Source organism: Gorilla gorilla, chromosome 14 (genome assembly GCF_029281585.2).
Source record: "Gorilla gorilla gorilla isolate KB3781 chromosome 14, NHGRI_mGorGor1-v2.1_pri, whole genome shotgun sequence".
NCBI lineage: Eukaryota > Metazoa > Chordata > Mammalia > Primates > Hominidae > Gorilla > Gorilla gorilla.
The window spans coordinates 33,873,466-34,122,468 of record NC_073238.2 but is presented as its reverse complement, the minus strand read 5'-3'; the positions used below and the strand labels follow the sequence as shown (position 1 = coordinate 34,122,468).

Here is a 249,003-nt window from a genome sequence, read left to right as displayed (position 1 = left end):
GTGTCATGAGCCAGTAAGAGTTGCTAATAGCCACTTTATATATATACTATGTACAATTTGCTACATAGAATGTAAAAGTGAGGCCAGGCTCAGTGGCTCACAGCTGTAATCCCAGCACTTTGGGAGGCCAAGGCAGGCAGATCACTTGAGGTCAGGAGTTTGAGACCAGCCTGGTCAACATGGTGAAAAGCCATTTCTACTAAAAATACAAGAAAAAGTCCGGGCGTGGTGGCTCACGCCTGTAATCCCAGTGCTTTGGGAGGCTGAGGCGGGTGGATCACCTGAGGTTAGGAGTTCAAGACCAGCCTGGCCAACGTGGTGAAACCCTGTCTCTACTAAAAATACAAAAAATTAGCTGGGCGTGGTGGTGCAAGCCTGTAGTCCTAGTTACTCTGGAGGCTGAGGCACGAGAATCGCTTAAGCCCTGGAGGCAGAGGTTGCAGTGAGCCAAGATCATGCCATTGCACTCCAGCCTGGGCTAAAAGAGCGAAACGCCGTCTCAAAAATAATAATAATAATAATAATAAAATAAAATAAGCCGGGTATGGTGGCATGTGTCTGTAAATCCCAGCTACTCAGGAGGCTGAGGTGGGAGAATTGCTTGAACCTGGGAGGCAAAGGTTGCAGTGAGCCAAGATTGTGCTGCTGCACTTCGGCTTGGGTGACAGAGCAAGACTGTCTCAAAAGAAAAAGAAAAAGTAAAAATGAATATAATTGAATGGAAGATCTCAGTCAAGTTCAGTGGAAAGAATAATACTATATCTTTTTAGGTCTCATCACTCTTTTTGTCTCCAAAGCTCTGAAGTTCCCCATTACTTGGAGTTTAAAATTCCTCAACTCGTTGACACAACATAAGATCTTAACATAGGCAGCTGCAATCATCAGTGGCAGATGAATAGGGAAAGGCATAGACAACGACAATATGAAGGCACAAAATTTTAGAGCTGGAATAGTGCTGTATAACAGGGGTCCCCAAACCCCTGGCTGTGGCCTGTTAGGAACTGAGCTACACAGCAGGAGGTGAGCAACTGGTGAAGGAGCATTACTGCTGAGCTCCGCCTCCTGTCAGATCAGGGTTAGCATTCGATTTTCATAGGACTGGGAACCCTATTGTGAATGGAGGTTGCAGGCTCCCTGTGAGAATCTAATGCCTGATGATCTGAGGTGGAGCAGTTTCATCCTGAAACCGCCCCTACCCCCTTCATCCATGGAAAAATTGTCTTCCATGAAACTGTCTTCCCTGGTGTCAAAAAGGTTGGGGACCACTGCTCTATAAGGTTGACTTACAGTGTGTGACCATGTTAAGGCTGAAATTAAGAATTTGAGGCTGGGCTGGGTGTGGTGGCTCATGCCTGTAATCCCAGCACTTTGGGAGGCCAAGGCAGGTGGATCTCTTGAGCCCAGGAGTTTGAGATCAGCCTAAGCAACATGGTGAAATCCCGTCTCTACAAAATATACAAAAATTAGCCAGGTGTGGTGGCACACATCTGTGATCCTAAGTACTTGGGAGGATCACTTGAGTCCTGGAGGTTGAGGCTACAGTGAGTCATGATCGAGCCACTGCACTCCAGCCTGGGCTGGACAGAGTGTCAAAAAAAAAAAAAAAAAAAAAGCTGGTCCAAGGTGAGCCAGTAAAGTCAGTTATCTCAATTGTTCACAGTCAGTTACAAATTGAACTCTCCCTCCTCTCACTACTTCACTTTAAAAAGAAAAAAAAAAGTGCTGGGCTCAGTGACTCACGCCTGTAATCCCAGGACTTTGGGAGGCCAGGGCGGGTGGATTGCTTGAGGTCAGGAGTTCAAGACCAGCCTGACCAACATGGTGAAACCCCCTCTCTACTAAAAATACAAAAATTAGCCAGGCAAGGTGGTGGGCAGCCTATAATCCCAGCTACTCGGGAGGCTGAGGCAGGAGAATTGCTTGAACCTGGGAGGTGGAGGTTGCAGTGAGCCGAGATCACACCTTGCACTCCAGCCTGGGTGACAGACAGAATGAGACTCTGTCTCAAAAAAAAAAAAAAAAAAGAATTTAACTAGACTTGAAAGCAAATTTTGAGCCAATTAATAGAATCTTTGTTTTTAAGAGGGTGTGAAATTAGTTCGGGAATATAGTGGTGTTAATTTTAAATGTGGACAGTAGATTATTTTGAACTAATATCCTGGAAATCACATTTAGAGTGAAGAGCATATTAATCCAGTTTGCTTCTAAGGATAAATAAAGCCAGAGAAACCCCTGGAAAATAAGACTAATACCTCACTCCTGTTGGTATTAAAAAGCCTTTCATAATATGTGCCTACAAATTAATAAAATTGTAAACCTTTGGCGGCCAGATGCCTGGCTGAGCCCTGGGCACAGAGATCCACGGGGCCGAGTGCGTGCTCCGGCACCCGGGCGCCTGCCATGGGCTTTGTGGGGACGTGGGCCTGCATAGCACCCTGCGGGGCATCTCACATGAGCGTGCTGCTGCATAACCGCTCACACTGCGTCCTGAAGCTGGGGATGCGCTGCGGCCTGCAGGGGGCGCCTCCACCGCGTGCAGGATGGCCTGCTGCGACCAGCTCCAGGATCGCAGTCACCTGCTGGCTCACAGCAATCCTCGTCCTGGCGCTGTGTGAGGAGGTCACGGTCTACAGGATGGTAAGCGACAGCTGCTGCAGGGAGAGGAGCCACCCCTCGGTGCCTTACTATGACTTCCAGAAGAGCTGGCGTCATGAATGTCACATCTACCCCAAATCACCCACCGTTTCATCACCAAGGAGGCATCTTCTCCCACTGGACCAAGAGGAAGCCTGTCCTGGAGGGACGAGTAGCCTCCTTCACCACACTCCACCAAAAACATTTAATCTATGGATCCTGCCTCTGCCACATGCCAGGTGGACCTAAGATTCCTTTCTGCCCCACTCTGAGGACACTTGGAGCCGTCTCAGTCCTCAAGACTTGAAGGGGAGCGGAGGGGGTGCCCTGTCTCCACCTCCACTCTCTGAGTAATCCACAGCATTTTGGCATTCACCCCACCTCCAGGTCTGTCAAGTGGCCTTTGCCCCTGGGGCTGATGGCCCTCCGTACTCACCAGCATTATGACCGTGTGCCATTCCTGGTGCTTCCTCCCCTGGCTCCCTACTGTTGAAGGCCAAAAGAGTGAGGGTCATGATCAACTCAGTATACTCCTGGAGGCTACATAAGTAAACAGCAAACTTCATGAAAGCTGGATGTTGGCAAACTGACAAACTGTGTCTGCCACCCAGAAGGAATGCTGAGGGCGTGACACCCCAGACACAAGTGTTTCTTGTAATTAGGCACATCTGAAGCTTGTTAGCAATAATGTTAATCTGTGATCAATTAAGCAGCTTGACCAGTCGTTACCTTCTGCTCCCTGCTCTTTCTACCCAATAAATAGGAAGGGCTGTAGAGGCTCAGGCAGCTGCCTTTGCTCACTAGAAGCAGGGACCTGTCTTCTTCCCCTGGCCCTTTCTTTAAAACAGTTTCTTTTAATTTTTCATTTCTACATTCGTCCTCCGTTCAGTCTCCTAATGACGGTCTCAAGTAGTAACAGTAGTAACTGTCATAATGACGCTCTCAAGTAGTAACTGTGGCAGTCTGTCACACCCTACCGCCCTTTGGTGCCACACTTCTCAGGTCGGTCACCGTGGTTGTGGCAGCAGAGAGTCTAGGGTTTGTTGGGTGAAGGCGCCATTGAGCTGTGACTGCCAGTGCCATATTAGGAACTTATGGATATTTCTGGAGTGGGGGCGGGGGGGAGACAAAAATGAAACAAAACAAAACAAAGAGACTTGAGAAGGTATTATAAACAATTTAGGTCAAAGAATTTAAGATAGCCAGACATGGTGGCACATGCCTGTAATCCCAGCTACTCAGGAGGCTGAGGCAGGAGAATCGCTTGCATCCGGGAGACAGAGGTTGCAGTGAGCCGAGATTGGGCCACTGCACTCCAGCCTGGGCAACAGAGCGAGACTCAGTCTCAAAAAAAAAAAAAAAAAAAGGCTGGGCGCGGTGGTTCACGCCTTAATCCCAGCACATTGGGAGGCCAAGGCGAGTGGATCACCTGAGGTTGGGAGTTCAAGACCAGCCTGACCTACATGGAGAAACCCCATCTCTACTGAAAATACAAAATTAGCCAGGCGTGGTGGCGCATGCCTGTAGTTCCAGCTACTTGGGATGCTGAGGCAGGAGAATCGCTTGAACCCAGGAGGCAGAGGTTGTGGTGAGCCGATATCGCACCATTGCACTCCAGCCTGGGCAACAACAGCGAAATTCCGTCTCAAAAGAAGAAAAAGAAAAAGGATTTGAGAAATCTGATGGACAGATCCCTCAAAAAGACAATTTAAAAAGCACAGCAAGGCCGGGCGCGGTGGTTCACGCCTATAATCCCAGCACTTTGGGAGGCCAAGGCGGGCAGATCACAAGGTCAGGAGTTTGAGACCAGCCTGACCAATACGGTGAAACCTTGTCTCTACTAAAAATACAAAAATTAGCTTGGCATGGTGGTGCATGCCTGTAATCCCAGCTACTCAGGAGGCTGAGGCAAGAGAATCGCTTGAACCCAGGAAGCGGAGGTTGCAGTGAGTCGAGGTCTCAAAAAAAATAAAATAAAATAAAATAAGAAATATGTTAATGGTTAGATGTAAGTAGTGGTTATAAGGATGTTGACTCTAATTTTTTTTTAATTTTTATTATTTTCTTAGAGATAGGGTCTTGCTCTGTCACCCAGGCTGGAGTGCAGTAGCATGATTATGGCTCACTGTAGCCTCAACTTCCTGAGCTCTAGCAATCCTCCCACCTCAGCCTCCTGAGTAGCTAGGACTACAGATGAGCGCCACCACACCTGGCTAATTTTTTTTTTTTATTTTGGTAGAGATGGGGTCTTGCTATATTGCCCAGTTTGGCTTTGAACTCCAGGGCTCCAGTGATCCTCCTGCCTCAGCCTCCCAAAGTGCTGGGATTACAAGCATGAGCCACTGTGCCTGGCCACCAACATGACTTTTTTTTTGAGACAGAGTCTTGCTCTGTCACCCAGACTGGAGTGCCGTGGCACAATCTCAGCTCACTGCATCCTCCACCTCATAGGTTCAAGCAATTCTCCTGTCTCAGCCTCCCTAATAGCTGGGATTATAGGTGCACACCACCATGCCTGCCTAATTTTTGTATTTTATTTATTTACTTAAATTATTTATTTTTTGAGACAATCATGCTGTGTTGCGCAGGCTGGAATGCAGTGGCGTGATCTTGGCTCACTGTAACCTCCACCTCCCAGGTTCAAGTGATTCTCCTGCCTCAGCCTCTTGGTAGCTGGGATTACAGGTGCCCACCACCATGCCCATCTAATTTTTGTGGTTTTAGTAGAGCCAGAGTTTTGCCATGTTGGCCAGGCTGCTCTCAATCTCCTGACCTCAGGCGATCCACCCACCTTGGCCTCCCAAAGTGCTGGGATTATAGGCATGAGCCACCGGGCCCGACCCCAACATGACTTTTAACAGCTCAAGGTCACATCCGTAGGATGACCCCTAGACACTTGCCTGAGAAAACTCAAGATCACCTAAAGAATTTACTGTTTGTTCCAGCAAACACCTCAGGCGAGGACCCCCATCTTCCAGCCTCTGTGGGAAAGAGGGTAGGAGCCTAATTTTAATAAGCACCAGTTGGCAAACCCAACTGGGTTTCACACGGACCAACTTCCCCAGTTTCCACTTTTTGGAGTTTTTTACTTCCCTGACTCTAATGAGCCCCTGCTCACCCCCTCCTTACTCCCTCATTCTCCCTTTAAAACAACCAGTTAATTCCCATCGAAGTTTTCATTTGTTTATTTTTATTTTATTTATTTTATTTTTTTTGAGATGGAGTCTTGCACTGTCACCCGGGCTCTCAGGCTAGAGTGCAGTGGTGCAATCTCGGCTCACTGCAACCTCTGCCTCCTGGGTTCAAACAATTCTCCTGCCTCAGCCTCCAAAGTAGCTGGGATTACAGCCACGCGCCACCACGCCCAGCTAATTTTTTTTATTTTTAGTAGAGACGGGGTTTCACCATGTTGGCCAGGCTAGTCTCGAACTCCTGACCTTGTGATTCGCTCGCCTCAGCCTCCCAAAGTGCTGGGATTGCAGGGGTGAGCCACCGTGCCTGGCTATTTATTTTTGGGACTGAGTCTCCACTGTTGCCCAGGCTAGAGTTCAGTGGCATGATCTTGGCTCCCTGCAACCTCTGCCTCCCGGGTTCAAGTGATTCTCTTGCCTCAGCCTCCTGTGTAACTGGGACTGCAGGCATGCGCCACCATGTCCGGCTAATTTTTGCTTTTTTTTTTTTTTTTTTCTTTTTTGAGACAGACTGTCACTCTTGTTGTCCAGGCTGGAGTGCAATGGCATGATCTCAGTTCACCGCAACCTCCACCTCCCGGGTTCAAGCGATTCTCCTGCCTCAGCTTCCCGAGTAGCTGGGATTACAGGCATGCATCACCACACCCGGCTAATTTTGTATTTTTAGTAGAGACAGGGTTTCTCCATGCTGGTCAGGCTGGTCTCGAACTCCCAACCTCAGGTGATCCACCCAGCCCAGCCTCCCAAAGTGCTGAGATTCCTGGTGTGAGCCACTGTGCCAGGCCCTAATTTTTGCATTTTTAGTGGAGACGGGGGTTTTGCCATGTTGGCCAGGCTGGTCTCGAACTCCTGACCTCAGGTGATCTGCCCGCCTCAACCTCCCAGAGTGCTGGGATTACAGGCGTGAGCCACCGCAGCCGGACTGTTTATCTGTTCTGAGACAGAGTCTTGCTCTGTCACCCAGGCTGGAGTGCAGTGGTGTGATTATAACCCACTGCAGCCTGAACTCCTGGGCTCAAGGGTTCCTTCCCATCTCTCAGTTCCCTGTGTATCTGAGACTACTACTACATGCCCAGCAATTTTTTTTTTGTAGCAATAGGACTTCCTTATGTTGCTCAGGCTGGCGTTGAATTCCTGGTCTCAAGTGATCTTCCCGCATCAGCCTCCAAAAGTATTGGGATTACAGGCGTGAGCCACTGCACCAGGCCCACATTGAAGTTGAGTTCAATTTTCACTGGACTCTTTTGCATATTGCAATAGTATGTTACTGATTAAAATCTGCCCTTAACTCTTTAGTATCTGGCTTTATCTCTGACATAGCTTTTTTGAATGTTTGAAATTTTCGTAAGATTGGGATAAAAATTAAAACACACACACACACAATAGACACATGTACCAGCTATGTCAGAGTAACTGGTATTGGGCTTTCCTCCTCCCTATAAACAAGTAGAAAACTGGGGCTGGCTGCGGTGACTCACACCTGTAATCCCAGCACTTTGGGAGGCCGAGGTGGGTGGATTACCTGAGGTCAGAAGTTTGAGACCAGCCTGACCAACATGGTGAAACCCCATCTCTAGTAAAAATACAAAAATAATAGCCGGGCGTGGTGACTCATGCCTGTAATCCCAGCACTTCAGGAAGCCGAGGCGGGCGGATCACAAGGTCAGGAGTTCGAGATCAGCCTGGCCAATTTGGTGAAACCCCGTCTTTACTAAAAAATATAAAAATTATCCGGGCATGGTGACAGGCGCCTATAGTCCCAGCTACTCGGGAGGCTAAGGCAGCAGAATCGCTTGAACCCGAGAGACGGAGGTTGCAGTGAGCCAAGATCATGCCATTGCACTCTAGCCTGGGCGACAGAGCGAGACTCCATCTCAAAAAAATAAATAAATAAAATAAATACAAAAATTAGCCGGGCGTGGTGGCTCATGCCTGTAATCCCAGCACTTTGGGAGGCCGAGGTGGGTGGATCACGAGGTTAGGAGATCGAGACCATCCTGGCTAACACGGTGAAACCCCATCTCTACTAAAAATACAAAAAATTAGCCGGGTGCGGTGGTGGGCGCCTGTAGTCCCAGCTACTCGGGAGGCTGAGGCAGGAGAATGGTGTGAACCTGGGAGGAGGAGCTTGCAATAAGCCGAGATTGCACAACTGCAGTCCGGCCTGGGCGAAAGAGCGAGACTCTGTCTCAAAAAAAAAAAAAAAAAAAATAGCCAAATGTGGTGGTGTGCACCTGTAGTCCCAGCTACTCGGGAGACTGAGACAGGAGAATCACTTGAACCCGGGAGGCAGAGGTGGCGGTGAGCCAAGATTGCGCCACTATACTCTAGCCTGAGTGACAGAGCGATACTCTGTCTCAAAAAAACAAACAAACAAAAAATAAAAAATAGAAAACTGGATAAATATCTGAAATGGCTGTTTTTAGACAGGAGGCAACAAGCAGCACAGGACCTGGATCCTGGGGACAAGAGAAACAGGCCTTTTGGCTGGAGAGCCTTTCCAGGCCGTGGCATACGAAGATGGTGTCTATGAGACCACAGCAAACTTGCTGACTTGAGGGGGCAGAAAAAGGATTCAGGGGAACTGAGGGAGCTAGAATATCTGGGGCAGAATACAAGGGAGTAGGGAGCTACACAATGAAAGAGCTGCAGAAATCCAGATAGGGACCCCCTTGAGTCTTTGGCTTATTAATTTTTTTTTTTTTGAGATAGAGTTTCACTCTGTTGCCAAGGCTGGAGTGCAGTGGCAGGATCTCCGCTCACTGTAACCTCTGCTTCCTGGGTTCAAGCGATTCTCTTGCCTCAGCCTCCTGAGTAGCTGGGCTTACAGGCGTGTACCACCACGCCTGGCTAATTTTTGTGTTGTTATTTGTTTGTTTGTTTGTTTTGAGACTGAGTCTCTCTCTCTGTCACCCAAACTGGAGTGCATTGGCATGATCTTGGCTCACTGCAACCTCCGCCTCCTGGGTTCAAGTGATTCTCCTGCCTCAGCCTCCCAAGTAGTTGGGACTATAGGCGCACGCCACCGTGCCCAGCTAATTTTTGTATTTTTAAGTAGAGAGGGGGTTTTATCATGTTTGCCAGGCTGGTCTGGAACTCCTGACCTCAAGTGATCCGCCCACCTCGGCCTTTCAAAGTGCTGGGATTACAGGCATAAGCCACTGTGCCCTGCCTTAATTTTTGTGTTTTTATTAGAGACTGGGTTTCCCCATGTTGGCCAGGCAGGTCTTGAACTCCTGGCCTCAAGCAATCCACTTGCCTTGGCCTCCCAAAGTGCTGGGATTAGGGGCGTGAGCCACCACGCCTGGCCTGGCTTATTAAATTAAATAAGCAAGAGGCCACTGGCCTGCGGCTGTCTCCATACTTCAAATTCCTACATATTGAACTGTGACCTAACTTAGTCCATAAAGGAATTTAAACCTAATTTAGGAGTATATATTTTGTAACAGATAATCAGGTTTCAGCCAATCATAAGCAGCCAAGCTTCAGTCAATCACAGGCAGCCAACTGATGAGACCATGTCCGTATAAGGCAAACCCTTAGGTTGCTTCTGTAGTTTACTTCTATTTTCTGTCTATACTCACTACCCATGTTGCAGAGGGGAGCTCTCTGAACCTCTTCTGCTTTGGAGTGCTGTCCAATTTATGAATTGTTCTTTGCTCAAATAAAGTCTGTTAAGTTTAATTTGCCTGAAGTTTTTCTTTTAAGAGGCTGAATACTAAGCTATAAAACTGTAGGGTGAAATTCAGTAATACCAGGAAAAAAAACGAACAAAAAAACAAAAAACCCTGCAAGCTATTCTAGTTGTAAACTGAAAAGTTCCCAGAGCTCACATTAGCCAGCAGTGGAGAGACTCTATAAGATAACCAAAGCATCCAGTAGAGATCCCAGAAGTGTCATACCCCAATAACAGGGTAGAGCCCTAGAGCAGTGCTTCTGAGAGTGTGACTCACATGACCCCGTGGGTTCACAGAACATTTCCAGGAGGTCTTCAAAATCAAAAGTAATTTTATAATCGTACTGTCAAAGTCACAATAAAGATGAAGGAATGAATCTCTTAAATTTAACATCTTATTTGGGAAGCAAGAATTGCAGTTTGGGGCACATACAGGCTGGGTGGTTTTCAGTATGTCCAAAAAACACAGAGAGGTTTGGGGGTTTTATAAACAAGATAAATGTTATGTGTTGATTTTAAAGAAATTTCATTACGCTGGGCACGGTGGCTCACCCCTGTAATCCCAGCAATTTGGGAGGCTGAGGCGGGCAGATCACGAGGCCAGGAGATCGAGACCATCCTGGCTAACATGGTGAAACCCCATTTCCACTAAAAATACAAAAAATTAGCCAGGTGTGATGGTGGGCGCCTGTAGTCCCAGCTACTTGGGATGCTGAGGCAGGAGAATGGCATGAACCTGGGAGGCGGAGCTTGCATTGAGCCGAGATCATGCCACTGCACTCCAGCGTGGGTGACAGAGCGAGACTCCGTCTCAAAAAAAAAAAAAAAATCATTGATATTAATAAAGTTTCAGGGAGCTGACAAGATCCAATTAGTGAGCAAATGTGGTGGGAAAATTAGCCTTAGAGAGGCAGCAGGTTGTTTTAGCAGCTATGAGATAAGACTGGCCTCAAGTTACAACAGGCAGTTTATTCAGCAGCTGGACGTACAGAAAACTACGTTTTTGGAGCAATGTTATGTGCCCCTGAGTGCTTTTTCCCTCTGGTCTCTTCACTCTGTTTTGTTGACTATGACAAGAATGTCTCAATTTGTATGATCAACTTCCACAAAATCAAGATGGAATTTGCCTTTTCACTGGTTGACATCTGCTCTGACAGGTACAAAAGAAATTAAGGAGGCTCAGCATGGTGGCTCAGCCTGAATGCCAGCCTTTTGGGAGGCTGAGGGCGGGCGGATCACCTGAGGTCAGGAGTTTGAGCCTAGCCTGGCCAATATGGTGAAACCCCATCTCTACTAAAAATGCAAAAATTAGCTGGGCTTGGTGGCGCGTGCCTGTAATCCCAGCTACTCGGGAAGCTGACGCAGGAGAATTGCTTGAACCTGGAAGCAGAGGCTGCAGTGAGCTGAGAACGTGCCATTGTACTCTAGCCTGATCAACAGAGAAAGACCTTGTCTCAAAAAAAAAAAAAAAAGAAAGAAATTGAAACTGCCAGTTCCTTGGTATTAATCAAGAATCAAAGAAGTGAATGCAAGTCTCCATTGTATTCTTCACCAACACATGATCACAGTTTTTAGTTTGAATTAAGAGAGTCCTGTGATGAAATAATAAAACTTGGGCCGGGCGTGGTGGCTCACACCTGTAATCCTAGCACTTTGGGAGGCTGAGGTGGGTGGATCATGAAGTCAGGAGATTGAGACCATCCTGGCCAACATGGTGAAACCCCATGTCTACTAAAAATACAAAAATCAGCCAGGTGTGGTGGTGCCTGCCTGTAGTCCTATCTACTCAGGAGGCTGAGGCAGGAGAATCACCACTTGAACCTGGGAGGCGAAGGTTGCGTCGAGCCAAGATTGCGCCACTGCACTCCAGCCTGGGCGACAGAGCGAGACTCCGTCTCAAAAAAAAAAAAAAAAAGGCTGGGTGTGGTGGCTCATGCCTGTAATCCCAGCACTTTGGCAGGCCAAGACGGGTGGATCACCTGAGGTCAGGAGCTCGAGACCAGCCTGACCAACATGGAGAAACCCCGTCTCTACTAAAAATACAAAATTAACCAGGCATGGTGGCGCATGCCTGTAGTCCCAGCTACTCAGGGAGGCTGAAGCAGGAGAATCGCTTGAACCCAGGAGGCAGAGGCTGCGGTGAGCTGAGATCATGCCACTGGACTCCAGCCTGGGCAACAAGAGTGAAACTCCGCCTCAAAAAAATAATAGTAATAATAAAACTTGGTAATTTCCAATGTTACAACTTTGTAACATTGAGTATGCACACACACACACATATACGTGTGTGTGTGTATATATATATGTATATGTATAGTGTAATGAAATGGGAAGTAGATATGAAGCATTTTTGCTGCATACCAAAGTAGATAGTTGTCAGTCGGGCGCAGTGGCTCACGCCTGTAATCTCAGCACTTTGGGAGGCTGAGGCAGGCAGATCACTTGAGATCAGGAGTTCAAGACTAGCCTAGCCAACATGGTGAAACCCCGTCTCTACTGAACAAAATAAGTTGTATGCACTGTAGTCCCAGCTACTCCAGAGGCTGAGGCAGGAGAATCACTTGAACCTGGGAGGGAGAGGTTGCAGTGAGCCGAGATCGCACCACTGCACTCCAGCCTGGGGGACAGAGCAAGACTCAGTCTCAAAAAAAAGTTAGATAGTTGTCTTGAGGAAATTACTTACGTAATTATTTGAATTGCAAGCTGAACTAACTGCTTTCTTCATGAAACACCATTTTTACTTGAAAGAGTGGCTGACAGACAAACTATGGTTAAATAGAATTGGGTGTTTGGTAGATACATTCTTTAACCAGGAGAACCTTGTCACTTCAAGAAAAACTATTGACAGTATTTGTTGCCAATTATAAAAATTTTACTTTCAAGCAAAAATTGGAATTTTGGAAAACTTGTGTTTGCTACTTTGAGCTTGACAGTTTTCCAATATTTCAAGAATTTTCTGGGCTGGGCACGGTGGCTTACGCCTATAATCCTAGCACTTTAAGAGGCCAATGTGGGAGGATGGCTTGAGACCAAGAGTTCAAGTCCAGCCTAGGCAACAAAGTGAGACCCCATCTCTACAAAAAATAACAAAATAAGCTGAGCACAGTGCTGTGCGCCTGTAGTTTCAGCTATAGGCAACACTGAGACAAGAGGCTGAGGTGGAAGGATCACTTGAGCCATGGTATTGGAGGCTGCAGTGAGCTATGATAGTGCCACTGCACTCCATCCTGGGGGACAGAGCAAGACCCTATGTCTAAATTTAAAAAAAATTATGCTGTACTAAAAAATAAAAAAAAATTCTGATGAGATCAATGGTGATATTAACATGTGAATTATTTGTTGTTATTATATAATGTGGTTTTATATATGTATATATTTTTTGAGACGGAGTCTTGCTCTGTTGCCCAGGCTGGAGTGCAGTGGTGCGATCTCGGCTCACTGCAACCTCCTCCTCCCAAGTTTAAGTGATTCTTCTGCCTCAGCCTCCTGGGTAGCTTGGACTACAGGCACATGACACTGCACCTGGCTAATTTTAGTAGAGACAGGGTTTTGCCATGTTAGCCAGGCTGGTCTTGAACTCCTGACCTTAGGTGATCCACCTGCCTCGGCCTTCCAGAGTGCTGGGATTACAGGAGTGAGCCACTGCACCCAGCCTATAATGTGGTTTTATTTGTTCTTATTGGGCAGACGGTCCTGAACTTATGATGGTTCAACTTAAGATTTTTCCACTTTATAATGGTGTGAAAGCAATGCTCATTCAGTAGAAACCCTAATTTAAATAGCCATACAGCCATTCTGTTTCCACTTTCATTACAGTATTCTATAAATCACATGAGACATTCAACACTTTATTGTAAAATAAGCTTTGTGTTAGATGATTTTGCCCAAGTGTAGGCTAAGGTAAGTGTTTTGAACATGTTTAATGTAGGCTAATCAAGCTATGTGTTTTCTAGGTTAGGTGTATTAAATGCATTTTTGACCTACAGTATTTTCATATATATTTTATATTTCAGGCATGAGCCACCACACCTCACCAAATTTACAATAGTTTCCGTTTATAATGGGTTTATGGGAGTGTAGCTTCATCCTAATGCAATCAAGGAGCGTTTGTATAATGCAGTGTCAACATTTTGGAAGATCCACATCACTCAGTGAACCAATATAAACTGTTTTTTTTTTTTTTTTTTGAGACAGAGTTTCACTCTTGTTGCTCAGGGTGGAGTGCAATGGCGTGATCTCGGCTCAGGGAAACCTGTGCCTCCTGGGTTCAAGTGATTATCCTGCCTCAGCCTCTGGAGTAGCTGGGATTACATGCATGCGCCACCACGCCTGGCTCATTTTGTATTTTTAGTAGAGACAGAGTTTCTCCATGTTGATCAGGCTGGTCTCAAATTCCTGACCTCAGGTGATATGCCCGCCTTAGCCTTCAAAGTGCTGGGATTACAGGTGTGAGCCACCTTGCCCAGCCCATCTGGCTTATTTTTAATTTTTTTAGTGGTGTGGTGGGGTTTGTTGTTTGTTTTGTTTGTTGTTGTTGGTTTTTTTTTTTTTTAGATGGCGTCTTGCTCTGTCGCCCAGGCTGGAGTGCAGTGGTGTGATCTCGGCTCACTGCAACCTCTGCCCCCTGGGTCCAAGCGATTCTCCTGCCTCAGCCTCCCGAGTAGCTGAGATTACAGGCATGCACCACCACGCCTGGCTAATTTTTGTATTTTTAGTAGAGACAGGGTTTCTCCATGTTGGTCAGGCTGGTCTCGAACTCTCAACCTCAGGTGATCTGCCCACCTTGGCCTCCCAAAGTGCTGGGATTACAGGCGTGAGCCACTGTGCCTGGCCAATATTTTCAAATATTACAAAATCATGCAAGAGTAAAAGATCCATGCAAGGTCAGATCAGTTTGGGAGGGCAAGCCTGGGCAATATGGCAAAAATCCGTCTCTACAAAACATTCAAACATTAAACAGGTGTGGTGGTGCACACCTATAGTCCCAGCTACTGGGGCTGAAGTGAGAGGAACACTTGAGCCTGGGAGGTAAAGGCCGCAGTGAGCCGAGATCGTGCCACTGTACTCCAGCCTGAGGAACCCTGTCTCAAAAAAAAGAAGTATATATGTATGTATCCACATATGTATAAGGCTAGATTTTCTTCATATAGTTCACCCATAACATTTTGCTGCAGTTTGAACACAAGCAGGTATGACAATCCAGTAGTTTTCTAGTAGGCCAGACATTTAAAAGAATTTGCAAAATGTAAAACAGTTAAATATGGTTTACTAAATTTTGTTTTGGAAAATGTGATTGTTTTTTACAAAAAAGATGCAAGGTGACACCCATTTATCATTGAATCCCTTCCTTCCTTCATTTCTTTTCTTATCTTTCCCTCCCTCCCTCCTTTCCTCCCTCCTTCCTTTCTTTCTTTCTTTTCCTTTCCCTTTTCTTTTCTTTTTTCTTTTCTCTCTTCTCTCTCTCTCTCTCCTCTCTCTCCTTTCTCTTCTCTCTTTTCTTTCTCAGAGTCTGGCTCCATCGCCCAGGCTGGAGTGCAGTGGCACATTCTCGGCTCACTGCAACCTCCACCTCCTGGGTTCAAGAGATTCTCACAGGCCAGGCATGGTGGCTCACTCGTGTAATCCTAGCACTTTGGGAGGCCGATGCGGGCAGATCACCTGGGTCAGGAGTTCAAGACCAGCCTGGCCAACATGGTGAAACCCCATCTCTACTGAAAATACAAACATTAGCCAGGCATGGTGATGCACGCCTATAAACCTAGCTACTCGGGAGGCCGAGTCAGGAGAATCCCTTGAACCTGGGAGGCAGAGGTTGCAGTGAGCCATGATCATGCCACTGCATTCCAGCCTGGGTGACAGAATGAGACTCTGTCTCAAAACACACACACACACACAAAATTAGCCAGGTGTAGTGGCACATACCTGTAATCTCAGGTACTCAGGAGGCTGAAGCAGGAGAATTGCTCGAACTCAAGAGGTGGAGGTTGCAGTGAGCTGAGATTGCACCACTGTACTCCGACCTCGGTGACAGAGTGAGACCCTGTATCAAAAAAAAAAAAAAAAAAAGCAGAAGAAGATCTGTAAGTCGCATCTCAACCTGACCAAAATTTGGCTGGGGGCAGTGGCTCACACTTGAAATCCCAGTACTTTGTGGGGCCAAGGTGGAGGATAGCTTGAGCCCAGGAGTTCGAGACCAGCCTGGGCAACATAGCAAGACCTCCCCACGACTCTTTTATTTTTATTTTTTTATTTTTTATTTACTTTTGTTGTTGTTGAGATGGAGTCTCGCTCTGTCACCCAGGCTGGAGTGCAGTGGTGCGACCTCAGCTTTGTGCATCTTCTGCCTCCCGGGTTCAAGCACTTCTCCTGCCTCAGCCTCCCAAGAACCTGGGATTTCGGGCGTGTGCCTGGCTAATTTTTGTATTTTTAGTAGAGATGGGGTTTCACCATATTGGCCAGGCTGGTCTCGAACTCCTGACCTCAGGTGATCTGCCCACCTGGGCCTCCCAAAGTGCTGGGATTACAGGTGTGAGCCACCATGCCCGGCTTTATTTTTATCTTTAAAAAAGATAAACCTAACTGAATTTTAACAATGACTTAATCATGGCACAGGAGTAAGAAATGATGTGTGCTGTGTACTTCCTCAACACATCATGAAGGAAAAGATTGATAGATTTGATTACATAATAATTAAAAAATTTTGGCCAGGCACGGTGGCTCAAGCCTGTAATCCCAGCACTTTGGGAGGCCGAGGCGAGTGGATCACGAGGTCAGGAGATCGAGACCATCCTGGCTAACACGGTGAAACCCCATCTCTACTAAAAATATTTTAAAAAATTATCCAGGTGTGGTGGTGGGCACCTGTAGTCCCAGCTACTCGGGCGGCTGAGGCAGGAGAATGGCATGAACCAGGAGGCGGAGGTTGCAGTGAGCCAAGATCGCGCCATTGCATTCCAGCCTGGGCGACAGAGCAAGACTCCGTCTCAAAAAAAAAAAATTTTTTTTAGGCTACTCTGGGCACGCTGCCTATAGGGGAGCCTGCTCCACAAGCAGCAGTCCTTCTCTAGGTGCTCTACACTGCCAATTCATTAAAAGTTGCTGTTTAAAAAAACAAAACTGGGACCAGACACAGTGGCTCACGCCTGTAATCCCAGCACTTTGGGAGGCCGAGGCAGGTGGATCACAAGGTCATAAGGTCGAGACCATCCTGGCCAACATGATGAAACCCCATCTCTACTAAAAATACAAAAATTATGGGGGCGCGTGGTGGCGTATGCCTGTAATCCCAGCTATTTGGGAGGCTGACGCAGGAGAATCGCTTGAACCTGGGAGGCAGAGGTTGTGGTGAGCCGAGATCACGCCATTGCACTCCAGCCTGGGTGACAGAGCGAGACTCTGTCTCAAAAAAACAAAACAAAACAAAAAACTTGCCAGGCGCAATGGCTTATGCCTGTAGTCCCAGCTGCTTGGGAGGCTGAGGCAGGAGAATTGCTAGAACCCAGGAGGCGGAGGTTGCAGTGAGCCGAGATTGCGCCACTGCACTCCAGCCTGGGCAACAAGAGTGAGACTCCATCTCAAAACAAACAAATGGTGGGGAGGTATTATGCATGGACTGGCTTTAAAAACCCTGCTTTTGCCGGATACAGTGGCTCAGGCCTGTAATCCCAGTACTTTGGGAGGCCGAGGTGGGCGAATCACGAGGACAAGAGATCGAGACCATCGTGGCCAACATGGGGTAACCCCGTCTCTACTAAAAATACAAAAAATTAGCCGGGCGTGGTGGCACACGGCTGTGGTCCCAGCTACTCGGGAGGCTGAGGCAGGAGAATCTCTTGAACCCGGGAGGTGGAGGTAGCAATGAGCTGAGATCATGCCACTGTACTCCGACCTGGCAACAGAGCGAGACTCCGTCTCAAAACCAAGAACAAAAACAAACTCTGGTTTTACTTTGTGGGAGGTATAGTGAAAGGAGTACAGTCCTTGGAGTCAGAAGACCTGAATTCCACTCTGCTTTCCAATTACCTCTATTTGACCATGGCCGTAATAGGCTTCATTTTCCTCATTTGTAAAGTGATGACAAATTTGTCACTTATCAGATGGTCAAAGGATGAAAATGGTTAACATACTGAAATGAGCACTCTTAAGCTATTGCTAGTAGGAATTAAATTGTACATGCTCTGTGGAAGGCAATTTGTCAATCATTATCAAAATTATTAAGTAGCAGTTACCCCTTGATAGTGAAATTACAGGTGGTTTTGGTTTTATCCTAGTTTGTTTCTTCTAACAAGTAGAATAAGCATTTTTCAAATATTTATATGTACATGTATATATATATATACACACACATACATATATATATATATATATATTTTTTTTTTTTTTAAACATCGTCTAGTTCTTTCACCCAGGCTTGAGTGCAGTGGTGCAATCTCAGCTCACTGCAACCTCCGCCTCTCAGGGTCAAGCAATCTCTGACCTCAGCCTCCTGAGTAGCTAGGACTACAGGTGTCCATCATGCTTGGCTAATTTTTGTATTTTTTTTTTGGCAGAGATGGGGTTTTGCTATGTTGCTCAGGCTGGTCTCGAACTCCTGGGCTTAAGCAATCTGCCTGCCTCAGCCTCTCAGTGCCAGGATTGTAGGTGTGAGCTGCCACACCCAGCCAATAGATATTTTGAAATATTTGAGGGCAAGACGTGGTGGCTCACGCTTGTAATCCCAGCACTTTGGGAGGCCAAGGCAGGCAGATCACCTGAGGTCAGGAGTTCAAGACCGGCCTGGCCAACATGGTGAAACCCCATCTCTACTAAAAATACAAAAAAATAAAAAAGCCAGGCGCAGTGGCTCACGCCTGTAATCCTAGCACTTTGGGAGGCCGCACATCTGTAATGCTAGCACTTTGGGAGGCCGCACATCTGTAATCCTAGCACTTTGGGAGGCCGAGGTAGGTGGATCACCTGAGGTAAGGAGTTCGAGACCAACCTGGCCAACATGGCGAAACCCCGTCTCTACTAAAAATACAAAAATTAGCCGGGCGTGGTGGCAGGCGCCTATAATCCCAGCTACTCAGGAGCCTGAAGCAGGAGAATTGCTTGAACCCAGGGGGCAGAGGTTGCCGTGAACCAAGATCATGCCACTTCGCTCCAGCCTGGGCAAAAGAGTGAAACTCTGTCTCAAAAAACAAAAACAAAAAAATCAGCTGGATGTGGTGGCAGGTAGCTGTAATCCCAGCTAGTTGGGAGGCTGAGGCAAGAGAATTGCTTGAACCCAGGAGGTGGAGGTTGCAGTGAGCTGAGATTGCACCATTGGACTCCAGCCTGGGCACCAAGAGTGAAACTCTGTCTCAAAACAAAAAAAAAAAGAAAAAGAAAAAAAGAAATATTTGAGATTTAGTCAAAACATTCCATTGGTGCTAACAAAATAGGCCTCATGTTGAATTATTTCAGTTTGGTGCTATATGACAATAGTGTTTGGTGTATTTCACATGTCTCTACAAATAATCTGCAAATATACAAATGATTTACAAATAGATTTTCGACATCATTTCTTGTTTTTTTTGAGATGGAGTCTTGCTTTGTTGCCCAGGCTGGAGTGCAGTGGCATGATCTGGGCTCACTGCAACCCCCACCTCCAGGTTCAAGCAATTCTCTTGCCTCAGCCTCCCGAGTAGCTGGGATTACAGGTGTGAGCATCCACACCTGGCTAATTTTTGTATTTTTAGGAGAGACGGGGTTTCACCATGTTGGCCAGGCTGGTCTTGAACTCCTGACCTCAAGTGATCCGTCTGCCTTGGCCTCCCAAAGTGCTGGGATAATAGGCGTGAGCCACCATGCCCAGCCCATAATGTCTTCAATAAAGAAAATTTTTTATTTGTTTTTTGAGATAGACTCTCAGTCTGTCACCTAGGCTGCAGTGTAGTGGCTCAATCCTGGCTCACTGCAACCTCTTCCTCCCGGGTTAAGTGATTCTCTTGACCTCAAGTGATTCACCTGCCTTGACCTCCCAAAGTGTTGGTATTATAGACGAGAGCCACCGTGCCCAGTCTATTAAAGATTAATTAGTAATAATATTGTCTTAATCCATTTTGTGCTGCTATAACATAATAACTGAGACTGGATAATTTATAAAGAGCAGAAATCTAGTTCTCAGATTTCTTAAGACTGAGAAGTCCAAGATCAAGGCCCTGACATTTAGTGTCCAGTGAAGGCTGCATGCTGTGGGGAGGAGGAACACTCTGTCTTCACATGCACAAGGCAGAAGGACAAGAGAGGACCAACTTCACTGTCAAGCCCCTTTATAAGGGAACCTAATCGCATTAATGAGGAAGGAAACCTCCTGCCCCTTTTTAAAGGCCCACCTCTTAATACTATCACATTGGCAATACCTAAATTTTGGAGGATCCTCATTCAAACCATAGCAAATATGTAAAATGCTGTTTTGTCTTTGAAATTAGTCTTAGTTGTGTGATTTTCAATAGAAATCAGGCAAACAAATTTAAAAGGTATTTTTACTAAAATTACATGGAGCTAGGTACAGTGGTTCATGCCTGTAATCCAAAACTACTTAGGAGGCTAAACTGGGAGGATGGCTTGAGCGCAGGAGGTCAAAACTACAGTGAACCATTATCACACCACTGCACTCCAGCCTGGGTGACAGAGTGAGATGCTGTCTCAAAAACAAAAACAAAAATAAAGTACATGCTACAACACGGATGCACCTTGAAAATATGGTAACTGTATTAAGACACACAAAAGGACAATTATATAATTCCACTTATATGAGGTATCTCAAATAGTCAAATGCCTAGACAGAAAGTAAAATAGTGGTTACCAGGGGCTGGAGGGAGGCGGTATTGTGAAGTTTTTGTTTAGTGGGTAGAGTTTCAGTTTGGGTTGAATTAAAAAGTTCTGGAGATGGATGGTGGTAATAGTTGCACAACAGTGTGAATGTACTTGTTGCCACTGAATTGTACACTTAAAAATAGTTAAGATGGGCTGGGCGTGGTGGCTCACGTCTGTAATCCCAGTACTTTGGGAGGCTGAGGCGGTCAGATCACGAGGTCAAGAAATCGAGACCGTCCTGGCCAACATGGTGAAACCCCGTCTCTACTAAAAATACAGAAATTAGCTGGGCGTGGTGGTGCTTGCCTGTAGTCTCAGCTACTCGGGAGGCTGAGGCAGGAGAATCGCTTGAACCCGGGAGGCAGAGGTTGCAGTGAGCAGAGATCGCACCATTGCACTCCTGGTGCAGCCTCGTGACAGAGCAAGATTCCGTCTCAAAAAAAAAAAAAAAAAAGTTGGTAAATTTTGTGTAATGTACATTTTAGCAAAGTAAGCAAAAATAATCCTATGTAATTTTATTAATTAATTTTAATTTTTTTGGAGAGGGAGTCTCCCTCTGTCACCCAGGCTGGAGTGCACCGACACGCCTCCCGTGTTGCAATTCTCCTGCCTCAGCCTCCAGAGTAGCTGGGATTACAGGCATGTGCCACCACGCCGAGCTAATTTTTGTATTTTTAGTAGAGACGAGGTTTCACCATGTTGGCCAGACTGGTCTCAAACTTCTGACCTCAAGTGATCTGCCCACCTTGGACTCCCAAAGTGCTGGGATTACAGGTATGAGCCACTGCGCCCAACCACATTTTATTTATTGTGTAAGAGACAGGGTCTCACTCTGTTGCACCAGCTGGAGTGCAGTGGTGCCATCATAGCTCACTGCAGCCTTGACCTCCCAGGCTCAAGCAATTCTCCCACTTCAGCCTCTTGAGTACCTGGGATTACAGGTGTGAACTGTTACTTCCACTTCAAGGTTTCAGTTTTGAGGAAGTCCAGATTGTCTATTTTTCCTTTTGTTGCCCTTGTTTTTGGTGTCATAGCCGAATCATTGCCAAATCCAAGTCATGAAGATTTTGCCCTAGTTTTCTTCAGAGTTTTATGGTTTTAGCTCTTACACTTAGGCATTTGACACCTTTTGAGTTAATTGTGTATATGGTGTATGATAAGGGCCCAACTTCATTCTTTTGAACATGTATTTCCAGTTTTGCCAGCACCATTTGCTGAAAAAACTGGTCTTTCCCTAATGAACGGTCTTGACATCCTTGTTAAAAATCATTGACGGGGCCAGGCACAGTGGCTCATGCCTGTAATCCCAGCACTTTGGGAGGCTGAGGTGGGCGGATCACCTAAGGTCAGAAGTTCAAGACCAGCCTGGCCAATGTGGTAAAACCCCGTCTCTATTAAAAATGCAAAAATTGGTTGGGCGTGGTGGCACATGCCTGTAATCCCAGCTACTCGGGATGCTGAGGTAAGAGAATTGCTTGAACCCAGGAGACGGAGGTTGCAGTGATTCAAGATCAAGCCACTGCACTCCCACCTGGGTGGCAGAGCCAGATTCCGTCCCAAAAAAAAAAAAAATTGGTTGACCGTATATATATGAGGGTTTATTTCTGGGATCTCGATTCTATTCCATTGTCTGTACATCTGCTTTTATGCTCATATCACACTATTTTGATTTCTGTAGGTTTGTAGTATATTTTGAAATCAGGAGTTGTGAGACCTCCAACTTTGTTATTTTTCAAGATTGTTTTGACTTTTTAGGGTTTCCTGAAATTCCATATACTTTTTTTGTGTGTGTGGGTAACGGGAGTTTCACTCTTGTTGCCCAGGCTGGAATGCAATCGAGCGATCTCAGCTCACCACAACCTCCACCTCCTGGGTTCAAGCGATTTTCCTGCCTCAGCCTCCTGAGTAGCTGGGATTACAGGCATGCGCCACCATGCCCGGCTAATTTTTTTCTAGTTTTTGTAGAGATGGGGGGCCAGGTCTCACTTTTTTTCCCCCAGCACTTTGGGAGGCCAAGGTGCAGATTGCCTGAGTCCAGGAGTTCAAGACCCACCTGGGCAACATGGCGAAACTTGTCTCTACCAAAACACAAAAATTCACCGAGTGTGGTGGTGCACATCTGAAGTCCCAGCTACTTGGGAAGCTGAGACAGGAGGATTGCTTGAGTCTGGGAGTGGGAGGTTGCAGTGAGCTGAGATCATGTCAGTGCACTCCAGCATGGGTGACAGAGTGAGACCCCATCTCAAAAAATTAAAAAAAAACCAAAACAATTTTTTTGATCTTTCAGCAATGTTTTGTAGTTAACAGTGTACAAGTCTTTTTTTTTTTTTTTTTTTTGCCTTTTTTGTCAAGTGTATTTTTTTTTTTTTTTTTTTTTTTTTTTTTGAGATGGAGTTTTGCTCTGTTGCCCAGGCTGGAGTGCAGTGATGTGATCTCGGCCCACTGCAACCTCCACCTCCCTAGTTCAAGCAATTCTTCTGCCTCAGCCTCCCAAGTGTAGCTGGGATTACAGGCATGTGCCACCACGCCCAGCTAATTTTTTGTATTTTTAATAGAGACGGGGTTTCACCATGTTGGCCAGGCTGGTCTCGAACTTGAACTCCTGACCTCAGGTGATCTGCCTGCCTGGGCCTCCCAAAGTGCTGGGATTACGGATGTGATCCACCGCGCCTAGCCTTAGGGTTGTCTTTTGAAAACAAATGTTTTTCTCTTCTCTTTTGTTTTTTATTTTTTGATACAGAGTCTTGCTCTGTTCCTCAGGCTGGAGTGCAATGGCCCAATCTCAACCCACTGCAACCACCGCCTCCTCTGTTCAAGGGATTCTCCTGCCTCAGCTTCCCAAGTAGCTTGGATTACAGGTGCGTATCAGCATGCCTGGCTAATTTTGTACATTTTTATAGAGATGGGGGCAGGTCTTGCTGTGTTGCCCAGGTTGGTCCCAAACTCCTGGCCTCAAGTGATCCTCCTGACTTGGCCTTCCAAAGTTCTAGGATTACAGGCATGAGCCACGTCACCTGACCATTTTTTAATTTTATTATTTTTCTTTTTTAGAGATGGGGATCTCACTATGTTGACCAAGCTGGCGTTGAACTCCTGGCCTCAAGTGATCCTCCCATCTCAGTCTCCCAAAGTGCTGGGATTACAGGCATGAGCCACTGTGCCCGGCCTTTGTTTTTGTCAAGTTTTTGAGTTGTAAGAGTTCTTTATATACTTGATATTAAGCAAGACCCTGTCTCTTAAAAAAAAAAAAAAAAAAGATACAGCCAAGCACAGTGGCTCATGCCTGTAATCCCAGCATTTTGGGAGGCCGAGGCGGGTGAATCACCAGAGGACAGAAGTTTGAGACCAGCCTGGACAACCTGGTGAAACCCCGTCTCTACTAAAAATACAAAATTAGCCGGGTGTGGTGGCGCATGCCTGTGATCCCAGCAACTTGGGAGGCTGAGGCAGGGAGAATTGCTTGAATTTGGGAGGCAGAGGTTGCAGTGAGCCAAGATCATGTCACTGTACTCCAGCGTTGGACAACAAGATGGAAACTCCATCTCAAAAAAAAAGAGCTATTAGTCCCTTACCAGATATATGATTTGCAAATATTTTCTTACATTCTGTAGGTTGTCTTGTCTTGATACTGTACCTCATTCTTTTTATGCTCTTTTATTTTTTGTTCTTACTGTTGCATCTTTTATTTGTGTAAGCACTATAAGTAATATTATTTTGCATGCTATATAATCATTCAAGTGCCTGAAATCCAACTCACCCTCTTTTTTCCTATTAACTCTTCCTCATGACGGATTATTTCTTTATATATTTTGTAACTTTTGTTTCACTGGTCTTAAATTATGAAAATTGAGAAAGATTCCTTGCTTGGTGAAACTTTGGTCAGGCTCCTAAACCTCCTCTTAGGCCCATCTGTGTGCTTCCTCGTAAAATCCAGTTTTAGCAAAGAACCTTGCTAAGTCAATTTAGCAAGAATTTCCCGCACTTAAGATCCTCATCCTTCACCCTCCCCCAGGGGTCTGGTCACCGTGGCCTGTCTTCTGCAAGAATTCCGGTAGGTTGGTCTAGACAGAATCTCCCTCATCCCGATGTTTCCTCTTAGTGATTTTTCGTTCACTAACTCGTGCCCTGCTCTTTGGTTCTAAATTCCCACTTGCCTGTGCTGTATTCAGAATTTAGCCCAATCTTTCCAACTGCAGTAGTTGGACCCCACTGCAGTAGTTCCTGTACTGATCTCCATAGTCCTGAGGGTCCTGAGTAAAGTCTTCCTGATGTGCTTTTTTAAATTTATTTTTATTTTTATTTTTTTTGACAGAGTCTTGCTCTGTCGCCCAGGCTGGAGTGCAGTGGCGCAATCCGGCTCACTGCAACCTCCGCCTCCCAGGTTCACGCGATTCTTCTGCCTCAGCCTCCCGAGTAGCTGGGACTACAGGTGCCCGCCACCATGCCTGGCTAATTTTTTGTATTTTTAGTAGAGACAGGGTTTTGCCATGTTGGCCAGGCTGGTCTTGAACTCCTGACCTCAAGTGATCCGCCCACCTGGACCTCCCAAAGTGCTGGGATTACAGGCGTGAGCCACCGCGCCAGGCCATCTGATGTACTTTAACAAAACATTTTTCTTTCCTGCCAGTGGGGTAGTCTCTCTGCATTCTTTTTTTTTTTGAGACGGAGTTTCACTCTTGTTGCCCAGGCTGGTGTGCAATGGCATGATCTCGGCTCACCTCAACCTCCATCTCCTGGGTTCAAGCGATTCTCCTGCTTCAGCCTCCTGAGTAGCTGGGATTGCAGGCATGCACCACCACGCCCAGCTAATTTTGTATTTTTAGTAGAGATGGAGTTTCTCCATGTTGGTCAGGCTGGTCTCGAACTCCTGACCTTGTGATCTGCTCACCTCGGCCTCCCAAAGTGCTGGGATTACAGGAGTGAACCGCCGCGCCCAGCCTCTGCATTCATTTTTTAATCACCAGTCATAATTTTTTCTTTCACAGAATACATATCTTAAACTTGGAAGGAATCTGCTGCATTTCCCTATAGAGTATTTTGTTTTGTTTTGCTAGAGACAAAAGCAGTTACTGGGGCTCATAACACAGTACCCCTAAGTATGGCACATTGGCATTCTGGTTGTTTTTTAGCTGAAGGAGGCAGGAGTGCCTCAGAAGCCAGATGGTCTCTCTCTGACCTTCTCCCGCCCTCTCTATCCTCCCACTTGCCTACCTCCCCACTGCCCAACCCCACTACTTCTCCCCTAAAGCAAGCCATGAAATTGAGAAAGATTACTCTCTGACTTACTTCTTCTGAAAGTAGGTCATAGACCCTTATGTGACATGGGTCCTGCCTGACGGAATGCTACACAAAGACACAAAGAATCTGGACAAACGGGTTATGCTGAGTTCCCCCAAGCAAACACACATTTTTCCCTGGGTCTTTCTCTGTCATTCAAGCCAGAGTGCTGTCACGCAATCCTAGATGACTGCAGCCTGGACCTCCTGGGCTCAAGCTATCCTCCTACCTCAGCCTCCTTAGCAGCTAGGACTACAGGTACATGCCATTGTGCCTGCTAATTTAAAAAAAAAAAAAAAAAAATTTGGCCAGGTGCGGTGGCTCACACCTGTAATCCCAGCACTTTGGGAGGCTGAGGCAGGCAGATCACCCAAGGTCGGGAGTTTGAGACCAACCTGACCAACATGGAGAAACCCTGTCTCTACTAAAAATACAAAAATTAGCCAAGCATGGTGGCTCATGCCTGTAGTCCTAGCTACTCAGGAAGCTGAGGCAGAGACTTACTTAAACCCAGGAGGCAGAAGTTGCAGTGAGTTGAGATCGTGCCACTGCACTCTAGCCTGGACGACAGAGCAAGACTCTGAAAAAAAAAAAAAAAAAAAAAAACTCAGGGGAACACATTTATTATAAATAGGTATTTTATTTATAAAGAACATTTTGAAGGATACAGATGAACAGCCAGATAAAGTACATAGGGCAAAGTACTGGGGAATGGGTGGGAAGCTGCCATGCTGTCTCTGAGCATGCCATTCTCCTAGCACCTCTGTGTTCAGCAACTTGGATGTTCATCAAATCTCATAGTTCAGGAGGTTTTTGTTTTTTGTTTTTTGTTGTTTGAGATGGAGTCTCGCTCTGTCGCCCAGGCTGGAGTGCAGTGAGTGGCGTGATCTTGGTTCACTGAGACCTCCACCTCCCAGGTTCAAGTGATTCTCCTGCCTCAGCCTCCCAAGTAGCTGGGATTACAGGCATCTGCCAACATGCCCAACTAATTTTGTATTTTTTTAGTAGAGACAGGGTTTCACCATGTCAGGCTGGTCTGGAACTCCTGACCTCAGGTGATCCACCCACCTTGGCCTCCCAAAGTGCTGGGATTACAAGCACAAGCCACCGCGCCCAGCCCTTTGAGGAGTGTTTATAGGGCTTAATCTCTAGCTTTCCCCACCACTCTTTTCTGGATGTTCCTGGTGTTGACCTAAAGGAAGAAGCTGAGGCAAAATTAATATAAGTAGAGAGTTTATTTGGGCCAAGCTTAAAGCTTGCAGCCTAGGAGCACAGATTCAAGTTGCCCTGAATATACACTCTGATGAGAAGCAGTTGCAAGTAGATTTTTAAACGCAAAAAAGGGGGACAGGGAGCGGGCTTATACAAAGTTGTTTGTAAAGGCTAGGTGCAGTGATTTACGCCTGTAATCCCAGCACTTTGGGAGGCCAAGGTGGGTGGATCTCTTGAGGTTAGGAGTTCTAGACCAGCCTGGCCAACATGGTGAAACCCTGTCTCTAGTAAAAATACAGGAAAGTTAGCCAGGTGTGGTGGCACATGTCTGTAGTTCTAGCTACTCGGGAGGCTGAGGCAGGAGAATCGTTTGAGCCAGGGAGGTGGAGGTTGCAGTAAGCCGAGATTGCACCACTGCACTCCAGCCTGGGGGACAGAGTAAGACTCTGTCTCAAAAAAAAAAAAAAAAAAAAAAAGAAAATTTTTTTTGTAGAGATAGGGTCTCCCTGTGTTGCCCAGGCTGGTCTTGAACTCTGGGACTCAAGTGATCTGCCCACCTCAGCTTCCCAAAGTGCTGGGATTACAGGGGTGAGCCACCTTGCTCAGATAGCAAGCAGTTTAAACAATGAATACATAGCTGAAAGGAAGGAGTAGGTTATGACTGCTGTCTCATTTTAATGTCTCCTTGGGGGCTAATAATTTATTTTTACTTTTAAATTTTTTTTTAATTTTTATTTTTTGGAGATAATGTGTTGCTCTGTTGCCCAGGCTGAAGTGCAGTGATGCTATCATAGCTCACTGCGTGCTTAAACCCCTGCGTTCAAGTGAGCTCCCACCTCAGCCTCCCAAGTGGTCGAGTGGCTGACACTACAGGCATTTGCAACCATTCCTGGCTAATTTTGTAATTTTTTTTATTTTTGTAAAGACAAGGTCTTGGCCGGGTGCGGTGGCTCAAGCCTGTAATCCCAGCACTTTGGGAGGCCGAGGCGGGCAGATCATGAGGTCAGGAGATCGAGACCAGCCTGGCTAACACAGTGAAACCCTGTCTCTGCTAAAATTACGAAAAATTAGCTGGGCGTGGTGGCGGGCGCCTGTAGTCCCAGCTACTCGGGAGGCTAAGATAGGAGAATTGCTTGAAGCTGGGAGGCGGAGGTTGCAGTGAGCTGAGATCACGCCATTGCACTCCAGCCTGGGCGACACAGCAAGACTCTGTCTCAAAAGAAAAAAAAAAAAAAAGATAAGGTCTTGCTGTGTTGCCCAGGCTTGTCTTGAACGCCTGGGCTCTAGGGATCCTCTCTCTTTGGCCTCCCAAAGTGCTGGGATTACAGGCAGGAGCCACTGGGTTCACAGGGTTCATAATTTAAAGGATTTGCATTCCTCAGATAAAAGTTATCTTTTCTCACTGGCTGGGGCTGAGAGTTCCAACCCCCTAATCCTCTAATCACTTGATCTTTCTGGAGCCCAGCCCCAGCCAGTGCTGCCTAAGGTACACCCCTCCCTGTGTCAAGTCACTGCATTAGCATAAACTCAGGTGTTATCAAAGGGGCTCATTATTAATAACAAAAGACTCTCCCATGCCTCAGGAAGTTCCAAAGGTTTTAAAGGCTTTGTGATGCCAGGGTACCATGACCCAAGCCTGTAATCCCAGCACTTGGTGAGGTTGAGCTAGGAGGACCCTTTGAGAAGAGGAGTTTGAGGATGCAGTGGACTATGATCCTCCCAGTGCACTCCAGCCTGAGACTCAAAATAAATAGATAAATAAAATAAAATTAAATTAAATTAAAATAAAGCTCCATGACAGGAAGTGGGGACAAAGCCCAAGTATATTTCATGTTATACCAGGGTTTATTTCTCTTATTCTTTTGGGAATTTAGCTCTGCATGTAAAGGATTTATTTTTCTAGCTTTTCCAGCATTTTTTGGTAGTTTTAGCAAGCAGGTTTCTCATTATGTCTTGACAAGATCTTCCCGAAAGCAAAAGTGTGACTTAAATTTAAAATACCTCTCTGAGCTGGGTGCAGTGGCTTGTGCCTGCAATTCCAGCACTTTTGGGAGGCCAAGGTGGGAGGATTGCTTGAGCCTAGGAGTTTGAGACCAGCCTGGGCAACATGTAAAGACAACATCACAAGGCCGGGCGCAGTGGCTCAAGCCTGTAATTCCAGCACTTTGGGAGGCCAAGGTGGTTGGATCACGATGTCAGGAGTTTGAGACCAGCCTGGCCAACATGGTGAAACCACATCTCTACGAAAAATATAAAAAAATTAGCCAGGCATATTGGTGCGGGCCTGTAATCCCAGCTACTTTGGAAGCTGAGGCAGGAAAATCACTTGAACCCGGGAGGTGGATGTTGCAGTGAGCCGGTATCAAGCCACTGCACTCCAGCTTGGGCAAAAGAGCAAGACACCATCTCAAAAAACAAAACAAAACAAAACCACTAAAAAAATTAAAAATAAGCCAGATGGACTGGGCAAAGTGGCTCACGCCTGTAATCTCAGCACTTTGGAGGCCGAGGTAGGCAGATCACCTGAGGTCGGGAATTCGAGACCAGCCTGATAGACATGGAGAAGCCACATCTCTACTAAAAATACAAAATTAGCCAGGCATGGTGGCACATGCCTGTAATCCCAGCTACTCCAGAGGCTGAGGCAGGATAATCGCTTGAACCTGGGAGGCAGAGGTTGCAGTGAGCCGAGATTGCGCCATTGCACTCCAACTTGGGCAACAAGAGTGAAACCCCGTCTCGAAAAAAAAAAAAAAAAAGCCAGATGTGGTGGCACATGCTTGTAGTCCCAGGAACTTGGGAGGCTGAGGCAGGAGGATCATTTGAGCCTGGAGGAGTTGAGGCACAGTGAGCTGTGACGGTACCACTGCACTCCAGCCTGGAATGACACAGGGAGATATTGTCTAAAAAGATAATAATAATATGATAAAATACATCACTGCTCTCTAGAGAATAGATGTTAGTACTTCTCTGGGGAAAATTAATAAAAATAATCAAAACAAAAAAGAAAGAAAGGACGTTAGCAGAGCAGGAGGGGAAGCAAGAAGATAATTAGGAGAGTACTTCAGTAGTTATCAGATAATGGCTAGTAGTTATTAGATGATGATGAGTTGGCTTAGAATGTGTTAAGGATATATTTTGAAAGTAGAGCCAACAGGATTTGCTGATTGGATATTGTTGCTGTAGTAAGAAAAGGAGTAGGCCGGGCGCGGTGGCTAAAGCCTGTAATCCCAGCACTTTGGGAGGCCGAGGCAGGCGGATCACAAGGTCAGGAGATCGAGACCATCCTGGCTAACACGGTGAAACCCCGTCTCTACTAAAAATATAAAAAAAAATTAGCTGGGCATGGTGGCGGGCGCCTGTAGTCCCAGCTGCTCGGGAGGCTGAGGCAGGAGAATGGCATGAACCTGGGAGGCGGAGCTTACAGTGAGCTGAGATCACGCCACTGCACTCCAGCCTGGGCGACAGAGCAAGACTCTGTCTCAAAAAAAAAAAAAAAAAAAAAAAAAAGAAAAGGAGTAAAGTAAGACCTCTAGTTTGATGGTTTGAAGATGTGGATGAATAGCAGTGCCATTCATGAAATGGTAAGGACTGGGTCCAGAAAGGTCTGTGAAGAGATCACCCACAGTCTTGGTCTGGACACTTTACATTTGAGATGCTCGGCATCCAGGTATACATGTAAAGTAACTAGGGGGCAACTTTGACTACTGATTTTATTTTATTTATTTATTATTATTTTTTGAGACGGAGTTTTGCTCTTGTTGCCCAGGCTGGAGTGCAATGGCACGATCTTGGCTCACCGCAATTTCTGCCTCTCAGGTCCAGGCAATTCTCCTGCCTTGGCCTCCTGAGTAGCTGGGATTACAGGTGCCCGAAACCATGCCTGGCTTATTTTGTACTTTATTAGTAGAGATGGGGTTTTTCCATGTTGGTCAGGCTGGTCTCAAACTCCCGACCTCAGATGATCCACCCATCTCAGCCTCCCAAAGTGCTGGGATTACAGGCATGAGCCACTGCACGTGGCCTATTTTATTTCCTATAGCCTCATAACAGAGGTGAGACTAGTGATTTTAGAGCCACATTTCCTGGCTTCTGTTTTTATTATTTTAATTTATTATTATTATTATTAATTTTTTTTTTTGGGGGGTTGTTTGTTTTGTTTTTATTATTATTATTTTTTGAGTCTCACTCTGTTGCTCAGGCTGGAGTGCAGTGGCACGATCTTGGCTGACTGCAACCTCCACCTCCTGGCTTCAGGCGATTCTCCTGCTTCAGCCTCCCCAGTAGCTGGGATTACAGGTGCCTGCCACCATGCCCAGCTGTTTTTTGTATTTTAGTAGAGACGGGGTTTCACCACGTTGGCCAGCTGGTCTTGAACTCCTGGCCTCAAGTAATCCACCTGTCTTGGCTTCCCAAAATGCTGGGACTACAGGCATGAGCCACCATGCCTGGCTGCTTCCCATACATTTTGTTTAACAATTCACCAATTCACATCCTAGCTCAACTGTTTTTTTTTGTTGTTGTTTTCTTTTTTTTGTTTTGATGAGACAGGGTCTCACTCTGTCGCCCAGACTGGAGTGCATTGGTGCGATCTCAGCTTACTGCAACCTTGGCCTCCCTGGCTCAAGTAATTCTCCTGCCTCAGCCTCCCGAGTAGCTGGGATTACAGCACACACCATTACTGCCTGGCTAATTTTTTGTATTTTTAGTAGAGACGGGGTTTCACCATGTTGGTCAGGCTGGTCTTGAACTCCTGACTTCAAATGATCCCAGCCTCAGCCTCCCAGAGTGTTGAGATTATAGGAGTGAGCCAAGGCTCCTGGCCTTGAGCCACCTCACCCAGCCTTCAACTTCGTATTAATTGTGTGATCTTTGGCAAGTTACTTAGCATCTCTTTGTCCTAGGTTTTTTCTTTTTTCTTTTTCTTTCTTTTTTTTTTTGAGACAGAGTCTTGCTCTGTCGCCCAGGCTGGAGTGCAGTGGTGCTGGCTCAGCTCACTGCAAGCTCTGCCTCCCGGGTTCATTCATGTCATTCTCCTGCCTCAGCCTCCCGGGTAGCTGAGACTATGGGCGCCTGCCACCACGCCCGGCTAATTTTTTTGTATTTTTAGTAGAGACAGGGTTTCACCATGTTAGCCAGGATGGTCTCGATCTCCTGACCTCGTGGTCCGCCTGCCTCGGTCTCCCAAAGTGCTGGGATTACAAGCATGAGCCACCGCACCCGGCCTGTCCTAGGTTTTTTCATCTGTAAAAGGTGATAGTAGGACAGGTATGGTGGCTCACACCTGTAATCTCAGCACTTTGGGAGGCCGAGGCAGGCAGATCACCTGAGGTCAGGAGTTTGAGACCAGCCTGGCCAGCATGGTGAAACCCTGTCTCTACTAAAAATACAAAAATTAGCCAGCTGTGGTGTCATGTGCCTGTAATCCCAGCTATTCGGGAGGCTGAGGCAAGAGAATCACTTGAACCTGGGAGACAGAGGTTGCAGTGAACTGAGATCGTGCCACTGGACTCCAGCCTGGGCAACAGAGTGAGACTCCGTCTCAGAAAAAATCATAATAATAATGCCTGGCACATTTTGGGTTGTCACTGGGAATGGGTGCTACTGGCATCCAGTGGGTAGAAGCCAGGGATGCTGCTCAACATTCCCTTACAATAAATAATCATTTGGTCAAAATGTCTATAGTGTCAAGATTTAGAAAACCAATTCTAATGCATCTGAGGCACACTAGTGTGCAGGTCTGACCTGGGAAATCAGTGTAGCTGAAGAGGAGAGGAGAGCTGAGGCCTGTGGTTCTCTTGGCTCTCTCAGGAGTCAAGATTCTTGAGAGAGGCAGAGGGACTGAGAAGTAGCCAGTGAGGCAGGAATAACACAGAAGAGTGTGACAGGAGTAATGACAGAACAGTTTCAAGAAGGGGGCAGGGAAGTGATCAGTGATAACACTGACTAATATTTATTTATTTATTTATTTTGAGACGGAGTCTCACTCTGTCACCCAGGCTGGAATACAGTGGCATGATCTTGGCTCACTGCATCCTCCACCTCCCTGGTTCGAGGGATTCTTGTGCCTCAGCCTCCTGACTAGCTGGGATTACAGATGCCTACCACCACTCCCGGCTAATTTTTGTATTTTTAGTAGAGACGAAGTGTCACTATGTTGACCAGGCTGCTCTGGAACTCCTGACCTCAAGTGATCCACCCGCCTCCCACTCCCAAAGTGCTGGGATTACAGGCGTGAACCACCGTGCCCAGCTACACTGACTAATATTTATGATGGCAGAATATTTTCTTTTTCTTTTTTTTTTTTTTTTGAGACAGAGTCTCGCTCTGTCGCCCAGGCTGGAGTGCAGTGGTGTGATCTCGGCTTACTGCAAGCTCTGCCTCCTGGGTTCACACCATTCTCCTGCCTTAGCCTCCCGAGTAGCTGGGACTACAGGCGCCTGTCACCATGCCCGGCTAATTTTTTATGTTTTTAGTGGAGACAGGGTTTCACCGTGTTAGCCAGGATGGTCTCGATCTGATCTTGTGGTCCGCCCGCTTCGGCCTCCCAAAGTGCTGGGATTACAGGCGTGAGCCACCGCACCCGGCCAAGTACTTTAATTAAGCATTTATTTATTTATTTGTTTATTTATTTATTTATTTGAGACAGAGTCCTACTGCAAAGCCCAGGCTAGAGTGCAGTGGTGCGATATTGGCTTACTGCAACCTCCACCTCCAGTGTTCAACCGATTCTCCTGCCTCACCCTCCTGAGCAGCTGGGATTACAGGCTCCCACCACCACACCTGGCTAATTTTTGTATCTTTAGTAGAGATGGGGTTTTGCCATATTGGCCAGGCTGGTCTTGAACTCCTGACCTCAAGAGATCTGCCTGCCTTGGCCTCCCAAAGTGCTGAAATTACAGGCATGACCCACTGAGCCCAGCCTTAGTTAAGCATTTAATATGCACAATACCTCTGTGAAGTAGGTATTATGCCCATTTTATAGTTGAATAAGCCAAGGCAAAGATCTATAAATGTCAAATGCTGCTAAAAGGTTGACTGGAGGAAGATCTGAGATTTGAATATGGGGTTTGGCAAAGTGGAGGATGTTGCTGACTATGACAAAGAAGGGTTCAGAAGAATGAAATGGTGGGGGCAGAAGACTCATTACTATGGCTCGAGAAGAAAATAAATGATGAACAATTGGAGACATATAATGCAGAAACTCTTTTTTTTTTTTTTTAAACGGAGTCTCGCTCTGTTGCCCAGGCTGGAGTGCAGTGGCATGATCTCAGCTCACTGCAACCTCCGCCTCCCGGGTTCAGGAGATTCCCATGCCTCAGCCTCTCGAGTAGCTGGGATTACAGGCACCCGACACCACGCCAGGCTAATTTTTGGTAACTTTAGTATAGACGGGGTTTCACCATGTTGGCCAGGCTGGTCTCAAACTTCTAATGTCAGGTGACCTACCTGCCTCGGCCTCCCAAAGTGCTGGGATTACAGGCGTGAGCCACTGAGTCCAGCCAAAACTTTTTTTTTTTGAGATGGAATCCCGCTCTATCGCCCAGGCTGGAGTGCAGTGGCGCGATCTCGGCTCACTGCAAGCTCCACTTCCTGGGTTCACACCATTGTCCTGCCTCAGTCTCCCCAGTAGCTGGGATTACAGGTGCCCGCCACCACGCCCAGCTAATTTTTATATTTTTAGTAGAGACGGGCTTTCACCTTGTTAGCTGGGATGGTCTCAATATCCTGACCTCGTGATCTGCCAGCCTCGGCTTCCCAAAGTGCTGGGATTACAGGCATGAGCCACCACACCTGGCCTTTTTTGTATTTTTGGTAGAGACAGGGTTTCACTATGTTGTCCAGGCTGGTCTCCAACTCCTGACCTTAGGTTATCCACCTGCCTCGGCCTCCCAAAGTGCTGGGATTACAGGCATGAGCCAGCGTGCCCAGCCTATTTGTGGTAATGCATTTAAAGAGAGTTCAGAATAGTATTACAGGGAGAGCAGGGAGAGACATGTGGTCTAGGGAGGGACTAGTGAGCATGAGAGGGAGAGTTTGAGTTGGGATGACCTTGTTGGAGTTGGGATTTTTGTCAAAGAAAGGAAGGGAAATGGACTTGAAGTTGAAAGGGATCAAGAAGCTTCTATTCTATGTCCTATGACACATGAGATGTAGGATAAGAACACACCCACTTCTGGAGAGGGCTGCAGGGGAAGCAGTCCTCAGAGGAAGACCACGTTCCAGTTAAAGCAGGAAAGTGATCAGAGAAAAAGTTAAGGACAGATGATTTTGCTGATGACAGAGAGTGAATTTCCAAGGACTCAGTACAATAGAAGGTTTTGGAGCACCTGGGAGGGATGGGGGAAACGGTCAGATTGAGGACTGTACAGAGTTGGATGTGTATTAGAATCTGGGGGATTCAAATTTGGGTGGTGACGGATGGGCACGGTTGCTCACGCCTGTAATCTCAGCACTTTCGGAGGCCAAGGCGGGCGGATCACCTGAGGTTAGGAGTTCCAGACCAGCTTGCCCAACATGTCGAAATCCCGTCTCTACTAAAGATATAAAAAATTAGCTGGGCGTGGTGGCAGGCGCCTGTAATCCCAGCTACTTGGGAGGCTGAGGCAGGAGAATCACTTGAACCCGGGAGGCAGAGGTTGCAGTGAGCCGAGATTGTGCCACTGCACTCCAGCCTGGGCAAGAAGAATGAAACTCCGTCTCAAAAAAAAAAAAAAAAAAAGGATTTGGGTGGTGACTGAGGACTATGGTAAATAGAGATTAGTGTTGATTGTGTTTTATTTTTATTCTTTTGGGTAGTTAAAAAAATGTTTGTTCAAAGTATAACTGAAGTACAGTAACATTCACCCTTTTTTTTGTCTCTTGTTGCCCAAGCTGGAGTGAAATGGCACCATTCAGCTCACTGCAACCTCCGCCTTCCGGGTTCAAGCGATTCTCCTGCCTCTGCCTCCTGAATAGCTGGGACTACAGGCTTGCACCAACATGCCTGGCTAATTTTTTGTAATTTTAGGAGAAACGGGCTTTCACCATGTTAGCCAGGCTGGTCTCGAACTCCTGACCTCAGTTGGTCCGCCTGCCTTGGCCTCCAAAGTGGTGGGATTACAGGTGTGAGTCACTGAGCCCGGCCAACATTCACCCTTTTAGTGCACAGTTAGACTTAGTTTTGACAAAAGCATACAATTGTGTAGTCATCACCACAATCAAGATTTAGTTCCATCATTCCAAAAGCTTCCGAGTGTCACCATGTGGTTAACTGCCCTCCACATCCCAGTCCCTGGTAACCACCAATCTGTGTTCTGCAGCAATAGTTTTGCCTTTTCCAGAATGTTATATACACAGTTTGTAACCTTTTGAGTCAGGGCATTGCTTGTATCAGTTCATGGTGTTGCTTGTATCAGTAGTTTATTCCTTTTTATTGCTGAGTAGTATCCTGTTTTGTGGACGTACCACTGTTTATCCATTCACCAGTGGAAGGACATTTGAATTGTTTCTTTTGTTTTTGTTTTGAGGACAAATAAAGCCCCTGTAAACATTTGCATACAGATTTTTGTGGGAACACAAGTTTTCATTTCACTTGGGTAAATACTTAGAAATGGGATTGCTATTGTAAAGTAAGCAAATGTCAAGCTTTATGAGATACTGCTGAACTGTTTTGCATAGTGACTGAGTTCATTTCTTTTCAACATTCATTGAGGAGTCACCATGTGCCAGGAGCATAGAGTTGAGTAGTTGTTAGAGAATGTGGCCTCCAAATCTGAAATACTGGCTATCTGGCCCTTTACAGAAAAAGTTTGTTGACCCTTGTCATAAGACTATGGCCCATAAGAGCTCATGGCCTGATTATACTAATTTTATAAGCAATTTCACGGAGTCCTCTGAGGCCAATAATCAACAGCATAGTTATTTTATAGAATTGTATTGTTTAACTAGGAAATATAAAAACCTTGCTCTTGAAACAGAAATAAAGATTTTTAAAAATTACTGGGAGGTATCTTGTTATTGAATGCTACATCCAAAATATGCAAGTTTTTATTTTTCCACAATCATTGAAAATTGAGCTTGATATGGCCGGGCGCGGCGGCTCACGCCTGTAATCCCAACACTTTGGGAGTCCGAGGCGGTTGGATCACAAGGTCAGGAGTTTGAGACCAGCCTTACCAACATGGTGAACCCCTGTCTCTACTAAAAATACAAAAAAATTAGCCAGGCGTGGTGGTGCGCGCCTGTAATCTCAGCTACTCAGGAGGCTGAGGCAGGAGAATTGCTTGAACCTAGAAGGCGGAGGTTGCAGTGAGCCGAGATCGCGCCATTGCACTCCAGTCTGGGCGACAGAGGGAGACTCCGTCTCAAAAAACAACAAAACAAAACAAAACAAAACAAAACAAAATTGAGCTTGATATCTAAAAGGGTAAGGATGTTTACTCAAGTCATTGTATTTTCACACACTGCTGCACACATCACATAATTTGTCCCAAGAGTACAGCCAACAACAGTTTGATATTTTAGCAGGATGGGAAGGGACGTCTTCACCCTCCTAGGAGATTTGTCGATTGCACGCGCAACGCTATGCGCATGCGCGGTCAGTCAACGGTCCGTTGGTGCCGCGAGTGCGCAGGCGCGTCGTTCCGGCGCCGGCTTTGGCGGAGGGGTGGGACTTGCACCGGCGTCTCTTCTTCCAACTGCAGTTTGTGGCAGCGCCATTTTGAATGTGCTGCTGCAGCGGGCGTGAGTTGGGGGAGGACGGGTTGCCGACTCGCCTACCTAGCGGTCTCTTGATTGTCGATATTTTGTTGGCATAGGTTTATGTAGAGACGTATACATATATATAGACACACTGTCTATAAATCTAGGCCTGTATCCGGTGTCCGAGGCGAACTCAGTAAGATGATGTTAAGAGGAAACCTGAAGCAAGTGCGCATTGAGAAAAACCCGGCCCGCCTTCGCGCCCTGGAGTCCGCGGTGGGCGAGAGCGAGCCGGCGGCCGCGGCAGCCATGGCGCTCGCTCTTGCCGGGGAGCCGGCACCGCCCGCGCCCGCGCCTCCGGAGGACCACCCGGACGAGGAGATGGGGTTCACTATCGACATCAAGAGTTTCCTCAAGCCGGGCGAGAAGACTTACACGCAGCGCTGCCGCCTCTTCGTGGGAAATCTGCCCACCGACATCACGGAGGAGGACTTCAAGAGGCTCTTCGAACGCTATGGCGAGCCCAGCGAAGTCTTCATCAACCGGGACCGTGGCTTCGGCTTCATCCGCTTGGTGAGTGTCAGGCCGCCCGCGCGAGGGAACAAAAGGACTGTCGGGGTGGCCGCGGGGTCGTGGGGCTGAGGCCAGCCTCGTCCTAGGACGCTGTCTCAACCTGTGGCAACCGTGGCGCCGCTTGGCCTCATCGATTCCTCTGTGCGGGGTTGGCCGCTTCCCCAGCTCGGCGCCTTTGGTTTCGAGTTCGCGGTCCCGGGATTTCCTGCGCTCACAGTGGCCGCCGTTTTCTGCCGTGCGCCGATCGTGCTTTGCGGTGGCTGCAGGCCTGCTGCCCTGCGCTGGATCGGGCATGGTGCACCCTGCCCAGGTAGCGAGCGCTCCCGGGTTCCCCGTTGCCCCGGGTACCGAAAGGGTCCGGGGACAGGGGCGGGCAGCGTTTTGGGGTGAGAATTCTTCAAGGCAAAAATCGTGCCATAAAAAACGAATTGGATGTAAATTTGGAAAGGAAGCTTAAGTCGGACCAGACGTATCACTGGTCGTGAGGGTCTATCCAGGAGACTTGCTTCTTAAACAGTTATTAACATCCCATCCTTGGCTTCAACCACACCTATATGCGTTTAAGCGTAGACCACTTTATTTCTTTTTAAATTAAATTTATTTATTTTAATAGAAATGGGGTCTCGCTATGTTGCCCAGGCTGGTCTCGAACTCCTGAGCACGAGCGATCCTCCTGCCTTGGCCTGCCACTTTATTTCTCACCTCAGTGCAGCCTGCTATTTACCTCAAACTGCTTAGGTGCCCAAACTCTGTACTCAAGTAACACCGTTTAATCTGCAGTAATGAGATGGTGTTTAATTGTATGTATCTAATATAGTGTTTTTCTACCAAACATCCTGGAGAGTTTCACGTTTTTATAGGGGGGAGAATAGATGATACACAGTACTACTTCATAAATTACTGATACATATCACAGTATCAGAGTAATATAGCTTACTCTCTTTTAATCTAAACTTTGAAAAGTTTTCCAATAATTTATGCAAAAATTATGATTCCTTCATATTTTAAAAAAATTTGAACAAGCCTGGCCAACATGGCGAAACTCCATCTCTACTAAAAATACAAAAATTAGCTCTGCGTGGTGGTGCGCGCCTATAGCCCAGTTACTTGGGAGGCTGAGGCAGAGGCTGCAGTGAGCTGAGATCACGTCACTGCACTCCAGCCTGGGCGACAGAGCGAGATCCCGTCTCAAAACAAAACAAAAATTGCTAAGGTTTATGCCTTTTTTTTTTTTTTTTTTTGAGACTGGGTCTCGCTCTGTCACCCAGGCTAGAGTGCAGTGGCGCGATCTCAGCTCCTGGGCTCAAGAAGTTCTCCCACCTCAGCCTCCCGAGTAGCTGGGACTACAGTCACGCACCCCCAAGCCTGCCTAATTTTTGTATTTTTTGTAGAGGCGGTGTTTCGCCATGTTGCCCAGGTTGCTTTCGAATGCCTGGGCTCAAGCGATCCTCCCGCCTTGGCCTCCCAAAGTGCTGGGATTACAGGGTGAGCCACTGTGTCTGGCCTGGAACTTTGATTTTCAAAATTGGGTTCTCTGTCTGGACGATACAAAATCTTAATATGTAGAGAAAATTGTAATTACATGGTACGGTATTTTTATTAGTTTTTTTCTTTTTTAAAAAATTAATCTTCTAAAACCTTTAAGATAGTGTAATTTTTTTTTTTTTGAGACGGAATCTTGCTCTGTCACCACGTTGGAGTGCAGTGGCGGGATCTTGGCTCACTGCAACCTCCACCTCCTGGGTTCAAGCGATTCTCCTGCCTCAGCCTCCGGAGTAGCTGGGACTACTGGCGCATGCAACCACGCCCAGCTAATTTTTGTATTTTTAGTAGAGACAGGGTTTCACCATGTTGGCCAGGATGGTCTTGACCTATTGACCTCGTGATCCGCCCTCCTTGGCCTCCCAAAGTTCTTGGATTTCAGGGGTGAGCCACGGCGCCCAGCCAAGGGACTGTTTTTTTGAGAGGGAGTCTCACTCTGTCGCCCAGGCTGGAGTGCAGTAGCGCGATCTCGACTCACTGCAACCTCTGCCTCCCTGGTTCAAGCGATTCTCCTGCCTCAGCCTCCTGAGTAGCTGGGACTACAGGTGTGTGCCACCACGCCTGGCTAATTTTTGTATTTTTAGTAGAGACGGGGTTTCATCATGCTGGTCAGGCTGGTCTCGAACTCCTGACCTCGTGATCCGCCCGCCTTGGCCTCCCAAAGTGCTGGGATTACAGGCGTGAGCCACTGTGCCTGGTGAGACTGTATTTTTTAGGGCAAACACTTCAACATGTAAGTGGCTTCAAGAGAAGGGTAAATATTCGCAAACTATTAATAATAATGAAATATGGAAATTTCCTTAAAATTCAGGTTAAATAATCATTACATTTTGAACATTATAAATGCATTTATTTATTTTTTGGACATCAGAGACAGCTCGCCATTTGGTGAAAATTTTTATGTAAAAGTTATCTTTTTTTTTTTTTTTTTTTTTGAGCTGAGGTCTTGCTGTGTCGCCCAGGCTGGAGTGCAGCGGTGTGATCTCGGCTCACTGCAACCCCCGCCTCCTGGACTAAAGCGATTCTCCTACCTCAGCCTCTGGAGTAGCTGGAATTACAGGCGCCTGCCTTCATGCCCGGCTAATTTTTGTATTTTTAGTAGAGATGGGGTTTCACCGTGTTGGCCAGGCTGGTCTTGAACTCCTGACCTCAGGTGATCCACCCGCCTCAGCCTCACAAAGTGCTGGGGTTACAGGTGTACAGGTGTGAGCCACTGTGCCCGGCCTCTTTTTTTTTTTTTTTTTTTTTTTTAGATGGAGCCTCACTGTCACCCAGGCTGGAGTACAGTGGCACACTGGGCTCACTGCAGCCTTGCCTCCCAGGTTCAAGCGATTCTCACTCCTCAGCCTCCTGAATAGCTGGAATTATAGGCATGACACCACCCCGGGCTGATTTTTGTATTTTTAGTAGAGATAGGGTTTCACCATGTTGGCCAGGCTGGTCTTGAACTCCTGACCTCAGGTGATCCACCTGTCTCGGCCTCCCAAAGTGCTGGGATTACAGGCGTGAGCCACCATGCCCGGCATATTATTTTTTAGGGTTTTAAAAATTTACATATAGTAGGCCGGGCGCGGTGGCTCACGCCTGTAATCCCAGCACTTTGGGAGGCCGAGGCAGGCGGATCACGAGGTCAGGAGATCAGGACCATCCTGGCTAACACAGTGAAACCCCGTCTCTACTAAAAATACAAAAAATTAGCCGATTGTGGTTGCAGGCACCTGTAGTCCCAGCTACCTGGGAGGCTGAGGCAGGAGAATGGCGTGAACCCAGGAGGCGGAGCTTGCAGTGAGATTGCGCAGCTGCACTCCAGCCTGGGTGACAGAGTGAGACTCCATCTCAAAAAAAAAAAAAATTTGCATATAGTAAAGGGTACACATTTTAAGTGTACTGGTTGGTGATTTTTGTTTTTTCTCTTGAGACAGAGTGCCCAGACTAGAGTGCAGTGGCATGATCATGGCTCACTCTAGCCTCCACTTCCTGGGCTGAAGTGATCCTCACACCTCAGCCCCTCAGGTTGCTGGGACCACAGGCACACACCACCACACCCAGCTAATTTTGTTTATTTTTTGTAGAGACAAGGTCTCTCTCATTATGTTGCCCAGGCAGGTCTCAAACTCCTGGGCTTACATGATCCTTCCTCCTCAGCTTCCCAAAGTGTTAGGATGACGTGTGAGCCACCATGCCTGGCCACTGGTTTGTGAATTTTGACAAATGTATATGTCTGTTTAACTCAAACCCCTATCAAAATATACATATTATCACCCCATGAAATGTCTTCATATTTCTTCCTATTCTCATTTTATTTTTTATTTTTTTGAGATGGAGTCTTGCTCTGTCACCCATCCTGGAGTGCAGTGGTGTGATCGCGGCTCACTGCAAGTTCCGCCTCCCGTGTTCACACCATTCTCCTGCCTCAGCCTCCCCAGCAGCTGGGACTACAGGCGCACGCTGCCACGTCCGGCTAATTTTTTTGTATTTTTAGTAGAGACGGGGTTTCACTGTGTTAGCCAGGATGGTCTCAATCTCCTGACCTCGTGATTCTCCTGCCTCGGCCTCCCAAAGTGCTGGGATTACAGGCGTGAGCCACTGTGCCCGGCCCTATTCTCACTTTCAAGACTGTTTCTAAAGTCTACCTCTTAAGAGCTGTTGGATTATATGATGTATTAGGTAAGAAAGTACCCATCTCTTTTTAGGTGTTTATTAAGTGCTTGCTGCTACTACTGTCACTAGTGAGTTAAAAGCAATAAACAAAACGACTGTTTAGAATGCAGTTATCCCTCAGTATCTGTGGGGGATTGATTCTAGGACCTCCTCCAGTACTAAAATTCGTAGATGCTCAAATCCTTATACTGTGTAAAAATGGCATTGTTTCTCCATGTTACCCATGCAATCCTCCTGTATACTTTAAATCATCTCTAGATTACTTGTAATACCTAGTACAATGTAAATGCTGTATGAATAGCTGTTATGCTGTTATTATTTGGTTTTTTTTTTTTTTTTTTGTCTATTTATTTTTTTGAGATGGAGTCTCGCTCTGTCACCCAGGCGTGAGTGTAGTGGCACTGTCTCAGCTCACTGCAACCTCTGCCTCACGGGTTCAAGCAATTCTCCTGCCTCAGCCTCCTGAGTAGCTGGGACTACAGGCCCGTGCCACATGCCTGGCTAATTTTCGTTTTTGTTTTTTTTTTGTATTTTTAGTAGAGACAGGGTTTCACCATGCTGGCTAGGCTGGTCTCGAACTCCTGACCTCGTGATCTGCCCGCCTCGGCCTCCTAAAGTGCTGGGATTACAGGCATGAGCCACTGCGCCCAGCCTATTTATTTTCTTTTATTTAAATTTTATTTTTTTATTTTAAAGGAATAAAGAAGAGGTCTTGCTATGTTGCCTAGGCTGGTCTTAAACTCCTGGCCTCAAGGATTCTTCCTGTTTTGGCTTCCCAAAGTGCTGGGATTACAGGTGTGAGCCCCCTTACCCTGCCTGTCAATTTTAAATTGTTTCTTTCCCAAATGTTTGCTTTTCTTTCTTTCTTTTTCTTTTTCTTTCTTTTCTTTTTTTTTTTTTTTGGACACAGAGTCTCTCCCTGACACCCAGGCTGGAGTGCAGTGGTGTGATCTTGGCTCACTGCAACCTCTGCCTTCTGGGTTCAAGAGATTCTCCCACCTCAATCCCCCAAGTAGCTGGGACTACAGGCGCTTACCACCATGCCCCGGCTAATTTTTGTATTTTTTGGTAGAGACTGAGTTTTGCCATGTTGGCCAGGAGGCCGGTCTTGAACTCCTGACCTCAAGTGATCTACCTGCGTCAGCCTCCCAAAGTGCTGGGATTACAGGTGTGAGCCATTGGGCCTGGCCCCAAATATTTTTGATCCACTTTTGGTTGAATCCATGGATACAGAGGGATGACTATATCTCTAAAAAGGGTAACTTCATTTGTTTTTGTAAAAATAATTCTATAGGTAGATTTTTGCAATAAAGGGCAATAATTTCAAGCTGTCATGAACATTTTAGGGATTGAATAAAGAGCTCTTGTGACCTTAAGACAATTTTCATAAGACAGTATGTTTGTATTCTTCTTACTATACATATAAAGCCTCTTCAGTTGTCCTTGGAGAGTTCCCATAACACAATGAAAAAGACATACTTCTGTTAAATTTACCAGTTCCTTATTTATTGTTTTAGGTGCTGCCCATATTCTACACCAACTTTGAATTCTCCCAGTAGAAGGAAGTTCTCTTACCTTGTAGTTTCAGCAATGAGCATATTTTTTAGTTTATAGTAAGTGTATATGTACACTTTATATAATGGCGAGAACTATTATAGCTCGTGAATGTTGCCTTTGTTTCTCTTCATATAATAGTAAGAAATGTGTAACCCATGCCAGTATTTCAGGAGAAGTCATTAAGAAGACATTGGCTAGGGCAAGGTGGCTCATACCTGTAATCTTACACTTTGGGAGGCTAAGGCGAGAGGACTGCTTGAGGCCAGGAGTTCGAGAGACCAGCATGGGCAATATAGTGAGACCCCCCCCCCCCATCTCTACAGAAAATTAAAAAATTAGCCAGGCTTGGTGGCATGCACCCGGAAACCCAGCTATTTGGGAGGCAGGAAGATCCCTTGAGCCCCAAAGGTTGAGGCTGCAGTAAGCTATGATTGTGCCACTGTACTCCAGCCTGGGCACCAGAGTAAGACCCTGTCTCAGACACCTCCCTCCCCTGAAAAAAAAAAACCCAAGAACTAACAGTTTTTACATATAAAATTGAAGAGAAATGAAAATAAAAAGAAAAGGTGATTTGTCTGGCTGTAGAGAGGTGGGATGTTTTGTTAAGATATAAAAAACAGGCCGGGTGCGGTGGCTCACGCCTGTAATCCCAGCACTTTGGGAAGCTGAGGTGGGCAAATCTGGAGGTCAGGAGTTCCAGACCAGCCTGGCCAACATGGTGAAACCCCGTCTCTACTAAAAATACAAAAAATTAGCTGGGCGTGGTAGCGGGCACCTGTAATCCCAGCTACTTGGGAAGCCGAGGCAGGAGAATCTCTTGAACCCAGGAGGCAGAGGTTACAGTGAGCCGAGATTACGCCATTGTACTCTAGCCCGGGTGACAGTGCCAGATTCTGTCTCAAAAAAAAAAAAAAAAAGATAAAAAACATAAAGGGTATGGAGAATTACTCCTTTGATGATAGTTTCTAGTCAAGTTATTATTGTTTTTTTATTTTTATTTTTTCCGAGACAGAGTCTTGCTCTGTTCACCAGGCTGGAGTGCAGTAGCGCCATCTCGGCTCACTGCAACCTCTGCCTCCTAGGTTCAAGAGATCTCTTGCCTCAGCCTCCCAGGTAGTTGGGATTAAGGCACCCGCCACCACGCCCAGCTAATTTTTGTATTTTTAGTAAAGGTGGGATTTCACCATGTTGGCCAGGCTGGTCTCAAACTCCTGACCTCAGGTGATCCGCCCGCCTCAGCCTCTCAAAGTGCTGGGATTACAGGGGTGAACCACTGTGCCCAGCCTCTAGTCAAGTTGTTAATATGTGTTTTTAATATATGTAGGAGATTTTAAAACTATATTGCTTTGAATATTTAATAGTTGGTAACTGGCCTTACGAAGAACTAATCTTTAAATGATTACTTTTAACAAAACAATGGAGTTGGGACCTTTTAATTAAAATGTTTAAAATGATCATTGAATAGTTAAAAACCATGTGATACCAAAGTTAAAAGATACAAAATCAAATCGACCCTGTCAGCCATTTGCTAAAGCTACCTAGTTCTCCCTAGAAGCCAAACACTGTTTTGAATTTTTTCTGTTACTGTCATCTTTTAAAAATGTTTTTTCTTCCTAAAAAGGAATCCAGAACCCTGGCTGAAATTGCAAAAGCAGAGCTGGACGGCACCATTCTCAAGAGCAGACCTCTACGGATTCGCTTCGCTACACATGGAGCAGCCTTGACTGTCAAGAACCTTTCTCCAGTTGTTTCCAATGAGCTGCTAGAGCAAGCATTTTCTCAGTTTGGTCCAGTAGAGAAAGCTGTTGTGGTTGTGGATGATCGCGGTAGAGCTACAGGAAAAGGTTTTGTAGAGTTTGCAGCAAAACCTCCTGCACGAAAGGCTCTGGAAAGATGTGGTGATGGGGCATTCTTGCTAACAACGTAAGTTTTAAATATCTTGTCCTTCTTCTATCCAGTTACATATGGGCTTCTCTCTGTTTTGGAATTCTGTCTTTCATTGCAGTTCATACTAGCATATGGTAAGTAGGTGTTGAGTAAATATTCATTGAATATAAATAAGAAATTTTCGTGTACTGGTAGGAGTCAAGAGTCATGTACTTTCTTCAAACTTCAGAGTTGAAATCTCCGCAGTGTTTTGTATTATGATTTCATTTAACTTAATGAACATATATATACAAAGTAAAATCTATAAACTTAAGGTAATCCTTTCAGAAATTGTAATCAGCTTTATTGACACCTAATTTACATCAATAAAAAGCACCTCAGGGGTGCAGTGGCTCAAGCCCCAGACTTTCAGTGCGCGGATCACCTCAGGTCAGGAGTTCATGACCAGCCTGGCCAACATGGCACGAAACCCCGTCTCTACTAAAAATACAAAAATTAGCCGGGCGTGGTGGTGCATGCCTGTAGTCCCAGCTACTGGGGAGGCTGAGGCTCGAGAATCACTTGACTCCGGGAGTCGGAGGTTGCAGTGAGCGGAGATCATGCCACTGCACTCCAGCCTGGGCGACAGACTCTGTCTCAAAAAAAGAAACAAAACCTCATCTCTTCTAAAAATACAAAAATTAATTGGGCGTGGTGACACATCCCTGTAATCCCACCTACTCAGGAGGCTGAGGCATGATAATTGCTTGAACCCTGCAGGCAGAGGTTGCAGTGATCCCAGATCATGCCACTCTACTCCAGCCTAGGTGACCGAGTGACCTTGTCTCAAAAAAAATAGTACCTTGGGCCAGGCGCGGTGGCTTATGCCTGTAATCCCAGCACTCTGGGAGGCCCAGGCGGGTGGATTGCCTGAGCTCAGGAGTTCGAGACCAGCCTGGGCAAATGGCGAAACCCTGTCTCTACTAAAAATATGAAGAATTAGCAGGGCTTGGTGCTGCGTGCCTGTAATCCCAGCTACTTGGGAGGGTGAGTCACCAGAATCGGTTGAACCCGGGGGGCGGAGGTTGCAGTGAGTCCAGATTGTGCCACTGTACTCCAGACTGGGCGACAGAGCGAGACTCTGCCTAAAAAACAAAACCAAAAACAACAACATAAAAACATCTTGGGGGCAGCGTGGTGGAGTGCACAGTAGTCTCAGCTATTTGCGCTGTAGTCCCAGCTACTCAGGAGGCTGAGATGGGAGGATCACTTGAGCTCAGGAGGTCAAGGTTGCAGTGAGACCCTGTCTCTATTTAAAAAGAAAATTAAAAATAATAATAAAATAATAAAAGACATTCTGTTGTAGAGCTCAATGAGGTGGTTTTTTGTTTGTTTGTTTTTTTTTGGAGACGAGTCTCACTCTGTCGCCCAGGCTGCAGTGCAGTGGCGATCTTGACTCACTGTAACCTCTGCCTCCCAGGTTCAAGCAATTCTCCTTCCTCAGCCACTTGAGCAGCTGGGATTACAGGTGTGCACCACCATGCCTGGCTAATCTTTTGTATTTTTTTCATTTGAGATGGAGTCTTGCTGGATTCAAGTGATTCTCCTGCCTCAGCCTCCCGAGTAGTTGGGATTACAAGCGTGAGCCACTGTGTCCGGCTAATTTTTATATTTTTAGTAGAGATGGGGTTTCACCATGTTGGGCAGGCTGGTCTGGAACTGCCGACCTCAGGTGATCCACCCACCTTGGCCTCCCAAAGTGCTGGGATTACATGCATGAGCCACCATGCCTGGCCCATATTTTTGTAGAGACGGGGTTTCACCATGTTGGCCAGGCTGGTCTCGAACTCCTGACCTCAAGTAATCCACCTGCCTGAGCCTCCCAAAGTGCTGGGATTACAGGTGTGAGCCACTTCGCCCGGCTGAGCTCAATGAGTTTTAACAAACATATGTACTCATGTAACACACTGCCATAATAAAAATACAGAACACTTCCGTTACCCCACAGAAGTTCCCTTGTGCCCTTTTATAGTTATTCTGCACTCTACCTGCCTTAGATAGCTATTTCTTATTTATAAATAAGTTTTGTGTTTTCTAATATTAAGTGAAATCATATAGTATGTATTCTTCTGTGTCTGGCTTCTCTTGCTCAGCATATGTTCATGAGATTTCATTCATATCTTTGTGTGTATAGTATTTTGTTCGTTTTTATGGCTGAATCATATTCCATGGTATGGACATAACTATGTTTTGTCCGTGACATATGGATGGATATTTGAGTTGCTTACAACTACTGGCCATTGTGAATAAAGCTACTATAAGTATTTGTTTACAAGGCTTCTTGTGAATATTAGGCTTTCATGTGGCTTAGGTAAATATTTAGGGGTAAATTGCTGTATGTTTAATTGTATAAGAAACTGCCAAGCTCTTTTCCGTAGTGGTTGTATCATTTTACATTCCTACCAGCAATGAGTGAGTGACTTCTAGTTACTCCACATTTTACCCACACTTGGTGTTTTTATTTTTTATTTTTATTTTATTTTATTATTATTTTTTGAGACGGAGTTTTCGCTCTTGTTGCCCAGGCTAGAGTGCAATGGCGCGATCTCAGCTCACTGCAACGTCTGCCTCCCGGGTTCAAGCGATTCTCCTGGCTCAGCCTCCCAGATAGCTGGGATTACAGGCATGCGCCACCATGCCCAGCTAATTTTGTGTTTTTAGTAAGACGGGGTTTTTTTTTGAGACGGAGTCTCGCTCTGTCCCCCAGGGCGGAGTGCAGTGGCGCGATCTCAGCTCACTTCAAGCTCCGCCTCCCGGGTTCACCATTCTCCTGCCTCAGCCTCCCGAGTAGCTGGGACTACCGGCACATGCCGCCACGCCCGGCTAATTTTTTGTATTTTTAGTAGAGACGGGGTTTCACTGTGTTAGCCAGGGTGGTCTTGATCTCCTGACCTCGTGATCCACCCGCCTCGGCCTCCCAAAGTGCTGGGATTACAGGCGTGAGCCACTGCGCCCGGCCGTTAGACGGGGTTTCTACGTGTTGGTGAGGGTGGTCTCTAACTCCAGACCTCAGTTTGGCCTCCCAAAGTGCTGAGGTTACAGGCGTGAGCCACCGCGCCTAGCCTATTTTTAATTTTTTGTTAATTTGCTTTTTGAGGCAGAGTCTTAATGTGTCACCCAGGCTGGAGTGCAGTGGTTCCATGTCGGCTGCTACAACCTCTGCCTCCCGAGTTCAAGTGATTATTGTGCCTCAGCCTCCTGAGTAGCTGGGACTACAGGCATGCACCACTATGCCTGGCTAATTTTTTTTTTTTTTTGCAGTAGAGATGGGGTTTCGCCATGTTGGCTAGGCTGGTCAGGAACTCCTGGCCTCAAGTGATCCACCTGCTTCGGTTTCCCTAAGTGCTGGGATTACAGGTGTGAGCCACTGTGCCCAGTTGCCACTTGGTGTTTTTAGACTTAGATATTCTAGTTTAGCGCAATCTCATTGTGATTTAAATTTTATTTTCCTGATGACTAATGATGAGCATCTTTTCATGTGCTTTTTGGCCAATTATATATCTTTCCTGAAATATCTAAAATTTTTTGTCCATTTTTTTAGATGTCCCCCTTATTCATTTTTTTTTCCTTTTCTTTTATTTGAGACAGAGTCTTGCTCTGTTGCCCAGGCTGGAGTGCAGTGGCGTGATCTCGGCTCACTGCAAGCTCCACCTCCCGGGTTCACACCATTCTCCTGCCTCAGCCTCCTGAGTAGCTGAGACTACAGGCGCCAGCCACCATGTCCGGCTAAGTTTTTTTGTATTTTTAGTAGAGACAGGGTTTCACATGTTATCCAGGATGGTCTCGATATCCTGACCTTGTGATCCGCCCGCCTCAGCCTCCCAAAGTGCTGGGATTACAGGCGTGAGCCACTGCGCCCGGCCCCTGCTTGTTATTTTTAATTGGGCAGATTGTCTTCTTACTGAATTATGAAATCTAGATATGTCTGTATTATAAATCTTCCTGCCAGTCTGTGGCTTGTTTTTAAATTTTCTTTTCTTTTTATTTATTTATTTTTTTGGTGGGGTACATGGTCTTGCTCTGTCACTCAGGCCAAAGTGCAGTGGAGTGATCTCGGCTCACTGCAGCCTTGACCTCCTGGGCTCAAATGATTCTCCTTCCTCAGCCTGCTGAGTAGCTACGACTACAGGCATGCGCCACCACGCCTGGCTAATTTTTTGATTTTTTTTTAAAAGTAGATATGAGGTCTTGCTATGTCACCCAGGCTGGTCCCTAACTCCTGAGCTTAAACTATCCTCCTGTCTTGGCCTCCCAAAGTGCTGGAATTACAGGCGTGAGCCATTGCATCTGTAAAGTTTTTTAACTTTAACAGTGACCCTCAAAGAGCAGATGTTTTTATATTTTATGAAGTCCAAATTTCATCAAATTTTGTTCTTGTATGGTTTGTTCTTTTTGTGTCCTTGTATGATCTTTGCTTAAGATTGCAGAGCTTTTCTCATGTTTTCTTGAGAAATTTTATAGCTTTTACATTTATACATTTTGAGTGTGACATAAAAATCCTTGTTACCGTGCAGGTCTCCAGTTGTTCCAGCACCATTAATTGAAAAAATTTATGATTTCCCCTTTGTTACCCTGTTACCCTTGCATCTTTATTAAGCCAGGAAAAAAAAAATCTATACTTTTTTGTTTCATTGACCAGTTTGTCAGTTCCAAAATTGTACTTGCTTAATTACCATATTTACCCTAAGCTTTGAAATCAGGTAGTATAATCATCCAATTTTATTTTTTCAAAATTTTTTTTGGCTATTTAGGTTCTTTGTATTTGCTTATTGTATGGTGCTGTCAGCTATTGGTTGGGATCATTCAGATGTTTTAGGGTTTAGGGAATTTAGGGTTTAGGGAATTGATCCCTAAAATTTAAAAAATTTTGTTTCCTCGCTCTATGGAGCTTAGTTGCTGATTTGTAAGCATTTTAAAACTTCTTTTCGACTATTTAGCATTGATACTAAAACTGAAATTCATGCTATATCTGCTGTTTTACAACACAATCTTGTCAGAGATTGTGCTCTTATTCTCTTTCCTTAGAGAATGCTCTTTCTTCAGATTGTCATAGATCTTGCTTTTCCATTTTATTTTTATTTTTTAATTTTTAATTTTTTATTTTTTTTCGTATTTTTAATAGAGCTGGGGTTTCACCATGTTGGCTAGGCTGGTCTTGAACTCTTGGCCTTAGGTGATCTGCCTGCCTCAGCCTCCTAGAGTGCTGGGATTACAGACATGAGCCACTACTCCAGGCCTACTTTTTGTATTTTTTGTGGAGGTGGATTTTGTCATTTTGTCCAGGCTGGTCTTCAGCTCCTGAGCTCAAGCAATCCGCCTGTCTCAGCTGGCCTCAGCCTCCCAGAGTGCTGGGATTACAAGTGTGTGAGCCATTGTTCATGTCCTTTTTTTTTTTCTTTTTTTTTCCTCGAGGCAATGTCTCAGTGTGCCTCCCAGGCTGGAGCACAGTGGCATTATCACAGCTCATTGCAGCCTCAACCTGCTAGGCTCAAGTCATCCTCCCACCTCAGGCTCCCAAGTTGCTGGGACTATAGGCATGCACCACCACACCCAGTTAACTAACGATTTCTTATTGATAGCTTTTTTTTTGGAGATAAGGTCTTACTCTCACCCAGGCTGAATGCGATCATAGGTCGCTATGCCCTCAACCTCCTCAGGCTCACATGATCCTCCCACCTCAGCCTTCCGAGTAGCTGGGACCACAGGCATGTGCCACCACACTTGGCTAATTTTTTTACTTTTTGTGTTTTCGCCATGTGGCCCAGGCTGGCCTTGAACTCTTGGGCTCAAGTGATCTGCTCGTTTTGGCCTCCCAAAGTGCTAGGATTACAGACACAAGCCACCGCTCTTGGCTGGTAGGATTGATTGATTGATTGATAGATTGATTTGAGACAGGGTCTCACTCTGTCACTCAGGCTGCAGTTCTGTGGCATGTTCTTGGCTCACTGCAACCTCTGCCTCTCGGGTTCAAGCGATTCATGTGCCTCAGCTGCCTGAATAGCTGGGATTACAGATGTTCACCACCACACCTGGCTAATTTTTGTATTTTTAGTAGAGACGGGGTTTCACTATGTTGACCAGGCTGGTCTCGAACTCCTGACCATAAGTCATCCGCCTGCCTCAGCCTCCCAAAGTCCTGGGATTACAGGCGTGAGCCACTGCGCCCAGCTGCAGGCTTGCTTTTTAAAACTCTTTTCTGCACACTTTCCTGTGCAGAAGGGTACAAAAATAATTTTGTACTTTTCCTATTTTATATTTATATTGGAAAGGGATTACTTTTTCCAACATTTTATTTGCTTTATCATATCTTTCCATTAAATGAGATTACTTTTAGACAAAAAAAATTCTTTAAGAAAAACATTATAATATTTCCATTGCCTGTTGAAAATAATGAGTTATCTAGGAAAACCTGCTGATAAGTATAAATTGCTACTTAACTTTTTAGGAAAGCAACATTAACCCTTGATATACTATCAGTGCTAATTGGATCCAGTTTTAGTTTTTTGCTTTCTTTTTTTTGTAAAGATTGATATTTCCTTTTTTGTTATTTGTAGTTATTTGTAAAGATTGATACTTCCTTATTTCTTAGAGGTCTTCAAAAGAACAAAAAGAAAAATTAAAAAAATTAAAACAAGCTGAGTGTAGTAGTAGGCACCTGTAGTCCCAGCTACTCTGAAGGCTGAGGTTTGCTTGAGCCCGGGAGTTCGAGACTAGCCTGAGCAACGTCATGAGACCCCTGTCTCTCAAAAAAAAGAAAAAAAAATTAGATCCCTTTTCTTAAAATTACCACATGGATCTGTTGTGTCATTTTGTAAATCTAAGATATCATTATCAGATCCTAGTGATTTTATTTTTTCTCTATCATAAAATATTTTATTAATATTGTCATCCTGGTAATTATTATTATTATTATTTTTGAGATGGGCTCTCATTCTGTCACCCAGGGTGGAGTGCATGGCATGATCTTGGCTCACTGCAACCTCTGCCTTCTGGGTTCAAGTGATTCCTGTGCCTCAACCTCCTGAGTAGCTGCGATTGCAGGTGCGCACCACCACACCCAGCTAACTTTTGAATTTTTACTAGAGACAAGGTTTCACCATGTTTGTCGTGGCTGCATCCTGATAATTATTTTATCATTACTATTCAACTATTCTCAACCATGCTTATAAATATGCAACTGAGCTAAAATGAAAAACCATCACAAAATGGTACATGTCTATAAGGGTGATTCAGTGCAGAAATAAATTGTCATCATCATTACACATTCTTCGTTTTAAAAATTATGTGTAGCTTGGGCAACATGGCAAAACCCTATCTCTACAAAAAATAAAAATAAAAAAATTAGCTAAGCATGGTGGTGCACACTTGTAGTCCCAGGTACGTGGGAGGCTGAGGTGGGAGGATCACTTGAGCCTGGTAGGTCGAGGCTGCAATGAGCAGTGATCATGCCACCGCATGGCAGCCTGGGCAACAGAACGAGACCCTGTCTCAAAAAAAAGAAATTACATGTGCAAAATATTGCATTATCTTTTAAGCCACCTTTTTTTTTTTTTTTTTTAAGGTAAGTTCTGCTCTCACCCAGGTTGGAGTGCAGTGGCACGATCATAGCTCATTGTAACCTGGAATTCCTGGCCTCAAATGCTCCTCCCACTTCAGTCTGCCAGAGTACTGGGATTACAGGCACAAGCCACCTTGCCCAGCCCTTAAGTCACCATGTTTTTTTTAGTACTGTATATTCTACCTTGTTTCCACAGTTCTAAGGAAAGATCAGCCACAATGAGGAAAGATCAGTCACAAATACGTAGTTGATGTTATATATAATTACAGAAAACATGAAAACCCCAGATGTATACCAGTTGGTATGGTTAAAAAAATTATTGTGCATGCATGCAGTGCGTAAAATGGTGCCATTTTACATTGAGTACATTGGATGTCTGAAAAAAAGCATGTATAGGTAATTCACTTTATGTAAACTTATGCATATATCCAACAGAAAGGCAAGTCTTAAGTGGTTTTCACAAAAATGTGATCAGAGCTCCTCTCCATATGTTAGGATTTCAGGGGCCTTGTTTCTTCTGCAAAACTTGCTATTTTAAGTTTTTTCACAATGAAACATTTTTCAAGTTTTTTTGTAAATAAATTAATACTTTAAATTTTAGTATTTTCAAGCCTGAAAGAACACTGAAATACCTTTTCTCTCTCTTACCCCCTGAAAAAAACCTTCAGTTTCTTTTTTTCCGAGACAGGGTTTCAGTCTGCTGCCCAGGCTGGAGTGCAGTGTTGTGATCTCTGCTCACTGCAACTTCCACCTCCCGGATTCAAGCAATTCTCGTTCCTCAGTCTCCTGAGTAGTTGGGACCACAGCCACTGCCTGGCCACCATGCCCGGCCAATTTTTTGTATTAGTAGAGATGGGGTTTTAGCATGTTGGCCAGGCTGGTTTCAAACTCCTAACTTCAGGTGATACACTTGCCTTGGCCTCCCAAGGCATTGAGATTACCAACGTGAGCCACCACACCTGGCCGACTTCACTTTCATTTAATGAACTCTCTTTACCAAGAACTGTGCTAAGTGCCCTACCTTTCTTCTTTCGTTATCATAACAACCCTATGATGCACTGATATCCCATTTTACCGATGAGAAAACTTCAGAGAAAACTTCAGCTAGCGCAGGAACCTCCTAGCCAAAGGCTATGCAGCTCATAACCTGCTCTAAACCCCAGGGCCTCAGTCCCGAATCCTCTCTCTCTCAGTCCTTCAAGTTTATAACCAAACTAATGATTGACTTGGTGGTAAAATGGGGAGAAAAACAAAAACCCAAGCAGTAACTTCAGATTTAACATTATGGTTGAACATTTTGATTTGTTTCTTTTTGATCTGTTTTGTACTTATTATATACTTATATTTGCAAAAAGAGTAACCTGGACAGACGTAGTCGCTCATGCCTATAATCCCAGCACTTTGGGAGGCTGAAGCCAGAGGATATCTTGAGCCCAGGAGGTTGAGGCTACAGTGAGCTGTGATTGCCCCACTGCACTCCAGCCTGGACAACAGAGTGAGACACTGTCTCAAGAAAAAAGAATAAATTTAGTTATTATACCTATGGTAAACAGAATTTGAGTTTTTTTTTTTTTTGGAAACAGTTTTGCTCTTGTTGCCTAGGCTAGAGTGCAATGGTGCAGTCTCAGCTCACTGCAGTCTCCGCTTCCTGGGTTCAAGTGATTATCCTGCCTCAGCCTCCCAAGTAGCTGGGACTACAGGCATGTACCACCATACCCAGCTAATTTTTTGTATTTAGTAGAGACGGGATTTCACCATGTTGGTCAGGCTGGTCTCAAACTCCTGAGTGATCCACCTGCCTTGGCCTCCCAAAGTGCTGGGATTACAACTGTGAGCCACCGTGCCCGGCCTTAGGTTGAGTTTTACAAATTTTGGTTATACCTAAAGATGAAAGTGAAATAAACAAGATGAGTCAGAAAATGGACAAAGGGAGCTTCTATAGGGAGTGGTGTATGTACAATGAAACCATAGATAGAAACACATTTTAGCATGTGTTCCAATAAATAAAAATAAGACACAGTCCCTTAAGTAATTTCCTTGTACACAATACATACCCATGTTCCTTGGTCTTTTTATGTTGTGTAATTAGATGAATGTGGTTGTGATTGATCTTTTTTTTTGAGACGGAGTCTCGTTGTGTCACCCTGGCTGGAGTGCAATGGCACGATCTCGGCTCACTGCAACCTCTGCCTCCCAGGTTCCAGCGATTCTACTGCCTCAGCCTCCCGAGTAGCTGGGACTACAGGCGTGTGCCACCACGCCTGGCTAATTTTTGTATTTTTTTTAGTAGAGATGGCATTTCACTATATTGGCCAGACTGGTCTCAAACTCCTGACCTCGTGATCCACCCACCTCGGCCTCCCAAAGTGCTGGGGTTACAGGCGTGAGCCACCACGCCCAGCCTGATTGATCTTTGCTCACTGGTTTATGTCTCTTCAGAAGTGGAATTGTAGGAGCAAGATGATATATAGAGTGGTAGAGGGAGACTTTATAAACTTGTTTGTATCGATTAAGTTCCCTCTTAGAAATCTGTACTTCTCCTCTCCCGTACTGTGTAAGAGTTGTCTAGTGGCCCAAACTTACATGTGAAAAGTTTACAATTTGTTAAAATCTCTAACATATTTGAGAGTACAGAGATGTCAGAGTTTTCTCTTAATTCTGATTACGGTTTCCCTTGGCTTCATATACTTTTGTCATTTCTGATGAATGACATATCATCTGCTTAGTTCATTTTTCCCTCTTAATTCTGTTTCTGAAGTTTCTTTGAAGGGGGATGGTCTTGTGTTACTGGAGGGGTTTGCTTGTTTCTTTGTTGGCCTCTGCTCAGGTGCACCTTTTATCTGATTCTGTTACTGTTCTATGTTTGTGGCCCTGCCATAGCTTCCAGCGGATGAATGGTCCATAAAATGCATCATCTTCATTTTGGCCCTGGGCCTTTTTGGGTACTTTTAGAAGTACCACATCTTAAGTCTCTTTACCTTTGGGTTCCTATTCAGTTTATCTGAGGTTTCTATAATCTCATTCCACCACTCCATGATATTCCATACCTGCTTTAACTGTTTCCTTAAAATGTCTTCACTAACTCAGTAATAATTTTGAAAAGTTATTTTGTATCTTTTCTTACATTTAGGATCTAAAGTCTGTGTTAATCTCTGGTATTATGTGTAAGAGAAGCTTTTGGAGTCCAAAAACCCTTCATCTCTCTAGCTTAGTTTTTTCTCTCTGAAGCATCACTGTTTTGAAGGTAGTATAAATAGATTTTAACGCTCCTTGCATGGTGAAGAGCCGATCTCAAAGGAAATTTTAATATCAGTGTGCCATTCATTCTGCTTATTCCTCTTCCCCTCCATGAACTCTCCTTTTCTCCTATTTTACTGAAGAAAACAGTAAAGAAGGAGGGCCTCTAGTCATATCTTTCATCACCCACTCTTCTTGTCATTTCCTTCTCCCAGCTTTTCTCCTTGAATGTGTGGTGTCTTCTGCCTTCCGTTTTTCCCTTTTTGTCTGGCTAACATCTTTTATTTTTATTTTTATTTAGAGATGACGTCTTGCCTTATTACCGAGGTTAGAGTGCAGTGGCTCTATCATAGCTCACTGCAGCCTCAAATTCCTGGGCTCAAGTGATCTTCCCACCTCAGCCTCCTGAGTAGTGTATGCTACCTGGCTAATTTTAAAATTTTTTTTTTTTTTTTTTAATTTGAGACGGAGTTTCACTCTGTCGCCTGGGCTGGAGTGCAGTGGCGTGATCTTGGCTCACTGCAACCTCCGTCTCCTGGATTCAAGCGATTCTCCTGCCTCAGCCTCCTGAGTAGCTGGGATTACAGGCGTGCACCACCATGCCCGGCTAATTTTTTGTATTTTTAGTAGAGACGAGGTTTCACCATGTTGATCAGGCTGGTCTCAAGCTCCTGATCTTGTGATCCACCCGCCTCAGCCTCCCAAAGTGCTGGGATTACAGGTGTGAGCCATTGTTCCTGCTGGCCAACATTTTTAAGAACTTTCTGAACAATACTGATAGATACAGGGAAACTGGGTGGTGGGCACAGATGGGTGGGTTGAGGTGGTGGGACATGTTGATGATAAAGATATATATTTAGAAAATGTCTCACTTGAGAAAAATGTCTCAGAAGTATCATTTGTACTCATAAAAATCAATCAATAGCTGAAGCAGTGGCTGTGATGATGACCACACATATAAAACATGGGTTGGGTACAAATTCGTTTTCATTATACTTTCTAAATGTTAACTATAGCCGTTATGCTGGTTCATAATTGTTGCTTTATTTACTCATCTTTTTGTGGCTTTTGACATTCACCTCTCTCTGACTCAGTAAATGTTTATTGACTGATTTTTTTTTTTTTTTTTTTGTGATGGAGTCTTGCTGTGTTGCCCAGGCTGGAGTGCAGTGATGCGATCTTGACTCACTTCAACCTCTGCCTCCCGGCTTCAAGCAGTTCTCCTGCCTCAGCATCCTGAGTAGCTGGGATTACAGGCACACACCACAATGCCTGGCTAATTTTTTGTATTTTCAGTAGAGATGGAATTTCACCATGTTGGCCTGGATGGTCTTGAACTCCTGACCTCAAGTGATGTGCCCGTCTTGGCCTCCCAAAGTACTGGGATTACAGGCGTGAGCCACTGCTTCGGCTGTTGACTGATTTTTATGAGTACAAATGATACTTCTGAGACATTTTTCTCAAGTGAGACATTTTCTAAGTATATATCTTTATTATTATAAAACATTTCTTTTAAGACGGTATTAATTCTTGGCACTGTGTTAATTTTTATGAATGCTTTTATACCTATCCAGGACCCCTCGTCCAGTCATTGTGGAACCCATGGAGCAGTTTGATGATGAAGATGGCTTGCCAGAGAAGCTGATGCAGAAAACTCAACAATATCATAAGTAAGATTTTATTAATAGATAATTTGTGTCTGTACTATTAAGGATGTTCATTACATTTGTTTTCAAATATTGGATTATGAGGTGTTCTGTTTATTTATATAATCTGGGTAATAGAGTGGTCTAGTCTACATGGAATGCTAGTTTTCTTTTCTTTCTTTCTTTTTTTTTTGTTTTTTTTGAGATAGTATCTTGCTCTGTCGCCCAGGCTGGAGTGCAGTGGTGTGATCTTGGCTCCCTGTAATCTCTACCTCCCACGTTCAAGTGATTCTCGTGCCTCAGACTCCTGAGTAGCTGGGATTACAGGCACGCACCACCATGCCCAGCTAATAGTTTTCTTTTTTTATATGGGTAAAACATACTAATTTTTTTTAGAAATGTCTACTTTTATAACTGGGGCAGGGAGGGTACTAGGAGGACACTGTCAATAATATTCATGCCAGAAAAACGATGAAATCTAGATAACATGAAAATACTTTTTTTATTTTTTGAGATGGAGTCTTACTCCTGTCGCACAGGCTGGAGTGCAGTGGCGTGAACTCGGCTCACTGCAACCTCCACCTCCCGGGTTCAAGCAATTCTCCTTCCTCAGCCTCCCGAGTAGCTGGGATTACAGGTGTGCGCCACCACGCCCGACTAATTTTTTTGTGTTTTCAGTAGAGATGGGGTTTCGCCATGTTGGCCAGGCTGGTCTCGAACTCCTGATCTCAGGTGATCTACCCGCCTAGGCCTCCCAAAGTGCTAGGATTACAGGCATGAGCCACCACGCCCAGCTGGAAATACTTCTTAAGTTTTATTTTGTGCTTCAAGTCTATTGTAGGTTAAAAGGAGATTTTTGGTGTGCCAGGGTAGAGCAGGGTATTCCTAGTTAAATAACCTGGCACAGTGGAAAAACTCTTAGAGGTTGCAAAAAATAGCTCATTTTCAAAATGTATGTTTATTCTTTTCCCTTTTCACTTAGAATAATACAAGTATATTTACATAAATTGCCTATATGAGTGCATTTTTTTTTTTTTTTTGAGACGGAGTCTCACTCTGTCACCCAGGCTGGAGTGCAGTGGCACGATCTCGGCTCACTGCAAGCTCTGTCTCCCGGGTTCACGCCATTCTCCTGCCTCAGCCTCCCGAGTAGCTGGGACCACAGGCGCCTGCCACCATGCCTGGCTAGTTTTTTGTATTTTAGTAGAGACAGGGTTTCACCATGTTAGCCAGGATGGTCTCGATCTCCTGACCTCGTGATCCACCCACCTCGGTCTCCCAAAGTGCTGGGATTACAGGCGTGAGCCACCGCACCCGGCCGAGTGCATTTTTTTTATGTTTATAAAGCTTTATTAAACATTTCAAACAGCTGTGCAACGAACACATCAAATAAAAGTCCTAGAATAGCAGTCCAGATGTTTCACAAGTATGGCCTCACAGTCCCGTTCCCTAGATGGACTGCCTCCAGTTCTGTTCTCTGCCTGTCCCACCTCCCTTTCCTCTCCAATTACTTTTGCAGAGCTCATTATGTTTTTAAAAAGCAGTCACTTATTTATTTTTTTGCAGGGGAGGAATGAAGGGTTTTATTGAAAATGAAAGTACACTCTGCAGTGTGGGCCTGAGCATAGGGGCTCAAAGGCCCTGTTACAGAGTTTTTGTGAGTTTAAATACCCTCTACTTGGGGTATGCCTTATGTAAATGAAGAGGATGAAGTAAAGTTACAAGTCATTTACTCTGTGTATGTCCTATGGAGAGGATATTTCCTGTTATAGCTGAATTGTGAATTGGCCTTCTGTTCCCTGCTTCCAGACTGTATTTTCCTGCCTCATCTCTCCACTTAGAGACGTGATCCTCATAAATCTTTATGGGAGGCAGAGGGACCAATGGTCTTTTTTTCTGTAACTGCTTCATGCTGACTTGGGGCATAGTCTCTACCTATTGAGGATCACAGAACTCTTGCCCTGCTCTATCTAATGGAGGCAGGGTAGTTTCTTGATGGCTAGGGGTGGTGTCTTCGCCTGGAACTGGCTGGAGCCTTTGTTGCACGGTCATCTGAAGCTTGATGGTCTGTCAAGGGTTCCAGTGGGTGCACAGTTCCAAAAGTGTGGAGGGACCCTTCTGAGTTGTGAGACCATGAACCCAAAGTTCAAGGTCCCAAAGTTTTGTTGTAGTGTGGATGGCAAGGACAGTCTTTCTTTCTTTTTTTTTTTTTTTGAGACGGAGTCTCACTCCATTGCCCAGGCTGGAGTGCAGTGGCGCGATCTCAGCTCACTGCAACCCCCGCCTCCCAGGTTCAAGCAATTCGCCTGCCTCAGCATCCCAAGTAGCTGGGACTATAGGCACGTGCCACCATGCCCGCCTAATTGTTTTGTATTTTTAATAGAGACGGGGTTTCACCGTGTTAGCCAGGATGGTCTCGATTTCCTGACCTTGTGATCCGCCTGCCTTGGCCTCCCAGAGTGCTGGGATTACAGGCGTGAGCCACCATGCCTGGCGACTGTCTTTGACGTTTCCAGAAGATTCAAACCATAAAATGCTTTCTTAGGGCCGGGCACGGTGGCTTACACGTGTAATCCTAGCACTTTGGGAGGCCGAGGCGGGCAGATCACGAGGTCAGGAGTTTGAGACCAGCCTAACATGGTGAAACCCCCATCTCTACTAAAATTACAAAAATCAGCCGGGTGTGGTGGCACGCATCTGTAATTCTAGCTACTCAGGAGGCTGAGGCGGGAGAATTGCTTGAACCCAGGAGGCGGAGGTTGTGGTGAGCCAAGATCGCGCCACCACACTCCAGCCTGGACGACAGTGAGACTCCGTCTCAAAAAAAAAAAAAGGTTTTCTTTACCCTTTTGCCAGCATGCCAGTCTTCTGGGTTCTCGCTCCCTGAGTGGCCGTAGTGAACCTGCTTGTCTCTTCCTCCTGGCTGGCTCACCAAAATATGTTAACGGTGGAGAGTATCCAAGTTCTTGGCGTCTTGAACAAAGAATTGGACAAAATGCTCAAAGCAAGGAAGGAGCGAAGGGTTTTATTGAAAATGAAAGTACCACTCCACAGTCTGGGAGTGGGCCTGAGCATAGGGGCTCAAAGGCCTACTTATTTATTTTTTGAGACAGTCTCACTTTGTCATCCAGGCTGGAGTGCAGTGGTGCAGTCTCAGCTCACTGCAGCCTCCACCTCCCGAGTTCAAGTGATTCTTGTCCCTCACCCTCCTGAGTAGCTGGAATTACCGGCGTGCACCACCACACCCAGCTAATTTTTGTATTTTTAGTAGAGATGGGGTTTTACCATATTGGCCAGGCTGGACTCGAACTCCTGACCTCGGGTGATCCACCCACCTTGGCCTCCCAAGGTGCTGGGATTACAGATGTGAGCCACTGCGCCCGGCCCACTTGTTTATTAGATAAATAAAACTTGGAATGCCTTTGTGTTAGCCACTGTTCTAGGTGCTAGCAGTGTAGTCAAGCAGGTAGTTGGATTTATAACTAGGATTTAGAGCAACTGTCCTGGCTGGATTTATGAACATGATATTTTAAAGTCAAAGGACCAAACCTTGAACCTTGGAGTTCTTTAGTGTATAGAGATTGGGAAGATCAGAAGGAATCAATAACGACTGAGAAGGGAGCATTCATTCATTGGAATAGGGGGAAGAACCATCAGACTGTGTCCTGGAAGCAAGGGAGGAGAGTATTTCAGGGAGGAAGCATTAGCATTAGCATTGATTGTAATTCATATCTATTGTTTTTTTTTTTTTTTTTTGAGATGTAGTTTCTCTCTTATTGCCTAGGCTGGAGTGCAGTGGCGTGATCTTGGCTTACCACAACCTCTGCCTCCCAGGTTCAAGGGATTCTCCTGCCTCAGCCTCCCAAGTAGCTGAGACTACAGGCGCATGCAACCATGCTCAGCTAATTGTTGTATTTTTAGTAGAGATGGAGTTTCACTATGTTGGCTAGGTTGGTCTCGAACTCCCGACCTTGTGATCTGCCTGCGTCGGCCTCCCAAAGTGCTGGGATTACAGGCGTGAGCCACCATGCCCAGCCTAATTAATATCTATTCTTATTTCCTTTGCAATACTATTTCTCTTTCTTTTCTTTTCTTTTCTTTCTTTTCTTTTCTTTTTTTTTTGAGACAGGGTCTGGCCCTGTTGCCCAGACTGCAGTGCAATGGCATGGTCATGGCTCACTGCAGCCTCTACCTCCTGGTCTCAAGTGATCCTTCCACCTCAGCACCCCCCAAGTAGCTGGGACTACAGATGTTGGCCACCATGCCCGTCTCATTTTTTAATTATTTTGTAAAGACAGAGTTTTGTCATGTTGCTCAGAGTGGTCTCGAACTCCTGGGCTCAAGCGATCTGTCTGCATTGGCCTCTCAGAGTGTTGGGTTTACAGGTGTGAGGCACTGCACCTGGCCACAATGCCATTTTTTTAAAGGGTTCCTGTGATTTCCTCTTCACTTAACTTTTTCCTTGTTATAGGTCACCATTACAAATTTGAAATAAAGCATACGTTTGGATTTGGGAGTTAGAGAACTAGAAGTACAAGGTTGTTAACAAGAATAGACTTTATAGGCAATATTTGTTTATATAGTTAATGATCTCAGCAAAACTTAAGAGCTAGTTATGGCTGGGCGTGGTGGCTCACGCCTGTAATCCCAGCACTTTGGGAGGCCAAGGTGGGTGGATCACCTGAGGTCAGGAGTTCGAGACCAGCCTGGCCAACATGGTGAAACCCTTTCTCTACTAAAAATACAAAAATTAGCCAGACGCAGTGGCATGCGCCTGTAATCCCAGCTATTCGGGAGGCTGAGGCAGGAGAGTCGCTTGAATCCGGGAGGTGGAGTGGAGATTGTGCCACTGCACTCCAGCCTGGGTGACAGAGCGAGACTGTCTCAAAAAAAAAAAAAAAAAAGGAGTTAGTTATATTCCCACTTTTATTACTAAAGATTTAGATTTATTCACAGAAGAAAATGCTCACAAGGCTGGGCGCAGTGCCTCACACCTGTAATCCCTGCACTTTGGGAGGCCAAAGCGGGTGGATCACCTGAGATCAGGAGTTGGAGACCAGCCTGGCCAACATGGTGAAACCGTGTCTCTACTAAAACTACAAAAAATTAGCTGGGTATGGTGCAGGAGCCTGTAATCCCAGCTATTTGGGAGGCTGAGGCAGGAGAATCGCTTGAACCCAGGAGGCGGAGGTTTCAGTGAGCCAAGATTGCGCTATTGCATTCCAGCCTGGGCTACAAGAATGAAACTGTTTCAGAAAAAAAAAAAAAAAAGAAAGAAAAAGAAAATGCTCACAAAGCATAAAAGCCAAAATTCAGATTCACTTGCACCTTCAAAAAATCATGTTATTTCAGTATTTTTTTTTCCTTTGAGAGAAAATAAATAATTTAAAAATATAGTCAGTCTTTGACTTCGGAACTGCTGACCAGTAAACAATTCTTTTAGAAAAATTAGTGGTTGGTAGATTCTCCCAATCTTTCCCACTTACCAGTCAGTGCTTTAAAAAGAAAAAAATCCAAGTAGGGTTTTCAGATATAGAGTCCCTAGGATCATGGCTGTCTTTGATTTTTCTTCACATGCTTCTGAATATCTTTCCCTCTCTTGTTATTACGTCTTTCCCTCTGTGACAGCCTTCTTCTCTCCTAGATTTGTCATACCCACCCCTATTCACCTCCCTACCCCAAAATAAAAGTTAAAATTTACATTTATAGCAAGGTATCTATGCTTTTATTCGTGGAGTGGGAATTGTTTTCCCGTGAGTACTTTTAAATACAGGCTGTTATAGGCGAGACTAATTGAAGATATTTATGCAAAAATTTCTTGAAAGTTGGCTGGGTGTGGTGGCTCCCACCTGTAATCCCAGCACTTTGGGAGGCAGAAGCATTGCTTCCAGGAGTTTGAGACCAGCCTGGGCAACAAACGTAGTGGTACCTCATCTCTACAAAAAATACAAAAATTAGCTGGTCATGGTGGCATGCCTCTGTAGTTCTAGGTGCTCTGCAGCCTCAGGTGAGAGGACTGCTTGAGCCTGGGAGGTTGATTTGGCAAGTGAGCCCCCCCTTTTTTTTGTTTGAGATGGAGTCTTGCTCTTGTTGCCCAGGCTGGAGTGCAGTGGCACAATCTCGGCTCACTGCAACCTCCGTCTCCCGAGTTCAAGTGATTCTCCTGCCTTAGCCTCCTGAGTAGCTGGGATCACAGGCACCCGCCACCACGGCTGGCTGATTTTTGTAATTTTAGTAGAGAGGGGGGGTTTCGCCATGTTGGCCAGGCTGGTCTTGGAACTCCTGGTGTTGTGATCGCCTGTCTCAGCCTCCCAAAGGGCTGGGATTACAAGTGTGACCTACCGTGCCCAGTCTCGGCAGTGAGTCTTAATTGTGCCACTACACTCCTGTGAAACTGAGCAAGACCCTATCTCAGAAAAACCCAAAGCAACACCTCCAACAACAAAAATTCTTAAAAGTGAAAAGAAAGGCTGGGCACGGTGGCTCACGCCTGTAATCCCAGAACTTTGGGAGACCGAGATGGGTGGATCACAGGGTCAGAAGTTCAAGACCAGCCCGGCCAACATAGTGAAACCCCATCTCTACTAAAAAATACAAAAAATAAGCCAAGCATGGTGGCGGACGCCTGTAATCCCAGCTACTCGGCAGGCTGAGGCGGGAGAATGGTGTGAACCCGGGAGGCGAAGGTTGCAGTGAGCTGAGATTATACCATTGCACTCCAGCCCGGGCAATACTGTGAGACTGTGTCTCAAAAAAAAAAAAAGTGAAAAAAAATTGACTGGGGACCAGGTGTGGTGTCTTGTACCTGTAATTTTGCACTTTTGGAGGCTGAGGAATGAGTATTACTTGAGGCCAGGAGTTTGAGATCAGTCGTATTTTTTATATGTCTCTAAAATAAATATTTACATATATATGTATATATGAAAAAAATGAAGACTTTCAGATACATTCATAGCCCTTTATTTGGTAATTTGTTAATTTATTCAAGAAATGTATATACTGCACTCTAGGTACTTGAGGTGGTATAGCATTTAACAGCCACATTTGATGTCGTCAGTTGAGTTTATAGTCTATCAAGAGAAAGAGGTATTAAATAATTAACTACAATGGTAGTAAGTTAGGCCTTGATTTTTGGGGCCTACCCAATTAATTGGCACATAACACTCAGTAAAATCTAGCTGGTTTTACTAGAAAAACATCTGATCCAGACAGTTAATTCATATTCATGTGTTCCAGACTTTCCTTTGTAAAATATTTCTTTTTTTTGAGACAGAGTCTCGCTCCGTCACCCAGGCAGGAGTGCAGTGGCAGGATCTCAGCTCACTATAAGCTCTGCCTCCTGGGTTCATGCCATTCTCCTGCCTCAGCCTCTCGAGTAGCTGGGACTACAGGTGCCTGCCACCACGCCCGGCTAATTTTTTTGTATTTTTAGTAGAGACGGGATTTCACAATGTTAGCCAGGATGGTCTCGATATCCTGACCTCGTGATCTGCCCGCCTCGGCCTCCCGAAGTGCTGGGATTACAGGCATGAGCCACTGCGCCCGGCCTGTAAAATATTTCATTGACTGAAAACCAGAAAATGAAACCTCCAAAAGCAGAAATTTTGCAGGTAATAATTAGGAGAATGCAGGTTGTAGCATCAGATTGTGTAAGTTTGAATTATTGTTCCATTATTAGTTGAACATTCTTGGGCAGTTCTTAAACTCAGGCCTGTATTGTCACGAGGTAATTCGTGTAGACACGGTGTCTCACACGCTGTCTTGGACATTGTAAGTGCTTGTTGTTCTCATTTGTTGTTGTTTTACCTTTTAAGCATACATTTCTGTATGTTTTAATGTTAATTTAGGGAAAGAGAACAACCACCACGTTTTGCTCAACCTGGGACATTTGAATTTGAGTATGCATCTCGATGGAAGGCTCTTGATGAAATGGAAAAGCAGCAGCGTGAGCAGGTTGATAGAAACATCAGAGAAGCCAAAGAGAAACTGGAGGCAGAAATGGAAGCAGCTAGGCATGAACACCAATTAATGCTAATGAGGCAAGGTAAATATGGATTTTCATGTACATGTGGTATGATTTTTTTTTTTTCCCTTAAGTGTGTGTACCATTCATGTACTACTGTGTAAAGTGCCATTTAGGAGTTTAGAGGTAAAGTTGGAACTCAACATATTAGGTGTGAAAATCTCCCTTTTCCCAGATAACTTCCCTTAAAAAAAAAACACAGCTTACTAAAAGTTAGTTTTACTTGACGGGTGCAGTGGCTCACGCCTGTAATCCCAGCACTTTGGGGGGCCGAGGCAGATGGATCACCTGAGGTCGGGAGTTCGAGACCTGCCTGACCAACATGGAGAAACCCCATCTCTACTAAAAATACAAAATTAGCCAGGCGTGGTGGTGCGCACCTGTAATCCCAGCTAGCTGGGAGGCTGAGGCAGGAGAATTGCTTGAACCCGGGAGGCAGAGGTTGCGGTGAGCTGAGATCGCATCATTGTGCTCCAGCCTGGGCAACAAGAGCAAAAGTCTGTCTCAAAAAACAAATTAAAAAGTTAGTTTTACTTATGCAAGTAGTAGTGATGGAGGTAATTTGCGGGTATTAAATTGTGCCAGTATCAAATACATAATTCTCTTGGCAAACAGAAACATAGCAGGCAAATTTTGGTAGGTAGACATGGCACATACAGGATTTTTTGTTTGATGAGAAGAATTTGGACGAATGCTGGCTATTTAAGATTATTATTACATGTTTGAAAGAGTACAGATGGATAATCTGGTAGAGATGAAAAAGATTCATTTGTACAAATTGATATGGGGATTTAGGAAAAGTTAGTAATTGGTAAGTGTGTGTGTATATGTACATATATATATGTATACATATATATACACATATATATACATATATATACACACACATATATACATATATATATACACATATATATACACACATATATATACACATATATATATACACATATATATACACATATATATATACACATATATATACACATATATATATACACATATATATATACATATATATACACATATGTATACATATATATACACATATATATATACATATATATATACACATATATATATACATATATATATACACATATATATATACATATATATATACACATATATATATACATATATATATACACATATATATATACATATATATATATACATATATATATATTTTTTTATTTTTTATTTTTTTGAGATGGAGTCTTGCTCTGTTGCCCAGGCTGGAGTGCAGTGGCGCCATATTGTCTCACTGCAGCCTCCACCACCTGGGTTCAAGCAATTCTCCTGCCTCAGCCTCCCGAGTAGCTGGGATTACAGGCACACACCACGATATCCGGCTAATTTTTTTGTATTTACCTTCTCTTGGCTGTCCCCAGAGATCAAGGTACCACAGCTGCCTGCCTGAGTTTCTGCAGTAGCATTCCTGCTGAACGTTTCTGCCATCTAATCTTGGCTTTCTTTAAACTATTCTGTGTACTAGATTCAGTATTTTTCTTAGCAGGTGAAAATTTGATCATTCTTCTCTAAATCCTTTTGGGTAAATTCTCATTTACTTTAGAATGAAGTGTAGGTTTTTTTGGTATGTGTGTTCTAGTATTTCATACATCACTATTCAGTAAATGTTTGAGCAATTATGATCAAGTCCTTGAGCAACTGTGCTGATGCCACATATGTTAAAACAAAATCGAGCCCAGCAAACCATAGAAACTAGTTAGGTGTTTTGGTTTAATTTGGACCCTAAGCTTGGTAGTTCTATAAGTTCACTCTTCTAACAAAATTGAATTCATTTATATCTTAGAGTAGATTTAAAGGTAAACTGTCATTAGCCAGATGTGGTGGCGGGCGCCTGTAATCCCAGCTACTTGGGAGGCAGGGAATTAGTTGAACCCAGGAGGTGGAGGTTGCGGTAAGCCAAGATCACGCCACTGCACTCCAGCCTGGGCGACAGACAGAGCGAGACTCCATTTCAAAAAAAAAAAAAGATAAACTGTCTTTTATTTTGTGGAAAATGTACAAGTTGTTATTTGAGATAAAGGTACTGAATCATTCATTAGCTGTTAGATCTGGAAGAGAGATTTTTTTTTTTTTTTTTTTTCTTTTTGGAGACAGAATCTCACTCTGTCGCCCAGCCTGGAGTGCAGTGGCATGATCTCGGCACACTGCAACTTCCGCCTCCCATGTTGAGGCAATTCTCATGCCTCACCCTCCCTAGTACACCCTCCTTGGGACTACAGGTGCATGCTACCACGCCCGGCTAATTTTTTTGCTTTTTTAAAGTTTGAGATGGAGTCTCACTGTTGTCGCCCAGGCTGGAGTGCATTGGTGTGATCTTAGCTCACTGCAACCTCCACCTCTGGGGTTTAAGTAATCCTCCTGCCTCAGCCTCCTGAGTGGCTGGGATTACAAGTGTATGCCTCTACACTCGGCTAATTTTTTGTATTTTTAGTAGAGATGGGGTTTTACCATGTTGGCCAGGCTGCTCTTGAACTCCTGACCTCGGGTGATCCGCCCGCCTCGGCCTTCCAAAGTGCTGGGATTGCAGGCATGAGCCACCGTGCCTGGCCAGTTTCTTTGTATTTTTAGTAGAGATGGGATTTCTCCATGTTGGCCAAGCTGGTCTTGAACTCCTAGCCTCGAGTGATCTACTTGGCCTCCCATAGTGCTGGGATTACAGATATGAGCCACCGTGCCCAGCCAAGAGATCTTAAAGTTTGTCCAGTCCAGTGGTTTTGAAATTTTATTACCCATTAGAATCATCTTGGAAATTTTTGAAATTTTGTTTCCTGGGCTCTGTGGTTGCCCTAGCCCTTCTGTTCAATATGAATTGTTTTCTCTTAGCCTGCTAGGCACTTCTCTGCCATTTTGTTTCCCACCTACCTACAGTTGTGCCCTAGTTAGGTAATAATGTTGATTAGATGTGGAAGCATCTGTACTAAAGATTTGTGTTGATGCTACAAACATTGGTATAATATTCACTAATTTAGCACATCTTTAATGTCAGTTATGGGAGACACGTCTGAGGTACTGAGGATATATTGATGGCAAAGAACATTTCCTTAGACTTCAGTTTTTTCTTGAGCTCTTAGAAAACTTTGCCTGAAGGTATTTTGATGTTTGAAGTAGAGTAATTTTGCAAAGTTATTTCCCATGAGTTTTTTTGTTGTTTATCGTGTGTGTTCATTTAAAGCCTCTGTTAACAATATCTTAGTTTATAATATTAGAAAATCACATTGCCTATTGAATCCTACTCCCTGCTTCTGGGTTCACTTGTGCCGAAGTACTTGTACTTATTTGATCCAAAGTCTGCAATTGGTAAATTTCAGTTGTAGTTTGTTTAAAAATTTAAAAAGTTACAACTTTCTCCCATTTGTTCTACAATTTTGTATTTCTTTTTTTTTTTTTTTTTCTTTTTTTGAGACAGACTCTTGCTCTTCGCCCAAGCTGGAGTGCAGTGGTGCAACCTCAGCTCACTGTAACCTACCTCTTGCCTTCTGAGTTCAAGCGATTCTCCTGCCTCAGCATCCCAAGTAGCTAGGATTACAGGTGTACACCACCACGCCCAGCTAATTTTGTATTTTTAGTAGAGATGGGGTTTCATCATGTTGGTCAAGCTGGTTTCGAACTCCTGACCTCAAGTGATCTACCTGCCTTGACCTCCCACAGTGCTGGGATTACAGGCATAAGCCACTGTACCTGGCCTACAATTTTGTATTTCATCCAGCATTTCTAAGGATGTATTCAGGTTGAGGAGAGACTGTAATTAATCTTAGTTGTGTGGTTCCGCAGAAACATGTATCATGACATATCATGGAAGGAGAAATCTCAAACAATACAGAAAAATTGTCCCCCTATTTACTACCTTCTGCTTTTTTGTAGGAATCACTCTTTGTATTTTAAGTCTCTTTTGTATTCTTTAATGAAAAAAAATTTGCATATGTCATTAGATGTTTTTGTGTATTTGTAAGCAAAAAACCCAAAAATTGTAACAACAAAACAAACTGGCTGGGTGTAGTGGCTCATGCCTGTAATTCTAGCACTTTGGGAAGCTGAGGTGGGAGGATTGCTTGAGTCCAGCAGTTCAAGACTAACCTCAGTAACACAGTGAGACCCCGTCTCTACCAAAAGTACAGAAATTAGCTGGGCATGGTGGCATGTGTCTGTAGTTGCAGCTACTTGGGAAGGCTTAGGAGGGAGGATCACTTGAGCCTGGGAGCTTGAGGCTGTAGTGAGCTGTAATTATGCCACTGTACTCCAGCCTGGATGACAGAACGAGACTCTGTCTCCAAAAAACAAGCTGTTTACCTTTTCTGTACCTTTTTTACTTTCTACATGAATATATATGTAAATATCCGCCTTATATTTTTAATGGCTGTATGATATTCTTTTATATGGGTATAATTAGTTTAGTTCATCCTCTTGCGATAACAATTTCTCTTTTCAGTTTGTTTTTAAAAGCAGTGCTGCAAAGAATATATATGCATGTATCAGAAAATTTTTGTAAATGTTGATTTTTTTTTTTTTTTTGTGACGGAGTTTCACTCTTGTTGCCCAGGCTGGAGTGAAATGGCGCCATCTCGGCGTACTGCAACCTCCACCTCCTGGGTTCAAGCGATTCTCCTGCCTCAGCCTCTTGAGTAGCTGGGATTACAGGCATGCGCCACCACGCCTGGCTAATTTTGTATTTTAGTAGAGATGGGGTTTCTCCATGTTGGTCAGGCTGGTCTCGAACTCCTGACCTCAAGTGATCCATCTGCCTCAGCCTCCCAAGGTGTTGAGGTTACAGGCGTGAGCCACCACACCCAGCCGTAAATGTTGATTCTTATTGAACACGTGGGTACCTTACAATAATAATTGTTTGATTTATACTTTACTGATAATTATTTAGTCCTTTCTAGATTCAACTCCCATTACATTAAAAAAAATTTTTTTTTTGAGATGGAGTCTCACTCTGTTGCCCAGGCTGGTGTTCAGTGGCACAATCTCAGCTCACTACAACCTCCGGTTCCCGGGTTCAAGTGATTCTCTCCCCTCAGGCATGAGCCACCATACCCGGCTAATTTTTGTATTTTTAGTAGAGACAGGGCTTCGCCATGTTGGCCAGGCTGGCCTCAAACTCCTGGCCTCAGGTGATCTGCCCGCCTCAGCCTCCCAAAGTGTCAGGATTACAGGCGTGAGCCACTACGCCTGGCTCCATTACATTTTTTTTTTTTTAACATTTATTTATTTGTTTAGAGACAGAGTCTCGCTCTGTTGCCCAGGCTGGAGTGCAATGGCGCAATCTCGGCTTGCTGCAACCTCTGCCTCCGTGTTTCAAGTGATTCTCCTGCCTCAGCCTCTTGAGTAGCCTGGATTACAGGTGCATGCCACCACAGTCGGCTAATTTTTGTATTAGTAGTAGAGATGGGGTTTCACCATGTTGGTCAGGCTGATCTTGAACTCCTGACCTCGTGATCCGCCCGCCTCAGCCTCCCAAAGTGCTAGGATTATAGGTGTGAGCTGCTCGGGTAGCTGAGGCAGGAGAATCACTTGAACCAGGGAGTCGGAGGTTGCAGTGAGCCGAGATTGCACCACCACACTCCAGCCTGGCGACAGAGCGAGACTCCGTCTCAAAAAAAAAAAAAAAAAAATCAAACAAACAAAACAAATATGTTGCTCTGAGCCCTTCTTAAAGAAATCAACAGAGGATAAACATCACACAAGTGAAGAACAGAACAGTCATGCCTGAACCTACTTGAGATATTAGGATTTAAATACATGTGAGGTTTATGATTAAAGAACATTAATGCCGACAGGAGATCGAGACCATCCTGGCTAACATGGTGAAACCCCATCTCTATTGGAAATACAAAAAATTAGCCAGGCCTGGTGGCATGCGCCTGTAGTCCCAGCTACTTGGGAGGCTGAGGCAGGAGAATTGCTTGAACCCAGGAGGTGGAGGTTGCAGTGAGCCGAGATCACGCCAGTGCACTCCAGCCAGGGCGACAGAGCGAGACTCCCATCTCAAAAAAAAAAAAAAAAAAAATTAATTCAGTGTCATAAATCCGGACAGATCAGGGGTAAAATAAAAACTGAAAGAAAAATAAAGAGACTAGTATTTTTAGAAAATAAAATTGTTAGATCAGAAGTTATACATTCAGTTTTCATGACTTGTGCAATTTTAAATTGAGAAAACACTGTCTTATAGTCTAGCAAATCAAAATTTTAGTTTGTTTATATTCCTTTTTTCGTACCTGTATTTATGATACATTGAAATTATAGCATATAATTTCATGTAATTTTATCATTAAATTTGTTAGGACAGCATTTTAATTAATTAATTAATTAATTTGAGACAGTCTTGCTGTGTCACCCAGGCTGGACTGCGTTGGCACAATCTCTGCTCACTGCAACCTGTGCCTCCCAGGTTCAAGTGATTCTTCTGCCTCATCCTCCTTGAGTAGCTGGGACTACAGGCGTGTGCCATCATGCCCGGCTTATTTTTGTAGTTTTAATAGAGACAGTATTTTGCCATGTTGGCCAGGCCGGTCTCAAACTCCTGACCTCAAGTGATCCACCCACCTCGGCCTCCCAAAGTGCTGGGATTACTTTTGGAGGCCGAGGCAGCCTCCCACTTTGGTAAGCCACTGTGCCCAGCCAGGAAAGCATTTCAAAGTGTTATTTGGTTTAGTAAGTAATAAGTAATACTGTAGATGATGCCTTCATGACTGTAGATGGCTTTGTTTTATTTTATTAAGAAAAATTCCTGAGTGTAATTTCCTGGATCGAAAGATAAAGACATCTCTAGTTGGGCCGGGCGCGGTGGCTCACGCCTGTAATCCCAGCACTTTTGGAAGGCCAAGGCGGGTGGATCACAAGGTTACGAGTTCAAGACCAGCCTGGCCAAGATGGTGAAACCTCATCTCTACTAAAAATACAAAAATTAGCTGGGCGCGGTTGTGGGTGCCTGTAATCCCAGCTACTTGGGAGGCTGAGGCAGGAGAATTGCTTGAACCTGGTAGGCAGAGGTTGCAGTGAGCTGAGACCTCGCTATTGCATTCCAGCCTGGGCAACAAAGCGAGACTCTGTCTCAAAAAAGAAAAAAAAAGATACCTCTAGTTATGTACTATTTACAGTTTTTTCCCCTAGAAAGATATTATCATGGCAGTGTACAGATGTATAAGCTTTAGTGAAATATCAGGAACTTTGGGTATTAAGAACTTTAAAAAATATGTAATTTAGTCAGCATAAAATGGTAGTTTTAAGTTTATAGTTCTTTTAAGTATTAGGTAATTGTGCTTATTTGATAATTTGATTGTTGGAGCCTTTGAGCTAATTATACCAATGTTACAGGTAAGGTGATAAGATCTGAGAGGTTAAAAGCCTGTCAGTCCTGGCTGTTGGGGAGACTGAGGTGGGAAGATCTCTTGAGCCCAGGTTTTTGAGGCTGTAGTGAGCTACCGTCATGCCACTCTACTCCAGCCTGGGTGCCAGAGTGAGACCCTGTCTCTGAGAGAAAAAACAAAAAAGGTATTTAAGTAATTTTTTTGTTTTTGAGATGGAGTTTCGCTCTTGTTGCCCAGGCTGGAGTGCAATGGCGTGACCTCAGCCCACTGCAGCCTCCGCCTCCCGGGTTCAAGTGATTCTCATGTCTAAACCTCCTGAGTAGCTCTGATTACAGGCATGCGCCACCACGCCCGGCTAATTTTTGTGTTTTTAGTAGAGACGGGGTTTCTCCATGTTGGTCAGGCTGGCCTCCAACTCCCGACCTCAGGTGATCTGCCTGCCTCAGCCTTCCAAAGTGCTGGGATTACAGGTGTGAGCCATTACTTAAATACTGGTCTGGTATTTAAGTAATTCTAATGAGTATTTAAGGTTGAGAATTATGTTATAAAGGTTCGAAATAATTGCGGTCATGTTTAACATTTTTCAGATAATCAAGTGTTTTCTCTATGGGCCTATTATGAGAACTACCTGGGCCCTGTCTCATATACCAAAACAGACTTTTCTTAGCAACATCCCCAAATGCATATTTTTAAGTTTTCCAGTTGAGTCTGATCAACTAAGTTTGGCATACTTTTTTGAAAGAGCTTTGGAATAAGGAGAGGTTTGGCCTGGCATCCCAGTTGAATCATGTAATAGCTGGGGCAACTTTATAATCTGTCTGAATCCTTTTTTTTTGCATAATTTATAAATGTCTGTTTTTAATCTGTAAAATGGGGAGAACAATATTTACCTTGTTATGGTTATGATGCCTGTCTTGCTATTGTTATGAAGTTTGGGTTATTGGTACCTTAGATTAACTTTAGCTGTAGTATTATATGAGTCAACTCTTGAGTACAGGTGTTTATTAAGAAACATTCAGTTGAGGTAATTTGTTCACTTTAGACATTTCAGATATAAAGAGAAAAGGAAAATAAAAGCAACCAGCAATTGTGCCATCCAGAGTATTTTAACATTTTCTTATTTTAAAATATATGCATGTATACATACATAATTTTATACAAAATCACACACAAAGATTTTTAGCTTTGGAGATTTTTAACGTGGAAAGTTTATACACTACTTCTTAGATGTGCAATACAAATGTATTTTTCATTATCTTACTCTGGAACCCCCCCATTCTTGATATGACAGGGATTGGTGATAGTGGAAATGCTTTTTTGTTGTTGAAAAGTCTTGTTTATATCAGCATTTATCTTTGCTTTCTTCTTTGAAGAATTTTCTCCTCACTCCTCTTCTTCGTAAGACATGGGCTTAGTTAGGGAGGAATTTCATGCTAATTGTGTTGTGAGGGAGGTTCCTTGGGTTTTATGTCATGATTCCTGTTTGTCTGGTCTGGTTCTTAAGTGCTCTCTGCTGGTGTCTCTGAAGGCATGTGTTTGGGCTTTGCATTTGCTGCTGAAAACAATTACAATTTGTTATTTTATTTTAGAGACAGTTCTGCTATGCAACCCAGGCTGGAGTGCAGTGGCGCAATTTTGGCTCACTGCAACCTCCGCCTCCCATATTCAAGTGATTCTCGTGTCTCAACCTCCCGAGTAGCTGGAATTACAGGCGTGCACCTCCATACCCAGCTAATTTTTGTATTTTTAGTAGAGATGGGGTTGCGCCATGTTGGCCATGCTGGTCTTGAACTCCCAACCTCAGGTGATCCGCCTGCCTTGGCCTCCCAAAGTGTTGAGATTCCACCCGTGAGGCACCACACCTGGCCCTGATTTTTGTATTTTTTGTAGACAGGGTTTCACTGTGTTACTCAGGCTGGTCTCGAACTCCTCGGCCGAAGTGATCCGCCTGCCTCGGCCTCCCAGAGTGCCAGGATTACAGGCACAAGCCAGCCTACCTATTTTAATTTCTTGACGTAAAGATGAATTTTTATTTATTTATTTATTTGTTTTTTTTTTTTTTTTGAGATTGAGTCATCTCACTCTGTTGCCCACCTGGGCTTCCCAAAGTGTTGGGATTATAAGGCGTGAGCCACTGCGCCCAGCCAAGATGAGTTTATTACATGTTTTTCCCCTAACAATGAACTTGTTTTTGAGACGGAGTCTTGCTCTGTCATTCAGGCTGGAGTGCAGTGGCACAATCTCAACTCATTGCATCCTCCACCTCCCGGGTTCAAGTGATTCTCCTGCTTCAGCCTTCTGAGTAGCTGGGACTACAGGCGCGCGCCACCATGCCCAGCTAACTTTTGTAGTTTTGGTAGAGTTGGGGTTTTGCCTTGTTGGCCAGGCTGGTCTCAAACTCCTGGCCTCGAGTGATCCTCCTGCCTTGGCCTCCCAAATTACTGGGATTGTAGGCGTGGGCCACCGCACCTGGCCAAGAATGAACTTGAATACTCTTTTTTATATACGTGAAGAAACATGCTCAGAAAGGATATTTATTTAATTACCCAGCTTACATTATTATAAAATGAGTAATATACCAATATATTGCCAGTGATAGAGAACTTCTATGCTTATTGGTATAAAAATATGGAAAGGGAAACTAAAAATATTAATATGCAGTCATTATTTTATAGATCTAATGAGACGTCAAGAAGAACTCAGACGCTTGGAAGAACTTAGAAACCAAGAGTTGCAAAAACGGAAGCAAATACAACTAAGGTAAAAGAAGATCATTTTAAGAAACGTGAATTCTATGTCTTATTAATAAAAACTCCCCACAACCTGTTACAAGTTGTATAAATTGAGTATCACAGGAAAAATAGAAAAATTGCCCATTTTAACCACGTACAGTGAATTACTTCGTAATGTAGCATAATTCTTTGCTAGTTTTTAGCTGGTTAAGGGCACTTTGAATGCTAACACTTTGAAGTTAAACAAGGGTTTTAGGTATTATTATATGTAATTTATTGTAAGAATATGCTGTGAATATCCATTTTTCCAGAGATGGATATATTTGTGTTGCTCTTATTTATTTTGTTATGTGTATAACTCTACTATGAATATCTTTATGTAACTTTGTGCTTCTGATAATCTTTAAACAAGATTTCTGAGGCTGGGGGCAGTAGCTCATGCCTGTAATTCCAGCACTTTGGGAGGCTGAGGTGGGCGGATCACATGAGGTCAGGAGTTCGAGACCAGCTTGGCCAACATGGTGAAACCCTGTCTCTACTAAAACTAAAAAATTAGCTGGCTGTGGTGGCACGTGCCTGTAATCCCAGCTACTCGGGGCGTTGAGGCAGGAGAATCGCTTGAATCCGGGAGGCGGAGGTTGCAGTGATCTGAGATCTTGCCACTGCACTCCAGCCTGGGCTACGCAGTGAGACTCCATCTCAAAAAAAAAAAAGATTTCTGGAAGTTGACTCCGTGTTAAAAGGGGTTATGGGGACTTAAAATCTCAGTACATAATAGACAATTGTGATGGTCAGCTTGAAATCTTTTAGGTTAAATAAGGATGTTTGAGAGAGTGGTTAATTCAAGATATATAAACCCACATTGATAGCTCACCTTGTGCCTGTGGTGTTTAATTGCAAAATACAATGGTATAAACATTACTCTTCAAAGGTTCAAAAATCATACTAGTTAGGAAATATTATGAACAAAGCTATGACAGTTAAAGCAAATGTAGAAATCTGTTTTTGAAAATAGTATTTGCTTTAAAAATGTAAAGTGCTTGTGGTAAGAAAATAAGGTGTTCATGGGGAAGTAAAAGTAAAGAAAAAAGTGAAAAACCGTGAACAAATTTGAAGCTTCTGTGGTCTACAGATAGGTGATATTCTGTATATTTTGATGTATTTCTTCAAACTTTGTACCTGAGTTTATCAATTTATAAATATTTCTATATGATTTTACTCTACCCAATTCATTCTTTTTTTTTTTGAGAGGGAGTTTCGCTCTTGTTGCCCAGGCTGGAGTGCAATGGCGCGATCTCGGCTCACAGCAACCTCCGCCTCCCGGGTTCAAGCCATTCTCCTGCCTCAGCCTCCCGAGTAGCTGGGATTACAGGCATGTGCCACCACGCTCGGCCAATTTTGTACTTTTAGTAGAGACGGGGTTTCTCCATGTTGGTCAGGCTGGTCTCGAACTCCGGACCTCAGGTGATCCGCCCACCTCGGCCTCCCAAAGTGCTGGGATTACAGGTGTGAGCCACCGTGCCCGGCCCCAATTCATTCTTAAATCATATTCCCTGGACAGACAGCATTAACATTTCACCTAGGGAACTGTTAGGAATGTAGTCTCAAGCCTCCCTGCAGAACTACTGAATGAGAAACAATAGTGGTGAGGCCCAGCCACCTGGAACCCTCCAGCATTCAGATAGATCTGAAAGCTTGAGAACCACTGTTTTTTTTTTGGTTTTTTTTTTGTTTTTTTTTTACAACTCTCAACATCATGAATGTGCCTTCCTCAGGAACCTTTTTTAAAACTTCTCTTTTTTCCTTTTTATACAGACGTGTTCAAATCTCTTCTATTTTTTTATTTTATTTTATTTTGGAGACGGAGTTTCGCTCTTGCTGCCCAGGCTTGAATGCAATGGTGTGATCTTGGCTCACCGTAACCTCTGCCTCCCAGGTTCAAGTGATTCTCCTGCCTCAGCCTCCTAGCTGGGATTACAGGCTTACGCCACCATGCCCACCTTATTTTGTATTTTTAGTAGAGACAGGGCTTCACCATGTTGGCCAGGCTGGTCTTGAACTCCCGTCCTCAGGTAATCTACCTGCCTCGGCCTCCCAAAGTGCTGGGATTACAGGCGTGAGCCACCATGCCCGGCCAGATCTTTTCTATTTTTAACAAAGACAACGAAACCTCCTCTCCCCTAACGTAAAGTCTTACCTGAATCCAGCTTTTTCCTCTTAAAACTTAGAGATGACAGCTAGGCTTTTTGAAATTATACCTACCCCTCATGTAAGCAAAAAATAAATCATTAAAACCAAACTATATGAGGGGTGGATTCCAAAATAGGATACAAAAATACAAGAAATTAACCTAATTGTCTTACAAATGAATAACATCATCACATTGAAAGGGGATAGGGAAGAAAACAAGGAACCTAAATAACTGGAAAATAGTGTGTTGACTGGATATCATAATACTAATCATGAGAACCATACATAAATTCTGTAAGCTAGTTAGGCGTATGGGCTAGTAGTTCTGAAACCACTTTGTGTGTATACGTTACATGAACAGATTAGTACCTACAGTCTTTTGTATCTGTGGGTTCTACATCTATGGATTCAGCCAACTGTGGATTGATAATATCTGGGGAAAAATTGTGTATATACTAACATTAACAGACTTTTTTAACTTGTCATTCTCTTTTTTTTTTTTTTTGAGATGGAGTCTTGCTCTTTCGCCCAGGCTGGAGTGCAGTGGCGCAATCTCGGCTCACTGCAAGCTTCGCCTCCCAAGTTCACGCCATTCTCCTGCCTCAGCCTCCCAAGTAGCTGGGACTATAGACGCATGCCACCATGCCCGGCTATTTTTTTGTATTTTTAGTAGAGACGGGGTTTCACCGTGTTAGCCAGGATGGTCTCGAACTCGTGACCTCGTGATCCTCCCGCCTCAGCCTCCCAAAGTGCTGGGATTACAGGCGTGAGCCACCACACCTGGCTAACTTGTCATTCTCTAAACCGTGCAGTATAACAACTATTTACATAGCCTTTATATTGTGTTAGGTATTATAAGTAATCTAGAGATGCTTTTAAGTGTGTAGGAGGACTTTTTTTTACTTGTCGTTCTCTGTAAACAGTGCTGTTTACGTAGTCTTTACGTTGTATTAGGTATTATACGTAGAGATGCTTTTAAGTGTGTAGGAGGATGTGCATAGGTTATATGCGAATACTACACCATATGTCAGGGAGTTGAGCATCAGTGGATTCTGGTATCTGGGGGAGGTTCTGGAACCAATCCCCTGCACATACCAAGGTATGACTGTATATTGTGGATAATGAGAGTTTCTCATCATTAGAGAAAGATGAACGGCTAAACTTAAAATCCTGTGTGAGTGTGATTTGAATCAGAGGTATGAACTCTGTGGTGTTTAATATTGACAAATACATGCAGAAATATAGATGTGTGTTTATGTATGGGTTAATATGTATACATATACTGTATTTTATTTTTAATTAAAAAAAAATTATTTAAGAGACAAGGTCTTGCCCTGTCACTCAGGCTGAAGTGCAGTGTTGCAATCATAGCTGACTGTAACCTCGAACTCCTGAGCTCAAACAATCCTGCCTTAGCCTCCCAAGTAGCTGGGATTATAGGTGTTTACCACCACACCCAGCTAATTTTTTAATTTTTATTTTTTTGTAGAGATGGGATTATGCTATGTTGCTTAGGCTGGTATCAAACTCCTGGCCTCAAGTGATCTTTCCTGCCTCAGCCTCCGAAAGCACTGATATTACAGGCATGTGCCACCATGCCTGCCCCATATGCTGTATTTTGTGGCTTTTTCTACTGAGAGGCCCTAGAAGCTTCAGTAACAATGAACATAACTGGTGCCTCTATCTTTAATAATAATTGCTACAGACAAGCTTTTTTGATGGATACCAAAGTTGGTAGGCAAAACTTGAGAAACAGCGTTTTTGCATAGTCTCAAATTTGTATACAAATGGAAAAAATATTAAATTTAAAGTGGAGAAACCCAGTAGACACCACCATAACCAAACACTAAATTTCATATCACCTGTAATAAGACAGTTGACATCAGGAGCCCCTTGATATGATTCACTGAATGGGATATAACATTATTTCTGTGATATTCTTACCAGATATGCATAATCATTCCAGTTATGAGAAAAAAACCCAAATTCAAGGACATTCTACAAAATAATCAGTTCTCTTTAATAGTGTCAGGTTCATGAAAGATAGAAAGACTGAACTGTTACAGACTGTTGGAGACTAAGGAGAAATAACAACTAAATGCAATGTGGGATTCTGGATAAGGTATTGGAACAGAAGAAAGGTGTTAGTGGGCCTGTGGTCCCAGCTACTTAGGAGGCTGAGGTGGGCGGATTGCTTGAACCCAGGAGTTCTGGGCTGTAGTGCACTATGTCGATTGGATGTCCGCATTAAGTTTGGCATCAATATGGTGACCTTCTGGGAGCAGGGGACTACCAGGTTACCTAAGGAGGGGTGAACTGGCCCAAGTCAGAAATGGAGTAGGTAAAAACTCCCGTGCTGATTAGTAGTGGGATAGCGCCTGTGAATAGCCACTGCACTCCAGCCTCGGAAACATAGCAAGACCCTGTCTCTTAAAACAAATAAACAAGCAAACAAAAAACATAGGAAGACCCTGTCTCTTTTAAAAAAAAAATCAGTGAGGAAACTGGTGAAATTTTAGTAATGTCTATAGTTAATTATAATATTGTGCCAGTATTCATTCCTGGTTTTCATAATTTTGTACTATGGTTATACAAGGGGTTAATATTAGGGGAAGCTCGTGAGGCACATAGAGGACACGTTGCTGATTTAATCATAGGCTGAGATGTGGAATACTTGTTGCAGATGTAATTTTTAATTTTATTTTATTTTATTTATTTTTTCGAGACGGAGTCTCACTCTGTCGCCCAGGCTGGAGTGCAGTGGCGCAATCTCGGCTCACTGCAAGCTCTGCCTCCCAGGTTCATGCCATTCTCCTGCCTCAGCCTCCGGAGTAGCTAGGATTACAGGCGCCTGTCACCACACCTGGCTAATTTTTTGTATTTTTAGTAGAGATGGGGTTTCACTGTGTTAGCCAGGATGGTCTCGATCTGCTGACCTTGTGATCCGCCCGCCTCGGCCTCCCAAAGTGCTGGGATTACAGGCTTGAGCCACTGTGCCTGGCCTGAAGATGTAATTTTTTATTGCGTGATTTTTTTTTATTATGTAATTTCAGTATACAGGGGCATCAGATTTAATTTAAAATTCAATTAACTGAAAATATCTCAATATAAGGTGATAATTTGATGGGTAACCTTTATGTTTGACCAAATTCTAGTAAATACAGGCAGTAATAAATCTGTTACAATCTTAGTTTTTCCTGGTGGCTGGGGAGTTTCTTTTGAAATTAGCTGTAAGAATCTTGATTTAAGAAGTGTGAACAACTTGCCTTAAAATTGAGTAGTTTTTGGCCGGGCGCGGTGGCTCATGCCTGTAATCCCAGCACTTTGGGAGGCCGAGGCAGGCGGATCACAAGGTCAGGAGATCGAGACCATCCTAGCTAACACGGTGAAACCCTGTCTTTACTAAAAATACAAAAAATTAGCCGGGCGTGGTGGCGGGCGCCTGTAGTCCCAGCTACTCGGAGTCTGAGGCAGGAGAATGGCTTGAACCCAGGAGGCGTAGCTTGCAATGAGCGGAGATTGCGCCACTGCACTCCAGCCTGGGTGACAGATGGGACTGCGTCTCAAAAAAAAAAAAATTTTTTTTTGAGTAGTTTTGCAGTATGTATAAAGGAAAGAAAAAAAGATTATGTCTGGGAACTCATATATATTTGCAAGATGGAGCAAATGAAGAAAATTGTCACAATTAAATTGAAGAGATTTATCTGGCTGAGGCTGCTGCCAAGTAAGATAGCTTTATTTGTTAACAAGCCAAATAGTCTGAATTCTGCCTTTGTGCTTTACTTTAGTTGGAAGATAGAAAAACTGGCCTAGGACAGTACATTTTGAGAGAAATGTATTTGGAGTACACAAGTTTCTGGTTTTACTTTCAATGCTATAAATAAATTATTTAGTTTTTCATAGGTAACTTAATTCTTCAGAGGTTGTGGCAGGTACCGAAGGAAGACCAGGATGAGGGGCTTACATGAACTGGTTCAGTCTGTGACTTGACCACTTAGTAGTTATTCCTTTGTTTTGTTTGTTCACTTATTCCTTCATTCCTTCTCTTTCCACCCATTTACTCACCTACCCACTTCGTTTCTTTGTTTTTTTTTTTTGAGACAGAGTTTCGTTCTTGTCGCCCAGGCTGGAGTGCGGTGGTGCGATCTCGGTCGCTGCAACCTCTGCCTCTTCGATTCAAGTGATTCTCCTGCCTCAGCCTCCCGAGTAGCTGGGATTATAGGCGCCCACCACCCTGCCTGGCTAATTTTTGTATTTTTAGTAGAGACGTGGTTTTACCATACTGGCCAAGCTGGTCGCAAACCCTTGACCTCAGATGATCAGCCCACCTTGTCCTCCCAAAGCGCTGGGATTACAAGCATGAGCCACCGCACCCGGCCCCACTTCCTTCCTTTCTTTGTTTTTTTTTTTGTTTGTTTGTTTGATTTTTTGAGAAGGAGTCTCGCTCTGTCGCTCAGGCTGTAATGCAGTGGCGTGATCCCGGCTCACGGCAACCTCCACTTCCCAGGTTCAAGTGATTCTCCTGCCTCGGCCTCCTGAGTAGCTGGAATTAAAAGTGCACGCCACCACGCCCGGCTAATTTTTATATTCTTATTCTTATTATTTTTTTTTTTTTTGAGAAGGAATCTTGCTCTGTCGCCCAGGCTGGAGTACAGTGGCGCAATCTTGACTCACTGTAACCTCTGCCTCCCGGGTTCAAGAGATTCTCCTGCCTTAGCCTCCCAAGTAACTGGGATTACAGGCGCCTGCCACCACGCCAGGCTAATTTTTGTAGTTTTAGTAGAGACAGGGTTTCACCATGTTGGCCAGGCTCGTCTCGAACTCCTGACCTCAGGTGATCTGCCGGCCTTGGCCTCCGAAAGTGCTGGGATTACAGGCGTGAGCCAGTGCGCCTGGCCCCCACTTCCTTTCTTAAGTCATTTAGCGAATTATTATAAAGCCCTTCTTCTGTCTTGGGCTCTGTGTTGGATGTGGAGCCATAGTGCTGAACAATAACAGCAAGGAGGTTTCATCCAGTAGGCATCTTTCAGAATCCTGCAAGAATATTTGAGACCTGTAAATAATTAATGGGCCTCAAAATAAAACAAATTGTAAAATTGAAATTTTATTAGTTTTCAATTAAATGTAACGTGAAGGATTTAAAATTTGTCATAATTATTAGTTCTCCTCTCCTTAGTAGTTCCATTTGTGAATATAACCTAGAAAGCAATCCTTGACCTGAAGAGGTAATTATACCTGTATAATTATAAAGGTGGTCATTAAAGCATTTGTGGAGTAGAAATAATTGAAAGCAAACATATATGGACAACAGGAATGTTTCTGTATGCTGTCATTAAATTTAGATTACAGAATTTTCTGTGTGGTGTAATCACTAGGGCAATGCTCCTGTTCCCCTAATCATTTCCAATGTGGTATATAAACTTTTTCATACCCTCTTCTATGGTTTTAAAAATCATTTTTATTTTATTTTTTAGACAGAATCTCACTCTGTCACCCAGAATGGAGTGCAGTGGTGTGATCACGGCTCCCCGCAGTCTCACCTTATGGGGTTCAAGTGATCTTCCCACCTAAGCTTCCCTAGTAGCAGGGACTGCAAGCGTGTGCCACCAGGCCTGCCAAATATATATATATTTATATTTATATATATTTATAAATATAAATGTTTATAAATATATATATTTATAAATATATATATAAATATAAAAATATATATTTATAAATATAAATATAAATATATATATTTTTTTCTTTTTTCTTGTTTTTGAAATGGAGCCTTGCTCTGTCACCCAGGCTGCAGTGCAGTGGCATGATCTCAGCTCAGTGCAACCTCCGCCTCCCGGGTTCCAGCGATTCTCCTGCCTCATCCTCCTGAGTAGCTGGGATTACAGGTGTGCGCCAACACACCTGGGTAATTTTTTTGTATTTTTAGTAGAGATGGGGTTTTACCATGTGGACCAGGCTGGTCTTGAACTCCTGACCTCAAGTGATCTGCCCGTCTCGGCCTCCCAGAGTGCTAGGATTACAGACATGAGCCACTGTGCATGGCCGTGGCTAATATTTTCTATTTTTCGTGGAGAGAGGCTGTCACTCAAGTGATCCTCCCACCTTCGCTTCTGCCTCAACCTCCGAAAGTACTGGGATTACAGGTGTGAGCCACCAAATTCGGCCATAAAAATGGTTTTTAAAAGCAGTAATAGCAATACCATTCTTTTACTTGCCCTTTTTCCTGACATTTGCATCGCAGACATTCTTTCATGCCAGTAGATAGTAATCCACCTCTGTAACAGATGTGTTTCTTGTCTCCCAAGGTGTCAGTGAACCTTGTCTCCCATTTATAACTGATTAATGTGTCCTTGACCTTTTGCTTTTATAAATAACGCCACAATATATATCTGTGTATACATATGTCCCTGCACATTTGTGCATACGTTTCTGTTTACTGGAAATAGGTTTGTTCATTTAAAATTATGTGGTAGAAGTGGGCCCCCAACAAGGTCAGTGTGTCTACTGTATTGTCTTTGTAATTCGGAAGCTTTGAGACTAAAAAGTTGGTGTTTTTTTTTTTCTTTTTCTTTTTCTTTTTTTGTTTGAGATGGAGTCTCGCTGTATTGTGCAAGCTGGAGTGCAGTGGCGCAGTCTCAGCTCTCTGCAACCTCCGCCTCCTGGGCTCAAGCGATTCTCCTGCGTCAGCCTCCCAAGTAGCTGGGATTACGTGCACGTGCCACCGCGTCCAGCAAATTTTTGTATTTTTAGTAGAGACAGGGTTTTACCATGTTGTCCAGGCTAGTCTTGAACTCCTGACCTCAGGTGATTCACCTGCCTCAGGCTCCCAAAGTGTGGGATTACAGGCGTGAGCCACCGCGCCCTGCCAAAAGTTTTTCTATGTATCCTTATTCAAGTGGCAATCTGACGTGAATCCATTTGATGGCAAAAGTTGATCTGAACTCCTGTTATGTGAAACCTTTATTACCTCCAGAGTGTGAATGTTTTATCTTACTGCAGAAATACTAATGTGGTTGATTATGGGGTGCTGCCCCAGATCCCACTGAGCATATAAGTATATTATTAGTATATTGACCCTTTTTAAAATGAGAAAAACTGAATTTCAACACATTTGACCTTTATTGGATCTTCCCATCGCCACCCACACCCATGAATGTGAAGTATTTTCTTCACAGTAAAATGTATGAAATGTGTTAATATCCAGGAAATGGATTAACCAGTTTACTTAAAGATTATTTTTAAAGATTATACTAAGAGTTATATAGAGAGTAAGACAACAATCTTAAAATAGTCCAGATTTTGCATGAAATCCCTTAGGAACATTTTTGTTCATGTGGTCTGACATGAAGTTCTGAGTTTTTTCTCTGGTAATAGAAGAAATCACCATGTCTTTTAATTAGTGGACTCAGATTTAGCGGGAGTGTTGTGCAACAAACAAGAACAAGGTATCTTGAAATTTGAGGATTTGCAATTCTAAATGTAGGAAAAGTACGTTATAAGAGTAATCTGGAAAACGACACCTAATAATGGGGCATCAGCTTTATACAGCCTTCACTATATAAATTACTTTTGCAGTTTTATTGGTGGAGGGCATACACCTTGAGTATCCATTATGGGAAATGTTTAACACCAGAATAAGTATTTTGGATTTTTTCACATTTTCAGTATTTGCATTGTGTTTACCAGGTGAGCATCCTAAATCTGAAATGCCCCAGTGAGCATTTTTTTAAACATCATGTTGGCTATCAGGAAGTTCCAGCCGGGGTGTTGGGGCTCACGCCTGTAATCCCAACACTTTGGGAGATTGAGGCAGGCAGACCACTTGAGCCCAGGAGTTTAAGACCAGTCTGGGCAACATGGCAAGACCCTGTCTCTACAAAAGTACAAAAAATTATCTGGGCATAGTGGCACGTGCCTGTAGTCCCAGCTACTTGGGAGGCTAAGATTGGAGGATTGCTTGAGCCTGGGAGGTCAAGGCTGCAGTGAGCTGAGCTGAGACTGGGACACTCCAGCATGGGTGACAGAGTAAGACCCTGTCTCAACAATAACAACAATAACAACAAATCCAGATTTTGGAGCATTTCAGGTTTAGAAAGATTCAAGAATGCTTTCAGATTTTTGGTTTAGGGAAACTCAACCTGTGTATATTTGAATTTGCATTGGTTTAAATGCCAATATAATGTGAGTCTGTTACTTCAATATTACTATATAGATTTTTCCTCTTAAAAGTAACCATAGACAGTAATGTAAATGTTTATGCTATAACACTTAATTTCTAAAAGCAGATTGTGGACTGACACCTGCTTCAGGGGATTTCTTTCAGTGGGTTGATGAATATGGGGAGAGAGGAGTTGGTAAGGCTTCCTTTTGGAAATAGGATTTTTGTCTAGGCATTGTGGTTTTTTGAGGTGGCTTATCTCTGGATATGTTCTGAGTGGCTTTAAGAACTGTGCAGTGCCAGTGATAGATCAGTAGATCTCAGACTTTTTCTGTTTTTTTTCTTTTTTTTTCTGAGACAGGGTCTCACTGTTGCCCAGTCTGGAATGCAGTGGCGCTATCTCCACTCACTGCAACCTCTGCCTCCTGAGTTCAACCTATTCTGGTGCCTCAGCCTCTCCAGTAGCTGGGATTATAACACACCTGGCTAATTTTTGTATTTTTAGTAGAGATGGGGTTTCACCATGTTGGCCAGGCAGGTCTTGAATTCCCGACCTCAGGTGATGTACCCGCCTCAACCTCCCAAAGTGCTGGGATTACAGGTGTGAGCCACCATGGCTGGCTGAGATTTTTTCCTTTCTATAATAAGAGAGTACATGTTTCAGCTTTTTTTGACTCTCAATTTCTTGAATATATGCAAATAACTATCCTAGTTATGATTTTACTTTGTTTTTCTGGTTTACCTTAGCTAAGTTACTTTATTTCTTTGGCTTTTTTGATTTATTAAAGGCTTGGAGTGACATAGAAGGAAGGTAAATTTAGGATGCCGTGGTCAGTCGTGATTACAGGTTTGGCATAATATGATTGCATAAATGATTTCATTTTACATGAAGTAAAATGTCCAATGGCAGCTCACATGTTATGATGCTGAAATTTTTATTTAAAAAATTTTCAGACATGAAGAGGAGCATCGGCGGCGTGAGGAAGAAATGATCCGACACAGAGAACAGGAGGAACTGAGGCGACAGCAAGAGGGCTTTAAGCCAAACTACATGGAAAATGTAAGTAAACTACTAGTTAACTAAAATGATTTTATATTTTGAGGTTTATGATGTATGTTTAGAATGCTTTAGATTTTGGTTTATACAGTAGTCTTTTCTAAATTCATCATGTTTGATAAATTAGTGATTTTCTTAACCTCTCATAGGTGGTAAAGTAAAATTAGTTTCTGAAGATATCTATGTTTTATGAAGTGGATATTATATTTTTTCCTATTATTTTAGTTGATCTTTAAAAAACATATGCTATTAAATTAGAAATCTTGATATATACATCATTTCCACTTGACTGATTTTCACCACATACTAATATTGAAACATCTCTATTTTGGAAGATTTCAGACATGTACAGAAGGATTGTAGTATGTACTCATCATCAGCCATAACACTTATAAACATATGGCCAATCTTTTACATCTTTAAGTATAACCACTTTGTTTCCCAATTTATGTTATTTGAAATACCTGATTTCATGTAATTTTATTTTCAGTATGTATCTCTAAAAGATGAGGACTTTTTAAAAAAATCTTTATCATATTTTAAAAATGGTCAGCTCTTTCATCTTAACTAATTAAAGCCCAGATTTGCACAGGTCTTAATTTTTTTTTTTTTAAACATTTGGTTTCTCTGAATTGACTGTTATATCCAGCCTCTTTTAGTCTATAGGTTTTCTCTTCCTGTCTTTAATATTTTAGTAACCTTTTTTTTTTTTTTGGAGACGGAATCTTGCTCTGTCGACCAGGCTGGAGTGCAGTGGCACGATCTCAGCTCACTGCAACCTCTGCCTCCCAGGTTCAAGCGATTCTCCTGCCTCAGTCTCCCAAGTAGCTGGGATTACAGGTGCGCACCACCACACCTGGCTAATTTTTGTATTTTTAGTAGAGACGGGGTTTCACTATATTGGCCAGGCTGGTGTCGAACTCTTTACCTCAAGTGATCTGCCCACCTCAGCCTCCAAAAGTGCTGGGATTACAGGTGTCAGCCACCATGCCCAGCTGACATTTCTAAAATAGATCATCTATTGTTTCATAAGATTATGCTTATAGAAAAGCATTAGGTGACAATATACCTTCTTTTCTAGTAGTTACTTAAAGTGTGTATCGCATACTTGAAGCATCATGATAAAATTAATTTGGCTAGAGTGTAAGTTGGCAAGCTCTAGCCTGGGACTACTGCCTGGTTTTTATTACTCCACCACAGAGATACTGATGGTGCTTCTGTTTTTAAAGGGTTATTGCAAAAGAAAGAATAATATTATAAATGATTTGTGACCCGCAATAACTTAAAATATTTTTTTCTGACCTTTTTATAGTGTCTGTGGAAACCTGGGCTGGAATATTCATGTTTTTTTTAAAATTTTAAAATTAGTATTTATGGTAGATAGACCACAAAGTTACTATGCTCTTAACTTTTTGGGGTATCCGTATTTCAAATAGTATGTAAATGAGGTATGATAATTGTGTAACACTGACTAGTGTTCTATAAGTTTATTTGTGATTAGAAGTGATATGAATCTACACAAATTTTTCACTATTTTGGTGTCAGTTTTATTTGGTTCCAAGCTTCACAGTGCCTCTTACTACTGCAAACTTAAGCACTAAAAGCAATATGAATGAAAGCTCTACCTATCTCAAATATTTTGTGTTAATGGAAATATATTAATAGGAAATTATTGTATTAAGAATGCATTGAGGCCATTCTGGCAGTTGTTCTTCATTTACTTTGAAAACTGTCTTTGGAGAAAATTGTTAAACAATTTTAATGCTGTGTGTGTGTGTGTGTGTGTGTGTGTGTGTGTGTGTGTGCGTGTGTGTGTGTTTAAGCTTTGAAATTAGGCCCTCTTATGTGCTTTCTCTTTATTTCACTGTTCAGTTTAAAGGGAGGAATCAAATGGTAAGTGTTCAACTTGTCCAAGTAATGAGTAAAGTTGATTTTCTTTGTTAATTTTAAGATGCCACCTCTCTCTTCTTGTCTTCCTAATAGAAATATTCCAACACAACTAAGAGTTATGGGACTTTTAAGTATAAAATAAATATTGATTTACATATTTCATGTTTTAAATAATAATTTCATGTAACAAAGAAAGAGTGAAAATACTTGTCATATCTGGTCATCTTTTTGTTTGTCAGCCTTCAACTTGATCATAATTTTATGACACATGGGAATATATTTTTAAGAGTTTCAAGGATGTAAGCCAGTACTTCATCAATATCAGTTGTCAGTTTTATTTAATACTTGATTTTTCCTTAGAAGACAAACTTTTTGATAATTGCTGTTGTAACTATAAATTAAACAACATTTTTTACTCATTTAGGATAACATTCAACTGCCTTAAGAATGTATACATTTTAATAATATGTCTTAATTGCATTTAGGTTTGTCTTTACCATAATATAGAGTGTATTCAATTTTTTTTCCAGGCAGTATTTACTAAGTGGAAATTTTCTACTTATCACAATTTTTGGACACATTAAGAGCTATTATTCTGGAAGCAATGAGAATTTTATGAGATTGCTTTTTATAATTGTCTTGTGATTGTTTTCATATTAGGTTACTCCACCAACTGTAGATTAAGTAGTTTAAACACTTCAGTACTTACCAGTCTTTATGGGAAAAATCTGCATTGGACTAAATGACAGATTTTAGTTCTAGCATTTGGTTGATGCAGTTTCTTGGAGTAAACATTGCTTCTTGGGAAAATGTTAATGTCATAAAAATATCCAAACGTCCATCTTATTTTAGCTTTAGTTATTGTATCATGTAGTTATGAAATATTTGGGTTAGGAAAATTGGGGCGATGTTTAAATTGTATGTTACTTGGTTTTAAAATTTGAGAAGTTTCTTTTTTTTTTTTTTTATTTATTGAGACAGAGTTTCACTCTTGTCGTTCAGGCTGGAGTGCAATGGGATGATCTCAGCTCACTGCAACCTCTGCCTCCTGGGTTCAAGCGACTCTCCTGCCTTAGCCTCCCGAGTAGCTGGGATTACAGGTGCCTGCCACCATGCCCAGCTAATTTTTGTATTTTTGGTAGAGATGGGGTTTCACCATGTTGGCCAGGCTAGTCTCGAACTCCTGACCTCAGGTGATCTGCCCGCCTTGGCTTCCCAAAATGCTGGGATTACAGGCATGAGCCACCACACCCAGCCGAGAAGTTTCTTTTTCTTGTATGGTACATATTAATGTTTGCCTTTTCAATAAAGAAAAGAATAATTTTTCATACCCTTTTCAGGTTTCCTGCATTGAACTAAATATATACCTGACTTAGTATTAAAGCTTATTAGTCCCATTTGAGTAGTTGGGAATAGCCCTAGGTGTTTCAACACAGTTTATTCAACACACATAATAAACTTGAGAATAAAGGTATGTTGTATGCTAAGGCAACAGTTTGACTCAGTTGTATTTCTTTGCTTGTCAGAGGCATTCCATTGTAGCACCCGAGGGACTGTGAGGCCAGAATGATTAAGGGAATGTTGGCAGAGGCTAGCAGTGTAGTGCTTCTTCCAAGGACAATGTAAAACATTTTTTTTCTTTTAGAGATGGGGTCTTGATATGTTGCCCAGGCTGGGCTCAAGCAGTCCTCTTTCCTCATCCTCCTGAGTGGCTGAGACAACAAGCATATGCCACTGTGCCCAGCAGAACAGTGTTTTTCCAATGTACGTAATAAACACTCAAGGAGCTTTTAAAAAATGTGGGTTCTTAGATCATACTACTAATAATTGATTTGTTTTGTGATCCAGGTAGATTGTAATACATTGATCTTTGATCACATTTTTTTGCTAAATCCAGTAGTTTTCAACCTTGCAATATATTTGTGGAACTTAAGGAAAAATGCCTGAGATTCAGTCCTCCAAGTATTTTGATTCAGTGTGTCTAGGTTGGTACCAGGAGATATACGTGTTAAAGAAAACTCTACACCTTGCTTATTTCTTTTTGGCAGCGAAGATTCAAAACTACTGGCCTTGTATTGAAGTGAGACATACTGAAATGAAAATAGTTGAATTTTTCATGGGTCCTGGGAGTGTTAGTGGAAGGCATGCTTGATGTGGTTCAACATGGTGTAAGATTTATATAGGATGCAATTTATTTATTTATTGATGGTATCTTGCTGTGTTGCCCAGGCTGGAGTGCAGTGGCTATTGACAAGTGTGATTATAGCACACTACAGCCTCAAACTCCTGGGCTTAAGTGAATCTTCCTGCCTCAGCCTCCCAAGTAGCTGGGAGAGTAGGCATGCTGCTGTACCCATCTTTCTTCATTTTTTTTTTTCTTTTGATTGGGTCTCCCTGTGTTAACCAGGCTGGTCTTGACCTCCTGAAGCTATCCTCCTGTCTCAGTCTCCTGAATAGTGGGACTACAGTTGCCTACCACTGCATATGGTTATATATCTATCTTTAGAACACGGTTCAAACAGTATGACATTCTACGTGAATAGTACCCTGCAGAATTTGGGTGTGGCAACCTTGATTTGGGCTTTCAGACTATATGTGCAGGACATATTATCTCAAACTATGCATCAATTTTGCGTGCATAGTTCTAATAATTTTAATTGTCTCATCCAGTCGAGGGGTTGACAGACTAGAATAGACCAGGCTCAGTTCACGTGCTGCCTATTTTTGTAACACTTTTTTTTTTTTTTGTTTTGTTTTGTTTATTTTGCCCTACAAAAACTGATTTGAATAGTTGTGACACAACTATATGAGACTGTATTGAGACTACATGGCCTGCCAAGCCTAAAAAATATTTACACCTGACCCTTTACCTGAAATGTTTGCTGACCTCTGAATCCGAGAGTTGAAGGGAATCTATAAAAAGTGGCTCATATTACCAAACTCGTAGAGCTTGTGAAGAATAATGCAAATCTATTCATTTATATATTCTTTTCCAGTGTTTTTAGAAGGCTTACCGAGCACAGTACCTCATATTCCAGATCCAAGGATTCCTGAGGAATCCAAATTAGTATCCAGAAGGTTCATTGGTAGTCATGGTTATAAACCAGAGCAAAAGTTAATGGGAAGAAATGGTAAAGAGTCACTGCATTGCAGCTGACACCTGGGATTTTAAAATCTTTTTTTCGTTTTTGAGATGGAGTCTTGCTCTGTCGCTTAGGCTGGAGTTCAGTGGCGCGATCTTGGCTCACTGCAACCTCTGCCTCCCAGGTGCAAGTGTTTCTCCTGCCTCAGCCTCCAGAGTATCTGGGATTACAGGCATGCGCCACCACGATTGGCTAATTTTTTATTTTTATTTTTATTTTTATTTTTGAGACGGAATCTTGCTGTCTCGCCAGGCTGGAGTGCAGTGACATGATCTCGCCCCACTCCAACCCCCGCCTCCCAGGTTTAAGTGATTCTCCTGCCTCAGCCTCCCAAATAGCTGGGACTACAGGCGTGTGCCACCATGCCTGGGTAATTTTTGTATTTTTAGTAGAGATGTGGTTTTACCATGTTGGCCAGGATGGTCTCGATCTCTTGACCTCAGGTGATCCGCCCGCTCGGCCTCCCAAAGTGGTGGGATTACATGTATGAGCCACCACGCCCGGCCCACGCTCGGCAAAGTTTTTGTATTTTTGGTAGAGACGGGGTTTCACCATGTTGGTCAGTCTGGTCTCGAACTCCTGACCTCGTGACCCGCCCACCTCGGCCTCCCAGAGTGTCGGGATTACAGGGTGAGCCACCGTACCCGGCCAAAATCCCTTTAGTTCTAGTCAGTAGAGGAATAAAGCACTGTTCTTTCAAATGTGAACCCCTCTTGATCAGTATTGTCCAATCTGGCCTGTTCTTTAACCAGTCAGCCTCTTTTCCTGCCTCTTGCATGGGCTTTTTGTTGTTGTTTCTTTGTTTGTTCATCTATCATCTCTTGCTTTAATCGTAACCTAACTTTCCCTGATGTGGCATGTGTAAAACTGAAAAACAGAAACTATCCAGTAAAAAAAAAAAATTCCATTAATTTATGCTTTCAGAGAAGAGTGATCCTGTTGTTATTTACTAATGAATAGATACAGATTTATTTTCTGAAATGGTTTGAGAAGATTCCGGAGCAGAAGTTACAGTTTTGTGGTTTCCACATGGCCTCCCTCTTTTTCTACAGTTTTTAAAGCTCTAATGAGGAATTTATGTTGCTTAAGATTTGTTTTTTGAAGTCTAAACTCCTGAAGCATTTCAAACAAAAGACACATTTTACAAGGGATTTTTATGGCCTCTTCATTAAGTGATGGAAATAACTAAAGAATTATTTGCTGAAGGATTTGATGTGAGATTTAAGTGTGACCTGCTGGACTGGTAGGCTTATTTATGGTATAATGATGGCCTAGTCCCAGTGGTTTGGACATGTTGGTGAAAATCAAAATGGATAATAACAGACACTGCAGTGGTCTCATATGTAATGTTCTAGTTGTGACTAGTTTCGGTTGTTAATGTTTTTACTTATTCATTAAAATAATTTATTACAAGCCAAGGATTTTTCTCAATATTTGGCATGGTACATAATTGTAACTTAACTTAGACTTTTGTGATCAAATAAAAACAAACGTATATATAAGTTTGTAATGTTTACACATATTCTTAGAATTGATTTGTAGGATTTTGCTGATTTGGGATAATTGGTTGAAGGTATGTGTCAGTTTTAACCAGGTGTTGAGTTATTTGATCACTCCTCCAAAGATTATTTAATAATTTTAATAATACCTAATGATGTGTGGGAAACCGTGGAATTTTTCATACAAACTGGGACAAATGAACATGGATACTATTAAAATACTGCCTACAATAGGCATAAAATGGCCTTTCTTAGGTGAACCAGGAGGTATAGTTAGCCTAATCATATGCTGTGATTATTAGTAATGGTTTTCTGTGTTATATCATTCATATTTGTAAATCTTTTTTGAATGACTACTTGGAAATGATGACTGAATCTCATACTATGTACACACTTCATCAGAGGACACTTAATTGTATTGATTAACATTTTTTTGATCTTACCTTCCGTTAGAGTTTCAGAGAGGTTTATAATCCAGAAAAATTGTCATGTTTTCTTTTTTCCTTTTGGAGAATATCTATTCAGACTCAGGTCATGTATTTCTTCTGATTCCTCACCCCAGCTGTCATCTTTTTCATTAAAATAATTTAAAATAAAAAATTGTTTTTAAGGAGGGAGTCTTGCTCTGTTGCCCAGGCTGGAGTGCAGTGGCGTGATCTCGACTCACTGCAACCTCTGCCTCCTGGGTTCAAGTGATTCTTGTGCCTCAGCCTTCCAAGTAGCTGAGATTACAGGTGCTCGCCACTACATCCGGCTAATTTTTGTATTTTTAGTAGAGACGGGGTTTCACCATGTTGGCCAGGCTGCTCTTGAACTCTTTACCTCAAGTGATCCACCTGCCTTGGCCTTCCAAAGTGCTGGGATTACAGGCATGAGTCACTGTGCCTGGCCAGAAAATTTTTTTGTTTTTGTTTTTGTTTTCTTGAGGCGGAGTTTTGCTCTTGTCACCCAGGCTGGAGTACAGTGGCGCGATCTCAGCTCATTGCAACCTCCGCTTCCCAGGTTCAAGTGATTCTTCTGCTTCAGCCTCCCGAGTACCTGGGATGACAGGCACCCGCCACCATGCCCAGCTAATTTTTGTATTTTTAGTAGAGACGGGGTTTCACCATGTTGGCCAAGCTGGTCTCGAACCCCTGTCCTCAGGTGATCCACCTACCTCAGCCTCCCAAAGTGTTGGGATTATAGGCGTGAGCCACTGCACCTGGCCGAAAATTTGTTTAAGACAGGCTCTTGCTGTGTCACCCAGACTGGAGTTCAGTGGCACGATCATAGTGCCCTGTGACCTTGAACTCCTCAGCTTAAGTGATCCTCCTGCCTCAGCCTCCCATGTAGTTGGGACTGCAGGTGTGTGACACCAGCCCCTCCTAATTAAAAACATTTTTTTGTAGAGATGGAGTCTCACTATGTTCCCTAGGTTGATCTCAAACTCCTGGGCTAAAGCAGTCCTCCTGCCTCTGCCTCCCAAAGTGCTGGGATTACAGGTGTGAGCCACTGCACCTGGTCCTTTTTATGTTCAATATAGTTCATTCTTTATATTTACCAAGTTGTATTCTAATTTTTTTCTGACTTTGTTGTCTACTAATTGTGTTCTCTGAATTTTTCGAGGTCACGAATTTTATGTTTGTCATATTATAGTTACTTAGATGTAAACTGAGAGAATTAAGTAGCTGTTTGAAGTCTTGTTTTTCAAATGCCAGTGCAGCTCAGTTATGGTTTTCAGTCTGTTTGGATCACTAGACCTTGGCATTTATTGAATATTAATGCCTCAGATATTACACATTTGGCACTTTGGAAAACATAGGTGGCATTGAGGTACAACTGCTGATACATTTTTATAGACTTCATACGTGATTAAGTAATGAAGAGTATTTTTTAAAGCAGCCAAAGAAACAATTTTTTTTTGCTTGGTTTTCAACACACCTAACTTTTTACTTCAGAGTATTAGACTTACAGGTCGTCTGGGAGGTTCCCATTTTGGAAGAAAAATTTGTTCACTGTTTCCTGTATTCAAAACATAGTGCTGAGCACTGTGGAGGATACAGAGGATGTTAGAGGATTTTAGGTGCTGAATACTTATACAGAGTAATGTTAAAAGAAACAGCTCAAACGTTCTGAGAATTTAGAAAATGAAATTCTCTACTGAGAGTGTCATTAAATAGTCTTGGTACTTTTGTGTGTGTATATGTCTGTGTTTATAAAATGATGTGATTTGTTTATTATTCCTGCTGTGTTGTAGGTATACCTCATGTCTTTTCATTTGAAATGGTAAGTTCTAATAATTTTTGGTTCAGAATGGTAAGATTTTTTAGCTAATGTTAACTCTTTTTTGAGCAATTGGAGAAGAGGAGAGTCAAGACCGGCAAATAGACATGGTTAACTAATGTAAACATATCTTGTGCATTGTCTAATGTGTAATATAACTAATAATAATTTTAATTATTAGTTTGAATTAGTAACAGAAGATCCTCAGAAGGCATAAAAATTTAACGTGTTACTTCTGCTTTGTGACTTGTTTAATGTATTTGGAGCCACCTTACAGTGCTTGTTCTACATAGTGACAGTAAATTATATTTTAGGCTAGTCAGCATCTAAGATCTTCTATACTTCATATTGAGGATAGTATCTCTGTAGTATCATCTAAAATGTTAGAATTTTGTACTAAAACTAAAAAATTATAATGTCTATTTATGTTCAGTATTAAGTAACAACTAGTGAGATGTAGGCTGTAGGAACTCTGGTTTGTAAGCATCTGATGAGATGCAGTTATGAGTTAGATTGGTAATTATTATAATTATAAACTTTCAAAGGCTTTTACTTATTTGAGTTAGATTGATAATTATTATAATTACAAACTTTCAAAGACTTTTACAATTCAAAGTAACTGAAAGTTTATGGGTAAGTTTGTTTCTTTTCTTAATGGTATCTTACACTATATTGTGCACTATGTGTCAAACCCTGGCTTTTCTGGTTGTTTTACCATAGTTTTCTTAAGATAACTTCTTCATTTGATTTATTCTTGTTTTTTCTATATATGATTTTAACCAATTGATATGATTGTTACAGTAGTTTGTTTTATAATGGCAAATTTTAAATAACTTTGGTTTTTATTTTGGTACCACTTAAATGTGTAAAAAATGACTATGTATTTAAACCTGTAGCTTTGAGTTAGTTACTTAGAAGAAAATATGTACTAACTTATCACAATTTCAAGGCCTCTGGTAAATTATTAAGATGATTTATCTAATGCCTACTATCACAAACAGAAATGGATACTCTCCTGTATAAAATGTGTACTTAACTCATACGTTGGCCATCTATGCCTTGTTTTTCTTTTCTGCTTTTTTCTGTTGACGGGACCAATTTGGAACTGCTGCTTGTGCAGTTTATATTTGTTCTTTTCTTTCACCTTTCATACCTTGACCTGGCCAGTTATGATGGTTTTACTTTGGTAAGGAAATGCACTGGATAAGAGAGAGGTTTTGGATCAAGAAGTGCAAACCAGTCACCAGTATTATGTGAGCTTTGGTAAGATTTTATTGCTAGTATTGTTTGTCTTACAGCTGATATCCTTGCTCATTGTTTTTTTTTTAGGAGTTCTGGGTAAAATAACTAAATTTGAAGAATAATTAAATACTATTAATCAATTTTAGGTTTTAAAAGCACCTCTTCAGAGTGAGTTTACACCTGACAATTGAAACTGGTAATCTTGAAAATGCTCTCAGGTGTATGCATTACAAATAAAATTCTTAGGAGCAGTGTTGTGTGCCTTGTAGTCCCAGCTACTTGGGAGGCTGAGGTGGGAGGATCAGTTGAGCTCAGGAATTCAAGGCCAGCTTGGGCAACATAGTGAGAGGCCCGTCTCTTAAAATCTCAGCAAAATTGAAGCTTCTTTAACAATTTATGTAAAATACTTATTTCTTTCTGTCCCTTGATGTGTGCTAGATTGTGTTTACATTTAATTGATCTTCGGTTAGAAAGCCACCCTATGTATTAAAAAACAGCCATTAATTTTGCTACACATTCAGTTGAATTTGACAGTAATATCAGAGCAATCTATTCACTCAGTTACCTGACCGAGGCTTTCAAAATACATTGTTGAATGTATTTGGTTTAAGAGGCACATGTCAAGTTAATGAACACAGTAAGTTTCCCTACTTCTATTTGTCGTTGCCTCCATTTCTGATTTAGTATTTAACAAGTAACAACTACTTTTTGTTTCGTGACTAAACCTTGCAGTATAAATTAAGATGTAGTTAGCTGGGTGCAGTGGCATGATTGTAGTTCCAGCTACTAGGGAGCCTGAGGCAGGAGGATCCGTTGAGCCCAGTGAGTATAAGTCCAGCCTGGGCAACATAGTGAGACTCGTCTTTATTTATTATTACTATTTTTTATGTAATTGATTATTCAAAAGGATTCATTTTAAAGTTTCAATATTTTAGTAGCCTTTTTCTAAAGAGCTTTAGGTCCACAGCAAGATTGTGTGGAAGGTACAGAGATTTCCCGTCTACCCCGTGCCACATGCCTACAGCTTCTCCTGCTATCAAAATGTTTTACCAGAATGATACACCTATAACAATTGCTGAAGCCACATTGACACGTGCTTATCAACCAAAGTCTATAGTTTACCTTTAGATTTGCTCTGGGTGTACATTCTGAGGGTTTTGACAAATCTATGACATGAACCTATGATTATAGTATCATACAGAGTATTTTCACCTCCTTAAAAATCTTCTGTGCTCTGCTTCTTTATCCCTTCCTCCTAACCCTTGGCAACCACTGATTCTTCTATCATCTCCATAGTTTAGTTTTTTCCAGAATGTCATATAGTTGGAATCATACAGCCTCTTCAGATTGGCTTCTAGTCACCGGGCAATATGCATTTAAATTTCCTCTGTGTCTTTTCATGGGTTGATAGCTCATTTCTTTTTAGCACTGAATAATATTTTGGTTGTACCACAGTTCACCCATTCATATACTAAAGGACATCTTAGTTGCTTCCAGGTTTTAGCAATTATGAATCAAGCTGCTATAAACATTCATGTGTAGGTTTTTGTGTAGACATAAGTTTGCACCTCCTTTGGGTGAAATGCAAAGAGTGATATTGCTGTATCAGATGTTAAGAGTATGTTTAATTTTATCAGAAACTGCCAGACTGTCTTGCAAAATGGTTACACCTGTTTGTATTCCCTTCAGCAATACATTGAAGTTCTTGTTGCATCGCATCTTGGCCAGCATTTGTTTTTGTCAGTGTTTCGGATCGTCACCATTCTAGTAGGTTTTGTAGTGCTATCTCATTTTAATTTGCAGTTCCGTCAATGTAATTTGCAATTCTATCAATGGCATACGATGTAAAGTTTCATTTTAACAATCATATATCTGAAGAATATTTTCCCAGCTATTCATGGGTGAAGATATTTAGGAATGCATGTATTGAGGGGAGAAAACTTGGGTATATATATATAAAGAGATTGTCTTATATTTTTTAAACTACCCCTCACTAACTAGCAGCGAATAACACAGTATATTGAAAATTGTTGTTTTTAATTGCCTGAATTTCAAATGTTAAGTTTTCCAAGCATTCACTATTGATTAGGTTGGAAAGTTTACATGCTATTGAGTTGTATCAATAGAAACGTATATTTTTTTCCTTTTCATTTTAAAACGTTTAAAAATTTTTTTGGAGTGAGGTCTCATTCTGTCACCCAGGCTGGAGCGCAGTGACGCAATCATAGGTCACCATACCTCTAATTCCTGACCTCAAGGGATCCTCCTGCGTTGGTCCCCCAAAACCCTGAGATTACAGGCACTGGACACCATGCCTGACCCTTATTTACTTTTTTTTTTTTTTTTTTTTAAAGTGGAGTCTCCCTCTGTCGCCCACGCTGGAGTGCAGTGGCACGATCTCAGCTCACTGCAAACTCCGTCTCCTGATCAAGTGATTCTCCTGCCTCAGCCTTCCAAGTAGCTGGGATACAGGGGTGCACCACCATGCCCGGCTAACTTTTTTTTTTTTTTTTTTTTGAGACAGAGTCTTGCTCTGTTGCCCAGGCTGGAGAGCAGTGGTGTTATCATGGCTGCTTGCAGCCTCCACCTTCTGGTTTCAAGCGATTTTCCTGCCTCAGCCTCCCGAGTAGCTGGGACTACAGGTGCCCGCCACCACACCTGGCTGATTTTTTGTGTTTTTAATAGAGATGGGTTTCACCATGTTGACCAGGCTGGTCTCAAACTCCTGACCTCAGGTGATCTGCCCGCTTCGGCCCCTCAAACTGCTTGGATTACAGGCTTGAGCCACTGCGCTCGGCCTTAATTTCTTTTGTATTTTTAGTATTTACGGGATTTCACCATGTTGGCCAGGCTGGTCCCTAACTCCTGACCTCAAGTGACCTGCCTGCCTCAGCCTCCCATAGTGCTGCGATTACAAGTGTGAGCCACCATGCCCGGCCCAGTTTACTTTTATTAGAAAAGATTCATTTGCTGATGTATATGGTTCAGTATCTTAATACTTTTTTCATGAGTTAATACTTTCTTGGCAAAGAGGCCTAATATCTTGAGGTTTTTAAAAATACCCATGAATATTTCATGTAAGTGATTTTTGCTTCATTCTTTGTGTCCACAATTTGTTATCTAATATTTCTGGCTCCTAACGATTTTCTTTTTTGTTTTTTTTGAGATGCAGTCTCGCTCTGTCGCCAAGCTTTTCATAGAGATGGGGTTTCACCATCTTGGCCAGGCTGGTCTCGATCCCCTGACCCCAGGTGATCTGCCTGCCTCGGCCCCCCAAAGTGCTGAGGTTACAGGAGTGATCCACTGCGCCTGGCCAACAGTTCTTATTTAATCTTTCTCATGAAAGTTTAATTGGTTATAACCTTATTGTTCTGTTATGTAACGTTCTTTAGTGAAGGAAAAGGTAATAGAATATAGTTTGCTCACACTAAAATATTTTCAATTGCTAAATATAGTTTTTTTTTAGGGAATTTATTTTTAGGAATATTTAGATATTCCTAATTGATTAAAAAGGCTGAATCCTGTTACTTGTCAGAACTTACTATATTTTTCTCTAGAATTATATATTTTTTAGTGGATTTAAATGTTCTACATTATTTTAGCATTTTCATTTTTTGAGACATAGAACCTAAATAGCATGTGGTGATTCCTGGACAATTCTTAAAGCTTTTTTTGAGATAAACATGAGAGGTCTTTATCAATAAAGAATTTTGACTGTGACCTAAAAAAGAGTATTGATTGTGCCCATTAAGATTGCATTCACTCAAACAAGAGTTATATTGATAAAGTGTTAGATGAATACCTCTCGTCATTGATCATTAAATGCTGTTCCAGTTGACACAGTTAAAGCAGTTTTTATTTAGTTCAGTGAGTGTATCCCCAAGTTTAGGTGGTCATACTACACTTTAGCTTTACCTGAGTACTGTGTTAAGTCATTCCTTTAAATTAGGTTATTGGTAATACACACACACACATACACACACAAAATATACATGTTGAGTATCCCTTATCTAAAATGTTTGGGACTAGAAGTGTATTGGAATTTGGATTTTTTTGAGTTTTGAAACATTTGTGTATTATGTAATGAGATATCTTGGGGATGGGACCCAGATCCAAATATGAAATTCACTTATGTTTCATATATGTCTTATATACATAGTCTGAAGGTAACTTCATAGAATTTAATTTTTTTATTTTTTATTTTTTTGAGACGGAGTCTTGCTGTATCGCCCAGGCTGGAGTGCAGTGGCACGATCTTGGCTCACTGCAAGTTCCGCCTCCCGGGTTCATGCCATTCTCCTGCCTCAGCCTCCCGAGTAGCTGGGACTACAGGTGCCCTCCACCATGCCCAGCTAATTTTTTTGTATTTTTAGTAGAGACGGGGTTTCTCTTGACCTCGTGATCCATCCGCGTCAGCCTCCCAAAGTGCTGGGGTTATGTGTCTGTCCAAAAAAAAATTTTTTTAAGAGACAGTGTCTCCCTGTGTGACACAGGCTTGTCTTGAATTCCTGGGCTCGAGCAATTCTTGCATCTCATCCTCCCAGAGTGCTGGGATTATAGGCATGAACCACTATGCCTGGCTCAGTAGAATATTTTAAGGAATTTTGTGCGTGAAAGTTTTGCCTACATTTTGACTTAGACCCATCACATGAGGTCAAGTATGGAATCTTCCACTTTGGGCATCGTGTTGGTGTTTAAAAAGTTTTGGATTTTGGAGCATTTGGGGTTTTGGATGGTTATGCTCACCTTGTTTCTTGATAGCCCAAGTACTAAATATTAAAGGAAAAATATCCATGTTCTGCACAAAAAGTGCCATGTGCCAGTAGTGGCATGTTTACCATGCCACTTTGGAAAATATTTGTTAGGTTAATTTACCTTACTTAGTGCAAGCTTCCTGTTCTATATTTTCATGAAAGAAAACTGACTGGGACTTTAAAAATAGTGCTTTTCAAACCTTTTGGCTTCCATATTTCTTTAATTTTCCATATCACTATTAAAAATTATTGAGGGCTCCAAAGTCCTGCTAAAGGATTATATCAATATTTACCATATTATAAGCCAAAGCGAGGTTTTAAAGAAAACGTTACAGAGTTCAGAGCCGCTTTCTTGTACATTTTTGCAAATGTCTTTTAATGTTCCCTTTAGTGTAGTGGGAAGAATGGTGTTGTTTTATGTTTTGTAAATTTGTTTTGCTCTATAAAAAATGGTTGGCTTCCCACGTTTGCTTTTGCAATCCATCTATTGCAGAAAGCTTTTTAATTAAAATGCATCAAAGAAGACCTGACTTTATATGGAGAAGTGATAAGGGAGGAGTATGTTAATAACCTTTAAAGATAATTGTGGATTTTTTTGATACTACTGTAAAACTTAAAAGTACTCTTACATTGAAATTAATTGGGTTGGCTGGGCATGGTGGCTCACACCTGTAATCACAGCACTTTGGGGGGTTGAGGCAGGTGGATCACTTGAGCTCAGGAGTTCAAGACCATCCCGAGTAACATGGTAAAACCCCATTTCTACAAAAAACACAAAAATTATCTGGGCGTGATGGTATGTGCCTATAGTTCCAGCTACCCTTGAGGCTGAGGCAGGAGGATTGCTTGAATCTGGGAGTCAGAGGCTGCATGAGTTGAGATCACGCCATTGCACCCCAGCCTGGGCAACAGAGTGAGACTGACAAAGGAAAAAAAAAAATCCGTTGGGCTGCTTTGAATTTTGAATGGATTTTTTACCCATGCATGATTTTTTAGTGTTATGTACCAATCAGAAGAAAAATACTGATGCATTGGCCTAAGCAGAATATCCAAAATGCTAATGTATTTATTTTACAAAATTAAAAAGAAGTTACATGTCTTCATATTGATCTCATAGAAAATAGCCGCCAAATACTCAAGCCAATAATTATAGTGTCTCTTGTAAAAACCTTGTTCCGTGAAAAAAGTATTTCATTCAGCATGCACCCCAATTATGAATGCTTTTTCTTAAAATAACCATCCTACTTCAGAATGCAGCAGATGTACTTTGTGGACAAATCCTGTTTTATTGTGAAGAACATGAAAAAAGCATGTACCCATGGATAGAGATTTAATAAAATTAACTTTGACTGCTTCCTCCAGGTATTCATAGTTTAAAATTTTAAACTACAGTTTTATCCATGTGACAAATGCAGTGGTTACTAGTAAAAATTGGGCCCAAGTCTCTTGGCTTGTGCTATAGTGCTGGGACTTTTCCTAGCTATTACTTTTGCACCATTAAATGTAGTGAATGTTGATACAGAGAAAAGTCTGATGATAGTACTATAACTAACTGTATCGTAGTGCTGGGAAAACATGAAATAGTTGTGACTGTGCACTTCCTGAGTCTTGGGGACTCTTAGTACTCCATGACCTACACGTTAAGAACCGCTGTAATGATGGAATGCTCCTTTGACATGTGGTTCTGGGAATTAGTCATACTTTGCCTCCTTTTTTGGTCATCTGTTAATTTAAGTACACTTGAGTTCCAAGCTTTCAGGAATACATATGTATAATTCTTTTCATGGAAAGGCATACAATCTTATAAATACCGCAAAGATAAGTTAAAATCTTGCCTTTTGTTAGGCTTCGACTGTTGGAATTCTTTTTTTTTTTTTTTTTTGGCTGTCTGGGACATGGAGATATGTTGGAATTTTTGAAGAATGAAAGTATCTCGTGAACGTCAAAAATTTTGTGAACTCCATTTCAGTAGAATCGTATAGGCTAGCTCAGCCACTTACTATCCGTATGACCTTGACTAAGTTACTCAACAGCTTTGTGCCTCAGTTTCATTATGTCTAAAATGAGGTAACAGTAGGCCTACTTCATAGAGTTGAATCAATAATGTAAAACTGAGTTTTCATCATAGGTTTATTTTAGCGCACTGCAGTCTTTTGAGATGTTGGTTACAAATAAGTTGTTTTGGCTTAAACAACAACTCTTAATTTTTTGTAATGTAATAAAGCATTATTTAAATTTGTAAAAATATCACATATACGCACTGGTTCTAACTTAAATTCTAATTTGAAGTGTTATTAAAAGTCATTCATAGAGGGAAGTAAGGGTTTTGTGTATTGCTTGTTGGGTGGGCACACAGTTGTGAATTTCCTCAAGTGATTCTTATTAATATTTGATAGATTTAGTGATAGTGAAGAATGCTGTATTTCATTTTACAAAATCATCCTAATATAATCTCTACCTCTTTTGCATTTTATTAGAAGTTTGTAGCGGTGGTTTTCTAGAAAGTAACAGCCTGAAGACATGACTAGGAAGCTGAAAATTTCTTTTGCCCCTTCTAAGATAGTTACAAAATGATGCCATCAAATTATACTCTTTTTTCTTAAGAGCAAAGCTGTGTAAAATGGTATTCAGTAATCGTCTTTAAGATATTGTCAACATTACTAAATACAAGTATATATATATATATTTAGTGAAAAATGCTGTAATGTGCCTCATGAATTGGTATTTTAATACAGTAATATGCTATAGTAACATGGAGTATTCTAAGATATTCTGATTATCTCATTTAGAGAAAGGTATTTTAGAACTTGTACCAATTTATAATATGCCACCAGAAGGGGAATGTTCGTGTTTAATAGTTAACTTAAAACCATAGATATTTTTGGTACATTGATACATTTCCCGTGAAATTTTCTTAATGACAGTGGATTTAATAATAAAAGAAGGTACTTTGTGAATAATAAAGCTCGCACTATTCTAGAAAGTTATTCTAGAAAGTGATACATAGAGTTGAAAATACAAAGAGACAATAAAAAAGATTGTTTATGCCCTTTTTTCCGGCCAGTGAATCATAGGCCAATAGTTAAGGTATTAGGGTATATAAGGGGTAGTTGAAAATTGAAATCTCAAGCAGTGAGACTGTAAACAATTACCCTATATTAGTGGTTAGATATTGAATTCCTAACCTTTCATAGTGAAGACAAATTCAAAAGTAAAAATATAAATTGAAATCCTGTCCTCCCCAAAAGTCATGATTATGAAATCCATGTATTTTACTCGATGGTGCTGGTGTGTAACCAGCTTCTGAACAACGAAATGTCTACTATATTTGCTTGTTACAGATACTTATCTAGATACTATAGATATTATTTTTATAGCTAGAAGATTTTGGGTGTGTTGAAGCATTCTTCAGTTTTATCAGTAGGTTCTAAGAACCTATCAGTAGTTTCTAAGTAGTGATAAGGAAATGGCAATTTGGTTTGGTTTATTGAAAGTAGTGATAACAGAAGCTTTATTTTAAAATAGTTTTCTAAATATAATGCTTGATGAGTAGCCAATTTTATATTACAGTCTAGCTTTTTTTTTTTGAGACAGAGTTTTGCTCTTGTTGCCCAGGCTGGAGTGCAATAGTGCAATCTTGGTTCATTGCAGTCCCCACCTCCTGGGTTCAAGCGATTCTCCTACCGCAGCCTCCTGAGGAGGTAGGATTACAGGCATGTGCCACTACTGCCCAGCTAATTTTTTTGTATTATTAGTAGAGATGGGGTTTCCCTTTTTTTTTTTTTTTTTTTTTTTTAATGAGACGGAGTCTCTCTTTGTTGCCCAGGCTGGAGTACAGTGGTGCGATCTCGGCTCACTGCAACCTCTGCCTCCTGGGTTCCCGCAATTCTTCTGCCTCAGCCTCCCGAATAGTTGGGACTAGAGGCGCCCGCCACCACACCTGGCTAATTTTTTTTTGTATTTTTAGTAGAAACGGGGTTTCACCGTGTTAGCCAGGATGGTCTCAATCTCCTGACCTCGTGATCCGCCCATCTCGGCCTCCCAAAGTGCTGGGATTACAGGCGTGAGCCACCGCGCCCAACCTAGAGACAGGTTTCACCATGTTTGCCAGGCTGGTCTTGAACTCTTGACCTCAGGTGATCTGCCTGCCTCAGCCTCCCAAAGTGTTGGGATTACTGGCGTGAGCCACTGCACCCCGCCTCAGTCTAGCTTTTTTTTTGCAGGTCAGCAATAGTATCCATTAATAGTCACAAATTTTATGATGAGAAATTTATTTTTAGGAAAGTTAAAACATGGCTTTTAGGGCTGGGCATTGTGGTTCACGTTTGTAATCCCAGCACATTGCGAGCGTGAGGCAGGAGGATTGCTTGAGCCCAGGAGTTAGATACCAGCCTGGTTGACATAGCGAGACCCTATCTCTACAAAAAAAAATTCAAAAATTCACCAGGCATGATGGTGCATGCTTGTCATCCCATCTATTCGGGAAGCTGAGGCAGGAGGATCACTTGAGCCCAGGAGTTCGAGGCTGCAGTGAGCTATCATGACGCCACTGCACTGCAGCCAGGGCAACAGAGTGAGGATCTCTGGAAAAAAAAAATTAAGAAGCTTTTTAGAAAGATTGGTATTTAAATCTTCTAAATAATGTGAGAAAGCATTTTCTCTCTTCATGATGGTGTTTTTGTTGTACCGTAGCTTTATTCGTTGTACCGTAGCTTCATTAAGATTACCTTTGAACATCTCCATTTAAGTTAGGCAGTTTTTTTAAGGAGCCTCTTGTGGCTTAATGGCAATTACGTTTCCATCATAGGCTTTTATTTTATTTCCAGCTTTATAGGTGCTCTTCAACAGTCTTTTGTATTATAAAATGGAACTTTAAATGAACATTTAGATTTTAATAAGATTGCTTTTCAAAAGTACAGTAATTATGCTTTCTTTAAACATTGCTGCATTTGTCTCATAATGGAATGTTTTTCATGATTGCTACATTTAACAGTTTTCTGTGATTGGAAATGGTCATCAAGTCAAAGTGAAAATTGCAATTTTCATATGTTATCTTGAGAAATTTCACTTAGAGATTTCATGGAAGTTAATTCTATGTCACTGTTGTTGGTAAATGAACAGCTTTTAGGAAGCAGTTTCTGTAATGAAATTTCAAATGTTCTGAATATTTCTGTTTTATAGTTAACTGTGTAATACTTTCATTCAGGTTTTCAAATACAATTACTGCGCAGTTAAAGGAAAGCAATGTTATGTCGAGCTTTCAGTAATTGCTTGTGTGGGCTATCTATAGTCCCTGGATGAAATAATGCTTGAGTAGATGAATACAAATACATGAATGAATTATAATATTTAGACAATGAAGATTGTAACCTTATTTTTAGCATAATTCCCTAAAGCTATTTGTGTTATATGTTCAAATACATTTCAGTATGAACTTGGTAACAGTCATTTCTATTTTAAGACTTCAGTGACCTGGGAGGAGAAAATAATTGGCTCTGGTGGTTATCATTACTAGATTTTCCTTTGCTTGGAATCTAGGCATGTATCTTTCATCTGTTGGAATAAAAACATTAAAAATAATATGTGATATATTTTATATAATCTGATTAATTAGTAATCTGATCTTGCAATATAAACTGGGTGCATTAAGCATTTGTAGTATATTAAGCCTGGGAGACTGAAGTTTCTTTTCAGCGTTCTTATTAAGTTTATGATGATGGAAACTTTTCAAAATCTTTAATGGAAAATGATGTCCCAATTCACTCTTTTCTTTTTGATTTTAGATGGGAAATGTAAAGTCATAAGATCAATAGGTTGACTGTGACAACTATGTTTACTTACAGAGAGAACAGGAAATGAGAATGGGTGATATGGGTCCCCGTGGAGCAATAAACATGGGAGGTAGGGATTTGAAGCAAAAGGCTTTTGTAATTTGTCATTTTTGGGGGGACTGTTTATGCTGTTTGTGGTATCTACATATCAGTAAGAAACTAAAACACGGAACCAACATTTCTAAAGGTGAAATCTCTTACATCCATTAAACTGGAATACAATACAATTATATTAAAAATATATGTCTGGGAAGAAAATTCTCATTTTGTTTTTGTTTGAAGGCTAAAAGATGTGTTATACATTCATAGGCTTAATGAAAGAAACATATAAACCAGGTTGCAATACAGCCTGAAGGTAGTTTAGTCATTGCATTGTGTAATACAGCTCTGTCTTTGCAGTTTTAAAATCAAATTTTATGCCTTCTATTTGGCTTTTTTTTTTTTTTTTTTTTTTTTTTTTGAGGCAGGACCTCACTCTGTTGCCCAGGCTGGAGTACAGTGGCGCAGTCTCGGCTTGCTGAAACCTCGACTTCCTGGGCTCAAGTGGTCCTTCCATCTTACCAAGTAGCTGGGACTACAGGCATGCGCCACCACGCCTGACTTATTTTTTGTATTTTTAGTAGAGACAGGATTTCGCCTTGTTGCCCAGGATGGTCTCGAACTCCTGGGCTCAAGCAGTTTACCCACATCAGCTTCCCAAAGTGCTGATATTACAGGCATGAGCCACCTCGCCTGTCCTAATTGGACACTGGAAATTGATAGTTTCCGAGTTGGAAATTGATAGTTTCTGAGTTGTGTTTTTAGGTAGAGAGCGTTTTATACATTTCTATCTTAAACTAGCTTTTTGTGTAACTTTGAAGCTGTTTTCCTTCACTTTAATGAATATTGAACTTTTTTCCTTTAACCTACAGTGTTGTGCACAGAAGGGCACTCAGTGTTTGTAGTCTATAACTCATCAAGGGAATTATATGTGTGTCGCCAATGCATGTTTTAGAGTTGACTAAGCTTTTAAGAAAGCATATTAGCAACTTTAGTATGGATTTGCTCGTATAGCCAAGTTGCAAGGAAATAATGCCAAGTAAATAACCTGAAGGAAAAGCAAGTGTGGCATATCGTAGGCCTTACTAAATTTGAAATTTGAAATGTCATACATTTAAAAGTTGGATACGGAATTAAATTTTATTAAATTAATTGTCCCACAAAAGCTGTGCCACATTAAATTGTCCCACAAAAGGTGTTATGAAGCTAAAAATCTTTATATAACTTAAAAGTACATAGTTTCAAAGATTACACTACCATGGCAAACAATATACTTAACATGCACACCCATTTACAAAATCAAGTGTGTTCTTAGCATATGTGGTCTATCAAATGAAACTTAAGTCATGTGTGGAATGAACATTTTCCATGATCAGCTTTTTTTTCTTAAACTTCTGTTGCCAGTTTTTCAATACTACTAATCAGATAATGTAGAGTCATATATTGCTGTTTACTTGGTCACTTTTTACCAACAAGTAGTTAGTGAATAGCTCTGATATATGCAGGAAGCAAGAAACATGGCCCTTGCCCATAAAGAACTTAATTGTGAAATTACTGCAGTGGATACGTGAAATAATTAATGAACCAAGAGTGTCTGCGTTCTAAATTATGAAGCATAATTGAGTATAATGATGTCCAAGTGGTCCAATATTTATGTCTTTTTTTAAGAGTAAATGCTGGGATGCTATTTAATATAATCCATGTAATTTTAAGGATTTTAGGAATAAGGTTATTGTTGATTATAGGCAGTTTAAAAGGCTGTTATCATTATTAGAGTGACATTAACATCAGAGCTAAACTTTAAAATAGTATAAAACTTAAAACCATTTCTGATGGTGCGGAGATACTCTGCAATTTTATCAGAAGAAATATCAGAATATGCCTTTAGAGCCCTTATTTAGTTAGGAATTGAAGATAAGTTAAAATTTTTGTGACATTTTATTCACCAGAGGATTTACTTACATTTTAGCACTTAACTCTCCTAAAGCCCGTTTATCTAATTTTCTCTTCGGTCTTCATTCAATGTGAGACTTCATCGTAATGGTTTTGTAGAGCTATTAATCATTATCATCCAGTTGGGTTGTTGAGAAGTTAAAACTGTCATGACTCATCAAGTTACACTGATGGAAAGTGGCAGCAGATTTTCTGGTGTATCACTAGTGTGTATAACCAAGCGAAACCTACATTATAATGCTACCTTTCTAGTAATCAGATAATGCTAACATTTTTTATATCTTTAAATTTATTTATAGCTATGTGGTGGAAGATGTGAGTACTAAAAGTAAAGCTCTAAGTTAACTACTGTTAGTTGGAAATATTATTTTTGATTTTTTTATACCCATAGTTGTGTAGTTATTTTCCAAACCCACCATTGTAAAATTACATTCCATTAAAGAGAAAGAGAGGAAAAAGAAACTTTGTTTTCTGGGGGATTGTTGAGGTAAGACGCCTCTTAGATACTGTTCTTATATTCTCTTCATGTCTAGATTGTAGAAATTATTAAAAATAGCTATTTAGAGCTATACCGAGGGAGCGGAAATATTCTTGGTTAAAGTCTGTTTATCGGCAAGAGCATTTGGGGATGAAGGAAATAATTCCTTCCTATGAATTTGCTAGGTTTCTGGGGATTGGATTCAAAGAGCAGAAGTATGATGCCAGGGGCTGGTAAGGACTCAGCCATATAGAGATTTCAGCTGCATTATAATGTATATTTGAGAAATTGAGTTCTTATTATCAGAAAATTGACCTATGTAATGAAATACTAGAAGAAAACTCTAAATTAGAATGGCTTTGTTATGAATTTTTAATGATAAGTACTAACACTTAAAAGGGAAAAAATTTTTCAAAGAAAATGCCTAAAAATGTGTTGTATCTGAGATCATCATATATGTAGTATTACAGTGCAAACACTATTAATATTAATGAGGTAGGTGGATTTTTTTAATGAAAAAACTTGAAATATTATCAGATTGTCCCCATTTATGGAATTTAAGCTTGTCAGAAAGATCCAGATAGCTATATTAATATTTTATCTGTATTTGGTTGTGGTTGCTTTTAAAAATAAGTTTTCTTATAAGTCATTTCAATTTTTTGGTTTAGATTCCATATTTCAAAATAAAAAGTTAAAAAAAGAGTACCTTATGTAATTTAGCAAGGTATTCCATAAACTCAGGGAGGAAAAAAAAAAAAAACTAAGATGAGAGGCTAGTTATAATGATCTTTATTTATATATTGCAGGAAATGATTTCTTCTCTCACAACTTAGCATAATTTACTGCTAATATTTTTAGCCATGGGTTGAAAAAAATTAAGTGGTTTTGTAAGTGCTAATCCTTTGTTACTCATTTAAACTGGTAATATGTAGTCCCCATTGTTAGGGATTATTTGGTTTAAAAGCCTGCTATTACAAATAATAGTGATGTCTGAAAGCTTGCAAACTGTTAGTCTCAAATGCCCTAAAATGATTGATAGTTTCCTCCTTGATTTTATGTACGTTTGGCTTGGGGATGAAAATTCTAATTCTAGAGTGTAGGTAATGCCCTATTACAGAGTAGATAACGCATATCACATTCTTAAGGAGCGAAAATAATTTTGATAACGGTCTTGGTATATAGATTGCATAAATATTGTTAAATTATTAATGTTTACTAAACTAAGATAGGACAGCTCTAAGTATAGATTGTTTTACATAGATGCGTTTAGCCCAGCCCCTGCTGGTAACCAAGGTCCTCCTCCAATGATGGGTATGAATATGAACAACAGAGCAACTATACCTGGCCCACCAATGGGTCCTGGTCCTGCCATGGGACCAGAAGGAGCCGCAAATATGGGAACTCCAATGATGCCAGATAATGGAGCAGTGGTAATGTATCATAAACATTATTTTGATTATATTCAGTAATGTACACTTCTGCATCAAGGATAACTTCACACTTAATATAATTTGGTATCATTTGTTTTGGCAGCCAATGAAGAAGAAAATTTTGTGACATCATATGTTGATTTGTTACAGATAGTTTTTTTTTTTTTTTTGAGACAGAGTCTCGCACTGTTGCCCAGGCTGGTGTGCATGGCACGATCTTGGCTTGCTGCAACCTCCGCCTTCCAGGTTCAAGCAATTCTCCTGCCTCAGCCTCCCGAGTAGTTGGGGCTACAGGCGTGCGCCACCACACCAGGCTAATTTTTGTATTTTTAGTAGAGACAGGGTTTCACTGTGTTGGCCAGGCTGGTCTCAAACTCCTGACCTCGTGATCCGCCTGCCTCGGCCTCCCAAAGTGCTGGGATTACAGGTGTGAGCCACCACGTCCAGCTGAGATAGTTTTTAAGTAGTCCAAGAATTAGGATTACTGTCTGTGGCATGCTGTGGTACCTCAATATATAGCAAATGCATATGTTAATTACAGATATTTTTCTGTGCTTTTTAATTTGTTTCCATCTTTTACCAGCATTCTAATGTTCAAGCATTTTATGATAGTGTTCTCTTCCTGTGTGGACTCCTTATATTTGATGGAGACAAAAGTCCAATATGTATGAACACACAGTTTTCAGTAAATATTTTTGATAAAAATGTTACCTGTCATGATTTATTGCAAAGAATTTAGCTATAAATTAACATTAAAGTTTTTGTGTATTTCCAAACCACCATTGTGGCATTCTTTTCACAGAATTTTAAATTATATTTAGTAAATTTAAAGTAGACAGTTTTTTGTCTTGATCTGAGAGTGTGAAGATATCTTTGTGTGGATGAAATACTATGAAAACAAGGTTTTTCAGTTGTAATTTTTATTATATTTAAATATATTAGTAGCAAGAATGATACCTTTTATCATTTCTATTAAAGTCTGTCACTATATAAATCGGACTTTAGGCAAACCGTTTTCTCATTTAGTGTTTGTTAATGCTTGTTCTAAATAACATTTTGAAAGGGAAATTGTTTCGTTATCTATTTTGAAAAGGCAGTTTAGTTTTGAAACTACTGTATGAAATCTTGAGGCGCCAATGCTGCTAAGAAAGAAAGAGCACTGCCTGTTAGACTCAGACCTGTCATCAGTTGTAAATCCACCGTGATCAGAGACGTTAAAAGCAATGCATTGTATGTCTTAGAGTTGAATGCAGCATTTATCATTATTTTATTTGCTTCAAATGTAGTCTTTTAAGAATTTGGATAAATTGGACATGCTGGCAGTTGGATTTTTTAAAATTATAGTTTATACAGGGAGATAAAGAGGCAGTGCACGGCTACTATGAACAGATGGCGCTTAACACGGTGATTGCATTTATTTCCTTCAGTAGAGGCTTTATTTTATAGTGATATGTTTGAAAGCTAGTAAAAACTTATACTACTTTGGTTAAGTTTTTGTGTGGCATATAATCATCAATAGAAACATAGAAGTAACATTAACTGTCCCATTTTTTTATTGTCTCCCTGAAATTGTAAACTTTATTTAAATATCACCCTTGGTCTGTTTTGCACTGACATTTTACTGCTACACTTCAGGGAGTTCTATCCAACCTTTCAGATTAATATGTATAATTATTGTGAAGTTTTTCAAAATACTTAATTCAGATGTTTAAGTGTGCTTATTAGTGCATGTTATTACATTAATTTTTAAAACTATTTTCCCATGATAATCTTTCAAGGAAAACACTCTCAGAAGTTTCCATACTGAAATCATAATTCTTTGTGTATGTTTGTATTAGTGCTTTCTATCTTCAAGGAATTGATGTAAAGATTTTTTTTAGAATGTTTACTTTTAAAAAACCGAATCGATGCTGCTCCCCAGTTTTATTTCTCTGATTTTTTAAAAAACGTATTTTTCTTACATAGCGTAGTTTCATGCAATATAAACTTTTGAAACAAGGAATCAGAGATTTATTATAATATTGTTTAGGCTTAAGATCACATTTGCTTCTGTCACGAAATCAGTTCTTTGTTCTTGAAATTGGGGCATAGCATTAGCAATATGTAAATCTTCAGATGCTGCATTAAAAAAAAAAAAAACATAGTAACTAATTAAATTGCTCCTTTCTTCCTTCTATGTGTGATCCTGATTCTGCTGGACTTTCTGCCGAACTTCATGACACCACCACTTGGGATTTTGCTAATTTTTCTTGTCACTTATATTTGGCGTGTTCCAAATGGACTTCATATTCTATTCCTTATTGTGTGGTATCATAGCACAATGACAGATTTCCTCAAGGACCGCCATCTCAGATGGGTTCACCTATGGGGAGTAGAACAGGTTCTGAAACCCCTCAAGCACCAATGACTGGTGTAGGTCCTGTGAGTGGTGGTCCTGGTGGCTTTGGTAGAGGAAGTCAAGGGGGCAACTTTGAAGGCCCTAATAAGCGTCGTAGATATTAAACATTCGTTTATTCCTGGCTATCCAGAAAAAAAAGTCAGTGGTATGCCTTTATACTTTTACCTGTTATCTGGAAGAAATGGTTTTATTGTTAATGTACGTAGACTTAAAAGTTTTTTTTTTTTTTGTAAAACTTGAGGTTTTTGTATTTTTCTTTATTCATGAGCTTTGTAGATTAGAATGGTAATGATGCTCATCATTTTGAATGTTGAAATGTGTTTGTGACTTTAGCTAAATATAAGTATTCCATAGTACTGTGAAATCTATGTAGTTACTTAATCTCAATAAAGAAATCATTTTGGATAATTTAAAACTGTTATTAGTGGTATTCTCTTACGGTCTTACTAAACTTTGCTGTAACAGTAATGCTTTGGTTGCTTTAACTAATCCTGTCATTAAAAATGAAAATGATTTTGCTTTTTAATTTGCGCAAGTAGCACTAAAGATAGAAGCTTAATTAATGAAAGCTAATGTCAATAAGGGGTAGATAGAGTAGTATATGTGGGGGTGGGAGGGTATGGGAGTTTAATTTGTATAAACCACTGATGTTCTGTGAAATCGGAATTTCCAGCTACATTTCATATAGATTCTGAATATTCAGGTATTCTGAGACAGATTATTAAGGATATCTTTGTCCTGTGCTGATTTTTCCAAATAAATCTTTTTCATCTTGAAAAAAACTGTTTGAAGGCAAATCTCTTTTGCTTATAAAAAATAATGTCTAGTTTTAAACATATCTGCCATTATTTATTTGGTTTCAATATCAAGACCTTACCCGATTATTATCGTACAGTTAGTGTTAAACATTCTTTAAAATAAAACAATACTGTTGGGTTGGCTGTGAAGTGAGGATTTGCTGTGTGATTTGTGGTGAATTAGGCATTTCTTGAGATTGTAGGTTTCTAGAAGTATTAAAAGATGGCTTGACTCTGCAGTGTTGTAAATATTTCCCTAAAATTTGGATGTTTCTCCAGTAAAACTTGTCTGATGGGTTAGGACCATTTGTCTCCAAGGTATGGCAGTGGTTTTTTTTTTAATTGTTTGTTTGTGTTTTTCAAGATAATGCTGAGACATCCAAGGAGTACAGTTCAAGAGGTGATTTTAAAAGGCAGATAATTACTTGAGAATGGCTAGAGTCATTGGAATCTGATTAGCTCCCTTTACTATCAAATACCTATTTTGATTTTCAATACTAGGGAGAAACTGATTTTATCACATTATAATGTTTATTGCAAAACAAAGTCATAACTATTTAAAAATGTGTATGTTGGTCATGTTTATTTAAAATTACATTTAAGGAATCATATATGACTCATACCACAAATGTGATTCATCAGACACTGATCATAGCATAGCTATTTCTCATAAAACATCACTATGGTTTGCTATATCATGCTATCAGCACCTTTCTGAAAGATAATATGCTATTTTAAGATAAACAGTATGTAAATAGTGGTGTCTGTTTTGCTGGAAGGTGTAGTTTGGAAAGAAACAATTTAAATTTTGCATAAAAGCAGTTGGTTGTAAAGCATAATTGATGCATTCTTTTATACTAATTAAAATTTTCATACGTACTCTTTCATGTTCTGCTATTTTTTTGATACACAGTGTGGATGGAACTATTTTCTAAAATTTGTGGTATTCATAGGCTTTTGTTTTTGACAGTTCTTTGAAAACATGATTTGGAGATTGTAAAATAATAGTCAAAGACTATTCTCATGTTTCTCATAAGTATGAGGTGATGGAGAGTGGGATTTGCTTTAATTTGTGACATTAATTGGGATATGGGGAGTTTTAACATTGATTACAGTTTTTCAGTGATATCTATTGCACTTAAATCTACCTTTCCCATCATCTATATTTTATTCATATAATTCTCAGGTAATTTTTAGCATTGTATTTCACTTCAGAGCTGAAATATGATTGGGAGAAACTTGATCCTTTGATGTTAAACCAAGGTACCTTTGGCCAAGGCTGTGAAATTCTGTATGATTCATTCAAGAACACTTGAAGGCCAGTGCACAAAAAGATGTCTTAATCTCCTGAACATCCTAGTGTCCAGGCTCAACTCTGGCACCAAGAACAGAGTTCTACACAACTTTTTCCCAGCATCAAGAAAATCCTTGTTCCGGCTTTACCAAGTTTACGCTGGGAGCAGTCAGCTTCTGAGTGACAGTCAAGTGGAGCAGCTTTGAACTCCTAGTTATTCCGTGTTTTTAGTGTTTTTGTATAGTTAAACTTTGTGGCTGGTTCAGTCAATTTTTTTTTCTTGTGAATTAGTATACCAAGGAAGATTTTTGAATATCATCTGCTTAAAAGTGGTAGATAGAAAAATAAAGAGGAAATTCAGTAGTGTTAGCTTTCTAAGTAAGTGTGAAGTTGTCATATATGCTATCTTTTTTTAATAAAAAGTAATATGAAACAATTTTAATATATAACAATATTATGATAGTTTGTGTCATGATTTGAAGTACTGAGTTTAAAGTCTTCAGGACTTAATGTTTCATGTGCTACTTGTAATTAGTATGTATAAAATAAAGGAACACCTGTTTTCCTAATAGTTTTATTCTAGTACTCTATGTTGTTGGAATTTCCCCCAGTTTTGTATATTTTGTAAATAAATGCATATTTTTTTCTTGACAGATGCAGATTTTAAAAAACTGATTCACTTGTGTTTTTGCAAAATTCAATTTGCTATTCTTTCTTGAGGTTTTTTTTATTTTTCTGTGTAAAATCAGTGCTGAGCACTTAGTGAAAGAGATTGAATATTTTTAACTCTGAAATATCAGTAATATTAGGGGAACAATATATGTTTTAGCTGGAATTGCCATTTAATAAAAATAGGAATTGTAAACAAGGACAGTGACTGAAACTTTGGCTCTTGTTTTTCAAACACTATTTGAAATAATACCTTTACAGTTTGTTGAGAAACACACTTCTTGAATATTTCAGTAACTTGCTGCTTATATGTAGAGTCTCTAATAATTGCTAAATAGCAGTGTGAATGATTAGTAGTCATTAATTAGTAAATGGGGATTAGGTTGATCATTACAACAGATCCTGAATGAGAAAAAGGACATATGTGATTGAAATCAAGTAAGTTTTGTGAAAGGATGTGATCATATTATGGTAAAAGCTTTAAAAAGGGTTGAGATTTAGTGTCAGATGGTACTAGTGAAAAATAAATGGGCCACATCATTTTGAAAAAATGGAGGAAGTTCCTGGGGAGTAAGGTATTATTTAAGTGTTTTCTGTAGGTGTTCAGAGTTTTGTTACAACATCTAATGTGTTAAAATATATTTCTGAGGTGTCAGAGGATAGTAGTGATACAAAAAGTCAAACTTCTTATTTTCAAGAATAAGGCAGTAAATATCCATATACATATCTTCTAATTCAACAGTTATTCACGTTTTCCTGTGTTCATAGATGTTTTTAGGCATGGACTTTTTGGGGGGATGGCAAACTACTTTAAAGTAAGTAGCAGGCTTGATGTTACTTGTCCCCTAAATATTTCAACACATGCCTCCAAAAACAACATTTTTAGGTTAATTTCATACTGATGAAGATTCATTTCTTGAAATCGAAGAGTCCACCTCTTAAGTTATGTAGCCGAGCATGGAAACATTTCATTCTAAGCAAATCATATGATTCAATGAATTGGGAGTAGTCTTATACTTTACAAGAGCATTTTGTTTCCAGCAGCTTTCATTACTGAAGTTTAAAAATTAAAATCATTTTTCTCTGTTCACTTTACATGTTTTTCTGGTGGTGTAAAATGAAGTATGTCTGCCATTTCCTAAGTGAGTATCCATCAGTTAATTTATGGACTGTTACTCTGGGGAAATAATGAAAAAAAAATGCAGAAAAAAATTTATAGTGTCTAATGTTTAAAATCTGGAGTTTTTTAAATACCAAAAGCTGAGATGAGCCTGCGCAGTTGTAGTGAGACCTCGTCTCTACAAAAAATAAAAAAATTTAAAAAATAAATATCAAAAGTAGTGTCTTCTATGTGTTGTGAGAATATTTTGAATTTGTTTTTGTTTCCTTGATTATGGAATAACAATATTAATGATTGAAATTTGAAGCTTGTAAGACAGTGTTTAAAGGCTTACCACAAAACTGTTGTTTTCTGATTTTATTTGACCTTTTCTTCTGTAAAACCGTTTAGAATATAAATACCTCTAAGGGTTCCTCTTTGTTGAAACTTACTATTTGATTACACTTTTTTTTTTACCTGATGAAATTAACAGTGTATGTTTTTTTCTATTTTATTACATTTTTTCCTTTTGAATAACAGAAGTCTGTTATTTCCAGATTGAAGATACTGAAATTCTTAATGTTACATAGCCAGAGTTTATACATACACATTAAACAAAATCTTTTTCAAGAAAATTTTATGGCTTCAGTTACCACTGTCACTATCAGTTCCCTCCTCCGCGAAAGATCCTGTATTTTTAAAAGAAGTTTGTCAGAATTGTTCTTTTTAAATGTGCCTTTCTCATTTAATCAGATGAACTTTAAAAGAGATGGTATTCTGCTTGTACACATAAATAAAATTTCAGTTCTGTCTTGTGGAATATAAATCACTCAAATTTCACGTGAGGTAGTTCAGTCTCAAAATTAAGAATAGAATTAGAATTAAGTAGGTTCAAGTGGAAATGTACTTAGTCTGAGCACATTTCATTTTATATTTTCTTCATATTTTAATATAAATTTAGTCAATAAGACAAATTATTCATTAAATACGAGGTCCTACATTGTGTTGATAGTAATATAAATGGACCTTATATTTTTTAAATGCTTTGTGTAAGTGTTTTGTTGATGGTGTTGAAGACTTTGAAATAGATACCTTAATCTAAATTTTATCTTAATTTTTATTTTTATTTCATTGTCTAAACTTTTATCTAAAATTTTTTCTAGCTCTTTATTACACCAAGACAACTTCACATTTTTATTTATATATTGTACATCTCATGTAAGGAGTTACGCGTATATAAGCTAGTGTCATAACTTAAGTAGCCACATTCATTCAGTATGTTTTATGTTTTCTCTCTGACTGGATCTCTGATGCATTCTTTCCTGTTCTAGCTGCTTTTATGCAAAAGGGCATTATATGTTTGTCAATTAACCAGGCTTCTGTGACTGTTTAGAAGAATTATGTAAATATATAATCCTGTGCCTGTTCACTTTGCCATGTTTGGAATACAAGTTATTTACATTATTATCTTTATGGTTATTTAAATAATTTACTTTTTGCAAGTTATTTGTATTATTTATTACGTGAAAATTGAGAAAACATCTTAGTGTACCTTTCGTGGTTAATTTTTCCTCAGGATATTTTTACATTATTAGATAATGTAAATCAGTATTAAGTTTCAGACATTCTTTAGATTTAAATATGTTGCCTGGTGTTTTTATGTATTGAGAAAAAGTAAACTAAATTCTTCATAGTCATTCTGTATGACTTTTAGTAATTTCTGACCTTTTTGGTGTTAGAGGCAATAATAGTAAGTTGCTTAGTTGTTAATCACTGTATGTTAATTCTTTGAGTTGATTAGAAAATATGTTCCCAGACTTGAATGCTTTACACATTAGGATAACTTTGGAGTGAGAAGTTCAGATAACTGAAAACGGTAATGGGAGTAATTGTCTACAAAAACTTTTCTTAGTCATATAAGATTTTATGAGGTGCCATGTCATTCAGAATTTCGCTATATCCATTAATTCATTGTAACAGCATGTATCAAGGGGACCTACTGTGTATTGGTTAGTTTTCTAGGGCTTAAGATACAACAGTGGAAAAAAACTTGTCCTCTAAATTAAGGGACAACAGCCACAGACATCCTTCTGAAGTTAGTGGTTCTCACACTTGAGCATGCATTAGAATCACCTGGGAGGCTCATTAAAACACAGATCTCTGGACTTTATTCCAGAGTGGTCTGTAGGCCTCAGGTGGAGCCAAAGAACGTTCATTTCTAGTAAGTTCCTATGTGATAACGCTGCTACTGTTGGTAAGAACCCTTTTGAGCATCTGTTTTCAGATATTGTGCCTCAAAAGAGGCTATTCTGATTGTGATTTTTGTTGTTGCTGTAGTTGACTTTCCCAGTACACTGTAGATTGGATAAGATCCCTGACAATCAAAACACCCTCAGACATTTACAGCTATTGCCAGTTGATAAGCACTGCAAAAGTCCATTATTTCTGACTAGGAAACATATTAGCTATTGTTATTTAATGCATAAATTCATTTATCATCCATTTTTGAACTAGGATTTTAAAACCTTAATTCAAATGAAGAGGGTATGTGGAGAAGTGTACTTTGAAGATTTTGTGAAACAAGTTTCCTCTTAGCAGATTCTCAGCATACCAGTATGAGATGAAATCATGTAATTGTTTTTGTATCGGTATGTTTGGACATGCGTCTGGCTGCTGGATGAAGGTGCTAGAAAACTGTCCTGTCTTTACTTACCCTCCTGGTGAATATGAATCGAATGATAGTTTGGTGGATTAAAATGATTGCCTGACTTTCTCTTTGGTGTAAGCTTGTTTTGCTTTTCTAGCTTGAAGATAAAAGATTTGATAAGTGTATTTCCCAAGACCATAAGTATATATATTAAAACATTTTCTTTGTAGCGTCAGATATGTGTGTGTGTGTGCGTATGTGTGCGTGTGTGTGTGATCAAGGCCTACTCAATTACGCAGCAGAATAAAAAATTAAATTGGTTCATAATGAGAGCATCTATTTGCTGTATTGACAGTTGTTTGTTCCAAAAAATTGTGACTGTACCAGTGCAAAGAAACCGTCACCTGATTTCAGGCCTTTAATATCCCAGAAAGTAGATTCTATAACATTGACTTTGATGTGTGTATGTTAAGAATATCTATATGTAGGAAATAAGTATAGAGATTTGTTTCTTAATTGTAATCCGGATATCACCTGGGGACTCTCTGACTCTGCTTCCCAAAAACTACCCTAAAATAGAATTTGGTGTCTTCTCAGTTTTCCACATTAATCAGCCATTTTGAGATTTTTGCGAACATAAATGGGTTTGGTTTGGAGAAGGTGCAATCAGTGTTATCTTTTAACATTGCACCAACCACACCCCTCCCCCATTTCTTCTGTTCAGAGTCAGATTCCTTGCTCCATGGAGGCCCAGGTCTACGACATTAGGCTGCTTCTACCCCATGGTGGCTTATTAACCTATTTTCCAACTGAGGAATTCTCAGGCAGCCTAATGAGAGTAAGATTTTTTTTTTATCTCTTCTAAAAAAAAATATGTTGATACTAGACTTTTTCACAGTTTTTCCTGTTATGTATTACTAATTGTCTTCAGTCAAGAAATGATTATTTTTAACTCCTGTGACACCAAAATGAGTTACATCTCTACAAAAATCAGTGTTTAACTTTTATTCTTGGTACATGAATACAGAAAAAAAAATGATAAAAATTTAAAAAGGGACCTGCGTTGAGTTTTTACTTTGTGTCATCTTATACATTACTGAAGTCTTCTGATTGGAATGTGGTTCCATCCCCCACCAGCATACATATTTAACGGCTCTAGCATTACCTTACTGGGCAGCCATAGAACTTTATATTTGATCTGTTGCTAATATGTAGATTTATGCATGATGATTAATTGGGAAAAATAAGACGACTACTTTTGTTTCTTGGCTGTGTATTGTGCTACATTGCCCTTTATCTGGAGCCATTAAGTTTTTTAAAAAAATTAGTGGAAGATGGGCAGTTTGTGGAAAATAACATGCTCCAAGTTTTAGGGCTGGGAAGTACAATGTAGAAAAGTGTGTTTACATTCTTAGATTCTGCTTTGCAATAGAATGTACTTATGTTCTGCTGTTTGTGCTACAGGCCTTAAAGTCAACTAAAGTCTAGGGGTTCATGTCATGAACTTTTTGACATATGAATGGATGAAATATTCCCTAGGTTGGCTGAAAATATAGATCTCATAGTTTGAATTATTTTGGAATTACTTGAATAATATAGAAGACTAACCTATCACAGCCAGTTTCTATTTCTTTTCTGTAGGTCATAAACACAGCATAGATACACATGTTAAATAATTTAGCAGTGCTTGAAACCCTCTTAGTTACATACTGACTTCCTACAGTTTGCTATGTAGACTGTGGTTTCTTGCAGTTTGAAGTGTGAACACAGTGGACCAATCCTTTGCCCTGATAGCATTTGTGTAATAGAGTGACAAATAATATCTTACCATGTAGCAATAAAGGCAGTAGAGAAAATGACAGCTACTCTTTTAGTTAAGGGGCCTAGAAAATAGCTATCTTAGGAGACAAAGGGGAAAGAAAATGATTTTTATTTAGTTTGTGGTCATTGAATTGAGTTGTGCTGAAGTAAGCGGCCGCAGTTCTGCCTGAAGCTGAACCATCCTAGTAGTAGTGGCATTTGGCTGTTGAGTCCTTGGAATGGGACTAGTGAGATGAGGAACTAAAGTTTTTATTGTAATTGACTTAAATTCAGTTATTGATAGAATATTAAGCATACTTGGAACGACTTGGTTATATTAATCTACTTTTGTATCTTCGATTTTATGTAATCTAAATACAGATAAGTATTTTTGAGGAAAATTTTGCATCTGAATTAGATTTGCAGACTTACGAAGAAAAGAATGTAAAATTTCTCAACTTTTAAATGTGGCATATGCCGAAGTGATAATATTTTGACTACATTGGGTTCAATAAAATATATATAATTAAGCTAATTTCACCTGTTGCTTTTTTTCCCTCCTTTAATGTGGCTTCTAGGAAGTTTAATATTTCACATGTGGTTTGAAATATTTTTCTTGGCCCTGATCTTAGAAGAATAATTTAGTCACATTTTGATTTTTTCCTTTCAATGATTGTAATCTCTGAATCCCATTACATAGGCTATAATTATGTAATTTATTGTTACCTTTTAAAATGAATAAGGTTGAAATTTAAAGTTTGTGTGTGTGTGTGTGTGTGTATATATATATATATATATATATGTGTGTGTGTGTTTTTTTTTGTCTTTTTTTTTGAGATGGAGTCTCGCTCTGTCACCCAGGCTGGAGTGCAGTGGTGCGATCTCAGCTCACTGCAGGCTCCACCTCCCGGGTTCACGCCATTCTCCTGCCTCAGCCTCCCAAGTAGCTGGGACTACAGGCGCCCACCACCACGCCCGGCTAATTTTTTGTATTTTTAGTAGAGATGGGGTTTCACCGTGTTAGCCAGCATGGTCTCGATCTCCTGACCTCGTGATCCGCCCATCTCGGCCTCCCAAAGTGCTGGGATTACAGGCGTGAGCCACCACGCCTGGCCAAGTTTAAGTATATATTCATAGTTAAGTGTCAGTGTGAGATTAATTTCCGGAGCTTAATTACTTGGTGTTTGCTGTCCTGCAGGGAAGGAGTTGGAGCACCAAGTTCCCAGGAAAGAAATCGTACACATCAAGTTTTACACCCCTTTCACTTTGTTACTTTCCTTTTGTGTTTGCTATCACCTTGATACTATCCATAACATTTTTAAGCATATGTTTTAAGTCCTGAAAAGGTTTGGTCGTACATACAAGATTTCTCTTAAAACATTTGTGTGAGGTTATCTTGTTTTTTTTATTTATTTATTTTATTCCTTCTAGAATATCCGTCATTTAGTAATTCATCTTAATTTCCTAGCAAGTCCTTGTTAGATATTTGGTTGGTGAATGAATGACACCAACTGTAGACCAGACACAGTGTTTACAAATGAGGATACCAAAATGAACAAAATATGGTCCTTTTCTCTTAAGATTTGTAGTTTAATGGGTATATGTAGAGTTGTAAGGAAACTGACCAAGTTGTTGTAATAAAGGGCATAGAAAGTTCTTTGAAAACCCAGACGCAAATAGTTCATTTACTTTGGGGAGACTGGGAAGATTTCACTAAGATGATAGCGTTTGAGCAGGTCCTGAAGGTGAGTAGATACTTGATAGTTGTAGGCTTTTTGCACGAGAGGGTAAGGAGCATTGTGGGGTGGCAACATGATGTGGTCACAGGCTGGTGAGGCACTAAGCCGTCTAAGGGGAGGACGCTAAGATTGGTTGGTAGCAGAGAAGAGAAGTAAAGTTGAGATAAGATTATAATTGATCACTGTTAAGGAGTTTAGACCTTTATTTACCTTTTAGGTGACTGCGAGTAAGGATAAGCCCCATTATTACAACTTAAAATAATTATGTTAAATGTAAGAGTGACTGGACTGGAAACAATGTTCTGGAGCAGAGAGACCACATAGATCAGGGATCCAGCCCCAGCCTCCCTACATTGAATTTGAAAGGATCTTTAGTGTCAGGATTGTTCAGATTCCAGATAAGAGTAATTCAGAGGTATAGTGAATTCAGCTGTTTCTAATGTATTGGGAGGGCGGAGGAGGGAGATGCAAAGTGTCCTAGGGGTTTCTGGTTTGAATGATGGGTTGAGGATACTATGAACAGAGACGCCAAAGGTAAGTGTGTTCAGGGTCGACGGTGAGGTGATTGATGTAGCTGCTAGAGGGAGAGGAGGGCATAATCCATTTGATTTTTGAATGTTTTGGTTTTGAGTGCTTTTAGGTGGTTGGTTGGGATTTTTAAAACTTTGGAAAATCCGCCTGGTAAATATATTATCTCACAGGACCTATCATCTGTCACCAAAGATGACTGTGATACATTCCTAACTCGTCCTGTTTTTACTTTTGCTCTTGCAACTTATTCTCCACAAAATGCATCATTCTAAAACAAGACTTGGCCGGGTGGGCGCAGTGACATGCTGTAATCTGAGCACTTTGGGAGGTCAAGGTGGGTGGATCACTTGAGCTCGCAAGTTGAGACTAGCCTGGGCAAGATGGCAAAACCCCATCTCTACTAAGAGAGTAGCCGGGCATGGTGATGCAAACCTGTGGTTCCAGCTACTTGGGAGGCTGAGGCAGGAGAATCGCTTGAACCCGGGAGGCGGAGGTTGCAGCGAGCTGAGATCACACCACTGCACTCCAGCCTGGGCAATAGAGTGAGACTTTGTCTCAAAAATAAATAAATACACAAAACATGACTCAGATTCTGCTTCCTTTTCTTTTCCCAACAGTAGTTTCCCATCTGAATTAAATCACAACTACATGGTAGACCACAGGACTTTATCTGATGTGGTCCGCCTTTCCAACTTCATCTACCTCCATCCCTCCCCGCTTGCTCACTAAACTCTAAGGTGGTTCCTCCGTCTCCCAGATATTTTTGTAAGTCTCTCTTTTTTGAGATGGGGTCTCGCTCTGTCACTCAGTCTAGGGTACAGTGGTGCAATCTCTGCTCACTGCAACATCCACCTCCCAGGTTCAAGTGATTGTCCTGCCTCAGCCTTCCGAGAAGCTGGAACTACAGGCACCTGCCACCATCCCCAGCTAATATTTGTATTTTTGTAGGGATGAGGTTTCACCATGTTGGCCAGGCTGGTCTTGAACTCCTGACCTCAAGTGATCCGCCTACCTCGGCCTCCCAAAGTGCTGGGATTACAGGCAATGACTCACCACGCCCGGCCTTTGTAAATCTCTTATAAGTGCCTTTTTCAGAACAGTTTCACATCAAGTCTTTTCATTCATGTCAATTTTATCAGTATATTTATTTGCTCGTTGTGCCTACTTTGTCTTTTTTCGAGACAAGGTCTCACTCTGTCACTCAGGCTGGAGTGCAGTGGTGTAATCATAGCTCACCGCAGCCTCAAACTCCTAGGCCCAAGTGATCATCCCACCTCGGTAGTAGGGACCACAGGTGCATGCCACCATGCCTAGCTACTTTTTAAAAAAAAAGTTGTAGAAACAGGGTCTCACTGTGTTGCCCAGGCTCCCAGGCTGGTCTCAAACTCCTTGTCTCAAATGATCCTCCCGCCTTGGCCTCCCAAAGTGCTGGGATCACACGTGTGAGCCGCTGTGCCCGGCAATGCCTACTTTTTTCCACCATCTTTATCAATGTTCACACAGTGTTTGACATTTGGTATTGAACTGATCTGAGAAAATTTTCAGGAGGAAAAATGGAGTCATGGTATGGATTTAGGAGTAGAGTTTTTAGTACCAATTAAAGTGTTTGGATGAGTATTGCAGATTGTTTATTCATTCAATAAAATTTTATTGAACATTTTTGTCTCAGTCTGTGCATATAATAGTGAAGAAAATAGACACTGTCCCTACCTTCTTTGAGTTTGAAGTCTAGTAAGTGGCAAAAGAAAAATTGGGAGAAGAAAGTGCATAAAGAAATTCTTAGACAACTCCATTACACTAAAGGGTCAGAGTAAGAATAGCCAGCAGGGAGGACGAGTAAATAGTCCAGCTCTTAATAGACATTGGTAGAATATGTACCCTGTCTAAAGAGGAAAGAGAAGAAAGTTGGGATGGATAGATAGGAGTTAAGATATCCTGCTGTGTGGGACCAGAGAGTGGAATGAGGTTGGCGGGATGGGAGAAGACTTGGTTCAACAATCAATATAAAATTTAGAACTAAAATCACGGTGTATGTTCTTTGTATTGATTGGCTATACCAAATACAATGGCGTTTGGTCTTGGTGGAACCCCAAGCAGTAAGAAGACCAGAGGACGTGGAAGTAAGTCTAAAACGCCTACCTGAGGTTTCTCCAGGAAAGTAGACTTTTTCTAATTGAGTTTTAAATGAGGGCTACTGGTTTTATAAGTTTCTGTATGTTTTTCTCTCACACCTTTTCTTCCTTTGTTATACATTGAAGAGAAAACCAGAACCAACACAAATGGGAGAGGTTCACTGCTAGAAGCAACTCGTCAGGAAATGCTCAGAAGGGTCTTCTAGCAAAATGTAGCAACTAGAACTCATTGTTGATGTGATTATCCATATACAGTTTCTATAGGTGATCACTATGTATACTTCTTCAGACATTGATGGTCCAGTTAATTCTTCCAGTAATTGAACTTTAAGATGACAGTGTGGCTAAGATTTGCAGGAGAAATAATTCAGTAAAAATTGTATGTGATGAAGGGGACTACCTAATCCTCTCAGGTTTTGATACATTGGATATATTGTACTGACATAGATTGAAAAACTCTTTTACAAATACTGGGAGGAGAAAAAGCATGTAATTAATAGTTTGAGACTTGGTCTTTCATGTTAATAGTCCCTGTTTATGAGTGGATAGTTACTCAGATACTCTGAGGAGTTCTTAAGAGTTACCAGTTTCCCTCTGCCCTATCCTTTTTTTCAGTTGCTTGCTTCTTTTATCATGGTCCTTGACCTCATATATATTACTGTTCAGTTGGATGGGTTATAGGAATTTAAAACATTACCTGTAAAATCGACATTGCTTTTTTGGATTGCTTTTACAAATGGTGATTTCAAATGTTTTCTAAGAATAGACCAGATTAACATTTTTCTTAGTTATATGGTAGACATTACTCAGTTCCTGCATTTTGGTTTTAGTCTCCGTTTGTGAAATATGTCAATTATATTCTTTTCAGCATCCTGGGCTCTCTGTTTTATAGTAAGTACAAGTTAGGAAGAATGGGAATGCCACCAAGTCTGGGGACCTGACCTCTGCAAGAAGCATTGTTTTTTTCTTCTCTCCTTGACAAGAGATGATGAAAACTTGGGATTAAATGTATAATTCAGCATATGCAAAGGGTTTTTAAAATGTTCAAGTTGACATTATGATATAATTTTGGTTAATAATCACATTATAGTAGTATATATAGTCTTAAGTACTTTTGGAGCATAAATAAATGGAATCAACTCTAGTTTGCCAAAACTCATTTTTTCTATATAGCTAATCTATAGTATGAAATATATATTTGATTACATAAAATTTTCATGTGTGTTTTCCCAGTGTTCAGTGTCTTTGCCATTTCCTTAATTTTGCATACTCGTTATCATCCTGTTTTTATTTTGCTTTTGTCTTCACTCTAGGCTTCCCTCTGGAGGCCTGCCTTTTCCTGCTCCAGTCTGAACTGGCTGCTGTCTAGAGCAGCCGGAGCAGAACTGTACCCTTCAGACCTCAGTGCTTCTCTGGGTTGGATGTGCTCTTGGCTGGATTATCATTAAATGAACACCTGACAGCTCATGTCAACAGTTGACTATAAGCTTTCTGTTTGTCCTTTAATAGTTATTTTCCTTTGGCTAGTGCACACACTGACACATAAAATAGCCTGGGTGCTAGTGTAGGAATACTACAATGAGTTTCCTTTTTTTTTTTTTTAAGAGTTTATCGCACCATTAAAAGTAACTTATGTATTAAAATGCTAATTTAATGTGAATGTATCTTTGATGCCATATAAACTAATAAGCGAACACTGTATTTGGTCAACAAAATGAATGGTTTCTAAACAATCTATAGGGTCCATAAATTAATTGCAAGAGATTATGTCATTGTTATATTTGTGAAGGGCCTAGATTGCTTGAGCTGAGTTAGTAGACGCTCGAGTCATAGATTAGGAATAATTGATTCTACAGTAGGTCTGGGTGGCATGGAATATAAGCTCCGTCCAGCAAGGATTTGCTCCATCGAAGATAAACGCAGCCAGCGTGGGGTAGATATGAGGTGCTCCTGTCTTCCAGCAACTCCAAACAACTGATACATGTTAGAAGACAGCACATTAATTATGAAACAATGCAGAAAAGATCTTAAGGGAGAAAGAAAGGATGACAAACATCAATAATGGTAGTAGCACCTTTTAGCAGTCAACTTGGACTTTTCTTACATATGCATGAATTGAGAGGCAGACGGAAGGAAAAATTCAAGAATACACAATACAAAATAAGTGTTGGAATCTTGTTCTCAATAAAGCATACATCTTGTTATGATCAGTTTTTGGAGCATCGTGTGACAGGAGGTTATCTGGTATCCCATTATCTGTAAGAATCACCTGCTATGCGTACAGTTCAGTAGTAGTGCTAGGTATACTTTGGTACCTTGACGGATTACACATGAAACCTGTTGCCCAACATAAGTGTGTTACAGGGAGTTCGGCAAAGAGAAATGCATATAAGATACAATAGTTGGGAAGGATTTTCATAGAATGCTCTTGTTTGGAGGTGGGAGCATTAGACGACCATTCAGAACAAAAGGGGAAGTAGTATCTATCTTAGTGAGTGTGTCCAGAGATTTGGGGAGGTAGAAATACCTAGGTATCAACTTCAAATGAGCTATATCTGTTTTGGGGAGTAGATACGATCAGAGTGGGCCCACTGTGAGCAAAGGCTGACAGTTGATAATGTGTAGAAAGCTGGTAGGAACCCAAAACAAGACTGGAAAACAAATCTAAAATCTTATTCTGTGATAAAGACTCATTGAAAAACTCTCCAAAAATCATTAGGAGATTTTTGAAGAGAATGACAGTAGTCAGATTGCAGTCACTATATACCTAGTGATTGGCAGTGGGATGCATTTGAATGGCCTTAACTGCAGGAAGTGAGAGCAGTTGATATGTGGGATAGTGGGATGGAGAAGAAGGGCAGAAATCAAGACGTGGATTGGTTATGATATGGTCACGACTGGGTGGTTAACTTAATATAGGGGATTTATGTGGAAGAAAGAAGGCAAGGGTGACAGGTTTTAAAAAACCAAATGATAGGTATTTTGGTGCTGCTAAAAAGAGGAGAAAGGGCAGATGGAAGGGTTGGGGCCCTGTGCCATCTAGAAAGTGGGTTCAGCACAGGAAATCCTGATGCTCGGGGAAAAGATCTTGGCTAGAGAATTGTCAGTAAAGTAAGCAACAATTGACAAATGAAAATATGAGACACAAAAGTTTGCCAGTGTCAAATGTGTATAGGTTAGGGGGCTGAGATACCCTCTGTACATCCACAGAGTGATTTGGGTGTCCCCTGCAGGGCTTGGTGAGTTTGAGTCTTGTACTGGAATACGTGGAAACCATTGAAGCTCCATAGAACACTGCAGTTGCATCGATGAGTTACAGAAATGCACATCCCAAAGAAATGAACATATACTAAAGGTGACTTTATTTTTTAATATTAATTTTAATTTTTTGAGATGGAGTCTTACTCTGTTGCCCAGGCTGGAGTGCAGTGGCGCGCGATTTCAGCTCCCCACAAACTCCGCCTCCCGGGTTCAAGTGATTCTCCTGTCTCAATTTACTGAGTAGCTGGATTACAGGCGTGCACCACTATGCCCAGCTAATTTTTTATTTTTATTTTTAGTAGAGATGGGGTTTCACCATGTTAGCCAGGCTGGTCTCGAACTCCCGACCTCAGATGGTCCGCCCACCTTGGCCTCCCAAAGTGCAGGGATTACAGGCATGAGCCACCACGCCCACCCCTAAAGATGGCTATATTCATACTTGGTCAGTGGCCAACATGAGGAAATACGGAAACCCTAAGTGGACTAACCCCATTCTCTTATTCCTCAAACTTAAAAGTTACCTAAATAGGCCCTTCATTATAGTCATCATTCAGATCCTCCTTGAGATCTAGAAATAATCTTTATTACACTGTTGCACTTTAGAAAGAATACCTAATAAAAATCAACAGCCTTCAAATACTATTTATACATAAACTATATTTTTGAATTTTTTGAACAATAGTGTGCACCTGGTACACAGAAATCAAGATACAAAGTGATGCAGCGTGATAGTAAATTTCTCAGTATCATCTAACAGCCATCCAACTTCTCTATCCAGGGGCAGCCACTGTTACTAATTTCTGGCGTATCCTTCCAGAAGTTTCTGTATTCATAGATGTATTTGTATATATTCTTAATACATCCGCATTTCTCAATGTTTTTTCGTGATCACTTCCTCCACAGAAGGCCTTTTAGACCTTTTTTTCCTAATTGCCCCCCTGCTACTGAAATGTTGACAACCTGGATAACTGTGGATGGTTGTAAGCCTGTCTGTTAAATCTGTGCTGCATACATAGAAAGAGTACGATTTTTGTCCTCTCCCTCCCCCAAGTAATTTTCTCCCCCTTGGGACGGAGATTGCTCTGTTGAGAATGCAAGATGTGGAGCAATGCCGTGGTCAGTAGTTGGGAATTTTTTTTCCCTGAATAAAATGGGAATTCAGCGGAGAGACTTTGCCTAGGTCATGATATGATGTAGCTTATTTTTTAGAAAGGAATTACATTAGCTACTTAATAGAGAATTGAGTGGAGGAGAGCGAGAATCAAAGCACTTAGATCAGTCAGGAGAGTTGAGAGGTGATGGTGGCTTGGTCTGCAAAGATCACTGTTGGCAGATAAATATGTAAGAGGAGAGACAATAAGATGCATATAGCAGTAATGGCCAAAAATAAAGCATGTCTATGTATATTAATGACAAAAGCTCTGGGTACAATGCCTCTGAAGACATGTAAAGGGAGGTTGTCTATGGAACCCACAGCTGTAGTAAAGGAAACTTTGCGAAATGAGTAACTCAAGTCTGATTTTTAACCTTGAGATCATTGTAAGTTTTTTTTGTTAGGGATTTGGGTATATAAATAGATGATCACAAAAGGAAACTAGAATGGTCAAAATTCCCTATTTATTTCACCCTCTTATTCCAGTCTCCTCTTGATTGGAGAACCTGCTCATTGCCCGCTTGCTCTACTCTTGCTGCTACACTAGTGGTGATTGTGCACTAACATGTGAACATCTGGAGTTGACTTTCAGTGCTCTTTCTGTCAGACTGAATTATTCTTACCTAATACACAATCTTCAGGCCTTCTGAGATGTTAAGGGAGACCTTCTTAAGTTGTGAATACCCTCATAGAGGTGCTTCCTGTGCTTTTGTTGAATTAGTGAACAGGCCATTTGTCTAAGATAAACAAGTTATTAGCAGAATCAAAATAGGATTTCTTTATACCACATAGTTTTTCCTGAAATAATCACTGCAAAGTTATTGGGAGTGCTTTTAATGAGCCCTGATTATGACTGAAAATGGGAAATAGTATGTGTTCTAACAAAGGGACTGCCGGGAATTCTGAGGTTCACATGGCACTTACGGATATGTTGTTAATGCCTTACCAAGGGCCAAAGGTTGGGCTGGGCTCTGATGCGGCGCAGTGCCATGCAGCTTTGCTGATGGGAAGCTCCTACATTTACAAATGATGTGGAGGCAGGAAAAGTTTGAGATGGTAGATTTACAACTGCATGTTACGGCTTTCCTTATACTTTGTTTTTCTGTTACCTATTAACCTGGTCTATATAGTCTAAATTTCTCAAACTTTGTGGCAACCAATAGATGAAGTTTTGTACATTTAAAAAATGTGACAGATATTTTTTAAACTTGCCTTCTGTTTTTAGACTTTAGTCTCTTTTTAGAAGATGTGTTGTCATTCTATGTTAAAGCAAACCATTAAAACATGTAATGATCCTAATGTATTTTCATGTAAATACAGTTACTGGATACACTTCTAATTCCGAAGTAGTGTTCCCCAGTGAGGAGTTCATGCCAAATGGGGCAGCAGAAGAAAGGATCCTGACTGAGGTTGGTCATCAGACCTCATCACTGATTCGGCTTAGCACCTGTTTTCCCCCTGCATTTAAACAGATGATCAGCACATAACACTGCAGTGATATTTGAGTAATTACCCCCAATACAACATTTTGGTATTATTTAATGCACATGAATATGTAATGGATTCTGCAAGAAATATTTTTCCTAATTTGATTTACATGTTATCTTCAAAATAAGTAACAGTAAGGTGCTATTTTTTAAATGGTTTTACGTGTGTGGTGTAAAATAAACTATTGAATATTATTTGACAATTTGTTTCCAGTGGCTTTTCATGATATATGAACATGATTGATACATTAAATAAGTAACAGTGGGATTCTTGGCTGTGGCAGTAATTTACTTGAAATATTGAACTTTTAAAGAAAATAGTGGAGGCTGTTCAGGTAAGTTCATAATAATTTCTTGAACTAAAAAATGCAATTTATTGTTACTGTAGTCCATCATGGTTTAAAAAATTTACCTTGATTATGCAGTGATCAATGGTAGTTTTTTTCTTGACTGTTTTTGTTTTGTTTTTTCTATTATGTTTGAGAAATTCATGTGATCACAAGAAGATAATTCTGGATTTTGTTTTCGAGATGTCTTTGTAGGGATTTGGGGACAAAATTAAGGTTGAAAATTTTCAGTGACATGTCTCACTTCCTAACGAGTGCTTGCCTTACTACAGTTGCCTTGCAGATAAAGCAGACAGATATTCTAAGATCCATTCCAACCTTTTCTCTAGAATTTGGTATTTTTCAGGTCTGGGCACTTGAAATGGAGTTAATTTTTCCTTTGAGGTCATTAATTATGTTTGATAAAGTCATCATATTGTACTTTATTCAACTATGAGTCTTTGCTGAACTTCACATTTCTTTGATAACTTACAGGAAACGTTACCATATAATCTTAAGAGGAAAAGATGGCATATATACATATATATTTTTTTCCTGAAAAAGTTAACATTCTAACTGGAATGTTTAATATTTCTTTAATATTTATCTAAACTTCAGTGTTATTTTTAATATTTATAAATGATTCCTATATCTGAACATGGCCTTATTTTAGGTATTTATTTCTCAACGTTGAGTTGCTACATGAACTTACAAATAATTTTCTCTTCTTTAAGAAAATGTAAAATTTTGCTTTTTAAAATTTAGGGTTAGCCTGTCAGTTATTCAAACGTTTTGGATTTTGTTCAGTTTGACTGTTTTCATAAACATAAGGTCTTATGAGCTCCTTTGTGGTCAGTCCATCCTACGTCAGAGGACGTCACTGTTGTGTATTGATCACCGTTGATAAATCTGTTTTTGAATTTCATAGAAATGGAATGGTACAATATGTATTCTTTTTTCTCTCCGGCTTCTTCCACTTCACATAATGTTTTTGAAATTCATCTGTGTTGCTGCATTTATCAGTACGTGGTTCTCATTCTGCTCAGTGACGTATCTTTAAATGAATATGTCACATTTTGTCTGTCTAGTTTTCTGGTGATATGCTCTTGGGGCAGTTTTTATTTTTGGGGCTATTGTGAATAAAGCTACTATGAACACTCTTGTACAAGTCATTATGCATTCATTCCTCTTGGGGAAAATTCCTAGGATCAGTATTGCTAAGTATAGAGTAGCTTATGTTTCTTAGAAACTCTTAGAGTATAGGGCAATTTCTTTCTTTCTTTCTTTTTCTTTTTTTCTTTTGAGACAGGATCTCACTCTGTCACCCAGGCTGGAGTATAGTAGTGCAATCATAGCTCACTGCAGCCTTGAGCTTCTGGGCATAAACCGTCCTCCAGTCTCAGCCTCCCGAGTAGCTGGGAATACAGGCATGTGCCACTGCATCTGGCTAATTTTTTTTTTTTTTTTAGTGAGAGACAGGGTCTCTCACTATGTTACCCAGGTTGGTCTTGAACTCCTGGGCTCAAGTGATTCTCCCACCTCGGCCTCCCAGAATGCTGGGATTATACCTGTGAGCCATACTGCCAGTCTAGGGCAGGTTCTATTAATATGTTTCTTAGAAACTGCCAAGTAATTTTCTAAAGTGCCTGTCCTGTTTTCTTTTCCCATGAACAATGTGTAAGATTTCCGTTCCTCCGCATCCTTGACAACACTCCATACTGTCAGTCATGTTAATTTTAGCCATTTTAGTGAATATATCTCATTGTGGTTTTAATTTGCTTTTCCTCATAACTTTTTTTAGTGAGCCTGACATTGTGAACATTTTCCGATAACTTCTGATGTTGAGTACCCTTTATATACTGCTTTTTTTTTTTTTTTTTTTTTTTGCCATTCAGCCACCTGCTTTGTAAAGTACTCCTGCTTTTTCTTTGATCACCGTACACCCATATTGCTATTTAACTAGCTTTTGTGGTTTCATTGCCATTTGATGTTAAAACTCATTGACCTATGTATAATCTGTGAATGTAAAAATGAGTTTAAACATAGATAGCTTTATTAGAATTCTGAAAAGCCAGATGATATTGGGAATCCAGAATTGAATGTTGATATTACAGATTTTTGCTTCTTACAGAATATCAGCTGAAAGATACAACTTTTTTATTAAAACATCATCTAGTTGTCCAATTAATTGAAATTATATTTTAATATGTTAAATATTTGTTCATCTATTGAGGTTATATTACATCAAAATTAGTTTGACCTTGTGGATCTGTTGTCAAGTTCTTTCATGTTTGTTGCTTTCATAGTCATTTTCTCAAGTTTTCTTGGAAGATGTTGGCTTTTGAATTTTTTACCTTATTCTTTTGCTGTATCATTCACTGAGTCTTCACTATTTCTTTATACTGTCTGTTGAAAATACATTCTTTGTTGCTTAAAGAGAATCTTACAGTTAACACTAGAATAGAGCAGCTATGGTGAAAGGTAATCCTGTGTATTTTGACAGCTATGAATTGCTTGTAATAGCATTCAGTTTCTTTATTGCTGTAGCAGCCAGCGTTGTGGTCTGTGCCTTTGTCATGAAGGCAAAGGATCATATTCAGTTGTAAACACTCCTCGGTATAAGATTTCTCTGGTGGTTATGTTAGATAACATGGAAATCCCTACCCCTCCAAAATCTGCAGACTTCAGAGCATACCTTTCTCCAAAAGGAAACCCTGCTGTTGAACAGTGAACATGCTGGTTAAAAGAATGCTGGTCCCTGTGGCTGAGCACAACAGGTGTCTGCCTCACAGGAAATCCTTGCCTTTTAGGCATCTTTCAACATATGCCATTGTTAAAATCCTGTTTCTTCAAGTTTTACAATTTGTATGTTGTAATTTGAACAGCTCAGCCTCCATGCTCATTAGATCATATATTATGTGTATTTTATACATTCATTCCTTAGGACTTACTTCTATTATATATAATTTATATATTACATAATATATAACATGTAATACATGAATAATAGTAGATCTTGTGTCTTCAGGGAAAAGAGTATCTTCTTTTACTCAAAGGCTGGGAGAATGTTACATCCATTATCACATAGTTTACCATTCTCAAAAGAATGGGGATTGTGTATTTAAAAATATCTTTACATTTTATTTTATTCTTTTTTAGAGATAGAGTGTCACTCTGTCACCCAGGCTGGAGTGCAGTGGCATGATCATAGCTTACTGCAGCCTTGAGCTCCTGGGCTCAAGTGATTCTTCCATCTCAGCCTCCCAAGTAGCCAGGACGACCTGTGTGTGCCACCGCACTCAGCTAATTTTTACATTTTTTGTAGAGTCATCTTGCTATGTTGCCCATGCTGGTCTCAAACTCTTGACCTCAAGCAGTCCTCCTGTGTCGGCTTCCCAAAGTGCTGGGATTACAGGCATGAGCCACCGTGCCCGGCCTTGTATTTTAATGTTTTATTCTTTAAGTCATAGAAAAGTATGTGTGGTATTGACTGTTTACATTTCTGACTATGTGAAAATGTCTCTATTCAATCTTAGGGGGTGGTTAGAGGGGCCTTTTTCACTCGCTCTTGTTTAAATGTTTTGGCATGAGGATAAAATCCCCCGTTAATGTGTGTGTAGTTCTTAGTGGCCCAATTTTATTCTGAAATTAAAGACAGACCACCTGTGTTCAAGATGGTGTCATATAGTTGTTACAGTTATACTTTTAGGATTTCACTTAAGGGAGACCTTTTCTTTTAATTTGATTATTGGTTTTTTTTTTCATATTAGGCAGTATCACTTTGATGGAGATGCTGTTCTTCAGAATGAGGAAATATTAAGTGCTGTCTTTGTCTTAGCTTTCTAGGACTTCACATATTTTGAAATCCATATTATGAGTATCATTGAATAGATGTGTAGTAGCTCATTGTGATGGTTTTATTAGGGTTGATTACAATGCAATGTACAATCAGCCTTGTCACTTTTTTTGTAAGACCAGTTTAAACAGAACTCTAGTAATTTTTCAAATATTGAATAGAAGTAATAAGAAAAAATGACCCTTTTAAAAAATATTGGGCCGGGCGTGGTGGCTCACGCCTATAATCCCAGCACTTCGGGAGGCTGAGGCTGGTGGATCACCTGGGGTCAGGAGTTCGAGAGCAGCCTGGCCAACATGGTGAAATCCTATCTATCTCTACTAAAAATACAAAAATTAGCTGGGCGCGGTAGTGTGCGCCTGTAGTCCTGGCTACTTGGGCGGCTGAGGCAGGAGGATCATTTGAACCTGGGAGGTGAAGGTTGCAGTGAGCCGAGAACACCCCACTGTATTGTAGCCTGGGTGACAGAGTGAGACTCCACCTCAATAAATAAATACATAAAAATTTAAAAATTGAAATTAAATATTGACAACTAAAACTTGGCTAAATTCTGGAAATTACTTTTCTAGGTTTTAGTAATGGTTTATAAATTGAGTATTCACATATTTGAGAAGCTGAGAATGCTTAAAGTTTTTACTAATCCTGATGTTATTGAGAAGGATTAAGTGACACTGTTGTCCAGTTTGGTTTATGGTTCTGTTTATTTTTATTGTCAGCCTTTACTGTACCAAAGGCATAAACAGTTGTTCCTCCATTTCCTGGGAGGTTGCTTCTGCCCCCATGAATATCAAAATCTGCAGATCCTGAAGTTCCTGATATAAAATGCTGTAGTATTTCACATATCCCATGTACATCCTCCTGTATACTTTAAATTATATGTTGCTTATAATACCTCATACAGTGTAAATGCTATGGAGCTATATTGTTTAGGGAATAATGACAAGGAAAAAAGTCTATACATGTTCAGTATAGACACAACCACTGGGGGCCTAACTACATTTTCTTTTCTTTCTTTTTTTTTGAGAAAGGGTCTTGCTCTGTAGCCCAGGCTGGAGCACAGTGGTGTGATCTCAGCTCACTTCAACCTCCACATCGTGGGCTCAAACGATCCTTCTGCTTCAGCCTGCCAATTAGTTGGGACTACAGGCATGTACCACCACGTGTGGCTAATTTTTGTATTTTTTTGTAGAGACGGGACTTTGCCATGTTGTCTAGGCTCTTCTCAAACTCCTGGACTAAAGTGATCTGCTCACCTCAGCCTCTCAAAGTGCTGGGATTACAGGCGTGAGCCGCCGCGCCTGGCTTCTAACTGCATTTTCAATCCATGGTGAATATAAGGATACAGAGTCTATAAATTCAGAGCTTGCATACAAGAGTAGATAGAATGCCAATTGCTGGTGGAAATATATTAAAAATAATTTTTTGTTCATTTATGCCATGCCTTGTTTTAAAAAATACTTACAGGACAGGCATGTTGGCTCACACCTGTATTCCTAGCACTTTGGGAAGCCAAGGCTGGAGGATTGCCTGTGCTCAGGAGTTCCATACGAGCTTGGACAACATGGCAAAATCACATCTCTACAAAAAATACAACTAGCTGGGTGTGGTGGTGCGCACCTGTAGTCTCAGCTACCTGGGAGGCTGAGACAGGAGGATTGCTTGAGCCTGGGAAGATGAGGCTGCAGTGATCTGTATTCACGCCACTGCACTCTAGCCTGGGTGACAAAGCGAGACCCTCTCTCAAAACAAAAACAAAAACTCCAAAGATTTGATTATAGGGACCCCATGGGTCCTCTTGGGTTACTGGGGTGCATTAGGGTATCTGTGGATCCCCTTTACTTGCAGGCACAGTCTTGTCTACAGTTTCTGCATACATATTTCACATATACTTTTTGGGGGGACAGTTTCGGGCTTCATCCAATTCTCAGGCAAATTGGGTCCCAAATGGGTTTTAACAACACTGATCTAGGGTAATGATTTCCAATATTTTTGGATCATGGACCCCCAACAGTTGAAAATGGAGCACACAGCTGTATGTTTATGTGTCCCAAAATGCAATTGTGTATGACTGTATGAATATTTCAGGCATATTATAAAACATATATAAGGATAACTGTACACATAAACCTGTCCTCTATTGAAATGTTTTGGGTATGTGCTCTTTGAAGAACGTTGATCAAGGTCTTACTAGGGTAAGAGTCTTTTTCTGATGGAGCACGACACACACATTGGTATTCCCTGCCTTGGTACAAGTGGAATACGGTTTTGCAGACACAGTGGGAGTGAGGATCCTTTGTGGGATTTTGCAATACAAGGTTTCAAGCTGTGTTGCGCTGAAGTATCAACAATCTGTACAAGAGGGCCTGTGGAAATAAGGAGGGACTTAGCCAATTAAATTCTTAATAAATTATTAGCAGATCTGAAAATTATTTGGTATTTAGGACTTAATACTGTTTACTGTAGAAGATAAAATGAAGCTGATTTTAATTCAGTTGATGTTGTTTGAGGAAATGGAGAGTATTTTGAATTAAGAAAATCCTTACTGAATGGAAATAATCAGCACGCAGCACTGCATGGTATCGAAACCTCAATTACTGTTATGAATTTACTAAATGAGTTAACTCTGATTTTTCTCATTGTTTATTGAAATCAGTTCTTAAAAAGGCTGAATCTGATTTCATTGTATTTCTAGGGTGATAAAAGAAAATGTGGCTGAAGTTAACCGAAGTTCAGCTTGCAGTGTAATTCAGAAGAGTTAAGACCAGAAGTACTGGAATCATACTTCCTTTCAGGTCAGTCCGTATCTGCTCATTATTTTCTAACAGATCCTTGAGTATTCATTTCTTCCTAGTTTTTTCTAGTCAATTCTTCCCGATTCTGATTCTGTGGACTGTAATGAACATATGTAATGGTCCCAGTGTTTTGAGTCAGTAGAATATTTATGAACAGTTTATAGCTGAAGCTGAAGCCTCTATAGCTTGGCCTGTCTTCGTAGGAAACCCTGGCATCATGTCTCAGCAAGGCTAGAGGGGACTCTCAGCTTCGCCTTGCCCTCCTCTTTCCTCACTGGTGTAATGCGTATATTGATTTGTCTTCAGGTAAAACTGGACTAAGAGGGGAAATGACATAGAGGTCTTGGAGTGAGGAGAGAGAAAAAAAAGTTCTTTGTAAAAAAATTTCCTGTTGATTTTTAATGACCTCCAAACCTAGAATTTTAAACTTGTGTTCCTTTGGAAAATATGTAATCTCTTTTTTTTTTTTTTGAGACGGAGTCTTGCTCTGTCGCCCAGGCTGGAGTGCAGTGGCGCGATCTCTGCTCACTGCAAGCTCCGCCTCCCGGGTTCACGCCATTCTCCTGCCTCAGCGTCCCGAGTAGCTGGAACCACAGGCGCCCGCCACCACGCCCGGCTAATTTTTGTATTTTTAGTAGAGACGGGGTTTCACTGTGTTAGCCAGGATGGTCTTGATCTCCTGACTTTGTGATCCACCCGCCTCGGCCTCCCAAAGTGCTGGGATTAGAGGCGTGAGCCACCGCGCCCGGCCAGAAAATATGTAATCTTAAAAATGGATCCATTCCTCCTCCTCTGCTTTCTACTTTTTCGGAGAGGGGTCACAATTTTTCGGTTCTTTTGTTATGTCACTCTTAAAATATTATTGAAACATTAATGCAGTCTTTATGACAAAATTCCCATGGGTACATTGTCATCCTAATAGATCCAGAAAGTATTAAGTGTATGTCTTTTCTAGCTTTTGTCTGGTGATACTAAACATTATTGTGTCTTATTCTTGCTGCTACAAGTGGTTCTGGGGACTAGGAGTGACAGTGTTGCCTGAGAGCTTCTTGGAAATGAAGTGTCTCCCACACAGGACACAGAGTCCTGCAAGTCAAAAAGTCCATTTTAACTGTGAAGATTAGGTCCTGTGTACTAATGAAGACGTTTCTTTCTAGGATTTTTGTGCACTTGGTTTGAGATGCACTGATGTATTCTGTAGTTTTGAGAAATTATACCTTTTCAAAGTATCTTGACACCTCATGCAGCACAAAAATGTGACAGCTGTTTTGCATACTGTACCCAGCTCTAGAAAGTTAATCTCAGGCTTTGGTTCTCAGGCCTAGACCAGCAGCATCGCCATCTGGGAGCTTCAGAATGCACATTCTCAAGCCACACCCTCAGCCTATGCAACAGAAATTTTGAGGATGGAAACTAGAGAATAATTTTCTAGTCTATGGAGATTTTATTGAAATTAAACTTTCAAATTGCTGTATTATGTAGGTAACTGAAAATCCAAAGAACGAATCTCATATATGGGTAAGGAAATATATGGGAAAGGAAAAAAAATTGTGTACATAAGCTGTCTGTGGCATAGATCAGGCCTGTGGCATTCTGTGGCCTTCAAAGAGAGAAGAGGAGAGAGATTCTATAAGCTTATCAGGTAGATTTGTCATTGGAACTTTAGGATTTTTAAATTTTGGTTAAAATATGTGAATACTGTTACTTCAGTTAAAGTAACTCCTTTTATAGATTTTACTTTCTAACAAAGTCAGTGAAAAGTAACCGAGGTTCACTCCAGAAACATGTAAAGAAAGTAAAATTATTAAAAGGCCAAATATTTAATTCTTGTGACATTGAATCTGCTTTTATTATAAAGAGTTAAGAAATTGCCATTTCCATGACAGTTTCCTCCATCAACAATCTTAATATTGAAGCTTGAATTTAGGTCTGCTGGTCAGTGATTCTAGTCTAGCAAATTACTTTAGGACTGAAAGCTCTTGTTTCTTTAGAAAAATATACTATGGAGATTAGATCCTGTTTACTAGTGAAGACTCTGTCTCTTTTCCAGGTCAAAACATTTTGTGGGAAATATCCTGTTCGTGACCTAGGAGAAACAAGACAGAAAACAAATCTTACTTCATTTATGAATTTCTTACTCCATACAAGCAGTTTATGGATGTCTGGGCAATCATAGCACTTGCCATTTAAAAACATGCTACAGGGGCACATTTTCTGTGGTTAAAAATGATCTCCAGAATAAGTGTAAACTGCAGTTTTCCTTTGCATCGAGGGTTTTGGCTTTTTATTTGTAAATTAAATCAAGATGTTACCCACTCCTTGGTGTGGTGGTCTTGCTGGTTCGTGTTGGGAAGTAGTATGGCAGCAATGCACAAATTCAGAATAGCCAAGAAATCCCTCCTTTTCAACGCTCTGTGCCTGGAACTATTAGAGGAGTTTTAAAAACCATCCCTCATAGCCCACAATTTTGGGTCAACTCTCAAAATTGGGAATAAGAAAACTGGCATTGTTGGGAGAAAAATCGTTCTTACTGAAGCATGAACTGGCTCAGGCAAGCAAATAGCGGGAGTCGGCACAGGAAGGAGTGTGTGCTGCGGGGATGCGTGGGGGCATCACTTTCAAAACTAAAGTGGTGCCAGGCGGACAGATGAGTCCTTGATCTTGTTTCCTGATCTTGTTTCCATTTGACTGAATTCTGAACCTTCATTGTCTTCACAGTCTTGCCACTTTCCTAGTGAGGCTTTTCCGAACCTGGAAGGAGACGTCTAGAAATCCCAGCTTTGCTGTGTAAGGACCATTAGCTGCAAGTCAGTGGAAGTCTATAGAAAGCAGTGTGAATTCCATAGTGGTCTTGACTTAGCAAGGATTTGGGATAAGTCTAAAACTTCAGACTTAAAGCTTTGAAACATGTTAACTGCATGAAATATTAAACATTTCGAACTTCTTTAGCCTTTGTCATTTTGTGACCCAGGTTTTTCATAGTCTGTTCTATGTCTCCTGCTTTTCCTTGTTTTGCTAATCATCCTCCTTGAGCTCCAGTTTTCATTCTGGGCATCCAATCCAGCCTTTCATGGTGTGTGCTTCATCAGGCCCCTGGTTCACATGCTGAGTGCCTTATAAGCCTGGCCAGCACTAGTATATTCTCATTAACAGTCAGCTTCGTTTGGGAGGGTGCTTCACTTTCAAAGCTACCCAGTATAATGCATACAATGCAGTACAAGCGGAACTCAGAAGTAGCACCTGAGCTTCAAATAGACTCTCCTGATCATTCTACTGAGTAAGATTCTCCACATTTAAGAATCAATACAGGATTTACTTGCGAGGATAGTGTATAAAAATGGAATAGTTTTTCTATTTCTGGACTGAAACCAAACTCCTCATATCTAATTGTAGTTATTCAACATTATCAGAATCCCTATTTATTTTGGCAGAACAGACAAAAGGACGTGGAATGTACTTTCTGCTACAGCCATTACAGCCAACTAGATTTGAGTGCTGCCGCTGGTAAGTTAATTGAATAGCCAAGTTATGTTGTCCTTACCCAAGTAGACAGTGGAAAGGAATAATGGCAGAGGCCATGATGCGAGTCTGGCCACAGCCATGCATCCCATCTGTGGTGATCTTAGTCCTGAGATCACCTATGTCCTAGGCCATGAACTGAATCATGTACTAGTACCATATCTGACTTCGTAGCTTTCCAGGGGAAAAGACTAGGAGATCCGGACATGACTAGGCCTGTGTCCTCAGTCACATAAGCTGTGCTGTGTACACTTGAACTGCACTACACAAGGTTGCCCTGGGCCTTGACCTGTACTTCTAAACATTATAATAAACCTTTTGGTAAGGTGCTGCCTGAGAACTGCTTTGTTTTCCAGAGGGATCATTGCTCAGGCTTTTTCACCCCAAAAATTTGAACTATTTGACGATTCCTATTTGGTTTGGTTTGTATCTTAGAGAGCCCTGCCTTCCTGATAAACAGCAGGTCACCTTCTCATGTGTTCCTCTGAGGCTGTTCATTCACATCTGTAGTTGGACTCCTCCTACTGTCTTCTTTACTGCTCCTGACCTGCACTGCTGCTAACTCAAATCCTCCCTTTTCCCCCAGAAAGCTATGAAATCAGATATACTACATGATTCAATTTAGTTGAAAAAGTCCAATCTTGGCCCTCATTTAGCTAGAAAACCACAAATATCTACTGTCTTTTAAAGTTTTGAGACTTGACTTGAGATATAAAAGGAAACAGACCAACATAGTGTTTTATTGACAAAACCATAGGAAAAGGCAGTTTTAGGATGTAAAGTAAAAATGGTTCTCTGAAATATCTACACAAACGTGAATTCTGAAAAGTTTTCATTAAAATCGTATTTCATACAATTATAAACTAATGAGGAACAAAACAATTTTCAACTTCTCCATAACCCAGACTGAGCTTGATTTATGCTTGCCATACAGAAGCAGGAACTCTTCCCAGACAGGGTGGTGGCTCCCACACAGCTGACAGCCAGGCTTGGCTGTTACCTAAGCCCCATCTTCCCAGTCGGTGTTCAAAACAGGGGCACAAGGTCTGGCTTTTCAAAAAAAAAAAAAAAAGTATAGATTCCAAGAAACTTTTTTTTTTTTTTTTTTGAAACAAGGTCTCATTCTGTCACCCAGGCTGGAGTGCAGCGGCCTTTCACGGCTCACTGCAGCCTTGACCTCCCTGGCTCAAGCAATCCTTTCACCTCAGCCTCCTGAGTATCTGGGACTACAGGCTTGTTCCACCCCGTGTTACCCAGGCTGGTCTCGAACTCCTGGACTTAAGCAATCCTCCAACCTCAGCCTCCAAAGCGCTGGGATTATAGGTGTGAGCCACCACGCTCTGCTAAAAGTTCACATTTAATATTTTCTTTTAGGTCTCATAGTGTACTGGTTTATATTCTTACTACATCTTAGATTCTCTTTTTACCCTTTGAAAAGATAAGTGACTACAGCACATTTACAAAGTGACTGCCATCTCCACCTTTTGTGCTTGGGGAATGTGTGGCAACTGTCTACTAGAAAAAGATCAGGCCTCCCAACCCTTTCAAGGGCAGCAAACCCACACTTTATTTGGTGCTTGGGTAACTTGAATATAACATGGCTCCCTTGCTGTAAGCAAATGTTTTAGAGCTGAATTTTTCTTTTTTCTTTTTTTTTTTTAAACAGAGAAGTTCACCAGGGCTAGTAGAAAATTTCAAGTTAAGAAAATAACTCTTGCTGGGTGCGGTGGCTCATGCCTGTAATCCAAGCACTTTGGGAGGCCGAGGCGGGTGGATCACCTGAGGTCAGGAGTTCAAGACCAGCCTGACCAACATGGATAAACCCCATCTCTACTAAAAATACAAAATTAGCTGGGTGCCGTGGCGGGTGCCTGTAGTCCCAGCTACCTGGGAGGCTGAGGCAGGAGAATCGCTTGAACCCAGGAGGCAGAGCTTGCAGTGAGCCGAGATCGCGCCATTGCACTCCAGCCTGGGCAACAAGAGCGAAACTCCGTCTCCAGAAAAAAAGAAAGTGAAGTCTTTAATTTTCTTAAATAATCCTCATATGTACTATCCACATTGTGGAAAAACTGAAATACGCAGTCTGGACACTGCACTGAGATTCCGGCATACTGGCACAGACACAGCTATGTCGCATCTTACAGACTACAACAGACAACAGGCTTAACTGCAAGAGGTTTACAGACAAAACTTTACATAGATGTGCTAGAAGAATTCCAAACTGCTGTCAAAGAGAGTACAGGAATCGGTCTGAAGAGAACTCCGCCCAGTCCCTTCTGTTTGGTCACTGCAGCTGCACTCTGTATGCACCTATTAGCAACTTAACCTGTTGAAAGAAAAGAATGCAGGTGTCAGTACAGATCCAGATTTCCCCTTTCTTACAAGAAAAAAACCACAAATGGCCAAAATTTGCTTCTATTATTTGGCAATATTTTCAAGTTGCTTACCAATTTACATTGTTAGATCATTGCCATTTTAATTCAAGAAATAATTCCAAGTGCTTATAATTTTATATTACTGTTTTATTAGAGAGACTATTTTGTCCAGCTTCCTTTCATACAAGAGAGGTTAGGGACCGGCCTAAAGACATACATTTGGCAATTCCATACCAAGGCCTAGATCATGATTCAGATGGCTCCATCCTCTAGAGAGGCATTTTTCTCAGCTGCAACCTAGTCCTTTTCCTGCCGCATTATTATGTCTAACACATTGTAAACTGACAGAGGGTGCACCTAGCATCACTACCCTAGGGAGTGCCTGTCTCTAGGACAGGTACACCAGGATTCTTGGAATTTTTTTTCTAATGTTGATAAAGTAATCTGGAGCAACAACTTGAGTAGTGACACTAAATGTGAAGAAAGGACTGTCACCTTGGCAGAGGGTGCTTCTGTCAACCTTATGAAGAGTTTATTGGGACCTGCAACAGGGCTGAATGAGTAAACAAAATGACTGTCCTACAATGGAAAGAGAAAAAAAAAGTCAGTGTTTTCAAACTTACACCAGAAACCCTTAAAACACCAATGATGTAAAAGAATCATAAATAAGTTTTATTTTTTATTTCATAAGTCAAGATGTTGTGGAGGAGGCCAAGGCGGACAATCGCTTGAGCCCAGAAGTTTGAGACTAGCCTGGCCAACACGGTGAAACCCCGTCTCTACAAAAAATACAAAAAATTAGCCGGATGTGGTGGCATGCATTTTTAGTCCCAGGTAGTTAGGAGGCTGAGGTGGGAGGATTGCTTGTGCCTGGGAAGTCAAGACTCCAGTGAGCTGTAATCCACGCCACTGCACTCCAGCCTGGACAACAGAGCGAGACCCTGTCTCAAAAAAAAAAAAGTGATTTATTTTTCCCTTGATTTATTAAAAATATACAAATGACAGAATCAATCTGGGAAATTGGATTAGAATGCCCCTAGCAATATACAGTACAAGTGTTAAAATGTCTATATCTAGCAAATTTTGCTTAATTCAGTCCAAGGAAAGAATTCTAACAGTGGCAAAGTAATTATGTACAAAGAATCTTTGAGATCATTAAGAATTTATATTCAGAACAATGCTGGCCCTAGGACAGTATGGTGAGCACAATTTAAGGCAAAAAATAAGCAGGAAAAATTCCTACTGACAAAACTTAGGATAATTTTACTTTATGGGTATTGCCTCATTCCCAACCACTATTACTGGATCGTTTTCTGAATGCTTATATTTTATTAAGACACAGGAATTTAAAATTAAGTCATCTGTGCTTTTGATTAGAAGAATGTACTTTTCAGTAGTGAAATACAGAGTATCTTACCAGAAAAACAGGAAGCTGAAATTTATCATTCAGAACTACAGCTTGTACACTACACGGTCCACAGAGCCGAGCAATAACTTCTTTACCCAAAAAGTTTGCATGGAAGATAAACAGCAGGATGCCAGAGCCTGAAAATGGGAGATGTATGTGAATTACTTCAAATGCAACCTTCAGTCCCCAGAGGAACACTCAACACCAGATGGAAGCGGGCCCCTGAGCTGGGCCTGGTCAGACAGGCATCACCCACTCTGCCTGGAGGCTCAGAGGAGGCTGGCCCTCTCAAAGCTTGTGTCACCTGGCATTTTTCAACCACAGAACTCTTTTTACCTTTTGCCCAAGTAATCTCTACTGACAGTTCCTGGAAAAGACTTACGTATGATTTTCTACACTGAAGTTATTTAACTGGTATTTAAACACTGCTGCTGAATGTGCACATGTCCCAGGGACATTCCTGTGGTGGGCATCTTTGGGTGTGGGTCTGAGTGGTTTTCCATTTTCTTCCACATACCCTTTTGCCCCTTCCAATTTTTGTGATTAATACATAACCAAAAATTGGCCAGGCATGGTGGCTCATGTCTGTAATCACAGCACTTCGGGAGCCAGAGGCAGGCAGATCACTTGAGGCCCAGAGTTCAAGATCAGCCTGGCCAATATGGTGAAACCCCCATCTCTACTAAGAATACAAAATTTAGCTGGGTATCATGGTGGGCACCTGTAATTCCAGCTACTCGGGAGGTTGAGGCAGGAGAATTGCTTGAACCCGGGAGGCGGAGGTTGCAGTGAGCCGAGATCGCACCACTGCACTCCAGCCTGGGGAACAGTGTGAGACTCCTCAAAAAAAAAAAAGAGTTGGTGGATGCAGACATTGTATACATGCTGAGAAAACTGCAGGCCCAGCAGTTGTAGGTGTCAGTGGGGGCTCAGGTTCACCAGGGCCAGCTCAGGGCATCGTTCTCTGGTGCTCATACCTGGCAATGCAGATGGTCCACCCGAATAATCAAAACTATAAATTATTGAACGCGCACGGTGGCTCACGCCTGTAATCCCAGCACTTTGGGAGGCTGAGGCAGGCGGATCACTTGAAGCCAGAAGGCAGAGGTTGCAGTGAGCCAAGATCATGCCATGCACTGCAGCCTGGGTGACACAGGGAGACTCCATCTCAAAACAACAACAACAACATGATAAGTTCTCTCAATACTAAGATATTACAAACGGCTCTTTCAGGGGCAGGGCTATATGTTCTTAAATACATTTTCCAGGAATGAATACAAAACATTTACAAAATGGGGAACAGGGGTTTCTAAGCAAAAAAAGCCAGAGCCCGGCTTCCTCCCCTCAGCAGACTGCACTGCCTCCACGTCTACCTGGCGCCACGTGTAGAGAGGGCCAGCCGCAGCCCTGCCTGGAGAGGCTCTGTCGAGCAGAGGCTAGAGAGGAAAGTGGCTTCTCCATCTCTTTCCACTCAGCTTTACTATGGAGCAAGACTATTTTTTTCTTTTTCAAAGGGCAAAGACTATTACAAACAACAAAATTCAGGGAAAAAAACATTCTAGGCTTAGAATCTTGACGCCGAATTTTAATAAAACTCATTGAGAAGTAGTGTGATTATTAAGACCTAACTTCATGCTCTATCTGGGTGTTAAAACAGGGATGGGGTGTCAGCTGGATGTCTCTTCCACCAGAGTGGCTCTACTGTTAACCGGTCTGCAGAATTATTACACGTAATGGAATTTCCTTAAAGTTTTGTTCAAAGAAAGGATTCTGTCTAAAAATCTGTTAATATAGTGTCACACTTCACATAGAAAAGTGTGAAGGGAGGCATCGGCTTACCTTCTGGTATGTTCTGTGGGGGTTTGTAATTGAAATCTGTTGAAAAATCTGGACCCTCACAGAGTCGATGACATGCGATTGGAAAAACTGGTTCTAGCAGAGCAAGGCGAGCTTCAAAGTAATCCTTTATTGTCTCTTCTGCTACTCTTGAAAGTCTAAGAAAAAAAAATAGTATGTGTTAACATTAATGTAGAAAAGAACCACAAGCCTGTCGAATACCAGTGAGGGCTTCCCAGGCCAACCTTCCAAACAAAGACCTGCAGCTCTGCCTGCCTCCGCTTTCCAGCTCTACTTCCACCCGGCACCTGACACCCATGTGTCTGTCTTGTTGTCCATCTCAGTGGAATTGAAGTTCTAAGAGGGCAAGTCTCTTCCCCCCACTGCCATTTCCATCTCCCCAGCCTTTAGAACAGTGCCTGGCACAAAGTCTATGCTTAATACATAGTTGTCTAATGAATCAGTGGAAAATCAGAAAGGGGAACCCCTCAGTACTGGGCAAATCAGGAAAGTGGGTCACTCTACTTGCTGGATCTATGCAAACACCCCGTGTGACCAGAGGAGTCGGGACTGCAGCCATCAGCAGCACTGAGTTCAACAGGCACGGTCCCAGAGGCCCACCCGAGACCTGCTACATAAACACCGCCTTGAGTTCGCTACTGTCTGATATATGCGAGTTTCTGATATGTGTTGCCAAAAGAGTTCTTAAGTGATAGAAATACTAAATTGTGTTATAAGTATGAACCTGCAATAAAATAAAATATGATTGAGAATTTATTTGAAAAAGAATGAACTTGAATAAACTAGTAAATCTTGACAACCAACAACAGAATATTAGTCAGTGCTAAACAGAAATGCACTATCAAGACATGGAAGGAATCTCGAATGCCTATTGCTAAATGAAAGAGGCCAACCTGCAAAGACCAAATAATGTGTGATTCCACCTGTTCTGGAAAGGGCAAAATATGAAGGAATTAAATTACTGGTGGTTGTCAGGGGCTGGGGGAGGGAGGGATGAAGAGGTGGAAAACACAGGCTTTTTAAGGCAGTGAAACTATTCTGTATGACACTGTGATAAGGGATGGATGTCATTATGTATTTGTCCAAATTCATAGAATGCGTAACACGAGTGAGCCCTAATGTCAATGCTGCGCTCCAGGGGATTATGCCATGTCCCTGTAGGTTCCCCAGCTGTTATGTCCCACTGTGGGTGACTGGGATCTCGACAGTCAGGGAGGATGGCGGTGGGGAGGCTTGGAAATCTGTACCTTCCGCTCAACTTTGCTGTGCTTAAAAGTGTTGCAAAAAATAAAGTCTATTAAAAAGAAAGACAAATGTTTAAAGTTTCTTTCTTTTTTTGGTGGTGGGGGGCGGAAGCAGAGTGTTGTTCTGTCGCCCAGGCTGGAGTGCAGTGGTGTGATCTCACTCAGGTCACTGCAACCTCCGCCTCCCGGGTTCAAGCGATTCTCCTGCCTCAGCATCCTGAGTAGCTGGGGTTACAGGTACCCGCCACCACGCCCGGCTAATTTTTGTATTTTTAGTAGAGCCAGGGTTTCACCATGTTGGCCAGGATGGTTTCAAATTCCTGACCTTAAGTGATCCACCCGCCTCGGCCTCCCAAAGTACTAGGATTACAAGCGTGAGCCACTGCGCCCGGCCAAGTTTAAATGTTTTTAAGAAAACCTTTGCTAACCAAATTAAGAGCATACTTAATATTTAAGGAAAATACTCCCTGCCAGTGTTAAGTTTGAAATTTTCTGAGAGTTAAATAACTTGCAGAAAAATAATTCATATGCCATTTATTAAATCTGTGATCTACTGGAAACAAAACCATCAGGACTTGTGCTGGATGTTTTTCTGAGCAGTTACACACAGGCCACTCCAATTATAATGTCTCTACATAAACAGATGTATGATATGGGACTTAACCATGGCACAGTCGCTTCTCACTTACGTCTCTAAATGGTTCTTCAGCAAGTCGTACACAAGCACATTGTTAGACTGCTTCGCAAAGTGCAGGGCACTATTCTGGTGCTTTGACAAAATATTGCAGTCAGCTCCACATTCAATTACGAGTCGTACGATGTCTGAATTTCCTCTTTTACAGGCCTACGTCAGGTAAAAAGGAGTAACAATTACTTAGCTGTAAACTGTGGCATGGGAGCTGGTCCCTTCTCCATACATGCCTGGGGGTTCTGTGAAGAGAGGGCACAGGCCAGGGAAGAAGGATAGAGAACTTTTGGGGCTCGTCAGGCCACAGCGTTAGGAGTCACACAGCATTGCTTAAATGCAAGTGGGGAGTATCTTTGACTCAGGGGCCAACATAAAAATCTGTGTGCTACGTTCAGTTAATATCTTCACTGAGTTTTCAGGAAATGGGCAACTTCAAAAAGGATGCTTCCAGTCCCAAGACAGAACAGACACCAGGCCTTGCTAAGCAGTCCCCTGCTGCCCTCTGTCCATGCCACGCTGTCCCCCGTGAGCCAGCCCCTCAGCAGAGGTATAGAGATACGTAAGCCTGGCCTTCACTGTAGACAGCTTTGTCTCAGGAATCTCAAAAACACCTCTCAGGACCACAAAACACCCTCGAACTGTCCCCAGCTGCTGCTTTAAAGGAGACAACCCAAGCACAGATCTGAATCTGAACCTGCAAATGTACGATGGAGCTGTGGCACAGCGGACAGACTGTCTCCTTCTCTCTGTCACTTATTAGCCACGTGACTTCAGATAAGTCCCTTAATTCTTCTGAGTGGCATGTTTCCATTTGCGAAAAGAGGATAAGGGTGCCTGTGCCTCCCTACCCTGAGAGGCAGATGCTGGGGCAGCAGCGTCACTTTGCAGAGCAGCCTCCAGGAGCAGTGGCACTCCCGCAGCCCTAGGAGGAGCCGCCACACTACCCCGACAACGGTGTCAGCCAGTGCTTCTGGCAGGGGGAACTCTGTCATCAGGGGAGCCTGGGCAATGCCTGAGACCTTTCTGGTTGTTACCCTGGGCGTCCAGTGCAGAGGTTAGGGACGCCGTCCAGGACAGGCTCGGGACAGAGCGAGTGGCCCACATTGCAGCCACGGGGAGGGTGAGAGGCCCTTCTGGGACCAACAGAGCCTGCAGTGACAGGCGAGGGCAGTCCCTCTGCACCTGCCCACTCTGGTAAGGACCAATGTTACACACTTTCTCCTCAGATAAAAAGGTTTTTAATTTCTGAAAATCACTATGTTTACATCTTCTCATTCTAAAACTCAAACTTCAACATGCTAAATCCTGAAAGCAATTAAAATACAGCTTTTCAGGAACAAACACTTAAATAAACCTCATGGCAGATAAAGGCAGTCTACTGAATTCAGACCCAGTGAAATAAGTGCTACATGTCCGCTCGGGGAAGAAACACCACGCCCTCCCCAACCCACTTCCAGAGCCATCTCCCCTCTGCACCCCACTCCCCAACTCAACACATGTACCTCAGCAAGGCACACAGCCCTGAGGTGCTGACCCGGGGCACTCCCGCCTGCCTTCTGCCTGCTTGTATGGGGGAGGTGCTGCCAGCCCGCGGACCACTTCCTCCTCCTCCTCTGCTTCTCCCCACGCAGGCTCTTTCCATCTATGGCCCTTTTCTCCTTTCCAATTCCCCATGGATGACCCCACTCTCAACCTATGGCTACGGTCACTGTTGCAGAGCTGGACAGCAACAAACCTGAATCTCCAGCCCACACCTCTCTCCTGAGCCTAGATGCCCCTGTGAAATGTACAGAGGTGACATCTACACGACCCAACGCCCAACTCCCCCAGCTCTGCCACCCATGCCCCAACTTAGGAAATGGGATGCCCAGGCGTCACCTCCAGTTACCAAGCTCTTACCAAGTGGGCACCTCACCCACTCCATCCCTCCTGCCACTCCTGAGGTACAGACTTCTGTTATTTCACATAATCTGGAGACCCTCCTGACAAGTTTGCAAACTAGCTTGTCAATCTATGCCCCTTCTGTACTAAGAAGCATTAAAATACACAAATGAAAACCCTCTAATCCGATTCTACCCTTCTTCAGCTTCAACCTTGCTGTGGCTCCCCAGTGCCCTCAGGACGAACTCCCTAAGGCTTGGTATGAGGGGGCTTCTGTGCCCACCCACCTCTCTCATGCTCTAAATGCACCTGCGTGGCTGCAGTTCAGGGTACACCTGGTCATCTGTCACCAAGATGATGCTTGCAGAGGCTACCTCTGCTCCACACAAGACAACCACAGAAACAAATGAAGGGAAACAAAGACAAACCTCAGGCCCCCAAACAAAATGAACATTTCCATGAACCAAAAGGAAAGTGCTTGAGGCCAGGAGTTCAAGACAAGCCTGGGCAACACAGTGAGACCTTGTCTCTAATAAGAAAAAAAATGGCTGGGTGTGGTGGCTCGCACCTGTAGTCCCAGCCACTCGGGAGGCTGAGGGAGGCACCTGAGCTCTGGAAGCCAAGGCATCAGTGAGTCATGATGGTGCCACTGCACTCCAGCCCGGGCGACAGAAGGAGACTGTTTATGGGCCTCGTGCGGCAGAAGACAAAGGACAGGTGGTCCAGGCCATCAGAAGAGGGTTCACAGTGAGACTTGATGCCAGGTGCCCTGCAGACCCAGGGCCTGGCTGTGCTCTTTTGCTTACTGGGGACAGCGGCTGGAATGGGCGCTGTGGGCAGGCCCCCGCTTGGCTCAATGGCTTACACGGAGCCAAGCATCCCAGGACAGAAAGAGGACAGGTCCCCACGGGGAGCTGAGCCGGCCACCACTGGCTGGGTGTCTGGACCTGCTAATCCTAACAGCATCCTGGGCCAGGAACCCACAACTGCTGCAGAGGAACCAACCAGACCTGGCAGGGCCCCCTAAGACAAATGCCAAACTGCTGACCTTTCTCTCAAAACCTGTCTGCAAACCACGTTCCAGAACACAGGAACAAGCCCGAGGCAACAAATTCACCAACATAAAATGACGAACACACAGAGTGCACGAGGAACTCCGTCCCACCCCCAGGCCTGCACCTTCGAGGCCAGCAGCCTCCCTGCTGCTCCAGCTGCGGCCGGAGTGCTCCCTCCCGGCTGACTTGACTGCCGTTTAGGACACAGTGTGGCACCTGCCTCATCCACCCTAAGGATTGTCAGGGTCCCCAGGGCCCAGCTCGGAGCACTTCCCTGTGACCTCATGGCTCTCTGTGCCTGTTCTGATCACACCACTGCCCACACTGAGCTCTCACTGCTACCCTGCCAGCCCGCTTCTCCTTCTCCCCTGCAAGCGGCTGGACTCTAGGACTGTCTTGGTACCCACTTTGTTCTCAGTCCCCAGCACAGTGCCTGGCAGTGGCAGATGCCAACACGAGCACCTGCCAACGTAGTGAAGAAAGGGATGACCTGCAGGAGGGATTTACCTTCATCAGTGCAGTCTCACCATTGCTTTGCTGGACATTTACAAAAGCTCCTGCTTCCAAAAGAATAGCCACTGTTGTTAAAAAGTTCTATGAAAAGAAAAAAAGGCAAATTTAATTTCCCAAATTATTTAAAAGACAGTTTTCAGATATTTTGAAATTTTTAGTCATCAGGAAAAATACCCAGCAGGTTCTATCACAAGTGGTTGCGGGCTGCAGCATTCCCGTGTGGCCACGGGGGTGCACCCCGCCCCACAGAGGCCCAAACGTGGCCACTCACTGTGCTGCCAGCAACTGCGAATGGAACCGCTAGCTCCAACCTAAGAACCTCTGCATATAAATCCTTTAAAAAGATAATATATGGAAACATTTCAACTAAATTATTAACCAAAAGGAATACAAATACCATTTATTCGAAAAAATTAAATTATCTAAGATTAAAATTAATATTAGTACTTTAATCAGAGTATTTTAATATAAATTACTTCCAACGAGATAAATCATGTTTTGAAATGTGATTACAATGTACTACTGATGATAAATCCATTCATTACATGTCACAGATCAACTGAAACATGAAATTAAAAAGTTACTCCAGCTGGGTGCGGTGGCTCATGCCTGTAATCCCAGCACTTTAACTGAGGCAGGAGGATCACTTGAGCCCAGGCTGGGCAACACAGTGAGACCATGTCTTTACAAAAATTTTTAAAATTAGCCAGGTGTGGTGGTACACACTTAGTCCCAGCTACTTGGGAGGCTGAGGCAAGAGGATTGCTTGAGTCCAGGAGTTTGAAGCTACAGTGACCACCTGTACTCCAACCTGTGTGACAGAGTGAGACCTTATTTCTAAAAATAAATTTTTAAAAAGCTATGGGACTGTGTGACAGCCGGGCGCGGTGGCTCACGCCTGTAATACCAGCACTTTGGGAGGCCAAGGCAGGCAGATCACGAGGTCAGGAGATCGAGACCATCCTGGCTAACATGGTGAAACCCCATCTCTACTAAAAATACAAAGAAATTAGCCGGGTGTGGTGGCAGGTGCCTGTAGTCCCAGCTACTCAGGAGGCTGAGGCAGGAGTGAACCCGGGAGGTGGAGCTTGCAGTGAGCTGAGATCGTGCCACTGCACTCCAGCTATATTTCACTACCAAAGAGATCCTCTCAGTCCATTGGCAGGAATACCATGAAAGCTCTGAAACTGATGCATGAGAAGCCACAAACCTTCTCTGCAGCATGAATGAGGGCGGTGGTCCCATTCTTCTGCCGACCGTTCACTTTCGCGCCTTTTGTGATGAGGAGTCGCAGGAGGTCGTCCTGCCCTCCCGCGGCGGCAAGCATCACCAGTGTCATTCCACTGGAATCCTGTGTTGGTTTGTTAAATAAAAAACGTGTTAGTCTTTAGTCAGAACAATTTCAGAACCAAGTCTTCTCACTCGAGATGTTTCAATGTGAAATCACTAATAGGCACTGATTTAGGCATCTACTTAGGATTTTCACTAAAATATCCCAACCATCAGAAGCTACTAGCTTTTAGAGTATCTTTTCACATATGAATGTTTGCATAAAATTTTACAACTTTCCTCTATAGGCCTACCTTGTTTCACTGAGCTTTGCTTTACTGCACTTCACAGGGACTGTGTTTTTTACAAAGGGAAGGTTTGTGGTAACCCTGCCACAAGCACGTTTATTCACATCATTACCCCACAGCATGTGCTCATTTTGTGTTGTTGTGTCAGCATTTTTTAGCAATAAAGTGTTGTAAATTAAGATATATAGGTTTTTTAAAAGAAGTAATGCTATTCACATTTAGACTACAGTATAGTGTAAACCTAAATTTTATATGCACCAGGAAACCAACAAATTTGTGTGACTCGCTTTATTCCAACAGTCTGGAACCAAACCCACAATATCTCCAAGGAATGCTTCAATTTTTTTTGTTGGTGTTGTTTTTCTTTCTTTCTTTTTTATTGAGACAGGGTGTTGCTATGTCAGCCCAGGCTGGTCTCAAAACTCCTGGTCTCAAGCACTCCTCCTGCCACAGCCTCAAGTAGATGGGATTACAGGTGCATGCCACCACGCCCAGCTCTCATTTTTGTATCTTCTTTTTGTTTTGTGTATTAAATCCTAAAGGCACATGAAAAGTTTGCACCATACAAAATGAACAGTGAATTTTTGGGGGGCATACGATCAAATTTTCTACCTAGAAAATCCAAAACAAGTAACTTAAAAACTATAAGAATTTCATTAAATGACTGGAGTTACACACACTTATGTGTACAAAGACATCCACAGCTTTACCATCGACAAGCAATAACCAGTTAGAAAACAAAATGTAAATGAAAAAAGACTCTAATGACCATTATAAAACATATAGGCATACATCTATAGGAAATGTGCAACGTCTATATGAATGAAAAAACCCATAGAACTTTGCTTAGGGATATAAATGAAGAGCTGAGTGAATGTAGAATTAGCATGTTCCTAGACAGAAGATGCAAAATGTAAATGTCAATTCTCAATCTATATTATTTCATGCAATTTTAATCAAAATCCCAATAATTTTGTGAATTGTAATCCCAAAGGATTAAACCTAAAAAATCCACAGCTAAGCTAAAAAACTAAAGAATATAAAAATATTTTCTAAGCAAGACAAGATACCCAAAAGCCATAAATGTAAAAGATCGACAGATATGATTGCCTAAAACTAAAAATCTTCAAGCAATACAAGACTCAAACACAAACCTAAAATCTAGGGAGAAAGGGTCAATATGCTTCCATTAAAAAATCCATACGTGGCCGGGCGCGGTGGCTCACGCCTGTAATCCCAGCACTTTGGGAGGCGGAGGCAGGCAGATCACAAGGTCAGGAGATCGAGACCATCCTGGCTAACATGGTGAAACCCCGTCTCTACTAAAAAAAAAAAAATACAAAAAATTAGCCGGGCGAGGTGGCAGGCGACTGTAGTCCAGCTACTCGGGAGGCTGAGGCAGGAGAATGGCGTGAACCCGGGAGGCGGAGCTTGCAGTGAGCTGAGATCACACCACTGCACTCCAGCCTGGGCAACAGAGCGAGACACTGTCTCAAAAAAAAAAAAAAAATCCATACATATCAGTATGAAAAATCCCCAGCTACAACAGGAGAGATGGACCATTGTTGTAAATGGGACAACCATCAAAGAAACACAAATGGCCACAGGAAAATGGTCTCACTCTACGCTCTCAAGAGTGGCAGAGGGTAAACCACATACAAAACAGGTAGACTATAACCAAACAAAACCATCACTTTTAGAGGGGAGGGGGTTGGAATTAAAGGGACTATAACTGTACATTTATAGGGTTCTACAATTTTTTTATTTTACAAAGTGAACGTGCATTATTATTATTATTTTTTTTGAGATGGGAGTCTTGCTCTGTTGCCCAGGCTGGGGTGCAGTGGTGTGATCTCCACTTACCACAGCCTTGACCTCCCAGGCTCAGGTGATCCCGTCACTTCAGCCACCCAAGTAACTGGGACCAAAGGTGTACACCGCCATGTCCAGCTAATTTTTGTATTTTTTGTAGAGTTGGGGTTTCACCATGGAGCCCAGGCTGGTCTTGAATTCCTGGGCTCAAGCAATCCTCCTGCCTCGGCCTCCCAAAGTGCTGGGATTACAGGTGTGCACCACCACGCCCAGCCTTTTGTAATTAAAATAAATGAAAAGTTAAACTGAATTCTTTCAAGTGTTACTTTCCATTTTCCTTTCATGAGATTTTTCAACGACATATTACCTCTTGGTCCAGGTTATATTCTTCATTTGAATTAAGTGCAACTTTTACAGTAATATAATCCCCATTTTTCACAGCATCCCTTAACACATCTAAAATGAAAGAAAAAATAAGTTAGATTTTATAAATCTAGATTTGTGAAAGGGATTTCAGTATTTCCAAAACTACTCACTACTTGGAATTGCATCTGTTGCAGCAAAATTCTCATCTTTCCCATCAAGGTGCTTTTGGAAGTCTTCTAACTTCATCCATTCCAACTGCAGGTCCATGCCCAAACTCAGAATCTGCTGCCTGCCATCTGGAACACACAATAGCCTTGTTAACATACATTTGTCTGAAGTATAAAAAACCCACAATGTTGTTTATGAAATTTGTGGTGTCTTAACCAAAGCTTTATGTACACTTTTAACACAAGTCATTGTATAATGGAGTCTTTTAATTGATAAAATCCCCAATTTTCTTTGGGAAGTAATATGAACGATCCACATTTAGAAGCCATGGTACTCTGAAGGCATAAAGATAAATAGGTAACCTGTCATTGTAAAATAGTGAAGGAAGAATTTTAAGACTAAGTAGCTCAAAGGAAGGAGGGATCGGGGATCTGGTAAGAGGAAATGCAATTCTAATGTGACTTTTCTCCCTTACACCATTCTTCTTGGACATACGCTGCTTCCAACCATGTACAGATAAAGCCATTCTCAGCATGTGAGCTATCCCAGCATGTGAGTCAAAGGCACTGCTTATGGATCCTTCCAGACTCCCACAGGCCCCTACGTCTGGAAGCCTCCTGCTCCCAGTGCCCTGGCCCACACCCACCCCCCTGTGAGGTATTGCTAGAGTCTTCCCCGACAGGACCTACAGGCACGGGAACACTGAGGACGCATGTGTTCAGCCTTTATCACCACTGCAATCAGTCACAGACTTCAGTGCAGCTCATTTGGGAGTAATTCACAATGGTTATGTGCTTTTTTTACAAGTGAAAAACAGAACTACTTGATGGTAGAGTTAAAGGATTTTCACCTGAAACCAGTTCCTCAAACTATATAGATGATGTTAGGCAGATGGCCTGGCCACAGAGATAAAGTTTGTAAAACATATGCAATAAATGAAGAACTTTTCCAAAGCCCTCAACTCAAACTAACACTTCCGCTAACTCTGAGAGCTGACAGCAGAAAAACAGCACAGCCTCTGGGCTGTCCATCCTGGTGCAGCATCCCAGGTCTATCAGCAATGGTAATAGTGAAAGCCACTAGCAATCATAAGACATGTTAACTTATTTACATGAATGGATTTATTTCCTCCATACACAATAACCTGTAAGGGGAGACATGTTACAGATGAGAGAGGCTGGGAGAGGCTCCAGGGTTTGCTCAGAGACACACAGCAGTGAGTGGCAGAGCCAGTCTTCTTATTCAGGTGTCTGAGTCCCCCATGAAGCCTCCACCTGCTATGCCCCATGACCCATCCCACCACTGAGGAAGCAATGTGGAAAGATTGTGGAAGCAGAACAGATGAGGTCTTTATGAACTGAGATAATACCACCAAACTCACAGGACTGCTGTAAGAACAGAGAGCATGCCTAGACCAGAACCACTGGAAAGGCTGAGCTGCAGCTCAGATTGTGGTCTCTAACAAAGCAAACTGGTTCAAAACCCATGTTCATTCCTGACAAGTGTGGGTCTTGCCTCTGGACCTGATATGCTTGATTTTCTTTTCTTTTTTTTTTTGAGACGGAGTCTTGCTCTGTCCCCAGGCTGGAGTGCAGTGGCGCCATCTCGGCTCACTGCAACCTCCACCTCCCAGATTCATGTGATGTCTGTGCCTTGGCCTCCTGAGTAGCTGAAATTGCATGAGCTATGTTTTGCTCAAGCGCAAAAAAAAAAACAGCTATTTTTTTCCTCATGCAAAAAAAATTTTGCCTGGCTAATTTTTGTATTTTGTAGTAGAGATTGGGTTTCACCATGTTAGCCAGGCTGGTCTCAAACTTCTGACCTCAAATGATCTGCCTGCCTCAGCCTCCCAAACTGCTAGGATTACAGGCGTGAACCACCGTGCCTGGACCCTAAAACTGTTTTCTAATAAAAATGGCATATATACATTTTAGTAACTTTCAAGCAATCAAGAAATCTTTAAAATTTTCTCCATACAGGCCTTTTTTTTTTTTTTTTTTTTTTGAGACAGAGTTTTGTGCTGTTGCCCAGGCTGGAGTGCAGTGGCACTATCTCAGCTCACTGCAACCTCCACCTCCTGGGTTCAAGCAATTCTCCTGCCTCAGCCTCCTGAGTAGCTGGGACCACAGGCGTGTGCCACCACAACCGGCTAATTTTTGTATTTTTAGTAGAGACGGGGTTTCACCATGTTGGCCAGGCTGGCCTCGAACTCCTGACCTCAAGTGATCCACCCTCCACAGTCTCCCAGGATTACAGGCATGAGCCACTGTGCCTGGCCCATCTTTTATGAACAATATTCTAAGCAATCTTTTAAATCTTTTAAATGTGTTGCTATTGAAAACTGTATGTTTTTATTTTTTATTTTTGAAAGAAAGTCTCACTCTTGTCCCCCAGGCTGGAGTGCGATGGCACGATCTCAGCTCACTGCAACCTCTGCCTTCCCGGTTGAAGCGATTCTCGTGCCTCAGCCTCCCGAGCAGCTGGGATTACAGACATGTGCCACCACGCCCAGCTAATTTTTGTATTTTTAGTAGAGATGGGGTTTCACCATGTTGGCCAGGCTGGTCTCAAAATCCTGACCTCAAATGAGCCACCCGCCTCGGCCTCCCAAGGTGCTGGGATTATACGTGTGAGCCACCGTGCCCGGCCCAAAAACTGTATCTTTTAAAAAATACATTTATTATTTATGTAGAAATGTATATAGGTTTAAAAAAGAAAATTGGCTTTTGTCACTGATCTTACATCCAGTCACCTTGCTAAATTTTTAATACTTCTAATAATTTATTTGTAGATTTTAGGTTTTTAATATGAATCTGATGACGACAGCTTTTTTTTTTTTTTGACAACAGTCTTGCTCTGTCGTCCAGGCTGAAGTGCAGTGGCACGATTTTAGCTCACTACAATCTCTGCCTCCTGGGCTCAAATGGTCCTCCTACCTTAGCCTCCTGAGTAGCTGGGACTACAGGTATGTGCCATCCTGCCTGGCTTATTTTATTTTATGTTATTTTATTACGTTGTTGTTGAGACGGAGTTTTGCTCTTGTTGCCCAGGCTGGAGTACAATGGCGCGATCTCGTCTCACTGTAACCTCCACCTTCCCGGATTTAAGCGATTATCCTGCCTCAGCCTCCCAAATAGCTGGGATTACAGGCATGCGCCTAATTTTGTATTTTTTGTAGAAGTGGAGTTTCACCATGTTGCCCAGGCTGGTCTCAAAACTTCTGAGCTCAAGCGATCTGCTTGGCCTCTCAAAGCGCTGGGATTATAGGTGTGAGGCATCCCGCCTGGGTGACAGCTATTTCCCCTCCCCGTTCCTTTCCAATGCCTATGCCTTTTTTATTTCTTTGTCTTACTGTACTGAGTAGACCTTAGTATAATGTTGAATAAAAGTGCTGACAGAAGGCATCCTTGTATTATTCCTGGTTTAAAATCAATGTTTCTGGCCAGTCATGGTGGCTCATGCCTGTAGTCCCAGCACACTGGGAGGCTGAGGCAAGTGGATCACTGGAACCCAGGAGTTCAAGACCAGCCTGGGAAACATGGTGAAACCCATCTCTATAAAAAATAAAATCAAATCAATGTTTCTAATGTTTCACCATTATAACTCATGCTGCTAAAGGGTTTTTTGGTGGTGGTGGTGGTGGTGTTTTGAGACAGGGTCTCACTCTGTTACCCAGGCTGGAGTACAGTGGTGTTATCATGGCTCACTGCATCCTCGAACTTCCGGGCTCAAGTGGTCCTCCTGTCTCAGCCATCCAAGTAGCTGAGGCTATAGGCAAATACTACCACACCCAGCTAATTTTTTAATTTTTTGTACAGACAGGGTCTTGCTTTCCCAGGCTAGTCTTGAACTGCTGGGCTCAAGTGATCCTCTCATTTCAGCTCCCAAAGTGTTAAGATTGTAGGTGTGAGCCACCACACCTGGCTTATGTTGCTAAAGGTTTAATGTCCTTTATCAATCGAGAAAGCTCCCTTTATTCATAATTTGTTTTTACTTTTTAATCCAGAATGCTGTTAAATCAATTTCTCCTTTATAATTTGTAGGAAAAACCCAACGTGATCATGAGATTTTTTTTTAAACAGGGCCAGATTAAATTTGCTAATATTTTGTGGGGGATTTTGCGTGTGACTTCATTTAGTGAGCTTGGCCTGTCATTTTTCTTTTTTTTGAGATGGTGTGTCGTTCTTGTTGCCCAGACTGGATTGCAATGGTTTCATCTCAGCTCACTGAAACCTCTGCCTCCTGGGTTCAAGCGATTCTCCTGCCTCAACTTCCTGAGTAGCTGGGATTACAGGCATGTGCCACCACATCCAGCTACTTTTGTATTTTTAGTAGAGAGAGGGTTTTTCCATGTTGGTAAGGCTGGTCTCGAACTCCCGACCTCAGGTGATTCACCCGCCTCGGCCTCCCAAAGTGCTGGGAATACAGGCATGAGCCACTGCGCCCAGCCTTTTCTTATATATAGTTTTTGTCTGGTTTTGGTACTGAAGTTATGATGGTCTCCCAGAATAAGTTAGCATTAGCATTCTTTGTCTATTTTTAGAACGACTTTTATAAGTTTGGTAGCCTTTGGTTTGAGAAACCCATCTGGCTTGGTATTAAATTTATGAGGCTGTTTTTATTATTCCACGTTCTTTTTTTTATTATTATACTTTAAGTTCTGGGGTACATGTGCAGAGCGTGCAGGTCTGTTACATAGGCATACACATGCCATGGTAGTTTGCTGCACCCCTCAACCTGTCATCTACATTAGGTGTTTCTCCTAATGCTATCCCTCCCAGAGCCCCCTACCCCCCGACAGGCCCTGGTGTGTGATGTTCCCCTCCCTGGGTCCATGTGTTCTCCTTGTTCAACTACCACTTATGAGTGAGAACATGTAGCGTTTAGTTTTCTGTTCTTGTGTTAGTTTGCTGAGAATGATGTTAGTCTGACAGGCTTCCCTTTGTGGGTAACCTGACTTTTCTCTCTGACTGGCCTTAACATTTTTTCCTTCATTTCAACCTTGGTGAATCTGATGATTACGTCTTGGGGATGCTCTTCTTGAGGAGTATCTTAGTGCTGCTCTCTGTATTTCCTGAATTTGAATGTTGGCCTGTCTTGCTAGATTGGGGAGGTTCTCCTGGATAATACTCTGAAGAGTGTTTTCCAACTTGGTTCCATCCTCCTCGTCACTTTCACGTACACTAATTAAACGTAGATTTGGTCTTCTCACATAGTTCCATATTTCTTGGAGGCTTTGTTCATTCCTTTTCATTCTTTTTCCTCTAATCTTGTCTTCTCGCTTTATTTCATTAAGTTGATCTTCAATCTCTGATATCCTTTCTTCCGCTTATCGATTTGGTTATTGATACTTGTGTATGCTTCATGAAGTTCTCGTGCTGTGTTTTCAGCTCCATCAGGTCATTTCTGTTCTTCTCTAAACTGGTTATTCTAGTCAGCAATTCCTCTAACCTTTTCTCAACGTTCTTAGCTTCCTTGCATTGGGTTAGAACATGCTCTTTTAGCTCAGAGGAGTTTATTACCCACCTTCTGAAGCCTACTTCTGTCAATTCGTCAAACTCATTCTCCGCCCAGTTTTGTTCCCTTGGCGAGGAGTTGTGATCCTTTGGAGAAGAGGTGTTCTGGTTTTTGCAATTTTCAGACTTTTTGCACTGGTTTCTCCCCATCTTTTTGGAGTTATCTACCTTTGGTCTTTGGTTGGTGACTTTCAGATGGGGTGTCTGAGTGGACATCCTTTTTGTTGATGTTGATGCTATTCCTTTCTGTTTGTTAGTTTTCCTTCTAACAGGCACCTCTGCTGCAGGTTTGCTGGAGGCCCACTCCAGACTCTGTTTGCCTGGGTATCACCAGCGGAAGCTGCAGAACAGCAAAGATTGCTGCCTGTTCCTTCCTCTGGAAGCTTCGTCCCAGAGGGGCACCCGCCAGATGCCAGCTGGAGCTCTCCTGTATGAGGCGTCTGTTGGCCCCTACTGGGAGGTATCTCCCAGTCAGGAGACATGGGGGTCAGGGACCCACTTGAGGAGGCAGTCTGACCCTTAGCAGAGCTCAAATGCTGTGCTGGGAGATCCACTGCTCTCTTCAGAGCCGTGAGGCAGGGACGTTTAAGTCTGCTGAAGCTGTGCCCACAGCCGCCCCTTCCCCGAGTTGCTCTGTCCCAGGGAGATGGGGGTTTTATCTATAAGACCCTGACTGTGGCTGCTGCCTTTTTTCCAGAGATGCCCTGCCCAGAGAGGAGGAATCTAGAGAGGCAGTCTGGCCACAGCAGCCTTGCTGAGCTACGGTGCGCTCCTCCCAGTTCGAACATCCCGGAGGCTTTGCTTACACTATGAGGGTAAAACCACCTACTCAAGCCTCAGCAATGGCGGACACCCCTCCTCCCACCAAGCTCAAGTGGCCCAGATTGATCTCAGACTGCTGTGCCGGCAGCGAGAATTTCAAGCCAGTGGATCTTAGCTTGCTGAACTCTGTGGGGGTGGCACCCGCCAAGCCAGACCACTTGGCTCCCTGGCTTCAGCCCCCTTTCCAGAGGAGTCAACGGTTTTGTCTCGCTGGCGTTCCAGGTGCCACTGGGGTATGGAAAAAAAACTCCTGCAGCTAGCTCAGTGTCGGCCCAAACAGCCACCCAGTTTTGTGCTTCAAATCCAGGGCCCTGGCGGCATAGCCACCAGAGGGAATCTCCTGGTCTGTGAGTTGCGAAGACCATGGGAAAAGCACAGTATCTGGGCCAGAGTGCACCGTTCCTCATGGCACAGTACCTCAGGGGTTCCCTTGGCCAAGGGAGGGAGTTCCCCGACCCCCTGCATTTCCCGGGTGAGGCAACGCCCGACCCTGCTTTGGCTCACCCTCCGTGGGCTGCACCCACTGTCCAACCAGTCCCAATGAGATGAACCGGGTACCTCAGTTGGAAATGCAGAAATCACCTGCTTTCTGTGTCAATCTCGCTGAGAATTGCGGAATGGAGCTGTTCCTATTCGGCCATCTTGCCAGCAATCCCGTATTTCATGTTCTTTTTTTATTTTGAGATGGAGACTCGCACTGTTGCCCAGGCTGGGGTGCAGTGATGTGATCTTGGCTCACCACAACCTCTGCCTCCTGGGTTCAAGCGATTCTCCTGCCTCAGCCTCCCGAGTAGCTGGGACTACAGGCACGTGCCACCATGCCTGGCTAATTTGTTTTGTATTTTTAGTAGAGACGGGGTTTCAGCATGTTGTCCAGGCTGGTCTCGAACTCCTGACCTTGTGATCTGCCCGCCTCGGCCTCCCAAAGTGCTGGGATTACAGGCGTAAGCCACCGTGCCCAGCCCTTTAACAGTTGTGACTGTTCAGTCTTGTTTGGATCAGTCTCATTATTTTTTTCCCAAGGAATTTTTCCATGTCATTCAGTTTTCAAACCTCTTTTTCAATTTTAGAGATGAAGTCTTGCTACGTTGACCAGGATGGAGTACAGTGGCTATTCACAGTTACAATCTTAGCATAATATAGCCTCAAACTCCTGGGCTTATTGATCCTCCTGCCTCGCTTCCAGAGTAGCTGTGACTATAGGCACATGCCACCATGCCCAGCCAGTTTTCTTTTTTTTTTTTTTTGGAGGTGGAGTCTCACTGTGTCACCCAAGCTGGAGTGCTGTGGTGTGATTTCAGCTCACTGCAACCTCCGCCTCCCAGGTTCAAGCAATTCTCCTGCCTCAGCCTCCTGAGTAGCTGGGAATACAGGTGCACACTGCCACGCCCAGCTAAGTTTTTGTATTTTAGTAGAGATGGGGTTTCACTGTGTCGCCCAAGCTGGTCTCCAACTCCTGAGCTCAGGCAATCCACCTGCCTCAACCTCCCAAAGTGCTGGGACTACAGGCCACTGTGCCTGGCCGCCTAGCTAGTTTTCAAATCAACTGGTAAGAAATTGCTCATAGAATTTTCATCTTTTAAATCTGTACACAACCTGTAATCGTACCTCTTTTTCATGTGTTTCTTTTGTTCTCAACAAACTGTGTCAGAGGCTTATTTTATAGAAAACCAGGAATCCACTTCTGGCTTTACTGATGTACTGATGTTCCCCTACTGTATCTGTTTTTTACTGCCTGGTATCTCAACAGCAGTGTTACTATTTGGCATCTGCCCTCTGGGTGACCTACCTCTTCCTCCTTGCCCACTGGTACCAGAAATTACCCTAATTTCCTGCAAGCTCAGCAATACATCCAAAAGCACATTTTCCCTCGGTATCCAAGATATAGTCATTTTTGTAGTATAAGGGTTTCCCAGGCGATCTAGTCTGTCATATATTCCGAATTTTTCAATTCTCAACTGTTTCTCAAGATTCACAAATTATACAAAGTTTTATTAGACTAACCTCTCTGATTTATTAGGTCCTAGTTATAAACATGTATGTACACTTTTTAGCACTCCTCCTCCCCACCACTACTGTAGTCTGTATTCTTCTTCTTGACCAGTTCCAATGTCCTCAGGACAGCATTTATAATATAATCTTATTTAGTGTTATTTGCTACAACATTAAAAGGGTAAAATACAAATAAGTTTATATTTGATAATTTCCTGAAAGAAATCTATTAAATAGTAAGATATAAAATGGGGCTGCCAGGTAAGAGTAGGTAAGGTAGAAAATCAGAAATCTTTTAATTTCTATACGTGCTGAGAACATTATAGGAACTCAGAAAAATTGTTTGATCCATTGAGAAGTCACAGAATGACCCATCTTCAATATAAAATGTTATTTATTCAGGAGATCCAAATAAACTCTTCGACTCCATTATTTTTTGATCGTTGAGATCAGAAATACAGAGAAGAGTACAGTAAAATAATATGGTGCACTACCTTGAAAAATTCTGCAAAATGATTCCAAACTCACCCGAATTCTCATCTGCTTGGCACACGCTGTCTAAAACCTCCTGATCACCTTCTGCAGCAATGTATGCCCAAGTATCCGTTTCGTCTCTGGTGTTTCTCCTTTCTTTAAGTGACTGTTTGTTTTCCTTGGTTTTGTGATCGTCTATGGTTTTAAAATCCAGTGGTATTTCTTCCCTTTTCCGATTATTCTCAGAAACATCATTTTTTTCTTCTGGAGTTAATTTAAATAAATCAAATGCATTTCTGATTTCCTTAAGTGCTAATGAAAAAATTAAAATAGATGGTTAAGTATGAGTCACAAATTTGTTACATTCAAAAGAAAATCTAACTTAGTGTTAAAGCAACAAGATATTTTCTTAATTTTTACTAACATCTACCTTGCTTATAAAGCCTGGTCTGATTTACTGTCAAAGCCACAAAATCGTTTCAGCTGGTCTTTCTACTGGCTGCTCAATATTCAGAAAGGATGTCCAGTGTGAATGGCTGTTAAGCATATGTTCTGAACTACTCACCTGCAGTTGTGACAAAGGCCTACTGAAGGCAGTGAGTCTCAGAGTGATCCAAGTCACACCAGCACCTTTCCCACAGCTAAAGACACCAGACTGTCTATAGCTGGATCTTGAAGCTTGTACCAAAATGGCTTCTGGTGGCAAGTGAGGGAAACAGCAGGGTGCCAGAGCACTGCCTGTGTACCTGGTAAAACTGTACCTGATGCTACCAGCTTTTAACTAAAGAAGAAAGTGGGAAGAAAACTGGCAGGTACTAGACCTGACATAAGAAATAACCCCAAAAAGAAGAGAATTAGGATGAATTCTATTATAAACTCTGGGTACACAGCAGACAGGTTTTATTATCAGGGAATATTGAAAACTGGACTCTAGTGAGTACCCTTATGAATGGGACAAACAGTAGTTCCATTTAAGGCTGTATGTTCACAGTAAAAATGTATCTGAAACTGACATACAAGATACTAGGAGGAAAAAAGGTTAACAAGGCCAGGTCCAGTTTTACAGTATTTTGAACCTCTAGTCATTCTTTGAAGAATAGAAGGCATTTAAGATTTTTGTTTTGCTTTGAACAACAGTCTCACAGCCACTTTATGTGTGACCCACTGAAACAGCCACTGCTCCTGCCACTTCATTCACCTGCTTCTACTGCCAAAACCAGCCTAGGCTTAGAAAAAAAACTTACTTTTAATATTACTTCAGTTACATACAGCTTTCAGTAAGAAAACCTAAGGAAAATCATCCATCTCTTAGAACCACTGTTTGCCAGAAAACATGTGTTCCAAGTACTTTTGCTACAGAAACTAAATATTTATCTGCTAGGGTTTATTCAAATACCGTAATGGTGTTTTTTTGTTTGTTTTCAAGAAATATAAAGTATTTGTTCCAATATTTATATATATTATGGATTTTCTATTATGGTCTATCTTGAAGTGATCCAAAATGCATATTCAATATTATATTTACACAAATGACACAGAGTTACATATAATGAATATATTAAAAGGTTTTTTTAAATTTAGCATCTGCTATAAAAACACATTTATTTTTCTGCCACAACTAATTTCCAGTCTCAGTAGTTCTAATCAGATCCCTCATCATATTAAAAAGGAAAAACAAGGTGAAAATAAGGAAAAAAAATTATATAAATTTTTATATAATAAATTTAGGTAACTGGTTATTTGTATAAAAGATAGCAACGTAAATGGCAAAACGTTAATATTTACACTCACTCTTTAATCCTTTTGGCTCTTTTCTGCCTTTTTCTTCTTTGTCAGAATCATGCCTTTTCTGATATTTTTCTTTGGATTCATTTCTTTTGGTCTCTTTGTCCTGAAAATGACATGATATCCAAAACAAGAATGGATAAAGAGTTGACACTGTAAATTTATTTGAGAACCGGAAAATACAGGTTTGTGGCTTCAGGGAATCACCCTTGTATACTGTGGTACATGATAACTGATCATTAAATCCTCTTCACACAAAAGAATTTTGCTTCCTCAGTCAACCATATAATAATTCACAAAATATCAAATTCAAAACCCAACATCAGTTTTCCAACCCTCTTTTAGGAATTTTATTATTAAAACAAAAAAAAGAAAATTCTAAGAAAGTTTTCCACCCATAGTCTTAACCAACCATGACTATTGTACTTCTCCATGTTCCCCCTTCTGGTCCTCGTACTTTTACATGGATAATCTTTTTTAAAATTCATTTTTGTTTACATTACACACATATTTTTACATGACTGTGTTCACATTTATGTAGGGTTTTCTTCTCCACTGCATTTTCTAAGTTGTTCTATTTTGCTGTAGCACTAATGAAGATAATACTGCCATAAATAACTATGTATGCACAGCTTTTCCTTCTTTAAAATGATTTCCTTAAAATACATTCCCAAAACTGGAAATAATGGATGAAAAAAATGATGTTTTTTATAGCCCTTGATAAATATTGCATATATAAATACTCTCATAATTTGAAAAATATATCCATTTTGCAAAGCCATATAAAAATAATTTTTATAATGGGACAAATTCTCTATTAAATACATTTTTATAAGCATTAAAATACTGGTTAATGTAGTTTGTGTCCTATTATTTAATAGTGGTATACTCAAGACAACAGGGGAAATGACCAAGCAGGATGTGAAAAGTTAATAAAATAAGCTGATGAAGCTATAAACCTGAGTATACAATGCTCCATATATCATCTGAGTACCTCTAAAAACCATCCTGATTTTTGTTCACAAATTAGCCTTTAATTTTCTAGTCATAATCATTCTAAGAGAAACAAACCAGAGACTAAGAGATAAGCTGCGGTGTCCAAAAGCTGGAGGATCTTCATTTATGACCGCCCATGGTCATAAACACTTTCTTATAGCTTGACTGTTTCCCTTTCCTTGCTTGTGAAATGTCTTGACCACTCAACACGGGTTTTCTGCTGCCTCCCGTGGCCCTTACCTCCTCGGCTGAGTCCGTGGACCAGAGGCCTCTCTCTTCCCCGCTCAACCTCCAGCCCTTTGGCGTTTGGGCAGATACAGGCATCAGCTTCTCTAACTCTGCAGCACTTTTGCTTCTGTCTTGATTCCTCTGCTTTTTAGGCACAGTTTTCTTCTCTAAGAAAGCGTTCTTGTTCTCTAGCTTCCTGTTCTCTCTAGTGTCCTCAGCCTTTCTCGGGGTCTTCTTTTTCCTCCTGCCTCTGACATCGGTATCCTCCTCAGCACTCATGGCACTGTCTAGGGGCTTCTCAAAGCCATGCTCCAGCCCCATGTCCTGCCCTGCTCTCTCTCTTGCACTTTTAGTGTTTTGTTTCTCTTCTCTGCTGTCGGAATGTAGCCCTTCACTGTCATCCTCCGGAAAGGGGGAATCATTAAGTACACTTGATTCAGATTCCACCTGGGATTCGACAAATTTTTCTTTTTTTGTTTTTCTATTTTCTTTGGGATCTTCTCTTGTTTTCGTCTTTAAATCTCTTATTTCACCCTTTTTAACTTTCTTTAATTCCTTTGTTTCTTTTACTTCATCTTTTTTGGGCTTTTTGGACTCCTTTAGTTCTTCTTTGGCTTCAGAAATTCTTTTCTTTGTCCTTAAATCAAAAACTAAACTTTCCAAGGAGCTCTCCAGGTCTGGTTTGGACTTGTCTTTTAGCTTCCCGGCCTTTGCTTTTTTCTTTTTCAGATCATCTGGGCTTTTCTCTTCTCTCTGCCTTAATTTTTTCTTTTTCTTCTTTAGGGAAGTATCTTCTTTTGTCTCACTTTGCTGATCGCTATCAGAGTTCGCCTCAAATATGTCGTTATTTAAGGATAGTCTCTATAAAATACAAAACAGATTAAAATATTCATTAACATATTGATTTTAAAGGTTTTGAAAAGTAGTACTAATGAAATTTGGTAAGAATATTTTTTGTTCCAAGCAGAATCTCAACTTATTAAAACTGCTTACCTAAGCTGAAATCGTATGCTACCTCTATCTCTGACTCAGCAAACAGGTCTTGGCGGTGAGGGCAAGTGTGAGTCTGGAAGGCAGGGGCGCACAGAAACTCAGTGCCGCTGAGCGCCCAACCCAAAGTGGGAGTGAACAGACTCAGGTATGGTGGGCTATAAATGATTTGAATTTCAACATTTCCAAAACCACCAAGAAAGTAATTTTTACAGACTTTCTTGGCTGCCAACAAAGTAGTTACCAATGCAAATACAAAACGTTTTCTAAGACCCTGGATCCTGGAATGTCCTTAAACTTGCTCCTACGTTTGACAGTTATGTACAGAACAAGCAAGACTGCACACAAATCTTACTTCCGAAGTTCATGTGTTATCTGAAATATTGCTTATGAAAAAATATTTTCCTATTTTAAAATTGAAAAAAAGAAACTTAAGAATAAAGTACTTGTATAAACACAAAAACACTACGCAAAGTATTTTCTGTTCCCATTTCCCAAAACCACCTTATCCTAAATGACTTGTGGGTAGAGAGAAGGGATGGAAACAATAGCTTTTTTTTTTTTTTGAGACAGAGTCTCATTCTGTCACCCAGGCTGGAGTGCAGTGACTCACTGCAACCCCTGCCTCCTGGGTTCAAGCGATTCTCCTGCCTCAGCTTCACGAGTAGCTGGGATTAGAGGCACGCGCCACCCCACCCTGCTAATTTTTGTATTTTTAGTAAAGACAGGGTTTCATCATGTTGTCCAGGCTGGTCTCGAACCCCTGACCTCTCGGCCTCCCAAAGTGCTGAGATTACAGGGGTGAGCCACGGCGCCTGGCCAGATATACTTTAAAAATGTCTTCCCTGCACTGCCTAAGAAATGGACACCACCAAGGTTAACAAGTGGGAATATGGTGGCACTGGCTTAACCTTTCCAATCTCCCTGAATCACCTCATAAAAAACAAGGCAACCAGGACAGCAAAACAAAACTCCCCACAGACAGCTTTTGGTTTTAGTAAGTCCCAAGTCCATAACACACAGGCCTTACCAAAACTAAAACAGTGGTAAGGCCCATGTGGTGTGGATGGTCACTCAGGGGAAGTGAAGGCAACAATCCGGAAAAGCCCAGGCTGCTGCTGCCTGAGAGAGCAGCTGTGGGGTGGGGCCTCCTGCGCACTGGGCAAGGAGGAGGAGAGAGGTGGCTGACCCCTCCCAGGCCCTGCAAAAGGGACCAGTGAAGCTCTCCTCAGGACTTCCAGGACCAAGCCCCACAAGGAGGAAAAACTGCTAGGATTAGATTCCAAACCAAGTAGGCCGGAGAAGACAGAAACAAAAGATCTAAAAAAAAAATTTTTTTTTAATTAGCCAGGTTGACTATCCTAAAAGCAATAAAAGCATACCAAAAAGACATGTCTATAAAACAGAAGAGAAAACAAATAAAAACTTTGGAGCATCAGACAAAAAGATCCCAAGTCACTTACAAGACAAATAAACTCAACTGGTCGTCAAGAGCAATGTTTTGTGCCAGATAACAATGGATTAACACAGTAAGACACCTGAGAAAAGAAAATGTGCACTAAGGAATCTGCAACTGGCATTCAGATAGAAAGGCTGCCAACACACTGTTAGGAAACAAAAGAAGTCAGTGAATATTGTTCTCAAGAGCCTTCCTACCACAGAGGTGGGTCGCAAACTCTTGCATGCACCTCTGCTGGGGACTGATGCTCCTGCCGGAGTCCACACTTTGAGACATCCGGTACTAAAGCATGAACTTCAGATAACCAAAAATGACTGGACAAACATCACCATAAGGACTGGTGGAAAGCATTAATTATGTATTTGCTTCTAGGACTAAGACTGAATGAGGGTTATAAGAGAGACTGTAGTATGTGTGACTAAATGTTCTAACAAGGTACAGTGTATCTAGGAAATAACAGGGAGATGTGGTGAGAACATATTAAAGGAATATTATGCTTGCTGATTATAGTTATTAACTGGGAGTAAAGGACAGTATTTCAAATTAGATATAGAGGGAGAGAGAGGGCAGGGAGAAGATAGGTCCTAGTTAATTTCTAGTTTTATCCTTTGAACCACATTAAGTATTTTACATACTCAACAAAATTGCATCGGCAAGGATGGAGGAACCCTAAAACTGAATACAAACAGACAAATGAACCTGTTTATAAAATTGATAACCACACAGAAAAAAAAATTCAAGTAACTTCTGAACATTAAACAGTGCATATATTCTAAGAACAAACAGAACTACAAATGAATGTGGAACTTTATCAAATAGATTAACAAATACTGTTTGTCATTCACAGTAGAAAGGGCATAGCAAATGTGAGGTTAATTTCTCTGTATTGTAAGATTTAGTAAATGAGGACATGCAATACTGTTGTGACCAGAGTTCTCCTGGTAGGAAAAGGGAGAACACGTAGGTCTCTGTGGTGACACTGTGGTGACAGGCCGAGTTACAGAGGTCAGCATGGATTTATTGAGGCTGGGATGTGCCACTGTGCCAAAAAAGAGAGCAGTGCTACCCTGAGTGGGAGCGCCAGGACACAGGGGCTGGTATGAAGGGGTTCCAGCTAAATGTGCAACAGTTTTAGCACCAATAGTAACATGTTGAATAAAAGAATCTCTGAGAATGTACTGGTGCCAAAAAAAATACCCATATTTGTTTTCTGAATAAAATATGTATTAATAAAAGATTATTTTAAAGGAAGGGCAAAGGGCAAAATTAGTATATGGTACCATCTTTAAAAGAAAAATCAGGTCGGGCACAGTGGCTCACACCTGTAATCCCAACCAACACTTTGGGAGGCCGAGGTGCGAGGATTACTTGAGGCCAGGAGTTCCTACCAGCCTGATCAATAGAGAGAGACCCTGTCTCTGGAAAAAAGAAAAAAAATTAGCCAGGCCTGGTGGCGTGTATTTATAGTCCTAGCTGCTTGGGAGGCTGAGATGGGAGGATTGTCACTTGAACCCAGGAGGTTGAGGCTGCAGTGGGCCATGACTGTGCCACTGCACTCCAGCCTGCGTGACAGAAGCAAGACTCTGTATTTAAAAATAGATGAGAAGAAAAGAAAAAAATCATACATCTACGTATAACCTGAAGACAGATCAAGCACAGAAAACATATTTTACCTATCTTTCCGTAACTGTAACTGTTTAGGGGTCTGGCCCCTATGAGACACTCCATGTTTACTCAAAAAAGAAAAAAAAGCTAAAAATACTACGATGTTGACAAAACAGTTCAGTAGAAGTCCATTAGTGTCACGTAACATCACTCAAAACTCATGACAGACCAGTGGTCATCTTATAAATACACCTGTTTTACTAAGTGATTGCTTCACTTACTAAACCAGTGCTGACCCGTGTATGGTAGTTATGTAGTATACACACATGCTCAATAAATGCCAGGCACTTCTGTTATTGCTATTATTATTAACAACTACTACACACAGTCAAAACTAATATTGTTTTGGTCATTTAAGAAAAGACTAGGTATTTTAAAAAACATAGTTGAAACTTAAATTGTAGGGAGAAAGATCAATGTTCAGCCTATAAAATCATGAGAATCATTCTCTTAATGTGAGATATCTTCACTATATAGTTCTAAGTTTTTTTTTTTTTTTAAACCAGGTCCTCACCAGATAATTTGTTTTAACTAGCAGAAAAAGCAGGCATAAGACATAGTTAATAATGCAGAATAAATATAATATACAAAAACAAGTTGCTCATATCATGGACGAACAAATGATAGTTTGGCATGTCTCTTTTTTCTCCACCTTTACCTTACTCTTAACTTAAAGGAAAATATCAATATTCATCTCCAAACTATTCTTGTTTGTCAACTGCAACTGTAGGTTGGGTACAGAAAGAAGAATCCAGCAAAAATCACTGAAAGCAGTCTGTGAGAATTGGCTACATGGAATTTACACTAAAGAATACTGTACACTTTGTTATTTGTAAATCATTTACTACACATACTTTGAGAGTTAAAATTTACAATAAATTTATGTATGTAAAAACAAATATGAGACAAAACATAGTACCTGAATATCCTTCCTGACTGCTTTGGCTTTGTTCTCTGCAATTTTCTTCCTAAATTCAAGAAGCACTTCTTTACAGTCCTCCAGGTGAATCTCGGGCTCCCAGGTATCATCATCCGATGTATAGCCTTTCCAGCGAACTTTGTAAAGAACTTTACCCTGTTATAGAAAATAAAAGGAGGCAAATAAAGCAGATTGTTAACTTGATTAAATTTCCAAAAAAAAAAAAAAAAAAAACTGATGAGAAGACATGAAAGAACTTGAAAACTGCTTCTAAGTGGAAATTTTCACATTCTAAAGTACACGCATCTCCTGAGAAAAGTGGCTTAAGAAAAAAAGTATTGACCAGGTGCAGTGGCTCATGCCTATAATCCCAGCACTTTGAGAGGTCAAGGTGGGCAGACTGCTTGAGCCCAGGAGTTTGAGAACAGCCTGACCAACATGGTGAAACCTCGTCTCTACTAAAAATACAAAAATTATGGGCCAGGCACAGTGGCTCATGCCTGTAATCCCAGCATTTTGGGAGGCCGAGGCAGGCGCATCACCTGAGGTCAGGAGTTGAAGACCAGCCTGGCCAACATGGTGAAACCTTTTCTCTACTAAAAAACACAAAAAAATTAGCTGGGTGTGGTGGTCGGCGCCTGTAATCCCAGCTACTTGGGAAGCTGAGGCAGGAGAATCGCTTGAACCCAGAAGGCAGAGGTTGCAGTGAGCCAAGATCACACGCCATTGCACTCCAGCTTGAGCAACAAGAGCGAAACTCTGTCTCAAAAAAAAAAAAAAAAAAAAAAGATGGTGGCATGTGCCTGTAGTCCCAGCTACTTGGGAGGCTGAGGCAGGAGAATCGCTTGTATCCAGGAGGCGGAGGTTGCAGTGAGCAGAGATTGTGCCACTGCACTCCTGCCTGGGCAAAAGAGCAAGACTCCATCTCAAAAAAAAAATTAGCTGGGCACAGTGGCATGCAACTGTGGTCCAAGTTACTTAGGAGGCTGAGGTGGGAGGATTACTTAAGCCCAGGAGGCAGAGGTTGCAGTGAGCCAAGATAGTGCCATTGCACTCCAGCCTGGGTAACAGAGCCAGACCCTGGTGTGGAAAACAAAAGAGAGAAATGAAAAGAAAAAACAGTATATTATTGATCTGTTTTTCATAAACCAAAGACTGAAGTCCTATTCTGATTCCATAAAGCAGTATGTAATTCTTGAAAAGCAATGAAAAATAGGAAAGATAGGAAGAACCAAATAATAAATGGATACTGAAAACAATTTGATCTATTTCCTTCACCTATTACATTAATACATATTTAGAATGTTTTTAAAACATTAGGATAATACTATAATTTTTAATATTGCTTTTTCACTTACGTATCAAGCACTTTTTGTTATAACTTTTCAAACGCTCTTTAGTGACTTAAGATTATTCCATCATACAAATACAACAAAAAATAGTACAAAAACGCTCCCTTTGTTACGATGGTTGTTTAGATCATTTCCATTTTGTTTGTACTTATAAATAAAGCTGTAATATCCCTGTGTATCTCTTATTAAGTTGTTAGAATAAATTCCCAGAAAGGAGGTCAATGGGGTAAAAAAAACCTAGCCATTTCCAGGGTTGATGGCAGCCAGGCGTGGTAGTAGGCACCTAGAGTCCCAGATACTTGACAGGCTGAAGTGGGAGGATCGCTTAAGCTCAGGAGTTCGAAGCCAGCCTGGGCAACATAGTGAAATCCCATCTCGAAAAAAAAAAAAAAAAAAAAAAAAGGCAAGCCATTTAAGGATTAAAACACACTGCCAAATGCCTTCCAGAAAAAATGCTCCAATTTACACTCCACCAGATACAAGAGTCCATCTCTCTATATCAGGGGTCAGCAAACTACAGCAGGGCCTGCCTCCTGTTTTTGCTCACCTTGTGATCTAAGAATCGTTCTATATTTTTAAATGGTTAAAGGGAAATCAAAAGAATTACATTCATCAACTGCTTTACAATGTGCCATGCGCTGTCTAAATCTTTGCATTTATTAGTTCATCATTAATATTTACAACATCCCCATGAACTAGGTAGTATTACTCATTTTATAGATGAGGAGACTAAAGCTTCTAGATAAAGTAACTAGTCAAAGATCACACAGCTAATGGGTAGTTCAGCTGAAATTCAAACCCAGAGTCTTACCCCAGAGCTTTTTTTTTTTTTTTTTTTGGTTTTTTTTTTTTTTTAAGACAGGGTCGCCCAGGCTGGAGAGCAGTGGTGCGATCTTGGCTCACTGCAACCTCCGCCTCCCGGGTTCAAGTGATTCTCATCGCTCAGCCTCCCAAGTAGCTGAGATTACAGGTGGGCACCACCATGCTCAGCTGAGTTTTGTATTGTTTAGTAGAGATGGGGTTTCGGCATGTTGGCCAGGCTGGTTTCAAACTCCTGGGCTCAAGAGATCTGTCCGCCTCGGCCTCCCAAAATGCTGAGATTACAGGCATGAGCCTCTGCGCCTGGCCCATAAAATTCTTAACACAGGAATAAGTTTTCATGACTTTGGATTTGGCAATGCATCTGTAACTGGGGACCTCAGTTTTTAAAATATATTTTAATCACCTTCTTTTTCTTCCTTCCCTCCTCTCTTACCCCTGCATTCCTTTCCTCTCTAGACACTCTCTTCCAGCAATGCATGCTTATCTAATTATGCTCTTGCTTAAGAAATTCCAGAGGCTAGGCCAGGTGTGGTGGCTCACACCTGTAATCCCAGCACTTTGGGAGGCCGAGGCAGGTGGATCACGAGGTCAGGAGTTTGAGACCACCCTGACCAACATGGTGAAACCCTGTCTCTACTAAAAATACAAAAATTAGCCGGGTGTGGTGGCGTGTGCCTGTAATTCTGGCTACTCAGGAGCCTGAGGCAGGAGAATCGCTTGAACCCAGGAGGCGGAGGTTGCAGTGAGCTGAGATCACACCATTGTACTCCAGCCTGGGTGACAGAGCAAGATTCCATCTCAAAAGAAAAAAAAAAAAAAAAAGACATTCCAGAGGCTAATCTCAAATAAACCAGGCACTGTAGAATCCTCCTGCTCAGGAGGAGTCGCAAGCAACTAGGCTACCACCAGCGCCAACCAGACCTCCAGATGGGTGACTAGCCAAAATAGCCATCCAAACAAAGACACACAGACCCTGTAGCACCACTCCCACATGTCTCCCATACCAAGCTGCCTTTTAAAAACCCTATGGTAAATTTTTTTTTTTTTTGAGACGGAGTCTCGCTCTGTTGCCCAGGCTGGAGTGCAGTGGCACAATCTCAGCTCACTGCAACCTCTGCCTCCTGGGTTCAAGCAATTCTCCTGCCTCTGCCTCCCAAGTAGCTGGGATTACAGGTGCCCAGCACCACGCCGGCTAATTTTTGTATTTTTAGTAGAGATGGGGTTTCACCATGTTGGCCAGGCTGGTCTTGAACTCCTGACCTCAAGAGATCCGCTATCACCATTCTAGCTACACACTTAACACTTGCCTGATTTTCTTCACACCACCGGCAAGGCAATAAACTTTCCAAGCGAAGTGCCAAGAACTGCTCCCCACCCATTTTACCCTTCAATTGTACCCACACTGCCCTTCAATCATTCAGTTATCTGTGTAGAAAGATCAAGTACAAGCACTGAGTAGAATCTGAACTCAAGAAATATCAGAAAAAGAACAGATTCAAAATCTTAACTTTTTTTTTTTTTTTTGAGACAGAGTCTTGCTCTGTCAGGCTGGAGTGCAGTGTCATGATCTCGGCTCACCACAACCTTCGCCTCCTGGGTTCAAGTGATTCCCCTGCCTCAGCCTCCCGAGTAGCTGAGACTACAGGCGCACACCACCACGCCTGGCTAATTTTTTGTATTTTAGTAGAGACGGGGTTTCACCATGTTGGCCAGGATAGTCTTGATTTCCTGACCTCGTGATCCGTCCGCCTCGGCTTCCCAAAGTGCTGGGATTACAGGTGTGAGCCACCGCGCCCGGCCTCAAAATCTTAACTTTTAAAGATAAGCCTGAAAAGCCTTAAAATTTTAAAATAATAGTTAAGAGTACATCAATACAGTTTTATTGTTCAGCAATACAGTTTTATTTTTACTGTTCAGCTACATTAAATGGGTGGGAAGATGGTGATTTTATCCATTGAGAATATATGCATATTCTTTTGGGCAAAATAATATACAAAAGGAAAACTATTGTATACAATTTTTTTTTTTTTGAGATGGAGTCTCACTCTTTCGCCCAGGCTGGGAGTGCAGTGGCACGATCTCTGCTCACTGCAAGCTCCGCCTCCCGGGTTCATGCCATTCTCCTGCCTCAGCCTCCCGAGTAGCTGGGACTACAGGCGCCTGCCACCATGCCCACCTAATTTTTTGTATTTTTAGTAGAGACGGGGTTTCACCATGTTAGCCAGGATGGTCTCAATCTCTTGACTTCGTGATCCGCCTGCCTTGGCCTCTCAAAGTGCTGGGATTACAGGCGTGACCCACCGCGCCCGGCCTGTATACAACTTTGTAAGAGCTTCTGTCTTCTGTAAAGGCATAATTAAAACTGAAAAAATTAAAGATGAGACAGCACAGCTAAGAAGACAGCTTCTTAGCTTGCATGAATGGGGGGAAAGAAAAGAAATCTTAGTCAATAGTATGCAGAACTGCCTAAAAGAAAGCAATATATTTGGTTTTAGAATAAACATCAGAGCCAGGAGCGGTGGCTCATGCCTGTAATCCCAGCACTTCGGGAGGCCGAGGCGGGTGGATTTTATCAGCTAATTTTATCAGTAATGGGTCATGGGAACAAAAATGATCCTTGTTTGTGTGTGTGCGCATAAAAATAGTGGTAAATGCGTTATTCAACATAGCCCTTAAAAACACCACTTTCAAATGGGCCAGAAAAAAATGTACATAAATAGAAAAAAGATAAATAGATAAATGATTAACAACTAGAGAATCTGGGTGAAGGTATATGAGAGTCTATCTAATTCTTACATTTCTGATAATTTTTAAAAAGCAGTGGAGACTAGAAAACTACCTTTTAAATTAACATAGTTATAAATCTAATGCTAGTTATCAATGAAATATGACCTAATTGATGAGGAGGGTATTAAGAACAATTTTCAAGTATTAAGGAACATATCTTAATTATAGCTCCAGATTTAATTTACTGATAATTGTTACCCTTCAACAGGTGTGCTTCATTCATTCACTCATTCAACAAATAGTTACTGAACGTGGTCACTATGTTTCAGGAACCTTCTGAGTTTTAGGAGCATGGCAGTATACAAATACAGATGAAATCCCTGAATTCCACGTCTTTGTGTGGAGTCATGTAAATCCAAAAAATTGTCCAGGGTTTTGCCATGTATAAGGAAATTGCATGATAGCCCTAGGATTTATAAATTTGACTTCAAAATTCCAGAAGCAGTCTATTTCTTGGTAGCCAAAGTTTCCTTTAATCAGTGAGCCAAACTAAAAGGCAGACCCCTATTCTACCAGATCATATACACTAGAGCAACAGTTTAAAATTTTGTTAAAAAAATTAAAAAATTGGCCTGGCACAGTGGCTCACACCTGTAAATCCCAGCACTTTGGGAGGCCAAGGGTGGAGAATCACTTGAGCCCAGGAGTTCAAGGCCAGCATGGGCAACGTAGGGAGACCCCATCTCTATAAAAAATTAAAATATTAGTCATGGTAGAGCACACCTATAGTCCCATCTACTCCGAGAGGCTGAGGTGGCAGGACTGTTTAAGCCTGGGAGGTCAAGGCTGCAGAGAGCCATGATTATGCCAATGCACTCCAGCCTGGGCAACAGAGAATCTGTCTCAAAAAAAAAAAAAAAAAAAAAAAAAAAGGAAATTAAGCAATATACACTATTAGAATTTAATTCTCTGCTTACTCTATTACCCCAAATAAATTATAAATAATGATTTGGAATGGTGGTGTGTGTATGTATGTATTTCCACAGTTCTTATGTTAATTATTCATACATATAGTTAGAATCAAGAAATATTATGAATTAGTAAAAAGTGAATCAATTGTAAGTGTTTCTGATTATAGACTACAGACTAGACTATAAGGAGGCCTAACAAACCGCTAGCAGGACCCTTAAGTTTGTCAATGGCTAGGTGGCTAACCAACCGGCTGGTTCACTCAGCAGTGAAAAGAGAAAACTGCAATAGTCCTGTTCCGCTAACACCTTTTGTATTAGTCCGTTCTCATACTGCTATGAAGAAATACCCGAGACTGGGTAATTTATAAAGGAAAGAGGCTTAATTGACTCAGTTCAGCATGGCTGGGGAGGCCTCAGGAAACTTATAATCATGGTGGAAGGCAAGGAGAAGCAGGCACCTTCTTCACAGGGTGGCAGGATCAAGTGACTGCAAGCAGGGGAAATGCCAGACGCTTATAAAACCACCAGATTGAGACTCACTCTCTATCGCGAGAACAGCATGGGCGAAACCACTCCCACGATCCTACCTCCACCTGGTCGCGCCCTTGACACGTGGGAATTATGGGGAATACAATTCAAGATGAGATTCTGGGTGGGGACACAGCCAAACCATATCACCTTTAATCATATAAACCACTCCTTCACAAGAGCACCTAAAAATGCAAGAACTTGAATTTTAACTCACAACACTAAAGCCTAATTGCCTTACACAAATAAGTTTCTTAGTTTCACCCTCTTTAGAATGGTGAGGCTTTAGGTATACAGTGCTTACAATTCTTTGAGGCTGGCAAAATTAAACACTGTATGAATGAGAATCATCTTAATTCTAAAGATTTTATCCTTCTAGCCAAATTATTATTATTTTTTTTGAGACGGAGTCTCCCTTTGTCGCCCAGGCTGGAGGGCAGTGGCGCAATCTTGTTTTACTGCAACCTCCGCCTCCCGGGTTCAAGCAATTCTCCTGCCTCAGCCTCCCGAGTAGCTGGGATTACTGGCGCCCGCTACCTCGCCCAGCTAATTTTTGTATTTTTTTGTATTTTAGTAGAGACGGGGTTTCACCATGTTGGCCAGGCTGGTCTCGAACCCCTGACCTCGTGATCCATCCGCCTTGGCCTCCCAAAGTGCTAGGATTACAGGTATAAGCCACTGCGCCCGGCCCTAGCCAAATATTTTTCAAATACCTCCTGTGTGCCAGGTATTGTGTTAAATGCAAGTGATACAAAATAGTCTAACAGTGGCTCCTCCTTTCACCTCAAAGTGCTTGCAATATATTTGGAGAAATTATACATAAAAACATTTCCATCTTTATTGCAAATAACAATATTAATGACATCAGCTCTTAATTACTTAACTCCTCATAGGAAAAGTTTCCACTATTAGCAACTGTGTATGCTTCAATTAAAATCTCTATATTGTCCGGACCTAACACAGCACCTGGCATACAGCAGTTGATAAAAAATGCTGGATGAATGCGCAAAAAATTGACACAAGGCAGCATATGACCAATGGGAAATAACAGACAATGAAAACACAACATAGAGAATGACCACTGTGGGCCCTTTGGTTACCTCACATCCATCTACTGAAACAGATTGTTTTCTTATTGTCCATGTTTCCCCTTGGATTAAAGGAGACCACATATAGCAGGAGAGACAAACAAAGAACGATAATGGCTTAAATGCCTTCATAGAGGTCAATACAAAAAATAAAAAGAGCAGAGATGAGAAGCTCCTCACTCTGCAGAGGTTAGGGTCAAAAAAAGCTTTCCCAGAGAGCTACACCCCGAGGCCTTGGAAGCATCTGAGTAAGATTTCACCAGAAGAAGAGGGCAGAGAACTGTCCAGGCCAGGAGAACAGGAAACACCAAGGCATGGTGTGATGAATTCCAAGTATTTCTGTGTGGCTGCGAGCTATACAACGCATAGGGGAGAGAGAGATGATGCTGATCAGGTTACGAAGGCCTTTAAATGCCACCCTCTGGGTAAGATTGAGATTTTACTCCAAGGGCAAATGAAAATTCCGGAAGATTTTAAACCAGGGAGTTGGTTACGGTTTTGGAAAACACTGTAACGATGGCGTGGACAGTGGACTACGACGAGAAGCATTACTTCACTATCACTCCAAGGCGCAGCAGCTCCCTTCACCAGCTGCCTGCAGCCTTGTGATCACCACACACCACATCCCAAACTGCTTCGTCTCTTCGGCCAGAACAATCCTCCAAAATTTGCTGAAGCTTCCCTCACACACTCAGCCCTAAGAATGCACTTGGAAATGTCACTTCGCTTTTCCCACGATTTCGCGTGCTTGCATTGAACTCTCACATTCCTCCCTCGCTCCTGTTTTGGGTCTGCCCGTGCTGTTTCCAGCTCGCGTCCTCCCCGCCAGGCCCGGAGCTCCCCGCCCAGCCCCGCGCCGGGGCCCCTCCACGTACCCCCTCGGTCTTCATGTCCAGGATCTTCTCCACCTCGAACACATCCTCTCCGTCCTCCTCACTGTCGCCAAAGGCCTCCGCTCCTCTCGCGGCTGCGTCATTATCTTCACCCACTACTCCAACTCCTTCTTCGACTTCGGCCAACTCCTCAGTGCTGTCGGCAGCTGACACAGGGACTGCGGTCACACTTGCTCCCTCCGCAACCTGCTCCATCCTAGCAGCTCCGCAAACCGCCGAGGAAAACCCGCTGCGACACACACCCCAGCAGCCCCTCGCGTTCCGCGCTCGGCCCTACTCCACATCAGCGGCGTAACGGAAGCCGACCAATGGCGGGGTTGGATCCTAGAGTGACGGGAACAAAAACCAATCATGTTAAGGCGGGCGCGGCGTAGCAACGCTGAGCCCGCGGGACGCAGGTGGGCGGGGCAGGGAGGGCACCCTAGGCGGAAGAGCGCTTGGGCGTTCTGTAGCTGTGGCGGAAAAGGTCAAGGGTGGGAGGGGAGCCGGCGAAGCCGCCGAGTCGCGCGACGCTGGGGAGGAGGAGGGTCGTTGGGGCGGAGGGCGTCCCAGGGCTGAGGGCGGCCCCGAGGAGCTGACAGTGCCTGATCCCCCAGCAGGGAAGCCTCAGGTGCGGACGTCGGTAGGGCCAGAGCTGGGGACTTTCTAGGAAAGGGAACCCTGCTGCTGCCGAAACCCCAGCCAAGCAGAACGGCTTCCCAGAAGTCATATATGATTTTGATAGGTTTAGCACGTGTGGATGATCCAATCAAACATAACTCACAGTGCTGTTATATTTTAATGAGTGTTGTTAAGACAAGGAAATTTAGCGGCCTAAAAAGCATCCGTTTTCCAAGTTCTAGCGCCCTTTGCCTTTTCATTGAAAATATCGGAGAAGGACGTGATTAAAAGTATTTGTTCAGGTTGTGAAGAGTTGACAAAAATTACACCACCCAAAGTTAGCGAAATACTGCTAGGAAAATGCATTTAAGGATAATATATTTTTCTCACTTTGAATTTCGGATATGCAACTGAAGTCTTTATGGCATCAAGCTTTCTATTTTTGTTTCTTTGAACAGTGGACTTAATTTGTAAGATGAGCCTCATTGTCAAATCTCTGAGCTTTAACTGAAGAATAATCTATGGTCCGGCAAATCCTTTTGGAAAGGATCACCAGATCTTTGAGTTGGCTCAATGATTTTTTTTTTTTCACTCAGCTGTAATCAGATAGTAAATGATGTACCATTGAGCTTATTAAATACATCCTATGTACCATCACTATAGTAGGCATTAGTAACAGGAATACAAAGATCAGTAGAGTGTATATGCCTTCCTAGGACCCACAGGAGTCCCAGGAAGACACACACCAATACTAACAACTATGTATTTTAAAAACTGTAAAAATATTACCCATATAATTAGTTGATGGGAGAAAGCTCATTTTTACAGAATTCCAGATGATAAACATAGAAGAAAAGTTAGAAAAATCACAATAATGTGTGCAAAAGATCTAGGGAACAAAGCATTATATGAAACGGTGATGAGGAACTGGATATTCACAAGGCATTATAGATCCACAGATCATTTGTTGGTTGTAGGGGAAATCTGGCTTCACATTTGAAAGCCCACTGATCAATGTTAGCATTACTAAAAGTGGAACAACCAGACTGTATGCTTTCTGTTAACAAAAATGTTGATCCTTAATATACTCAGGCCTTTAAGTGAAATTTCCAGTTACAGGAAAGAATAAAGGGAAAAGAGGAGAAGGAAACAATCAGACAAATCCACAATGTGGGATATCCTATTGGACAACTGACTGTTTCTTCCAGTTAAAGGAAAAAGAGGGAGGAGAAGATTGTTCTAGATTTGTAATGATTTGAGATGAAAAACATGGCAACATTTAAAATATTTTAAATCTTAACAGGTTTATTATACTATTCTCTGCTTTTATGTGTTTTTAAATAAAATTTAAGGACATATATTCATGATGAAAGTTTTCAATTAAAAAAATACATAAGGCCGGGCACGGTGGCTCACACCAGTAATCCCAGAACTTTGGGAGGCTGAGGTGGGAGGATCGTCTGCGCTCAGGAGTACGTGACCAGGCTGGGCAACATGGCAAAACTCTGTCTCTACCAAAAATACAAAAAATTGGCTGGGCGTGGTGGCTCATGCCAGTGGCCCCAGCTACTAGGGAGGCTGAGGTGGGAGGATCCCTTGAGCCTGGGAGGCAAAGGTTGCAGTGACCTGAGATTGTGCCACTACACTCCAACCTGGGTGACAGAGTGTGACCTCGTCTCAAACACACACACACACACACACACACACATATATATCTGTCTGTCTGTCTGTCAGGCATGGTGACTCATACCTGTAATCCCAGTGAGTGCTTTGGGAGGCTGAGGTGGAGGATCACCTGAGATGTTGAGGCCAGGGGTTCAAGACCAGCCTGGGCAATATAGTGAGAACCCATCTCTACAAAGATTAAAAAAAAAAAAAAACTAGCTGGGCATGGTGGCACGCACCTGTAGTCCCAGCTATTTGGGAGGCTGAGGCAGAAGGATTGTGGCTTGCCTGAGCACCACTGCACTCCAGCCTGGGTGACACAGAGTGAGATCCTGTATTAGTCCTTTTTCATACTGCTATGAAGAACTGCCAGAGACTGGGTAATTTATAAAAGAAAGAGGTTTAACTCACTCACAGTTCAGCTTGGCTGGGGAGGCCTCAGGAAATGGCAAGACCAGCTTGGTTGGCGAAACCCTAACCCAGTGGCGCTAGAGGAATTAAAAATACACACACAGAAATATAGAGGTGTGAAGTGGGAAATCAGGGGTCTCACAGCCTTAAGAGCTGAGAGCCCCGAACAAAGATTTACCCACGTATTTATTAACAGCAAGCCAGACATTAGCATTGTTTCTATAGATATTAGATTAACTAAAAGTATCCCTTATGGGAAACGAAGGGATGAGCCGAAATAAACGGATGGGTTTGGCTAGTTATCTGCAGCAGGAGCATGTCCTTAAGGCACAGATCGCTCATGCTATTGTTTGTGGTTTAAGAATGCCTTTAAGCGGTTTTCCACCCTGGGTGGGCCAGGTGTTCCTTGCCCTCATTCCAGTAAACCCACAACCTTCCAGCGTGGGTGTTATGGCCATCATGAACATGTCACAATGCTGCAGAGACTTTGTTTATGGCCAGTTTTGGGGCCAGTTTATGGCCAGATTTTGGGGGGGGGGCTGTTCCCAACATGTTCCCCTTCTTTGATTTGCAAAGCAATAAAAGCCAAGGCAGCTTTGTCATGGTGAGCTACTTCTCGCAGGAGTCAGGATCCGCATCTGCAGACTATACAAAGACAAACAACACAGATTAAAAGCACAATCATCATTGAAATCACAGAGCTTCCAAGTGTTTTTATCCATTTTAATGGGTTACTAGCTGCTAATCTGTCTGCAGCTCCTTCAAGCACTCCAGTTCCTGGCATTAAGGTCAGGTGTGCCTGGGATGCTTTAAATATTTGTTCTTTTAATTTTGCAATATCTAAAGACAAATTTGTAGAGTGTCTTTCTAGATGCTTTTTTATTCTTTCCCAAATTTTGATCTTATTAAGCCACAAATCCTTATCTTATGCTTAGCTCCTACAACGGGCCATATCATCTGAGGTTGAGGTGCCACTATACCACCATGGTTTCAGATAAGAGGAACTCTTGCCGTACTTTTTATCATTTCTACCATCTGACCATTTTGTTCAGATCATCTAAACGTAGTGTAGCAGAGACACACAGACTGAGAGGTGCAATTCAAGCTAAACATCCCCTTAGGGGACCAATTAATAATGATTCCATAGGAATAGTTGTGCAGCACCTCTGCCTGTTCTGCAATGCAATCTTCCTAAACAAGTATGTTCATTTTGTCTAACTGGGTCCAATCCTGTGTACAAATAGGTTTTTGAGGGCGGTATGCCTCAATTATAGGAGCAGATTTATTATGGTAAATACTGAGATCAGAAAGCATGTGTAACTGTGTCATAGAGTGATTACATCCAGGCATTATTGCCAGCCAAGATTGATAAATATGCCCAATAAGAATAATTGTTCTCTGTGTCAGCTCTTGTTGAAGGAATACTCACGGCAATGGTGATCACCGCTATCATAGCTACCATTAAATTACCCATTGTGACTGGCTGTCCTGCTTTCCTCAGGGTTTCTTCCGCCATCTGTGACAGCTTCTTGATCTGTCCCCAGGTGGGTGGCTGTGTTAGACGCGTGTTGCTTGTGACAGTTGGGGTCCTCCTCAGCCATCAGTCTCAACATGGCTACAACTGACGGGTCCTCGGGATCCTCCCGGAATCTGGCTCATGATAAGGTTTCAGGTGTCTTGATGGTAACCAAATCAGCTGTTGATTTTGGCCTGGAGAAACACAAGCATAACCTCTACCCCAAGTTATTATTTTACCTATTTCCCAACTTTTTGTTATTGGATCTCTCCACCAAACCAGTTGTTCTGCTTCTGTCTTTGCAGCTGGTTTCTGTAGATGCTGTTCAGCTGCTGATAACATCTGGCCTTTGGGCAGGCTCAAAAAATTTAAAGTTAATAATGCTAGATTCAGTTGTGTATGGGCTGTCCCGTAATCCCTATTTCTCCCCCTTTTTTGTTTTTGTCATCAGTTGTTTATCTGTATGAAATAGTAACTGAGCATTTTTAATTAACTGTGTGGAATGAACCACATATGAAGAATCAGAAATCACACTAATAGGCATATCAAAAGCAGTCAATACCTCAATTACAGCTACAAGCTCTGCTTTTTGAGCTAAAGTATTGGGCATCTGAAAAACTTTACTTTTCAAGCCAGAATAAGAAGCTTTACCATTACTAGACCCATCTGTAAAACAATGAAAATACCGAGCAGGCTGCAGTTTGTTTACTGCAGAAATTGTAAATGCAAACCATTGACAGTCTTGCTTAGCTAAAGGGATAGTAAAGAAACAGTCTTTTAAATCTATGACTATTAAAGGCCAATTTTTTGGAATTATAGCAGGAGAAGGCAATCCTGGCTGTAATGCTCCCATAGGTTGTATAACTGAATTGATGACTCTTAAGTCAGTTAACAGTCTCCATTTACCTGATTTTTTCTTAATTACGAAAACTGGAGAATTCCAAGGGGAAAATGTTGGAGTTACGTGCCCATTTTCTAATTGTTCAGTAACTAATTTCTCTAAAGCCTCCAGTTTCTCTTTACTTAGCGGCCACTGTCCTATCCAAATTGGCTTATCTGTTAACCATTTTAAAGGTATAGGTTCTGGAGGTTTAACAATGGCCACCATCAAAAATGATATCCTAATCTTTGGCAGGAACTTTGTCTTTCTGCTTGAAGCAGTTTTTTCAAACTTTGCAAATTTTTTTCTAGTCCCATACCAGGGACATACTCCATTTCATGCATTGTATGTTGACTTTGAGGGCTATATAATTGTTCTGGAATTAGAACTTGTGCTCCCCATTGTTGTAATAAATTTCTCCCTTATAAATTTATAGGCACAGAAGTTATAATTGGTTGAATAGTCTCAGGTTGTCCATCGGGCCCTTTACAATGCAAAATATAACTACTTTGATATACTTCAGGGGCTTTACCAACTCCAACTCTGTTAAATTGAGTGGGTTGAATTGGCCACGCGGACGGCCAGTGCTGTAGAGAAATGATGGAAATGTCCACTCCTGTATCTACCAAACCTTTAAATTTCTTTCCCTGAATAGTTATTTCACAGGTAGGATGTTTATCAGTAATTTGATTCACCCAATAAGCTGTTTTGCCTTGTTTATTTGTGCTTCCAAATCCTCCTGTTTGTTTAATTTCACTTTTTCCCATTCCCACATACAGCACAGTCAGGAGCTGTGCTATACGCTCTCCTGGCTCTGCTTTCCAGGGAACAGAAGTAGATGTAACAATTTGAATTTCCCCATTGTAATCTGAATCAGTGACTCCTGTATGTATTTGGACCCCTTTTAAATTTAAACTAGACATTCCTAAAAGTAATCCTATTGTCCCTGCTGGCAAGGGTCCACAGACTCCTGTTGGGACCTTTTGCAGGGGTTCCCCAGGCAGAAGGCTCACAGCTTTTGTGCAGCATAAATCTACTGTGGCACTACCGGCTGTGGCGGGGGACAGACATTGTATAGGGGTAAGGGAATGGCTTGAGCTAGAAATGCCCCGGTTTAGAACGGGCCTAGGATGGGTCCCTCATGGCGTTTCCTGAAATTGGGTTCCCATCTTTATCAAACTTAGAGTGACACTGATTAGCCCAATGTTTTCCTTTCTTACATTTTGGACATATTTCAGGCTCAGCAGTTTTCTTTTTTCCCCTATCTGGCGGCCTGACTTGCTGATTTTTTCTACATTCTTTTTTAGTATGACCGTGCTTCCCACAGTTAAAACAAGCTCCAGGAAATGGAGTATTTCCTTTACCCACTCTCAGTCCTGCCACTGCCTGTGCTAGCAGAGTAGCCTTATGCAGAGTACCTCCAATACCATCACAGGCCTTGATATAATCAACTAAATGTGCTTTCCCGAATTTAAAAGGAAAAGGCTCAAATGTAGCTATAATATTTCCCTGTTGATCTGGGGGGTGTATTCTAACAGGGAACTGCCAAGCCTCTATATCACCCTCTCGTCTAGCTTGCTGAATTCCTGCCTGAATAGAACTAAGAGCGGTCGCTTGAGGCGCTGCTTGAACAGTCACTGGGGCAACTACTTTTTGCCCAGTGTCCTCTGGAAAAGAAAGATCTGGAGGGTCTTTTTCTTCAAAATAATAAGGAGGGAGTACAGAAGGGTAGGGATGAACCTCTCCCTCCTTTGCCGCTTTAGCTTTAGCTGGCAAATAAACCTGCTCTGTAACCTCTTCTGTTACTTTGTTATACTCTCCTTCCTCCTCATCAGTGTGAAAAAGTTCCAAAAGGTGGAATGAACCACAGCCCACACTTGTCCCATTGTTACCCTGATGCTTCTGAGCTCCCCTTCTTACTCACCCCGGGGATTGCTTTAAGAGTACTCGGGTGTCCTCCAGCTAGTTCCACGTTCTCCAACCATTGCTCTGGCAACCCTTCAACCTGTATTTGAGGCCCCACGATGGACACCACTTGCCAAGACCAGCTCAGTCAGGGAGACCCTAGCCCAGCGGCGCTAGAGGAATTAAAGACACACACACAGAAATATAGAGGTGTGAAGTGGGAAATCAGGGGTCTCACAGCCTTCAGAGCTGAGAGCCCCGAACAGAGATTTACCCACATTATTTATTAAGAGCAAGCCAGTCATTAGCATTGTTTCTATAGATATTAGATTAACTAAAAGTATCCCTTATGGGAAACGAAGGGATGGGCCGAAATAATGGGATGGGTTGGGCTACTTATCTGCAGCAGGAGCATGTCCTTAAGGCACAGATCGCTCATGCTATTGTTTGTGGTTTAAGAATGCCTTTAAGCGGTTTTCCGCCCTGGGTGGGCCAGGTGTTCCTTGCCCTCATTCCAGTAAACCCACAACCTTCCAGCGTGGACGTTATGACCATCATGAACATGTCACAGTGCTGCAGAGATTTTGTTTATGGCCAGTTTTGGGGCCAGTTTATGGCCAGATTTGGGGGGCCTGTTCCTAACAGGAAACTTACAATCATGGTGGAAGGCAAAGAGGAAGTCAGGCACCTTCTCAAGGCAGCAGGAAGAAGAGACGAGCGAAGCAGGGGAGAGCCCCTTATAAAACCATCAGATCTCGTGAGAATTCACTCACTATCATGAGAACAGCATGGGGGAAACTGCCCCCAGGATTCAATTACCTCCACCTGACTCTTCCCTTGACACGCGGGGATTATGAGGAATACAATTCAAGATGAGATTTTCGGTGAGGACACAAAGCCTAACCATATCAGATCCTGTCTCTAAAAAAAAAAGAGTTGGGCACCATGGCTCACGCCAATTCCAACACTTCGAGAGGCCAGGGTGGGAGGAATGTTTAAAGCCAGGAGTTTCATGGTGCGATGAGCTATGATCCTGCTGCTACACTCCAGCCTAGGCAACAGAGCAAGACCCTGTCTCTAATATATATATATGCCATTTTAGTATATACTATTTTAGTGTGTGTGTGTGTGTGTGTATATATATATATACATGCTAAAATACTATATACATATATACACCATATATATTTTAGAAATAAAGTTCCCATTCATCAAAGATAACCTATTTGTAATATGACATCACAAATTTTTAGCCTATACACATATAAGCACCAACACACACATAATTTTTTTTTTTTTTTTTTGGTTTTCATTGCCTTTAATGTTAAATTGGCTACTTCACTCACTCCCGGGTAGTTAACATTCACAACACAATTATCTTGTCCAACATTCTTTCAAATGTCTGTTTCCACTCCAGAAGACATCAGCCAGTATGCTTAGGCCGTTTTTAGTAATTCTGTAAGTAATATGTCTAACTTTACTTTTTTTTTTTTTTTTTTTGCAGGGGAATTCCTTTTTATTTATTTATTTATTTATTTATTTATTTATTTATTTTATTTTTTATTGATCATTCTTGGGTGTTTCTCGCAGAGGGAGATTTGGCAGGGTCATAGGACAATAGTGGAAGGAAGGTCAGCAGATAAACAAGTGAACAAAGGTCTCTGGTTTTCCTAGGCAGAGTGTTTGTATCCCTGGGTACTTGAGATTAGGGAGTGGTGATGACTCTTAAGGAGCATGCTGCCTTCAAGCATCTGTTTAACAAAGCACATCTTGCACCGCCCTTAATCCATTTAACCCTGAGTGGACACAGCACATGTTTCAGAGAGCACAGGGTTGGGGGTAAGGTCATAGATCAACAGGATCCCAAGGCAGAAGAACTTTTCTTAGTACAGAACAAAATGAAAAGTCTCCCATGTCTACCTCCCTCTACACAGACACAGCAACCATCTGATTTCTCAATCTTTTCCCCACCCTTCCCCCCTCTCTATTCCACAAAACCGCCATTGCCATCATGGCCCGTTCTCAATGAGCTGTTGGGTACACCTCCCAGACGGGGTGGTGGCCGGGCAGAGGGGCTCCTCACTTCCCAGCAGGGGCGGCCGGGCAGAGGCGCCCCTCACCTCCCGGATGGGGCGGCTGGCCAGGCAGAGGGGCTCCTCACTTCCCAGTGGGGGTGGCCGGGCAGAGGCGCCCCTCACCTCCCGGACGGGGCAGCTCGCCGGGCGGGGAGCTGACCCCCCCACCTCCCTCCCGGATGGGGCGGCTGGCCGGGTGGGGGGCTGACTCCCCCACCTCCCTCCAGGACGGGGCGGCTGGCCGGGCAGAGGGGCTCCTCACTTCCCAGTAGGGGCAGCCGGGCAGAGGTGCTCCTCACCTCCCGGACGGGGCGGCTGGCCGGGCGGGTGGCTGACCCCCCCACCTCCCTCCCAGACGGGGCGGCTGGCCGGGTGGGGGGCTGACCCCCCCACCTCCCTCCCTGACGGGGCGGCTCGCCAGGCGGGTGGCTGACCCCCCCACCTCCCTCCCGGACGGGGCAGCTGGCCGGGCAGAGGGGCTACTCACTTCCCAGTAGGGGCGGCCGGGCAGAGGCGCCCCTCACCTCCCGGACGGGGCGGCTGGCCGGGCGGGGGGCTGACCCCCCCACCTCCCTCCCGGACGGGGCAGCTGGCCTGGCGGGGGCTGACCCCCACCTCCCTCCCGGATGGGGGGGCTGCTGGGCGGAGACGCTCCTCACTTCCCAGACGGGGTGGCAGCCGGGCGGAGGGGCTCCTCACTTCTCAGACGGGGCGGCTGCCGGGCGGAGGGGCTCCTCACTTCTCAGACGGGGCGGTTGCCAGGCGGAGGGTCTCCTCACTTCTCAGACGGGGTGGCCGGGCAGAGATGCTCCTCACCTCCCAGACGGGGTCGCAGCCGGGCCGAGGCGCTCCTCACATCCCAGACGGGGCAGCGGGGCAGAGACGCTCCCCACATCTCAGACTATGGGCGGCTAGGCAGAGACGCTCCTCACTTCCTAGGTGGGATGGTGGCCGGGCAGAGACGCTCCTCACTTTCCAGACTGGGCAGCCAGGCAGAGGGGCTCCTCACATCCCAGACGATGGGCGTCCAGGCAGAGGCTCCTCACTTCCCAGACGGGGTGGCGGCCGGGCTGAGGCTGCAATCTCGGCACTTTGGGAGGCCAAGGCAGGCGGCTGGGAGGTGGAGGTTGTAGCCAGCCGAGATCACGCCACTGCACTCCAGCCTGGGCACCATCGAGCACTAAGTTAACGAGACTCCGTCTGCAATCCTGGCACCTCGGGAGGCCGAGGCTGGCGGATCACTCGCGGTTAGGAGCTGGAGACCAGCCTGGCCAACACAGCGAAACCCCATCTCCACCAAAAAAATACGAAAACCAGTCAGGCGTGGCGGCGTGCGCCTGCAATTGCAGGCACTCGGCAGGCTGAGTCAGGAGAATCAGGCAGGGAGGTTGCAGTGAGCCGAGATGGCAGCAGCACAGTCCAGCTTTGGTTCAGCATGAGAGGGAGACCGTGGAAAGAGAGGGAGAGGGTTCGGCATGAGAGGGAGACCGTGGAAAGGGGAGAGGGAGAGGGAGAGGGAGAGGAATCTTTTTTTTTTTTTGGTCATTTGGGCTGGAGTGCAGTGGTATGGTCATAGCTCAGTACAACCTTGAACTCCTGGGCTCAAGTGATCCTCCCACCTCAGTCTCCTGGGTAGCTGGGACTACAGGCACAGGCCACTACGCCTGGCTAATTTTTGTATTTTTGTAGAGATGAGGTTTTGCCATGTTGCCCGGGCTGGTCTGAAACTCCTGACCTCAAGTGATCCACCTGTCTCGGTCTCTCAAAGTGCTGAGATTACAGACGTGAGCCACTGTGCCTGACCCCATGTGAACATAATCTTTAAAATGAGCTCTATTGCATATTGTTTTACAACTGCTACATATATAATATATGGTGCTATGTATAAACTGTGATATATATATAGTGCATGTGTGTGTGTCTATATTTCTGTAAGATAAATTTCTAGGAGTGAAATTCTTATTAGTAGAATTTATGAGTGAAAGAAAGTAGTGATTTAAATTTCGATAGATGTTACGGTTTGAATGTTTTTTCTTTCCCAAACTCACTTCACATGAAGCAGGGCCTTTAAGAGGTGATTGGATTATGAGGGCGTTTCCCTCATAAATGGATTAATCCATTCCGGATTAATGGATTAATGAGTTAATGGCTTACCATGGGAGTGGGACTAGTGGCTTTGTAAGGGGGGAAGAGAAACCTCAGCTGGCACGTGTTGCCTCCTGCCAGGTGATGCCTTGCACTGCCTTGAGACTCTGGAGAGAGTCCCCACCGGCAAGAAGGCCCTCACTAGATGCCCCTCCCTTAACCTTGGATCCAGCCTCTAGAACTGTAAGAAATAAATTTTATTTGTTTATATATTACCCATTTTCAGGTATTCTGCTATAAGCAACAGAAAACAGACAAAGACAATAGCTATTGCCAAATTTTGTTTCACTTGTATAATCTCCCTTGATGTCCACGGGCAAGTAGTTTCAGAATGTCCTGCAGACACCAAACTTCAAAGATGCTCAAGTCCCTGATACAAAAGGGTGTACTATTTGCATATAACCTATGAACATCCTCCCATATATTTTAATCATCTCTAGATTACTTACAATAGCTAATCCAATGTAAATGCTATGTAAATACTTGTTATACTGTATTGTTTACAGAATAATGACAAGAAAAAAAGTGTGTACCTGGGTCAGTACAGATGCAACCATCATACGCATAATGATCTGCAGTCGGAGGACCAACTGTATTTGTTTCCCCATGCTCTCTGTGCTACTGGGCACTTGCAATCTTTTAAATAACTTAATCTGGCCAACCAAGAAAAGACAGTTTATCTGCTGTGATTATGTCAAGCACAGGGCAGGCAAGACCAAATCACCTAACAGATCCAGCCAGTAAAGATATAACAAGCCTTCTTTAGATTTATTTTTCTTTAATTTCTTTAACTTTTTTGAAACAGTCTTGCTCTGTCGCCCATGTTGGAGTAGAGTGGCGCGATCTTGGTTCACTGCAACCTCTGCCTCCAGAGCTCAAGCCTCCCAAGTAGCTGGGATTACAGGTGCCTGCCACTAGGACCAGCGAATTTTTGTATTTTTAGTAGAGATGGGGTTTCACCATGTTGGCCAGGCTGGTCTCCAACTCCTGACCTCAAATGATCCGCCTACTGCAGCCTCCAAAGTGCTGGGATTACAGGTGTGAGACACCACACCCGGCCCCTCTTTAGATTTAGATGGTTTATTACTTACATAAACAGCAAAAGGAAGGGTAGTCAAAGATGTCAGTTCCCCATGGTCCTTGTCCCACACCCCAAAATGAACATGGAAACAAAAGGAGCTAGATCACTGTGAAATGAGTTGTGAGATAACCGCGTTGCTGAGGAGCTGATGTTAGACTGCAGCTGCAGAGATTTTTAGCCTGAGCCTTAGACCTCATCAGAACTGGATGGCCACAAGAAACTCTCTGGCAGCATCCTTGGTGGGGAAAAGGAGGCAGGTGGGAGAAGCCCCATGGCAGCTCCTCTCAAGCCCCATCCTTTTGTGTTCCAGGAGTATCACAGGACTCAGGATAGCTGTGGTTTAAGCTTTTGCCTGTATGTCCTATGATGACAGTGCAAGGTGACCAGGGCCATCATGGAGCAGTTCCCCTACAGATTATGAGGTTATTCAGGCTTTTTACATCTTGTTCTAATTTTGATAATTTATTTATTTTCCCAGAAATCTGTTCATTTCACTGAGATTTTGAAATGTATGGGCATAAAGTTGTATATGGAATTATCTTATAAATTGGCTTGGGTTTTTTTGTTTGTTTGTTTTGAGACAGGGTCTTGCTGATTGCAGTGCCACGATCACAGCTTACTGTAGCATCAAACTCCTGGGCTCCAGTGATCCTCCTGCTTCAGCCTCCAGAGTAGCTGGGACTACAGGCATGCACCACCATGCCTGGCTAATTTATTTTATTTGAAGAGGCAGGATCACACTATGTTGCCCAGGCTGGTCTCTAACTCCTGGCCTCAAGTGATGCTTCTGCCTCAGCCTCCCAAAGTATTGAGATTACAGACATGAGCCACCATGTCTGGCCTCTTATAATTCTTTAATTTCATTCATATATGTATTTTCCCCCTTCTTCATATCTGGTGTTCTGTATTTGGGTTTTCTCTCTCTCTTTTTTTTTTTTTTGAGATGGAGTCTCGCTCTGTCCCAGGCTGGAGTGCAGTGGCACAATCTCGGCTCGCTGCAACCTCTGCCTCCTGGATTCAAGCAATTCTCCTGCCTCAGCCTCCTGAGTCGCTGAGACTTCACGTGTATGCTGCCATGCCCGGCTAATTTTTTGTATTTTAGTATAGATGGGGTTTCACCGTGTTGCCTAGGCTGGCCTCGAACTCCTGAGCTCAGGCAATCTACCCGCCTCAGCCTCCCAAAGTGCTAGGATTACAGGTGTGAGCCACCGTGCCCAGCCTGGGTTCTCTTAATTGTTCCTTGCTCAGGTTTACCAAGGGTTTGTTTATTTTTTGGAAAAAGCCCTTGGTTTTACCTAGCAATCTGTTGCTATTTGACTTTTTCCTTTAATTCCTTATTTTGTTTTATCTTCATTATTCCTTTTTGTCAATTTCTTTAGGTTTGTTCTGATGTTCTTTTTCTACACCCCAACACCTCTCAGATAAATTCCTGGTTAATTTAGTTTTACAGTTGCAGAGACAGAGTGGTGCTATTGGCTGCCAGCTGTCCACTCCTCCGTCATCTATTCTAGGTCTGCTAGAATAGCCAGCTAGAGTTACAGGAAGCCTGCTTCCCCAAGGTGTAAACAAGACCCTCAACAACCCGGTAGTAAGACTCCTCCCAGACTAGTCTGGCACTCAGGGTAGGCTTTTACCAATCCAGCCTCCTAATAGGGAAACTGAAATGCAAGACTCCAGGGACAGAAGCAACCAACAAGCAAGACCCTAAATTCCTTTTTAATCCACTTTTTCAGCAGGATCAACTTTTCTATGTGAGAGGCTCTCAGTCCCATCTATTTCAAATTGTGACTTTCTATTCCTTTTTCTTTTTTTTTTTTTTTTGAGACCGAGTCTCAATCTGTCACCCAGGCTGGAGTGCAATAGCATTATCATGGCTCACTAAAGCCTCAACCTCCCAAGCTCAGGTGATCCTCCCACCTCAGCCTCCTGAGTAGCTGGGACTACCGGCACGTGCCACTATCCCAGCTGATTTTTTGTATTTTTCTGTAGGGATGGGGTCTCACCATCTTGCCCAGGCTGGTCTCAAACCCCTGGGCTCAAGCAGTGTGCCTGCCTTGGACTCCCAAAGTGCTGAGATTACAGGTGTGAGCCACCATGCCTGGCCCATATTAAGACTTTCAGAGCATCTGAAGTTTGTTCCTTTCTGGACCAGCTCCAAGGCTAAAGCTGACAGAAATCCCAGAATATGATTCTCAGGCTGCCCCGTCACCACTGACAGTGGGCACAGGAATAGCCTAACCATTAGGGAAATGAAAGAAGGAAAGATAAGCACCAGGCTAATGTGGAAGCCTTCAAAGTTGGAGATGTCCAACAGCAGCAGGAATAACTTGGTGTTGGTCACTGCTCTTAATTTATAATGTATAAATCCTGGGGATTTCTTTTGCTTCTTTCTCCTGTTGGATCTCTTATTGTGGGGGTTCCGTTTCTTCCTCTTTCATGGCTGACTCCTTCATTTTCTGGAGCCCATCCTCTAGGACTAGATTTCTCAACCCTGACACACATTATTGACATTTTGGACCAAATAACTATTTGTTTTGTGAGTCTGGAGGGGTGAGCAGGGGATTGTAAACAATAAAAAGCTGTGTAACCTTTGTAAAAGAGGCTAGAATTTATTTCTAAGACAGTAGAGAGACACTGAAAGGTTTTAAGTGGCAGAATGACAGGGCCACATATGCATTTTAGAATTGCTCTACCTACACTATGGAGATTAAATTGAAGGAGTTAAAGTCAGGAAAGCCAATTAAGAGATTGTTATAAACCAGGCATGGTGGCTCACGCCTGTAATCCCAGCGTGATTTTAAAGGCCGAAGTGGGAAGATTGCTTGAGCTCAGGAGTTTGAGACCAGCCTAGGCAACATAACATAGGGAGACCTCATGTCAGCAAAAGTTAAAAAAATTAACCAGGCACCATGCTGCATGCCTATAGTCCCAGCTACTAGGTAGGCTGAGGTGGGAGGATTGTTAGAGCCCAGGAGGTCATGGTTGCAGTGAACTGTGATCACATACCACTGCACTCCAGGCTGGGAGACAGAGTAAGACCCTGTTTAAAAAAAAAAAAAAAAAAAGATTGGTTTTTTGTTTTTGTTTTTTTTGAGACGGAGTCTCACTCTGTCGCCCAGGCTGCAGTGCAGTGGCACGATCTCAGCTCACTGCAAGCTCCGCCTCCTGGGTTCATGCCATTCTCCTGCCTCAGCCTCCCAAGTAGCTGGGACTACAGGCACCCGCCACCATACCCAGCTAATTTTTTGTATTTTTAGTAGAGACCGGGTTTTACTGTGTTAGCCAGGATGGTCTCGATCTCCTGACCTTGTAATCTGCCCGCCTCAGCTTCCCAAAGTGCTGGGATTACAGTTGTGAGCCACCGCGCCCGGCCTAAAGAGACTGTTAATAATCATCCAAATGAAAAGGGATGGCTTTGTGTGGCAGTAAAGAGATGGGGGTAGATTTGATAACTATTTATGAAGCAAAATCAAGAATACTTGGTTAATAATCTGACATGGCAGGAGAGGGCAGAGGTAAGGATGATTCCTAAGTTTCTAGTTTAAGTACTGTATGGCAGCAGGTGTTGTCTTTCTGTTGTTTAAGGAACACTGTGGTAAAGCAGGTTTTGGAGAGGAAGATCAAAAAAGTCCAGTTTTGGGCCGGGCGTGGTGGCTCACGCCTGTAATCCCAGCACTTTGGAAGGCCCCAGGTAAGTGGATCACCTGAGGTCAGGAGTTTGAGATCGGCCTGGCTAACATGGTGAAACCCCGTTTCTACTAAAAATACAAAAATTACCCAGGCATGATGGCGTGCGCCTGTAATACCAGCTACTTGGGAGGCTGAGGCAGGAGAATTGCTTGAACCTAAGAGGTGGAGGTTGCCGTGAGCCGAGATCGCATCACTCCACTCCAGCCTGGGCAACAGAGTGAGACTCCATCTCCAAAAAAACAAAACAAAAAAGTCCAGTTTTGATATACTTATGAAATAACAGTGTGCTGAGTGATATAAGCAAGATGGAGAACAGGAAACCCCAGACCCTCATTCTCCCATAGAGACATCAACTTAACAACATCATATGGACAAAATTGCCTTTCTGAGAACTCCAAAAACCAGTTGAGAGTTTGCAGCACCCAAAGGTGCACAAAGCCAAGAGATGCAATGAAACAGGTAGGAAACTGTGTGGCATTTTACTTGCCACTGGTAGAGAACAGCAAGGACAATTGTCATAGTTACAGCAAGACAAGTGGGGATTTACAGTCAAAGAGCAGAGTGCAGGGTGGTGGTGGGGTGGGGGTAGAGGCGGGCATTGGATGGAAAATTACTAAGAGGCAACGTCAAGGGAAGGGTGACATTCTGGTAAAACTGATTTGACAGGATTCTTGCTGAAGGCAGACCAGGATGATCGAATGTCATCTGGAGGATGGTGGAGGATGATGAATTTGATTATATGTCAAGAGTGGAGGATTCTTGCTAAAACTGCAAGAAACAGTTTCGTGATGCAAAGATGAATACAGGAGCTCAAAGGTCAAGTCCTGGTTAAGTAGAGGGTTCAGAGGAATCTGACTAAAGTGTGGCCAAGGAGAGATTATTTGTCACCCTACCTATTATCCCTAGCACATTGTGGTATAATTGGAAGAAAATTTCCAATCCTCTTCTCCCTCAAGAGAGAAAAAGAGAAGGGAACCAACCATGAGTCCAATGCGCAGGACTTTTGACAGTTCGCCCAAGGAGCAGATTTCTATCTCTCCTGACTTGGAGTGCTGATGGGAACAGTGGTTTAAATGCCAGGCTGGGGTCACTGAGATCAAAGGTGAGTGCCACAGCTTGTTATGGCAACAATAAGACTGTAGTACCACAGACAGACACCAAGAGGAGCAAGAGATTATGGGCTGCAGAAAAGAGGCAAGCAAACCTTTGAGGAATTATATCCACAGCCCAGAAAAGACTTATTGCCAAAAAGAAGTTAGAAAAAGCCCTAGAATCTCTAGTGGGTTGACTGGTGAAGATCTTACCCTGTATAAAGCCAGCCGGAAATGCCCAACGCTTAAAAAAAGATTGCAAGCATACAAAGAAGCAGAGAAACATGGCAAATAAATACAATAAATCTCTAGAAACCGACCCTAAAGATATGGAGATCTCTTAATTACCTGACAAATAATCCAAAATAATCATCCTAAAGATGCTCAATGAGCTAAAAGAGAATATATACCACAAAACAAAATCAGGAAAACAATGCATGTACAAAATGAGGGTATCAACAAAGAGACAGAAACTATAGAAAAGAACCAAATGAAAATTCTGGAGCTGAAGAATATAATAACTGAATGGAAAAATTGACTGGAGGGTTCATACTTGATCAAAGAGAAGAAAGAGTCAGTAACTTTGAAAACAGTTCATTTGAAATTACTGAGTCAGAGGGAAAAAAATGAAGAAAAATGAAGGGAACTTAAGGAGCTTATGGGACACCATGGAATGAAACAACATATGGGCTACGGATATCCCAAACATAGAAGAGAGACAGCATTGAGATCCTACTTGAAGAAATAATGACCCCGTATTAGTCTGTTTTCATGCTGCTGATAAAGACATACCTGAGGCTGGGCAGTTTACAAAAGAAAGAGATATATTGGACTTACAGTTCCATGTGGCTGGGGAGACCTCACAATCATGGCGAAAGGTGAAAGGCACATCTCACACTGTAGCAGACAAGAGAAGAGAGCTTGTGCAGGAAAACTCCTGTTTTTTTAAAAACCATCAGATCTCATGAGACTCACTCACTATCATGAGAACAGCGCAGGAAAGACCCACCCTTATAATTCAATCACCTCCACCAGGTTTCTCCCACAACACATGGGAATTGTGAGAGTTACAATTCAAGATGAGATTTGGGTGAGACATAGCCAACCCATATCAGACCCCAAATTTCCCAAATTTGAGGAAAGAAATTGCCATACAAATTCAAGAAGCTCAACAAACTCCAATAAAAATAATCTCAGCAAAACCTATATAGAGTCATACTATAATCACATATTGTCAAAATTGCAAAGAGAATTTTGAAAGCAACAAAAGAAAAGTGACTGAGGTGGAGCCAAGATGGCCGAATAGGAACAGCTCCAGTCTACAGCTCCCAGCATGAGCGATGCAGAAGACGAATGATTTCTGCATTTCCAACTGAGGTACCGGGTGCATCTCACTGCGGATTGTCAGACAGTGGGTGCAGGACACTGGGTGCAGTGCACCGAGCCTGAGCCGAAGCAGGGCGAGGCACTGCCTCACCCAGGAAGTGCAAGGGGTAGGGGAATTCCCTTTCCTAGGGGTGACGGACAGCACCTGGAAAATCAGGTCACTCCCACCCTAATACTGCACTTTTCCGACAGTCTTAGCAAACGGCACACCAGGAGATTATATCCCGCGCATGGCTTGGAGGGTCCTACGCCAACGGAGCCTCACTCATTGCTAGCACAGCAATCTGAGATTGAACTGCAAGGTGGCATCGAGGCTGGGGGAGGGGCGCCCGCCATTGCTGAGGCTTGAGGAGGTAAACAAAGCAGCCGGGAAGCTCAAACTGGGTGAAGCCCACTGCAGCTCAAGGAGACCTGCCTGCCTCTGTAGACTCCACCTCTGTAGGCAGGGCACAGCCAAACAAAAGGCAGCAGAAACCTCTGCAGACTTAAATGTCCCTGACAGCTTTGAAGAGAGTAGTGGTTCTCCCCACACGCAGCTGGAGATCTGAGAACGGAGAGACTGCCTCCTCAAGTGGGTCCCTGACCCCCGAGTAGCCTAACTGGGAGGCACCCCCCAGTAGGGGCAGACTGACACTTCACACGGCCGGGTACTCCTCTGAGACAAAACTTTCAGAGGAACGATCAGGCAGCAACATTTGCTGTTCACCAATATCCACTGTTCTGCAGCCTCTGCTGCTGATACCCAGGCAAAAACAGGGTCTGGAATGGACCTCTGGCAAACTCCAACAGACCTGCAGCTGAGGGTTCTGACTGTTAGAAGGAAAACTAACAAACAGAAAGGACATCCACACCAAAACCCCATCTGTATGTCACCATCATCAAAGACCAAAGGTAGATAAAACCACAAAGATGGGGAAAAAACAGAGCAGAAAAACTGAAAAATCTAAAAATCAGAGCTCCTCTCCTCCTCCAAAGGAACGCAGCTCCTCGCCAGCAATGGAACAAAGCTGGATGGAGAATGACTTTGACAAGTTGAGAGAAGGCTTCAGACGATCAAACTACTCCGAGCTAAAGGAGGAAGTTCAAACCCATAGCAAAGAAGTTAAAAACCTTGAAAAAAGATTAGACGAATGGCTAACTAGAATAACCAATGCAGGGAAGTCCTTAAAGGACCTGATGGAGCTGAAAACCAAGGCACGAGAACTACGTGACGAACGCACAAGCCTCAGTAGCTGATTCGATCAACTGCAAGGAAGGGTATCAGTGATGGAAGATCAAATGAATGAAATGAAGAGAGAAGAGAAGTTTAGAGAAAAAAGAATAAAAAGAAACAACAAAGCCTCCAAGAAATATAGGACTATGTGAAAAGACCAAATCTACGTCTGATTGGTGTACCTGAAAGTGATGGGGAGAATGGAACCAAGTTGGAAAACACTCTGCAGGATATTATCCAGGAAAACTTCCCCAGTCTAGCAAGGCACGCCAACATTCAGGTTCAGGAAATACAGAGAATGCCACAAAGACACTCCTCAAGAAGAGCAACTCCAACACACATAATTTTCAGATTCACCGAAGTTGAAATGAAGGAGAAAATGTTAAGGGCAGCCAGAGAGAAAGGTCAGGTTACCCACAAAGGGAAGCCCATTGGACTAACAGCTGATCTCTCGGCAGAAATTCTACAAGCCAGAAGAGAGTGGGGGCCAATATTCAACATTCTTAAAGAAAAGAATTTTCAACCCAGAATTTCATGTCCAGCCAAACTAAGCTTCAGAAGTGAAGGAGAAATAAAATCCTTTACAGACAAGCAAATGCTGAGAGATTTTGTCACCACCAGGCCTGCTCTACAAGAGCTCCTGAAGGAAGCACTAAACCTGGAAAGGAACAACTGGTACCAGACACTGCAAAAACATGCCAAATTGTAAAGACCATCGAGACTGGGAAGAAACTGCACAACTAACGAGCAAAATAACCAGCTAACATCATAATGACAGGATCAAATTCACACATAACAATATTAACCTTAAATGTAAATGGGCTAAATGCTCCAATTAAAAGACACAGACTGGCAAATTGGATAAAAAGTCAAGACTCATCAGTGTGCTGTATTCAGGAAACCCATCTCACGTGCACAGACACACATAGGCTCAAAATAAAGGGATGGAGGAAGATCTACCAAGCAAGTGGAAAACAAAAAAAGGCAGGGGTTGCAATCCTAGTCTCTGATAAAACAGACTTTAAACCAACAAAGATCAAAAGAGACAAAGAAGGCCATTACATAATGGTAAAGGGATCAATTCAACAAGAAGAGCTAACTATCCTAAATATATATGCACCCAATACAGGAGCACCCAGATTCATAAAGCAAGTCCTGAGTGACCTACAAAGAGACTTAGACTCCCACACATTAATAATGGGAGACTTTAACACCCCACTCTCAACATTAGACAGATCAACGAGACAGAAAGTCAACAAGGATACCCAGGAATTGAACTCAGCTCTGCACCAAGCAGACCTAATAGACATCTACAGAACTCTCCACCCCAAATCAACAGAATATACATTTTTTTCAGCACCACACCACACCTATTCCAAAATTGACCACATACTTGGAAGTAAAGCTCTCCTCAGCAAATGTAAAAGAACAGAGATTATAACAAAACTATCTCTCAGACCACAGTGCAATCAAACTAGAACTCAGGATTAAGAAACTCACTCAAAACCACTCAACTACATGGAAACTGAACAACGTGCTCCTGAATGACTACCGTGTACATAACAAAATAAAGGCAGAAATAAAGACGTTCTTTGAAACCAACGAGAACAAAGACACAACATACCAGAATCTCTGGGACACATTCAAAGCAGTGTGTAGAGGGAAATTTATAGCACTAAATGCCCACAAGAGAAAGCAGGAAAGATCTAAAATTGACACCCTAACATCACAATTAAAAGAATTAGTGAAGCAAGAGCAAACACAGTCAAAAGCTAGCAGAAGGCAAGAAATAACTAAAATCAGAGCAGAACTGAAGGAGACAGAGACACAAAAAACCCTTCAAAAAATCAATGAAACCAGGAGCTAGTTTTTTGAAAAGATCAACAACATTGACAGACCGTTAGCAAGACTAATAAAGAAGAAAAGAGAGAAGAATCAAGTGGACGCAATAGAAAATGATAAAGGGGATATCACCACCGATCCCACACAAATACAAACTATCATCAGAGAATACTATAAACACCTCTATGCAAATAAACTAGAAAATCTGGAAGAAATGGATAAATTCCTCGACACATACACCCTCCCAAGACTAAACCAGGAAGAAGCTGAATCTCTGAATAGACCAGTAACAGGCTCTGAAATTGAAGCAATAATTAATAGCTTACCAACCAAAAAGAGTCCAGGACCAGATGGATTCACAGCCGAATTCTACCAGAGGTACAAGGAGGAGCTGGTACCATTCCTTCTGAAACTATTCCAATCAATAGAAAAAGAGGGAATCCTCCCTAACTCATTTTATGAGGCCAGCATCATCCTGATACCAAAGCCTGGCAGAGACACAACAAAAAAAAGAGAATTTTAGACCAATATCCCTGATGAACATCGATGCAAAAATCCTCAATACAATACTGGCAAACCGAATCCAGCAGCACATCAAAAAGCTTATCCACCATGATCAAGTGGGCTTCATCCCTGGGATGCAAGGCTGGTTCAACATACACAAATCAATAAATGTAATCCAGCATATAAACAGAACCAATGACAAAAACCACATGATTATCTCAATAGATGCAGAAAAGGCCTTTGACAAAATTCAACAGCCCTTCATGGTAAAAACTCTCAATAAATTAGGTATTGATGGGACGTATCTCAAAATAATAAAAGCTATTTATGACAAACCCACAGCCAATATCATACTGAATGGGCAAAAACTGGAAGCATTCCCTTTGAAAACTGGCACAAGACAGGGATGCCCTCTCTCACCACTTCTATTCAAGATAGTGTTGGAAGTTCTGGCCAGGGCAATCAGGCAGGAGAAAGAAATAAAGGGTATTCAATTAGGAAAAGAGGAAGTCAAATTATCCCTGTTTGCAGATGACATGACTGTATATCTAAAAAACCCCATCGTCTCAGCCCAAAATCTTCTTAAGCTGATAAGCAACTTCAGCAAAGTCTCAGGATACAAAATCAATGTGCAAAAATCACAAGCATTCTTATACACCAATAACAGACAAACAGAGAGCCAAATCATGAGTGAACTCCCATTCACAATTGCTTCAAAGAGAATAAAATACCTAGGAATCCAACTTACAAGGGATGTGAAGGACCTCTTCAAGGAGAACTACAAACCCCTGTTCAACAAAATAAAAGAGGACACAAACAAATGGAAGAATATTCCATGCTCATGGATAGGAAGAATCAATATTGCAAAAATGGCCATACTGCCCAAGGTAATTTATAGATTCAATGCCATCCCCATCAAGCTACCAATGACTTTCTTCACAGAATTGGAAAAAACTACTTTAAAGTTCATATGGAACCAAAAAGGAGCCCTCATTGCCAAGACAATCCTAAGCCAAAAGAACAAAGCTAGAGGAATCACGCTACCTGACCTCAAACTATACTGCAAGGCTACAGTAACCAAAACAGCATGGTACTGGTACCAAAACAGAGATATAGACCAATGGAACAGAACAGAGCCCTCAGAAATAATACCACACATCTACAACCATCTGATCTTTGACAAACCTGACAAAAACAAGAAATGGGGAAAGGATTCCCTATTTAATAAATGGTGCTGGGAAAACTGGCTAGCCATAGGTAGAAAGCTGAAACTGGATCCCTTCTTTATACCTTATACAAAAATTAATTCAAGATGGATTAAAGACTTAAATGTTAGACCTAAAACCATAAAAACCCTAGAAGAAAACCTAGGCAATACCATTCAGGACATAGGCATGGGCAAGGACTTCATGTCTAAAACACCAAAAGCAATGGCAACAAAAGCCAAAATTGACAAATGGGATCTAATTAAACTAAAGAGCTTCTGCACAGCAAAAGAAACTACCATCAGAGTGAACAGGCAACCTACAGAATGGGAGAAAAATTTTGCAATCGACTCATCTGACAAAGGGCTAATATCCAGAATCTACAATGAACTCAAACAAATTTACAAGAAAAAAAACAAACAACTCCATCAAAAAGTGGGTGAAGGATATGAACAGACCCTCCTCAAAAGAAGACATTTATGCAGCCAAAAGACACATGAAAAAATGCTCATCATCACTGGCCATCAGAGAAATGCAAATCAAAACCACAATGAGATACCATCTGATACGAGTTAGAATGGTGATCATTAAAAACTCAGGAAACAACAGGTGCTGGAGAGGATGTGGAGAAATTGGAACACTTTTACACTGTTGGTGGGACTGTAAACTAGTTCAACCATTGTGGAAGTCAGTGTGGCGATTCCTCAGGGATCTAGAACTAGAAATACCATTTGACCCAGCCATCCCATTACTGGGTATATACCCAAAGGATTATAAATCATGCTGCTATAAAGACACATGCACACGTATGTTTACTGCGGCACTATTCACAATAGCAAAGACTTGGAACCAACCCAAATGTCCAACAGTGATAGACTGGATTAAGAAAATGTGGCACATATACACCATGGAATACTATGCAGCCATAAAAAAGGATGAGTTCATGCCCTTTGTAGGGACATGGATGAAGCTGGAAACCATCATTCTCAGCAAACTATTGCAAGGACAAAAAACCAAACACCGCATGTTCTCACTCATAGGTGGGAATTGAACAATGAGAACACTTGGACACAGGAAGGGGAACATCATGCTCCGGGGCCTGTCATGGGGTTGGGGGTTGAGGGGAGGGATAGTATTAGGAGATATACCTAATGTAAATGACAAGTTAACGGGTACAGCACACCAACATGGCACATGTATACATATGTAACAAACCTGCACATTGTGCACATGTACCCTAGAACTTAAAGTATAAAAAAAAAAGACAGAAAAAAATGTATTGTATTCTTGAAACCAATTGCTAAAAGAGTAGATTTTGTGTTCTCACCACACCAAAAAAAGGATAAGTAGGTGTGGTAATGCATATGTTATTTAGCTCAATTTAGCCATTCCACATTGTATACATATTTCAAAACAACACGTATACAACAAGTATATACAAATTTGATTTTTCATTTAAAAATAAAATTCTTGGCCAGGTGCGGTGGCTCACGCCCGTAATCCCAGCACTGTGGGAGGCTGAGGTGGGCAGATCACTTGAGGCCAGGGGTTCAAGACCAGCGCGGCCAACATGGCGAAACCCCATCTCTACTAAAAATACAAACAAAATTAGCCAGGGCACACACCTGTAATCCCAGCTACTTGGGAGGCTGAAGCAGGAGAATCGCTTGAACCCAAGAGGCAGAGTTTGCAGTGAGACGACATCATGCCACTCCACTCCAGCCTGGGGGACAGAGTAAGACTCTCTCTTAAAAAAGAAAATAATAATAAAATAAAATAAAAGTCTTAGGAATAAACTTAACCAAGGAGGTGAAAGACTTATACACAGAAAACTACAGGACATTGCTGAAAGAAATGAAAGACGACAAAAATAAATGGAAAAACATTCCATGTTCATGGATTGGAAGATTTTATATTGTTAAAATGTCCATACAACCCAAAGTGATCTACAGTTCAGTACAATCCCTATCAAAATTCCAGGGGCCTTTTTTGCAGGAATAGAAAAAAAAGATCCTAAAATTCATATTGAATTGCAAAGGACCTTGAATAGCCAACACAATCTTGAAAAAGAACAAAAATGGAGGCCTCACACTTTCTGATTTCAAAACATATTAGAAAGGAACAGTAATGAAGACACTGTGATCCTTGCTTAAATATAGACATATAGACCAATGGCAAAGAATAAAGAGCCCAGAAATAAACTCTCATGTACATGGTAAAATGATCTTCAACAAGGGTGAGTAGACCACGTGATGGAGAAAGGACAGTTTCTTCAACAAACACTGCTGGAAAACTGGATATCTAAAAGCAAAAAAAATGAAGTTGGATCTTTTCCTTCCAGCATATAAAAAATTAGCTAAAAATGAGCTGGGAATGGTGGCTCATGCCTATAATCCCAGCACTTTGGGAGGCCAAGGCGGGTGGATCACTTGAGGTCAGGAATTTGAGACCAGCCTGGGCAACATGGTGAAACCCTGTCTCTACCAAAAATACAAAAATTAGCAGGGCATGGTGGCACATGCCTGTAATACCAGATAGACACAGGAAGGGGAACATCACTCAGCCTCTCAGGAGGCTGAGACAGGAGAATCACCTGAACCCGGGAGGCAGAGGTTGCAGTGAGCTGAGATCATGCCACTGCACTCCAGCCTGGGTGACAGAGAGAGACTCCATCTCAAAAAAAAAGTAGCTAAAAATGGATTAAAGATCTAAATGAGGCTAGGTGTGGTGGCTCATGCCTGTAATCCCAGCACTTTGGGAGGCCAAGGCGGGCTGATTACCTGAGGTTGGGAGTTCGAGACCAGCCTGACCAACAGGGATAAACCCCGACTCTACTAATAATACAAAAATTAGCCAGGCGTGGTGGCACATGCCTGTAATCCCAGCTACTTGGGAGGCTGAGGCACGAGAATCGCTTGAACCCAGGAGGCAGAGGTTGCAGTGAGCTGAGATCACGCCATGCACTTCAGCCAGCGCAACAAGAGTGAAACTCTGACTCAAAAAATAAAAGATCTAAATGAAAGATGGAAAACTCTAAAACTCCTGGAAGAAAACAGGAGGAAATCTTCATGACATTGGATTTGGCAATGGTTTCTTGGCTATGATACCAAAAGCATAGGCAACAAAAGCAAAAACAGACAAATGAGGCCACACGAAACTCAAAAATTTCTGTATAGCAAAGGAAATAATCAACAAATTAAAGGCAACATACAGACTGGAAGGAACTATTTAAATTATATTTATGATAAGGGTTTAGTATCCAGAAGATACAAAGAACTCCTACCACTAAACAACAAAAACCAAATAACCTGATTTTAAAAAGAGCAAAAGACGAAGACATTTCTTTTGAGAAGATGTACAAATGGCCAAGAAGCATACGAAAAGATGTTTTAACATCAGTAATCACTAGAGAAATGTAAATCAAAATCACAATGAAATACCTTACACTCATTAGGATGGGCCACTATAAAAAATTAAAAGCCAGAAAATAACAAGTGGCAAGTATGTGGAGAAACTGGAATCCTTGTGCACTGCTGGTAGGAATATAAAATGGTGCAACTACTATAGAAATCAGTGTGGAGATTCCTCAAAAAATTAGAAATATTATCATATCCAACAATCCTTAAACAAAAGAATTCATCCTCTGCTGGATGATAAGGTTAAGAGAGCAAAAATCAAACAAACAGGCCAGGCATGGTGACTCACACCTGTAACCCCAGCAGTTTGGGAGGCCAAGGCAGGCAGATCACCTGAGACCAGGAGTTCGAGACCAGCCTAGCCAACATTGCGAAACCCCATCTCTACCAAAAATACAAAAATTAGCCAGGTGTGGTGGTGCGTGCCTTTAATCCCAGCTACTTGGGAGGCTGAGGCAGGAGAATCTCTAGAACCCGGGAGGCGGAGGTTGCAGTAAGCCGAGATCACGCCTCTGCACTCCAGCCTGGGTGACAACTGCGTCTCAAAACAACAACAGCAACAACAAACCAAAAACAAAACACCCAAAAGAATTCAAAGCAGGATCTCAAAGAGATATTTACACACCCACGTTGATAGTAGCATTATTCACAATAGCCAAGAGGTAGAAGCAAATGAAATGTCTGTCCACAAATGAACAAATAAACAGAATGTGAAATAGACATACAATGTTATATAATACAGCCTTGAAAAGACAGGAAATTCTGACATTTGGTACACATGGATGGACATCTAGGACACTACACTGAGTGAAATAATGCAGCCACAAAATAGAAATACTGCATGACCCCACTCATATGAAGTATCTAACGTAGTCAAACCCATTGAAATGGAAAGTAGAATGGTGGTTTCCAGGGCTGAGAGAAAGGAAGAGATGGGCAGTTGATTTTTTTTTTTTTTTTTTTTTTTTTGAGACAGTCTTGCTCTGTCGTCCAGGCTGGAGTGCAGTGGTGCGATCTTGGCTCACTGAGACCTCTGCCTCCTGGGTTCAAGCGATTCTCTTGCCTCAGCCTCCGAGTAGCTGGGATTACAGGACATGCCACCATGCCCAGCTAATTTTTATATTTTTGGTAGAGACAGGGTTTCACCACGTTAGCCAGGCTGGTCTCGAACTCCTGGCCTCAAGTGATCCGCCTGCCTCGGCCTCCCAAAGTGCTGTGATTACAGTCGTGAGCCACGGCATCGGTTGGCAGTTGATATTTAATAGGAATAAAGTTTCTTTTTTCAAGATGAAAAGTTCTAGGGATCTATTATACAACAATGTGCATATACTTAGCACTGCTGAACTGTATACTTAAAAATGGTAAAGCTAGGCTGGGCGCAGTGGTTAAAATGCTAAATTTTATGTCTTTTTTTTTTTTTTTTTTTTTTACCATAATTGAAAAAAGACAAAAAGGAAATAACAGAATGCCCAAACGGATATTTGGGCCAAGAGGAGCTCAAGAGAGAGATCTGGACTTGAGATAAGATTAGAAAACAACCAACCTGTTGATGACAATTAATCCATGAGGGGATGAGGACACCAGAAAAGAATGTAGAGTTAGAAAATGGCTTGCGATCCTGAGCCCTGCCATCACTTAGGAAATGGCAGAGGAAGGGCCTACAAATGAGCCTGGGAATGACTGGCCAAATTGGAGGCAAAAACAAAGGCAGAACGGAAGAGGAAGGAGCGGTGGGCGTGTGCAGTAAAGTCACGGGCATTGCGCTAGAATATTGCTTAGAGCACGCCATTCAGGACAGCCCTAAACTGACACTTGGTACACATGGATATCAATGTAATTACTCATTCTGTGGTGGGTATCGGGGTGGTTTCCTGACGCGGCTGAATGGCAGAAACACAATGTTAAGCAAAATATGCTGGACACAAGCAACCACACACTGTGTGATTCCACTAATACCAAGTACACAAACAGGCATGGTTGGAAGGAAGTGGGAAGGAGGCTTCTGGGGTGTGGGGTTTTATTTCTTGACTTGGACGTCAGTTTCTTGTGTTCAGTTTGTGAAAAATCACCAATCTATATACTTACATGATTAAGAATATAGAAAGCTATTGAGTCCAAGTGTGGTGGCCGACACTTGTAATCCCAGCACTTTGGGAGGCCAAGGTGGGAGGATCATTTGAGGCCGGGAGTACAAGACCAGCCTGGACAACATAGCAAGACCCCCTCTTTTAAAAAAAAAAAATTAGCCGGGTATGGTGGTACACCTGTAATCACAGTGCTTTGAGAGGCTCAGGTGGGAGGATCACTTGAGTTCAGGAGTTCAAGACTATACAGTGAGCTATGATCGTGCCACTGCACTCTAGCCTGGGTGACAGGGCAAGACCTGTTTCTAAAAATAAAAAAATTAAAAAAAAAAAGCTTTTGAGAGGTATAGAAAGATAAGGACTAAAAAGTGGTTTTTGGGGCAGATGTGGTGGCTCACACCTGTAATCCCAACACTTTCAGAGGCTGAGGCAGGAGGATCACTTGAAGCCAGGGGTTCAAGACCAGCCTGGGCAACAAAGCAAGACCCTGTCTCTCTCTAAAAACAAACAAACAAAAACCCCAAAAAAGTGGTCTTTGGATGAGAATTTTGGAATAGTGCTAGACAGAAGGAAGCATGAGATAATACTAGTGAGAGAGTAGACTGCAGGGTGAGATAGGAAGATAAGCCACCCTGGACAAATTTGTAAAGGTTAGGAATGAACCCAGTGACGGCTGAAGGGCAGGTGACAAAGTGAGGTTGAGAGACGCCTTTTTTTCTTAATTTGTTTAAAATGGGAAATGATACCAATTGCTCAGTTGCCTATTCCCCTTGCCCAGCCTCAGGTCTGAGTATAATTCTCAGGCCTGATGGGGTTTGCAGTGTGAGCTTTATCTCCCTGTAGTCCTGGGGAGGAATGGAGGAGTAGCGTTGGTGCCACTAGGGTGTCTTTCTCTTAAGACAGATACAATGCTGTTTCTTTACAATACTGGCTAAGTTGCTGTCACAAAAATACTCCAAATATGCAGTAGCTCAAACAAGATAAAGCATATTTCTTTCTCACTTAGCAGCCTGAAAGTGGGCAGGTGGTTCAGGGTGAGTAGGTGTTTTTGTTCCATTTCATCCAGGGACACCCTTTTGTCTTGGAGCCTGCAGCTGCACCAGGGTGTGCCATCTGCTACAGGGTGGAGGTGACTCAAAGCCCATGGGTAAGGAAAATGGGAGGATGCAGTAAGTAAGTTGTTTCCCTTTTTGAGGACCTGACCTGGAAGTTGCAATCATCAAATCTACTTACATTCCATTGGCTAGAAATGAGTGTCATGGCCACTCCCAGATGCAAGGGTGTGCACTCCAGCTGGATGGCTGGCCAGAATCAAATCCTGGGAATTGACACAGGAAGACAATTAGCCTTCTCTGCTTCCAATGCCAACTCCAGCAATATCTTTCCAGAATTAAGACCTCTCATACTGTTCTGGTCTGTAGGGCAGATATTTGCTGGATACCTGGTATAAGCAAATCAGCTGCTTAGAGCTGGTGTTCCTTTCTTCTGAGACAGAGTCTTGCTCTGTCATCCAGGCTGGAGTGCCATGGTGCAGTATGGGCTCACTGCAACATCCACCTCCTGCGTTCAAGTGATTGTCATGCCTCAGACTCCCAAGTAGCTAGCATTACAGGTACACACCACCACACCTGGCTAATTTCTGTATATTTTTTTGTAGAGATGGGGTTTCTGCCGTGCTGCCCAGGCTTGTCTCGAACTCCTAAGCTCAGGTGATCCACCTGCCTCTGCCTCCCAAAGTGCTGGGATTACAGGCATGAGTCACTGCACCTGGCCGCTGGCGCCCCTTTTGATTGGGCCACCCTCTGTCTACCTGGCCATGTCTGGATGCAAGTGTCGTGAGACATCTTAACTGTCACCCCACTCCTCCCTAGCTAGCACGGCAGAAGAGGTTTTCCTGGATTTCTTCTTCCTTATGACTAATCTAAAATAGGAAGATCTTCTCCTTCAGTGCATTTATTTTTCATAATACCCAGGCAGAGTTCTCTTGCTTTGTCTTTCTGCTTATTACCTATTGAAAGGAAAGTTTCCAAATATAGGCAAAAATTCTTCACTTTTTCTTTTAATTTCAGTCCTCATATGTAGATCATTATAAACAGAACTTCTAAAAATGTTAGTAGTGACCAGCCAGGGCATTAGGCCAGGCCATAGCTCAGGATGCTGGAAGTCACTGAAGATGAAGGCAAGAACCACAGGAATGAGGGAGGTCTTGGGTGGCTGGTGGATGGGGGTGATGAGAACACGTAGGGAATGTCAAAGAAACCAGATTTTACACAAGGTAGAGGGGGAATGGCTTGCAAGTGGTTGTGTGGAGAAAGGCGGAAAGTGACCTTACACCTTTTACAAAACACAAATGTTCTGTGACCTTACACCTTTTACAAATCAAAACGATCACAGACTGAAATGTAAAAAGTGCAAAACTATCTAGGTGTGGTGGCATGTGCCTCTCGTCCTTCTACTTGGGAGGCTGAGGCAGGAGGATCGCTTGAGCCCAGGAATTTGAGACTGTGGTGAGCCATGACTGTACCACTGCACTCCAGCCTAGGCAACAGAGGGAGGATCTGTCTCTGGGGGAAAAAAAAAAGAAAAGAAAAGTGCCAAACTAGAAAACTTCTAGAAGATAACAGCAGAAAATCTAGATGAACTTGGATTTGGCAATGAGCTTTTATATGCAACACCAAAAGCAAGATTCCTGAAATAATTTCTTGAGACACCTAGTTTCCCTAAGTAAGAAGAAATGGATCAAGAGATCTGCACATGCACATTTTGCACACTGAGGGTCACAGTCTGGGTAGCCAGCCCCTGGAAACAGACATATGCTACGAATGCTGACATCAGCCAAGACTGCTGGGTCTGATCTGCAGACCCTGGCCGCATGACAGATGAAGAAATGCACTCAGACACAGGTATCCATCCCCTGAAAGAGCAGGCTAGAGGTCCAGGCAGCTTCACAGAAAGAGCTGTAGCAGCTGCCAGCCCTGACAAGCTGGCACCCTGTGCATTTATTCAGTACAGATTTAATGACAAAGGTCTCGAGTAAACACCACTAGAGGGTAATTAACATTGCTGACCTCCCGAGTAGAGAGCAGTACTGCACCCACAGAGGACCAAAGGTCGGTCTTAGGACCACATGAGCAAACAAGCCATTTAGATGAACTCCTTTACATTCCTATGTATCTACGCCCTAAGCTTTTAAGAGAATTCAGTTGCCTTCAGCCAAATCTTTTACTGAAGCCATGCAAACCTCCCGGCCTTCCAAGAAGGTTTGTGTCTATTTCCTATAAGTTTATTTTTATAATTTCTCCCACCACCCTGACCGATCCCCTACGGTAACTTATTTGTGAATAAGGAACAATTTATTCCTCATCACACTGAGGAGCTGTGCGACCCTTCCTGCTGGATCAGAGACGAACACCAAGTGCCTTCCTAACACCAATGTCATCCTGAACGTCAACAGAAAACACTGGCTGTGGAGAAGTTTTTTAAACCTCTTGAAGCATTTTGCCAATGACCAGATTTCAATCATCTTCATTTACAAAAATTTTAAAGCCAGTGGCAACAAAGGCACAGTACTTAATAAAGCAACTAAGTTAGAAGTGCAAGACGCTGATTTATATGCTGCTGATAGATCTGGAGAGGCAGGACCATTTACTAGGCTGAAGAGGTGGTGGTCATCTGGTATCTTCCTAAAAAAGTATATCAGGGTCCTAATCCTTTTCCAGAAGGCAAACTGAGGCCTGGAACAAGACAAGGTCTTCTCCAAGGCCACACAACTAGTCAGTGACAGAGGATTCACTTCAAAGTCCTGCCCTTTCAGGTCTGTGCCTACAAATCAACACTTAATCTGACTATTTCAACCTGGCCAAAAGCAACACAAAACACCCAACCATGCATTTTAGGGGAAGAAAATAACGGAGGCAACTGAGAAGACAGACAGGGGCAAGTCCAATGTGGCCTCCCAGATAAACCTCAATGCACTTACTTCTTTTGGCACAGACATTTCCTTCTGAACTTTGAAGGAAAGTCACATCACATTGCACTCTGTCCATGTGAATTCAACCCCGCTGGGTGAACCAAACTTAAACGCATTAAATTCTACAAATAGGCCGGGCACAGTGGCTAACACCTATAATCCCAGCACTTTGGGAGGCCAAGGCGGGTGGATCACCTGAGGTCGGGAGTTCGAGACCAACCTGACCAACATGGAGAAACCCCATTTCTACTAAAAATACAAAATTAGCCAGGCGTGGTGGCACATGCCTGTAATCCCAGCTTCTCGGGAGGCTGAGGCAGGAGAATCGCTTGAACCCAGGAAGCAGAGGTTGCGGTGGGCCAAGATCGCGCCATTGCACTCCAGCCTGGACAACAAGAGCGAAACTCCGTCTCAATAAATAAATAAATTCATTCATTCATTCTACAAATTCATTCATTCATTCTACAAATAGCCACTTCATTCATTCATTCATTCATTCTACAAATTCATTCATTCGTTCTACAAATAGCCACTAGTAGAATTATTAAGATAGAAAACCATGATGGGTACTAACATTCACTCAGAAGGAGTGGGCTAAAACTAATTCACATATGTGTAGCTCTGGCTCGGAGAAGACACAGGGCTTGGAGGAGGCAAGACTGTTCAGCATGAATTAAAATTGATTTATGAGCTTGCTGTAGCACTTGGAATAGAAAAAAATAATCTTTTCAGCGCTTTTGACCCCTCTCTCAAATTACACCAGGGTGCGACTGAGGAACAACAGCGCAGACCACCCATCCTTCTCGATCCTTCGGGAAATAAACTTTTTTTTGGATGGGAGAGTCAGTAGATGAGGCTTCATTTTCCATCAGGGAACACGAACTGCTGCGGGAAGATCCCAGCTTCTGGCTAAAGCTGGGGCAGTAGGAGCCGCCAGCTAGCTAGCCATCCAGTCCCCAGAGCCCGGGCTTTAGGTAAAGCGTGGAGATGTAAACCAGTTTTGCCGCCAAGGACCCGGCCAGGCGCGTCTTCTCCCGGGCGTCACAAGGAACAGATTAGGGAGACGACTTCCAACTTTCTCTGCCCGGCCCTAAACGCTCGCCGCCCCTGCCCAGCCGCCCACTCTCTGGCAGCCTGCAAGTCTCCAAGCAGAAGCGGCTCGGTGCTGCCCAGCGCTGGCGCCCCGGCGGCGCGGAGCCCCGCGGCCAAATGATAGGACTTGAGGGCAAAGGAGGACAAAAGTTCCCACCAGGTGGGCACTGCGGGAAGGAGGCCGACGACCCCGAGATTCTCCGGCGACGCCGGCGGGCCACCCCGGGGCGGTGAGGGTTCCCGCGGCACGTGTGCGGCGGCGCCGGCCGCTTCCCCCGCCACCCGGGAAGGTCACGCCACCCGGACGCCGAGGCTCTCCCCGTGCCCCGCTCCCTCCGCCCCGCACGCTCCCCGCAGCTGGAGGCGCCGGGTCGGTCTGAGCTTACCGCCGCGCCAGCGTGGCCACGTCCCGCTCAGGCTGCGCCGCCTGCTCTTGGCTCCGGGTAGCCGGCTGGGGCGGCCAGTTAACACCGACGTCGGCCGCGGTCGGCTCTCCGCGCAGGCAGCCCTAGAGGCGGCCCCGCGAAGCTCAGGAGCGCCCCTGCGACCGGGGGGCGGACTGCGCAGTGCCGCGCTCGGGCAGGTACCTGGAGCCGCCGCCGCCGCAGCCCACCGGCTCTGCCGCCATCCCCCGCACGGGAAACGGAAGTGGGCGCGGGACCGCGGCGCGCCCAGCCCGGCCAGTTCCCGCGCCCAGCCCAGCCCGCGAGCTGGCGTGGCGCTGCTGTCTGCCCTAGCAAAGCTGTAGGGCAGGGCCTGCGCCTCTGGGGACATTCCCGCCTCTGGGCTCCCCGAGACCCTCTCTGAGGTCGGACCCTCAGCCAGCTGGGCTGAGGATGAGGGCTGGGGGCTGGGAATGTCAGTGGTTGGGAGGACTTAAGTTTTTAGCTAGTTTGACCTTGTTGGGAGGCTAAGGCCTTATTTATAAATTATATTTGAGTACAAAATTATATCGGGATTCAAGGCCCTAATATAAAATACAGTTGAGTATGAAAATACAGGAATTAGCCGGGCGCGGTGGCTCACACCTGTAATCCCAGCACTTTGGGAGGCTGAGGCGGGCGGATCACTTGAGGTCAGGAGTGCAAGACTAGCCTGGCCAGCATGGTGAAACCCCGTCTCTACTAAAGATACAAAAATTAGCTGGGCGTGGTGGTGCGCGCCTGTAATCCCAGCTACCCGGGAGGCTGAGGCAGGAGAATCGCTGGAACCCGGGAAACAGAGGTTGCAGTGAGCTGAGATTGCGCCGCTGCACTCCAGCCTGGGCGACAGAGCGAGACTCCGTCTAAAAAAAAACACACACACACACAAAACAAAAAAACTGGACTTGTAGTGATAGAAAGTAAATTCCCTTATTACCAGTTTTGTTTTTTTTCTTTTCTTTTTTTTTTTTAAAGCCAGGCCGGGCACGCTGGCTCACGCCTGTGATCCCAGCACTTTGGGAGGCAGATGTGGGCGGATCACCTGAGGTCAGGGGTTGGAGACCAGCCTGACCAACATGGTGAAACCCCTTCTCTACTAAAAATGCACAAATTAGCCGGGCATAGTCGTGAGCGCCTGTAATCTCTGCCATTTGGGAGGCTGAGGCAGGAGAATCACTTGAACCCGGGAGGTGGAGGTTGCAGTGACCCAAGATCGCGCCATTGCACTCCAGCCTGGGCAAAAAAGTGAGACTCCATCTCAAAAAAAAAAAAAAAAAAAAAAGCCATTTCCCAATCCCCCTCTCCCAAGGAAATCCATCTGATGCCATTTCTGCAAGTGCACTGATGAAAACTGTAACACTGTCAGCTCTGATCTTGTAGTCCCTAAGGAACTATAGGTTATATCTGTGGTTCTCTGGCATTTTGTTAAACAAGTGAAAGCATTCAAGGAAGCTGTTGTTTGCCCAGAGTAATTTTCTTTAATGCCCTAAGACAAAGGGTCAGAAAGGTCTTGGTCTATTTGAGACAGCCACTCAGCATAACACACAGCCCCTGCCTTCCCATTGCTTTGGTTCAGCCTTTGTGTATTGATTTTCATTTTCAACACTATTTTCTTCCTTAAACAGGGTGTGGGCCAGGCGCCATGGCTCACGCCTGTAATCCCAACACTGTGGGAGGCCGAGGTGGGCAGATCACCTGAGGTCTGGAGTTCGAGACCAGCCTAGCCAACACGGTGAAACCCTGTCTCTACTAAAATTACAAAAATTATCCCAGCGTGGTAGCGTGTGCCTGTAACCCCAGCTACTCGAGAGGCTGAGGCAGGAGAATCACTTGAACCCGGGAGGTGGAGGTTGCAATGAGCTGAGATTGCACCACTGCACTCCAGCCTGGATGACAGAGAGAGACTCCATCTGAAAAAGAACAAAAACGAAAAAACAACAGGGTGTGGTGACACATGCCTCTAGTCTCAGCTACTTGGGAAGCCAAGGCAGGAGGATCGCTTGAGGCCAGGAATTGGAGGCCACAGTGAGCTATGATGGCACTGTTGCACTCCAGCCTGGGTGACAGAGAGACCTCATCTCTAAAACACACACACAGACACACACACACACACACCCCAACTGTCCACACAGTGTAATTTTCTTTTACAACTTTCAGTCTTGTTTGGATGTGCTGTTGGTATTTTGTTTTTTGTTTTTTATGGGTTTTTTTTTTTGGCTTGTTTCTTTTTTTGAGACAGAGTTTCACTCTTCTCACCTGGGCTGGAATGAAATGGCACGGCCTCAGCTCACTGCAACCTCCGCCTCCTGGGTTCAAGCGATTCTCCTGCCTCAGCCTCCCGAGTAGCTGGGATTACAGGCATGCGCCACCAAGCCCGGCTAATTTTGTGTTTTTTACTAGAGACAAGGTTTCACCATGTTGGCCAGGCTGGTCTCGAACTTCTGACCTCAGATGATCCATCTGCCTCGGCCTCCCAAAGTGCTGGGATTACAGGCGTAAGCCACTGCACCCGGCGTGCTGTTGGATTATTACCTATGTTATTTAAGTGATTTGATTGGTGTTAGTGCTTAACATGAATGCACACCTGAATAGACCTCCCAGGCTGTAGTAGATGTTATGACGGGATCAGAGTGCCTGGTAAATGGGCACTCATCAGAATCAGCACTTTAGAACTAGGGCTTCTGGACCATAATTGAGTTACAGAAACAAGCCAGGGAATTGGGATGACTTGTCCAAAGTGATGGGAAATTAACTAATTGGAAGCAGATCCAGGAGCCGTAACTAGTTACAGCAACCTAGAGGGGCTAGCAGTATCACTTGGTCCAGTGGCTTTTGCACCTTAAGAAAATGAGATCCAAAAGAACCCTGATTAAGGACAGACTTGGCTGGGTGCAGTGGCTCACGCCTCTAATCCCAACATGTTGGGAGGCTGAGGCAGGAGGATTGCTTGAGCCCAGGAGTTCGAGTCCAACCTGGGCAACATAGTGATGTAACTGCCCAATGGGTTCTTCTTGCCTGCTGCCTTGACTGAGCCAGTTTATCAAGATGGGGGAATTGCAATAGAGAAAGTTTAATTCACACAGAGCCAGCTATACAGGAGACCAGGGTTTTATTATTACTCTAATCAATCTCCCCGAGAATTCAGGGATTGGAGTTTTTAGGGATAATTTGTTGGGTAGGGGGCCAGTGAGTAAGAGTGCTGATTGGTCAGGTTGGAGATTAAATCATAGGGAGTCTAAACTGTCCTCTTGCGCTGAGTCGGTTCCTCGGCAGGGGCCACAAAACCAGATAAGCCAATTTATCAGTCTGGGTAGTGCCAGCTGATGAAGCCATCAAGTACAGGGTCTGCAAAATATCTCAAGCACTGATCTTAGGTTTTACAACAGTGATGTCATCCGAGGAGCAATCTGGGGAGGTTTAGAATCTTGCAGCCTCCAGCTGCATGACTCCTAAACCATGATTTGTAATCTTGTGGCTAATTTGTTAGTCCTACCAAGGCAGTCTAGTCCTCAGGCAGGAAGGGGGTTTCTTTTGGGAAAGGGCTGTTATCGTCTTTGTTTCAAAACTAAACTATAAATTAAGCTCCTCCCAAAGTTAATTCAGCCTATACCCAGAACAAGGACAGTTTGGAGGTTAGAAGCAAGATGGAGTCAGTTAGGTCAGATCTCTTTCACCATCATAGTTTTCTCGGTTATAATTTTTGCAAAGGCAGTTTCAGTGAGCCCCTGTCTCTACAAAAAATTAAAAAAAAAATTTTTTTAAACCTGGTGTGGTGGCATACGCCTGTAGTCCCATCTACTGGGGAGGCTGTGGCAGGAGGATCGCTTGAGCCCGGGAGGTTGAAACTGAAGTGAGCCGTGTTCATGCCACTGCAGTCCAGCCTGGGCGACTGAGCAAGACCCTGTCTCAAAAAAAAAAAAAAAAAAGTAAAAGAAAAAGAAAAAAAGGAAGAACCCTGTTATAGATTAGAAAGAGCACTGGACTTGGGGCCAGGATGTTTGTGTAAATGTCCCTGTTGACCTTTGGTGAGTCAGCCTTTTGTAAACTCCAGCCACAGCGTGACTGCATCACCGGTTCCTTTGAAGCCCCTGTGCTCCATCAACCTGCTGGAACAATCCACCGTGCAGGGTGCCTGGTAGTCTCCTTGAGCCATTGGCCCCAAGCCTAGTGCTTTGTCTTGTCTTCCTTGAGCGCCTTCCTCTCCTGCCCTCACAAGGGCTGTTCCAAACTCTCATCACTCCCAAGCCTTCCACATTTCTCCACTCCATGCTTCCCCTGTGCAAGCATCAGCTTCAATTTGTAATATAAGAAACAATCGGAATTTTGCTCAGATTTTTAATACCTAATCTACAAAGTTACCATTTTTTTTTTTGAGATGGAGTCTCACTCTGTTGCCCAGGCTAGAGTGCAGTGGTGCCATCTCGGCTCACTGCAACCTCTGCCTCCCAGGTTCAAGTGATTCTCTTGCCTCAGCCTCCGGAGTAGCTGGGACTACAGGCATGTGCCACCACACCCGGCTCATTTTTTTATGTATTTTTAGTAGAGACGGGGTTTCACCGTGTTAGTCAGGCTGGTCTTGATCTCCTGACCTCGTGATCTGCCTGCCTTGGCCTCCCAAAGTGCTGGGATTGCAGGTGTGAGCCCCAACATCCAGCCTTTTTTTTTTTTTTTTTTTTTTTTTTTTGCACAAACTCATTCATTTGTCTTCTGTCCAACTTACTTGCTGTGTCCCCTTGCCTAGCCCAGTGGCCTGTAAGAATGAGGTTGGGGAAGAAACCAAGGGTTAAAGAGGCCAAGTTACATAGGTGCTAAGAGAAGAGCAGGGACTCAGCAAAGTTCTGTCCAACTCCGAAGGTCAGGCGCTCAGCTGCTACACTGTGCGGTGCTCCCTCCCAGAGGCTTCTTATTAAAAGCAAGTGGGCTGCAGGAACTGGAAGTTCTTTCTTCTGAAATACATCTCCCTCTATAATATTTTATAAAAGTCACTTTAGCAGCTTAAAATCCCCCACAACAGTGGCTCTTTCTGCTATCTTTATTTTAGGAATAGAGAAATAAATATATAGATGTTAAAATGCTTCCTATCTCTCAGATGCTCAGAGAAGTGACTGTAAAATCATCTGGTTGGCACTGAATCAAGAAAGTGTCCATGCAAGCTTTGTTCTCAGTGTAATTTCCTAGGAATCCTGGCTGGGCATGGTGGCTCATGCCTGTAATCCCAGTATTTTGGGAGGCTGAGCGGGGCGGATCACCTGAGGTCAGCAGTTTGAGACCAGCCTGACCAACATAGTGAAACCCTGTCTGTACTAAAAATACAAAAATTAGCTGGGCCTGGTGGCACACGCCTGTAATATCAGCTACTCGGGAGGCTGAGGCAGGAGAGTCGCATGAACTAGGGAGGCGGAGGTTGCAGTGAGCCGAGATTGTGCCGCTGCACTTCAGCCTTGGTGACAGACTAAGACTCCGTCTCAAAAAAAAAAAAAAAAAATTCCTAGGAATCCTATGGCCTCTTGAGAACAATATTTTAGAGACATGGGTCACTGCTCTCTATAGAGGTAGCTCAACTCAATAGTATTTCAGACCTAGGTTCCAAACAGGAAACATGTAAACACACTGACCTCTCTGCTCCAGGTGACTGTTTGCTGCACTTGAGATTGCCCGATTCAGAGATTTCAATGCAGCTGGTTTTGTGATGGGTGGCAGGTGTGACGCAGGTCACAGGTGAGAGGACAGACATGGAATGTCTGCATAGACAAGCAAGCATTTGCTATTTCAACAGAATTTCACAAAGCACTGGTTAATGACGCTAAAAGGAGAAATAATTTCACAAAATGTATCCGTGGTTCTGATACCACATGGGGCATGTTTTAACAAAGTGAGTTAATTGGAGTTGCAAACAGATCAACAGCATAAAACATCTCTGACTCAAATATATTTATAGTTAATAAGAAAGAAGATGGGAGGCCAAGGTAGGCATATCACCTGAGGTCAGGAGTTTGAGACCAGCTTGGCCAACGTGGAGAAACCCTGTCTCTACTAAAAATACAAAAATTAGCTGGCCGTGGTAGCAGGTGCCTGTAATCCCAGCTACTCAGGAGGCTTAAGCAGGCAAATTGCTTGAACCCGGGAGGCAGAAGTTGCAGTGCAGTTAGCTGAGATCATGCCACTATGCTCCAGCCTGGGTGACAGAGTAAGACTGTCGCAAAAAAAAAAAAAAAAAAAAAGAAAGAAAAGAAAGCTTGCTTTTGACTATACAGTTTTAGTACCCATTAAATATTCTTGGCTGCTGATATAACTTTTATTGAAAACTCCCACAAGCTTTTTTTGGAGTCAGGTAGAATTTATATGTTATTTTATTTGTTCCTTTTATTTCAAGTTGACATATAATAATTGTACATATTTGTGGGGTACGGATTGATATATTAATACATGTATACAATGTGTAATGGTCAAATCAGGGCAATTAGCATAGGCATCACCTCAAATATTTCTCATTCTTTGTGTTGGGAACATTGAAAATCCTCCCTTCCAGCTCTTTGACCACAATACATTATTGTTAACTATATTCACCCTACAGTGCTATAGAGCACTAGAATTTGTTCCTCTTATCTTGCTTAAATTTCATCTCTGTTGACCAATCTCTCCCTATCTTTTCCTCCCTCTGCCCTTCCCAGCCTCTAATAACCATAATGGAATTTGTATTTTAAACAAATAAACATGGATTTGGATTTCTGTCGGTCTTCTTAGAATAAGAGGGTGGTCTGCATCCAGCAAAAGACTTGTTAGAGCAGTGTTTTGGGAGTGGGCAATTTTTTTTGTCTTTTCCTTGGCAACATCTTAATGGTACAGGGAAAGAAATGGGGAGAGGAAGGGGGAGGAGAAGGAAGCAGAAGAGGGAGAGGGAGAAGGCACTAGCTGAGGCACATATTTTATGAGGCTTAAATTTGTTTTTATTTTATTTTATTTCTCCATGTTCCCTCTGATGGTTAATGAGCCTTAAATTTGAATTTGTAAGATAAATATTTTTAAAAGATAAAACTTACAATAGTAAATAATTAAAGGAAAATGCTCATAAATGGTTAAAATTTTATGGTTCATCAATAAGAGGAAATACTCTTCTCACATCATATGCTTTAGGACAAATCTGGCCACAGTTAACAGGATGTCCAACTATCAGTTTATTTGTTTGTTTAGAGACAGGGTCTTGCTCTGTTGCCCAGGCTGGAGTATAGTGGCATGATCATAGCTCACCAAAGCCTTGAACTCCTGGGTTCAAGCCATCCTTCCACCTCAGCCTCCCCAGTAACTAGGACTATAGTTGTGTGCCACTATACCCAGCTAATTTTTTTTTTTTTTTGTAGAGACAAGGGTCTCACTATATTTCTCAGACTGGTCTCAAACTGCTGGGCTCAAGTGATCCTCCCACCTCAGCTTCCTAAAGTGCTGGGATTACAGGATGAGCCACTGTGCCCAGCCTAGTATATTTATTTTGAGTGTTAAAAAATTCTAGAAGTAGGAAGTTCCAGAGCTGGTTTATTTAACAGCTCAACAGTATCTGGGGGCAGCTTCTCTGTGGTTCTCTTAGCTTTTCCCTCATGACTAGATGGCTGCCACAGCTCTGCCTATCACATCCTCACATGCAACATCCAAAGGCAAGAAGGAAGCATGCTCACATATCTCCCTCTCATCAGAGAAAACAATCTTTCCCAGCAGCCCTCTGTCAGGCTTCCTTTTGTGTTTCATTGGCCCAGAAATGGGTCTCATGCTCCTCCCAAAAATCAATACTGGGAGGAGATTGGCATTAGCATGATTGCTTGAGAACAGGGTCAGCAAACTTCTTCTGAAGAGAATCAGCCAGTAAATATGTCAGGCTTTGCAGGGTGTGCGGTCCCTGTCACATATATTTAGCTCTGCCACTGTAGAGCCAAAGCAGCTAGACACACCAGAAACAAATACCTATGCCTGTGTTCCAATGTGTCTGTGGACATTGAAACTTGAATTTTATATATTTTTTACCTCTCACAAAGAATTTTTTCTTTTTTTTCCCCCAACTGTTTAAAACTGTAAAAAGCATTTTGTATGGTGTGAGGACATAAAAAAACAGGTGGCAGGCCAGGTTTGGCTAGCAGGCTGTAGTTGGTCAACCCCTGGTTTGGAGCAATGAAAACTCATCCCCTTGGGGCTGTGGGAGGGTCCACCTTCCCGGAGACATCACCACCCAAACCTGAAAAAAAGAAGGGCAAGGGAAGGGTTGTTGTGCAACTGAGAATGTCCCATACAGCATATTAAGGATATGGGAAAATGCTGAGGGATATAATAATTTGTAAAAGGCAGATTACATGTCTTATGGGCAGGATGATCCCCACCAATTCCGCCTGTTAAAATCCCTGCCATTCACCGAGATCTATGTTAGACGCAGCCACCTCATAGCACCTGTTTCTGATTCCTGGTTCTCAGAAAGCAAACTGGAGCATTCCTTCCTGTCAATAACAAACTTCCCTTTAGTACCTATCATGTGTTGGACGCTGTCAACCCAAACTAACTGCTGGAAATGCAGAAGTGAAAGAGCCAACGGCTAGCCTCAAATAAATCATGGTCCAAGCAGAGGCAGAAGAAGCAGGCAATTCTAATCCAGGGGGGCATGAGGCGAGAGGCGTGTGGGTAGCGAGGGCACCCCAGGAGGGCATGGATCAAGGATGGAATAGAAGATTTCAGGGGAGGCCCACAGGAGACCTTTATGCCAACATGGATTTTGCAAAGCAAGTGGCCTTTTGTTAAGAGGATTAATGTAGGTTGGTGTATCACCTACCACAGGGGTTGGAAGAGTTGCAACTAAGCCAGACTCTTAGTTGTAATCAACAAAAGCACAAAAGAGATTGATTAAAATGATTAAAAGGATATAGAGTGACTCTTCTGCTTACTGGATGGGGAGGTAAAGTGCCATGAAGAGTTTCCTGAAACAAGGCCCTACGCCCACCGCAGACCTGGCCTGTAATGGAAACCATGCCACTGCCCCTCTAGAGCTCTGGATATGATGGTTTGTGACGCTGCCTCTTCTTGTGCCAGGGCCACAGCCTGGTAACTATTGCTCCTCCAAAGCCTGGCGCCTCCGTACCAGCATTGCCTGATACATCACTTCCACACTGTGTCTACTGCCTTGGATTTCTCATGTCTAAGTTAGTATCTCGTGTAGACATAGCTGATGGAGGGAGGCTGGGTCATGTGCCTGTACCCTGATTGCTCTGGCATCTGCCTTGGAGAGGCAGGACTCATTCTTGTGTTAGGAAATTCCCAGAACATAGGCAGGGTTTTCAAACCCTGCTAAGCAGCCAGAAAACATGACACATGTCCACTCTGCACCGACTGAGCATTCCAGTCTGAGGAAACATGCAAAGGCACAGAGGTGTGAACCGGCAGAACACATTTGGGGAACGGTAAGCAGTTTGATTCTGCAGGAGAATAGAGCAGGGAGTGCTGGGAGAGTGGCTTGGAGCAGCCGGCGGGAGTCCCTGCTGAACTCATGGACCCTGTGGCTCCAACCACAAGGGCAAGTACACTTTTTTTTTTTTTTTTTTTGGTGGTGCGGCTTGGGGGGAACAGGGTCTTGCTCTGTCACCCAGGCTGCAGTGCAGTGGCATGATCACAGCTCACTGAAGCCTCAAACTCCTGGGCTCAGGCGATCCTCCCATCTCAGTTTCCTGAGTACCAAAGATGTGTGCCACCACCTTCAGATAATTTTTGTATTTTTCTGTAGAGATGGCATTTTGCCATGTTGCCCAGGCTGGTCTTGAACTCCTGGTCTCAAGTGATCCTCCTGCCTTGGCCTCCCAAACTGCTAGGATTACAGATGTGAGCTACTCCACCCAGCAAGGGCAAGTACTTGTATCTTAGTGTTCCCTGCTGAGGCCCAGGAGCTGTGACTTACTCCTTGCCTGGCCCAGGGCCCTGCCCCTGGTAAGTTTTAGTCAGTATCTGTCTAAAGGAATTGTTGTCATAAATCTGTTGAATTGCATCATTGTTGTGAAGTAGCACGTGTACACAACTTCTCTCTCTCGTGTGTACATATCCGCAATGTACTATTTTATAATCATATTAATAATGGTTCCCCCAGTAAAAATAACCTGAATTTAGACCTTTTGTATCTAAATACTTATATGGTACCCAACACTAGGTACTTAGCCGTTTACAAACATTTTTTAAAGTGCTTTTATTAAATTAATTATTCTGGTCAAACACAGGCAGATACAACCATTGAAAGCTCACAAATAAAGGCCCAGCACAGTTGAGACGCCATCACCTTAGGACTTAGCATGCAGGCTCTGGGTCAGACACCTGAGGGGAAAATCCTAGCCTCTCTGCTTCCAGCTGGATGAGTTGGAAAAGTCTCTTGGGGTGGGAATGAGAGGAAAGATCAGGTTCTGCCAGGTGACACTCTAAGTACTCCCTGCTCCATGCTGCTGCTTCTCAGCTTCATGCAATTGCACCTTTGAGGACTCCCATGGGCCACATTCTAACCCTCTTATTTTATTTTATTAATTTATTTATTTCTAGAGACAAGGTCTCACTCTGTTGCCCAGGCTGAAGTGCAGTGGCTTGATCATAGCTCACTGCAGCCCCGAGCTGTCATGTTCAAATGATCCTCCTGCCTCAGCCTCCTAAGTAGCTGAAACTATAGGCATGTGCCACCACACCTGGCTAATTTTTAAATTATTTTGTTTGTGTGTTTGTTTATAAAGAAGGGGGAATCTCATTATGTTGACCAGGCTGGTCTCGAACTCCTGGTCTCAAATGATCCTCCTATCTCAGCCTCTCTAAGTGCTGGGATTACAGGTGTTAGCCATTGTGCCCAGCCCTAACCGTCTTATTTACAGTAGTATTCTTTTCCTCACTGTGTCTAAAATTGTAAAACATGGCCAATTCCCAAATGCTCCATCATTCATTTTGCCAACCTCTCTGTTCCAACTAAGCCCTGGAAATTTGGAGATGAAAAGCCACACCTCATTCCATTCACTAAGAATCACAGAGCCAGGCACAGGGAGCTGGGAGCAGCAGTGCATGGGCACAGAACCTAGCCCAGAGCGCCAGGAAAGGGTCTGGGGAGGTGGCAAGAGCTGAGCCTTGAAGCAGGAGTAGGAGTTAGGCAGGGCAGAAGGAGGGAGCACACCATAGGATTGCAAGGAGGTAGGGGAAGGCATGACCGTGTCCAGGAGCTACAGGGGCTCCAGTCAGGGTAGGAGGAGAGGTAATGGGAAGGGGACCAGCAAAGGAGGCAGAGCTGATCTTGAGGGGTCTCACAGGCCCTGCTAAGAGAGTGTAGAGTTTTAGAGGATGGTAGAGGGAGCCACTGAGTAATGCAGACATCGTGATTTGAACGTGGCTGTGTGGAGGAGGTCGACAGCATGGACTCTGGGTTGACTATCCAGTCCCCAAAAGATGACCTTGTGATGGTGAGAAGCTCCTGTAAGCCTCAAATTTCTCATGTTAAAAATGGAAGACTGGGTCAGGTGTGGTGGCTTACTCCTGTAATCCCAGCACTTTGGGAGGCTGAGGCGGGCAGATCATGAGATCAGGAGTTTGAGATCAGCCTGGCCAATATGGTGAAATCCCATCTCTACTAAAAATACAAAAAAAAAAAAATTAGCTGGGCGTGGTGGCATGCACCTGTAGTCCCAGCTACTCTGGAGGCCAAGGCAGAAGAATCATTTGAACCAGGGAGGCGGAGGTTGCAGTGAGCCGAGATGGGCCACTGTACCCTAGCCTGGGCAACAGAGCGAGACTCTGTCTCAAAAAAAAAAAAGGGAAGAATGGTGTTACTTGCCTCAGAAAAATTTGTGAAGATGAGATGATACATATAAAGCACTTATTACAGCCTCTAGTACTTAGTAAGTGGTCAATAAATGCTAACTATTATTGCTATTGATCATTTGAATAACAATGAGATATATAGTTTACCTCATTTTTTATAGTTGTGATAATGGAATGAATTAACTTTGTCTCAGCAAAAGAAGTTTAAAATGTTAATTGTGTATCCTGATAGAAAATATAAACTTAAAACATTTTTATTTTTTAGAGACGGGGGTCTTGCTATGTTGCTCAGGCTGGTATCGAACTCCTGGTATCAAGCTATCCTCTCCCCTCAGCCATTGTGCCTGGTTAATATAAACATTTGTTTATTCATTCCACAAATATTGATTGACCATGAAGGATGTACCAGACACAGTTCTAGGCTCTTGGGAAAAAGTAGAGAACAAGGCTGACAGAGGTCCCTGCTCCCCTAGAGCTTACATTTTAGCCAGAGGCGGATGATGAAAAAGGAAACTGTAATTCACAAGGCCTGTAAATTCCACCAGGGTAGAGAAGGTGTTGCATTTGTACCTTGATCTATCCCAAGTGCATAAGACAGGGCATAGGAGCAGGCACTCAATGAATGTGCTGAATGACTGGAAGGAGATTATTTCAGATAGTGCTGTGTGCAAGAAGGCAAGGAAACGGCCCGACATGACAGAGTGGGAAGGTCGGCTTGGCTAGATGCGATGTACTCCTGAGAAAGCCCTGCTGAGCTAAAGCAGATGGTGTGAAGGAACCAATCATGGGACAGTCTTTGGGACGGCTATTCCAGGCCAAAGAAGATTCCGTGCCTAAGCTGAAGGCCCCAAGGCAAGGCTGTGCTGGACCTGCAGAAAGAAAGATGGAAAGGAATGAATGAACCCCACAGCACAGGGACCAATCATTTGTGGGTCTTTGGCAGGCCTGTCTTTCATCTAACAGGAGACTGTTTTTGCCTCCAGAGGGCACTTGAACATAACAAATGCATCTAAGGGCCAGCTTGGGATAGCACTTACAGAAGCAGTTTGCCGAAGGCATAACTTGAGAGGGCTAGGAATGCAAAAAGAAAATAATCTCAGCTGAAGCCTTTGCTTATTGAAATTTGAAAGCACCTCTTCTAAAAATTAAATTTTCTTGAGATAGTTAGTACAATAAGCTAGCAATGTGGGCTTTCATACATTAGTGTTAGTTTAATAATATAGCCCTCCCCCTGGTGGATAGATGAGAGAGGGGTTTGACAGGTGTAGGAGAGGTGAGGAAAGGCTAATTTAGAGCGGTCTTGGCAAGGGTGTCAGGCGTGGGTGAGACCCAAAGCAAGGAGGCTCTAAGAAGCTAGAAGGCCACATAGAGACGGCCAAGGGACAGGAGGAAATGAGTACAAGAAGTCAGGAGGATGGGCTGGGGGAACCAGAGTACTTTGATGTACTTTAGAAAGTGTCCTGAGGACAGTTCTGCCTGGTCATATCTCTGTCATCTCCAAAAATTATGTGCTAAGCACTGTTTCAACTCAGTTCTATGTCACATGCTGTGCAATACACATTAGTGTGACATGATCCTGGTCTTCCATGCACTTAAAATCCAAAGCAATTTTACACATAAATGTACTAAGAATGAGTCATTTTTCATGGAGGGGAAAGACGAGTATCTAGATAATCTAACTTGAAGGGCACGAAACCACTTCCGCTTCTGTCTGATCTCCTGTAAGTTCCGCTGCTGCGGGCCTTTCCGTGCCCCTCCCCCGGAAGTTCTGTTGCTGTGGGCCTCTCCGTGCCCCTCCCCCGGAAGTTCTGTTGCTGCGGGCCTCTCCGTGCCCCTCTCCGGTAAGTTCCGCTGCTGCGGGCCTTTCCGTGCCCCTCCCCCTTACTTTGTCATTTGGCTTTGGGCACTAAAGACCTTGTGAAGAAGGTAATGGGATCTAGAAGACTCGTCCATCTGGGTGCAACCTCTCTGGGCCGCCACAAGCCTGGCACCTGTTGCATTGCATATCTGGTTAGATTACCTGCTCCACATCTGTGATCCCTGCTGGATCACCAGCCCCTTGAAGCAGGGAGCAAGTCATACTCATCCGTGTATTTAAGGGGACTAAAGCTTCATTCTTCACACAGTGTTATACATTTACACTAATATCTATCTATGTATTATATAAACATGCATGTATGTTCATCTATTGCTATTTTTTTGAGACAGGCTCTGAACTCTGTCACCCAGCCTGAGTGCAGTGGCATGATCATGGCTCACTGCAGCCTTCGTCTCCTGGGTGCAAGCAATCCTCCCACATCCACCTCCCAAGTAGTTGGGACTGCAAGTGCATGCCACCACACCCAGCTAATTTTTTTTTGGTATTTTTTATGGAGATGGGGTTTTGCCATGTTGTCCAGCTGGTCTCTAACATCTGGGCTCAAGAAATCCACACACCTTGGCCTCCTAAAATGCTGTTTTAGGCTGTGTTTGATACTGTAATTTGATCTGGTTTATAAGATAGACCAGCTGGACATACACACACACACACACACACACACACACACACACACATAGGCTTCAAATATTTCATTTGGGCAGCTGGACCAATCCCTTCCTGGTGGTCCTTCTGCACCCATGCAACCTCCCAGAGCAAGTCACATTCTTGACACTGGTCCTTCCTATCTGCTCATCCCACTGGAGAAGACTGAGAATGCCTATCTGTATCTCAGGATAGGACCGATCCTAAGTTTTCAGGCTGGCTTCATCCAAAGATATGCTATACTTTGGAATACAGAAAAACTCTTCATAACATCCAGTGCTAAATATATTTATTGCTTTATAATACAATGGAATGCAAGAGCAACGCTATTTTCACTTAGACTTATGCCTTTTAGTGATAGATTCAAGATTCTGCAGCACCATGAATTATTAATAGCTGGAAACAATATTCTATTTCTTAACATTATTTCATTTTCTTCAGCCCTTGCATGTGGCAATATATTAACATTCTTAACAACATTCTGGACTGTTTGATAAGGTCGACTAATGAAAGTTCACTCTTACATCCGTAAGTAGTAATTGCTAAAAAAATTGTGTTCTCTAGGAGTGGCTACATTAGAAATCAGAAGATATCCTTATAAAGACCAGTGTTTACTAACCTTCTAGATAACAACCTCGCCCAAAATTGTTTTTTTGTATAACTTCCTTGATTTTAAATAGACTTTTAAAAAAATTTTTTTTATTTTTTTTTTTTTTTTGAGATGGAGTCTCGCTTTGTCACCCAGGCTGGAGTGCAGGGGCGCGATCTCTGCTCACTGCAACCTCTGTTTCTGGGGTTCAAGCAATTCTCCTGCCTCAGCCTCCTGAGTAGCTGGGACTACAAGTATGCACCACCATGCCTGGTTAGATTTTTTATTTTCAGTAGAGGCAGGGTTTCACCATGTTGGTCAGGCTGATCTTGAACTCCTGACCTCAGGTGATCCACCCACCTTGGCCTACCAAAGTGCTGGGATTACAGGTGTGAACCACTGCACCTGGCCTATATAGACTTTCAAAGGATATTTCCATTCCACCTTTCCATTTTGACTATAACAGCTGCAAACACTTATATAGTGCATACTCTGTGCTAGACACTGCTATAAGCACTATTCCATATTTTAACCCATTTAATCCTCAGAGCAACCCTGCAAGGTAGGTGCTGACATTATTCCCTTTTCCACTGATAAGGCAACTGAGACACAGAGAGGGTGCGAAAACTTGCTCAAAGTCCCACAGAGAAAGGCAGGGCCTGGCTGCCTGGTTGCACCTATCCTGCAGCACAGCAATGTTCCGCTGTGTCTACTCAACACCTGAGCACTGGAGGCTTAGTGTGATTGCTTTATTCTCTGGCTTTTTCTTTCTTGGGAGAAAATTTCAAGTCATTTAAGAACATATATTAGAATTTTCTTTTTCTAGTGATGAACATTTTGTGAGCAGTCTATTATGACACGTGGCACCCTTCAAATTGCTTAGTCCACAAATTGTACCAGCCCCCTGCCTTGCCTCTTTACCTGAGAACTGTCTCCATGTATTAAAGAGTTAAGGAGGCTGGACGCAGTGGCTCATGCCTGTAATCCCAGCACTTTGGGAGGCTGAGGTGGGCAGATCACTTGAGGTCAGGAGTTCGAGACCAGCCTGACCAACAGGGTGAAACCAGTCTCTACTACAAAAACACAAAAAATTAGCCAGGCGTGGTGGAGGGCACCTGTAGTCCCAGCTACTCGGGTGGCTGAGGCAGGAGAATGGCGTGAACCTGGGAGGCAGAGCTTGCAGTGAGCAGAGATCACGCCACTGCACTCCAGAGCAAGACTCCGTCTCCAAAAAACAAACAAACAAAAAACAAAACAGAAAGTAGCCAGGTGTGGTGGCACATACTTGTAATCCCAGCTACTTGGGAGGCTGAGGCATAAGAATCCCTTGAACCTGGGACATGGAGATTGCAGTGAGCTGAGATGGCACCACAGAACTCCAGCCTGGGCGACAGAGCGAGACTCTGTCTCAAAAAAAAAATTCTTGCCTTGCCTACCTTGATTGTTATGATGATCAAATTAAATGTGTGTGGCAGTTCTTTACAAAATTGTATATGAAGCAAAATATGAAGTTGTTAAAAGATCATCAAGATGGTTGGAAATTAAACCAAAAAAAAGAAGCCATCAGAATTGACTGATGAGGAAAAACCTAAAGAATCCACAAGAAAACTAATAGAACTGATAAACAAATTCAGTAAAGTTGCAGGATTCAAAATTAACATACAAAAAATCAGTAGCATTTATATATGTCAATAGTGAACAATGTGAAAAAGAAATTTAAAAAGTAATCCCATTTACAATAGCCACACATAAAATTAAATACCTAGGAATTAACCAAAGATGTGAAAGGTCTCTATAATGAAAGTCATAAAAGATGGATGAAGGAAATTGAAGAGGACACCAAAAATGGAAAGACATTCCATGTTCATGGATTGGAAGAACTGATATTTTTAAAATGTCCATTCTATCCAAAGCAATCTACAGATTCAATGCAATCCCTATCAAAATACCAATGACATTCTTCACAGAAATAGAAAAAAAAATCCTACAATTTACATGGAACCACAAAAGACCCAGAGTAGCCAAAGCAATCCTAAGCAAAAAGAACAAAATTGGAACAAATTATAATACTATAATGTGATTCCTCCAATCTCTAGTATAATCGAATTATACTAGAGAGCTATAGTAGCCAAAACAGCGTGGTACTTGCATAAAAACAGACACATAGACCAATGAAACAGAATAGAGAACCCAGAAACAAATTCATACACCACAGTGAACTCACTTTCAATGAAGGTGCCCAGACATACATTAGGGAAAAGAGAGTCTCTTCAATAAAGGGTGCTGGGAAAACTGGATATCCATATGCAAAAGAATAAAACTAGACCACTATCTCTCCCCATGTACAAAAATCAAATCAAAATGGATGAAAGACTTAAGAACTCAAACTATAAAACTGCTACAAGAAAACATTGAGAAAAATCTCCAAGACATTGGTCTGGGCAAAAATTTCTTGAGCAATATTCCACAAGCACAGGCAGCCAAAGCAAAAATGGACAAATGGGATCACATCAAGTTAATAAGCTTCTGCACAGCCAAGGATACAATCAACAAAGTGAAAAGACAACCCACAGAATGTGAGAAAATATCTGCAAACTACCCATCTGACAAGGGATTAATAACCAGAATATATAAGGAGCTCAAACAACTCTATAGGAAAAAAATCTAATAATCTGATCAAAAAATGACGAAAAGATTTGAATAGGTATTTCTCCAAAGAAAACAAGTGGCAAACAGACCTATGAAGAGGTGCTCAACATCATAGATGATCAGATACATGCAAATCAAAACTACAATGAGATATCATTTCACCCCAGTTAAGATGGCTTATATCCAGAAGACAGGTAATAACAGATGTCGGTGAGGAGGTGGAGAAAAGGAAACCCTTGTACACTGTTGGTGGGAATGTAAATTAATACAGCCACTATGGAGAACAGTTTGGAGGCTCCTCAAAAAACTAAAAATTGAGCTACTTTGTCATCCAACAATCCCACTGCTGGGTATATACCCAAAAGACAGGAAATCAGACTATAGAAGAGATATCCACACTCCTGTGTTTGTTGCAGCACTGTTTACTATAGCTAAGATTTGGAAACAACCTAAGTGCCCATCAATGAATGGATAAATAAAATGTGGTATATATACACAATGGAGTACTATTCAGCCATAGAAAAGAATGAGTTCCAGTCTGTGCAACAATATGGATGGAACTGGAGGTCATTATGCTAAATGAAATAAGCTCAGAACAGAAAGACAAACATCTCATGTTCTCACTTATTGGTGGGATCTAAAACTCAAAACAATTGAACTCATGGTCATAGAGAGTAGAAGAATGGTTACCAGAGGCTGAGAAGGGTGGTGGGGAGTTGGTGGGGGGAGGTGGGGATGGTTAGTGGGTACAAAAATAGAAAGAATGAATAAGACCTACTATTTAACAGCACAATAGAGTGACTATAGTTAATAACTTAATTGTATATTTTTAAATACCTTAAAGAATGTAATTGGATTGTTTGTAATTCAAAGGATAAATGCTTGAGTACTCCATTCTCCATGATGTGATTAATATGCATTGCATGCCTATATCAAAACATGTCATGTACTCCATAAATATATACACCTACTATGTACCCACAAAAAAAATTTAAAAATAAATTTTTAAAAAAGAATACACTGATGAAATGAATGGAATTAATTAAAAGTTTCCTAGGATGTGGTAGCAAGTCTCTGAAAATGGTCCCCCAGTGAGCCACTGTTACTGGTACCAGCAAGGAAATGTAGTTCCTTCCCTTTGAATCTGGACTGGCCCTGTGACTCATCCTGCACCAGTAGAATGTGATGAAAGTGATGCTATGTGACTTTCCATTCTGTGCAGCTTTAACCTGGTGTGAATGCTTACTTTAAGGCAAGTCAGCTGCTCTGTAAGAAGTCCAAATATGCTGAGATGCCATGTTTTGAGGAAGCCCAACCTAGCCAGGTACAAAGGTCATAGGGCAAAGGTGTAGAGAGAGGCCCAGTCAGCCCCTGTTTCTTCCAGCTATTCCAGCTGAGGCATCAGATGTGTGGGTGGAGAAACCATCCTGGACATTCAGTCTTATCTGATGGCAACCACATGAGAGATCAAAGTAGGGACCACCTAGGTGAGCCCCATCCACCACAGAACTAGGACAGATAATAAATTGTTGTTTTAAGATACTAAGTGTTAGGATGGTTTGTTTTGCAGCAATGGATAACTGGAACATAGGATGATTTTGTTTCTTCATTTTCTTGTAAGGCTTGCTGAGTTAATTAGTATAGAATTTTATGAGCTACCTAGGACAAAGTCACCGATCTATATCAGGAGCAATTTCAGTTGATTTTCTATTTCTTGCCAAAGGTGCCTTGTTTCTAAAGAGTACATTTCCAGGGGGCCCTGGGAAGAAAATGATGGGTGAATCAAATACCCTAATAGAACGTTAGAGGAGGAAAAACATCTTCTACTTTCTGGCTTTATTTTTGTCACTCTCATAAATGATTGCTCTGGAAAAAAAATTACACAAGTTACATTGGTTTTTCAAAGCACAGACTTTTGAAATTTGTGGGGAATTTATTGAAATTCTCTTTATGGTTTAATTTATGGCTAACTAGAACTACCCTATTAATTCTCTTTTTTATTAAAGTCTTATTTATTTATTTAGAGACAGGGTTGTCTCTAAATTTATTTATTTATTTAGAGACAGGTTGGAGTGCAGTGGCTCAATCACTGCTCACTGTAGCCTCCACCTTCTGGGCTCAAGCAATCCTCCCACCTCAGCCTCCCACAGGTACACCATGCCTGGCTAATTTTTTGATGCTGTTTTTGTAGAGACAGGGTCTCCCTACATTGCCCAGGCTGGTCTCGAACTCCTGGGCTCAAGTGATCCTCCTGCCTTGGCCTCCCAAAGTACTGGGATCACAGGCATGAGCCACCGTGCTCAGCCTAAAAGTCAGGTTTATTGAGGTATAATTTATATGTAGTAAAATTCACACTATAGGTGTACAGATTTATGAGATTTGACAAATGTGAGAGGTCATATAAGCCCACCAGAGTCTTAGCAATCTCTTAATAGACTGTTTCAGTATCCCCCAAAAGGGTCCTCCTGCCCCTCTGTCATCAATTCCTTCCTTCCATCTCTTTTTCCTGGTAACCAGGGATCAGATTTGTGTCCCTATAGCTTTGTCTTCGCAATGTCATGTAAATGGAATCATACAGGATTGGTCATCTTGTGTCTGGCTTCTTTCACTTACCATAATGCCTTTGAGATCCATCCATATTGTTTCAGATTTTTACCTTTAGTACTGTAACAATTACATCAACTTCTTTATGTGTATTCTAAGGGCCTGTAGAGTTTTGAATAGCTAAATAAGACATAGGGACATGGCAATGTTTCTCAAAGCTCTGTCAGAGGAACACCTGCAGAATCACCTGGGGTCCTTGTTGGATTCTCAGATTGAGATCTACTGAGCCAGTGTGTCTGAGCTACTACTCAGTAATGTGTGTTAACAAACACCCCCGTGTGACTTTTACACATGACTAAAGTAAGAGACCCTCAGCTATTCCAGAATGAACAAGAATATCATATGGTCCTGCGTTAGAATGTGGTTTTGCCACTTATTAGCTGTATGAAGTTGGGCAAATTACTTAAGATTCCTCTGCACCTGTCTCTTCCTTTTTAGTTGGAAATAGTTAATTTATTCACCAAATATTTTTTGAGCACCTATGTTTAATTGCAGGTACAGTTCTAAGAACTAAGCTTGCAGCAGCTGATAAGACAAAGTCCATGCCTTCATGAAGCACATATTCTGTCACGGCAAGATAGACAAGCATTTTAGCACATAAATATATGAGATAATTTCGGATCATCGATAAATACTCTGTAGAAAATGAAACAATGTTTTGACATCGAGGGTACCTTAGTTAAGGTACAGCCTAGGCTACTTGTAACAAAGAGACTGGGAAATACATTTAAACAAGATGGAAGTGGGCTCCTCCTCTTTTCTCCTTAACTGTCTGAAGGAGGTAGTGAAATACACATGTAGAATGCCTTTGTCACCCACATCTCTACCACCTTCCATTTTTCTCTTGTCTAGTTGCTTCAATTCCTATCATCTTGTCTGTATTCCAACTAGGAGAAAGGAGAAAAAGGTTGTGGGAATATGTGCCCACTTTTTTAAGGGTACATCACTTCTGTTCACATTCTATTGATTAGAACTTCTAGTCCATGACACATCTATCTGCAAGGGAAGCTGGGCAATGTAGTCTCTATCTCTGTGGCCACGTGTTCAGCTAAAATTCCAGAAGAGGATGGCTATAGGTGGACAAGAGCAATCCCTGCCAGAGTGCAACTGGATGAGACTACATTAACCACGGTAGTCAAACAAAGCCTCTTTTATAAGAAAGTGATAGTTGAAGGAACCAAATGGTAGAGAAGGCTAAATTTCAATTCCTGCTTGTGACCCTCGGTCGGGCACTTTCACATAGTCACAGCCTATCTGCCCTCATGCAGCAGGGAGGTAATTTACTGTGTCTGCACTACCTTAGAGTAGATTAAGAACAGGGTAACTGGGACAAGATCTTCCCCTAGAGGAAACTGTGAAATTGAGATGGAAGTTTCTGTCTCCTTTGTCAAGAGTTTTTAGGGTTTTTATTTTTAATTTTTTCTGTTTTTTTTCAAAATTATACTTTAAGTTTTAGGGTGCATGTGCACAACGTGCAGATTTGTTACATATGTATACATGTGCCATGTTGGTGTGCTGCACCCATTAACCCATCATTTAACATTAGGTATATCTCCTAATGCTATCCCTGCCCGCTTCCCCCACCCCACAAGAGGCCCCAGTGTGTGATGTTCCCCTTCCTGTGTCCATGTGTTCTCATTGTTCAATTCCCACCTATGAGTGAGAACATGCGGTGTTTGGCTTTTTGTCCTTGGGATAGTTTGCTGAGAATGATGGTTTCCAGCTTCATCCATGTCCCTACAAAGGACATGAACTCATCCTTTTTTATGGCTGCATAGTATTCCATGGTGTATATGTGCCACATTTTCTTAATCCAGTCTATCATTGTTGGACATTTGGGTTGGTTCCAAGGCTTTGCTATTGTGAATAGTGCTGCAATAAACATACATGTGCATGTGTCTTTATAGCAGCGTGTTTTATAATCCTTTGGGTGTATACCCAGTAACGGGATGGCTGGGTCAAATGGTATTTCTAGTTCTAGATCCCTGAGGAATCGCCACACTGACTTCCACCATGGTTGAACTAGTTTACAGTCCCACCAACAGTGTAAAAGTGTTCCAGTTTCTCCACATCCTGTCCAGCACCTGTTGTTTCCTGACTTTTTAATGATCACCATTCTAACTGGTGTGAGATGGTATCTCATTGTGGTTTTGATTTGCATTTCTCTGATGGCCAGTGATGATGAGCATTTTTTCATGTGTCTTTTGGCTGCATAAATGTCTTCTTTCGAGAAGTGTCTGTTCATATCCTTTGCCCACTTGTTGATGGGGTTGTTTTTTTCTTGTAAATTTGTTTGAGTTCATTGTAGATTCTGGATATTAGCCCTTTGTCAGATAAGTAGATTGCAAAATTTTTCTCCCATTCTGTAGGTTGCCTGTTCACTCTGATGATAGTTTCTTTTGTTGCGCAGAAGCTCTTTAGTTTAATTAGATCCCATTTGTCAATTTTGGCTTTTGTTGCCATTGCTTTTGGTGTTTTAGACATGAAGTCCTTGCCCATGCCTATGTCCTGAATGGTATTGCCTAGGTTTTCTTCTAGGGTTTTTATGGTTTTAGGTCTAACATTTAAGTCTTTAATCCATCTTGAATTAATTTTTGTATAAGGTGTAAGGAAGGGATCCAGTTTCAGCTTTCTACCTATGGCTAGCCAGTTTTCCCAGCACCATTTATTAAATAGGGAATCATTTCCCCATTTCTTGTTTTTGTCAGGTTTGTCAAAGATCAGATGGTTGTAGATATGCGGCATTATTTCTGAGGGCTCTGTTCTGTTTCATTGGTCTATATCTCTGTTTTGGTACCAGTACCATGCTGTTTTGGTTACTATAGCCTTGTAGTACAGTTTGAAGTCAGGTGGCATCAAATAGATGCAATAAAAAATGATAAAGGGGATATCATCACCGATCCCACACAAATGCAAACTACCATCAGAGAATACTATAAACACCTCTACGCAAATAAACTAGAAAATCTAGAAGAAATGGATAAATTCCTCGACACATACACCCTCCCAAGACTAAACCAGGAAGAAGTTGAATCTCTGAATAGACCAGTAACAGGCTCTGAAATTGAGGCAATAATTAATAGCTTACCAACCAAAAACAGTCCAGGACCAGATGGATTCACAGCCAAATTCTACCAGAGGTACAAGGAGGAGCTGATACCATTCCTTCTGAAATTATTCCAATCAATAGAAAAAGAGGGAATCCTCCCTAACTCATTTTATGAGGCCAGCATCATCCTGATACCAAAGCCGGGCAGAGACACAACAAAAAAAAGAGAATTTTAGACCAATATCCCTGATGAACATCGATGCAAAAATCCTCAATACAATACTGGCAAACCGAATCCAGCAGCACATCAAAAGGCGTATCCACCATGATCAAGTGGGCTTCATCCCTGGGATGCAAGGCTGGTTCAACATATGCAAATCAATAAACATAATCCAGCATATAAACAGAACCAACGACAAAAACCATATGATTATCTCAATAGATGCAGAAAAGGCCTTTGACAAAATTCAACAGCCCTTCATGTTAAAAACTCTCAATAAATTAGGTATTGATGGGACATATCTCAAAATAATAAGAGCTATCTATGACAAACCCACAGCCAGTATCATACTGAATGGGTAAAAACTGGAAGCATTCCCTTTGAAAACTGGCACAAGACAGGGATGCCCTCTCTCACCACTCCCATTCAACATAGTGTTGGAAGTTCTGGCCAGGGCAATCAGGCAGGAGAAGGAAATAAAGGGTATTCAATTAGGAAAAGAGGAAGTCAAATTGTCCCTGTTTGCAGATGACATGGTTGTATATCTAGAAAACACCATCGTCTCAGCCCAAAATCTCCTTAAGCTGATAGGCAACTTCAGCAAAGTCTCAGGAAACAAAATCAATGTGCAAAAGTCACAAGCATTCTTATACACCAATAACAGACAAAGAGACAGTCAAATCATGAGTGAACTCCCATTCACAATTGCTTCAAAGAGAATAAAATACCTAGGAATCCAACTTACAAGGGACATGAAGGACCTGTTAAGGAGAACTACAAACCACTGCTCAATGAAATAAAAGAGGATACAAACAAATGGAAGAACATTCCATGCTCATGGATAGGAAGAATTGATATCGTGAAAATGGCCATACTGCCCAAAGTAATTTATAGATTCAATGCCATCCCCATCAAGCTACCAATAACTTTCTTCACAGAACTGGAAAAAACTACTTTAAAGTTCATATGGAAGCAAAAAAGAGCCTGCATTGCCAAGTCAATCCTAAGCCAAAAGAACAAAGCTGGAGGCATCACACTACCTGCCTTCAAACTATACTATGAGTTTTTAGGGTTTTAAAAACCCATTTGAAGGATACTATAAGAAATTGAAAAAAGGTGAAGTAACTATTAAATGTGATCCAGATGGACTGCTTAGTATACTCAAGAATGGATTTTCAACTGGGTATCAAGTGATATCAAGAAAAGTGTGCCCTATTGCTAATATGATGTTTATTGATCCATGTGGAGGTTTATATGGGTGAATTAACTCTGTGATCATTCCTTAAACACATTTTTGGTTAGGTGCGGTGGCTCATGCCTGTAATCCCTGCATTTTGGGAGGTGGAGGTGGGCGGATCACCTGAGGTCAGGAGTTCCGACCAGCCTGGCCAACATGGTGAAACCATGTCTCTACTAAAAATGTAAAAATTAGCCAGGTGTGGTGGCGCATGCCTCCCAGCTACTTGGGAGGCTAGGGCAGGGGGATCGCTTGAACCTGGGAGGTGGAGGTTGCAGTGAGCTGAGATTGCACCATTGCACTCCAGCCTGGGTGACAGAGCAAGACTCCATCTCAAAAATAACAAAAATACATTTTCATCAACATATTTATAATTCATGTACTTTTCTGTATTGAAGTTGTTAAAGTTTATAGGAGGCCGTAGTTTTGGACAAGCTTCCTGTACTAGCCCGCAGCACACCAGACCAAAGAAGAATAGTCACTTGTGCCAAGTAATCAAACTGAACTTTGAAATCGGGGGCAGTTTTCCAAAAGCAGGAGATTCACAGCACCAATCAGAGGGGGTCTAGTTTACCTGAGCCAACACAACGATAAGGAAATCCCCTCTGTTTTAACCCTATAAGGAAGGTAACTTCGAAATGACCAATCTGATTTTTGTTCCCTTTTTCTATTTTCTTCAACCCTTTTGTGCCTATAAAGCCAAACCCCTCTGCTCAACTCACTAGAACACTCATTTTATTTTACCGAATGAGATGTTGCCCTATTCTAGAATCACAAATAAAGCCAATTAAACTAAATTTGCTGTAATTTTGTCTTTTGAAAAAGTTATGCTTCAATTTTTTTTAAAAGTTTATTTACAAGTAAGATAAAGTAAGCATCCCCAAGTGTACTGTGTAGAGCATTCAGTCACAAAGTTTCTGTTAGTGTTGGTGGATCTCAGGAAGATCTGCTCAATGTAAGCTGTGTTGTAGCATCACAAAATCTCACCTCCCCACCTTGATTATTTTTTGAGAGGACAGGAAAATGTTGATGTAAACTTGGGAATGCCTTTATGGAATTTTAGGCTAGTGGTTCCCATGTGTCCTATTAGCCAACATTTCCCACCAGATTTATTCTCATGCCCTTCCAAGTTTGGGAACCCCACATCTTTTCCGGGGTCATGGTTCCCCATTTCATGAGGGACAGGTAAAAGCGCCCTTGCATCTTTCTTTTTTTTTTTTGAGACCAGGTCTCACTCTGTTGCCCAGGCTGGAGTGCAATGGTGAGATCTCAGCTCACTGCAGCCTCCGCCTCCTGGGTTCAAGCGATTCTCCTGTCTCAGCCCCTCGAGTAGCTGGGATTACAGGCACTCGCCACCACGCCAGGCTAATTTTTGCATTTTTAGTAGAGTCGGGGTTTCACCATTTTGGCCAGGCTGGTCTCGAACCCCTGGCCTCAAGTGATCTTCCCACTTCGGCTTCCCAAAGTGCTGGGATTACAGGCGTGAGCCACCGCGCACCGGCCTAAATTCTTATGTGTTTTTTTTTTCTTGAGTCTCACTCTGGTAAGAGTCTCACTCTGTTGCCCAGGCTGAAGTGCAGTGGCACAATCTCGGCTCACTGCAGCCCCCACCTCCCGAGTTCAAGTGATTCTTCTGCCTCAGCCTCCTGAGCAGCTGGGATTACAGGCATCAGCCCGCACGCCCGGCTAATTTTGTGTGTGTGTTTTTTTAGTAGAGACGGGGTTTCACCATGTTGGCCAGGCTGGTCTCAAACTCCTGACCTCAAGTGATCCACCCGCCTCTGCCTCCCAAAGTGTTGGGATTACTTATAGGCGTGAGCCACGGTGCTCGGCCATAAGGCCATTTTTGAAAAATGAAACCTAGGTCTCATTTTGATTCTACATCAGTAATAAAGACTGAAAGGAAACGCTAATTCACAGGGCAGCAGGTTTTTGTTTGTTTGAGACAGAGTCTCGCTCTTTCGCCTAGGCTGGAGTGCAGTGGTGCGATCTCGGCTCACTGCAACCTCCGCCTCCAGGGTTTAAGCGATTCTCCTGCCTCAGCCTCCCGAGTAGCTGAGACTACAGGCGTGCATCACCACACCTGGCTAATTTTTTGTATTTTTAGTAGAGACGGGGTTTCACCGTGTTAGCCAAGATGGTCTGGATCTCCTGACCTCGTGATCTCCCCGCCTCGGCCTCCCAAAGTGCTGGGATTACAGGCGTCAGCCACCGCGCCCGGCCCAGCAGGTCTTTTAGTAGTAATTTTTTAAAACCTCTTTGGTGGCCATTGCGCATTTTGAGAACGTGATGAACGCTGTAGACCCTTTCCCTCCAAACAACGCAAAATAGTGTCTGTTAAAGAAGAGACTGATCTCACTGGCTCCAACTGTAGTTTTCGCACAACTGACCACGCCCTCCACTGTCCGGTTCGCCGGTCTGGGACCCGCCTCGGCCAGCAAACCGTTGCTGAACTCTGGCGAGGAGTACTCCTCCAGGACTAGAATCGCGGGGTGGGTGGGGTCGCTTGGAGGCAGCTGGCCCCGCCCTGCCGCGGGCGAGTCCGCAACACAGTTACCCGCCCCCGTTGCCCACCAAAACGCGAAGGGAGAGGAAGGCGCCAGGCCGGAAACGGAAGAGAGGGTGGGGGACGTGTTTGGCAGCGGGACGCACCATTTCAGTTGCGTTCTTGGTTCAGTTTGTGTCTCGGCGATGTTTCCTAGAGTCTGGATGCTCCTACCTCTTCGCCCCCTTTCCCGCCACCCTTTGTCCTCTGGAAGCCCGGAGACCTCAGCGGCTGCGATTGTGCTATTCGCTGCTCGGCAGGGACCGGTTAGGTGCCGCAGTTCAGTGCTCTTAGCCCCGCAGGTCTTCAGGAAACTCGGTGCCCCGTCTTGTACATTCAGTTATCCTCCGACTTCTGGGGTCGATGTTATTACCTGCTGGGTTTTATAAGCTATTGCCTTTTTTTTTCGAGACGGAGTCTCGCTCTGTAGCCCAGGCTGGAGTGCAGTGGCGCGATCTCGGCTCACTGCAAGCTCCGCCTCCCGGGTTCATGCCATTCTCCTGCCCCAGCTTCCCGAGTAGCTGGGACTACAGGCGCCTGCCACCACGCCCGGCTAATTTTTTGTATTTTTTGTAGAGACGGGGTTTCACCGTGTTAGCCAGGTTGGTCTCGATCTCCTGACCTCGTGATCCGCCCACCTCGGCCTCCCAAAGTGCTGGGATTACAGGCGTGAGCCACTGCGCCCGGCCAGGATTAAGTAACTACACAGCTACTGTAATGTGTTCCTCTGACCAGCAGCATTAGCATCGCCTGGGAGTTTGTTAGAAATGCAAATTTTTCAAGTGTCTCCTGGACAAAGCTGCTGAATTAGAATTCTTTGGTGGAAAATAATCTGTGTTTTTAGCAAGGAGCATAGATAATTTCTATGGGCCAGGTATGGTGGCTGTTGCCTGTAATCCCAGCACTTTGGGAGGTGGGCGGATCTCTTGAGCCTGGGAGTTTGAGACCAGCCTGGGCAACATGGTGAAACCCTGTCTCTACAAAAAATTAGTCCCAGTTACTCAGGAGGCTGAGGTGGGAGGATCACCTGAGCCTGGGGAGGTCAAGGCTGCAGTGAGCTGAGATCACACCACTGCACTCCAGTCTATTCGACAGAGTGAGACCCTGCCTCAAAAAAAAAAAAAAAATTCTATGCATATTAAAGTTTGAGAAGCAGTGCTGTACCACATCAGCTTCATAAAGGCAGGGACAGTGAAATTCTTACTTACTAATATATTGTAAGTACCTAATATAGTGCCCACCACAAAGTAGATATTCACTATATTTAATGAATGATTTTTTAAATATATTATACCCTCTTACTGAAACTGACACCTTCAGAGTTTTTAAAGTTCTTCAATAATCAAATACCAAAAGAGGGTTTTAACCCCACAGAATAAAATTGGATATTTATTTGGGTTACTTAGAATTAGGAAGTCTTTTGCATGAGTCTAATATAGATTTAATCATTTGTGTTGTTCTTTTTCATAAATATATCTAATGAAGAAAGCAAAAATGACATTTCTAGCGATTGATTGTTCTGTTTCTGTTCCATTTTAGCTTACCTTACAAATGGTTATGGGTTAAGTGGCATGTACTTGATGAGAATGTTGACCAGATTAGAATAAACACCCACTCAAAGTTTTTCTAAAATAATATTTTTTATTGATAGAAATTTATTTTGTATTGTTTAATTATAACTTTTTAAAGAGAATAATATGTTAAGAAGCAAGGACTTGCAGTCAGTCAGATTTGGGTTTGAGAATAATAAATTGTCACTTATTAACCATGTCAGTGTTTTTCTACCGAATCCTGGGCTAAACAGACTTGGGAGTACCAGCACCCCCAGACCTCCCCTGGCCACCCCAAGGACCAGGCGATCAATATCTCAGCACACCTCTACTTATTTGTGGCACACAGTGTGTCTTAGTTGTTAGTGAGCTGTGAGCTACATGACTTCGAGTAAGTAACTTCTCTTATTGTCATTTTCCTTATTTACAAAATGGAGACCTTAGGGAGTTAATGTGGGTATGAGAAATATACATAAAGTATATTGCACAAGATGAGGCATGTAGTGTATGCTAATAAATGGTAAGTGGCTGCTGTTATGATTGTTAACAATAATTATAAAAAGCAAATGGAAAGGGCTTGAACTGAAAAAGATTTTAGGTACATAGTTTTTTACTTTATTAGCTTGCATTGTATTTTTCATTTTTTTCTTTAATGCATCTTTCCAGGACAAAAAATAATATCTAAAGATATTTTGGCACTAACAGCGTGATCTGTAGCAAGAAAGATGAGCAGTCTGTTCAAACTGATGAGACTTCCAAGGAGACTTCAGAGAGCCAAGATAGTGTAAAGGAAAATATGAAAAAAGACTTGTTAAACATTATTAAGGGTATGAAATTTAATTAAGCACAGTAAATGTACAAACAGCAAAGCTCCCCAACAGAAGACCCCTTAAAAGTTTGCAAGCTACACTTGGCAGGCTTCAAAGAGCTACATAACGTGCTCCAAAGAAGAGGTAAATTTAACTGTAATTTGACTGTTGTTTGAAACTCCAGTAAGCTTTTTCTTTTGGTAAAAAATATTTTTAATATGAATACTTGGGAAATGTTGAATTAATGAAGAATAAATATCAGCTCGTAAACACAGGGACTCTAATAATTACTCAAGGCTGGGTGTGGTGGCTCACACCTGTAATCCCGGCACTTTGGGAGGCTGAGGTAGGTGGATCACTTGAGGTCAGGAGTTTGAGACCAGCCTGACCAATATGGTGAAACCCCGTCTCTACTAAAAATACAAAAATTAGCTGGGCATGGTGGCACATGCTTGTAATCCCAGCTACTTGGGAGGCTGAGGCAGGAGGACCTCTTGAACCCAGGAGGCAGAGGTTGCAGTGAGCCGAGATTGTGCCATTGCACTCCAGCCTGGGGGACAGAGCGAGACTCTGTCTCAAATGACAACAACAACAACATAATAATTCCTTGAGAAATACTGTTATTATATTTAAATAACAAGAGGATATCTGTACACAATCCAGAGAAAGGAAAACAGAAGTGACCTCATTGAAAATTTCACACTCTTACATATTTATCAGTGTTATTAACTGCCACTTAATTGCCTCTTTAAGCTGTTAATTAACAATATCATTTACATCTTGATTTGAAGGTAGCTTAATGTCTGTAACAGTCTTGCTCATTTAAAATTTTCAATTTTAAAGATTTCTGGAATAAAGTTTTAGCATGTTGATTACAACTGCTTTATATGACTTCCTTTGACCAATACCTATCAGTGCCTTCAGCTTTTTTGGTGGTTTCCTCAGAGTATTATAATTACTTGTGTTTGTCAAAAGAGTATTATATGTAGTTCGAAGTGTAATCAGTGATATCTTGGCATTGTGCGGTAGGTTAAAGGGCAGTATTTTTTTTAGTGCTATGTAATGATGTATTTCAATGATGTCATTAATTCATAGCAGTAAGGTATGTGGCTTTAGGATAGCCATCACTGACTTCTCTTACCAGAACAAACAGATTTTAATAGAGTCTTCCGTTTCCCAGAATGATTTAACATTTAAATGGTGGAACTTCTTGGTTTCTACATTATATCAAAATTACCTCTAGAAAGTATGATTGGGTGGTAGAGTAAGCTAATTCAGATAATCAGTACCCATAATAGGTACTTCCTCCTCCTCCTTTTAGAAACAAA

At 42.4% G+C, this 249,003-nt stretch overlaps 2 protein-coding genes across 17 annotated transcripts; one reads left to right on the top strand and one right to left on the bottom strand.

Annotated features, from left to right (window-relative positions):
• The first annotated feature begins 37,434 nt into the window (after positions 1–37,434).
• PSPC1 (paraspeckle component 1) lies at positions 37,435–167,542 on the top strand. 13 transcript variants are annotated; one of them, XM_063697165.1, is made up of 10 exons: positions 37,452–38,085; positions 45,467–45,768; positions 58,141–58,236; positions 66,060–66,256; positions 76,251–76,335; positions 87,613–87,718; positions 99,441–99,518; positions 108,349–108,406; positions 112,067–112,236; positions 114,553–115,049. In XM_063697165.1, exons 1-10 carry the CDS (start codon positions 37,714–37,716, stop codon positions 114,736–114,738), a joined length of 1,650 nt encoding a protein of 549 aa, XP_063553235.1. In that variant the 5' UTR covers positions 37,452–37,713; the 3' UTR covers positions 114,739–115,049. The 13 variants fall into 13 exon arrangements, 5 of the variants coding, with proteins under 5 accessions (XP_018895152.1, XP_063553235.1, XP_063553236.1 ...); XR_010130488.1 differs by lacking the exons at positions 99,441–99,518; positions 108,349–108,406; positions 112,067–112,236; positions 114,553–115,049 and adding exons at positions 140,118–140,217; positions 143,649–143,721; positions 161,530–161,645; positions 164,894–167,542 and having other exon boundaries at positions 37,475–38,085; XR_010130485.1 differs by lacking the exons at positions 99,441–99,518; positions 108,349–108,406; positions 112,067–112,236; positions 114,553–115,049 and adding exons at positions 140,118–140,217; positions 142,936–143,004; positions 143,649–143,721; positions 161,530–161,640 and having other exon boundaries at positions 37,475–38,085.
• MPHOSPH8 (M-phase phosphoprotein 8) lies at positions 144,449–218,348 on the bottom strand. 4 transcript variants are annotated; one of them, XM_063697163.1, is made up of 17 exons: positions 218,065–218,324; positions 188,054–188,293; positions 186,584–187,228; positions 183,890–184,231; positions 175,527–175,682; positions 170,506–171,354; positions 169,276–169,375; positions 167,539–167,796; positions 158,683–158,808; positions 158,514–158,602; positions 155,968–156,108; positions 154,752–154,838; positions 151,310–151,464; positions 149,359–149,513; positions 147,529–147,656; positions 146,607–146,690; positions 144,449–146,062 (listed from the first exon to the last, which is right to left on the bottom strand). In XM_063697163.1, the coding sequence occupies exons 4-17, from the start codon at positions 184,100–184,102 to the stop codon at positions 146,021–146,023; spliced, it is 2,583 nt and encodes an 860-aa protein (XP_063553233.1). In that variant the 5' UTR covers positions 184,103–184,231; positions 186,584–187,228; positions 188,054–188,293; positions 218,065–218,324; the 3' UTR covers positions 144,449–146,020. The 4 variants fall into 4 exon arrangements, with proteins under 4 accessions (XP_063553233.1, XP_018895151.1, XP_063553234.1 ...); XM_019039606.4 differs by lacking the exon at positions 218,065–218,324 and adding an exon at positions 190,904–192,341 and having other exon boundaries at positions 186,584–188,293; XM_055360111.2 differs by lacking the exon at positions 144,449–146,062 and having other exon boundaries at positions 146,685–147,052.
• Positions 218,349–249,003: the final 30,655 nt, after the last annotated feature.

Bases quoted from the DNA above. Each gene is read 5' to 3' on its own strand.
- PSPC1 (XM_063697165.1), top strand. From the start codon at position 37,714: ATGATGTTAAGAGGAAACCTGAAGCAAGTGCGCATTGAGAAAAACCCG. The intron at 45,769-58,140 runs GTAAGTTTTAAA...ATACCTATCCAG, and splicing joins GGGGCATTCTTGCTAACAAC to GACCCCTCGTCCAGTCATTG. The intron at 108,407-112,066 runs GTAGGGATTTGA...TGTTTTACATAG, and splicing joins TGGAGCAATAAACATGGGAG to ATGCGTTTAGCCCAGCCCCT.
- MPHOSPH8 (XM_063697164.1), bottom strand. From the start codon at position 184,102: ATGGAGCAGGTTGCGGAGGGAGCAAGTGTGACCGCAGTCCCTGTGTCA. The intron at 151,465-154,751 runs GTAAATCCCTCC...TACCTGACGTAG, and splicing joins GTGAGACTGCACTGATGAAG to GCCTGTAAAAGAGGAAATTC. The intron at 146,691-147,528 runs GTAAGATACTCT...TTTCCATTGTAG, and splicing joins TTCAGCTTCCTGTTTTTCTG to GACAGTCATTTTGTTTACTC.